The sequence below is a fragment of the Salminus brasiliensis genome, chromosome 16, assembly GCF_030463535.1.
Source record: "Salminus brasiliensis chromosome 16, fSalBra1.hap2, whole genome shotgun sequence".
NCBI lineage: Eukaryota > Metazoa > Chordata > Actinopteri > Characiformes > Bryconidae > Salminus > Salminus brasiliensis.
Window position 1 is genome coordinate 18,586,638 of NC_132893.1, and position 277,555 is coordinate 18,864,192.

At 40.3% G+C, this 277,555-nt stretch overlaps 5 protein-coding genes across 11 annotated transcripts; 2 read left to right on the plus strand and 3 right to left on the minus strand.

The window, feature by feature from the left end:
• The first annotated feature begins 6,402 nt into the window (after positions 1–6,402).
• rfc3 (replication factor C (activator 1) 3) lies at positions 6,403–10,572 on the plus strand. The gene is made up of 9 exons (XM_072658840.1): positions 6,403–6,581; positions 7,794–7,931; positions 8,086–8,153; positions 8,298–8,395; positions 8,554–8,735; positions 8,874–9,010; positions 9,241–9,339; positions 9,758–9,827; positions 10,294–10,572. The coding sequence occupies exons 1-9, from the start codon at positions 6,495–6,497 to the stop codon at positions 10,483–10,485; spliced, it is 1,071 nt and encodes a 356-aa protein (XP_072514941.1). The 5' UTR covers positions 6,403–6,494; the 3' UTR covers positions 10,486–10,572.
• Positions 10,573–11,280: 708 nt separating this feature from the next.
• Positions 11,281–24,012, minus strand: kl (klotho). The gene is made up of 7 exons (XM_072659582.1): positions 23,928–24,012; positions 22,869–23,617; positions 17,620–17,843; positions 17,175–17,461; positions 15,753–16,021; positions 12,838–13,960; positions 11,281–12,454 (listed from the first exon to the last, which is right to left on the minus strand). The coding sequence occupies exons 1-7, from the start codon at positions 24,010–24,012 to the stop codon at positions 12,129–12,131; spliced, it is 3,063 nt and encodes a 1,020-aa protein (XP_072515683.1). The 3' UTR covers positions 11,281–12,128.
• Positions 24,013–32,680: 8,668 nt separating this feature from the next.
• Positions 32,681–34,713, plus strand: zar1l (zygote arrest 1-like). Its single transcript, XM_072659117.1, has 4 exons — positions 32,681–33,367; positions 34,213–34,305; positions 34,378–34,452; positions 34,544–34,713. Exons 1-4 carry the CDS (start codon positions 32,711–32,713, stop codon positions 34,685–34,687), a joined length of 969 nt encoding a protein of 322 aa, XP_072515218.1. The 5' UTR covers positions 32,681–32,710; the 3' UTR covers positions 34,688–34,713.
• An 834-nt stretch (positions 34,714–35,547) lies between these two features.
• Positions 35,548–111,342, minus strand: fryb (furry homolog b (Drosophila)). Of its 7 annotated transcripts, none has more exons than XM_072659002.1 (62): positions 111,235–111,342; positions 85,916–86,106; positions 81,575–81,628; positions 80,127–80,266; positions 79,793–79,883; positions 79,611–79,690; positions 78,984–79,064; positions 76,994–77,162; positions 76,486–76,578; positions 76,242–76,340; positions 75,206–75,307; positions 71,569–71,672; positions 71,320–71,428; positions 71,006–71,092; positions 69,994–70,165; positions 69,141–69,273; positions 68,517–68,624; positions 67,565–67,799; positions 66,767–66,940; positions 66,328–66,414; positions 65,921–66,180; positions 65,563–65,752; positions 65,270–65,394; positions 64,624–64,681; positions 64,454–64,545; positions 63,952–64,124; positions 63,314–63,474; positions 61,317–61,427; positions 60,980–61,134; positions 60,748–60,847; positions 60,439–60,610; positions 59,992–60,248; positions 59,670–59,816; positions 59,162–59,330; positions 58,981–59,071; positions 57,967–58,049; positions 56,743–56,893; positions 55,215–55,318; positions 53,996–54,181; positions 52,737–52,938; positions 52,131–52,282; positions 51,709–51,896; positions 51,540–51,634; positions 50,573–51,189; positions 50,244–50,341; positions 49,865–50,041; positions 49,500–49,640; positions 48,651–48,833; positions 46,689–46,853; positions 45,440–45,514; positions 44,823–44,990; positions 42,512–42,709; positions 41,902–42,048; positions 41,615–41,775; positions 41,161–41,371; positions 40,888–41,037; positions 40,428–40,526; positions 40,219–40,302; positions 38,369–38,386; positions 38,031–38,141; positions 37,373–37,575; positions 35,548–37,126 (listed from the first exon to the last, which is right to left on the minus strand). In XM_072659002.1, exons 2-62 carry the CDS (start codon positions 86,030–86,032, stop codon positions 36,868–36,870), a joined length of 8,922 nt encoding a protein of 2,973 aa, XP_072515103.1. In that variant the 5' UTR covers positions 86,033–86,106; positions 111,235–111,342; the 3' UTR covers positions 35,548–36,867. The 7 variants fall into 7 exon arrangements, with proteins under 7 accessions (XP_072515103.1, XP_072515102.1, XP_072515099.1 ...); XM_072659001.1 differs by lacking the exon at positions 111,235–111,342 and adding an exon at positions 95,477–95,703 and having other exon boundaries at positions 52,131–52,252; XM_072658998.1 differs by lacking the exon at positions 111,235–111,342 and adding an exon at positions 95,477–95,703 and having other exon boundaries at positions 51,715–51,896.
• Positions 111,343–120,020: 8,678 nt separating this feature from the next.
• rxfp2a (relaxin family peptide receptor 2a) lies at positions 120,021–242,335 on the minus strand. Its single transcript, XM_072659121.1, has 18 exons — positions 242,298–242,335; positions 203,166–203,315; positions 199,843–199,923; positions 199,547–199,652; positions 196,789–196,860; positions 188,433–188,504; positions 185,808–185,879; positions 180,412–180,483; positions 173,404–173,478; positions 154,838–154,909; positions 136,229–136,300; positions 135,958–136,029; positions 134,377–134,448; positions 134,190–134,261; positions 131,395–131,624; positions 123,171–123,581; positions 121,122–121,340; positions 120,021–120,384 (listed from the first exon to the last, which is right to left on the minus strand). Exons 1-18 carry the CDS (start codon positions 242,308–242,310, stop codon positions 120,119–120,121), a joined length of 2,199 nt encoding a protein of 732 aa, XP_072515222.1. The 5' UTR covers positions 242,311–242,335; the 3' UTR covers positions 120,021–120,118.
• Between the last annotated feature and the right edge of the window lie 35,220 nt (positions 242,336–277,555).

Below are 277,555 nucleotides of genomic sequence, written 5' to 3' on the forward strand. Positions count from 1 at the left end.
GACCCTTTCCTTGATTAAAATGTCTGATAACCTGAACTTCCTAATCCCTGGCCCCTTTTCCAGTGCTGCCACACACTCACTGTGTTACGTGAGCTAGCCCTTGTGCTGGAGGAAACCGCTTTTCAACACTCTCCTCAGGCCTCTAGCTGTCCTTACAGCTTGTCAGTATCCATAATCCGCTCTGCCTTTAAGTAACACTCTTCCCTTCAGGTTAGCTTTTATACATTTGAAAAGCACATTCCTTGAGAGTGAGGTCATTTGTCTGCATCTGCTCACTCTCACAGCCCTACTGAAAATGTATATTTGCCAACATGGACCAGAATCACATTGTAATTCCGATCCCTTAAAAAAGTAATTTATTGAATTTATTTAGCATTTTACCTTTCAGAAAATGTTGCTTTAACTGCTTTAAAGTGTAAGAAATATTTAAGAATCTGACTTCTTTCTGGGTAAATATGCCTTATTTCTGTGTAAAGCTTAGTTACAGATGACTCTCGGCTGGCTCTGGTCTGCTTATTATGGTTTTTTCACAAACTAGATGAATCCGTGCAGCTCCAGTGCATGTTCACATTCAAGCTAAAACTCAAGAACACAAACAAAAACTACAATGTTTTTACAGGTTGTACACTAGTCTATTTAGATTTCTAAAGCCTTTTTTCAATCCTTTCTTCTTTCTCCCCCTGTGCCGAGCTGCCCTCTGCTGTCTGCTCGCTGCTGGTGCAAGTCCATTTGTGGTTGGGTGCTGGTGCCTGTCTACACTCTGGATCAGCCTTGCCCCGAATGTACATGTAACCTGTGAGGAGAATGCGCAACAACACATCAATATTACCATCCAACATTGCGTGCAATATTACATATTGTAAATTGTTGTAAGCATTCTTTTATATCTTATATTATCTTCTATTATAGAGTACAATATTCACCAGACAAACAATACTTGTGACAGAAAACAAAAATGTAAAAAGGGTCTACGTGGGATGGTCAGCTGAGAACTTCAAAACACTACAGCAGTGCAATGATCCCATGCACAAAGCCAAAGCAACACAATAGTGGTTCAACAATACAAATGTGATTTTTCTGCAATGGTCAAAAGTTCACATCTCAATCCAATTGTTCATTTGAAAAGGCATATTTAACCAGCATTATTTTCAGCTTTTAATTGTTTTTAAAAATCTCTTGAAACTTTAATAACAGATTGGTCTGCAACTGATAGTCCGTGTAAGTGTCATTTGTAAATTTTAAGGGGGTGAATGTTTTTGCAAGGCACTGTGTGAATAAATCAGCCTGTAATGCATGGAATGTTCCAGCAGTGTGTTCTAGCAAACAGATTAAGGACAAACCCCTTTAAAGCTTCTGTTTGTTTTGCATCAGCCACAGGAACATGCTGTAGCCTATGAAGAGCTATGATATGCAGTACAAATATGCATTTACCATACATATTCAGACTTTACATAATAACCTCTTCATTTCCAGGCATGCACAAGTGTACGTACACGTATACACACACACAGCTGTGAACTACAGTATGCATGCTATCACAACCTGCTGGAACATGTATTACATTAGCTATAAGGTGAAAGATAGAAAGATGTGTGCCTCTAATAACTGCAGTGAATAAATATTATAGTCTACATTCCTTTTATGAAATAACCAGGTTTTTGTAGAAGGCTGGAGATTGAGAATAGCATTCAATTAGATATTCTCACTATTTTAAACCAAATCTGAATGAAGAATTATGACTGCATTCATGTTGTTGTATAATCTAATTAAAGTAAAGCTGGGAGGCAAGAGGACTTTGGTGCATGACAGAGGCGCTTTACTGGTGCTGTTTGTTCACAGACATTGATGTGCAAACAATAAAATTGCATAAGTTCCATAATTAAAAGAATGTCAATGTGTTGCACGTCATGTTTTTGCATCATACATGCAACTTTTGAAAAATTGTACAATCATTACAAAAGTTAACAATCATTTGGTTTTAATTGTCAAGCCAATGTTTATGAGCTTTAAATGATGGCCAAGACCTAATGCTTATATAGAGCCAAAATATTGTGGCATAGTGCAAAAACCCAGGTAATTTCACAGCGTTCACTTACTACGTTTCTCTGTACAAACATGAGCACTACTCATGGCATTGCTGACAGAAAAAAAAAGTGAAAATTAGTTTTAGAAATTCATTTAACTTTCATTTATACAGTTATATAGTAATATATTGTTCAAAAACACACTAAAGTTGAATTGATATGAACAGAAACCATATGTTCTATGTCAAGTTATTATTAAGCACACACATTGTGTTCTTTAAATACATTTCAAATTGTGGGTTGGGGACAAGGCCAAAATACAAAAGTACAACATTTTCACCAATCATGATTTTGGTGCAATTGGCACAATATATTCATTATTTCAGCCATTTGTTCTCTAATAAAGTACAAAATAACTGTAGCTAACTTACTAACATGAATTTATAACCTGGGGACATGAAATTCCCCTGATTGAAGAATCACCCATATTCAACACACAACATTACAGCAGTGATGGAGAAACTTTGTAAATTTAAAAGCTTTACTACCTTGACACGATCCACAGCATCCAGGGTTTTTGGAGGGGCCAGTCCATCTGTTCCTACATTAAGTGAACTGAGAGGTTAATCATCACAGAGACAGAGGAACTTAGCAAGCAACATAGAAGCTGAGGGTCTCTAACATCAGGCAGATGGTTTAAACAGGCCACTATCAGTAGTGTTACACACAGCTATACCAACCCAACTCGCACTCACTGAATGATTCACTGTTCACTATATGACGCTTATTTCAGTGAACTGACTGGAGAACAACTACAAAACAACTGAGAGATGCATCGCTGAAAAGTGGAGCACCACGGCTGACACCAATATCCGACCATTTTCAATTAGCTAGCTTGCTATTTAACATTAATCCATGCTGAAGCACACACATTTAGAAATTATGAAATGTCTAGTCACTGGTAGCGTTTATACAACTGGCATGATCACAAAGCAGATTTACAGAACCAGTAGCTAATCAGTAAGAGGACAAGAGACCAACAAGACCCTCAGTCAGCAAGCCAAAGGCCACAGTGGCATGGAAAACAAGAGGCACCCATCCTCCTCTGTACTATTTTATTGATAAATAAAGAAAAAATGTATGTTAAAATATAAATATTAATGTTATCTTTGCAAAGAAACAAGCAAAAAAAAAAAAACACTGCTGTTGCATTCTAGCTATAGCTAGTGCTAGCTACCAAATTAGCTGCTGAATGTTAGCTAGCTATCTAGCTAGGTTAGGAAAGCAACGTTGCGTTAGCCAGCGCTAGCTAGAAAGTTTAATAATTTAATTATAAGATAAATAGCCAGCGAACACACATACGCCTAAATCTAAAAACAACAGTGGCTCTCTTTATGCCTGTATTGTCTGAAATCACCAGAGGTCTCCGCGGGTTTCCTGATTTTTAACGGCCATTAAAACAGTCTGTAGCTGAGCTCAACTTTTCCGTTGGATTTTGAATTTCACACGTGACTGTGCGCGAGCGGCAGACCGCGGGCGCGAGGACGCAGCAGCTGTCAATGCGCGGGATTAAATAGAGCCTCAGGATCTCAGCTGAGGAGAGACCAGCGAAACACACCTCTTAGCGTTTAGCGGTAAGAAAGAGTGTCGGGCAGGTAAGGTGTTGATGATGGGTCACTATTTTAGCTCAGTTTTACCTGTATTAAACAATAAAGACATTGGACATTTACACCACCCGCTGCATCCGCAAAGCAACCAGCATTGTGGATGACTCCACCCACCCTTCACACAGACTGTTCTCCCTCCTGCCATCAGGAAGAAGGTACCGCAGCATCCGGTCCAACACGACCAGACTCTGCAACAGCTTCTTCCCCCAAGCCATCAGACTTCTCAACTCCAGACACTGAACTGATATCTTACACTCTCCCTCTCTCTCTCTCTCCCTCTCTCTCTCTTTCCAACCATTTATCCCAGATAATATGGGAAGCATTTTTTGCACAAGCATTTGCACTAATAACTTTACTACCTCACTGGACTCAGTTTATCGCACATTGCACAACTTGCACACTACAGTCATTATTTATTATCCTCTGTCTGTACTGTGTTGTCTGTCCGCACTTGTTTGTTTGTGTTGCACTTGTGTCTTGTATGCACTGTCTGTGTTGCACCATGGTCCTGGAGGAACGTTGTTTCGTTTCACTGTGTACTCTGTATGTAGTTGTAGTTGACAATAAACCCACTTGACTTGACTAAAGAAGGCATGACAAGAGTATGATCATTCACAGACACCCATCTTCCTCGTTAGGGGTGTAGCTAGTTAGCTAGCTATGTATTTTCTGTTTTTTGTTGCATATACAGATTTAGCTCAGCACAAATCTAAAAAGAATATTCAGCATTGAGCATTGAAAGTGTACTGTAATTTAGCTGTGATTTCTCTACCTGTGTCTGTAAATCTGAATCCTTCATTTTAGATCTGCATTAGTCGCGTACACCCTGTGTCTGATTATCGTTTTTTTGTCATCCTGATAATGTCCAAAACTGTAGTTTGAGCTAAGAGTGTGCATATGAATGAGGAGACACTCTACAGCAGTCCCTTATGTGTCTACACAGGGACACTGCAGCTTGGACTATCTGACAGGCAGTGGGACAGAATTGCATGTCCCACTGCAGAAATGGGGACATCCTCTGTGTTTTGTGAGGTTATGAAAACCTATTAGCACCATACCTAATGCCAGGCGTGGACTAGAGAGGTATACAGCCCCTTAAGATTGAGCTGTGGACCAGTGAATGATGGTGCTCCAGCCAATACTTTTGGGGTGGTATGAGGAGATGGGGATGAGGTGGGATGGAGATCATCCAACATCCTGACCTCACAAAATCCTCACAGCAGTGCTCCAAAATCTAGTAGACGGCTTTCCCTGGGCGGTAGAGACAGTTACCCCAACAAAAGCAGGACTGTTTTTTAATACCGTCGATTTCGTAAGAATGAACGAGAACGAGAAGGTGTCCCAATACTTATGTCCATATAGTCTATAGAGAAACACAATGAGCTTCAGTGTATTCACAAACGAACTTACATTCCAGTGGAGCAGTAGCCCTGTCACTTCTGTGCTTTACATACTGTACAGTTTTCCTGGCTGCTAACGGTATAATCTAGAAACTCTACAGACACCCACAGAAAAGTATTAAAGGGATTCAACAGGTGGTCTTTCTCCTGAGCCGTTTGTTATGCATTGCTGTTAGACGTTCAGACATTTAGAGCAGGTTTTACCCCAGGCCTCTTACTTCCAGCACCTGGCTATGTTCAGTCCGGAGCTTGTTTGTTTTTACTGATCCTGGCCAGCGGGCAGTGGCAGGTCTCTGTAGTTAATATTCTTTTGGAATGTATATTGGGATAATTTTACAGTAACCACCAGCCTTCCAAAAAATACAATTCTTGTTAATTGTCAAAAAATACAATTAACTTGTTACTAAGCAGTAAGCATAAATGTAATATTTCTGTTTGATTTGTTCTGTGCTTCCTGAAGAAACACTGTATCTCCAAAACTATCCAGACACCCTTTCTGTTTAGTGAGTTCAGATACTTTCACATGCATCTGTTGCTGACAAAGGTGTCCAGTTGAGGGCATGTGGCTCTAATGTTCATAGAAAAGCTTTGTCAGCAGAATGGTTGACTACAGGTTCACTAAAGGGGTATAAAGCCTCCCAGCATTGGGCTGTGGAGCAGTGGAACTGTGTTCTCGGGTTTGATGGAGCTCCCCCCCAAGACATTTGGGATGAGATGGAGTGGGGTTTGTGATCAAGAACCAAACATCCCCATCAGTACCTGTCCTCAGTAATGATCATGTGATGGAAATTGCAATCCAGTCCTCACAGCGGTTTTCTAAGAAGCGTGAAGGAATACCATTGATAAAAAATATCAGACGAGCAGGTGTCTGCAATGTTTTTGGCCAGTGCTCATGCATATTAAACATTTAGAATAATAAACATATATAAGAAATAAGAAGAACAATAAGAATATATATATATATATATATATATATATATATATATATATATATATATATACACACACACATACTATTTGTATACTAGTTATATAGCTTACTTCTAATGTCCTATTGCATTTGTGTTTTTTCCCATTATTTATTTGTTTGTTAGTTTTTTAATAATTATTAATAAATTTGTTGTGGTGCGTTGTGCTTATTTTTTGGAAAACACTGAAACTACATCCACTAAAAAACACACATTAAGAATGTCCAAAAGATGTAAATGTAAATATCAGTTAAGTTAAGTCTTAACTCTTTTGCCTTTTTTCGAAAACGCCTCTCAGTCTGTTTGTCCCTCGGCGCTCTCTGTCGTTTGGCTCCGGCGCGGGTTTGTTATTTTTCGCGGGAGACAGCGCTGTCAACTCCAGCACGTTTTGCCGTAATAATAAAAGCATATTATTTTTCATATTTATATTAAAACATGAGTCTGTGGGTAGATAAGTACAGGCCGACGTCTCTGGCGAAGCTGGACTATCACAAGGACCAAGCAAATCAGCTGAAAAACCTGGTAAGAAAGACACCAAGCCAGTAGTTCACATATCTAGCTAGCAGCGTTAGCTACCACTAGCGCTGAAAGCTCATCCGCTGTACGAGCTTGCTGTTTTCGCAGCTTTAGGCACAAACAGCTGGATTTCGGTACGGTTTAGAAACGGGTAACTACAGAAGAGCTGGAAGTCTAATATTGATGGGGCTGTTAGTGTAGCTTTGTTCCTTGTAGCTCGTTTAACAAAGTGTAAACAACGCAGCGGAGTCTGTCTGTACTCGGGTGTTTTTAGCTTGTAGCGAGATTAGCTAACGCTAGCTATCCAAGTTCAGCCCAACTCGCAGGGACCTCTGCCTTAAAGCACAGTGTCTTACTGTTCTCCAAAATGTGTTTAACGGGTAAGGTCACAGCTTTGTCACTCCATAAGCACAAACGTTAGCCAGTTAGCACCACTGACTGTCTTATTCTGGATAAAACCTACTTCCAGTCCTCCAAATAGTTAGAAGTGGAAACCCTAGCTGAATGCATTAGAGATACATTGCTTCAGAAAATATGTCCTGTTCTTGTTCAGGGTGCATTTCACTTCTGTGTCTTATGCCTTCCCTGACTGGAAACTATAACTACTGTAGAAAAAAATCTTAATCTTAATCTTAAACACTCTGCTGCTCTCTGTATTTTGCTGCTCTCTGTATTTTATTTTCATTTTTACATATATTTTTATATATTTATGTATATTTTATTTATTTAAGTACTGCTGTCTGGGTAAAACTGGGTCCTTGGGTACCACAATTTCGTTCCACCCCATGTACCACATGTGATGCGAATGACAATAAAGTCTCCTTGAATCCTTGAATCTCAAAATCAGTCTTAGTACAGTGATTCAGTGTTTGATCTGTGAATCTTGTGTTTAATAAGCTGGATTAGTTCACTGTTGGTTAAAGAAATGTTATTTAAGCACCAATAATGTGAATATGTTTGTACTCCATTAGTATCAGTATCAGACTGAAAATTCTAGTATTGTGACAACCTATAAAGGTAATCTGTATAGGTTAAACAAGTGGCATGCGGTGCTATGCTGATAGGTAAAACGGCTTTCTCTTTTGATATATAATCTGATGAGATTGGTATTTGGTTAGTCGTGTCAGGTGTTGAAGCAGGAAAAAAATAATTATTGAGTTCTATAGCAAACATATAGAAAGTGTCTCAGATTGAACTGTCCTTTCTTGTTGAATTTAGGTACAATGCGGGGACTTCCCTCATCTGCTTGTCTATGGTCCGTCTGGTGCTGGCAAAAAGACTCGAATTATGTGTCTCCTCCGAGAGCTGTATGGAGCTGGGGTTGAAAAGCTCCGCATCGAACACCAGTCTATCGTAGTAAGCACAACCATTTTCTTGTAAAAAAATTGTATGTTTGCATGTATGTGTGAATATAGTCTAGTTTCCACTGATTAAATCTGTAAGTAAGGATTTAATCTATTTGCTGGCGTCTTCAGTCTGAGCACTCATAATAAATGTTCTCCCCATGCAGGCTCCATCTAAAAAGAAAATTGAAATAAATACAATTGCCAGCAACTACCATTTGGAGGTGAATCCCAGGTAAGTTGCCATATATTATGGATGTCATTAATGACCTGAGTCTGTTTTTTTTTTTTGTTTTTTGTTCCACACTATGCTCTGTTCCAGCTGGCCCATTGCACTATTGTATTTATTGGACCATGTACTGACCTGTGTGTTTTATAGTGATGCAGGGAACAGCGACCGTGTTGTTATCCAGGAGCTGATAAAAACAGTGGCCCAGTCTCAGCAGATTCAGTCCAGCACGCAGAGAGAGTTCAAAGGTATGAAACATTTTTAGAACCACTCTCAGTTGTCCCCCTTTGTTGTTTAGAGGAATCTCTAAACAACAGGTCTCTAATCAGTGCTCTCTAAAAGTGTGTATGAATTAGTGCGTAAAGTCCAGTGTAGCCCAGCACATTATCCTATTCTCTTGCTGCAGTTGTGCTGTTGACAGAGGTGGACCGTCTCACCAAGGATGCGCAGCATGCCCTGCGCCGCACCATGGAGAAATACATGTCCACCTGCCGCTTGATCTTGTGCTGCAATTCAACATCTAAAGTGATCTCCCCTATCAGGAGCAGGTGCTTGGCTGTGAGGGTTCCTCTGCCCAGTACAGAGGAGGTATAAACTCTCCCCGCATTAGTCTAAACCGACTTTCAGAAAACATTGAAGGGCTAATGCTGCAGATTGCAATATCAGCACTTCTTCTGTGATTCTTTGTAAAACCCTCCTTCTGATGTCTGTACCTTGATTCCTCAGGTGTGCAGTGTTCTGACAGGAGTGTGCAGGAAGGAAGGGTTGCTTCTGCCAGTGGAGCTGGCAAAACAGATTGCGGAGAAGTCTGGTCGCAACCTCCGCAAAGCTCTGCTGATGTGCGAGGCCTGTCGAGTGCAACAGTAAGTGAGCACCAATAAGGGCAGACTAGTGTAGCTATACCTGTGAGTCTTTGTAATTAAGTGTTTACATGGTGCTAAAGTCATGTTCTGTCCTGCAGACAGGTGCTTTATGTCTTCAAATACATCAGATTCAACTCCTCTTCTTATGTGCTTTGCACATCTCATCACTTTATGAGCTGCCCTAGCTGAACAGAATCAACAGGCAATCATTTGTCTGCACTCCTTTTCAGGTACCCTTTTTCTGCTGATCAAGACATCCCTGAAACAGACTGGGAGGTGTACCTCAGAGAGACTGCAAATGCTATTGTCAGCCAGCAAAGCCCGCAAAGGTTAGTAAAACTAATCCAAGACATGCAAGAGGATTGTCTTACTAGTTCTGCAGTGGCAGCTTGGTTTAATGCAACACAATTAGGTAACATTTGTGTGTTTAAGTATTAAGGGACCACATGCTCTGTCTGGTTTATAATGGGCTAAATGTGTTTCTTATTAACATGGCCTTTGATTGCAAGAATCATTAATCTGTGATTAAATAAATTAGCTTTGTCATTATGCACTCTGCACATCGGCTGTAATGAGTCATTTTTATTTATTTATTTATTTTGTTACTTGTGTTAAGGAGTGTCTGTGGTTTAAGCCTAATCCTGCACTGAATTTCAATTCAGAATATTGTGTGGTCCAGGACTAAGCTCAATTCCTGTCCAGGGAAAACAGACCCTAAATCACATACTTTTTCTGTCATCTTTCCAGACTTTTGGAAGTTAGGGCAAGACTATATGAACTCCTAACCCACTGCATCCCACCAGAAATCATCATGAAGGTATGGCATTGCATAAGCAGCTGATTATGCTAAAAGTTCATATGGGCTTTTGTTCCCTTTCCATAAGAACTTATCTTATATCTTACATTTTTGTGTGTGCATTGTTTCATTAAGGTCCACATCATTGTTACATGTTCAAGGTTAGGGTTCACTTGATTTCTGTTAATTGTCGTAACCAATGTGAGAGTCAAGCATCCATCCTTAAACTACATCTTGTCTTTATTGGCCTGATTTATAATAGATAGAAGTCTGAAATTTACCAGAGGTTTTGCGTTAAAATCACTCAAGGTTTATCCTAAAAACAATGCCACCGGAGTCTGCAACAGGGGTTTGGTTTCTGTTACCTTTTTCACTACTCATCATTTTTAATGTCAGTAATTTCAGTTTTACATGATATGGGTCCTTTTACACAACGTAATAAACACTTACCTTTCTTGCAGTCATACTATGTCCTTTCACTGTATAGGGCCTGGTGTCTGAGCTGCTGAGTAACTGTGATGGCCATCTCAAGGCTGAGGTGGCTCAGATGGCTGCCTACTATGAGCACAGACTGCAACTGGGCAACAAAGCCATTTATCACCTGGAGGCCTTTGTGGCGAAGTTCATGGCCATCTATAAGAAGTTTATGGAAGACGGACTTGACAACTTAATGTTTTAAACTCTGCCTAGCAGCCTTGCTAGTGTGCTTGCTTTGTTTCTAAAAGAGTCTTGCTTTTCTTTGTAATAAACATAACCTTTGTAAAGATTTTGACATTTTTCATGAAGTAGACCAAATACTCAAACACCTTTAACCAAATCCTCCCTAGAGCAAAGCTTTTTATTTTTTCTAATTAAGTGCATCTGGCTCCTTAGGGGGCCCCTAGTGTAAAGGTACAAAGTATGTCTTATGAATATCTTCCCAGATGTCTGCTGTATTTCACCATTATTGCTCTCCTCTAGATGTGGAATGGGCTAAAAGTGGGTCAGATTTACGTCACTGACCAACGTGCCCTGCTGCCCTCATGGCTGGTGCCCGGCGCTTTTTCCGCATTCACCATGTAATTAAGCGGATTAGTGCTGAGGGACGGATAGTAGGTGCCGCCCCATAGCCGTGGAGATCCATCGAGAAGTGTAGCAGCCATGGGGCAGACTCTCCACACGTTGCGGCTCAGGCCTTGTATTTACATATCAGAACCTCTGTAAACCTTGTTACAACTGTAATTTAAAGTAAAAAGCTAGAAAACACAATTTCTTTGGGTAATATAAGCAAAATTTGTTGGCCAGGGATGGAGGGCTGTCAGTTATGCACATTTCATATAACACCCAAGTTTAGTATTATACAGAAATTCAATATATCAGAATGCGTTCCCAGGGACCTTTAAGGACGTATCATAATGTAATGAGTGATCCACAGCTATATTGTTGGAGTGCACACCATCTTTATTATTTTTTTTTATTATTTTTTTCATACAGTGAGTAAAACAGCATTATGTAGCACCAAACTAAACAAAATGTAATGGAATGAACAGACTTAGAAATACAAGTACAATACAGAGTTGAAAATGAATAAGTGCTACAGTTTCTATATAAAATATATATGGGGACAGTTTATGTATTAAGTATATAACATACATTAAGTGCAATATAAATGCAGTCAATTCACAGTCTGGTAGATATTTTCAAATGAACTGTACTTTCTGGATGGATGCAAGCTTGCATACATCTCTAGCATCAAGTTTAAAACTCTAGACCCCTGTTAACTCCTGGGCACTTCATGTGTGTGACTTCAGGTATAAATGGGATCTGTGCATGTTTTAACACAGCCAACTCACTGGTATTTTGCTTAGTAATGAGGGCAGTAGTCTTGGGTAAATTGTTTATTGTTTACGTGGATCCCCATTATCTTGTTAGCAGCTATTCTTCCTGCTGAAAAATATTTAATATTAAGGTACAGTATTTACATTCACTAATAGTGGTCACCACTATGAAAATGAAATATGTCATCAGTATTTTCCACAAAATATACAAAGAATATATTGTACAATATTTTCAATATACTACTTTTTTGTAAGAGCGAAATACTACATCTCACTTCTAAGTACTCTACCGAATCTCACAAGTACAAGACTCTAATAGAAACTACACATGATGACAGATGATTATCAATGAGAGCTTAATTGCAACACCACAAGTTAGAGTTACCTATCTTGACACAGGGTGGGACTTAATTCAGTGCATTTTTCATTACAATAGAAATAAGCTTCTCTTGTTGCTCCTTACTTTCAGCTAGCCCAAATGACAGTGTCACAGTACACCTATACCTTATTTATGCCTCTTAGCTCCATAGTAAATAACAAGGCCAAGAGTAATGAGCACAGAAGAGACCACCAAAGAGATAAAGCCCACAACAGGCTGCTTCGAGAGGACCTGACACAGCAGACAGCGGGCAGATTTCTGGAAACACTGCTGTGGAGGGCTGTTTTGGGCAGGGAACCCATTATGGTCAATGATGTTTCTGTAGTGGGTCAGAGAGTCTTTCACTATGACCTCGTCCTGCACATTGCCGTACATGCCGAAGCCAGGATCATGCTGGTCGTTGAATGCGTAGGCAAAGTAACCCTGCAGATTGACCCCATCCAGCGTGTATGCTACAAAAACAAAGCAGAAAAGAAGATAAATGACAAATAAGCATGATAAGACTAGAACTTGCCAAACAGTAGTAAGCAAATACGTTCTCAAAATAAGTTTAGAGAATTGTGAAACATACACTTGTGTGTGACTTGACATCGCCGCTTATTGGCTCCCTGAAGGTCAGTGAACTGAGCTGAACTTAAACTGCATGAACCATGCAGTTTAATAATTAAGTAGGCTTGGTGGTGTTTGTGGTGTGTTGTGAGCTTAGTGCTGTCTACTAGCAAGGACTTAGTCATCATATTTCAAACCAGAGCACATTTATACTGAAGTAAAAGCATCCATTAGTTACACTAAATACATAAAACTAGAGAGTAATCCAGAGCATGAATGGCCTTACCTTTAAGGGCCTCGTTGATGTAGTTATATAGATAATAAACCCGGAGACTGTCTTTGAATCTGGCTATGTCTTCTTGAACACCGTTGGCCATGACATAGATGGGCACGCCTTTATAATGCAAATTGACCCAGTTGAGGGCTTTGCGCAGACCCCAGGGAACTACGGGAGAGTTGCGCCGCGGGGACATTATCCAGGTAACGTCAGAAATCATCTGCACCTCTAACTTGTCCTTGTATAAGTACTTATCCTCAACTCCATCGTACACCATAGATGTTGTGAAGTGACTGATGGCAAAGAAGTCATAGGTGCCTTTGACCAGCTGTCGATCCTCCTCGCTAAAGGTGGGCAGGTGGTAGTTAAAGAGGTCAATGGGGTTTCTCTGCTGGAGCCAGCTGCGCATCAATGCTGGGTAGTCGCCACTGCCGAAGATAGGCTCCGCGAACCAACCCACACGGAGGTCCAGCACTCTTTTGGCAGGGGCTACATCCTCTCGGTTGAAGGAGAACGCAGGTTCGACCCAGTCCATATGCAACACCAAAGAAGCCTTACCTCCCTGAGACTGGCGAAACTCGTTGTCATACACACGCCATGCTAGGGCATGGGCACGCAGCAACTGGTGTCCAACCGCATAGCAGAGCCCTTCTTCGTTGGGCTCGTTCAGCGTGATCCACAGCTTGACATGGGCCCCAAGCCTCTGGAAGCACAGCCTTGCATAATCTGCAAAGGCTTGCACCGTCTCTTCACTTTGCCAGCCCCCATTAGCCTCCAGTGGAGCTGGCAGACTGGAGAGCTTACCCGTGTGGTGCCAAAGAGTCACCACCGGGGTGATGTTGGCCCTCTGAAGCTCGCTAACAAAGCAGTGGTAATATTTTAGCAGTGTGTTGTTGGCTTCTGCTATTTGACCTGTAGGGACGACTGAGGACCAGTTGAGGGAGAAATGGAAGTGGGACACATGCATTGCCTGAATTTCTGAGACCTGCTGCCGAATGGCAGCGTAGTCAGCACAATGGCGCACTCTCCGCACTGGAACTTGCACGGCCTCTAGCCTCTTCAGCTTTCCGTTATCGGAGATGTTCCAGATATACACACTTGGGTCAACAAACTGCGAAGGCGTAGTCTCCACCTTAACATAGACATAGAAATTATTAGACAAAACCAGAGCATCTTGATCCTGTTCTTAAGAACCCACTGCACGGCATCTCCATGCCTTAGTACACTTGCTCCAGCTCATCAACTGATAATCAAGCTTTTCATGAGGTGGAGCAGGTGTGGTTGGGTAGGGAGGAGTTCAAACTGTTTAGAACACGATTGAGAAACACTGGAATTGACAATAAATAAATAAATAACTTTAATCACATGTTGATTTGTACTAAAGATCAAGAGTTCAGTTCATTACACTTGACCTTACACACAACCTGTGTAAAACATTAACAAACACAACTGAAATTGATTTGTTTATCCCCAAGAGTTACTAATAATCATAAACCAATACTGATACTGATATTTTGACCACAGCCCTACAAGTAAGCGTGTCGATATATACTCTTAGGTGTCTTCCTTCACTATTCTCCTTCTTTTACTGTCCCTCAGTTTGTGAAGACGGCATATTCCGCCATATTCCTTCCATATCTTAATGATGAATTGATGAGGGAATGATGAGTGACTTGGATTTTGTTTTGTACCCATGCCCGGACACCCTTCAGTAAGATTAGACAAGATCTTGCCATGGCATGGACTGTTCTTTTGTGCTCATGGTGTATTTGTAGCCAGGAATATGTTCCAGACAGGTGTCTATATACTATCACTTGAGACATATTCACTGCACTCAGGTGATCTACATTTTACTTACTGTGAGACTACTAGCGTCAATTGCCCTCTACCTCAGTTGAATTACTTCAGTCACTGTAAAAGGAGGTTAATATGTATTATTTACATCACTGACCATGTTTGTCCTCATCTGATTAAAACGGTAAAAAAACAAGGTCATAAAGGGGAACCCAAACTCAATGAGTGATTATGTAATGTTCACCTGTGACCTTGTTCACTAAAATATATTATGAGAAAAAAACTATATATATATATATATATATGCAATTGCAATATGTTTTGATGAACTGGCAGTTAATCTAGGACACAGGTGAATATTACTGAATGTGGGTTCCCCTTTATGACCTTTGAGTTTTAATCAGATGAAGACAAACACAGACAGTGATGTCAGTTTCATTGGCAAACAACATGCTAAGACGGTTTGTAATATAGGTGAAGTCACTTTTGTAATAGCAGAGTGTTAATGAGGAAAATTTCAAATCCAGCCAGTCTCACTGAACAACTACCAACTTTACTACTTTCAATAGAAGTCAGTGTAGAAAATGTATTCTTAGTCGTTTTTCTTCAACAATAAACAAAGTACAAGGTCTTTGTGTGACAGTAATGATGTTTTTCTGTTTGTTGTGTTTGTAATCTGTATTGTACAACATTCATTTTTCAAGGCTACAACTTTGCTTAAAGTAGTTTCATTAAAATAAGTATTTTCCGATTACTTAGCTTTTGCCAGTAACATAGCTTGGCTGCTTTAAACAACAGAATAGCATTGCAATTAAGTGTGTCTGCATTAATTTGGTTTGTAAACTAATGAATCTAGCATCTCTACCTAATGCTAAAAACTACTATTCTGCATTAATAATAGCTACAATAGTCAAGTCTATTTCACCCAGGCAGCTCAAAGATCAAAGTATACGGAAATCATGGTTAATGTGTATATTAAGCAAAACATTTTGGCCTAAAGTTAAATATTTACCAAACTGCATCACAAGATGGCGAATGTTAATTAATTAGAAAAGGAGATCATGCTGACAAGCAATAACTACACTTTTATTTACAGAAAAAAGTACTAATATCTGTGACAGTATCTGTACCTGTATGGAGTTTGCTGCTACACCCCAGGCAAAGTCACAGGGAAAGACTCCAACAGCAGGCCGGTTCTCCGGAAGCTCGGGGAAGCCATTCTTCTCGATCAGTTTACTGTAGAACAAGGCCGACGTCTTCGGCTCTCTTGTCAGGTGCTCTGAATTGAAGTCTACATAGAAAAGGCCACGACGTATCCCATATTCGCGATACCATTCAAAGCCATCCAGCAATGACCATGCAGTATACCCAATCACGTTCACTTTGTCAAAACGAATAGCTGGGAAAAAAAGAAAGTACATTTCAATAGATAACGAAGAACAAAGTGCATTAAAACAATCAGGGTTAATGACATGACGAGCATTTCTGTGTGTTACACTCAAAACCTTTCCATAAAACAAATAAACAAACACATGACATAAACCGATCAGCCATAACATTAAAACATTATCATGTAGGTTCCAAAACAGCTCTGACCCATTGGGGTGTGTACTCCACAGGACAGAGCTAGCATAAACTTTTTCAGTAATTGGTGCTACAGTAGCTTTTCTGTGGGACTGGCCACGCAAGCTGGCCTTTGCCTCACAGGTGCCTTAGTATCAGTTCACCGGCTTCCCTTCCTTGGACCACTTTTGGGAAGACTTCTGCCTTTTCACAATTAGCTTCTTGTCAAAATTGCCCAGACACTTGCCTATTTTTCCTGCTTCCAACACATTCACTTCAAGAACTGACTGTTCACTTGCTGCCTAAAATGTATGTACCACCCCTTGACCATGTAAGTGCCCATGTAAAGATATATGCACAATATGCACAAAAGTATTGGGTCACCTGCTCTTTTATTTATTATTTTAATCAAATTAAGAGTATTAAAGAGTTTATGATGCTTTTATTGGACTGTCTCCACTGTCCAGGCTTTTTACTAGATTGTGGAGCATTGCAGTGAGGATCCGATTGCATTCAGGCACAAGAGCTGGTGGATGGAACACCATCATTCCAGAGGACATGCTTCCAGTGCTCCACAGCTCAATGCTGGGGGGCTTTATGTACAAACATTTGGACATATAATATGTGTAATAAATGTTATTCACTTCATGTCAAGGGTTTTATTGTTATGGCTGATCTGTGTATTTCACAGTGGTCTTCTACAGCACCTTCTTTATATAAATATAATTTTAGTTTAGCAAAAATGTGACCTGTTAATGATTCTGCTTAAAAATGTATATCAAGCAATATATCAAATTGTTTGTTACAGTTATAAATATTCTCATTTCACAATAAAGAAACATTACACATTTTTAAAATAACCATTCTTCAGAGACTTCGACCCTCCAGGAACAGGACACTCCAGTTCTCTCCTGTGTTCCGAAAATATATTTTTTTTCATTCTCATTACTTTAATAAAGCACCCTGCACCCCAATTCCACCACACTTACCCTTCAAAGTCTCCATTATAAAGCGCTTTAGGTAGTACATGTGCTTGGCGTCTTTCGTCTTGGTGTTGCCACTGACAAACCAGCCACTCTCAACCACAAAGATGGGCGGGTTGTTGTACTCGGCGTGGACCCAGTAGAGCAGCATGCGCAGGTCCAGGTCCTCCGTTTGACCAAAGCGCAGGCTGTCATTGATTAGCTGAAAGCTGAGAGCCGGTCCATGAGACAAAGCAAAGAAGTCTGCCGTACCGCTGACATATAGCCTCTCCTCTTCAGTGAATGATGGCAGCCTGAAGGGGTGGGTTATAAGAATTTTGGAGCATCTTTTCCAATTTTGAATTTTCTTAGCCCTTTAAGTTTGATAAATACCACAATAATGTAGGATCCATAATCATGTATTATTTCCATACCAGTGTTACTTTCATAATAGTTTATATTTCATCCCTACCTGTGTGTCAGGTTACGCTTCATGCAGGGTGGATAGTTGCCGTCCACAAAGATTGGCCGGGCAAACCATCCCAGCACAAAGTCCAGTGAGCACTGGCAGGCCCGGTGGCTTTCCAGCCTGGTGCTGCTGGGTTTGATCCAGTGTGAAGCCAAAGCTATGGACACTCTCCCACCCTGCTGGGTACGGTAGCGCTCATTATACAGATGCCACACTGCAGCATGAGCCTGAAACAAGAGGATGAGAGACTTATTAGGTTTCAGCACAAAAGTCACTGTACAGGCCGAACATTACAGTGGTGTGGACAGAGATGGTCAAAAGTAACACTGAGATAAATAACTGATCAGCACATTGATTTATCAGTCTACTCAGGCTTTAGCAGAGCTCAGTAACACTGAGATAAATAACTGATCAGCACAGTGATTTATGAGTCTACTCAGGCTTTAGTAGAGCTCAGTAACACTGAGATAAATAACTGATCAGCACAGTGATTTATGAGTCTACTCAGGCTTTAGCAGAGCTCAGTAACACTGAGATAAATAACTGATCAGCACAGTGATTTATCAGTCTACTCAGGCTTTAACAGAGCTCAGTAACACTGAGATAAATAACTGATCAGCACAGTGATTTATCAGTGTACTCAGGCTTTAGTAGAGCTCAGTAATACTGAGATAAATAACTGATCAGCACAGTGATTTATCAGTGTACTCATGCTTTAGTAGAACTCAGTAATACTGAGATAAATAACTGATCAGCACAGTGATTTATCAGTCTACTCAGGCTTTAGTAGAGCTCAGTAATACTGAGATAAATAACTGATCAGCACAGTGATTTATCAGTCTACTCAGGCTTTAGTAGAGCTCAGTAATACTGAGATAAATAACTGATCAGCACAGTGATTTATCAGTCTACTCAGGCTTTAGTAGAGCTCAGTAACACTGAGATAAATAACTGATCAGCACAGTGATTTATCAGTGTACTCAGGCTTTAGTAGAGCTCAGTAACACTGTGATAAATAACTGATCAGCACAGTGATTTATCAGTCTACTCAGGCTTTAGTAGAGCTCAGTAACACTGAGATAAATAACTGATCAGCACAGTGATTTATCAGTGTACTCAGGCTTTAGTAGAGCTCAGTAACACTGAGATAAATAACTGATCAGCACAGTGATTTATCAGTCTACTCAGGCTTTAGTAGAGCTCAGTAACACTGTGATAAATAACTGATCAGCACAGTGATTTATCAGTCTACTCAGGCTTTAGTAGAGCTCAGTAATACTGAGATAAATAACTGATCAGCACAGTGATTTATCAGTGTACTCAGGCTTTAGTAGAGCTCAGTAATACTGAGATAAATAACTGATCAGCACAGTGATTTATCAGTCTACTCATGCTTTAGTAGAGCTCAGTAACACTGAGATAAATAACTGATCAGCACAGTGATTTATCAGTGTACTCAGGCTTTAGTAGAGCTCAGTAATACTGAGATAAATAACTGATCAGCACAGTGATTTATCAGTCTACTCAGGCTTTAGTAGAGCTCAGTAATACTGAGATAAATAACTGATCAGCACAGTGATTTATCAGTCTACTCAGGCTTTAGTAGAGCTCAGTAACACTGAGATAAATAACTGATCAGCACAGTGATTTATCAGTGTACTCAGGCTTTAGTAGAGCTCAGTAACACTGTGATAAATAACTGATCAGCACAGTGATTTATCAGTCTACTCAGGCTTTAGTAGAGCTCAGTAACACTGAGATAAATAACTGATCAGCACAGTGATTTATCAGTGTACTCAGGCTTTAGTAGAGCTCAGTAATACTGAGATAAATAACTGATCAGCACAGTGATTTATCAGTCTACTCAGGCTTTAGTAGAGCTCAGTAACACTGAGATAAATAACTGATCAGCACAGTGATTTATCAGTGTACTCATGCTTTAGTAGAACTCAGTAATACTGAGATAAATAACTGATCAGCACAGTGATTTATCAGTCTACTCAGGCTTTAGTAGAGCTCAGTAATACTGAGATAAATAACTGATCAGCACAGTGATTTATCAGTCTACTCAGGCATTAGTAGAGCTCAGTAACACTGAGATAAATAACTGATCAGCACAGTGATTTATCAGTCTACTCATGCTTCAGTAGAGCTCGGTAACACTGAGATAAATAACTGATCAGCACAGTGATTTATCAGTCTACTCAGGCTTTAGTAGAGCTCAGTAACACTGATATAAATAACTGATCAGCACAGTGATTTATCAGTCTACTCAGGCTTTAGCAGAGCTCAGTAACACTGAGATAAATAACTGATCAGCACAGTGATTTATCAGTCTACTCAGGCTTTAGTAGAGCTCAGTAACACTGAGATAAATAACTGATCAGCACAGTGATTTATGAGTCTACTCAGGCTTTAGCAGAGCTCAGTAACACTGAGATAAATAACTGATCAGCACAGTGATTTATCAGTCTACTCAGGCTTTAGCAGAGCTCAGTAACACTGAGATAAATAACTGATCAGCACAGTGATTTATCAGTCTACTCAGGCTTTAACAGAGCTCAGTAACACTGAGATAAATAACTGATCAGCACAGTGATTTATCAGTGTACTCAGGCTTTAGTAGAACTCAGTAATACTGAGATAAATAACTGATCAGCACAGTGATTTATCAGTCTACTCAGGCTTTAGTAGAGCTCAGTAATACTGAGATAAATAACTGATCAGCACAGTGATTTATCAGTCTACTCAGGCTTTAGTAGAGCTCAGTAACACTGTGATAAATAACTGATCAGCACAGTGATTTATCAGTCTACTCAGGCTTTAGTAGAGCTCAGTAATACTGAGATAAATAACTGATCAGCACAGTGATTTATCAGTTTACTCAGGCTTTAGTAGAGCTCAGTAACACTGAGATAAATAACTGATCAGCACAGTGATTTATCAGTCTACTCAGGCTTTAACAGAGCTCAGTAACACTGAGATAAATAACTGATCAGCACAGTGATTTATCAGTGTACTCAGGCTTTAGTAGAACTCAGTAATACTGAGATAAATAACTGATCAGCACAGTGATTTATCAGTCTACTCAGGCTTTAGTAGAGCTCAGTAATACTGAGATAAATAACTGATCAGCACAGTGATTTATCAGTCTACTCAGGCTTTAGTAGAGCTCAGTAACACTGTGATAAATAACTGATCAGCACAGTGATTTATCAGTCTACTCAGGCTTTAGTAGAGCTCAGTAATACTGAGATAAATAACTGATCAGCACAGTGATTTATCAGTTTACTCAGGCTTTAGTAGAGCTCAGTAACACTGTGATAAATAACTGATCAGCACAGTGATTTATCAGTGTACTCATGCTTCAGTAGAGCTCAGTAACACTGAGATAAATAACTGATCAGCACAGTGATTTATCAGTCTACTCAGGCTTTAGTAGAGCTCAGTAACACTGAGATAAATAACTGATCAGCACAGTGATTTATCAGTCTACTCAGGCTTTAGTAGAGCTCAGTAACACTGAGATAAATAACTGATCAGCACAGTGATTTATCAGTCTACTCAGGCTTTAGTAGAGCTCAGTAACACTGTGATAAATAACTGATCAGCACAGTGATTTATCAGTCTACTCAGGCTTTAGTAGACCTCAATGTGAAGATTGATGAATGTAAAGTGTAATCAAAGTTTGCAGCCACAAGTTGTGGAAACCTGGAAACCATAAATAAATAGGAAAGCCTTTTTTGTTGCTTTTCCCCTGCTTTGCCAAAGTCGAACCGAATCATTAGGTCTGACATAGTCTACCTGTGACAGATCTGCTCAATATAATTAATATACAGAATGGGTTCTTAATATTACATGTTGGATCATTTACTTCTGGAGCAATCTGGTGTAAAATCCTGTAATGTGTAATATTACAATATATTGAACCTTATAGTTACTGGTATCCACCAATACAGTAATGGATTGGAACTGAACATGTAAATAGAGCAGAACCTTTGCAATGCTGTAATGCAAACTCTGTGGAAATGTAACCTCTTAAGAAATTGCCTCCAACGACTAAGCATCCTTAAACTGATTAACATGGACATGGTACAGATCTAACTCAGCAAAATCCCCAGTGTAGAATTATAGGGTCCCCCACTCCCAGATTAAGTCTAGTACTGGCGCCAATGGTGACTCAAAACGCTCCTTCAGGCACATTCAATATTCCGCTTTACACTGTCCTGTCAATATATCCTTTTTGTAGACTGTAAAAATGGATATTGTACAGGACGTCTGGACCATTTCTGTTGGTCAGTGCATCATTAAATGTTAATGAGTAAAATGAGTCTTTAGATTGTGCAAAATATAAAAAGGAAATTGAAAAAGCATTTCTTGATTCTTGATTGATGTCTGTGTGTCTGTGCTGAAAATCTCTACTGGCCTGTAGTTACTAGTGATAATTATAAATTAGGCTCATAAGGCGTATGCACTAATAAAGCCTCATGAGCTCCCTTAAAATGATGTGTGTCTTTTCTAGTTCAGTAATATCCTGTCTAAATTAACTTACAAGCATTATACAATTTTACGTTATTTTCTATATTTTTTCTATATTAGCTTTCACACTTTCATATTCAACTTTCATAAACATATTCGCCCCCTTTGATGTTTTTCCCTTCTGTTATTGTAATAAAAGCAATCATGGTTATTATAATCTGTTCTTCTCTAATAGTGAGACTACTAGCATCAGTTTGCTGAACCTCTGTTGAATTAGGTCAGTCACTTTAATGCGGGTGAATATTTATGCAAGCACTTATTTTACATTATATGTTTTTTTATTGAATTGATATTAATGTGTAGAAATAAGATTTTACTTTGATATATATCTTTTTTTTTTAGAAATTAATAAATAAAAATATATAAAAATATCAAAAATAATGAAAGGCAATAACAGCAATAAAAGGGGAAAACATCCAAGGAATACTTTTACAATATTTACGACCTCTAAGACATGTTTAACCCTTTTATGACTTTAACATAATTAACCACATGTTGTCATTTCTATTCCAGCACTGCCAGGGAGGACACAGCTGTCTAACAGCTCCACTTGAACCCGTGCCTTGGTCCCATCCCAGTGTCAGGTGTGTGTGCCCTGAGAAGCCTTTGGGAAACTGGACCCCTTTAATTCAGCACTCTGGGCTATACTGTGTCACACTGTGGTTACAGTGCAGGTGATCTGGGTTTGGTGTGGAAGGGTCCTGTGCTGTTACCTTTAAGAGATTGTGTCCCACTCTGAAAGGCATATCAGGGTCTCCTTTAACCCCAGGCGCCACGACCCCCGTCCCGTACCCGTGCCAAGCCACCACGAATGGATTGTCCATGGTGATCCAGAGCTGGACGTCGTGGCCGAACGTGCGGAAGCAGAAGTCCGCGTACCGGGCGAAGAGCTCCACGAGCGCCGTGTTGTTCCAGCCCCCGTAGCGGCGCTGCAGGCTGTCCGGCAGGTCCCAGTGGTAGAGCGTGACCACGGGCTGCACGCCGATGTCCCGCAACTCGCGGATGAGATCGCGGTAGTACTCGACGCCCTTGGCGTTGCGCGCGCCCGCGGCGTCGCCGTCCGGAAAGATGCGCGACCACGAGAGCGAGAAGCGGTAGTGCGTGACGCCGAGCTGGCGCAGCGCGCGCACGTCCGCGCGCAAGTTGTGGTAGCTGTCGCTGCCCACGTCGCCCGTCAGCACTCGTGCGCCTCTGCGCGTGAACACGTCCCAAACGGACTTGCCCTTGCCGTCCTTCTGCCACGCGCCCTCCACCTGGTAGGCGGCCGTGCCCGCGGCCCACGCGAAACCTCGGGGGAACGTGTCGTACAGGAAAGCCTTGTCGGCCGGGTAGGGCAAGCGGGCGAAGCGCGTCCACGTGCGCAGTCCGGCGCCGGGCTCGGCCGCGGCCCTCTGGAGCGCGCAGCAGAGCGCACAGAGGAGAAGGAGCATGCTCGCGCGCGGGAGAGCGTACTGAGGAGCGACTGGTCACGGTGTGAGCAGCCGTTAGTCCAGCAAGCCCCCAGCGTGCCCTCAGCTCTGTCAATCATTAAGCCCAGCACTGACTCGGTATCCAGGGGCTGGACAAACCTGAGCGCGCTCTAATGGCCTGGTCGGGTCCTCGAGAGCCGCGATTAAACACGTTTCACAGCGCAGTTATCTCTGGAGGCCGACGACCAAGCCTATATTTAGCTGTCAAACAGCCCAATGGATGGAGAACCAATGGCTGATGAGGATTCATATCTGTTCATACCTTTTCAAACACATATCTGCCAGATTACGCATCAGCTTTACAGAAGCTGTCCTCCTCCAGCACTGCCAGCTGAGGCAAGCTCCCAGAGGCTACAATAAAGAAGCGAAACGGCGTCAAATGAACCATATTTCATGTTAACGTGGTCAGATCGGATCCACACGCCCACTGAGTTCAGCAGAACTGCACATGTTCATGTGAACTGCTGAGGAGAAAGGCCGCTTTCTGTAGAAAAGGGCTGTGCTACTCCCGAGAAGCTCAAATGAAGCCTCATGAATAATATGATCAATTAGTAAAGTGCATTTTCTGAGCAAATGCTTAAGTGGTTTCCACTTCCAGGCAGTTGCTAGACTGTTGCACTAGAATGAAACTGTTTTTGTTGAGAGGTTGCTTTGGTATTCCTGGTGGTTGCTGGGGTATTGCTATGCAGTGTGTATATATATATATATAAATGACTAAGTATATGTGTTCCTAAAATGTTGCCAAGTGGGTGCTATTTTGCTACTAAGGTGTTTTGTAGTGGCTGCTAGGGTAGTTGCTGTTGTACTTCAGCTGGTTGCTATGGCCAGTAAAGCCGCTTAGTGACAATGTCACCTGTAAAAAGCACTATACAAATACATTTGAATTCAATTGAAAGGTTTTGCTAAGTGGATGCCATGGTGTACCTAAGGTGTTTCAGGCGGCTGCTGTGGTATTTAATGTAGTTAAGATAGTTTTTCAGGTGATATCTATGGTGTTGTCAGGTGGCTGCTGTGGTATATAATGTAGTTAAGATAGTTTTTCAGGTGATATCTATGGTGTTGTCAGGTGGTTGCTGTGGTATTTAATGTAGTTAAGATAGTTTTTCAGGTGATATCTATGGTGTTGTCAGGTGGCTGCTGTGGTATTTAATGTAGTTAAGATAGTTTTTCAGGTGATATCTATGGTGTTGTCAGGTGGCTGCTGTGGTATTTAATGTAGTTAAGATAGTTCTTCAGGTGATATCTATGGTGTTGTCAGGTGGCTGCTGTGGTATTTAATGTAGTTAAGATAGTTCTTCAGGTGATATCTATGGTGTTGTCAGGTGGCTGCTGTGGTATTTAATGTAGTTAAGATAGTTTTTCAGGTGATATCTATGGTGTTGTCAGGTGGCTGCTGTGGTATTTAATGTAGTTAAGATAGTTTTTCAGGTGATATCTATGGTGTTGTCAGGTGGCTGCTGTGGTATTTAATGTAGTTAAGATAGTTCTTCAGGTGATATCTATGGTGTTGTCAGGTGGCTGCTGTGGTATTTAATGTAGTTAAGATAGTTTTTCAGGTGATATCTATGGTGTTGTCAGGTGGTTGCTGTGGTATTTAATGTAGTTAAGATAGTTCTTCAGGTGATATCTATGGTGTTGTCAGGTGGCTGCTGTGGTATTTAATGTAGTTAGGATAGTTTTTCAGGTGATATCTATGGTGTTGTCAGGTGGCTGCTGTGGTATTTAATGTAGTTAAGATAGTTCTTCAGGTGATATCTATGGTGTTGTCAGGTGGTTGCTGTGGTATTTAATGTAGTTAAGATAGTTCTTCAGGTGATATCTATGGTGTTGTCAGGTGGCTGCTGTGGTATTTAATGTAGTTAAGATAGTTCTTCAGGTGATATCTATGGTGTTGTCAGGTGGCTGCTGTGGTATTTAATGTAGTTAAGATAGTTCTTCAGGTGATATCTATGGTGTTGTCAGGTGGCTGCTGTGGTATTTAATGTAGTTAAGATAGTTCTTCAGGTGATATCTATGGTGTTGTCAGGTGGCTGCTGTGGTATTTAATGTAGTTAAGATAGTTCTTCAGGTGATATCTATGGTGTTGTCAGGTGGCTGCTGTGGTATTTAATGTAGTTAAGATAGTTCTTCAGGTGATATCTATGGTGTTGTCAGGTGGCTGCTGTGGTACCCCATGTGGGCGGTTGGGTGTTACTTGTTACTCGAGGATTCAGCGCTTTTATCAGAGCATGTCAGCTGCCCAGCAATGCTGCAAAAAAAAAAAAAAAAGGAAAAAAAAGGCAGTGGCTGGCTTGTATCGGAGAAGTCAAGAGCATTGCTAGGGCTAGAGAGAGTTGGGAGTGGGTTAATTGGCAGAACCAAATTGGGACAAAAACAAAAAAATTCAACAAATACAAAAAGAGCCAAACAAACAAACATCTGTTCATCATGATGCTCTCCATCAACTTCCAACAGACACAGATCAGCGCAACAGATAACACCACTACCTGCCAGTGAGTTACCACACCATGTGGGAGACTGGGGATTGATTCCTGGTCTGGGTGACTGTGCTGCTGTGCTACACCAATAAGAGTCCTTGGGCAAGACTCCTAACACTACATTGGCCCACCTCTGTAATACCAGTAACCTTGTAAATCGCTCTGGATAAGAGCGTCAGCTAAATGCCACAAATGTAAATACCTGATCACATTTTATTTAAAACACACCTGAGCAGCGTTGGTGTCCCAAACACCCAGTGAACTGTCTGATCACATGCTTTATTTGATGTTAGTACAGCTGTTTTAGTGGATTATTGGTCTGATCCCCTTCAAAGCTCATAGTAAAGGTTGCAGTGTTGTCTCCTTCGTATTTGATGTGCTATCTCGTAGACCAAGGGGGCTAACTCGTAAATCAGAGACATGCTGCCCTTTAAGACTTTGTGAATTTGTGCTGATCTGAACCACTATTAATATCACCACTATTAAGTTTCTGTTGTATCTGCTTTGGTAATTTTTATCATTAATGTTTAAATAGTCTGGCCAGAGGAGGATGGGTCCCCCTTGTGAGTCTTGGTTCCTCCCAAGGTTTCTTCCTCCAGCTCTGAGGGAGTTTTTCCTTGCCACTGTCGCCGTTGGCTTGCTCACGGGGGTCTTTGACCCTTCATGTTATTTCTTCTTTCTTCTCTGTCTCTGTCCTTTATTAAGTACTAACTATGTAAAGCTGCTTTGTGACGACAACAGTTATAAAAAGCGCTATACAAATAAATTAGACTTGACTTGACTTGACTGTCATCAGGGAGACAAAAAATATCCCCAAACTGTAACCCACTCATCACAGATATTAAATATTACATACATGTAAATGTAGAATTATACATGCAGTGTTATTTTTCTCCAAACAATATTGTATCATCATATCATAAACTGTAATAAAAGGGTAGGAAATGACTGTGATCATTTAAACTGTACATGTCTTGTCAGGATTGTGAAAAGCTACTGTAAGTGCAGAAAAGAAGAGACTACACCAACCCTGTATTTCATAAACTTGTGGCACATAATGTTCGGTGTTTATCTTGCGCTATCATTTCATTTTAAAACTTTTTTTTTTGCAGGAAATATTGCTCCAGCATGTCTGTTTTATTACATTTAATATGTTGTATATATGATTGAAATGAAAAAATATTTAATATGAAAAACATGAAACTATTACTATAACTGTATTATGAATAAGAGTCATCGTCACAAATAGGTAAAAGAAGATAGGTGCTCTTTGAGGATAAGTAATGAGTGTGAGAAGATAGAAATGTGTCTCCTGTTTTTTTTTTCCTCATAGGCCTGAAGTCAGTGTTGGCTAGCAACACCACCCTGCCTCTGTGTTTCCAAGCCAAACCAATCAGGCAGAATCAACAGTGTAATATGTAAATGTCCGCATCATTGTGTTCCCGGCCATAATTACATTAGACTGCTGTGAGAACCGTTGTGTTATCAGAGAAGGAAGCCCATCTGACGTTAGCACAGAAATCAGTATTAGGGGCATCTGGCGGATCAGTGTGCATAATCTGATTGGGTGTGGTGCATATGTTTGTTTTTTAACTGGTGAATGTGTCCAACTGTTGAAAAAGATGTAAAGCCTGAGCAAATTAAACTGACTAGGGATGATTTCTCAGTGCTCTTCCTTCTTTCCAGCCGCTGTCCGGCCTTGTGTTCTAAATTTAGAATAAATTGAATAAATGGATTAGATAATGTGGTGAAAGTAGCAATGCAAGCAAATGTAAACAGGCCTGCAAGAGTCACATGATCCCTTTTCTTCAGCATGTAGGTGGGTAGGCATTAGGCTTCTGGACAGCTCTCAGGGTTCACTGATCGGTCAGTCATCTGGTGAAACTTCAGCTACCAGGAATCCTCTAGGTGTAAGAGCGTATGACATGGAATGCAGTAATTTTGTGCAGCTGCATTAAGAAACGATCACAACTATAAAACATCACTGCTGTAATGAGAGTATCATATGATACACTGCCAGTCAAAAGCGTAGGGACTTTGTATTTGCCATTTTACTAGTATTTAACATAGTAAATATTTTTGAGTAGGGATGGAATAAACACTATATAGACAAACGTATTGGGACACCTGGACATTCATTGTTCTTCTGAAATGAAAGGTATTAAAAAAAAAGAGTTTATTGGGCTTTTGTTAAAGTAACCATCTCTACTATCCAGGGAAGGCTATCTGCTCTAAGGAGCACTGCTGTGAGAGTTTATGCATTAGGAAGGTCAGAATGTTGGATGATTAGCATCCCACCTCATCCCCAACTCCTTAACTCCCTTAACTCATCCCAAAAGTCCTCTTGGGTTTCTCTTTCATTGTCTTTACTTCTCCCTGGAAATGTCATTTAAGACACAATTTAAAGAAAGCTGTAATGATGATAGAAACAGCGTTCAGTACCTTATTAACCATGACTTTAGAACAAAAACTGTGAGTCTTTTCAAAGCGTAATCACTTGTCTTCAGCCCAAAGTCTACCTTTCTGCCAGATAAACACCGCTGAGAAATGAGATTTTGATGAATCAGTGTCACAGAAATTAGAAGGTCAAAGTTATAAACAGAGATGTAAAACACACACTGGCAATTAATTTCAGGCCTTCTTATGTCATACGCCTGGAAGGTGATTCAACAGATAACCTAGCTTTATTGCTATGTCTTTTGTTTACCTGTGTACATTGAAGCACTGCAGACTAATTTAAACCTATTTTACAACTTTTGTTTTGTAAATTTATGGCAATCACACATTCATAACACACCGTAAACGGACAATGAACCACTTCTAGGAACCTCTGGGACATTAGCGTGTACCCACTTTGTGTTTAGTCTCTATGAGAACACAGTTTACGTCAATAGCATTTTATCCTCAGGGGTTAATATGCCAGAATATTAGTTTGCCGAGGTAATACTAATTGTTTGGGTTTTAGCCAGACGGAGACAGTGATTAAGTGCATTTACTTCATTTCTCAGACATAAACTAAGTGCAGCTCTGATAACCAGGAAAATGCAAAGTAATATCCAGGTTTAATGAAAATACACTGTTTAAGGGATGTTTTAGGGATTCACAATTATATCGGATAATGAATATGGGTTGCAACAACAATTAAAATAATCAGAATAATAATGAAATACCCCTGCTGCTGATTCTAATGGTGGTACGCACAGTGGCCACTCTCGGTCAAAACAGACTGGTCTCAAACTCAAAACTGTATATGTAACAATATCCAAATCCAGTTACAATTTCAAAATGAGCTAATAACTCACTTCTCAGATGTATAGCAGGAGAAGCTACGTGAACCAGACCTCCAGACCACAGCACTGTGTGAAGGAAAGGGGACGTGCTCCATGAAAAAAAATAAACTTGGCAAGTAGACAGATGTCCATACTAGGCTAAAAGCTAACCAGTACCACCTAGGCCACCGGCTCTGGTTAATACACTGGGCAATCTCAGCCTCTAGCAGATCACAGAGTCCTGACACTCCTGACACTGACATTCAGCTGGATAGGCAAGCCGGATAGTCCGCAGGATCTTGTGTACATCTAATTGTTTATACCAGGGCTGAGCACCGCCCCAACTACTGCAACACATCTCTGTCGTGCTCAGTTATAGCATACAGAAGCTCATCAAACATGACAAATCAGGTCTGAAGCAGGTGAACACCTGGCCTGCAGGAGCCATCAGGGCTGGTTTGATCACACTGACTAGGAGATGTTTATAGAGGCTGCAACCTACGACAACAAGCGTATGGCAACAGTGACTGGCTGCCATCAAGTCCATCAATGACATTACTGTCTCCAAGTCCTTCATCCCTCACTCTAACCAGAAACCACTGATGAACACAGAGAATTGCACATGCTACTGAGATCCCAAGATGCAGTGTTCAAGTCAGATGATAAAGCAGGCCTGAGAACAGCAAGGGTCAACCTGCCCCAAGCCATCAGAGAGGCAAAGTATGCCTTCACACAGAAAAACTATGGCCACTTCCAGGACACTGCTGACACACAGTGCATGTGACAGGGCATCTAGGACACCACCAACTAGAAGACATCTTCACCTGCCTGTGACAGTGATGAGCCCCTTCTAGATGTGCTGAACGAATTGTATGCTCGGTTTGAAGCATAGAACAGCATGACAGGGAAGAGGACTGCTGCTCGGGTTCTTTGCTTGACCACAGCTGGTGTAAGGACAACTCTACACAGTCATTCCATTGAAGGCCCCTGGTCCAGACAACAAACCTCACTGAATCAACACTTTTGACATCTCAATGAACACCACGGTCGTCCCAACATGCTTCAAGATCACCACGATTTTCACTACCTGTGCAAAAGTATTCAGAGTCCTGCTTTAATGACTACCAGCCAGCTGCCTCCAGAGTCTCATCATGAGGCACATCAAGCACCCACTGTAGTTTGTGTGTTGATTTTTTACCCTTTTTTCTCTTTATATGTCCTGGGCTCCCCCTGCTGTTTGCTCAGTGCTGGTGTGAGTCTATTTGCCTGCCTCTCCTCTGGACCAGTTTCTCCTGTCATGCGAGTATATTTGACAGGAAGTGGTTCTGTTTATTCCTTCACTTCTGTTTCTCTTTCTGTCTCTCTCACATGTTCTAAGCTGACCTTTTCTTGCTGTCCACCTCGATGCTGCCCCAACCCAACAGGAAGATGCACAGTTGTGCATGTGTCTGTTTACTCCTATATGGACTCTTCATTACTCTCATTACTCTTACCGTCACTGCCATGACTTTATTAAGTTATACTACACCATGATTATTATATTATGATTATGAATATGTTGCACACCTGAGCAGTACAACGGTTTAGGTGATTTGGTGACTTTTGTCAATAATTTATAAATAGTTCTGGGTCTCCCTTGCGAGTCTTGGTTCCTCCCAAGGTTTCTTCCTTCAGCTCTGAGGGAGTTTTTCCCTGCCACTGTCGCTAATTACTGACTGTGTGAAGCTGCTGTGTGACAACAGTTGTAAAAAGAACTATACAAATAAAATGGATTTGACTTGTAGAAGAATATCTGTATTCTTCTACCACGGTGAGTGAAGTTCATATATGGTATAAGATAATTGTGTACACCTTAAATGTCACAGTATGTTACATATCTGCACTTTTGTCCTCACAGTGTCTGTGTCTCGTCTGTTTTTTGTAGTGTTTTTGCTTAATGTTGGCACATTTGCATGATATGTGATATATGTAGTTATTATTATTATTGTTATTATTATTATTATTATTATTATTATTATTATTTTATTTAATGTTGCACCATGGTCCTGGAGAAACATTATTTATGTCTCTATGTACTTATGGTACAGTATGGTTGAAAGTTAAACATGACAAATTTAGGTTTTCTATGCATGTATATCAATTTGCCCGGAAGGTGGCGCCAGCGTGCTGAACAACTAATGAATTATTTCTGCATCTGTTTATTTATCCATCTATTTATTTACAGTTATTATTTTTTGGTATGCATTTTATCACCCAGGATGCACTGCTGGTTGGAGAATCTCAGAACAGATACATTTAGCCAGAGTCAAAGATCATGTAAGGTAAAGAAAGACACTTCAGTTATTAATCAACGGGACGAAAGGGAGGTTGTGATAATCTTCATGGATTTGGCTAAATCAGTAGTCATGATGCCCAAATGTCAACGCTACTTAATACTGAGGTCGAGCCTTTTTAGGACAGTGTAAACAGCACCGCGGTTTGACAGCGCTGTTCACCGCTCTTGTAAGAAAGCAGACAGCGTTATGGCTGTGGTGTTGTGAGCTGGCTGGGAAGGGGCAGCAGCAGCAGCTGCAGGGGGTCCTGGCAGGTCAGGTGAACAGACCCCAAACTCCACTGTACTTTTCTTAAAATGGCTCGTAAACAAGGTTAGACTCAAAATACCCACAGCAGCCTGGCAATCACAAACATGGCCTCAGGGTGACAGTACTCACCAAATGGGACAATAGCCAGTGTCTCGCGCTGGTGTGAAAAGGACTCGAGCTTCTGTTGCCCCCCTCCTTCTCCTCTCAGTTAGTGTCGCCCCCCTCACCTGCATGGGCTTGAGGATCAAATAAAAAAAAAATATATGAATTTATTATTATATAAAATATTAATTACTTATACATCTAGCCAACATTTTGTCAATTTTTTTTATAATTTGATGTTCCATTTTATTAATTTCTTTATGTCCCACATTTATATAGGTCGTGCCTCATATTTGTGTTATTAATTTATTTGAGTTTTGCTTTTATAATAATCATTGATTTATTTACTAATTTATTTGCATTTTCAGTCCTGTATTTTTTGTATTTTGGCAGATCCCGACTTCAGGGTTCATATAAACAGACTGACGGACTGCTTACGAGAATGAGCCACTAGCCAATCGGAGCACTGAGGGGCGTGGCTTATACCTGATCAAGGCGGGGGAAATTAATTAAACAGACACGCCCCCACCCCGTGCGCACACCTGCGGCCAATCGCGGTGTCGTCATCGCGCTCACCGACGAACGTGATTGGCTCGTTTCCGGCGGGAGCGACGGGATAAACGAACCGCTGAGCAGCCGACCTGCAGCAGCTCATCATGGAGGAGTTAGGCCTGCCGTTCCCCGCGTATAACTACGGTGGCTATCCCGGCTTCTTCCCTTTTTACCATGGAAACGCCAAGTTCAAGTACCAGAGCTGGGGCAAAAAGGGCGGCTTTCCGCTCCCCGAGGTTCCCGACTACTTCGAGCTCTACAAGCGCTCCCAGCTGAAGGCCATTCTGTCTCAGGTCAACCCTAATCTGACCCCCCGCCTGCGCAAGGCCAACACGAGGGAGTTCGGGGTGCAGGTGAACCCCAAAGTGGACGCCACCGTTCAGTGCTCGCTCGGCCCCAAGACGCTCTTTTACCGCGAGGACAAGTTCAGCTCCCCCAAGCGCAGCGGCGGCGGCGTCCTCCCCCCGAGCCCTCTCCCCGCCACGCCCGTCAACAACGTGCGCTTCTCCCGCCCGCTCGCCATCTACTCCCCGGTGTTTGACCGCAGGTTTTTCTCGGTGCCCGCTCGCGCCGGGGAGCGAGAGGATGGCGCAGGACTCAACACTTCTGAAGGGTGGAAATCTGGAGAGGAGACTGAGGAGACGGACGACGACGAGGAGGAGGACGAGGCCAAGACGGCCGAGCCCGAGAGTCCAGAGAAGAAGGCGCGTCCGCCGCGAAACGCCTCCCAGAGCCGTGGGTCCAAAATGCTCAGCTTTCAGGTCGGTGGAGACCCGGTTGAACTGCCACCGTTCACTAACAGTGGAATGAAGGGGTGTGCATTAAGCGTTGCCTTTACACTCCTCAAATCCTCAGTCCTTACCTAGTGCTGTGAGCCTGGCTTCAGAGCCTGAACTGTAGAGCCTCTGTTCCTCTTCATGATCCTGAAAGTAGCTTTTCAGGTGGGAGGGTTTGCCAGTAGGGGCCTGCACAAACCACTGCTGATAACCTGGGACCGCTGCTTCCCTGCATTACAACATTACCTCAGTTTCACATTATAGGAAGGCTGTCTTGGCTTGTCTGGAGAACATGTTTAGGCTGTAGGTTCTTTCTTAACGGGGTGGTGAAGATGGCTGTACACCTGGAGTGTTAAGATCCCTTTTCTTATAGCAGCTCTGTGGAAAGCTGTGAAGGCTGTGGAATAGTTTTGGCTTGTGGTCTTCCTCCTAGGAGGAAGAGTTGACTGCTGGGCAAAGTTGTGGGTCTGGTCCATGTTGGCTGGATGGCGGTTCCTTCCAGGAGTCTGGGAGCTTCTGTGGGAGGGTTGGGCATGGTTTTTAAATGGGGGGGGGGGGAGAAACCCTCTTGCTTTCTAAGCCCAGAATAAAATACTCAAGACTGGGTCCTGGTTAATGGTCCATCAGTTGTAAAGTATGTTCAGTGGTAAATAAGCTGGTGTTTGTGATGGATTTGCTGAGCAGTTGGCTTTTTTTTTTTTTTTTTTTTTTTGTGCAATACCCCTTAATGTGCTTGTATTTGATCCAGTCTAAATCCCGTTCTTGCTCCGTCCACATTAACTCTTTTCTCTAATTTGTCTCAGTAGATTTACACTAACTTTCTTGTCTAGTTTCTGGAGCAGAAATACGGATTTTACCACTGCAATAAGTGCAATATTCGGTGGGAGAGTGCCTACGTGTGGTGCATCACAGGAACGTCCAAGGTAACGTACCTTGCATTTGAGCTCTCTCCTCAGTAAACCTGTTCACACCTATTCACTCCCTCTCATTTTCAGGTTTACTTCAAGCAGCACTGCAGAAAATGCCAGGCAGGACTGAACCCATACAGAGTGGAGTCTATTCAGTGCCAGGTTTGAAACTAGAACTTGGGGAAGGCTTTACATGCACTTGAGGTTTGTTGGTCAACTGCAGTTATTAAACATGTGTGGCTTTTATTTGTAGACGTGTGCACAGACACGCTGTAGCTGTGAACAGAAGCAAAGGCATATTGACCTGAGACGGCCTCATCGCCAGGACCTGTGTGGTCGCTGCAGAGGAAAGAGGCTGTCCTGTGACACCACCTACAGCTTCAAGTACATAGTCTGACTGCCCTGTCTATTTTTATAAATGATGTTAATGGCAATGAATTGAAATATTTTTGTATATTAATGTTATTCTTGTATTAAACTCTAAATAAAAGGTTCTGCAGCAAAGTGCTGTCTGTTTCCTCTTCCTTAGACTTTCACTGTACCGGGCATACCATAGATACCAGGCCAAATGACCCAGACTCAGTGTCTGGTTTATTTTTAGTGTATGTATTTAAAGGGGCTAATCCTAATTTATATTAATATGCCAGACCGCTGTATAAACAGTATGTGTATGGCTGTACTGCATAAAACTGAACACATGGGTGGGTGAAACTGCTGTAAGTTCAATAGCTGAAGTCAATTATTGCAAATATTTAATTCCTAATCATGCTCACTGGTGGCTAGGGTTCTGAACTGCACCTTGTGAAGCCTGTTGAGACCTGGCTGCAGCATCAGGACAGAGAATATGCATTTCTTTCAAACAGCTTTTCTTCATTTTTAATATTCAGGTGAGACTATGGAAAATGTTTTGCTCCTGGGCTCCCCCTGCAGTCAGGAACTGTAAGTTATGCTTTTGACCACCACTAGCGGATGAGCTGAGCCACAGAACCTGAATGGTCATGGTAGAGTAATACAGTAGATCAGGATTTTACAGACATGATGGTTTTGTAGTGCTACAGTTCTCAAACATTGTCCTGCCTGCTTCACTAGTTACATAGTGCAGCTACCAGCCTGGTGTAGTAACACTGATTCTGTTCTCCCTATTAACAATTCAGCAGACAGTCACAATGGTTTTCAAGCTGTTTGGTGAAGGTAAAAATGCTTCAAATAATGTTACTGGAAGTAGCGTGTTTGCTGATTCGGGTACGTGCTAAGAAGTATTTGTTTAAGTCTTTATTTTGACATGATACTTGACAGAGCACCAAACAAAATCACTTCACAAAAGCCGTAAAAGTATTTACATGGTGAAAAACCCTACACTAAGACTTTTCCCTAAGGAAAACAATGTGCGATATCTCCTGGCATGCACACGTTTCTGAAGACAAAACGGCAGACCTGCATGAGAGGAGCTCCCTTTCCAACTTTATACAAATGGATTTCTGTCGTAAAATCTTTTGTTAATAAATAGTTCTAATAATTAATCGTAAATACAACAACGCATGCTTGGCAGTTTTAACCGACACAGGAAAAGTTCTGAAATTAAAACTATACTCGATGCATGTTGGTGCATTTCGACAATACAAATGACGTAGAGGCAAGTCGGTATACAGTAGAAAGCGAAACATCTGAAAAAGTAAAGGGCCTAAAGGTCTCACTGACATCAATCAACACTTGAGCACATTGACATTTACCAGCTCAGCTTATTAGTTTTGTGTTGAATATACTGCAGCTAAATGTCAGCATGTGTGTGTATACGTGTGTGTGTGTGTGTGTGATTGTAAGTGCACAATCTGATATGTTTCAGTTCAGTGTTGAGTACTGGACCAGTGACGAATAGGCTCATAAACACACAAGCTCTTAGCTTTTCAACCAAAGAACAGTTATACAAAAAGCAATGCGCTCCATCGCGTGTCTTAAGTCACAGAAGTTCAGTTCATTCAGAACATTCTTAAGCAGTACAGCAGAAAGGCATCCAGTTCAGTGATCCTTCATTGCACGTTTCCCAATGGACACTATACAGATCAGACACCTTTAGTAGAAGTTCCTACCAGCTTTGGCGATTTCTTACCAAAAACAAACAAAAAAAAATGCAGCATTATTCTCAGTAGCAAACAGGACTTCCTCCTTCCATCTTTGCGATGTTTGATCTAGAAAACTCAACATAGTGCAATTATAGATACAACAAAAAAAAACATGACTGAGTGACTTAATCCGAAGTGTCGCACAGTAGCAGTTCAGTTTCTCCAGTATTGCTGCACATCTGAGAACCTGAAGTCATGTTCACTCTCAGGTGCTCCTTCTTATTCAACAAAGTCAAGGACACTCCAAGTTTCCCTAAGTAGGGCACAAGTTTGTGGGATAAAGTCTTGAAAGCACAGCAGCACTCCCAGACAGCGCACTGGTTATGGCCTGGAACGGGGGGCAGTAGGGGCGGAGCATAGGGTCGGGGCTGGAACAGGAGGGGCTGGGTGTCTAAGGGGGTATCCAGTGGTCGGGGGGCCCAGGCCAGGGCTGGTCCGAGGGGCTGCAGGCCTCCTGTCAGAGACTCACAGCGGACGCGCTGGAGTCCGGGAGGCCGGATGAGACCACCCGGTACCCCTGAGCGCGGCGGATCATGTCCCGGATCTCTCCGCTGAGCTCCATCAGCTTGGTGCAAATCTGCGATGGGTCCTGGCTGGAGCCCACCAAGGCAAACGTGCCTGTCTGACCCAAAGACTGGTGTCTGAAGTAGATGTTCAGCAGCGTCTGCACCTCATCCTCTGAATTGCCACCAAAGATGTCATTTGGCCACAGTCGTCTGTAGGATACGTGGAGAAAAAAATGCATCGATCACTGTTTGATCACTTAGCATTGGCTCAGGTACTATAAGTTTTATAGGAACCAGTCATGACGTTTATTATCACATTATTAAATTACAGTGCTTGGTCGCCCTCTAGTGACCATACAAATACATGCAAACCATACAAACACGCCTCTCAAGACAACAGTATAGCAACAGTGCCTAGGAGGGAAACTCATCCCTAAACAACGGAATGTGTCTGACCTGCACTGCCGGATGTGGCGGATTGCTGTGGTGAACTGACTGTTTCTCAGGCACTCAAGGATGGCCTGAACAGCTGCCTCTGAGGTGGGGAAGCTAGGCTGGGGGCCAGGCATCTGCTGTGGATCCTGGTCACCGGCTGCACCTGTTGCTGCCAAGCGCAGACTGGCCTTCAACTCTCCCAGCTCTCGCGACATGTTCATCAGCTGTGAGACAGGACATAGAAAGGAGTCGACCTTTTATGTTGATTTGCACAGACAAAAACTGTATTCCGAAAACCTCCTTTGAGGTTCTCATTTGTGGAAACCACCATCAATAATAATGCAATGATCTGAAATCTAATAATTCTTAAAATAAGAATATCAGGATGTATATTTCTAGACATTTTGTATTTAAGCAATTTCACTGCAAGTGAATAATTTCACTAAATATGGATAAATAATTTGAATAAAACAGAAAAAACTAAATTCATTAAATCTAAAAACTAACCAATCTTATAGTATAACAACAATCTCATATGGTGAAAAATATAGATATTAGATATGCTAACTATGTATAAGATTTTATTATTATTAATATTACTACTATTTTTATATTAATTTAGACATTTTAAAACTCTATCAAGCTGTATCTGGAAATTGCAATAATTCACACTACACACCTCTGGTACAGAACTGATGCTGCTGACTTTCACAATCAGTTTACAGTAGCACTGAAAAAGAAGCAGGAGCTGGAAGTGCAGTTTGTACAGCCGCTGACACAGCTCCAGTTGCTGTGGAGAACACAAAGACAGCAGATATGAGGCATGATGATACCTCTCTCCCCCACAAACACGATATATTAAAAGAGTCATATGCATGGACTTAACGTTACTGTGCAGAGTCTATCCATAGTGCCTATATTCCGGACTAAATATGACTTCAACTAAACATTTCTCACAGTGTGCTCACTCTACACTGGCTCACGTAGTGTTGAAAGGTTACGTCATTTCACACTTACAGCCAGTGTTTCCATTTGCTGCATGGCAAGCGTGTCACAAGACAAGAAAGAGTTGAGGGAGGAAAAATACAAAGCGTTAATAAGAAAAGCATGCAAACACAGAACCCATCCCAGCAGCGGAGCATTTCCACAGAGCAATCGTATCCCTATGATTAGTAGATCAGCAGAAATCACATTATGCCTGCAGGTTTGATTACACTGATCATGCGGAGAATGATCGAGAAAGCCAAAGCGAGGAGAGGATGAGGGAGATAATACATCATACAAACAACAGAACAAAGAGAGAATGTGTTTATAGGCCAACTTTTTTTTGGTTTGTGTAACGCTGATTGAGGATTAAACTGATTTACAACCACAATCCTAAGAGTGACATTTTTTGCTCACTCAGCCAATAAGTTAAATCAAATTTTCTTACAGCAGGCCTTCCCGGGTCCTCAACCAGAACAACCACTAAGTTTACTCAGACACATGTATATGTACACTGATCAGCCATGACAATAAAAAAAACTACTGAACAGCTCTAACCCGTCGAGGCATTAACTCCACAAGACCTCTGAAGGTATTCTGTAGTATTTGGCACCAAGACATTGGTAACAGATCCTTTAAGAGTTAGAAATTGTGATTTGGGACCTCTAACAATACCATTAATGAGTCTGTCACCAGTTCACAAGTTATCCTGAGTGGTAGGTACTGACCACTGCATACCGGGAGCACCCCACAAGACCTGCCTGATGCTCTGACCTTGTTGTTTAGCTCTTATTCTTGGCTGTTTTTTCCAACACATCACCTTCAAGAACTGACTGTTCAAATGCTGCCTATTATATTTTACCCCTTGACAGATGGAACCAGATAATCAACGGTATTCACTTCACCTGTCAGTGGCTTTAATGTTATGGTTGATCAGTGTATACACAATGAATGCAACATTGCACTGGACATTCTTCACTAATAAAAATTATATAAGTATCACTTATTACTCAAGACCTCCTGCTGAAATTGGACAGTATTGTGTTGTACATTTTGCATGATGTACTTCTCTCTTATCATAACCACATGCCCATCATTATCTCGTACACTGCAGTTGCATTTCTACAATTTTCATTTTCGGGGGTATATTTGTAGTTTAACCTTTTACATTGTTCAATTTGTTATATATTTATCCACCTTGTCTTGATTTTCTACATGACCAGACAGTCAGCATAGAATTTTATAGCTAGTTGTGAATTTATATCATTTATCAGTACAGCACATGTAGTGTCTGTGCACTGTCCTACTGTTTAAGTGAAGTTTTATTTGCTGCATTATTTTTGCTGCTGACATTTTTATTGTGTATGTAGTACTGTGCATGTTGACTGAAGTGCATAAAAAGTACAATTCACTAGGTGTATCTAGTTAATGAAGGATAATCTAAAACGTTAATCTAAAATGTTAAACTTCAGGTAAGAGCATTGTTAACTCTCATAGGTCATGCTGCTATATAAGCACACTGCGTAAGAATCCTGTGTCATGGATCACTTTCTCTGTCTTTTTAGTCTGGGTTCTATAATTTGGCAAGGTCTACTTAGTTAAAAAGCATAAAGGACATAAAGATGAGCATTAACATGAATAGCAATTAGTGAGCAGAGAAAACAGGAAGACACTGTGTAGTGGAATAATTCTTCACCCTGATAGTTTGCATCTGTTACCTCTACAAACCACTGATGTTGTGTGCATGCATAGAATTCTCCACACTGTATTTTTTAGTGAACTGTGGCAGATGATTGCAATCATAGGTGGCATTCATGAGTGTGTATGAGTTTTGACTGAGTTTGGAGGATGCTTTGAGGGGTGTATTGAGTATTTCTGTAGACCTTCTCCTCTGTGTCCCCAGGCTGACAGGTGATCACCCCATCATCAGGACATCTGGGGAATGTGGCCTTGCAGTTCTGCAGCCACTGAAAAAGAAACCGGTATTAGCAGGTCAGTAAGGGTGGTCCTAAAGAAACGAGCTTTGCAGTTCATTAAGCAACTGGAACCCTTACACATAGTATATGTGAGTGAGATCTAAGATTTAACTTACCGATACAGCTGCTTCCTCTCTGTTGTTGTATGTGTCCAGGTACTCCTGCAACTCCAGTACACAGAACTTCATTTTCTCCAGCAGCCCATAGGACATGATCTACAAGCCAAAGAAGGAGAGAGAAAGAGGACAACATCCTGAAACATATTCATGCTCAGGAAGACTGGAATATGTAAAGGAATAGCTGTGCATCTAGATTCCATTTAAGGGGTTAAAGTGGTCTCCCTACAGAAACAGAAATGAAAAGGAATTCCCCTACAAATCTGGATGTGGTCTCACAACAGTATTCCCCCTAGAGGGAGATTAGCTGGGGTAGCCAATAGTGTATGAATAAATCCGCTTCATAAGCTTCACCAGCTGGTTGGAATTCTTAAGTTCGTTGCACATGAATAGATGTAATAACAGACAGTCATGCAAAGCATTCAAGGTAACAAACGTTTTGATTTTGCTGTTTGCTCACCGTATCAGCATCCACGAACAGTGTGGGGCAGTCTGAACATGTCCTCAGCATCTGGGATGACCTCACAAACTTTGTCCCGATTCCCCTCAGACTGTCTCCGAGGTAAGCAGCAGCATCAACAGTCAGGGATGAAAACTTGTTCTGGATGTTCTGAGGAGGGAAATGCATTTATTTAAATTTTAACAATAAATAGCAGCTTTGCCAGCTAATCTGCCTACTAAGTCAGTTAAGGTGTTTGTGTGTTGAGGGTGTAAGCGTATGGGTTCACAGTACCTGGAATAGAGAGTAGAAGATGCGGAAGGTATAAACGGCACAAGAGCCATCCGAGTCACACACCAGCTGGTTGATGTGCGTGCGCCACGCCTCCTCAGCGTCGTCACACACCGTTGGCTGGAAAGCAGCCAAGATGGCCGAGAAGAACGGTGAGGGGGGCGGAGGAAAGCCCAGCTCGTCCAGATCATCTCTGTCCTCTCCGAAACTGTAGCTATGGCAACAATTAGAGAAGAAATGAGCACGCTTTTTTTGTTTTAAGAGTTCATGGAATTGGTAACTATGGCAACATCTTTCTCTACCATCACAGAGCAAAGACCAAAGTAAGCTACAATTTTCTGGAGTTTCAATTCACAAGAGGGCAGTGTTTTCAGCCACAGTTGTATTTCAGCACTGCCCTTTAACGCCACTTCTTGACAGATACATTAGAAAGCCATTACAGCATATCAGGACATACCCAGGCAGACAGTTTGGGTTCAGGTCCATCTCTGATCGCTCAGGCTCTGGTGGAAAGTCCAAAATGAAGCTGGAGCCGCAGTCAAACCCCGGAGGTAACTCACTCACACAGAATGACAGGTCATCCTCCTGCACATTACTGTCCTCATCTTCTGGCAATGGCTACAAAAACATACCCATGAAGGAGTCTCAGTTAGCTCTTAATTTTTTAAAAATTCCTTAACTATCTTCATGTGTTTATTAGCATTGCCTTCCTTTCTAAAGAATGACAAATCAGATTTCACTCACAGGTGGAATGATGGTGTCATCTGGCAGGGACGTCCCCAAGCAGGGCGTGGTTGCATTCAGAGAGTTTGGGTCAGCGGATGTGGTGTCATAGGAGGTGGACAGCGAGTCAGTGTGATTGGTATCCTCTGAAGGAGACAGGTTCATGGTCTGAATATAAGAAAATATATCAGCAAGTTAATCATATGTTTCATCTCAAGCACTGGATCATAATCATAATAAATTGATTTTATGGATGTTAACATACCATAATGCTATATATATTGTGATTGTGAAATTACTTGTGATAACTAAAAACACATTTATCAACCCTGCACAGAACTGACCTGCATAATACAAACCAAAATTATTACGCTTGTTTGACTATGCTACTGCCTATATTCATCACAATGAGTACATAAGTCATCCAGAAACTAATCTGCTCACAGAACACAAAAAAAGCAACATACTGCAGTCTTTTAGATATCAGTACTGCAAAGGCCGATATTGTATTAATGATTAACAAGTGATATATGCTGCAGTTTGTACGATGGAAATAGACAGAGACGGAAAACAACAGGCATCTCTTCTAGGACAACCAGACAGATGATGGCAATACTAAAGTGGCTCATACAAGCTGGGAGTGGGATAGGCTTTGGCTGGTGGAGTTGGACTCCTCCTCTGATGAGTCGTCTGAATCATGCTGAGGGTCGTGGGGCCCGAGGCTGGGCGTGCTGTCTGAGTGCTGACTCTCTTCCAGCAGCTCCGTCAGGTCCGTGCTATCCAAGGAGCGCCGCCGCACTCCCCAGTTGAAGCTGTCCATGTTGTCACCCTGCAAACACACATACATATACACACCTGAGTTCTCTAAAAAAAAAAAACAATACAAAAGTTATATAAATGTTTAACAAACTAGATATCAGACAGATAATTCTTTTGATCAGTCTATTTTTAACATACACTTCTGATTGCTTTAATCCAACATGCTAAAGCAGTTAACACATGCAAACGTACAGGTCTGGTTTAAAACGTTTACTGATGATAATATTTTTAGGCAAATCCTGTCTACTGAAACTGAAAGTCCCCTCTGAAACGACTGGAACAGCGGGACCAAGTCTTGTATTTTTGCTATACATTCAAGACATTTGGTTAAAAGATGAATATGAGATCATCAGCATTTCAGATTTGATATCCTGATATTTACATCTAGGCAAAAAGCTGCCTCTTTTGTTTGAACCACCCCATTTTTTCAATTTATCTTTCCTTGACTATCAGACTGACTGTTAAACACTCTGAATGCCTACTTTTGGTTTCATCCTTGTGCTTCACCTATGAAGATTTTTGCTGGATTTGTTGTTAAATATGATAAACCAACATTAAAAGCAGAGAGGTTTCCATAGGAGAAAAGAGGTCACTGCACAAGCTTTGTGTATAGCCGAAACAACAACCTGGACAGTCCTGAAAAAGCAACCAAACATTAAAGAGGCCAGCCAAGGAAAGCCCAAACCCAATAGACATTAACATCACCAAAAACTTTCCCAGGACAAGGGAGAGGGTAATACAATCCACTGTTTAAAGGCGTAGAGAGCAGAAACATACCACACTATAGCATTACCATTAATATAGATGAGTCAAAAAGTTCTGCAGTTAAATGTTATGGTCTCATAAGACCAAATTTCAATTCTACTACGGTAGCATTTTCGTTGCTGCCAACCAGAGGACCCTCGAAAAACAATGTCAAAGCTTCCATCCAACTCGGAAAGAGTGAAGCATATTACAAACTTTATCGAAACTTTTACTGCCAAGGATTTACGTCTGCATTCAGTCACTAAGAACCAGGGCTTTCGCACTACCGTTGCGCACACGTCCCATCTCCAAGATATTTTACTGACACAGCAATCTCCACAATCTACAATAAACTTAACGAAGTTACTGCAAAAAAAGAAAATGAGAATATGCAACAAAATGTTAAGTGTAATTTACTGTAATTTCATTCAAGATCTGTTCCCTTATAAAATGGTGTGGTCCGCTACCAAAGCCGCAAAGATATTTTTATTTATTATGTAACACATGGACATATTATTCTAAATATAAATATCAGGAAGTAAAAGCTGAGATTCTCTATCATTTTATATTCATCTCAACATCAAATGTCTTCAGTGTACAGCAAAAACAAAACAATTGGTCTTGTCATTCCAATACAATCAGAGGAGACTATATATCTACAGTGAAATGTAATCTTGAAGTCTGATCATGTAATTTAGCCACAAGATGCTGTTAACATGCATTTCTGTGATTCATTGATGCTGTAAATGTAAACCTTCCGGGACAGAAACAGTCTAAATGACTAGCACACACACATACACACACACATGAACAAAGTGGCTCTGTGCACCTACAGCAGTCAGGCCTCTAACACTCTCTATATCAAGCACTAACACAAGCATGCTTACCTGCAGTTCCTGGGCAGCACAGGAGAGAAAGAGAGAGAGAGTTATCCACACAGCGAGAAAGACGAGCAAGAAAGCAAACCAAGAGTTAGAGACTGAGAGAGTGAAGACTGTTAATGCACCACCAGCGTTACGAAAAGAGAGGAGAGAGAGTCACTGAGGAAATGACTAATGAGTTTTGTTAGAATAAGAACAAAACAGAATAAGATAACTAGACGACTAAACAGTAGGATAGCTGTTTCTGCAGAAATACTTACTCTAGTCAACACTGCTTTTTGAACAGCTAAAGTTAATAATACCCAGGAGACAATCTGGGATTAAAGCATGGACAAAACTATGACAGCTATCAGAACAAGGTTATTATTCTTCTTTTTTTTTATAGAAGGGCAGACATGGATTACTTTTCCTAGCACTAAGCCTAATCCTTGTCTGAAAAACCTCCCCTAAATGCTGTTCTACGGAATGGTGGCTTAACACCTCTCCCTCCTCACTCACCTCCCCATCCTCTAGCTCCACGTCCAGGAAGTCAAAGTCTCTGAAGACACGGAACTGCTGCTCTGAGGCAGTGTCGTCCAGTGTGTCCTCCCGCGTGCCATCCTCCGATGAAACCTGGCTTGGCTGGCGCTCCATAAGCTCCAGGTCACCACAGGACGAGAAGATCACCTGGCAGGGACAGTGAGAAAGCTTCGTTTTAGACTAAACCGTTTGTTTGTTGATAAATTACAAGAAGTTGTGCCACTGATACAGAGCAGACCAGTAGTACTTTCAGTTGCTATCACTATCTTGTCAAAGAGGCATTAATCGCCACTTGGTCTTTGTTTGCGGTGATTATTATTAGTGCAAGTCAGTAATCATAGTCAGTCCTGCAACCTGTGGATCCAGTGACACACATCATTACACACAGCTTATTCTTTGATAAATAACCTCATCATTAACAACAGATATACAAGGCATAGTCTGATGAGTAAGTATTTTTACTATACTTTTATTATATAAACAATATAAACAATTTACTAAGTTTTATTATATAAACAATTGTCCTATAAAAAACTATTGTCCTGCAATGCAAACATGCAACAGTGCAGCAGGTAGCAATTCCTGCAATCACTTACAGATGGGTTTTTGGTGAGGCCGACCTCTTGGCCACACAGTGACAACACATTCACCAGCTTTTCTCGTGTTCGCTTCTAAGAAGAGAGAGAGAAAAAACATTAGCTCTGGTCAAGCTCATGTTCATTTGGCACCAATATGTTTGAGATATGTGACCCTATATTACAGCAGTTTCTAACACTTAATGTATTTATATATATTTATAAAATGTTGTCATTGCTGTCTCGTCAAAACCTTTTTTTGCGTTATGCAAATCTGACTGTTGTTCTTTTTATTGCGAGAAAATTCCATGATGAATGGACCAGCAGAAATGCACCAAAATGACTTGAAATGAAAACTTTTTACATTGATGTTCATTGAAACTTGAAGAAGGTGTTTTGGAGATAAGAGCTTTTTGAAATAATGCATTCCCTAGTGAATAAAAATGCAATTTATTCTATTTAAAACATACTGAAATTTGTGTATGTTGTAAATGTACTAGTTAATGTATGCATATATTTAACAATACATTAATATTGCTTTCATCACACTTAAAAAAATGAAAAATGCTTCTAGTTTAAAAAAAGCTAATCAAATAGTTCTCAAATAGTTTTGTTAAAAATACTTCTATACATTTTGCAGTGTATTCAAATCAATTACTACTACAGTAATTCACTCAAAGCACACTGGAAATGTCAGATGAAATTATGTAAGTATACTATAATCCCAAGTTCTTTTTACCCAAATACAATAAAGTCTGGCGTACGTAAAACTGAATACATCCCACATATTATTCAACTGTACTGCACAACTGCACTGATGTTGGATTTAATAATTTCTCTTATACTAATGTTTCTCAATACGTCCAGCAACTGAGTCAGTTCTGCTGGTTCAACAATATACAGTGGGCTGTCTATCTATTTGGCTTTCTACTTTAAAACTGGCTTCTGGCACTACCTATTTACATTCTGGGTGTGTCTTTTCCCATTCACTCACCATGAGTGTGTAGTCACCCCGCATTTGAAAAGACTGTTAATATATTAGTCTGACAGAGGTCTTCAAATCTGGACCTCCTCAGTATATACTTTAGTTTAGCATACTTAAGTAATTTTTTTTTACTAGGGTTGTATCATACACAACATTATATAATGTTGTTGTACAAAATCTTTTTACATTTTTTATCTTTAACAGCTGTTGATTTTTGTTTCTCTTGAAAACTGACAATATATGTATGACCGTGTGTGTAAATGCTGATGTGTCAGCAGGCTTTACCTGTGATGACTGTGGTCTCTTCCAGCTGACAGGTACAAGAACAGGGTTGGAGCTGGAGCCGGATGAAGTGGAGGAGGCGCTGCGTGTCACTGCAATGGCCCGAGCTTTCCCATCTCTACCTGCTGAGCCCTGTAGCTCATCATACCTTCGCCCAATCACTGGTGTCTATGCACATGCACACACACACACATTCACAAATTGTTAGACATACTATAGATGTAACAATAACTCCAATTTAATATTAAGAAAAGCAGACAAATCTATTCCCAAAGTTGCAGCGAAGCGGGACACACAGCATTTGTTCTGCTTTCACGTGAAATCATTCTAGGCATTTTTTCCATGTACCATAAAACAAAGATCTCACATCTTATAACCAAACACAGCAATACAGCTTAAACACATGCATTCTCAAACCCAAGTAACAACACATGCTTACCAACAGGGCTATACAAACAAGTGCATAGGCAGAACCGCGTAGCCAGAGCCACCAAGCTTCACACACAGCAGCACACTGGACCTAAACTCTCTAGGAGCCGTGACTCATAGTCACCCGGAATCAGCAATCTAGCCTTCCTGTAGATAAGCAGTGTAATTTCATGTGGAAAAACAGACTAATTACTGAGGTCTTTATCAATTTAAGTCTGCACCATCTGGACAGGATATCACTACTTCCATCAGGGCACTGAGACTGGGAAACGGAGACACACACACACACACACCAGTGTTTCCCTACTCCACTTCACACAGCAACACCTTATTCATCTTAGATAATGATGGTGGTTCAAGAAAACCACAAAACTGTGAGTGCTGATGTCGCCACAAGGGGGAGAAGAACATTACACATAGGAAAAAGACATATAGTGTGTTCATAGGGCATAGCAGGTGTCCAGCTCTTTTTGTCAGTCTTGTGTACTGTTTGTAGACCAATATGTTTATCCTGTGATATTCCAAGAAAGCAGTTCCTGGTCTAGCACAAAGGGTCGCCATTTAAATGTTATCCTGAGTGTCCTCAAACATGTTAATGTCTCATGCTGTGCTGGGAGCAAAACAGGCCAGAAACATTTCCTTCGCCCTTTCAAGTCTGAAACAATTTCCTGGAATTCAGGAGGTTCTCCCAGACAAAACTGGTTCTCACACCACACACACAGACACACACATCCTACGCCTCTAGCACTCTACCCCAGGCCTGGTTTTAGACAGCCTTGTCATGGTGAGCAATTAGAAACAAAAGACACTGCAACTTGATATACAGTTGCAAAAAAAGTTGCAAGTGAACCATTTGGAATTACGTGGATGTATGCATTTATTACTAATGTGATCCATAGTGCGAACAAATCTTTATTGAGAAGCATATATTTAAGTAAGTTGCCAAGCTTTGCATGCCTTTATTTATTGAGAAATGTGTAAGGTATGATGTTTACTCCATGTACTCAATAAAAGACATGAACAGTACAATTTATTAGTAATGAATGTAGAAATCAAGGGAGTTCAAAGGGTTCATTTACGTTCCTTGCAACTGTAATCCTTTCATTTTCTAATTGGGTTTGGTGGCTGACCTTAATTTGACTACTCTGAATTTGCCTGGATGATGAACACCCAGCCCAACTTTCACACAACACAAGTCACCATTGTTATCTATTGAAAGTTTATCCTTTAAAAGCAAACAGAAACTTTGAGCAAGTACTGTCCTTCATGAAACTGCATCTGTGTCTGGCACACTGTTTATAGTATTGTAATGGCAGTGTAGATATAAGCCATCTATTCTTTGAGCATTAAAAACACTGACTCAGATCACTGTTTTCAGTTTACATGGAAAATGCATGTGTAAGGGAAAATGCAGCAGCTGGAAGACCAAACAAAAAAAACAAATAATGGTAGAGATGAGACGCTATCCAACTTTGACCCATCACAGAAACTTGCTAATTGGAAACCACCTGACAATAGAAATTTGACTTTTTTTACCTCAGAGATGTCAAAGTGAAAGTCCAGAGTTTTGCCAGGCAGGGCTTTAGATGAGCCATCCCACATCATGCGGCTGACCTCCAGATTGGCCAAATCTCCATGAGCATAAGAAGGCAGAGAAAGACTGGCTGAGCGAGACACCACCAGCTTTAAAACGTTCAGAGCCTCCTTCCAGTGGACGGTCTAAAACACACATAAATTCACATACATGGGCATTCGTACAGATCTATTCATAAATCAGGACAGATAACATTGCATTGATAAGATAAGATTTATGAGTCAGTACTGCTAAGCCTTCCATGCGGATCAGAATTTCAAATAAGTAAAAGTATTTACTTAACACATATATAAATATGAAAACATAAGCTCCATGGACAAAAAATGAGTCCATTCGTAGTCTGGGGTAATAATAACTTCAGGCTTGAATGTGCCGTAAATACTGAGATTCATAGATTAAGAAAAAGAGCTACAGTGTAGTGAAGGTCTAGGAAAGGGGTCACAAAGCAGATTGCATTTGGACGTGCCAAAGACCGTAATGTGAGGAAAGAGACTGAACTTGCATGTGGAGCGAAGCATACGGTCATACAGGCACCAGCGGCGAGTGTCGCTTGTGAATAGAAATACAGTTTCCTGAGCAATGTTCTTTCAGACTGGTTGTGAAGGACATGCATTGACTTTAAAATGCTTTTTTTTACCTATAGTGTCTTTCTTACCTTATTCAGGGGTGCCAATTGTGTCTTTGGGGTGATCAGAATGCCCACTTCTTGACCACTTTATGTCTGGGGAGCTTATCTTCCATATAGACAGTTTAAGCATTACACTTGTGATCACTCTGAGGACACCAAATACCTGAACAAACTTCTCGATGGTTTTCAGCACCTCCACGTTGAAGGGTTTGACCTGAATGCCTGCCAGGTCCATGTGACTCAGCAGACTGTAGATGATCTGCAGCAGAGGCTGTTGCATGCTGGGTAATCCCTTATCCAATAACTACGAGAGAGAGAAGAGCACAAGCAATACCACTGTTTTACTCCAGCACTCCATTATTTACACTACAGAAACAAACCTGTTTTTTCATTATTGAATCCAATACACAAATGTATCATTCATCACAGAAATATGTTTCATTTAATTTCTGCCAGAATTGTTTAAAGTTTGTTTTGCTTCACTTGAGTCACTACAAATGAACAAAAAAATGCAGGGCAGACACTCACCTCGGCCATGTAAGTGACCATGCTGAGTGTGATGTCAGAGAAGGCCTCGTGCAAGTAGCGACAGACCACGCTGACCCAGGAGAAAGGGTCTCTGGTGTAGGACCGGGTTTTATATAGAGTCATTACATGAGCAAGATGAGAGAGCTTTGTATTTCTCTCCTTCTCTTCGAGACACACCTGCAGCACAAGTCACAGAAGATCACACATATATAGTTAAGGCAATCATGTGCACAACAGAAACAGAAGGACTATCCAATCTTCAATGCTGGTTCCCTGAACATGGATTAAGGCTAGTCTTAGATTAAATTGCAATGGTGTAGAATTAATCTCAGTCTGGGGAACAGATGTGTAAAAAGAGATCATGTATGATATGTGAGACCTGTGCTATCCTCTCTGCACTCTCTTTGCAGAACTGTGTTGGGGAGTCGAAATGCTGCACCAGGTGAGGAAGCAGACACAACACATTCAGAGGGAACCCTGAGTGAGGACAGAAAAGAGAGATATGGTTTAGAAGGTTTAGAAAACAACAACAAACAGACACTACAAAGCCACTTCATGCACTTTTATTAATGGTGCTGATTAAAGACCCCTTTACTGAAACTGAAACACCTCAGAAGATTGTAAATAGTAGTTTTATGACTGGACATGCAAGAACCCATAGTACTGACAAAGCATAACTTGTCTCTGGAGAGCATAAGTGCCGCTCACCTATAGCCTGAGACGTGTCCACCACCGGCACTCTAGACACAGGCGTGAGCTGACAGAAGAGCTGCAGTGTGAGGTCACTCGTGGCTGGCGAAGTAAAACCCTTGAGCATCAGCTGCTGCAGGCCAGCAAAGCCACTCCATTTTAACTGAGCTTGCAACTTCTCCAAGCGTTCGCGGTTCTCTGGCAGCTCCAGGGGAACCCTTGCCAGCAGCTTGTGCACCAGCCTCAGAGACATCTGATACTCAAACTCAAAATCTGACTCCATGAGAGAAACGGCCACCCAGAAGATAGTGGCCAGCAGGCTGGAGGGGTGGCTGACATGAGATGGATCGGTGACAGCGCTGCCGTCAGCGCGGGTGGAGGAGGACGACGAGGTGCTGCGGGCCGAGCGGGCGAGACCCTGCTGGGTGCAAGCTTGGATTCGGTCCAGGGTGGCACTGCGTGGGGGGTCTGAGGACGAGCGCTCCCCGCTCTCGCCAAACTTCTTGGGGACAGAGTAGCTACGCTGGTGCCGGCTGCGCTCAGCCGTGCCTGCCTCCTGGAGCAGGTTGAGCTGGCCTGTGCTTTTGCGGTTGCAGTTTAATTTGCCACTGACCAAGAAGTCTGGAGATGAGGCTCTGTGACCAGAAAGGAGATAAAAATGTACATAAATAAATAAATAAGTAAGTAAATGTTATAATAATAATATTATCTATAATCATAAGTACAATATATGATTTATCATTTAATAATATAATATAATATATATATATATATATATATATATATATATATATATATATATATATATATATATAAAACTTTGTTCCCCAAGTACTTGAAATAGAAATAGAAAATATCACTTGGTATTTAGTTTATGACATCGGATTTCAAGTTAAACACCCCAAATGTATGTATATGCCATATAAAAACATATAAGTGCAACAGTCTATGAATATATTTGTGTTTTAAAGCACCAAAAGCTTACCTAGTTAATGCAGCCATCAGGTCACTGTTTTTCAGGCATTCAGCCAAATTGTCCACCACTGACTCCAGTGTGAGCAACACCTCCATTACATAACCCTGAAAATGACAATCAATCATGTAAGACACGTAAAGCCCTCACAAAATCTCAAGGCATATACAACTGCACACACCTGCACCTCATCGCCATGCTCTCCAACCACCTCCACCAGCCGTGACAGCAGATCTGAGACTGCATGGGCAGAAAGCGGCTGCCTGAGCGCCCTGAAGATCTGAAAGGAGCGTCCTGCATAGTGTCGGGATGAGCTACAGAGAGCTGTCTGAAGAGCTACGTCACTCAGTTGCTGCTCTAAGTGGAAGTCTGGAACAGATGGTAACAACACATTTGCCATCAATCACAGATTATGATTAGTCCTAGATTAAATACAGTGCTGATGACATTCTCATATTGTATGTAAAATATGAAGCATAATGCAAAAAATAAATAATATTGTAAGTATTATTAGTCAGATACTTCACAGGTCAATTTGAGCAGCTTCTCAGAACCCACTGTCTGGGTCTTATAGGCCAGATAGGTACATATAGAGACAGGTACCTGATTTAGTCTCTTTGAACACAGACATCACATGGCGCAGGAAGTTGGTGAGTTGCTCAGCACTCTTGGAGTTGGGGTTTTTCGGTGTGATGTCCTCGTGGCACCACAGTGGTCCAAAGGCCCTGAGTAACGACAGGACAGTACTCCAGGCACTGCGCCACCACAGAACCACCACCAAGATCAGACAAGGTTAACGGCACAACTTGAAGACGGTCCTGCTCATGACCCAAATGTAGAAGCTGGCCTATATTGTACACTGCAGCTGTGATGAAGCTGCACCTTACAGTAGATATCTACCATGGCCAGGTGTTAAAGCAAGGAATGATTGCTCTTGTCTGGCTAACTATGGAGTACATCATCTGGACTTTATTCACCGCTTCAGTGGAATAACTTCTCCCATATAAGTGAAGAGAACAGTGGTACGGGTGGATAGTGGGCAACTTGTGGACGTCCACTTTGACCATTTGAACCATTTGAAAGTAATCTCCCATTGCATGTTCCTTAAACAAATTTCTCAAAATAGGTTATTAATAAATAAATAATAAATCTAAAATAACACTTTGACCAGACCAGTCATATGGTTGTGTATGAATGAATGTCTCATACCTGGTGGTGAGGAACTCAATGAGCTTGTTGGTCTTCTCCTCAGACTCAGTAGAGGACTCCTCCAGATCCTCTAAATCAGCAGTGATTTGAGGGAGGTTTCCAATGCTGCCGCCCAGACTTACACTGGAGGAGGTGGAGGACGAGCTGAGGCCTGAGTCTGCCACAGGAGATGCCTGCCATTCCCGCAGGAAGTCCAGTCCACCTGCATGTGGAGAGGAGCATAGGGCGCTAACACAACAGTGCCAAAAAGAACATGAAAATTATTTTAACTGTGCATGCTTGTTTGCAAGTGGCTCGTTCATCAGTGTGGACATATCTCATTAACACTCAAATAAAAAAGCAAATGAAGACACAAGTAGCTGAAAGAAATGTAATTAAATCATTATTAAACTTAATGTGAAATGGAATGCTAAATGCCAGCCAGAATTCCAACGTGAAAAACTGGTCCTACTCTTTCCTTCTCTCTGAAACACGCTTGTGGTTTTCTCCTCACCTACAAAAAAATAAAGGTGCTACAAATGGAGTAATGCCATACAACAACCAATTCTGGTTCTATAAAGAACCATATTTGTCATAGAGATGTGTGAGTGTGAAAAACCTGTGAAATACCTACTCTTGATCTATTTAAGGGTCACATCTCTATAACAAAAAAGGTTCCTTATGAAACCAAAAGTGGTTCTTCTATGGCATTGCTCAAAGAACCTTTTGTAGCACTTTTTAGAGTGTATCCTGTATCCTGTTCACAGGTTGCCTGACATAATTTCAAGTTCCCTTGATCGATGCTTGTCGCTCTCTGACCTGGTGGTTACTTGATTGCTTTTGGACAGACTTGCTCTGTTTGTTTTTTCATCTGTAGATAAGGCATTGCTCATCGCTCTTAGGCGTTGACATCATAAATATCACGTCCACACCTTGCAGTATATCTCCCTGCACAGCAAATGTCAAAATATTTTAAAATCTGATAGCATGTTCATTCATATGCAGGTGTTTTTCGGAAATGTTTGGGCAACTGCCTTGACAGTGCAGTTGAAATTAAACATAAGTAGTAAACTGTACATTACAGTAAGTACATTACAGGTTTAACCTACATGTGTGGGTAGATCGGTGTTGTTCAGTGAACATTTTCAGATTCAAAATGGGTGGGAATTCTTACTGTGGTACCAGGGTCCTACCACGGTAAGGTCTTTTCAGTCTGAAATGTCTTATTTCTAGTGATTCTATGCTTGAGTGTGTAGCTGTTTTTGAATTTTTTCATTTACCCGTGTGTAAGTACTCAGGCTGATAGCTGGATTTGACAGTGAGGGTCTTGTTGTCACTGATTTCTCTGGTGAGCAGCAGCACAGAGGCAATGACCTGGAAGTTGTTGTTGCAGGAGAGGGCGATAAGCAGGTGCAGGAGTAGCCGCTTGCTGTGCTCAAACACCTCTGGCCGATAGTGGTCCAAACCTGAGTTTGACAACAAACCCACAGTCAATGACTGATTAATACAGAACAAAACAGAACAAAAGAATAAGCAAACTCAAAAGCTGATCAGAGATACTCCTACATTCTTTCATCTGGGCATCTGAGCATGCCTGTAATAGCTTGGGCTGCAGATAAAATATCAACAGAACAGTTCCACACCAAGCTGTCAGAGACATCAGAACAAGGACAGCAGGTGATGACGACACAAAGCGTCTGAGAGAGATAAGCCCTGGGTGGACGGCATTTCTCTCCCTTCCCTGCTCTGCTCTTTTTTCCATCAGTAGCATTTTTGAGATTTTTGGCATTGCTGGGCTTTGTAATTCAGCTTGCCTGGAAGCCTTAATTATAGCTGGGAATGTGGTCACTAGAGAACAAACGACCCATAAAGGCCTTTCTATGCAAGCAGACAAACAGTATATACGCTTGCAGTAAATAATAATGCTCAGATATATATATATATATATATATATATAACAGATAGCTAAGGACACAGCTACGTTGTTTTTGGGGCAAACCTATCAAACGTTTTCTCCTGTTCGGTCCATTTTGACAGGCAGTAACACTCTACCTGTATTTGGGTGCGCAGTAAACTAGAGGACCATGGTCCACCAGAAACCTGTCCATTTATAAGTGAATCCTGATTCAGTTCTCTGCCAGTGGGAATGCATTTTTATGACCAGTATATGAGGGGATTCATCATCAGAGAGTGCTATGAGCAGATATGAGCAACATGTGAGAAACATAGCTTATTTTTGATAGGGCTAGGAGACTTGATTGTTCAATCATTTATTCAAACTGACATGTAATAAAACCTGTTTAAAAACTAGACATCACTTACTGGTTTTATTACTCTGATTGTGATAGAACTAGATTCCCTCAAATATATTTAAAACATGCTAAACATCAGAAAATGACATCTGAACAATTATTTCTTACTGCAAATATATTATAGACAAGACAAAAACTAAAGAAAGGTGGAAAGATCAATCAATGGGGGAATAATATTTGGTGTTACCGAGGAAGAGAGCGTGCAGCAGAAGGGGCAGGTGCAGAGCCCAGTCCTCTCGTACACTGTGGTCCACCACCATCTCAGTCATGAAGATCACTGCAATGTTACACCTGCAAACATGTATCAACACACTTTTTAATCCATGTAGTACAGATTTATTTTTAGAGCTTCACAGGAATAATACAATGATAATACTGTGATACTATGTTTATTCACTATAAGGTCCATAATAGACCTTCATGTTAACGATCAATATTTAGGTACAGTAAATTACATTAAAGTTTACAAATGTAGTACATTAAATAAGTGTATGAGAAAGCTTTAGATATTGTGGTAGGGAGTGGAGTAGTGAAAGATATGGGTTGTTCTAATATCAGAGTGTGTATTGTTTAGGGTCATAGAGGTTATTTCAGAGTGTCAAAAGTTTTACAGATTTTCAGAGGAACATTTTAATGGAAGTAAATAGAAATGTATGCGAATGAAAGCAATTAACGATTAATGATTTTATAAATATACAGAAAGTTTGGAATACAGATAAAAAGATCAACTTTGGACCCCTTGAAAATTTTATGCAACATTTTATAGTCATCTTTTGAGTGTCCACCTGGGCTGATCTAACAGCTGAAAGTCAGAAACAAAAAGCCATTTGTTAATTTGTTAATTTGTTAATTTGTTAGTGCCCCTTAGTTAAATAATGACAAACAAAGCTATGCGATGTCATGTTATGTTATGCTATGCTGTGTGGCTTCTGTGTACACCATTACAGTGCCTCGCTGTAAGGCAGCCAATCAGGGCATGGGCATGTAAAACCACATATTTGTTGTTCGACATATGTGAACATCAGACTATTAAAAACAATGAAAAAGCGCATTCGATGGCACCTTTAAATAGTGTTTGGCCTTGAATACCACAGATGACGTATTCCAGCAGCTATACTTTGCGAAGTTCATCCTACCAGATTATTTATGAGAAAGGCATCTTGGCAAAAACGTGTGACATTTTTTCCCTCTCCCAGGTGTCATCATGAGGCTTTCCAGATCTGATTAGTCTGACAGCGTTCATAAACATACACACATTCACAAACAATGTGTCCTGAGAGCTGATTAAGTGCACCACAACACTCAAGCTCTTAACACTGCAGTTCTCTCATAAAGAAAAACTGACTGTCAGGAGTGCTACTGCAAAAAATCACTGTCGTCTTAGCAACACAACAACAGCGCCTCCTTGGAATACAGGCACACAATCATGGGTACTTTCAGCTGCAAAACACTCAGGCCTGTTGACATAACATGGGTTTACAGGTCTACGCACATGGTTTGAACAAAAGGGAGTCTGTATTAAACTTTAACACTGGGTGATTGTTTGAATGCTAGTGTGTTAATGTCTGTGTAAATAGTGTCTGAGCTATCGCTGAGAATGGAGCAGAGCGAAACACAGTTTGCAATAGTTTTCCAAACAAAAGATGCCTTGTCTTCAACAATGGCTAGGACTGGTGCTTAAGTGCTTAAATCTTCCCTAAAACAGTAGAAGTTACCTGTGAAGAGGCCCTCGTGGTGTGATGGTCTCAGGAAGGTAGTCCACTAGAGGAGCCCAGCAGCCTCCGTTAAATGGCATGGGCAAAGGCTGGGGCCGATTACTCTCCAGGACATTGAGCAGCCAGCCTGCATATGGTGGGAGAGGGTCATCTGCAGACACAGCAACAGCAAAGTGGTTATTTTCCCTTTATTAATTTTCAGTGTTTACTTCACAATGTCCTCCTTTGGTGTGCCACTCAAGCCTGCTAGCCCTCACCTTGGAAAATTAGCATATCGATGTGTTTTCCCATTTCAAACACATCAGATTCACCTCTTTAGCTCTTTAACAATACTTTCTTGTGTGTGTTAGAGCAGGGAAGATACTAAACTATGCATTATGGACCAGCATTGAGTGCACATTTTGTTTTTGTAAAATGTAGGATAATGGCAAATTACTGATCATATATGAAAATTCACTGGAAAACCTTTTACTGGATGCACATGGCATTAAATGCACTTTTCATCCAAAGCCTTTTTTGTTTACATTAATCAGGTTTTAATCAAGGTATGATTAAAGGTATGATCAAGTGACAAATCATGTATTCTAAATAGAACAACAGGATAACAGTCTCTGTCTCCTTGTCCAATATGACACAGGTCAGTGTATTTCCATCTGATGCATGTACGTCATGCCATCAGCAGCATATTATCAATCTTCACTATCTGGACATGTCTTATGCCACTCTCATGCAGTCATGTCAGGTATGTAGGCTAAGCACTCTATTCCCACACCCAGACTGTGCACACACACGCATACACACACAAGGACATGTGGAAAGTTCTTTCCAGAACCACACAAGTGACACGTTTGATTACATTCGTCTGAAAGTCTGGCAATTTTTAATTTAAACACTTCTTCAACAAGTGAACTGAACAAACAACAGCGTTTTACCGACAGACAGTTATCAACAGTTGAGGAAGATATGTACTTTACAGCTAAATAAATGCATAGAAACTACAAACTACAAAAAATGTATCAGCCTCATCCCTCCCTCTCCTCTGTCTTACATAATAGAACATTGCTATCTTACACACATACGTGTTACGTGTGTCTGTTATTTGGTGGAGATTTTTATCAGTAGTCACCAGACAGGAGTGGCTGAGAACATCAGTGTTATGCAATGATCTGCTCGCCCAGTGACCTCCTGGAGGTGAGAGGGCAATAACAACAACAAAGTACTCACTTTTCTCCTCATCGTAGGAACCGCCAGAACTGTTGCTGTAACGTGACTCCAACCGGTTATGGGCCCGTGCAGCATTGCTTAACCTAGAGGGACACACATACACACAATTAAGCACATACACATGTACAAAATACAAAGCCATTGATCACAAACACTATTAATTCTTTTTTAACATTTCACATTTATAATAACTGGAAGATGTCCAGAACCCATGGACATCTGCAGAGTTTCCTCCCTTAAGATGCTTTGCGAGGCCTATGCTGCAGCTGTCTTTAGTTGCTACCGCTTTGCCAGTCGTTCTGCCCTTTGTCTTCAATAAGTATAAAGTTGCTTAACTGAGCTAAGACCAGGTGACTGACTCTGAGGTTTTAGATGAATCTAAATATTTGCCTTATGAAGCTCTTGGCTTGCTTTCGTTTTTTTGCAGTTCCATCAGTTTTGCAGCGCTTGACTGAACCTGAGCAAAAAGTATAGCATTGTGGTGTGGTAAAAAGGCAAAATTACAAAAACAGTGTCACTGTCCAAATATTTATAGATCCGACTGTACATAAATGTAAATGCGAAAATTCTCTCTTGCCGAAAACAGAAAACAGTGATTGATTTTAATGGACCTAAAGTGTGCAAAAGAAACATTCCTCACACCATTACACCACCTCCACCAGCCTGTGGCGTTGCTTTTTTTTTGCTTTCAGGCATGTCACAGGTTCAAAGCAGTGATTGATATTAATGGACCTAAAGTGTGCAAAGAAAACATTCCTCAAACCATTACACCACCTCCAGCCTGGACTGCTGACATAAGGCAGGTCGGGTTAATGAATTCATGCTACTTTGCACCAAATTCTGATGAGCAGATATACAAGTCTTCATAATATAGAGCGTGGAGAGTGTAAATGTTTAACAGTACATATGCACTGTATATATATATTGAGTGTCATAATGAACACATAAGACCCATAAGAGTCATATGTGATTAACAAATCTTTTCCACACGGGTAAAGACAGAACAGAACTCACCTCTCCTCATTCTCTCGGACTATCTTTGCCTCGTCTGTCTCCTGGAAGTTCTCCTGGCCCGCCACTACAGTGTTGCTGCTGGATGTTGTGCCTTCATAAAACCAAGAAACACCATCAGAAAAAAAACACATCCAAAAATATGCCAAATGGAGTCATCTAAAGTTCTGTGTGTATGTGTCACCTGAGGCCACAGCTGAGATCTTGCTGCTTGCAGCGAACCGGTAGAATGGCGGGTTGTCGCAGTGCAGCACTACAGGGTTGACCGGGTCTGTCTGCTGCAGTTCAAAAAGCAGCTCTTCCATGGTTTGAATAGTGTTGTTCCGACACAAGTAGATGACAACTTTCTTAATCTAAGAGATACAAAGACAAACGAATGAAGAGCCATTATGTTGACAAAGGAGCAAATCTGAACGTTTGATTTATTATTTGGGAAAACCATTTGTGGTTGCTGGCACTCAAATTACAGTACAACCTCAAAAATAATAAAACACTGCATCAAAAGTGGTCTAAAGTTCCTCAGAGTGAAAAGAAAACAAGAACATTCCGATGCAGTTATGAGACTTTGCTAGCTCCCAGAAGGAAAACTGCGGAAAAGCTATATATAACCTATAGGAAGTATGGCAGCACTTACAGTAATACATAACCCCTCTATAAAGACGGTAATACTGTATGTGTGTGGGTGTCCTTACATAAGGCAGTAATGTGGTGTCACTGCTGACCCCACACAGACTGATGAGAAACTGCAGTGTGATTCTCAGATTGTTGCTCCATTTGTCGTTGGTCACCAGAGCGTTCCATGCGTTCTCCATCTCCGGGCCTGGAAGCTCATCCCCATACTGAGGAGAAATGTACCAAACATAAACAGTATAGGTTTAGAGTAAACTTAAACTAATTAACTGAAAGAAGAATAAAACATTGAACCAAAGTTTGAAGCTTAAAATAATAATATTTACTGCAACATGGATTTTATCAAATAATTAAAAAAAAGAAAAACAATTAACTAAACTGTACCTTGGCTGTCATGTACATTAGATTGTTAAGAACCAGAGAGGTGGCTTGCAGGGAGCCCCAGCCGTTGCCCTTGAGCCGGTGTGTGAGGCCTATGCTGTCTGTCTGCTCTCGGGTCTCCTCCTCAGGAGTGCAGGGGCTGGAGGCTGGGGGTAACAGTCCTGTGTCCGCTAGCTCAATGTTGTTCAGCCACGGTAGAAGGTAGGTCAGCATGATCTGTCTGCCGTTGGGATGAGTGGTGGGGAACCTCTGGCTGACCTCTGTATGCAACGTGTGTGGAAAAACAGAATAAGGACAGAATGTGTGCTGGTTCCCACAGTAGAGAGAAGAGGAGTGCAGTGAGTTGGCACAATCTCCCTCGCTCACACTGAGAAACTTGTTTATTAAACTTGTTTTAGCTGTAGATTACGCTAACAAGGACATACACTCACAACCACACATAAAAAGTACCTGAGAAGAGGGGCAAGGTGAGCTCTGGATACATGCAGGCAAGCTGGTTGGAAAGTTGTGAGAGGGAGACACTGTAGAGAGGAGGCAGAGGGCGATGGGTGCCGTATAGGATATTTCCTGACTTCTGACCCACAATTCTCTTGGAGTACACAGACAGCTTTGCTTCTAGAACCTTTGGTAATGCCAGCAAAATGAGAAATGCAAGAAATCTGCTGTAAACTGCATCAGACATGAAATGAATGAGGATACAATAATATGCAGTGCTTGGAAGATTTTTTCCAACGACAGGGAAACAGGGCGGTTTTTTACCTGCATGAGCTGCATGGAGATCTCATAGATCTCTCTGCTGGTGTCAGATGATTTGAAGAGCACTAGGTTCAGTAGGGTCACGAGGTCACATGGATAGTTTCTGAAGGGAAATTAATGAAAAGAATCTTCTGTGTCAAACATACAGTAGCAAACACCATTTGAATCACATGACTTACATTGTTTATCATCTACTATTAAGCAGTTTTTAAGCAGCACATTAGGACAATCTTACCTGCTCCCACACACTGTAGCAATAGCTTTGAAGCAGCCTGAGGCCAGCTGGTAGGAGCCGGTGAAGCAGCGATCCACTGCCCAGTTGAACAGATTCACCTGATCTGGGTTCAGCTCCAGCAGCAAGATGACCACTTCACAGCCCAGTCGATGCACCTGCAGCATGGGATATTGCAATCAATTATACAGCCAACATATGAGAGGTAAAAACTAAGATAACACAAAGCAGCCAGAAACATATCACTACTTATTAATCAGTCAAAAACAGAACCAGTCCAGCTGCTTTGGCAGTCTGCTACAGTCTGCTGGGACATTTACTACAATGAGAAGAGGCTTACCCGGAGATCGTGGCAGCCAAGGATATTGTCCAGCCATTTGTAGAGATATCCATCAGTTGACAGACCCACATTATCAAAGACAGGCCCACAACACAACACTGCTGACATAGCCTGGAGGGCGAACATACACACAAGCAGACACACAAACATTCACTTTTAGACACAAGTCTTGTTGAAATATACGCAGTCTGTCTCTCTCCTGCAGTCACTCTCATCCACATGTAATAACACTGTATACAAATAAAACGTTAGGACATTTTTGATAAAGAACCCATGCCATTGTATTCCATGTTTCTATAAAGAGAGCATTTTAACTGTGCTGAGGGTAAGACGGATAGGTAAGATTCTATAGGCAAAGAAAACAAAACTGTACAATTCTAGCTGTCTCAGACTAGTTCTGCAGGTACGCCGCAGGTACTGCATGGCATTTGTGTCACACAAGTGCTTGCGATACAGGATGAACCTCAAGAGCAGCTCCAACTCAGTAACAGATGTTAAATGTGCATGCAAGAGTGCACAGAACTCTCCATTCTCCTTTTCTGTCTCTGTAATTGTTTGTGAGGAGCAGACACTATCAGTGTCTCAAATGGCTCCCTACTCTCTATATAATGCGGTACAGTCTTCTACACCTGTAAAACAGGGAGCTGGGAAGCCTCTGGCTGAATATAAATGGTCGTATAATACACATATAATGCAGTATTTGGATGCAGAAGCTGCTATTTCATTACCCATATAGTGCAATGCATGGAGACTAGGGAGTCATTTGAGATTTGTGCTTTTTAAACCTGAACTTTCTGCCCATTTTTAGTGTTACATGTCAGGAAATTCCACAATATCATCGGTGTAATTTCGATGCAAAACGGAACATTCTGCATATCAGTTTCAGATGATATCCTCTATGCTAAAGGAATCCTAGAATGGAACCTGTCTTTACCTTTGCATAGTTTAATAATGAAAGTTTAGTACATGAACTTACATCCAGTGACTCTCAAACACTGTTGTCCCTACACTGAAAAGAAAATCAGACCAATTCCAAAACCCGGAAACATCTGGACAACCAAAGCTGTAACGTGGTAAATGCTGAAGTCAACCACCTTCACAGTTTTCTTAAAGCCGGACATTCACTTTTCCATTCTACTATTCCTGATTGAGAAAACACTACAAATCTACAAATGTCTTCACTACACAGGAATAAAAAATAACTAATGAAACAGGTAATATAAGTATTTTAGCACTCTGCTAAGACTTTTCACATACATACAGTACTTTCAGTTAGTACAAGCTGGTTGGTGTGGCATAATGGTGGTTGGTGTGGCGTAATAGATAACACCCCTACCCGCTAGTGAGCTAATACACCATGTGGGAGACTGGGGTTCGATTCCCAGTCTGGGTGACTGTGCTGCGCTACACCAACAAGGGTCCTTGGGCAAGACTTCTAACACTGCATTGGCCCACCACTGTAATACAAGTAACCTTGTAAGTCGCTCTGGATAAGAGCGTCAGCTAAATGCCATAAATGTAAATGTAAGCACCTTTCACAGGAAATCAAAATCTTCAAAATCTGATCCAGCTAAATGTGTTTTGGCCTCAAAGCTAGTTTTCATGTCAATCAATGCAGTTTTGTTCATTTATCCATTAATGTATGCTGATAGATTCTCTCAAAACATGTCTTGATGCAGCAGTAGCTGGTTAGCTTGTTATGGGCTGTGCTCATTTTTACTTGTTACCACTGAGAGATGGCTGCAAGCAATGCAGTTGCGAGTATGGTGTTGATATTGATACTGACGTAATATGACAAACTCATTAAGAGCCTTTTTTTCACTGAAGGGACGTCTATGGGGGGTTGTTAGATTTGAAATCTATTAATTAAACAACTGATGTTAAAAACTAAGATGAGATGATCTGAGATGCTCAGGAATCACCCAATAAGTGAAATAATGTGAGTGAACCCCTTCTTTAAAGTGCAGAACTGAATGTGATTTTGAAGCTTGTTGTACCTTTAAAGCACAGTACTGGTAGCGCGTGATCTGGTGGTTGCGGTCACTGTAGCGGTCCAGAGGCGTAAACATGACGCTGAAGGGGCCAGCCCACTGGCTGAACAGGATGAAGAGGTGATGCCGCAGACTCTGCTGAGGAAAGAGGAATCTCCGGTGGTGCACTAGGCAGAGAGAGAAGACATGATTTTCTTAGCAAGTACATGAGTAGAAGAATAGAGAGAGAGGGAATGGACTATGGTATACTGTTTCTATGACAGAATGAGTTCTCTTAGTTTGAAACGTTTTGGTTAATTAGGAGTGATTAATAGGGCTCAGCTGTTTGTTCTAGCTGTCTGTCTATCCGTTGGTTTTTACACAGTGCCTCTAAAGCAGTGGTTTCCAGCAAAACCGACCCAGCACATGAGGAGCAGTAATCATTTGTGGTATAATTTTGAGTCAGTCTCAGAAGTTTGTCAATTACAACCAAAGTCTCTAAGGCCTGAGTATTAGAAATGTATCTGATACACACTGGAACTAAAACAGTGGAGTAGTCACCATAAAGACAACTGTAAGACTGAAACAGACTGTGATGATTAAACATCTTTAATCCTGTTCAATCAGTGAAAAAGAAGCAGAAAAAAGGTGATTATTGTAGATACCTGGGACACACTGGATAAGGTTGGCTACCATGCCGCTGAAATGAGCTCGGATGTCCTTCAGGATCTCAAGATCTTTATCATTCTCAGCCTCCAGCAGCATGCGTGTCAGATCCACATACTCTAGGAAAAGAGCTCCCAGAGCCAAAGAGTCTCTCTCTAATGCCCCATTAGTGCTGCAGGAAGAAAAAGAGGAAAAAAAGGAAAGAATGTAAGTGACGAGATGTTGCTTAGAACTTTTTTGGACCATGCAAGCAGGCATGCATGGTCCAAAAAATTGGGGTGTTCTAAAACTTTTGACCAGTAGTTTACAATACAATTCAATACAACTGTTCATTTAATGACATAGGTGGTCAAATCTGTGGTTAATTCATTGCTGAGGATGCACTTGGATAAGGATCAGAGATTCTCTAAACTGATCATTGTAGAGAGAATTATGGGACCGGTTGCAGTAAGTGAATGTAGACTGTATGACAGCTGCAAGGGTGCAGCATGTGTGACCCACCTGTCACTGATGACCCCTGAGTCAGCCAGCAGCTCAAAGATACGCAGCAACTGCAGCCTCAGCAGATCCCTTCTCTCTCTGCGTTTCTTATTCTGTCAAGAGAGGATTAAAACTATGACATTTAGGACATTTTAAACATTTTAAAAGGCAAACCCATTTTGTTCACTCACCTCAGGTCTTCGCTCCAAGGCTTCTTTCATGAGCGGATGGAGCTCCTCCACTAGTTCCCTAAACACACATGAACACACACACATGAACACATATAAGCATAGCCTAAATATTTCTTTGATGCATATTGTCAAAATGACCCACGTAATTTATTTTCATGTGACCTTTACGCTTTTGCATGCCATGCATGTTTTACATTCCTAACTGATAAAAGTTCTGACAGAAAACAAACTATGTATGCGTTAACATGTTCTGATATATGAAGTTTTGAATTCATACCTAAAACTCCAGGCACTCACCCAATTAAACAGTGGAATATTTTGTGCTTGAAAAAAAACTCATTTGGTGTCAGGGTTAATTATATTTACCTCAAATGACTGACCTAAGCCAGCGTTATGACAGCAGTATGACAGCTATCTGTGCTATGTGTTCAGTGACCACGCCGAAACACAAAGTCTGAACACATGCTGTACAAGCAGTCCCTTCACGCTACATTTCCAAAAGATAAGTTGTCCTCAAGTGGTTGAGCAGTAATGGCTCATTCTAGAATAAAGTCCCCGAGGCAGCCTGAGCAATTATCCAGTGTCAAGATAGATTTAAAGAGAGTAAACCTTTAAGGACTTAATGCTCTTTCCCACACGCACACACCTGAAGACAAGAGAGTTGGTCCGGCCAAAGCCCAGCACAAGAGACTCTGTGATCTCAATGCTCTCCAACCGCATCAGAGGGACCAGCTGCTTCAGGAGCCAGGCTACTGAGGGTGTTCCAATCACCTACTCACACACACACAGATACATAGACCCGACAATAATAGACAATATAGACAATATACAAGCTCATCAGATGTTTAACAGCAGTAACCTCAGGCTCTTGCAGATAAAATATATATATATGAAAGTGTTGTATATTCAAAGACTAAGTACAGCCTCTGGAGAGTGTACCTTGTTGTCATAGGTGATGCTGCCATCAGGTGTGGTAGCCATGATCTCAGGGGTGGAGGCCCGAAGATGGCCCGGGCTCATAATGCTTGGTTTGGCAACACCCAGACACAGAATTAGGTAGTTTCGCCACAGGGTCACATAGCCGTCTGCCGGACCTGGAGTGCTTGTCTTTTTGGCATACACTGGACTGCTGTAGATGCACATGGGTGGGGTTAGAGGTCAGTTCTTGCGAACCTTCTAAGGCATATATTGCCATTGTATTACTGTCAAAGGGTGTACACTGAAATTACATACTGCATAATAGCAGTGAAACGAGAGTTAACTGTAAAGACATACAAAAGGGACTATTTAAACTCACTTGGGATCCACTAAGGGCATGAGCAGCTGCAGGCGTGTGAATGCGTAAGGCCAAGCGTAGCTTAGTGCCATAGGGCAGTGTTTGGGCAAGTGCTCCTGGCGGAGGAAGCTGTAAAGGCACAGCACCCAGGGATCCTTCACAGACTGGGCGAAGATCCACACGTGAGAGGGGCTCTTAACATCGTAGTGACTGTTGACTAGGCGAGCGTTCCACTCCACCAGCCACTGCAGGTCCACGTGGTGGCTTAGTGGCAGAGTGGCCTACAGACACACAGAGAGTCATGAATAGAAGAATAGCAATTTGTCACACTACAGGACTGGCTCTTCCTCTGGTTCAAAGGATCTAAGTTCTTAAACTGAGCTAGTGTGAATACACAGTCAATAATGCCAAATGGCAAAACTACTTACTGAGTCGGAAACAGCCACATGAACAAAGCTATCCAAAACTATGGGGCTGAGCCGGTCCATCACTTCGATCATAGGTTTATCGTCATCCTAGGATACAAAGAAATAGAGAAAACTCAGGTCATCTTTTAAGTCTGATGTAGGATCAGTTTAACTATTGAACTATATGGTAAAATATGGTCAAAAAGGTAGTGTAGACATCAAAAAGTGACATCTAATTATTTCTTCTGAAATCCATTGTGTTAATAAAAAGTTTGCTCCACTGTGCTGCAGTAATAGCTGTGACTGTGATGCTGGAAAATTTCTGGAAGATTTCAGCCCCATGAACATTAGTGAGCTCAGGTACTGATTTTGGATGCCTACTTCTTGAGCAGTGCAGAAAATGTAGGTCCACAGGGCCCCAGCCCAACAGTAGCTGTGTGTCATATTGAGTCTAGCTCACCTCAGCCTGGCCAATGGCGGTGAAGAGGCAGCGGATCTCTCTGAGCACAGCCACAGCGAGCTTGCGCGTGCTGGTCTGACAGGAGCAAAGCAGCAGTAGGGCCAAGCCTTCCACAGCATGCAGCACTGTGGAGTGAGGACTGCGCTCCACAGGCAACCTGGAGCCCTGGGCCAGCTGCAGTAGATGGAACAAACACAAGTACACATGAGTCAGTGTTTAAGCCTAGGCTTATTTGTACAGTATTATCATACAAAACTCTCACACAGTCTCACAGCTATAGCCATATATAATATATAATTAAGCCATAGAGTAGGCTTAATCTATCTTAAACCAAACCAAACACAAACAAACTCACAGCAGACACAAACATGCATGCATGATTTCATATAGAAGTATTCAGTTTGAAACACACAAACACGCACATGTACTCACACAACCACTTAATTCATCTTCAAGAGTCAACAATAAACAAATGGCAAAAAAACATGATTTGATCAGTGTTACTGAGATTGCAGACATATGCAACGTTTTGTACAGTCTGTACTGTAATACAGTGGGAGAGAGAACATGCTGGAAGGTGTTGGCAATATGATATATTTAGAGTGGTGCCGGTAGTAAGAAACGTCTGCCAAAACGTATTGGCAGACATTTCTTCCATACCTCCATGTTACCAGGAGGTAAGGAGCATTTTCTATAGTGTACTGGAGTGTGTAATACTGGGAGTGAGAAGTGCTTGAACATGTAGCCAGTTAAGAGGTGTTTGCTCTAGTGTTTGTGCAGTGATCAGTGCAGCATTACCTCTGCTGAGCGCTTGCCTGGCGCCTGCAAGGCTAGTCTCCACTGCGTGAGCAGCTGCAGCAGCAGTTTGACTGAGGTGTCCTGCAGGCCCTGTTGTGTGTCTTGCACCTCCCGCAGCAAGAAGTTGGTGTATCCAAACAGAACATCCTCCCGCCAGTCTGAGAAGTCCAGCAACAGACTCTGCAGGGAATTCTGGGCAATCAGACGGAGCTCAATGTCCATGTGTACCGTCAGCCTAAAGTATACAGAGAGACAGGAAGTAAGAAAAACCTGAATTCTTAAAAAAATGAAGACAGTCAGCACAGCACAGACCAATGTTTCTTCTAATCATGTGACACAGAGTACTCCGGATTATGTAGAATAAATGAAAACAGCAAGATTACATTGACTTACACTGGTTTGTGGCTACCTTGCTTATTCACCTGTCCCTCTTTCTTCTCTCTCTCATTTCTGTCCTCCGCCTTTCAGTACATGATGGATAGCTACCAACATTTTTGTTTACAGGTTCAATCCAAGACGCACTTTGTGACATTTGTCATATAGATTGTTTTTCACGTCTGGAGTGTTGTGCTTAGGGGGTTTAAACTGAATTTGGGTTTCAGGTATCTCGTGGAGTGTTTCTAAAGAATGCTACAATACGTGTCCAAATGTTTGTGGACACCGCTTCTAATGAATGCATTCAGACGTTCAACTTTAAGTTGCACACACTGCTGACACAGATGTGCAAATGCACTCACACACACATCTTGTCAAGTCTCTGTAGAGAATGAGGACTCTCTGGAGCAGATAAACATGGACCTATAGTAAAAATAAAGCCTTCCCTGGACAGTAGAAAGCAGGATAAAGTCTTTTTTAATGCCCTTGATTTAGGAAGAAACAATAAATGGGTAGGTGTCCCAATACTTCTGTCCATACAGTGTACATAAGTCAGAGGGTCTGGCTGGCCTCTTACCTGGCAAGCAAGTCAATGAGTTCAGGCTTGGACATGCCGTCAGGGAGTATGCGGGGAATGGCCGCCACACACGTCCTGAACAGGTCGATCTTCGGCTTCCTCTCACCACTGAGAAAGAGTGAGACAAATAAGAGTGTGAGAGGCTGTGTGGGCTGACTGGTCTGACTCATGATGTCTTGCTGTGAGTTTCGTTCGCTCACACACAATCAGACAGACATAGGCAAATACCAGGCAGTGTAAGGTGATCCTCTGACTTTTAAAAGCCATTGAGCTGTTGCTCAATTTAGACGTTTTAAGGCTACAACAAGAACACTGGAAAAGTACATCACTCAAAACACCCACACAGGCCACAATGGTGAGCTGTTCTAAAAACAATCCCCTTAGAAATGCTGTTATTACCACAAAGAACAGCATGAGCACTGTGTTGGATTTAAAGAACCAATCTAGGGTTTTAAGAGTAGATTGCATGCAGAATATGACTGGTGATGAATAAGTGAGTTAAATAAGAGGGGCTATCTGAAGTAAGAAATAAGAGGGGTTATCTGAAGAATAAACTTTCAATTTATACTATGTTAATGTAAATGTCACTTTTATGGGCCCAACATGCAAAGTGATTGCTCTTACGTGATCATATCCTCTGGTTCTTTGTTGAGCATCTGCACATTTGTGAGCATCATGCAGCGGCCCACCTCCTTATCCAGGTGTCTCAGGATGTTATCAATGGCCTTCCTCACCTGGGAGTAGTATAGTGCCATACCTGAGACAGGAAATCATAAAGAAATGCATGTCATTCATACCAGAAAGATATAAACAGATAGATACACACAAAAAAAAAAACACAGACACACACAAGCATACAGTACTGTGCACAAGTTTTAGGCACTTGAGAATATTAAAATTCTTAGTATCTGGCAAGTTTATTTATTTACCTTAGTATTACAATACATATTAACAACAAAAATAAATTAATATTAACAACAAAAATTTATATTAATCAATACACAAATTGTGGTTTTACATCACTGTGTTCATTAAAACATGTCTATTGGTTTGGCAAATCAATGCTTAATGATGTTAAATCAGGTGAGCTAGTGATGGAATTAAACATATCTATTTCTGGCTCCAGGATATCAACTGCTTTCTTCAAAATAAGAAATTCTTGTTTTTCTTTACTATATTTATGTTTACTTCATTACTTGTATTTATTTTCAAGCAAAAACACTGTAAGAAAAATGATGGGGGCTTAACTGCCATTACTGTAAAACCTCAACCTTCTCTTAACCTTTTCTTCAGTAACCAAACCATAAACATCAGACTGTCCTTATGGAATAATCTGAATGGAGTAAAACAGAATGCATCCGAAAGGACACACACACACACACACACACATCTAATACATGTTATATGACAAGCTCCCTACAGACACATCACTCCAACATTTTGTGCATGCGCCCTAGAGTGAGAACTGGACACTAACCAATGAGTTTAGCCTCCTCTTCAGTCAGAGTCTTGCTTAGGTAGGTCTTCTTCTTCTTCAGGGTGTTTCCTGAGGGTAAAGTGGCTCCTGTGTTGGGCATGGGTGGCTCGCCGTCCTTCTGCTGCAGATTATCTGCTATGACTAAAAACGCCCTAAGTGCAATGTTCATTCTCTGTGTAACAAAAACAAAGGGATACTCAGTTAGCCTTTCATTGAGGTCCAGTCAATTCATGATTCTAGGCTAAGAAAAAACAAAACTGACACTGTACACTGTATAAAAATGTCATCAGGCCACCTTAAAATGATGTTTACAGTTATTTAGAGTTATTTCAACTTAGTTTACTCAAACGTTCTCCTAAATCTTTTTTAAGTTCTGCACATCTGCTGAACCAGCTCAAAACATTAGTAAATCTGCTGGAGTTTAAATTGCTCAAATAATTAGCAAGCTTTCTTGCTTTGCTTCTTGTTGGGATTTCAACTGAACTCCTCATCCTGGATAAGCAGGCCTGAAAGACACAGGTCCGAGTAAACTTACCATTCTGCCCTTTCCAGGACACAGAAATGTACATTGCGTCCCAGCTCTAGAGTGGCACAGCCTGTCTAACTGCCTGCTTATCAAAAGACAGGAGATCATAGGTTTGACACCACAACCCTCCACAATCAGGAGTCTGAGAAAAGGGTGGCCTCCACCAGACTCCACCAGGAAGGAACACAGACTAAAACCCTACAAAATGGTTGAGCAATTAAGATGAAGCACATCTCCTAATATTTTCGAGTTGGCTTAATGTGTGTATTGTTATTATGTTATTGTGTGTAACTTATTAAGATGCAGAACTGAACAAGCCAGGAGCTTTAAAAGAGCATTTGACTAAATAAAGTTAACTTCCAAAAACACTCTAGTGTATTATTTTATGTTTGTTTGACTTCTTTACAATGTATTTAAACAGTGGAATGTGCATCAAAACAGCGGTCAAAGCTTTTCCTAGTAACAGAATTAGAAATGTAACTTTACCTCTGGATTAAGACTAAATGCTTTAGCTGATTTTCCAACACTGAGAAGGTCACAGATGATTTCCTTCATAGCAAAATCCAGTCTTTCCTGTATTGGAGACAGATGGAGGGGGCAGATATTATGCTTGTGTGCGTAACAGGACAATCTGATGTCAACAACAAGTTCCAAAAAAAAAAAAAAAAAAAACAGGTGCTCGAAACACAGCAAAATGTAGAACACAAGGTTCAGAAAGACCTAGATTTTCCTAGAAAGTTTCATGATGCTTAGATATGTATCAAAACAAAGCATACGGGTGTGTAAAGGTTGAGTCACACCTGTGCAATAAACTGGATTATCTTCACAAAGATGTTCAGAGGCATGTCTCGAGGAACAACACTTCTGGATCCCTTAGGGAACAGGTTGGAAATGATGGAAGTCAGACGGCTGGAGAGAAAAAGAAGCCTTTAGTGAGCAGATAACCTTCATCTGCAATCTTTTCACGCTCAGCAGTGTCTGAAAATACATGTGTGACTGAACTAGAATAAAATCTCTTTGATACATAGTTCCATGCATGTGCTCCTCACCTTTGTGTCGCAGTGTTGCTCTCACACTTGATCCGGATCATGTACACCCAAAGCAACCGATACAATGACTCCAGCGCCACCCGGGCCATTTTGTGGTCCTTGTTCTGAGTCAACAAATCAACATGTTGTATTGATGCACTGCATTCACATTGCAATAGTGGTTCCTTTTTGTGGTAAACTGTTTTGCTTTGGCACCTAAGCACATTATTTTCGAACCATGTATCTCTGCAATTATAGTGTTTCTGCCTGTAAATCTCCAGATCACATTAGAACAGATCACCTGAGTTAACATACTTAAGCACTGACTTACTAAACCTGGTGTTATTACTATAAATAATACTAGACTGCCATGGGGGGAGCTTTGGAGATGTTTGAATGAACACAATGATGTAAAACCACCACTTTGTGTATGAATGTATTTGTATTTACTCTAATATTAATGTATTATGGATCTACTGCCTAGATAAGGACCGTTCAAAGGCACCTTTTTATAGGTACCTACACTTTTGCACAGTACTGTATATAATTAGAATGATATAAAATAATGAACGCTCTGGAGTCGATTTTTGCATATCTTCATAAATTCACGTTTGAAGGCCTTTGCATACAATACCCACATGTTTTATGTCTAAATGTTTAGAACAATCTCAACTCTCTATAATGAGACCTAGAGCACTGTGTGAAGAGATACTCTGACTCTAAACTTTAAAAAACATTAAGTCAGATTTTAGATTCTTAAGATTTTTTTTTCTTGTAAAAACATACCTTTACTCATGTGAGCAAAAAAATGAGTCATAGCTTTACAAAAGTAGTAAAATGTGTACATAAAATATATAAACGGCTAGAGTTAAAAGATGAGTTTCTGAGTGTCCATTGGTCAGTTTTACACAAAACCCATGGACGGATGCACAAATCCACCAATTACAGATGAGAGGCAGATGGTTGACAAATGAATCCACCAGTTAGAAACAAATATCTCGAACTTGTCTTCATAGTCTCGTAACTTCAGATGTGCGTCGCATATAATCCATCAATGAAATGCAATGGAAAGAATGGGCTCTAGATTCATGTAATGTTTGAAACATATTTTTGAGCTGTATTAACACAAAAATGTTAATACCATTATCGGGAAACATCAAATTTTATGCATGACGTGTTAATAAAGACTTCAGAGGATTAATATGAATCTTATTATCAGTGTTTTTTTCAAATGAGCACTTCCCAGCTTTTCCCAGCAATAGCACTTCTGTTACATAAGATGAAGGACTAAAGGGACCGGTTTGGCCAGACTCAATGGCTGGGATTTGCCACATGAACCTTATCTCTGGATGGCTTTGCTACAAGCCAAGTAGTCTTTCAGACTGAGAGGGTCAACAACAGGGATGTGCCCATGTGTCCAATATGTCCTGGATTTTTTCTCTGCTCTTGTTTGCCTCACTTTGGCTCACTCCTAGTACTGATCACTGGACTCGATAGGGATGCGTGGCACTGTTGTGCTGGCCTCGGTTAAACAGGAAAGTCTTGCTTAAAGAGACTTTCCAGTTTTGTTGTGTTCTGTGTTCTGACCCCTCTATCCATTTTCATGTTTACGGCCATGGAATCACCAAGTAGACTCTCTTTTTGTAAAACTGATGTTCCAAACAAACGGTCAAAAAAGAAATAGCTGCACTTTCATCTTAACACAACTGTCTCCCTTCATAGTCTTAAGATGTATTGTCTAAAACTCCTTTACAGTGAATAATAGATTTTTAGGAATATAAACATGCTTTTAGTCTGTGTCCACTCCCCCTTAATTTGTTCACTGTTTATTGTTTCTTGCTGGCCTTTAAACTTCTCACACTGAAAGATCAGGCATTTAGATTGTTTCGCTACTCCAGAGCTGTGAAAGCAAGTAAATGTACCTTTCTGTTCTTTCTTAGACAGAGAAATGTGACCAAAACATGGTTTCTAGCTAGCTTTGGATTGGCACAACAGTCTAACCACCTGCTTGTCAAGTGATTGGAATTCATAAGTTTAAATTCTGTCAAGACCCCAACCCTCTATGATCAAAAGCCTGAAACTCGAAACTGCAGATGGAATGAGCAGTAAACCTTGGATAAAGAGTAAACCTCTGTTACAGAAAGGTACAGAGGGAGTACAAAATGAAAGAGAGAGAGAGAGAGACGTCCGACATTGCCTAATATGTTGGCTGACAGTCACTTACAGTGAATGATGGGTGTCATGTTTGAGGTATTATCCAAGACAGAGCAAGACAGAAAGACAGAGAGAGAGAGAGATTGAAAGAGAGAGTGTGAAAGACAGAAAGGAAGAACATGCAAGGCAGATGAGATAGCATCGTCACACTAAACCGCAACACCTCAGGCACTCTTTCTGCATTTTTGCAAGCATGCATGTCGTATTCAGCAGGATGGTTGCTTTCTCGCCTTCTTTTTCTCCTCACCTTGTTTACAGTAACAGAGGTCCTCCTTCCTCATACCTGAGAGCTGCATCTAACACACTTGATTCAACATAAAAATCAAATGTACAGAGATTGCCCCTACCCTAGATGTGCTTGATGAGACAGCTCTTTAGTTTTGGATTACAGCTCCAAGCATAATGTAGCAAACAAGTAGTAGAAGCTTGCAGCCAACTTGCACTTAACAAGTAACTTGTTGACTTGTCAAATACAAAAACAGGCTTGCTTATGTAGTTTCTAAACGTGTCTGATACCTATACAAAACCTGACCAAAGTTCAGAACAAAAAACCTCCAAAAGGCTGCTACAAATGACATGCGTCTTACGGTCATTGTACAAGTACAATCAAATTTAACTGCTGTTAAGTATGCAATGTACATTTGTCTATTTTTATAAAACAGTGTGTGATATTGAGGCATGCAGATGCCAACTGGTGGGCTTCAAGCTTCATATCGTACTGATTCATATCGTATTACATTGTGGCACTGTGTCATGACCAACGTGTTAGCTTGGTCTAACATATTAGCTAGTGGGTAGAGCTTTGTACTGGGATAGTGTAATGTGCTGCCTTTGTTTAAACTGCTTCATTACACCCCAATTGTCATGCTTTCCAGTCATCCCATTGACTATTTCAAACTTCAGTTTCCACGATCCATTAGCCACTTACAGGACAGCCACCCCAACTATCCACAACTGTTCTCCAGACCATCTTCACCTGAGGTTTGACTTACTGTACCTGTGTGACTGTATATAAACTTGTCTGTTTGGTTTCCTTTTGCATTCTGGTCTTTTGGATTTGCCCTCCTGTTTTGACTGCTTGAGCGTCATCTCTGCCCACATCTATTTTGCCTGATCACCTGCAGGTTCTTCCTGTTTTTGACCTGGCCTGGCTTTGACTCCTCTCTTTTGGATTGCCCCTTTTTTCAATAAATATCTGCAAATGTCTCGTTAGTTCACCCTATTTACAGTACTTCACCAAACTGTCATGGGTTCAATCAGATCACCTCCTCATTGCACCAGCAATATATATTACTTTTTCCCCCAATTGTTTTTAATTCCTTGTTCCGTCTCAGTTTGATCCCCTTATTAAGATTCGCTGCTTTAACCTCAGATGTTCCCTACCTTTAAGTTCTTCATTCTGAAACACTTCTGAAAATGTAAAGATTGCGAAATAAAGCCTCACCTTGAGGTTGGACAAGCAGTTGTTGAGGAAGACATGCCACCGGTTAAGGAAGACCTGCTTTTGACTGACGCACAGCAGACAAGTTACCAATGGATATAAAGCCTGCAAACACACATAGACAGACAAACAGTGAATGAAGTGGAGAATTAGGCTTCTACCTGGTAGATCTCCTTCTTGTAAAGCAGATAAACTCAGAATTGACAGTGACAGATAACAAAAAATGCTGGAGTGGGTGGCAAAGGTCTAAAATGCTAGCACATATTCATGTAAGATTCAATGTTGTTTGGGATAAGCTAGAATTTGAGTGATTAAAGCACAGAGTTCATTTCTAAAAAGGAAGTGCTGGCAGAAACAAAAGCAGGGGATTTTATACAGAGTAGTGATTTAAGCTGTTTTTGCTCCTTTTTTTATTATATCGGTGTACTTTGGTTGAGGCTTATGGATTATTTGAAAATGCTCATCCTGAATGCTCATTCTTAACTCCATTTATATGGGCAGCTTGCCATATAATGATTTAAAAACAGTGACTCAGCAGATGAAGAGAGAAGACCACAGCGGCTCTTTTTCCCTACCAGGAAATAACTTCCTGAGGAATCCATTAATGGAGGCTAAACAGCAGCCTCCACACCAGCTGAGCGGTTCTAAACAGCTCTTAACTGTCACAGCCCTGTCTGAGCTGTCATCTCTTTGCCAGACAGTTAAAGATTTACATGGAGAAAAAAGAACTACAGTACATGAAGCTAATCATTTCTGACACACCAATCATCCAGACAGACTCCTTTTCTTTTTAGGCCCATTGACATGCATAAAAGCTACTGTCTGTGACAACTCGTTGGAGTACATATGACAACACTGTGACACAATCAGTGGATCCTTTGCTTGAGAAACCTGCCCCTGACAGCTGGTCGTCACTGGAACATGCAGCACAAGTTGGTGGCCACAAGCATGCCAGCTATGCGGACAGTTACATTAGACAAGACCCTTCTGCTTCTCTGAGCTGAGCATAGTTGAAGAGAGCAGCATGTGACTCACTCACCAGAGAATGCTTCTTCCTTGAAGAAAGGTCCAAGGTGGTGTCATACAGACTTTCCACAAAGTTTCTTAGACATGGGACATTAACCTCATTCTTCACTGTCTGAAAGAGACACAACATAAAGACAATCTTAGTTTACATCCTCATAACTATTGGTTGATTGTTATTATTTTTTCAATTTAAAGTGTCACAACATCCTGAAACAAAATTAACAGGTCTTCTAAAAGTGAAAGGATTCAGGACTCACAGCTGCCACTGGGACCAATATCTCCACAAAGAGGCCGGCCAGAGAGTGCTTAATGTCTTTATCCTTCACCTCTAAGAAGTACTGGGCACATTCCTTTACAAGAGAGAGCACACAAGCAATCAATCAGACAGCACACCCACAATGCAGGAAGTAAAAAGACGGTCATGTTCTTTAGCCTAAAATAAACATGATGATGGGGAAAACAGCTCATATCTTCCACTGACTTAAGCCATCCCTATGAAATAGTGACGGCAAGAAGTACACCAAGATGACTATACCTGCATGTCTCATTAATAGATTATGTAACAACACGGCTATACTCATGATTGTGGTCAAGCATACTGTTGCACCCCTTACATCCCTAATATTTTCTAAATTTTCCCTAATATACCTCCCCGCATCACTCCTAGATTTCTTCAAATCAGAGTGAAAAGCCATGAATTATCTGTGATTTACTGGCAGAAATCGATCCACCGCAGGTACAACAAGTACGCCAAGATGACCGTACCTGCATGAACTGGAAAGAAGCCTCAAAGTCCTCCACAGGGTACATCTTAATGCGAAAAAACTTGACCCCCATGATTAGACTTATGGTGCTCTGAACCACATAAGGGCTCTGCTCCTTCTGCCTCAGCTCCTTCAGCTCCGAAATAAACTTCTTCCTTACTGCTGGAAACCTGAAAGAGATAATTAAAATAGAAAAGAAGGAAAAGGAGAAGACAAACTGTTAACTAGCAACAACACACAGCACACAGCTGTCAAAGTACTGCCAATAGAATAGGATTTCTGGAGCAGATACACATGAACCTATTGGCCTATTGAATCATGACTAATGCCAGGCGTGGGCTCAAGATGTGTACAACCCACCCAGCATTGAGCTGTGGAGCAGTGGAACTGTGATCGATGGGAAGATCGCATCAGTATCAGCCAATACTAAAGTGATTGGTGTTGTACAATGATGGTATGTATGACTTTAATATAAGCTGCTGGCATTTTTGTGTATGTTTTTACGTCTTTAAACTCTAAATCCTCTTAAAGTGTCAGCCTCAGAATGTAGTTAGTGGGATAAGCTGAAGAGTGTGTTTTTGGTGTGTGTGTCCATCTGGCAGAGCGAGATGGGATTATTAAAACACTCTCCCAAATTAAGCTGGATCCAATGAAACACCACAACGCACACATCCTACATAGAGACTGTAGTACAGAGACATTACATGAGTACTGAACCAGAAGAGCAGAAAGCTGGCTTCAGGAGGTGTATTCGGTAGCTAAGCAACTGCACAGAACTCAGAGACGTGACTGCTAGTATGGTTCTGTGTTTGTCTGAGCATATGTGTGTGTGTGTTTTGTGTAAGACAGGGAGAGCTCTTTAGCTCTATATTTAGAATGGCATCTGGAATGGGAGAATGGGGGAGAGCTCCACTCTCTCAGACTTTCTCTACCTCTCTCTCTCTCTCTCTCTCTCTCTCTCTCTCTCTCTGAATGTTTGGTTATGTCAGTTAGTGCTTCTTCGTGACTACAGGTACTAGTTTGGGTAGAACATGAGCATGTAAAGTTTATATTATCTGCACAACAGTAAAGTTTGTATTATCTGCACAACATATACATGCTTCTTGCACACACTTCTGACAAAACTTAGCAGATCATTAATGTCATTAAATATGAAGAGACGTCATTAACATCAAAACCTTTGTAACATCAAAATCTCTGTAGAAAAAAAAAGAAAAGGAAAAAAGATCTGATTCCATCTCAGAGTGGCATTGATGGAACGTCCTCTGAATATAAGCGGACACGTCTTCCATCAAGGTAATGGGCTCCATTAAAGCTTCATCTCACATAGCACATTCAGTCACATGGAGTAAAAAATACCCCTGTCAGTACCAGCTCAAAACCAGGTCAGGCTGAACTAGTAAGGGTCATAAGAGGAAAACAGTAGCCAACAGAGTAGCAGGATAGTAAGGAATCATAATATTCTATGTATTCCTGTGGGGAAAAAATGGTTACATGAATGCTGACTGCAAATATTTTGTTAATGGCCGATGGGTTGATCAGTTAAAATTCTGTTGGTTGCAGGGGGGGTAAAAGATCATATTACAGTAACTCAAGTAAATCAAGGTGACTTTGAAAGTTGACTAATGAATTGCCTGCTTTTTAAAATAGAAACCTATTAGAAACACTAAGCCTGTCTTTGTAGGTCAACAGTGGCAAATGCAAATGTACATATTTAACAACTGAACTGTAAATCAAAGAGCTGCTGGTTGAGACCTCGCCTCAAACGACCCTAACCCTGAGTTCGCTGAGGAGCAAGTGGGTTTATTTTAAATCGGGTGGACACAACAATAGCGTGTGTGAGTGCCAGCCTACTGTTTCTAGCGATACATTAGTGTTGTGTTGTTTGTGATCCTGTCTAGGGTTATGCATCTTGTAGATATGTAACACTGTTAATAATACATAATACATAAACACACACAATAAAAATCACATAATTAAATAGGGCTTACCTGGACTGAGCCACCACCCCAACCACCTCAGCATAAAGGTCAGCCACAATGTGCATGTTGGTTGTGTTGGGCCCCAGGTACCTGCACAGACAATCATTGGCACTTAGTATTAAGTGGCATGCAAAACTCTGGGTAGACCTGATTAAACACGTCTGTTACTGTAAAACAATACGTAAGTATTGTCCCCAAAAGGTCTAGAGTTAAAGATCAAACATTCTTTTAAGCAAGATCAGTTATTATTTTTAATTTGTACAATTCTAGAGTAGAATAAAATGAAAGGAGCACTGTACAATCATTTGAACACCTCAAGAGATTTTAGCTTTCCCAAAACTAAGACTTGGATTAGTTGGAAAAACTCCTCTCCTCTCACAATCTGCAGCCATGGGTTCCCCTAAGTAACTGCCTCAATTCTTTTTCAATCTTTTTCAGCATACAAATACAGATTCATATACTATTAACATTCAACATAAGATGCATTTTATGTGATAAACACATACAAAAGAGATCTGGATCTTCACTCACAGCGCAAAAACAATATTCATGTGTTCCTAACATATTTGCATAACATATATTACAGAGAATAATGGAAGCTGGCTTTCACTGTGTATGTGTGAACTAGATCTTTACCCTTCTTTGTATTTGAAGTGCTTAAAGGCTAGGTTAATGACTTCCTGAATGAGGCCATCCAGGAGAGGGTGGAGAGGGATCTAGAGATAGAACAACAGAGAAAACAACTAGGTAAGATAATGGCCTTTCATTTTTAAGCAGCCTTGTCATTTCCATTTAAAATAAAAAAATATTAAACGTACCTGTTTTAAGACCTCAATGAGTACCAGAGAAAATATAAAGTCTATGGCTAAATCTCTCCTTTCCATTAGATAATCCTTCTGTTGTTCATCACTGTAGCCAAAACAGACAGACAGATCAGAATATTTGAGTGCAACAAATCCAAAACATTAATTGATATAACAAGCTATAACACTTCTAATTATGTCTGTTCCATAATGTAAATTAACTTCTGCCATTTATATCAATACTGCAATGTTGAAAACATCATTATAAACATGTTGGGAATAGATAAGCCAAGACTAGACAAAAACACACAATTAGATTAGGCTAGATATGTAATTGCTTAAAGCTCACTTCTTAGACTTGGTGTTGGCCCGAGGTCGGTACTCATGAGACTCGTCCTCCAGGCCGTTCTGACGCTTGTACCAGTCAAAAAGTGTGCGCAGGATGGAAGGTAGGCAGTACTCAGCTAAGGAACTCATAGTACTGATCAACTGAAATGAAAAAAGATATTATATATATTTATAGCCTTAAATTTGCTGTTCTATCCAATACCATATATATATATGGCATCACGGTGCCAATCCACATCATTGACCTGTGTTTTTCTCATCATTGACAAAATATTCCTCATTAAAATTTCCCTAATAAAATCCACAAATGTGTTTTTAGAAAAGGCTCTCAGACATCTCTAACTGAACCAGTCATAAGGAGGGGGGAAGAAATGGGAAAGCAGTGGGCTTTTTTTAGGGGCCTGAGATGGATGTAACTATATGGAGGATGGGGATTTTAGCCTGGAATTTGGGCCAAAACGGTAAAGTCGAGCACCAGAAGGAGGAGTGTGTATGTGCTAAACCAAACACAGGAAGGGAGGGGTGTCTGTACACAGACGGCTTGGTATTCCCCCTCGTGGCTGTGAACAGGGAAAGCACTGTCCCACCACACACGTATACATACTCTCACACACACACACAAGCATACTGCTTAAGGACTGTTGCTGAGGGGTTAGGTAGGGACAGGCTAGAATCCACAGATGGGCCAAGCAAACAGACCTCAGACCTCTAGAGCTATAGAGCTATTCCTAGTCCTGACAGGCTGAGAGGAAAAGGCATGGCTTTAGTAGGAGCGGGCTAAATAATTGATTCTTTCTCACATTCCTTCTCAGCATAATTGTAGCACTTCATAAAATGAAGAGGGATGAGAATATTCGGGATGACAGTGACAGTAATCAAGTGACCTATTACACACTAGATTCACAGCTCTGCTCCAGCCATTTTTGTTTCCTGTTCACTATGAATCTTCTACATTTTGTTGTCAGGTCATACTAGGATTGTTTGGAAGTAAGGTGGATCAATTCCTGATGCTATGCTAAGCTACTAAGCTGGCTTAATAACTATATACTCTGTCCTCTAGTATACCTAATTCTGAAATTCTATCATGATGACGGTATTCCTGAAATTTATAGACATGGAAATATTTAATTAACATTTAATAAAAGCTAACAATGCAGTCATTCAAAATGTTTGAGATTAGTCTACTGTACTCTATTCTTTACTCTATTGTTTGGGCAGGAGAGAAAAATGCAGGGTGAATATGTGTCCCTGGGGGCCTTTTAGTCACCTTTCATTCCTCTATTTAGACAAATCAATAATGAGCCCATAGCAAGGTGAATGTCATTTTAAATCTGTCTGATACTCACAGTGCATCTAACACTAAATGCAGCACCATTCTTCTTTAATACACTGATCCAAACTCTAAAAAACACATATGACATTTTTAGATCCACAAAGTCAGATACAAACCTGATCAAATTGATGGTCTTCTCCCCTCTGCAGAGATTTAGTGAGTGGCTTTTCCTGTAGAAAGAAGTAGGAAATCTGATGAGAATCACAGAAGATGGAGCAAATAGAGTTATGTATATACAAACTCAAAATCAAACCAAATGTGATCATATCTGTCCATTACACATTAATACATAAACCACACATTTAAAATGTTTTCCACCCAAGGAGTGAACAGAACAGGAAATGGCAGCTTTCAGGGGCACTATGCCTATTCTAAAAGGAGAAAAATCATGACCTCTACTCTATTAAGCGAGTGTACAGACTCGGCACAAAATACAGACCAGGACCAGGGGTGAGCCCTGAGAGAATGAGGCAATGTAATAGAGCCAGGGTCAAAGTGAGTCATTAACCCTGCTTCACAGTCACACGCCCACACACTCGATCCAAATACACATGCGTATGTCAAACACTAGGCCCTAAGAGATCTTGGGACCTCACGTAACATGCTTGATATTACAAGTAAAAAGACATGATTCTATTGTCTCTTGCTACTTCAACTGCTACTTCATAAGTTATGAAAGCACCTTGTGGTTTTTGATACATTAAACAAGGACCAACCAATATATTGTTTGGCCTATAATATTGGCAGATATTCTATCTATGAAAGGTATATTGATTGTATTATTTGATTTAGCCATTTCTATCTCCCACACACTAGCTAGGTCTTCTCTGATCATGCAATGCTACTAGTGCTAGAATGATGAAGGCCAGAAGCATGTGCGTCCTCTGAGCTGCATGAGGCCAGCTAATCACATCTTTTCACACTGCTACTGATGTAACCTCATTAGACAGATGAACGTGCTCAGAGGAGAACACTAAATACCAATTCTGTTACATCAGCTAACAGATGCCTGAACTGACTAGCATTAGGGCAATCTTACCCACCCAGAGAGAGTGAAGCCAGTTATGCTCTTTTAGATTCCGGTGGCATTACTGACAATTGAATTAGTAATCTTCTGAGAATTAAACCCAGGCTTAGATGGCTGGCAGACATGAGAGCCAAAGACGCTTTCTGATATTGTGAAGAACAAGATGGGATTTTGTGATTTGTCAGAGTAAAAAAAAACAACAACAAAAAAAAAAAAAAAAAAACAGAATATTGGGCTCCCGGGGGTCGCAAGTTCAAATCCCAGTCCATCAGTGGAGTCTAAGAGAGCACAACTGGACATGCTCTCCAAGATGGTGCTCTACCCCTCATCACTCTTAAAGTGATGTTGGCCGGCACAGGTGTCTGTTAGCTGTGTGTGGTAGAGCTGGGGCACTGGCTTTGCATGTATCGGAGGAGACGTTCTAAGTTCTTACCCGCCTAGTGTCGGCAGCTAGTGCTAGGGGTTATGAATGAAGTTATGAATGGGTGGGTTTAGTGGCAGAACAAATTGGCAGGGAGAAAACAGGAAACATTAAACATACAAACCTAAAAATAAATAAATAAATAAATAATCTCACTGTGACATTTATATATCACAAATAATACTTCATAACTGGCAATAATATCTGTCAATAAAGAACTACATGACAAACTATTGGAGTGTGTTTCAGTTTAATATGATCACATTACTAATATCAGCCACTATTATCCGGACTTTTCTTGCTTCTTGGAATTGGTGCCAATGACAATTTCCAAACTGGCCATGCACACATATTTACTGCTTGTTAAGATCACTTGCGAAGAAAGTGCACTGAACTGGGTGAAACTATGGATACTGTCCTGTTGTTTACCACTGTGACAGTATCCAAATGCAGTATGCAAGATGTTCACCATAACTATAGAAAAGCAATCCACCATAGCTGTAGAACAGGGCAAAGTACTGAGACAATGTCTTAATGTACTAATAGTTTCTAGGTTGCCTGACATGAGTCCCGCTCCTGTCCACTTACAGTAAACAACCTGCCCTGCATAATAGAGCTGTAGGACTTTAGAAAACTCTAGCTAAACTTGTGCCAGATTACTAGAGCACTTATGATGTTCCTGCCCTGTTTCTATACTGCTGCTGTGCACATTTTACATTTGCTAAATGGTTCTTGTGAATTTGCACTTTCACTGGCTTCAAAAACAATAACAACTCCTCTCAGCTACAGAAGCTTGTATGTGTGCCAAAAGGTAAGTGAACACAAAAGAAACCTGATGCTAGATGCACATCTCTTCCTTAAGACATGGCAGGGCGCGTGTGTTTCTGTGTTAATTAAAGGATATTGGGTCACTGTGCATGGTGCCAAAACTAACAATCCTTCCTACTTGTCAAGAGCAGCATTGACATGCTTTACCTGTTTGTCCAGAATACACAACAAGGAGAAAAAAAACACAAAAATTCAAGTGACATTTTGAACTGGCTTAACTGTAAGCTTTGTTGAGTTGTTCCAGTTTTGCTGTTTTACCTATATGTAATTAGAAACATGTAAAATACAAAAATACATGATAACATAGTTGGTTACATGAAGAATCACAATGACGTTTAATTTGCAATTTGTACTGTCAGGCTCAAGTACATACTCACGTGGCAACACATGACAAACCCACTGCGGAAATATAAGTGCAGTTTCTTTTGCATAAAACCACAACTTTTCAGCACTGATCTTCCTAGGCAAGGCACGGCAAAGCATGATTGTTTGTATAGCACCTTTCATACACAGTGGCAATTCAAAGTGCTTTCCTTACACGCAGTCCAATTAAAATAACAATATATTTAAAAGAAAGAAAATTATTTTAAAAGTATTCAAAAAATAAATCGCAATAGTTACCACTTACACCCACTGGAAGCAAAAACTGAAGCTGGGATACCCATGCCAGCCCAATTTTAACCTCCAGGAGTTGATAAAACCTATATGATAACATGTCCTCAAGTCAGTTCCAGCACCCTCAGTGGGGAACAGCAACGAACCTCTAAGCTGTTAACCCCAAGGCTTATTACACACTATGGTGTATTATTCTGTAACTACAGGGACTTCTGTGTAAACTGGTGGGGCTATTCCTTGGTAATAGCACTGTGCAATAAAACGTTCGGCTGATCGGCGTGTCACTGGCCATTTATGTGGTTAATCAATTCCTGGAACATCCATGCTCCAGGGCATAGATACATTTAAGGAAAACATTTAAATGAACTACTTTCCAGCACCCTACGTGAGGAAGAGCAAGAGTTACTGCTTTCACCCGTTGGAAAGCAGACGCAACTGGCCGCATTCACAGCACCCAAACTGTGAAAGATAATTCAGAGTTACTGCATTGAATAGAAGTCATTCACTGCACCCTAAGTGTGGGAGATAATCAAAAGATTACTGCATTCAGCATGAACAGCAGCCGTAAGTCCTTGAGATACCCGTGCTAGCAAAGGTTTTAAAACCGACAAAGAGTTGATAAGGCTTGATAACATTTGGGTGTCATATGAATAAAATTAAGAATTAAGAATTAAGAACATAAGAGTTTTCAGGACATAATGAAAAGGATAAAAGTGCCATTGCAGGATAGAAGTGTTGTGAGCTGACAGTGTCATAAACTCAAACCTCAAAAAAGAGTGTTTTTAGCCTGGAATTGAAAGTGCCTGGGCTCTACTAATGCTCTCTGTTAACTGGTTCCATTTAAGAGCAGCATAATAGCTAAATGCGGTTCGCCCCATGTTTATTAGCCACCCTCACGGTTTTGACCCCTGTAACAATAAACTAATCTCCTTAACTTTTAACTGCAGGTGTCTAGCCGGTTTCTCCGGTGTTACAATAACAGTCATCAGATATAGGTACACACCCTCAAAAAAAAGGTTTTCCAGAGATCTTTAGCAAAGGCAATGATTCGATATAGAGTCATGAGAGCATTTATCTACCTATATGGTTCTTTGTCTTGTTAAAGGGCTCTTTGCCTTGTTAAAAGGTTCTTTTGGAGATGGCTTTAAATAGCACAAATAACAAAGGTTCCATTAAGGTTGCGAGTCAAATATCCCTTTTTCAGTTCAACAGTTGTGGTGGGACATTTGCATACACTCATCATGGACATGAGTGTCCCAATACTTTTGTCTATATGATGCATATTTTTGACACCATATGTATAATTTGGACCCTGTGCTGATTTCAGAAAACCCAAAAACTCAAAAATTATACAGTCTTGTTTTGTTTTGTTTCTATTAAACATGTATGCTCATTCTTGCCATGACATCCATGACCATGATGAGTATATGTTTTAGACCACAGCTGTACATAGAAACCTTTTGGATTAAGAGTGTATGTCTACAATAACCAGCTTTTCTCTGATAGGGACTGTTGTGTCACACAGTCAATACATAAGCAAAAAGAAAACAGCTAAACATGTCTTACCATTGGTTCTGCCATGATGATGCGTATCTTGCGTTCAGACAGTGTGGTGAAGTTTGCAAAAAGGCTCTTGAGGACGTACTCGCCCGGTTTGCTTTCGGGATCCACAGTGACCGGCATGATGACAACTGGACCTTTCCTCTCGCCCTGACCACTGCTTACCGGAGGGAGAGGGGGCTTTCCTACGGGGGACGCTAGAACCACAAACAGAAGACATTGATCTACTTTAGTGCTTTTAGGTACATGTGCAAAAACAAATGAGCCCTTTTAGCACTGTTATATACAAATGGTACAGCATAGTGGACAACACTCCACACTACATGGATAAGAGTCTTTGGGCAACTCTCCTCACACCACATTTCCCTTAATTTTGTAACATGATTGATTAAACTGCACATCGCTCTTAATATATGAACATATGCCAAATGTCATTTACCTCGCAAACATCGTCTCTACTGACACCATCAGCACTGAAACATCAGCGTTGTGTGTGTCACTGAAGCCGTATGCCACTAGGTCAAAATGTAAAATCTGTTGTTGAATGTAGGCAGCTTATAAGGCCTCATCAGCAGGCACAGAGAGCAGCTGGTGTTTTCATTTTAGGGATGACCGTGTCACAACCTGGGCAATGGGCAGTGGGATGGGTGGGGGAAAGGGTGAGGTGGCTGGAAGGTTGCAGTCGAGGGAGCCCCGCTCATGTGACTGCTAGAGGCTCATGACATGTGAGACTCTTAGAATAGATCCATCTCGGCCACCTCACACGTCATAAGATGCAGATCAGATCCAACTTTCCTTCAAATGGAATAACAGAGGCCCTGCTCAAACAACCATGACGTGCATGACCGTAGTGATATGTGTGGTGTTAAGTGTGTCGGTGGTACAGGACAGAATAGAGGTGGGCGAAATGGCGATATGATATTACTGTAGAAAATTGCTTCACAATATGGTTCACTGGTATTCTCATTTTTTTAGGACATCATCAAGTGCTTGATTCATGAAAAACAGATATCTTACAATAATTAGAAATTCTGTAAACAAAATGCAGGGTGAAATGTAACCTTTTTAACCACTTACTACCTCCATTATCTCATTAAGCTGAATAAATAATAATATTTATTTAATGTATTTATATTATAGTTTCTCCACATTACTATATGGACATTTCAATTTTGTTGGTTTACTAGATCTGTTCTAACTTGTTAGCCAATTTAAAAAAAACTAGACTGAACTAAATAATGGGGCTCGACTGAGAGTTTTTATTTTTTTGTAAAACAGACAAAAGCTTACGAAAACGCACAAGGATTACATTCTAATGAAGAATTATAAATAATGGAAATCATAAATATATGTTTATATTCTAGTGGGGTTAAATATATGGCACGCTTGCTAAAAGAAAATTATGTGACAACATGCGCTGGTGGTTCACTGTTGAGGCAAGCTAAAGCTGTGAAGATGAGGCGGATGGGGTGGTAAGTTAGGTTAGCAATAACAATGTTTCAGAAAATGTCTAAAGTATTGAGGCAGTTTTGAAGGAGAATGATAACAAACTCAAATGCAAGCTCTGTTTGCAAGAATTTGCTTATTAATCAACAAAACTGAACACGGCAAACCAAACCAAACGGTTAAGACGCTATAGGTGGCCATTCTCTAATTATCTGGGCTAGTTTAATGCAGGCAGTCTAGGCAAATCTATTTACAGGTTATATATATCTCTGCTGGACCCGTCGTAACATGGGAAAGTATGACCATGCATTTGCCTTGTGATCGATATGGGCCAAGCCAATCTTTCATTTTAGACCTATTATCTATTTGTTGTTCAGGAAAAAGAGACTGGCAGGAAAAAGACATTCGCTTTTTCATCTTAAATAATTCAGAATCTAAATCACAAGAGTTTAGTTTGATTAATTATTCATTTACATTTACATTTAGTTTGATTTACTTATTTTACCTAAAAATCACCTAAAAATAATAATTTTGGTAGTTTAGATTTATTTATTTTTAGAAAATAAAAGTTTATGTTTAAAGAGAAATATAGAATTATGCCGATCCTGTTAAAGAAGAAATGTATTAAAAATGAAATAGGCTTTAAGAGCTCATTTTAAACATAAATACATTCTGCTACCTGTCTCAATTTCCCACAAACACCACTATATTGTAGCCCAACAATTATATGTGTTCATTTAAATACTTTGGAATCTTTCATCATACTTTTTTACTGATTTTTAAATGCTCAAAAATATGTTCCCATATGGTGAAAACAACAACAACCAAAAAACTATGAACGAATAGTCAAATCCTCGTACTGAACGTCCACATCTAACGATACAGTCAGGTACAGCCCTACTACATACTGTAGGTGTTACTATAGGTGTTGCAAATGTGTAGAGTTATAATGCTGCCACTGGGTATAATAATAATGGTCACTGGTCATGATGACAGAACTGTAGTTGTGAATGTCCTCTTTTGTTTAAGGTCCAGCTGTTCACAGCGCCTTACAATAGCAGGACCCACAGCTCTGGGGCTTCCGGCAGGTCTGAACTCAAGCACTGCTAATGGGCTTGAACGACCCTGAGCGCTGGACCTCAAACTGCTCAGGTCAATGTCGTAGCAGCACAACAGCATGAGGTATTCAACTGGTATGACAATTACCTCAACATGCTAACAAGAAACAGGGCAGCTCTTGAATGGCATAGAGTAAAACAAGATGGATAACATACTGTAGATGTCTGTATTTAAAAGTGAAAGTAATCTATGAATCTATGAATCACACGTATTGACCACTATTAGAAATCGTTGCAACTAGCAACATCGTTTATGAGCTTTAATAAAGGCTTTCACACAACCAGGGAACAAGACAAAGGCACATTTGGTGTCTGAGGTTTCCTTTAAGTATGTGAGGAAGCTACAAGGCTAATGTTAAAGTTGCATGTAATGCAAAATGATTCTGGATGAGACATGCTACGTTAGCCTCATAGTTCAAAATGAAGCAAACATCAGATGCAAAGAAGCAAACATCAGATGCTAAATATGTTGTTTGACTTTGTTTGGGGTACAAGGACAATTTGTCAGAAAATCAAAAAAATCTAGTACAGCAAAGTACAGCAATATCAGTGCTGTGTTTTGAAAGGGTCAGATTTGGGTAACAACCGCAATAATGCTTATTTCCTTTTCTCCAGCATGCTATACTGAGTGAGTACCGCAAGCCAGAGGACCAGGGAAAGCAGACAGGAGGAGGGCTCCACAGCGGGGTGCAGCTGGGGAAGAATTGTGAAATGCTTTGCCTGCTTCACCCGTCTGGGCCGTGCAACAAGGAATCTCCAGAATGCATCCTCCCTCAAGATAGGCTTCAAAACCAACATACAAACACTCCCCCCCACCCATATGCAACTTCCCTCAGTGTTGCCAAAAAACACACACACTCACATACAGTTCCTCACACAATTCCTTTCGGTTTTAGCCTGCGAAACACTATTCAGTCAGTCATGTACAGTATTGTGCAGTAGCACCTACCCAAACCCTTGATGAAGCTGATGACGCTAGCCCGACTCCAGCGCACTGGTGTCACCTCCATGCTGGGAGCGGGTCTGTTCCAACAATCAAACACAAACTAGACCGCTAGCCCCATATTATACTGGTCTGTTCCAATAATCCTACAGACATTAGCCAATTAGCTCCAAGTCTTTGCTATACTCCAAACGCTCCATGTTCATGTCGCCTTGCTCTGGGAGCCTCCTCCGGACTGGGAGCCCAGGCCGAGAGCAATGGAGTGGGACGAAAAGAAGAAGGACCCTGGTCTTTTGGTGCGCGTGGGTTAATTCGAGCTTAAGGTAACGCACGCAGTTCCTCTGTAGCTCCTCACAGCCGTGTGATAGCGGCGAGCCCTCTCTGAGGAGAAGGTCAGGCTGGAATTTCAGCAAAGCCCAAAGAGAGAGGAGGGAGGGCCAACATGGGTCTATATTTAACTTCAGCCCTCACACACACACACACACCCCCAAATACATTCACACTGTAGCACAAGCACATGTACACACACTCGCATTTCATCTCTCTTTACTGTAAACATGTATACATGCACACACACCACAGGGTCAGGCAAACTGAGCAGGATCGCTTGTGCCTCACATTCTGATAAATGCTTCTGTACTTAGTTTTCAGAAGCTCACTCACTAACACAGCACCAACTCCAACTATATAGATCCCATATGATGGTACTATATATAAAATACATAACCCAGGTCAGAAGCTAGTGCCACAGGTACGGCACAAACATTTAGGCTTGTTGGATCAGCGCATTCTGGCCTTAACACATAGAGAGAGAGAGAGAGAGAGAGAGAGAGAGAGAGACACACACTTCTCATTGTTCTGGCTGAGAATCCCATTCTCAGTCCACAACCAAAATGATCTGAATTCCAACACTGCGGCACAGAACGGCTGCCAGGCAATAGAACCGAAAGACCACTGGAGATCATGCATAGACATGGCTCATATTTTACCCTTCTTTGCCACACATACACAATGTAAAGAAAGGCCACAGATCAGTAAAGGGCAGATAATACTGAGTAGACATGCTGCCTGGATCCTGAGCCTTTGTTTCTCCAATAACAAGCAGTGCATGGTGATATCAGAATCATATCAGTATTGACCGTTATCTGCTTAAAAATATGGCCATATGGTTAGATACTGATTAGGACTGATATTTCTAGCTGTACTACGATTAGATTTAGTTTATTCTACTGCATTTACACCTCTACACAAGTACACAGAAGTAAACTCCAAAGAGAAGAGATGAAATGACATTGAGGTTTTGGTCCACTTTGGTCCAGGAGGAGAACTGTAAGCTGGTAGAAGCAATGCTTCTAAGCAGGACGAGGCCAAATCAGATCTCACCAGATCTCAAATCAGATCTGGTGAGATGACTGTCCACACTGTTATTAAATCAGATCAGATCAAACCTATCTGTATGGGTTGCTGTGGTAACAATACACGGAAGCAGGAGAGATGGAGTTCGCTCTGGATTTGACGTGGCTGATGTCTGTTACGCATTTGTACAAATTCGATTGTAATCATGTGGTTTAGATCCGATTTGCAGAAATTTGATTTCAGGTGGGTTTTGGCTGTCCAGACTATGTCAAATGAATCTGGATACAATCTAGATTGGATACAATTTTGGACTGGGATTTGGACTGGGAGTATGAACTTAGCTTTGGTGAGCTTTTTGTCATATGTTTACTTGCACAAGAATGATACTGTTTGTCCCTAGAAAGTCATTGATTAATCATGGCCAAGGTATTTTGCTTGATTATTTATTTATTCATCTATCTATCTCGATTTTGGCTTGGCAAAGGTTTGTGCACCATTTGTTGAAACCTCAAATGACTTCAGTGCACTAAAATACGCACCTTTAGTGTTATCTTTTACAGTATGTCAGCGATTACACACCCAGGAAACTGCAAAGATTAGCTTAGAAATGTTTATGTACTATATGATATATGAAATATATCAGATATTGGCCCAGCCCAGAATTACCATAGGTCTGCACCCCACCAATTGCCCTTTAGCTCTTAAAGAGTGCCTCTTTAAAAAGGATGGTTCTATAAGGCCGATCAGGCGTATCTGTACTGTGGCCTCTGCCCTCAGCTGTGAGTAAACCAGCTACAGCCCACAGGAGAGCCATCTCCCCCCCAGCATGACTCAGCAAGAAACGGCAGTCATGAGTCAGCAGGATTTACAGTACACAATCAGAGCTGTTCCACCACGTGCTGTTATTTACCACCTCCAATACCGCACTGGACTTCATCAGCGGAATACTTCACTCTCAGTTCTATTCACCTCCCTCTCCATCCTCTCCTCTCCGGTTCTCTCTTCTTCATTTCATGCCTTTTTGGCAGGCGGTCTCTCTGGCTTTCTCTTCCTGCCATCCTCTTATCTCCCTCTCTCTCTCTCTCTCTCTCTCTCTCTCTTTCTCTCTGGGTGTGATGAACACAAAAACTCACACTCACAGACTGTGATTCATTACTGACACAGGCATAAAGTAAGCTGATTACATCCAGTCTGGCACTGTAAAATTGCATTTCATTTTCTCACTGTTTACACCTGTCAAACGGAGGACGAGAATGCAAACAGGGAAAGGAAGAGGGGTAAAGAACAGCTGAGTGACATGTCTCAGGATTTTAATGTTTTTTAGTAAGTGCCGATATTACGCAAATTATTCCAATGTATATAATATGAAAGATTGCACTGCCTTATTGCTAAGGCCAATATTGCTTATGAGCTATTAATTGCCAACAGCACCCATAGTCATATCCAGAGGAACGCTGATGGCCAATCAGATGATTTTACAGATTATTCTAATCTACTTATAATTCTATAAAGAACCATGTTTGTAAAAGAGATGTGTGAGTGACTTTAAAAGGTTCTTCAAGACCACACATCTCTTTTACAAGAATGGGTCTTTAAGGAACTATGGTATCGCATAAAGAACCGTGTGAAGCATTTGTAAGTGTAGGAAGTGGAAAGCATCTGGCAGTCTCAGACTATACCATCAGTGACTTCATCTCTGCAACCACAGAGCTTTCCACACAGATCTGGTGAGGCTAGTAAGAGAAGAATGATTGACACGGAGGGGAATAAACACATACCTGTCTGTACACGTAACCACCGTACCACTACAGACTTTTTTTTTTTTTTTTTTTTTTACAGATTACAGAGGTGTTAAAGAAGGTGTTCATTTTTTTCTTCCAGACAAAGGTGCCTGAATCCAAATTCAAATTTGACTGTGCAATGTGGCTGGTTGAAACCAACTGCAGATCATAAAATGCATGCCTCACGGTACATCCCTCTCTGCCTCCCTTTAGTGTTTAACCTATATTGAGCCTTAGCTAAATAATTCTCTCTAATTTATGAACCAATTAGCAAAAATGTTCACATCAGCAAAGCAAAGTTCATGGCTGGTGTCACTAGGGAGATACATACCTCAATACATGATAAAAGTGTTAGTTTTTCTGTGTCAAAGTGGGGACAGACAGAAATACAGACACAGACAAAGACACAGAAATAGAAAGAGTGAGACAATGACAGACAGAGAGAGAGAGAAAGACAGATAGAAATACACAGAGATTGGAGAGTCTCCAATCAAGCCCTTCAATTTATATAAAAACATAAATATCACATATATATGTATGTATTAGTTCATTATTATTGTCTTATTGTTAATTATTATTATTATTATGTTAGAAGTATTCCTTTATGACTACTATTATCATTAATACTGTCGTTAAATCTATAAGTGCTGTTAGCAGAGAAGGATCACAGATCGACAACTGACTTTCAGCACAATCGGACGACACAAATCGAAGGTGAAGCTGGATGTCTTGTTAACCTTTTGAGGTTGGGTAATGCAGGCTTCTGTAGTGTTCCTGCATTGGCCTCTCAAGATGAAATAGACTTTATTTATGGAATCAACCACATGTACAACACTGTCGAACTCCGAGCACCAGCTGTTAGAGGTGGTGAATTCCTGTACACAACCGCACTGGATCAGTGTCGTTAGTGGTGTTCGCTAGCACTGGTCCCGGTGATACTGGCTGTACTGGGCTAAGTGATGTACTCTTGAGAAGGGTATCTGGTTAGTGGTGTTAAATTTCTTTACTCTGCTTATATACATTCTACAAATGAGAGTTTGAGTCCGACACGGGCTGCTAGGCAGACTTCAACATTGGATTTAATGGGTTTCTGCAGCTGTGCGCAAGCTCCATTCTGTCATCTAGAATGAGGAGCTGCAGTGTCCTGTGACCTCGCAGAAAGCTGCAGCAGCTCACAAAATATCATATAATCATATGATCACATGACCAACTCTCAGGATCAGTTACATTAAATCGCATTTCTGAGCTGAAAATGATTTGATACTGATATGTAGCCGACTGATCTTTCAATCTCTATTTCACAAAGTATGCTCAGTTTTCAGGTTAATGTGCTTTGGCAACATTGTAGGTGAGACAGTCATGGAGGGGTCGGAGGGAGAGGAAGAGAAAACAGAAAGAGAGAGAGACCGAGAGAGAATAACAAAGAGAGCAGTTTGTGGGGATGCTGATTTGATGACAAAACCGTTGCAACTTCACCTGCTCCCCTCGCGCAGGAAACATACTGTGCTGTTAGGTTTTCTCATGTTCACCTTGAGCTCGCAGGTTCACCTCAGCTGATGACGCATGTTAGAGAGGTATGACACCCACACGCACACTGCAGACTTGTTACCAGTTACCAATTGCGTGTGGGAGGCAGCAGTGCATCCAGCCTCCATAGCCATTAGGGTCACTGGCGCACAATGATGTCAGCGAGTAGAGACAGTAGCGTCGGGAAGAATGAAAATGAATTATGCTGTTTTGTCATATATGTTGTCAACAGACATACTTTTAATATATATTACTATTTGTATGATGGTGGCTGAGCTAATAACCCACGTAACATTACTATTACCTTTTGATTCCTACAAATCTACATTTTCTGGAAAGCTTAAATATGGGCCTAAGCTCTTAGAAAGCACAAGTACTACAGTGCTCAAGAACCATTTACCATTAAAGATAGAAGTCATCGACATAAGCAATCCCAGCAAATAACCTTCACAGAGAGCGGCCAGTACCACAAAGAACACCACACACACACACACACACGCAAATACGCACAAATATCCTATATACTGTAATCAAAGCAATGCACTAAAGTGAATGGCTGAACTGAGTGCTGCTAATGCCAGCCTTCTTCACTGCATGTGATGCAGGACCAAAACAACACAAATCCTCGCAGCATCGTAACATCCGCCTGCCTGCAGCTATTACATAACAGCACGTACTTCACCGCACAATGACGCACTGGACAACTACATGTAAGGCTCACACAGAAAACATGCTCTTTTTAAGACTTCATAATGATTGAGTGAGTGTGCATTAGTGTGTGCACACTGCAAGGTGTGTAATGATGAGAAAGGCCCTGTCATCCCCTCGTCTCCCTAGTGTTTTGCGGACAGAACGGAGTGTACAGAGGGAGGTAAACAACCTGGAGCAGTGCAGGAGTGAGAGAGAGAGAGAGAGAGAGAGAGAGGGTGAGAGAGTGGGAGAGAGAGCACAAACAGCTCCTGCTGTAATGCATGTGACTCCAAACTGGCAGCACACCTTTATCCTGTCCTCTAATTAAAGCGACGTTAATCTGAGCGGCCGTCTCCGACCAGCAGTGCAGATGAACAGCGGAAAGGACAGATATGACAGTTTGGTGCACATCAGGGGTTTAAGGAGGAATGGCTGAAAAAGGACGACACCTTCAATTAGTTAAGTGATTCTCAACCTAATCTCTTTAACGCTGCACCTGTAGCGTACAGTTGGTAGATCATCACCCTCAGTCAGTTTGCATCTTGCGTCAGTAAAGCATCTGCCCATTAGCTCTGAGACTGAGTGAACGCGTTGGTCCGAGAACAGGAAAATGACTGTATTTCTTTAAGTACAGGTACATCCCACAGTGTCCCACTGCAAACCCGCGTGTTTGATAGAGAGGACATAAGCCGTAACCTGTACTCACGGCTGCTCCAGGATTTGAGAAGGGACTTGATGCTGATCTCAAAAAAGCCCGAGTCCTGCTGGCTGGTCATGTCTGCTCTGTCGCCGTAGCGACAAGCCGGTGGAGGGATGAAGGAGAGTCAGAGGAGAGATGCGAAGAGAGAACGAGAGCGAGAGAGGCCTCCTTGCACAGACACACGGAGCGCTCTCTCAGTCTCATCCCGTGTCAGCACTGAGCATCAACAACTCTCTCTCTCTCTCTCTCACCCCTCTCTCTTCCTCCCTCCCTCCCTCTCCCTCTCTCTCTCGCTCACTCACACTCATACCCGTACTCGTTCATCCCCCTCCCTCTCCCTCTCTCTTTCGCTCCCTGCTTTTACTTTAAGAGGATTGGCTCTCCCAGCATCTGCGCAATGTGGTGGAGAGCAAGAGGGTAAGAGTGAGAGAGAGAGAGAGAGAGAGAAAGAGATAGCGAGAGATAGAATGAGAGCAGCAGTAAGAGCGAGAGGGGGTGGGGCTAATTGCACACACTGAATGGTCAGTAATGGAGACATCGAGCAGGCGGAGTGAGCGAGTGCTCTGCAGCATCTCGCAAACAACCAGCTTCCTACGTCGCTTACACTTCATCGGATTTCAGCCTTTGGATCTCAGGCTGTAATTCAATCAGATGGTGATAAAGCATGATTACACTCAACACTGATGCTCCAAAACTATCTGAACTCTCTGTCTCCTGAATCCGTTCCAGCAGAACGTAAGACAGCTTTGGACAGACCCTTGGGACCACTGGGTAAGGGAGTAATTGAACCGGAGTCGGAAGTAAACACATCCCTAATGCCCTGCACTGTGCCGAGTGCTCGCAAAGTGTTTACTCCGTGATGGCAGCAGAGAACATTCTGATGGGAGTCGGAACGGAAGGGCATGGCAACCTTGGGCTGCCCCCTAATCAGACACGGGGGCCGAACCTAGCACAGGAGCCTGAATGAGAAAGCTGCAGCACAAACCACTATTTGTTGGGGGAGGGATCATACATACAGGGTCAAAAATATTCATTCAACTTTGAATGTTAATACAGTGCTGAATTATATGTCTAAATGACAGTATGATCATGACAGTACGATCATACAGTACGATGGGAATGTCAGAGGAGCTTAGTGCAGATCCGATCCAATAACATTAGATGTAAGTACAGCTATTGGAAGGTGTAGCCACTTTGCCGAGGTCTGTAAGAAGACCCAAACTGTCACCCTCAGCTGAGAAAAGAACTGGTGTAGATGGTCAAGATTCACCAAGACACAGGCCTACCTTGACCTGAAAGCAGCTGGAACACCAGAATCACTGTTTAAATTAATGGACATGTGCCAACTGTTAAGCATGGTGGTGGTAGCAACATGCTCTGAGCTACTTTTCTGTAGCATGAGATATTGGAGTAGAGCAGGCAAAATGTTGGAACCAACTTTTTAACTTTCCTGTTGAGTCACTAGGTAATATCCAAGAACAAAGGATACTTTTTTTTACTCTCACTGAGATTGGACACAAAGAGACTGCAAAGAATCAACTCTTTTGAGCTTGTCTATGGTATAGATTTGTGATTTTTCAGTTGAAGCACCTTTTTTCCTTTGGTTAGCATAGACTTGTGAACTTTGGTAGAATCAATAACTACAATAGTGTATTTCAACAATTAGACTGTTTTAGAGCGCCAAATTGGTTGATATTGACACATATGAATAAAGAAATCAAGAAAAGCACACTGCCTGATTGCCAGTTTATTTGCCAAAAATGAACACCCAAATCACAGGTGTAAAACATACCACAAACCTGATCCCTAATCCATCCCTAATCCACAAAAATATTCTTGGGCACACACACAGATATATATATCTGTGTGTGTGTGTGTGTTTGAGGACTGTGGCTCTGGGATCACATGACCTGTGTTTGCTCATCTCTAAGCCGGAATCAGTGCTTATGGGCATAAGGATTACATCACCCTCACCCTCTGCTGGCTGACACAGCACACTGCGACCACATGATAAACACAGATGCATTGTAGAATAACTCAGGAAGAGAATCCAGTGTGCATGTCTGTTTTTTGCACATGTAATCACTGAATTACAGCAAGGACGCATGTCTGCCTTTACTATATATATATTCAATGTATAATGGATGAGTGTTCCTGGCAATAAACAGCATGCCTCATCTAATGAGTAAAACAACAAAGCATATGACTTCTTGCAACATGATTCATATCACATGTAACGTATCTTCCTGTAACTGTAAATCAGATCTTTCTGTGAGCACATAATTATCATCTCTCAAATGTACTGATGAATCTGTGCCAAAGCCGTTTTACAGCTGTGGCGGGTGCCAAAACTACTGTTCTCTCTGGCAGATAATCTTCTGATTGGTGCCCAGGAAAGGTTTATTGCTTCCTCTGTATTATCACCGTTATACTGTATATTCGCAATCCTTGTGAAGCACACCCTTCTACGTTTATTAAGGTTTCACTAAAAGAAGCACCTCCAGTATTTATACCACTATAATAATAAATAGCTGTGACAAAACATCACCAAGACAAAGACAAAAACATTACACATACAGATTGCATATGTATTGCACTGCACTGCACATATGTATGTATGCATGTATGTACGTATATGTACAAATAATCTGGGCATATAAGTTACGTACTGTCAGTGTAACAAACACTCCCCTCCCCAATGATCTCTAATGGTAAAGTAAAAAATGGGGAAAAGTAAAGAAAAAAAGAGGAGAGGGGAAACATGAAACAGCACAGAACAGCACAATAGAGGACAGCTATGGATCAAACTGTCAAACAGAAACTCTAAAATGAATTATCTTCCTCTGCGAAGGAATGTTTGGGGTTGCAAAGCTGTGCTAGAACATTTCAGTTTTGGAAAAGAGGACAAAACTCCTTTTAGAGCCGTAATAATTTATAAAGATTACTCAAGCATGCACAATTACGACCTAATCTCTTCACTTATTATCAAGGATGTTTTCTACATTACAAAATCAGATAAGTGGTGTGACTGGCTGCAAGGCCAATGTATATATACACTATATGGACTATAACAGTGTTGGGACCCCTGCTTATTCAGTGAAATGGTGTAACTGTCTCTACTGTCCAAGGAAGGCTTTCTACTAGACTCTGGAAGCATTGCTGTGACCACTGAATGCATTCAGCCTCAAGATCGTTAGTGAGGTCAGGATGTTGGATGATCACCACCCCACCTTATCCCCAACTCCCCAACTCATCCCAAAAGTACTAGACAGAACAGTATTCCAGAGAACACAGCTCCACAGTTCAATGCTGGGAGCCTTTATACCCTTCTGGCCCACGTCTGGCATTAGGTATGGTGCCAATAGGTTGATGTATATCTGCTCCAGAGACTCTTATTCTTTTGGCAGTACTTCTGTACATGTGTGCGTGTGTGCATATCAGTGTCAGCAAGTCAGCTGTGTCTGCAGCTAAATGCATTCATTAGAAGAGCTGTATGGGGGGGGGTATATAAGGGGAATTATAGTGTATATGTGTGTTTCCCTGCATATTGTTGCTGTCATACAAAAGGTTCTTCGCCACATTTCCTGATATTTTCTTAAATAAGCGAAGGAGTGTGATTTATCACTGGAGCGAGGGTTTCGGGGAACTATATATGCAAATATACATATTTTATATTATAAGCGTAATAAAGTTTCATATTTCATGTTCTCCTTTGGCTCTCCTCAGTCAGTCTTGCAACATTTTAGCACACACTGCACTGTGTGCACCTTAGTATATCTGGTACACAGTTTAGTCTAGTCTTCCTTTCAATATAAACAGTTATGGCCAATCACGTACACAGAATTAGGCATTCTGCTTTCTCCTCAAAACAAGCTGAGTCACCATATCCATGGTCCATTTCTATATATTTATGACACTGTGGACGCAGAACTTTGGAGAGACACAATGCCTGTTCCATGTGTCTTGGAGGATACAATAGAGAAGATTCAGACTGCAGGCTGAGTGATGAGTGGCATTAGGGTGATCATTTGGCGAAAGAAAAAAATGGGAAATAAAGATATTATATCTATATATATTGATATAATTGTTAATTATTTCATCAACTTTAGACAAAAATAGTGTGGGTCAGTTTTTCAACATTTGTAAGTGGAACAGAAAAGATTTTGTACTGGTTGCTGATGACTATCAGCACTGGAATTCCTACAGCGCTCAAGAAGAATGTGATGCGTATCTCTGTGAGTGGCAAAAAAAACAAAAAAAACAAGTAGATTTACAAGTTCTGGTACAAACGGTTTCCACGTGAAAGCAGTCGGACTTGGCCGGTGACCAAAAACACTTTTCTCTCTTCTCTGAATTATTCTAAATGTTCTTGCTCTTCTTTGTGGGCTGTCTGGTACCCTCCCCTCTTGTCTCCTGTATCCAGAAGGCCAAAAATAGATGAAAGCACCAATTTAAACTAAATTAGCCTTGATGATGGCCTTTTACTGGCAGCAGAGACAGATGTTATCACATCCAGGCTGCAATCTCCTTAACCCTTCATTCTGTAGAGGTAGCAGAGCCAATCCAGCACTCCTCTATGGTTTTAGCTTTATGTTAAGTATCTTAAATAAAACTTAGAGGGTGATATAATCGTAGAGATGAGACAATAGCACGATGCAAAGAAGGTCACGCTATACTGTAGTTCTGCTCCATATCTGTGATGAATAAAGAGCAGCAACCAGCATAAGGTGAAAATACTGATTTAATATTTTATGAATTGGCTGGCCTGATATCCATTGTCTAGTGTCAAATAGAGTGTCACGGTTTCTGACAATGACTGTAGAAAACATGCACAGTGTAATGTCTCTCAAAGGTGCCCAAAAACCCCAGGTCTAGCACCTCTGCTGACTGGTTGCAGTATGATGTGTAACTCTGCCCATTGCCATATGTTTCAATGCCAAAATAGCCCCATCTCCATCTCATTTGTCTCCTCTAAACTAGTCTTTCCATCTGGTGGAGAAATCAGTTTTCTAATATGAAGTTTTGGAAAGAGGCTGGGGCATTATGGGACATATAGTGCCTTTAGTAACTTTGTAGTTCGGCTAAAATGATGCCACAGAGTCAAGGGAAAACATTTTAGTGCATTTAATGTAATATTTATGTCAATAAAGACAGCTGCATATACTGCAAAATTTGAACTACGTCTTATTTGAATTGCTGACTTGCTGAATTGCTGAGATACCACATGGATTTTTCCAAATAATGAGAAGCAGCGCATGTATTTTTTGTTTAAATCAAGCACTTATAGCCCTTTTTTAATTTCACTTTAAATTAGCCTTGTAAATAAACGTGTTGTCTGCATTAAATGTATAGTAAATCAGGCCAGATAATTACATGGCTGCCTAGTTATGCAGCTTAGCTGTTGTAAGTGGTTTGCCATGTTGGATGATGTGGACAGGTTCTGCACTGGACTTATTAGAGTTGTCCTTCCAAAGTTCCAAATGTTGCCAAACTTCAGACCTCTTCTTAGACATGGTTATAGCTTTACCAACCACTCCACAGGCTTCAGCTTTCTCATCAGTTAGCATCAGCACATGCTTGTATGTGAATGTTCTTTCAGTAAGCGTCCCGGCTAGCTCTACTAGAATATAAAGGTATATTTATGTGACTCAACAGTTTTGTGCTCTATGTTTGTCTCCGCTACCGCTGAGTCCTCACAGCTGGCTTGGAGCTATCCCAGCTGCCTCGGTTTCTCACACCATCCACAGTAATCACCAGCTTTATCTGTCTCCACAGCAGCTGCAGCCACACCCACCATTTACTGAGCAAGAAGCTGCTTTCACAGGTTATTCTGGCATGTACTACACGGTAACATTGAAAAAACTAGTGTCCAGGTGCAATTTTAAATGCTTAGGAGACTTTCCAGCATTGCGCACTTTGGTTGTGCATTGATGCGATTGTCCAATAACTGGTAAATCTGATGGGCAAAGACATAAATGAATGTCTTTAATAATCAGTTATGTGATTGGAGTTTGTTCAACTTTGTTAAGGGCTACATTGACAGAATGGATTACACATGTCCCGGGGAAGTAAAACCATGTGCACAGTTCAAAATCTACTCTTATTTAATTTAGCTTTTGGTAGTTCATGTTTCCCTTTAGCTAAAAATTGCAGATCTAGGGGTTCAATCGTGGTAAACTGAGATGTTGGTGCTGTACCATCACTTGCACGCTATCACTCAGGTTTGTGGATGGTTGAATGGATGGATGCCATTGTTTAAGTGTGCTCGCATGTCTGTGTTACCTTCTGGCTCTCTGCTTTTAGTTTAGTTAGATCTGCCAGAGTCGTTAGCTAAACTGATGACGTTCACATTCACTGTACTCCATGAATCCAAAACAGAACTCATTCCATCTCTTTTTCGAGTAAATGAGTGCCCACCTGTCTCACCTGCCCATCATCTGGTTCCTGCTAACTGCCTCAGACCAGCTACCCTCCCTCCACTGCTTACTATATTGACGTGTACGTGTACTCTTACTCTAACTATTCATCTTTTAATTGCTGCTATTTATATTATTATTTCTTTTTTCATTACTTCTATTCATTACTACAACATTACTTATATTATTAGCAGAGGAGGATGGGGGCCCCCTTTAGTACGTCCTCCAGCTCTAAGGAGGTTATTTTTTTGCTACTGTCTCATTGGCTCGATCACTAAGGGCTCCATGTTTTATGTTTCGTTGCTCTTTTGTTTTATCTCTGGAATTCTATAAAGCTGCTGATGACATCAGTTGTATGAAGAGCTATACAAATACCAAATTTGATTGAACTTGATTTGTTTACTCTAGAAGCCTGTAAAATACTGCTGTCACTCCTCACTCTTAATACACTCCTTTCTCAGTAACCCTCGGCGCAGCACAGATCCGCCTACGTGCTCTTGCTCTACCGGTATTTGGATTATTTGTCTTTGTTTTCTTTCTGTCTTCCCCCTTGTTTACATTTAGCCTGTGCTTAGTGCTTAGCTCCAAGCATACGAAGCCATGTTTTACCTCCAAGCCCAGTTTTAATGCCAAGCATTAGCTGTAGCTTAGCATAGTTTAAGCCTTAGTTTAGGAGCTTAGTTAGTTAATTCATTAGTTAATTCACACATGTCCAGTCAGAGAAACACTGTTTATAATAGTTAATCATCAATAGGAATACTGTGTTGTGTAGATCACCACTGTTCTGCATAAATCCTACATCTCCTTTTTTGATGTTTTTCAGATTTTGTGACAGCAAATAAAAGCAATTTATTGTGTGTGTGTGTTTGTGTTGATCCGCTTGCTGGATGACATAAGTGGCTAACAGCATATGCTAGAGATATTCCCCATCACTGCTTAAGATGAATGAAATATATTCTTCTTCTTTTCTCTTCTGTCTGAGATTCTCCTCACTTAGGCCTGGCTAATCCTTACACGTCTCCCTGAAATTCCCTGAAATTTTGAAGGTGGGCCAATCTATGCCAGCTGTTCTGCACTGGCACTGAGAACGCAGCCTCACAACCATCTAGATTCCCAGTTCTGCTTCCCATAATACCTGCCCAGAATTTCCTACAGCCTATGATCAAGCGCTTCCCTGGCTGTCAATGACACTAAAATGCCAAGAATTTTGAATAAAACTGAACTACGCAGGGTCAGAACACAGCCTGCCAAAAAAAGCATCAATGAACACAAATTAGTTCTGCATTTAAATCAATTTGCAGTCATTTAGCTATGATACATTCAGCTTATTAACAAGAAATGCCTATTCTCCCATGCTTAAACTCCATCTCCCATCACACTGCAATTCCTATTTGCGTTTTCAAGCGGAATTCCCTTTGACAAAGAGACTCTTCAGTGCGCCAACAGTAAGGCTTCTATACGGACTCGTGAGCTCAGGCATTTCACACACCTGTTTGGGTAGAGCTCACTCTGAAAAGGCAATCAGTGGAAACACATGCGCTTATACTGCACAGAGGCCTGATCTAATTCCAGTCTCAAAAGTGATTTCAAGAAAAAAAGGCTCTCTGAAAGGCAGGTTCATCAGTTTGCCAAATAACAAAACCACCACATAGCCAGACAGCCCTTTTCTCCTTCATATTGTTACTGACCGTTTTCCATATGGCAAATATGGTCTTTCTTTTTAACGTTTACTGGTATACGTTTGATATTATAAGTTTTTCATTATCATTTATTAGTCTATTCTAACTAGCTAAGGTTTCTTTCTTGGGTAAATAGCAAAGCACTTTGTAAGTCGCTCTGGACAAGAGCGTCTGCTAAATGCCGTAAATGTAAATGTAAGTTTTCCCAGCCACAGTTCTTCCTGCTTTCTCCCCCCCTATCATATTTTCCCTGAATATGATAAACATGATGTTGCACAGACCTTTTTAATGAAACCTGACCATGTCCTCTGTCAGCTCATGCAGCATTCATTCAGGTAATCTGTCAACCTGATTGATCACTGATCAGTTCTGGGTCAAACATCTCCACATAGTCAGTGGTCAACAGAAATGGGCCACAAATCAGGAAAGACTGCTTTAGACACCGGAATAAAAACTGGCCCTATTCACCCTAAATTGCAACTCAATCACTCATTAAAGCTAAAGAATATTACATTTAAAACATGCTACTTATAACTTATTAGTTATGAGGTTACATGGGGGATAGGATACCACCTTATTTTGTCTCAGTTGAGGCCAGAAGTAATCTCCCTATTAAACACACACTGAATGGCTAGACCAGGATCTAATTTTCTCTGGATTATCACATTCCATCTCATTTTTTACACTGGATAACAGAGATGTATGCATTCATATTATCCCATACAATAGCTTTTTTAATATAACAACGGAAATCAGGGTTAGTTTAATTGTGTAAGAGAATAAAAGGGATAAAAGTCACACTGTAATATATTGCCTCACATATATTATTTAGTAAGTTTGTTCATCACAACAACTCTAAGCTTGTCACTGGAGTTTACTGGGAAGATTGATCATTCAGAGTGTTATGAGTTTTACCTGGCAGTTACCCAGTTGCCTTATAGTAAACGGGCACTTCTTAGAAGGCCTTTCCCCCATTTTCCCTTCAGATAAGTTACCAACACCTTATCCTGTCACAGCTGAAGCTTCACAAGCTACTATTACTCAGGCATGACATCATTGTTGTGTCATCCTGTAGTTTCACTTGAAGAGCATAACTACGGAAATCAGAAAGTCTGTTCTCTGTGGTAAAGCAGGTCATGACCACAGCAGTGAAACTACTTGTCGAGCACAGCTTTCATTACGTTTTGTGTTCCCAAAGACAATTTACAGATCAGGACAGGATAGAACTGTACAGGCTGAATGGACTCACAAGACAAAAACAATCCCTGTTAAGAAGTTAAGGATTACCCTCACTCTAGTCTCATTTGAGTTGGTTGAACTCTTTGGGACGTTGTTCAAAGCTGGTTAATTAAGCTTCATTTTATTGCGCTGTCTGGCTTACTAGGGATAAACATACTTCAGGAACAACTGACAAGAGCGTGTGTACCTGGTGTGCTCTCTCGAATGATAGTCGGCCTCTTCTTGGGCTGGATCTTTCTGAACTTTCCTTTGAAGTCTCCAGGTGTGAACATATCCATGGAAAGGTTGGCCATCTGGACCAGAACGATGCTGTCCTGGCTCTGGGTGTCCCAGGAGTCCTGCTTGCTTGGCACCACATCTCCAATATTGCCCACATCTTCCTTAGACATATCCGATACCAGGCTGACAGAAGGCAATCACGTTGACTTACTCCTGTTCATGGATCCGGCAATCCAGTGTGACTTGCTCAGGAGTCTTTCTTTCACTCTTCCTCAGCTTAAGTATACCTTAAGGCTTGTATACGTCTCCTCCCGTGGTTATGGACGACGTTCCTTTCTTTTCTTTTCTCCCTCCTGTTTCCTTTTTTCTGGCAGAATGTGGAAAGACGCGCCGTGTTAAGAAGTGAAGCAGCCTGGGCGAGTCTGCCTCAGTCCCAGACGTTTGTCAGACGAGTGAATGTGTTGAAGCCTGTGCTATCGCTGGTCTAGGCTGTTTAGCCTGTTACAGTAATGCCACTGAATGGGGCAGGTGTAGGATTACTCAAGCCAGACCCGCCTCTTTTCACAAGGCATAGGGGCGGGAGGGTAGGGGAGGCGTGAAGACAAGCAGTGTGAAAGTGAGACGGTTTTTCTGAGGTTTGGGTGCCTCAGTTTGTGATAAACAAACTGTGTGTTAATACAAGTAGAGAGAGAGTGAGAGAGTCTAAAGCAACGCACATCTATTGAAGATGTATGTTTTTTGCCAAATGTCAGGAAACTGCAGTGCATGACTCTTCTCAGCATGTGCTGTTTCTCAAATGGTTGTCAAGACACTACATCCCAAGAGTGCTACTCCCAAACGCTGGGGTTTCACAAACCACAAACATGTCTTACACCCTCTACATTTACATTTACATTTATGGCATTTAGCTGACACTCTTATCCAGAGCGACTTACAAGGTTACTCATATTACACAGGTGGGTCAGTGTAGTGTTAGGAATCTTGCCCAAGGACTCTTATTGGTGTAGTGCAGCATAGTCACCCAGACTGGGGATTGAACCCCAGCCTCCCACATGGTGTGGTAACTCAGTGGCAGGTAGTGGTGTAATTTGTTGCGCCACACCAACCTCTACAGACCAGCACCACTATCAGCTCACCAAATGCATTCTTTCCTCCATACTTGACTTTTATACAATGTTACACTGGTTCAGCGAGGGGTCTCTGGACACTTTTAAAGGTCTTTGATGGGATGTGTATTCTAGAGTACCTTTTAATGACATTAAGCTAACAAGCAGCCTCCCTGTTCTCTGACCTACAGACGTTGCTGAGTTTGCGAGGTAACCTTTTTCCAGGAACAGAAAGAGACGCCTATTCTCTGTATCTCCTGAGCTCTGGCAGCAGCAGCATGGCTCAAAAGACGGAGAGAGGGAAAGAAAGGGAGCAAGGGGGGGAATGAGAGTTGGACAGAAGTTGACCACTCCCTCAGGAGGACACAAAACATTTCTTTCTCCTCTTGCTTCCGTCCAACAAACAAGACATTCTGATCCCCGTCCGAATCCCGCCGACTCCTCACCCTGAGGCCCTGCGCAGGCATCTGATAGCATCCTGAACAGTACGCTTCCCTTCTGGAACTGTGATTTCTGTCTGGGTAACATTTTTTACAGTTCTGTATGAAGAAACAGTCCAGCAAAAACAAGCTATATCAGCACTGCTATCAGTGCTTCTAGAAGTACTCAGGAAGCATGGGTCAATTAACTTTATTAATATAGACATAAACATCAGCAAATGCAGTGATACACAGCATTACATAAAACTGTAATCATAGGCTTTGTTTGGGCAATTCTACTAGATTTCTCAATCAAATTTATTCTGAAGCTTGAAATGTAAACACTCAGATCTAAGGAACAAATCTGATTTCCCCCGCAGTGTGAACCAAACCCGAATGATTAAGGCAAAAAATCTATATCCGGTACTATATCCGGTTTTGATTTCAACTAATTGATTCAATTATAAGCCCAGCACTTCTTAAAGAACCATACAAAGCACTAAATCATACAGAGCAGACTGACAATGACTACTAGAAAACGTCCCAACAGACCACAGTACAATATAATCTCATTCACACGCTTAGACACACACACACAGACAATTCACCTACAGAAACCGAGAGACCCATAAAAAACATCTAGCATTACATGATCCCACCACTCTCTTTTGTGTACAGGCAGCCTCTAATGGACAAGAAACAACTAGCAAGTATGTGAACACAAACACAGACACACACACACACACACACACACAGAGACAAGCATGACAGGGGCACACCCATTCATTACAGCTAAGTGGTAAACAACCGTGGGAGTGGGCTTCATTCCCACCCCTCTTGCTTCTTTTCCATCCGCCCGCCCACTCACCCACAAAACACACACACACACATTTACACACAAAAATGCACCACGTCTGCCTACTCTTTATTTAAATAAGGTGAACAAAAGTACATACACCCTGTCATCCACACAAACAGACAAACTGATTAGCCTACTGCTCACCTAGGCCAGCAAGGCATGACTCATTATACAAGCTTTCAGCACATCACACTGCCCAAACAATCAGCGACACACACACTAACATTCCAAAGCTGGCCGTTGGTGTTGGGCTGTGGAAATGGTGTGTGGTGCAAGATTTAGCAGCAAAAATCATTATAAAACCAGTCCCAAAAATATTCCAAAAACAGTTGAGCAGGCTTATTACTTTTGTATAAATAAACTCGTTATACCACCCAATTGTTCCCTGCCTGGGCCTATATCTTGCTTTTCACTTGTATTTAATTTACTTATTTTTCTTTTAATTCTTTTTTGGAAAATATTTGCGTGGTTCATGTTCCAAAACATCATAATTCATTAACCATGTTCTAGCCTCTCTGTTTCTGTTGCCTTTAAAATGCTGTAGGCTGAAAACAGTGGTATGTTTTTACATGTTTAACATCCAGTTGTTCTGTATATATAAAAAATAGTGTGAGACATATAGTTTCTATGATATGATCCCTTTAAAGCAGCATTATGCAAGGATTTGTTTTCTTTGCTCATGGGCTCCCCCTGCAGCTGGGAAGTGTAATTTCCTTCTACACCACTGCTGTAAATACAAACCGCAATCTTAACACCATGTAAAGAACACACTTCACATGCACATTTGTTGACAAGTTAAGAGATACAGAAGCGGCATTTAAAGTGAAAGATTACTATAGCTGTGCATTGGCAAGAACTTGACAATATGATAAGTACACCGATACAGGGGTTATGATTCAATATATTGCAAAACTGAAAGAAAGACACTATACTGCAAGTCAAATATTAGGAAATTAGGTTCCAATCAGAACAATGGGATCTAAAGACAGAGTACAACAGGGCTATCTAGTGGTCCGGGTTTACATAACATGAAATGAACCGTTGTCTGCCATCAGTCTTTGAACATAACTATATACTTCGATCTGTCAATATTTTCTTACACCCCTAAATATTACAGATTTGCACAAATATGACTTGGGTTACACAGCGTTACATGCCGTGCCCAGAGTGGACGCCATTCTGCCAATTAAATGTCAGTGGAGCATCAAAATTATTTAAAAGCTATTATTTTAAGGTGCAGTTGCTACATAACGTTGCTTTAAATAAATCACTCCAGTCCTAATGAACTCATTTCTGTTCTTTTGTATGTAGGCTGCTCATCTATTTCTAGAAAAGGGGGTGATCTCACCGCCAGTGGGAACTGTTATCCCAAAGCCATTATCCTAAATGAGCTCTGCGCACATGAGCAGTGTGTAAATGGAACAGGCCTGGTCCATGATCAGGAGCTGAGTCTAGATACTAGACAGGAATTATCAGCCTTGGTGACATTAAGGGGAGGCTGAAGTGTAGGACTGCCCTCTAGTGGCCAACCATGAAAACAAAACTGCATTGTACCCTTCTTATTATTCCCATTGTTCAAATATCACACCCAACCACCACCCACTCCCCACCAAAATATATTATATATATATATATATATATATATATATAGTTCTCTCTGTAGATGGAGAATTGCCCATAGGTGGCAAGCAGTGGGAAAGCGCCAGATAATTACAGAGAAAAGCCCACTGAGGGAGCGTGTGGGTGGACATGTTGTTGCTAGCCGACTAGAGATACAGACTACCGCCAGACACCAGCACAAACAGAGCTCCCCAAGAGAGAAAGCAAATCGAGTGAGCAGTGGAAAGAGAGAGGGAGTGAGAGAGAGAGTGAGAGCGAGAGAGAGAGAGATCTTGGGGCAGAGAGAGACTGCTGTGTACTGTGTTGCTATGACTAAGCCCCCTGATTTCGCAGCAGCACATGCATTGGCTCCTCATGCTTGGTTAATAATTCATACGGGTCCAAGTTTATTCTCCCGGTGCTTTGAAAAAACAGCCGCTGCGGAGACACGGAGAAAAAAGAGAAAGTGCAGAAGAGATGGAGAGGGGGTCCTAAAAAGCTGTGTATCACGACTGATGGATACAGAGATCTGTAAAAAATAGATTAGGCAGTTAATGGGTTAGCCTCTAAAATTCCACCATGGCAGCACAATAGATAGATACCGAGCACAGATCCAGCACATGCCACATCCATTCAACTCTAAAAGCCTAAACGCAACCCATTGAAAGTGAGAAAACACACAGACACATGCACTCATGCGCACACACACACACGAACACATACACTTACCAATACTAAGGCTAGGGTTATGTAATGTCCCTTGGATCGGCATTGCATTGGCCTGCTGTGTCAGAACTCACTGAGGCCGAAGTGTCCACACGTGTGCCATGTGACCAGCCTTGACAGAACTGGACCCTACTTACAAACCACTGGAACAGAGAATTCCAGTCTTCAGTGTCTCTTGCCGTCACACTCATACAGCCTCACACAGTCACACTGACTATGACTGCAAATAACAGTGGAAATGGATGAGGTCTCAGTCAGAGAGGCACAAAAAAGACCTGTCATTTCTGGCACTGTCCGAGCACGAAGCAATCCAACAAAACCCTCGAGGGAGGGTTGAACGGTGTTTTTCTGCTTGTGCTCAATATTTTCAATTTCATAGAAAGAAAGAAAACAGAGCAAGACAGAGAAAAGGAGCGAGACAGAGCAACAGCGAGAAGTAGGAGAGATGTGCACTGAGTTGACAGAGCGAGAGAGGGAGAAAGAGACCTTCAGAAACACTCACTGTGAGTCCTCCTCGCCCACAGAAGCCCACTGTAGCGTGAAGACCCTCAGAACAATAGAGTTTCTGGGTCGCCAACAGCTGGAGAGAGAGTAATTCTGGGGTATGGTCAGAGTGGGGCGGAGGGCAACCTCCAGATGACCAAGTGGCCACAGTGTCATTACGCGGATGCTGAGAATGCAGCACTAGCTAACCTACTGCACTGTACTGCTCAGTCTAAAGACCATCGGCTCCCATCTAGCTACCCCATCTTCGATTCCTACCACCCTGTAGGATGATTACCGGGGGCACATGAAGTAGCCTGAGCTAGCTGGTGCTGGTGCAAGCTAGATAGCTATATCAGCCGCTGTTACAGGTTCCAAGATGTAGAGTGAGATCCATGAAAACACCCCACAACCCATTTCAATTGAGCTAGTAGATAAACAATGCAGGGGTAGGCCGGAGGAGGCGAAATTAGTCAAAATTGAATTAAAAAAAAAAAAAAAAACAATAATAAGGAAATATCAGCACACATTAGACAAAACGACATTAGGAAGGGAGTATTTGTTTGCTCTTAAAGGAGAGATGTAGTTAGTTAGCACTAGCTAGCAAACGTGACCGTAGCACTAGCTAGATACGTAGTTGGGCTGCTTAGGGAAACTGAACAGGACATTGTTGACAGCAGCGTCGAAGCATCTTTTCAGCATTATTTCTGAATTCTGCACCGTAGCTGGGTCTCAAATACACCCTCTTCGTGTTTCTTTACACATATGCTCCAATTTTCCATTCCAGCCCACATTCCAGCTGACATTTCTAGAATAAAACGGAGCGTTTTTCGCCGAAAACGTTTCAGTTTATCCAACGGTCACAGCGCTTTCTCCGGCTAGCCACCATGTAGCTAGCCTAGCCTTCAGCAGGTCGCCCAGACTTCGAAAGACTGGCTACGAAACGACCACCGGGTGGACGCGAAATGGCATTTAACGCGTGTAAAGCTTCGGCTGAAAAATACAGCTAGCTACGATACCTTATGTGTTCCTGTTTGCTGTTCTTTAAACGGTCATGTCGCCGGAGTCGCTGTTTTCGCTGTATTTTCTCCTCCGCTGCTTCGTGCGTTTAGGTTCTTTTCCATCGACTGTCAGTAAGAGGCAGCGGCTGAGGAGCAGGAGGCTCCGCCCCTAGCAACCAACCAGCGTTAAGATCGAGGCAAAGGGTGCTCGCTGATTGGAAGGGCTGTACGTCAGTCATACTCTCGCTCGCCCTTGTTCTCGCTCCGCCTGCAGGGATGCTGCTGGATGCTGAGGCAGGTGCACTGACATTCACAACACAGGGAGAGACTGAAGGGAAGGAAGAACCATTAGATAACGTTTAAATAAACATAGATCCGAATTCTTCATGTGACATTCTTCATATTCTGGCACCCAATCTTTAAAAGCATCGTTTACGTCTGTGGGTCTTCAATGCAACAGTGAAAGCACCTCTACCACCTGCAGGTGGAATGGCGTTCAGTTAGTAAAACCTGAATGATGGAGGTGATTTGAGTATTGCAAATATGTGTGTTATGTGCACTTGTCATTCAGAGTGTGTTCAGGGAAGGTTTACCTGCATGTCATTTAGGTCTAACGCAATGATTAACAAATCAGAAATGAAAACTTGAAATTACTCAAAAGTCCAAAGTCCTGACACACACCTTACTGGTATGGCAAGACTTGAAAGATGCAGTATCAGTTCTGCTAGAAGAGACACTTCTGAGACACGAATTAACGGCTGCAGAAATGTTTGGATGCAGTCATTGCCGCTAAGAGAGGTGTCAGCTATTGAAAGGACGGGGACACTCATTTTTTAATGGGTCACTGGGTGCCTCTTTTGCATTATTAGGCTTTGGTTATGATGCAATGCCATTCAGTGATCAAAACCTGCATGAATTCAGGAAATGATGACATGGCCGTACACAGATGTGAAAAAGTCTCAACCACCCTTTAACTGAGGATTATTGTTAAAGAAAATACAGAAGCCCTAAAGTGGGATGGATCAAGTTATTTACAGTATATCATTTTTACGGCATAAACACTGTTTTCCCAAAATCTCGAGAAAACTAAATACTGTTTTATCAAGATGAGGACATAAATCATTTGAATATAAATTTCATTGTAAGCAATAAAGTAGAGAGCTAAAGCGATTATACGCCCCACAGAGACACACAGTGTCTTCAAGTGTAGAGCCTGTTCACTCTGTCAGTTTAAAACTGGGAGGACAGTATGCAGTGAGAAGATGTGCTGTATCACAGAATCAGGGTATGTGACTAGCTTCAAAGCTAAGAGCAGACTGTACACTCACAAAAACACAGCCCTGGAATCACTGATTTGACTAGTCAAAACTAGCCATTGATGTGATTTAATGGCCCTTTAGGAATTCCGTAAGGGAAATAGTCATGCTTGGCTATCCTTTAATAGTGTGTCAGCCACCATAATATAATCAAGCACCATATTATTATTATTATTATTATTATTATTATTATTATGAAATAAATAAATAAATAAATTGCACTTACTGAAGAAACACAGAATGGTTGTATACAACTCGAGGCAGTTGCTAGTCTGGTGCAGAGTGGTTGCTAGATGGTTACTATATTGTTCAAAGGTGGCCACTATGGTTTTGCTATGGTATCCCAGGTGGTTGCTATTATGATGCTGATACACTATCCTAAGTGATAATAATATTCATGTCTTGCTCCATTTATTGCCTGCTTCTGATCTGATGATCCACGTGTTCATGAATAATACAGCATGACAATGTAGGTGAGATGTGCTGCCAATTAACACTCTAAACTATTTTAAGAAGATTATTTATATAATGAAACTGGACAGATATATTCGTTTTCTAGCCTACTTTTTAAAGATTTGTTCAATATTTGGCTGATCATTCAGCTCCCAGTTACTTTAAAAAACACTGCAGTGAAAAAAATTATCTCAGTGATTTTGAACATGTCAGGATTGTTGGTTCAGCACAATATAGCACAGCATAGCACAGTCTCTAAAATCTCTAGAGCACTCTAGAACATGACAATGAGTACAGTTAGTGGCATTCCCAGTCACCCAATCGAGAAGCTCTTCTGAGTCATCTGTAGAACTGTGTGAGTATTACAGAGTATTATCATAATTTTTCTAATAAACTACCTAGTGAGTGTACAATGATCAGCCATAACATTAGTATATACCTATAGCTTAGTATATAGACCTATTAATAATAGTACCTATTATATTAGTAGTCCAAATATTAAGTAGGTACCCCTTGTGCCGCCACAACAGATCTGAGCATTCGAGACCATGCTCTTGGACTCCACAAGACCCCTGAATGTGTCTTGTGGTATCTGGCACCAAGACATTAGCAGCAGATCCTTTAAGTCCTGTAAGTTGTAAGGTAGGGCCTCAATGGACCGCATGAGTGAGCCCTAGGTGCCCATTACCCTGTGGCCAGTTCAGCGGTTGTCCAGGACCTATGCTTGTCCATTTTTACCGCTTGCAGCACATTACCTATAAAAACTGTCTGTACACTTGTTGCCAATGTGTATGAAGTTATTACCAGTGATAGGTAGAAATAATGCATTCTCAAATAAGGTACATGGATAAGCTGCTCTTTTTCTAATAAGCCAGTGCTCACATGGAAGCTTAACAGAGACAGACAATAATAATGTAGTAATAATAATTTAATACTGATAAAAAAATTTGAAAAGTTATGTTAAAAATGTTACCAGCAAAATAAGCTATGCCCCCCCCCAAAAAAAACAAAACAAATCTAGTAATGTAAATAAATAGGCAAAGCTTTTTATGCTTCCTTAAATCAATACATCATTAGCACTATTTATAAACAGCACACTAAAAAAATGTAGTATAGCTATATATATATATATATATATATATATATATATATATATATATATATATATATATATATATATCCTTTTATATCACAGCATATTATGTACACTATGGTAAAATGATTGGCTATGGTTTACATATGTATACTTAATACTAGGCAAACCTGGTGTTACGGGGTCACTTGGTGGGGGGCACTAAGTGCAGGAAACCCACTACTGAACTGAAACTGTACTGCTGCAGTAGTGCTCGCTGTGTCCAGTATAAAAGACTACACTAATTAACAGAGAAGGGTTTGCATGCATCACTTTATATAGGCTACTTTTTAGGGATGTGCTGTATGTTGCGGTACAGTGAATTACCAGCCAGATTTCATAAAAGGATGGATGTCTGCCTTTGCAGATTTGCTGTTAATATGGTCTTTTTAATTTTGCAGTTGTTTCGATGTGAAACACACTAGGTCCAACATCAAAAGCATGTATATACCTGTAAGGCTGTTTTATTACACCTGTAGTCAGATCAGTTAAGATCAGTTAAAAGTTGGTAAACGTGGACAGTTTTTTCTCCTTGGTTTGATTTGCTTTCACACAGGCAAAAAAATCCAAGCCAACCAAACTCTGCTTATTGGTCAGACCTGTCCGGGGGCAGGAGCAAGGAAGTAAACTCAGGAAGAATATCATGTGTTCTGGAATAGTGCAGATTTCTGTGCAGTTTAACATGGAGCAACAGAAGAGATGGCATCAGTTCAGTTCAGATGGCAATCAGGCAGTATACCAGATGAACACGGGACTGTGTCTCTGACTTGGTGGTCAGCAGCACAGGAGCCCCTCAAGGAACGGTCTTGGCACCGTTCCTCTTCACCCTGTACACTGCTGACTTCATGTACAGCTCACCGACCTGTCACCTCCAGAAGTTCTCTGATGACTCAGCGATCGTCGGCCTCATATCCAATGAGGAGGACAGCGAGTATAGAGAACTTATTCAGGACTTTGTGGACTGGTGTCTATAGAACCATCTGCAGATAAACGCTGGAAAAACCAAAGAACTGGTTGTGGATTTCCGCAGGTGCAGACACCCCCCTCCATCAGTGAACACCCGGGGTATGAACATCGAGAGGCCAGAGCAGACTCTACCTGCTGAGGAGATTGAGGTCCTTTGGAGTGCAGGGAGCACTCCTGAGGACGTTCTTCGACACAGTGGTGGCATCTGCCATCTTTTATGGAGTGGTCTGCTGGGGCAGTAGCATCTCGATGGCAGATAAGAAGAGACTGGAAAAAACTCATAAAGAGGGCCGGCTCTGTCCTGGGGTGCTTCTTAGACCCAGTGCAGGTGGTGGGAGACAGGAGGATGACAACCAAGCTGGCATCCATGCTGGAGAACAGCTCCCACCCCATGCATGAGACTCTGGCAGCACTGGGCAGCTCCTTTAGCGACAGACTGCTTCACCCCAAGTGTGTGAAGGAGCGGTATCGCAGGTCCTTCCTTCCTGCTGCCGTCAGACTGCACAACCAACACTGCTCCCAGCAGACCACATACACACACACTTAACTACACACACATGTTCATTTTCAGGGAATACTATGTGCAATATCCCACCCCCATGTGCAATTAAGAGTCTTTTGCTGTAGATAATATTGTTTATTGCTTTTTTAATTCTTATTTATATTGTGTATATAGTGTAAATTATTTATCCAAATTTTTGTAACTGAGTGTCCTGCTATCCCTTTCTGCTGTTACACTGTGAATTTCCCCACTGCGGGACTAATAAAGGACTATCTTATCTTATCTTATCTTAACACCTGGCAATCAGAGCCATTAAGCTCAAACCTGCGGAGTACACCTGATAGTTGGGTCGGTTCAGGGGGTCTCGGTGCTCGGTTGTTTTGGTCTGCATCAATTATACATGATAATGTATTCAGACCTGCCCAAACAAATCGCACTAAGAGTGAAAACAAACCAGAGTCTGATTGATCCAGTCTAAAAAGTGCAGGTGTGAAAACGCCCTATAGAGAGAACTGACAGAGAAGTAATGCTAATAGAATAGGACTCTATGGGGCAGATAAACATGGACCTATTGGCACCATATCTACTGCCAGCCTTGGGCTAGAGGGGTATAATTCCCCCCAGCATTGAGATGTGGCGCAGTGGAGCATGGAATGAGGGATGGTGCTCCATCCAATACTTTTGATTATGAGTTGGGGAGTTGGGGATGAGGTGGGGTGGGGTGGAGACCGTCCAAAATCTTGACTCACTACCGCTCTTGTCGCTGAATCCAATCAAATCCTCACAGCAATGCTACAAAGTGTTGTAGACAGTCTTCCCCGGGCAGTAGAGACAGTTGCTCAACACAAGCAGGATAAACTCTTTTTAATACCCTTGATTTCAGAAGAAACAATAAATGAGCAGGTGTCCCAAAACTTTTGTCTGTATAGTGTATCGGTTACTGTTAGCTAAGCCAAGTGAGTAAAAGATGACCTGATTTTCCGAAGGCACAAAGATGAAAGATTATTCTATTGTTTTTAGTAATCTTCCAATGCTTGTTTGGGGAATTGTCACTCATTCAATTTCAGGGAGATTCTTGGGCCATCTTGCACCGTCTATTCACACATTTTCGGTAGTGTTCAGGGGGACTGCAAGGGCCATGGCAAACCTTTTAAAGTAGTCCAATGTGGTTTTTGAGATGTGTTCATGCTTTTTGTGGGGAGAGCATGGAAAACCTTTGTTCTGATGACTCCTCCATTGGAGAGGGTGCAGGTGTCACTGCACAGTAGAACAGTGCACCACTACCTCAGAGTCTGTTAAATCTTCCTGAAGGTCAAAGTTTTGCCTGTCAAAGAGGGATTCTGATTTGCCATTTCCAGCAATCCTACAAGCAGTTCTCCCAGACAGTTTCCTCTGTCTTCTAGACTTCATCTTCACCTCTGTTATGTGACATTTTTGTTAACAGTTTTGTTAAAGTAACATTGTTTTGTTCTAGTCTTCATGTAAGAAAGACAGAAATCTCACTACGCAAAAACTCACTTCAGGAAGGTAGCACCAAGCCTACAACCCTCCCCCCACCTCAACCTCCATCGCAACCACCCCCTACCACACACACGTTTATACATATATCTAAGGTGAATCCTTATTATTTTTTAAGTTATTCTTCAGGTGATTTTGTCTAATCTGTAAACCATGTTGGGTAGCTATAGGCAGACAATGTGTCCTTAAAATATGTCAAATTTAAGAAAGTTTACAGGGAGTTTTCTCACACTTCAGGAAAGACATCAATGGAGCAGCACAGCTAGCTAGGTAGTATATAACATTATGCTATGCTATGCTAATGAAAGAATGACAGCTGTTAACTCTCCTCTGCTTGTCTTTTACTGTTGTTTACCCACATGGGTAACAGAAATCACTCTCATTATTGTGACCCTCTAGGCAGGGCTAGTGAGTTACTTTCTGTTTTGAACTCTCTGCCACGGAGCTACAGGACACTACACTGAACTGATGCACAATAAATAAGAGCGTACGACACTAAATCCCACCCACAGAGATTTGCCCACACAGAGAGGTCTACTTAGTAAAAAAAGAGACCAATCAGCATGCTCCCTGTGTCCCTCTTTCTCACTATGTCTGTCACATTTACATTTATGCCATTTAGCAGACGCTCTTATCCAGAGCGACTTTTAAGGTTACTTGTATTACAGAGGTAGTGCCAATGTAGTGTTAAGAGTCTTGTCCAAGGACTCTTATTGGTGTAGCACAGCATAGTCACCCAAACCGGGAATCAATCCCCAGTCTTCCACGTGGTGTGGTAGCTCACTGGCAGGTAGTGGTGTTATCTGTTGAGCCACACTCACTCACTCACTCACTCACTCACAAACATTGTGTAATTTGCTGGTGTCAGGGAGCCGCTATTAATATGTGGGGAATCTCACAAGTTGCAAAAGGGGTGGGGGGTGGTTTAGCAAGGGAACCATAAGCATCCCGTAGTGGCCCTTAGGTAATGCAGGTTTGGTTTTCAAAAAAAGAGGGCACTGGGGTCAAATGTGTGTTTACCGTGTTTAGGGACACTGTGGAGTTTTTTTTATGCAAATATGAAACATACATAAATAAAAAATAATGAAGTCAGTTGCTATGAAAGGACACTTCAGTCCTTCTGGTTTGTCTGACACACTTGTGTAATGCTGTGTGTATTACTTATCTGATTACAGATTTGGAACTACTCTGGAAATACTTTGGTCTACTTGGTTCTACCTGTACTGATGTGTGTATGTACCTTGGTGTTTAGGCATTTTTAGGCTATAAGTGGTCTACATGTACATGGATGGGTACATGTAGACCACTTATAGGCAGGCCTTACACAGAAGTGTTTAAAGCTGTGAAATCTGCACACAGAATGTTGAAGCAAACACTGATGTGTAATCGGCGTTAAATCCCCAACGGCAGCTTGTGAGATGTCCCAGTATGCCAAACAGTAAAATGTGGTAGGGAGTACTGGCTCATTTTGAGCACTGCTAACTCTGATGGTAAACAAGCCATAGCCCTAACAAACAAATTAGAACTTAGAGCTTGAAAAGGTGCCACTTTTACATGGCTTTGCATCCTTTCATGTCATTGAACTTTAACCATTTGGAGATCAGTTTACCTTCTACTCACTTAACTATTCACAGTAACAGTTGAACTTTTGCATGCCACTGTAGGTGGAATCTCTCAACATACACTTCAGTTAGACACAGGGGCATCTAGTGTGGTCTGTAAATGACACAGGTGCACCTAAAAGTCGCAGGTTCCAGGGAGAATCTAGGAATCCCACTCACTCAAGTTTCAACTCATGGTTAACTCAACCACAGTTACGCATTATGATGAAAGACAAGCTAACACGAAAAGGTACAACACAACGTTATCATAGGACAGAGTAATACGTGACCATTTCTACACTTTACACAGGTTTTGGACGTTTCAAATAAAATGATCTGTAAAGAAACAGAGCATCTGTGAATGTTTATGCATATTCAGTTCAGCAGCTGATGCCCTTTATGATCTGAATGACAAGCAAAATACAATAATGTTAACTTACATTACTGAGCACAGTGCAAAGGTTTTAGTCACCTGAGGTCATTGCATTTACAAAGGTATTCAGTTGGGCAGTACGCCTCGGAATAAATGCAGAAAGTACGAATATAATACATAGGGATTGTTTATTGTTATACATGGATTATTGTTTGCATCAATTTGTACGTGAGATAAATGCTTTGCTTAGGTGCTTAAAACCTTTGCACAGTACTGTGCATACCAGCTCAGGTTCATTTGTAGGGAGTGTAAAACTTTGAACTGATATACATCCATGAACTGTACAGCATATTCCAGATTGTAGATGTATCAAAAAATTCAACCAGTCAAACTCATAAATAATGCATGAGTAAAAAATCAAATAAATCACTTATGAAATGTACAATTTTATAAAGTTTCTGCCTCTGAGTAAAAAAACAAAAAGACTAAATAAGCCTGTAGCGTATTTGTCCAAGAATTGTAGTGACCTAGTGTCCAAATGAGCATCAGTTAGAGAGTAGCACCCCTCTCTAGAGTAGAGCTGCTGCTTTATAACATACTCATCTTCATGGTCTAGACCAGTATAGGGTAGACAAGGGCCATGGAGCCTCCCAGTACAGCCCCATTCTTGGAGTTGTGTGCACTATGAACGATATCGGCTCACTCTCGGTTCTTCTCTATTCTCCAACTTTTGTTGCGTAAACAATCCACTCAAGACACCCTCCAGTCTTCCGAGTTCTCCTCTTGGAAAGCTTGTGTCCAGTTTCGATGGGCCAGCAGGTGTGTATGTTTGTGTTTATGAAGGCTGAAGGGGTGAGCGGTTGCTATCTGATGCACTTGTCTCGAAGAATCTAGAGCTACGCTGCTGAAGGACCTGCCTCATGGGCCAAGAAGAGGCGCGGCCCAACCTTCTCCCGTTCTATTGCGCAGTACAACCGCCGCTTCCCCCGGGATGCTGATGGGCGTAATGACAAGGCCGCTACGACCCCCACCCCTACCTCATCACCCATACCGGGCGTCCATGTCTGGCATGGACAGCCGGGGTAGGAAGACCTTGGAGTGGTAGAAGGTGTGTCTGGAACCCTCCATGTAAACGGTGGTGCTGGTGAGGCTCTTGCGGTCTTTCATCAAGGATGAGCTGCGCTGCCAGCGGCACAGCAACAGCTCTACTTGCTCCCTGAAGAAGCTGGTGGTCAGCGTGTAGAGGATGGGGTTGAGGGCGCTGTTGATGGGCAGGACAAAGATCACAACCCAGGAGTTTATGGTCCCTGCACAACATAAAGACATTTGCATTTAATAAGACTGGGAAAACAACATGGGGTATTAATCACTCTCCAGTTTCTTACTCAAATTTTCAAACAATCGAGCATTTAAACCCTTAGTTCATTTGTTAATAAATGAACAAATAAATAATACATTTGTTAATAAATGATTTGTAGTAAAATGAGCATTTTATCATTGTTATTATTTTATTTTTAACAATATATTATTATAATTTATTATGTAATAAACATGGAGTGGTGAACCTTCTTCATGCTGCATTCATTCAAATTTGATTGCGTTCAGCCACAAAAATTAGGTCCAGTAGTGATATTGGATAATAAATTATGGATCACAGATGCCACAGTTGCATGGCTTCACAGCCCAGTGCCAGAGCGTAGGGCGAGTGTAGGCCCATGCACAGCTGCTCTAGAGCAGTGGTTCCCAAACCTGGTCCTGGAGGACATCATGACCTGCACATTTTAGTGTTTATCCTGCTCCCAGCACACCTGATCCAGCTTAAGAACAAGCACTTCCTAAGTTCATGGAAGTGTATTAGATCAGGACCCGGGTTGGAAACCCCTGCTCTAGAGCGTCCAAGCTAATTGACGATGCCTTTCTATGAAGGCTATACAACCAGTGTGTGCTCAACTGAACATGTGTCAGCAATGGGTGCACCTTCAAGTAGGTGAATTCACTAATTAGAAAGTTTGGTATATATAGCAATAGCAATTCCTTTACATGCCTGGTATTTCCACCTCCAGAAGAGAGAGGATTTTGACCAGAAAGATTGGAATCCAGCAGAGGGCATCAGAGAACACAATAAAGAAGAAGCGATTGGCCACAGCCACGTCCTTGTGTAGACGGCTGCGCAAGTCTGTGGCGTTAATGCCCGTCTTGTAGATGGAGTAGAACATACTGGAGTAGCAGAACACAATGATCAGAAACGCCAGCAGGTTCAGTCCTGTTAAAAGATAAACTTGTGGTGAGGTACACACATTACACAGTCATTTCAAGAAATTGTCTTTCATTGCTAGTCCATTTGCTAATCTAAACATTAACCCCTTAAGACTCCAGGTGTATTTTACAAGAACTTAAGAGTAAACTGATCTGATACACTAAAAAGAAATATATATATATAAAAAAAAAGTCTGACAAAACTCATCATTTGCTAAAGGTTTGTTTAAATGATCTCAGAACAGCAATAAGGCCTTTCTAAGCAGGGCATTTGCACTTCCTTACAGGTGGTAAGCTGGTATTTTTTATATCATGTTATTACTTGTTTAAATTATTTTTGCCGCCCCTGGTGTGTAGAGATGTCTACAAAAATCAGAAAAGAACAAGAAGAGGTGGGTAAAGTCATTAGTTTTTGATAGAAAATTACTAGAAAACAATCATTTAATATTTAAAATGTTTTATGATGTGATGAATCATGCCAGGCACATAAGCTAATTAAGTTACACTGTAAACAAACATTTAGCACTTTCTTTTTATTTTTAGCTATATTCTAGAGCTGCCTTATTTTTTTTACAATTTCCTTTGGTGGGTAGCTTGTTTATTATTGCTAACTTTAGTTGCATCCCCCTATAGCATAAAATGTTTAACCCAACTGTATAGCAATTTATATCATAGACATTAAAATAGCACAGTTGAGTTGAAGCAGATGTGTTTAGGGAGAGAAAACACTGTGGTGCCAAAAGTGTGTTGTCAAAGTGTTACCAGTGACATAAGTAAGAAGCAGCTTGGCTCACTGGCCTCAAGGTTAAATTTCTTATCCATCATTTTTTCTTTTTCAAGCCATTTAAAGAAGCTGGCACAGGCATGCTATCTTATCTTGTGCCTTAGGTATAGCTAAAACCAGAAAATTGCTTTCTTTCAGGACACAGAGAGAATTTGTCATGCTTTTGAATCGCCACGTCTTGATTATTGTAACGCTTTCATTACATGTATTTCTCATGGAGCTATAACACGGCTGAGTGAATTCTGATATTAGCATACCAGGCAGTGCATGGTGATGGTCATTCCTAGGACTAAGCGTAACCTCAAGAGTGATTGTGCCTCAGAAGCTTTGGAATAGCCTGCTCTTAGACATTAGATTTGCATGGTCTAAGGAGTTGAAAAAAAAGACATATGCTCAGCATTTTAGGTTGGACACAACTAGTGTTTCTGTTTATCGTGGTGTATTATCTGTATTGTCTTCTTTTTTCTTTCGTTATTTTCTTTTGTATTGTTGTGAAGCACTTTGTAGTTTCACTTGGAAAAGTGCAATACAAATGAATGTTTCCATGGTCATTGTACAATCCAGTTCTATGATGTCTCTATTTTAAAAGGCCTAAACCAACTCAACTGGATATTTCTGGGCTATAAAACGCTAGTGGGAGATTTAGGGAGCATCTAATAAGGCTATTCAATGAAATTCTTTTTTAATTCTGAGATGCATTGTTTTATAATTAAGTATGAAGTATTAAGCACTGAATGGGAATACCACTAAATTTGTCAAATATTTAAGTGATAATTCATTTAAAGTCATTCATGTGATTTAAATAAATGGTGGTTTTGAATAGTTTAAAAACAGCTATTTTTGTATTTTAGACAGCATGATCCCTGGTTCTGATCACCACCACTGTAAAGAAATGCACACAAACAATGAACCGCTTCACATCACCTGAATATTTGCATCTCAGCACACAGAAAGCATGAACATAGACTGTTGCACCCCTTAGCATTTGCAAGGAAAATAAGAGCGGAAATAAGAGCAGAATAATCAAAACAAACAAACAAAAAGAAGAGAAACCTAGGAATATTCCCGTGGAGTATCCTTTAGCAGTGGGCTTCTCCATCCTGTCCGAATGCAGAGGGAAGCAGACTCCGTTCCGGCCATAGTAGTTGCCGAACAGGTCGTCACTGAGCAGAGGCACAGCAGCTATAAGAAATCCCAGAAGCCAGATGGAGGCAAGCACCAGCCCTGTCTGCAGCTTCCCCGGCCGCAAGTGGCTGAAGGGGAACACGATCACCAAGAACTTCTCCAGGGTCAGGTACGCAAGCAGGAGCACGGACACCTCAGAGGACAGCATGGCTAGAAAGCCGATGGTGCGGCATTCTACGCTCTCCATCCACAGCAGCGCATTCCGGTTGTACTCGCCACGAAACTTCACGTCGAACACCCCGAGAAAGAACAGGTAGACCCCCATCAGGCAGTCTGCACCTGCAGGAAGACAGGACTCAAATCATACTCGGAGAACAGATGTATGTTTTTCGTCTTTAGGCCTAGCATTATTACCGTCTAATTACATGCAATTACACACAAAATGCAACTACTTACTACTACATGCAATAACCTTCAGTTTACAGTGTGTACGTAGTGTATTTGTTCCCAAAGGTGCTGTGATAATCATAGAGGAAGACCTCCCATCTTCCATTAAATGAACCTTGCACTGGCATCTTGCTCCAAAGCCTTGTGTATTACGACGGCTCTATAAACATGCTAAACCCAAAAGCCAGACTGGAAGGCTGACGTGAGATGATTTGTGCACTTTGTTGTCAGTAATACACATATCATTTGGACGTGGACGTGCCAAATTAGCCGGTCTATTACCTCCTAGACGTTTTCAAGGATGGCTGCCAAATGGATGCTGGCACTTGTCACACTCTGTATGATCTGTGGTTTAAAAACATGCTTTGATAAATGGCCAACTTAGCTTTGGATTATTCCTCTGTAACGGGGACATATATTTATGAGATATGAGGGCTGGCAGCTCAGCACGAGCCTTGATAAAGTAGCAGGCTTGTGCATTAAAACAGTCTAAATATTCAGTTCAAGCAGCATCATGAGATGCAGCTTCAGGGAGAAGCAAACACGGCAAACACTTCTCTCAGCTTCTCATAAATTCAACAGGACAACAGCATTGAAAATGTTATTCGCTCTACCTAAAATGGTCAGGAACCCACCCCCTGCTATAAAAGGCAGGTGTACCACACAGATTTGAAATTGCTATAATATGGTTTCACAAGCTTCTGCTGATAAGTACGACTCATTTGCCAGCTGTTCGGATTATAGCCTTTGTTTCCGAAGCGAGCAATTTCCCAATGACTTAGAGTGAGGTCAAGCTGGCGAAATTAGCCCAGCTGTCACAAAACCTATGGGGAAGGGCATTTCGTTTATGTGGCCATCACTAACCAGTGTCTTTTTACAGTGCTGGATCACAGGACCCTTGGCTTAGGGCACTGGGTAGGGGGAGGCACCTAGACTTTTTTTCATCATGGTGATGAAGTTGCTTGCTGTCTTCAAATGCAGACTGAAGGTCGGAAGACAGGTGTCCCTTTAGGTATCCATCCCATGGATATCCACTAGGTATTAATCATGTATGTGGCAGGAGGTACCTTTAAGCCCTAGCCTCTTCACACTACCTAGTGGCATTTTTACAAGCACTTTTGTGAGCCACTCTGGATACTGGAATGTGCTAAACTGCCATACATGCAAATGTAAATCACTGAATTAAGACTGAACAGCCTTTCTTTGTAACAGCCATAAGGTGACACAATCAACAAGTGGATTGGTTCTGGATAAAAATGCCCGGCAAATGACAAAAATTCTATGTAAAAAAAAAATGGATCTGACAAACAGATCTGCACGTAAATCATTGCTGGCAGTAAAGTCACACGATCTCTCCATCTGGAGCCACTGCCTTAGAAAATGGGGTTAGGGTACTTGCTCAAGGGAACCTCAGCTGTATGAATGTTAAGGGAGGAAAAAGCACTGTTTCTTCACTTCCCCCGCCGCTACATTCTGCCAGTCCAGGGGATCCTGCAGGGGTCCTGCATCAAGACAGTTCCAGGCAGAGCTTGCCCAAGTGGCCTACACTTTTGTGTGTGTTTATACTTGTGTATATGCATCTGTGTCGCTCTGCAGCCAACAGTAGTCGAAGGGCGGTTCTTAATGCCACAGCGTTGACTCACTTGGTCATATTACAAACAACGGTTTTAGCAAAATAGCTGTTATTTACCTTTACTAAACATTCTGCAACAAAAGAGAGAGAAGATGTCAGAAGAGAGGAGGGTCCACATGGCCATTAAACCAAGGCAGAAGAAGGGTGACCTTTTAGTGCTTGTCCGGCCACTGAGAGACACGGACAAGGTAGACTGGATGATTTGGTTTGTCATGTGCAGCCATATATCTAACATCAGTGTATGCATAATCCCAATCTATATTCATCCAACTTAATAACAAAAAAAAGGGTGGTGAAGGAGAAAATACGATTCTACCAAACGGACCATTCACTGTTGTTGATCGGCCTGCTTTGCTATGAAGCGTAGTTACATTCAGTAATCTGGCTTTCATTTTTAGTGGATGAAAATGCTATCTGTAATTGCTGGATTTATGAGGCTGTCTATGGTTTTGAGTGAAACTGACTGATGGACACTCGTCCAATTAGAAACTTTTCAATGTATTTTTTTAGCGGGCAACAAAACGTTTACAAGCTGTGATACATCTGAAAGGGGATGTTACTGACCATGCATGAAGCCCAAACCTTTGGGCCTTTTCCTTTTTGGTGATTTAGAAACTGTAAAAGATAGTAATAAAAAAGTAAGCCTGTTTCAGGCACTCTGTATCACGCCCTCCCCTGGGGCGATCCCGAGCCGCCACCCACAGGCCCAAATAAGGACCTCCGCCTTGTTTATGTTCATGTGTGTTTGGTTCTCTTCATGTAAGTCGATTCATGTTCATTTGTGTTCATGTGTGTTTGGTTCTGTTCACTTGATTGATTCGTGTTCAGTTGTAATCGTTCATTGTTTGGTTCATGTGTTACACCTGGGACTGGGGGTACTTAAGGAGCTTCTACATTGTTGTTCTCTGCCGAGAATTGAACCATCTGGAACCTCTAGGACGGCCTGAGGTTCCTTGCACGTGTCCGGTGTGTTCAGGTCAGCTCCGGTGCTTTACCCTCGCTCACTTCCGGATTCTCAGGTTACCCACGCCCAAGCAAGGCGACCCACGCTTGTGGCGGCACACTGCTCTTTCAGGTTAGGTTGGTCTTGCCGTTTGGTCAAGCGGCTGGTTCCCCAGCTCTCCTCAGTTGTTTATTGAGCGCAGCTCTAGTTTTTGTTCACGTTAAACCCTTATCGCCCAGGCCCTGCCTGTAGGATTCAGTTTTTCCCTCGTTAGTCTCCCTGTCACTCCTGCTCTGCTCCTGACTCCTCCCAGTCCCAGGTTTGTTGTGTTCGCCACTTCGTTTGTCACGTTTGAGTTTTAGTGGTTACTACTTGTACCCACTAGTTGCTGCTCATTTCGCCTCACTTGCCCCTTTTTGTTATCCTGGTTTTGTCAATAAAACGGCTTGCTTTGATTCCATCTCTGTGAGTGTTCATCCATCTTGGTCTGGCCTAACACGCCAAGACAGTCTGCTTAAAATATTAATAAAAGAAATTGAATGTCCTCTTAATTTTACACCATTTGAAAAACAGGCCACCTTTTACTCTCTTAGCTATTCACAGTAACAGATCTTTCGCCAAGGGGTGCCCAAACATGTTACTGTATGTTTGAACAAGGCAACTACTCCACCTCTGTTCTTGCCAGGCATTCATGAAATTGTAGTTGCTAGGGGCTTTTCCCCTTAAGACAGTTGCACTTGTACTTGCTTTCATGCATGTTTCATTAGGAAACATTAAGTCTAGTCTGTAAGAAGTAAATTGTTAATTGCGAACATTGTTAATTAATAAAGAATTGTTTGCTAGAGACCAGACATTAAAAGTGTTAGGTTTGTAGAGACGCTGGAAGCCTTGGGGCAATGTACTTGTAGTAAATTAGACTGATGGACAGCTCAAGTTCAGACTCAGTACAGCAGATCATAGATGTACTAAAGCAAGAACCCAGTGCCCATGATTTATCAGCGCCACTCTCTGGACAAGGCTGTTGCTGACGATGCTGAAGTGGCCAGACAGATCTTTCAGGCTGACAGGGAAGACAAGGGCAGGGTGGTCTACATTTCTTGGGTGCTATATGGAATCAAATCAATTATTCTCCTTCTCTCACAGCACAGTAAAGTGACATTTTTCCGATTGCCAGCCTTCCTAGAAACATACAGTTATGGGCAAAAATATTGGCAACTCTGCACGTCTTTCAGAAAACGTACCACTTCTACCCAGAACATTGTTGCAACCACAAAAGCTTTCTTTTCTTTACACTGGAACAGCACAAAAAAAGCTGACGTATCATTCCACACAGAACTCCAGAAAAGGACTGGACAAAATTATTGGCCCCCTTAACTTAAGATGGCAGACCCTTTGGAACCAATAGCGGAAGACAAGCGTCCAGGCTTTTTTCTGTCCTGGCACCAAAGTGGTGGAACGAGCTGCCCCTGGATGTCCGAACGGCCGAGTCGCTCGCTGTCTTCAAACGCAGACTGAAGACCCACCTCTTCAGAGAGTACTTGGGCGAATAGTTCTATGGTCGCCTTAGTGTATTGTGTTTAGTAATGTCTAAGCTTGGAGGTATCTTTTGTATTATTAGTCTATTCTAACTAGCTAAGGCTTTTCTTGGGTAAATAGCAAAGCACTTTGTAAGTCGCTCTGGATAAGAGCGTCTGCTAAATGCCGTAAATGTAAATGTAAATGTAAATGTAACTGAAATCAGTAACTGTGAATGAGTTTCTTACACCTCTTGACTGGCAATTTCAGACACTGGGCCCAACACTGCACTCCAAAATTCTTTGGTAGTCTTCATAAAGTCATCACACAGTCAAGATATTCAGTGCCAGAAGCAGCAAAACAACCAACATCAACAGTGGATCTCTTCTGGATCTCTTACTATGCCATTTCATTCAGATGGCGATGGAGAGCATTTTCTGAAAGAAGTAAAGTGGTGTCAAAAGTTTTGGCCAAGGCTGTATTTTTGCTGCTTCTATAGAGACTAAGAGATTTAGAGATATTAACCTGAATCTGACTTTCTTTGGTTGTTCACATATGTTTTTAATGTTGCCTGTATCGGACATTATACAGCAGCAGACGCGGCCACGCAAGATGATTGGTTGAGAAGACTTCTACAAAAAAGTTTTAATTTGTTTTTTTTACCAAACACTGTACGACTCCAGTGAACACCGTTGCTATAAACCATATACTTTTAGACCATTTCTCTTTCTACCAATCCAGGTCTATCAGAAAGGCGCCTTCTCCCAACTACTGCTTTAGATCTGTAGAGAGATTTAGATCTGGACTTATTGCTGGCTACTTTAGACCACTAAAGGACCTTTGTCTATTCCTGGGTGCTTTTTGAAAAATGCTTTGGGTCATTGTCCTGCTGACAGACCCACGACCTCTCAAGGAGACCCAGGTTTCTGATATTTGAATTTGTTTATAAAGGTTCTTTAGCCATTTAGAGTTCTTTAGAGTGTCAACTTCTTAATTACATTGTGCACAAAGCTCAGAAAATGCTTCAACACAAGATCTTTGGAGATGGACTTGTAGCCTTGAGACTGGCCATACTTATCCACAGTTTTGGTTACCACATCCTCAGACAATTCTTCGCTCTCCAAATCGTTCTTTTCTCCATGCTCGACTCAGAATTGAGTCAAATTTCTTCATTTAAATTGGTTAGACATATGACTTCCGTATTGCCAGCTTCTGTTACTGTTGCCAATTTAAGGAAGCATCCCATAACTGAAATCCAATTATTTCTACAAGTTTGAAAAGGTGCCAATAATTTTGTCCAGTTTCTGGAGTTCTGCATGGAATGATAATAGATTGGACTTCCTCAGCTTTTTGTGTTGTTTCAATGCAAAAAAAAGAAAGAAACATGAATACAAAGGCTTTTGTAACTGCAGAAAATGTTCATCAGAGGTGGTGATTTTCTGAAAGAAGTGCAGTGGTGCCAATATTTTTGACCATGGCTGTATTTTCCCTTTTTCAATAGAGACTGATTATACTGACACTCAGTATGTTCAGTTCAAAGGCAATTCACTGTCTGAATTCTCTGGTTGTTTTAATAATATTGCCTGTATGCACTGTATTGCACTGCCTGGAAGGTTTGTTTGTATTTTCCCCGTTTTCCCTACCCTGCTTACCCTGCTTGTTAAGAAACCAGAATGTGGTGGATGGAAATGCTAAAATTAAAACATATAAAAAGCAACATTCACGGATCAATTTATTTATTATATAAAACTGTTAAACTGTTGTATAAAAGCAAAAGAATACTCAAGGTTGTGTGTTATTGTGAAATTCTCCTCGTGTCAGCTTCTGGTGCTGTTATTTCATGGTAGCGGACTCTCTCTCGTGTTCTATTGCTTTTTAAGTCTGAACAGATTGTGCTCCTGAAAGGACCCACATATGCAAAAGACCACCCACCTGGCACGTTCATCCACTGGCTGTCCTCTGTCTTTTCTTAGGACTTTTTTCACATTGGGTCAATATTAGCTGAGCGAACCTTTGAGTTAAGTTGAGTTTCTGGGCTTGCTTTAATTGTGAAAGTCGATCAAACAGGGAAGGGAGGTTCACACCTGCCCTGAATAAGAATGCTAGCAAAAGGGCACTCATGTGCTCCGATCTGTATAACGCTACTGTGACTCCTTTGCTTCTCTTTTTCACAATATTCTTGAAGTGAATCTGATTTTAAATAGCTGTCTGTTTGATTGCTCTTGTTAGACAGCATTGTGTTTATTTGTTTACAACTGCCCACCCTCTCGCGTTTGTCCTCCTAACTGAAAGGCGTGAAGTGGAACCAAAGGAACACTACTAACAAGCAATTTGATGCCACTTCACACAAGGGCGTCATGCAGGCCACAATTAGAGAGGGGAAGCAAAGTGGGTCATTTTCCAGAAAAGGAAGAGAAAATAGCGAGGCTTTTTGCTTTTTGGGAATTTGACGTACAATTTTGGGGCAACTTTAAAATCATCTCCACTAGCCTAAGTATAACATATAAACTATTACCACACTGATACAGCAAAAGCCAGGTGTAGGTTGTTCTTGCTACATTATTGTCTGTCTGCAAGGCTCCAAAAGGAATCCCTAACTCTCTCTTCCTGGGTCCCCCTCCACAAAGACCATCAAAGGAGCTCTCCTTTAGCACTATAAAAAAATGTCACGAGTAGCAACACAACAACCACACTGAGGGAAGGCTACTAACTTTAGCTGGTACTAGCCACAGCAACAGCTTCAGCAACGCAGCGTTCATTAACCATTCAGTGCTTCATCCTGGATGTTCATCATAGGATGAACATCCTGTGCTTCAGGAGAAGTTCAGAATTTCATTCAAAAACCAATACCATAATTTACATTTCAGTTCTACATAATAAGGAGGATAATAGGATTGAAATAAAATTAAATATAAAAAATGCAGATATCAAAAATGATGTCTCCCCCCATGCTTGAATATTCAGGACACCCTGACTGTGGTGATAAGGATGGAGTTGGATTGTTAGTAAAAGTTGAATTACTAAGGCATTGCCACTGTGATCCAAGGATCGCTGGTTCGAATCCCGGGTCATGCTGTCATGAGTCCAAGAAAGAACAATTGGCCTTGCCCTCTCAGAGTGTGATGTTGGTCAGCACAGGCATCTGCTAGATGTTGTATCGAGGTTGGAGAGCCACGCTGGCTGTCTAGGGATGCTGCATCAGGGGCAGTTCGAAAAGAGACAGTGGCTGACTTGACATTTTTTGAATTTTAAAGAAGTGTGTTAAGCTCATCCTTTACCAATAATGATTTCCAGCCTAATACAACTACGAACAACTATACATGAACATAATATGGGCATGTTTTTGATTCCAAGGTTTTTCTTTCATGCGTTTAGTTCACACTGAGCAAGGGTTTTCCCGTGTCCCTTGGTGCTGCAGCTAATATCAACACTGAAAATTGCTTTTCAGGCAAATCTCAATGTTCATTATTTTTTCTATATACACCACTTTCAATGTAATCATGCTATTAGACTGCGATGCAGTAGATTTAGATTACAGTGGAGACGTAACACCTTGGCAATAAGGTGTTTGCATGCTGTGAGTGTGTAAGTGTATGTGTTTGAGGCAAACTCACAGCACAGAACTTTGATGCAGACCGCATGTAGGTTGTTCTCTGCACGAATGCATGACCTCATTCCTATGACAAAGAGGTTTCCGAAGCAGGTGATGAAGGCCATGACCCACACAGATACCCTCAGCACCATGTTGGCCAGCAGGTCCTCAAACGAAGAGATCCCATCAGTGTTGGGCCTGCACTTCCGCACGTGGGGTGCATAGGAACAGTACTGAAAATCCTTGAAGTATCTAGAACACATTATGGTTCGGAGTCATAGAATCCCCAATGGTACAATATTATCATGATACCTGATGCTATGATGCGATTCTACTGTGACTGTATTTGGTTCATTTTTATTTTTTACTCCCCAATTTAGTCATTTTAAATGACCAGTGCTACTAAAGTATCTATTAGCATCAAAGTTTACACTTCATTCACCTTACTGGAGTAAAAAATAATTATGAAACAGCAAACAGGAATATTCACTTATTGTCCTATACTTGCATACACATCAATCAGCCATAACATTAATACCACCTGTCTAATATTGAGATGGCCCCCCTTGTGGCGCCACAACAGATTTGACCATTCAAGGCATGGACTCCACAAGACCTCTGAATGCATTCTGTGGTTTCTGCCACCAAGACACTAGCATCAGATCATTGGGACCTCCATGGATTGCATTGATGTGCCTTAGGTGCACGTGTCGCCGGTTCACTGTTTGCCCTTTCTTGGACCATGTTTGGTAGGTTCTTGCATAACAGGTTAACTGCATAACAGAAAAACAAGACCTGTCTGATGTTTTTGGAGATGCTGTGCCCATTTTTCCTGCTTCCAACACATTACTGTCAAGAACCGACTGTTCACTTGCTGCCTCAAATATCCACCTATTGACAGATGCCACTGCAGATGAAGATAATCAATGTTTTTTGTCTGTCAGTGGTATTAATGTTATGGCTGATCTGTATATAACAGATACCAAGATGTGCATCTGAAACACAGCTGAACACTAGTGAATGCATTGATCATCATAAGACTGCAATAAATTATGGAATTTTGAAAGTGCTGTGAGACCTCAGGCAGCTATGGGAGCCAGGCCTTGTGAGTGAAGCATTACCTGACGGCACTTGTTGGGAAAGGGAACGATGAGGAAGTAGAATTGTGACAAGCTAGCAGGTATCCATGCTAGGCTAAAAGCTAACCTGACAAAAACGGTCAAAAAGTTTTATCACCTTGTTTTCTCAGTGTCCATTCCATCAAAATTTCAACCGGACCCTTTCAGACTACAATTACATACAGAGCACAAACTCAGAGCCTTCTGTGTTTTTGTTTTAATAGAAATTGTGGCTTCATTACAACATTCCAAATGTTTTGGTCAAATGGCAAGAGCGTCCCTTAGCAATGCAAGAGCCAACCTGTCCCAGGCTATCAGAGAAGCAAAGTGCAACTATGTGCAGAAATCTTCTAGACACAGATAACACACCGACACACATTTGGCAGGACATTCAGGCCATCACTGACTACAAAATGAAACTACACGTCTGTGATAATCCTCACTCCCAGATATACCAAACAACCTTTATGCCTGGTTTGAAGCAGAGCACAATGAGTCGGGAAGGAAGGCAACCCCACCTCCCACTGACCAAGCACTCTGTCCACATTACACACCTTTCCAGAGGTAACTCGCAAAAGGCAGCTGGCCCTGACTGCATACCTGGGAGGGAGCTCAGAGTGTACACATCACTGACAACCTCACCTGGAACCGCAACACTACCTGACCAACCAGCCAAGGCCCAGCAGTGACTTCACCTCCAAGCAGAGATTAAAGTGAGTCCTGACTAACTGTCTCACTGTCTGGTATGGGAACTGCATGGACTCAGACTGCAGCAAACTGTGAGGACAGAAGAAGATTGCCAGGGTCTTTCTTCCCAGCTTCAATACCACCTCCACAAAGCAACTAGCATTGTGGACAACCCCTCCTACTCCTCACAGGGACTCTGTAACCTCCTGCTGTCTGGCAAAATGTCCTGGAGCCTCAGTTTCACCACTATCTGACTCAACAGCTTCTTCCCTAAGGCGGTCAGATTACTGAACACACTGCTGTTCTCTATCTCCAGCTAGACCAATGATCCTTTCCAATATCCACCATATACGAACTTCACAAATAATGCGATGGATCATTGTGTACACTTTACATAAACATGTACCCAAATTATCTGTATAGCTAACAAATTCCCTCCACCTATAATCAGATTTGACACAATCCATTTACTTGATATATCCATGTATTATTGTTACTACTTAGTGTTGTATACATATTTCTTGTATTTATTGACTGCTATATGTATAATCATGTTTGTACATCTGCAAATAATGACAATGAAGCCACTTTACTTGACATAATTTTCAGAAACCAAGTCTGAGTGCTCTTTATTGGTGTAGCAGTGTAATTTCTGCCTGGACATGGAATTGAGTCCCTTGCTTCTGGGCCTTGGGTTAAAGGTGTTATCCTGTATATTATCTAAACACCACTGATTGAGGCCCTGAGGCCAAACCAACCTGTGAATATGTGTGGACGTTTGCATAGGTGCCTGCTACTATACTTGCACATGATGTGAATGTGTACACTAGAGGGCAGTGCTTAAACCAAAAGCCTTTCTCCCTTTAGTCTCAGCAGAAAGGAATCAGGAATTCTCAGCACTCTCATACCAATGCTATATTTTCACGCCAAATATTGCAATATGCTGTTGTATCTGATGGTAACACAGCATGAAGCCCAAAAATAACAAAACAGGAGGAGACACCGTACTTACATATGAGACAGATTGCCCATAGGGAGGAACATTTTCGTTTGGATGTCTGGAATTTCAATTCCCTCCAGTCCTCTGAGAAATACAAAGACATTTGTGATCAATGACGGCAATAGGAAATGTGTCCACCGTGGTTAATGCGGTGGTAACATTTTTCCAAAAGCGCTTTTCGTGGTTTTTGCTTACTCACAGAGACTCAAGCTGAGCCAAGTGATCAAAGTGACCAGCATTGATGTGAAGCAACGGGTTGTGAGATATATTCCTGAAAATAAAAAGAAAAAAACAGTTTAAGCATTTTATCATAATAAAGCTTTCAGCTAGCTTAACTTCTAGCCTGGCTATTACAAAAACATGCTGTCATTTTATATATATATATATATATATATATATATATATATATATATATATATATATATATATATATATATATATATATATATATATATAATTTCTCACTTGTAGCTTGTGTTTCTAATGATACCAGAATAGATTTTTTTGTGTCACAGATGGCAATAACATATTAAGCATATTTATTGCTGTCTTAACTCTAAAGACAGGCCATTTGAACATGGATTAAGTCTAGTCTTTGAAGTGTCAACAGTGAACCAACACTGGAAATTGTTTTAGTCTAGGCTTTAATTATTAAATCTGGATCTGGGAAAATGGCCCAAAATGTTATTTTTTTATATAATATTTAAATATAATAATTAAACGTTATATTTAACATTTTATAGCTTGACTACCATGTCTGTTTTTTTTTACATTCAACCACTGTTTAATCAATACAAAACTCTTAGCAGCTGAAATTTACTGTATTTAATAGTTTGGCACACTGCAGTATTCAAGTGTATTTTCATAGTATGTTAAAAAAAGATAAAAAGTAATTAGCCTATGCTTAAGACAGGCTTTTTGTGTGTTATCTGCAGAGGATGTTCAGAAATTTAGAAAACCATTTGACTGGTGTGCCTAAATGTTTGTTTAATACTGTGTCCTTATATACACTCTATGGACAAATGTACTGGGACACCTGCCCATTCATTGTTTCTTCCAAAAACAAGGATATGAAAAGAATTCATTCTGCTTTTGTTGGAGTAACTGTCTCTACTGTCCAAAGAAGGCTTTCTACTTGATTTTGGAGCATTACTGTCTGGATTTGATTGTATTCAGCGATAGAACATAAGTGAGGTCAGGATGCTGGAGGATCACCACCCCCAACTCTTGGACAAAAGTATTGGGATACTTGCACATTTCTTGTTTCTCTGAAATCAAGGGTATTAAAAGAGATTATCCTGCTTTTGTTGGAGTAACTGTCTCTACTGTCCAGGGAAGGCTGTCTACAAGACTATGGAGCATTGCTGTGGGTATATGATTGGATTTAGCGGAAGAGCGTTAGTGAGGTCAGGATGTTGGATGATGATTAACCCCACCTCATCCCCAACTCATCCTAAAACTAATGGATGGAACACCATCACTCCAGAGGACACAGTTCCACAGCTTAATGCTGGGGGGCTTTATACCCCTCTAGCTTACGCCTGGTATTAGGCAAGGCTAACTACACAAGCTGTGCGTGTGCATTTGCACATCTGGATCAGCAATGGGTGCAACTTAAAGTAGCTGGATGCATTCATTAGCAGGATTGTCTACAAACATTTGGACACATTGTGGATTTAAATAGTATATCAAATGACAGTAACCTCTGTGGTTTAACCTGTGTGTATTTAGACTTGACAACATGTGGCACCTCTGTCAAAAAGCAAAGACAGAAACTCACAATTTCAGCAGTGACTTCAGGCTCTTGAAGATGTTGCTCGGGAGATCAGTAATCCTGTTGCAAGACAGATCACTGCAACATAAAAAGGAGCATGAGGAAAAAGTTAGGAAATGTAGTAAACAGAAGCATCTGGCTTTGGGAAATTATTCAGTAAGCATAACTGAACTGGGGGAAAATGCAAATGTACTCATTTGTGAATTTAGCGAACACAGGTGTGTTGCCTTTGATTCAAAGCTTTAAATTCAAATCCACTCAACCCTGTGATACTCACAGCTCTGCCAGGGATCTGAGAGACTGGAAAGTGTTTTCTGGAAGCGTCTTGATTTTATTGTCACGTAATGACCTAAAGGCAAGAAAGTCAATTATACGGTTAGTCGTGACTAATGAGAACGAAAATCCTTTTTTTTTCAAGTGCAAAAGCATGACAACGTTCCAAGTGCCTATTTAAGGTGTGCTGTAATCTTGGCTGAATCACAGTCATGCCAAATCACTACAAGTAAATGTAATTTGGAGATTTCAAGCTTAACGCAGCATCCAAAAATTTGGGCACCCCTGGCCCAAAACAATTCTGTTACCCTGAGTAGTACATTTTTTCAACATTTTAAGCAAGATTACTTTTTATTTCCATCTTTTACAGTTTCTAAATAACAAAAAAGAAAAGGGGCCAAACTAAAATGATCAGTACTTGGTAATACCCCCTTTGGCAAATATCAGAGCTTGAAAATGCTGTTAACAGCCAGTTAAGAGTCTTTCAATTCTTCTTTGCAATAGGCTTCTAGTTCTGTGAGATTCTTGGGCCGTCTTGCAGGCTCTGCTCGTTTGAGGTCTATACACAGATGTTTGATGATGTTTAGATTGGGGGACTGAATGTTTAAGGTGTTTAGGATTATTATCCTGCTGTAGAAGCTATCCTCGTTTCATCACAGCTTTTTTTTACACATGGGGTGATGTTTGCTTTCAGACGTTGCTGTTATTTTATTCAATCCATTCTTCCCTCTACCAGCAAAAATGCTACTGGCTGCAACGCGAGCCCAAAGCATGATCAATCCATCTTAACTGTGCTTAACAGTTGAAGAGGTAACTTCTGGCTCCTTGTTTTCCCAAACATGCCTTTGCTTATTGTGGCCAAACACAGTCAATTGTTAAGTTCATCTGGCCACAGGACCTCCTGAAAGTCATTTGCAGCCCAGACCTTAACTTGCCTTAAACTGCCATTCCTTAATTGCATTCCCATCTGAAGAAATGGCTACCTGAAAATGCTATGCTCTCATTTTACAGCCTCCACCTTCTTTGTGAGCATCAATTATTATTTGAATTTTCAACTGCTTAGTGGAGCCTATGGCTGCTGATTGTTGGGACAAAGTTTGAAAGTGTTTATAAAGCCTTGAAATTTGCATCACCTGGCCTTGCTACTAATAACTGTGAACAAACCATAGCCCTAACAAACTAATTAAGGTCTGAGACCTTAAACCCGAGACCTCAAATCTCTCTTACATAGTGGTTCTTTCCTTTTTTCACTCTAAAATTGAAATATTGAAATAATACAATAATCTTGCTTAAAAGAAAGTTACATCTTTGACTACATGCCCATCGTCTACTCACTTAGCTATGCCCAAACCCTTGCATGTCCCTGTAAATATAAGATGTTCATCATTAACATAAAGCATGTTTATTTTGGAGGGTGGGGGTGGTTACTTTAAGCATTTTTAGAAATACAGGCTTTTTATTGTTCACATGAAGAGATTCTGAAAGTATTCTTGAGTAGAAGTTCAAACGCTGATGAGCTGCTCATTTACTTTTTTCTCCATTTTGATAATAGGGAACGTCATGACCAGTTTATCTTAAAATATGTAACCCTGTCAAGACCTCTCCATCACATGCTGACACATGCAAGTGTAATAGGGCTGTAATTTTCATTTTTGTATTTTGTTATTCTCTTTTTGGGTAAGAACACAATGAACACAATTAAAGCAATGGAGGACAAAACACTGCAATCTTATGACATAAAAACAATGAAAAAAAAATTAGCATGTCCCTTCGGCATCGGTTTAATGGAGTCACTCTCACAGTGTCTGTTTTGTAACATGTAAATACGTGAACATGTGGTGTACTGAAAAGCTTGGTCAGATTTTATTGTACTTGTTGGTTTTCTTGCAGCGGCCACGGTGACCTGAAGCCCACACACAGCAGCCTTTCATTTCATTCACTGGGATGGAAGAGAGCCGCATCTAACGGAAGAGTCACTCCCCTGCAGCTACCGACAAACTAATCTTGTTTTGCAAGAGAAGAGAGCTTGGAACAGTCCTATCTCTGCTGTCTGCTTATCTCTGTGAATAGGGAAAAAAGGAGATGACTCATGCAAGTTCTTCTTCATATAACAATAGAGAAAAACATCTCTATGGGAAAGAGTGACCATTCAACTTTAAACAGTAAGCTGCTGTTATAGTAAGGGCTACATTGAAAGATGTACATTTAGATTATGTTGTTCTGTTATATACGTACTTTTAGAAGTTCAGTAAGGTTCCTCATAATTGCAGAGCAGCCAAGTTACTTACTTTTTAAAAAGCTAATTGAAAAGTTGTGTTAGTAAAATCTGCCTGCTACAGCGTCTGTCAAGAATATGCTATTGAACTTAACGAATTGCAAATTCAAGCTAATCAGCACAATTTACATATCAATACAGCACTGTCAATGAAGAGTACAGCCAACGTCTTAATCACAGACATAAATTTACATAAATAGGAATAAGGAATAAAAATAGCAGCTGCCTGTAATCTAGGCTCTGTAATTGCTGCGAAAGTCCAACAGAGGCATAATATACAGGGTGAAATTTACAATGGCCAGTGCAAGAACCAATAACAATGAAAATGGCAGAGCAATGCAAAGAGATGCAACCAGTCAATGTTAGTGGCCTGTGGTCTGCCAGAATGCTATCCTGACAGTTGTTCAATAAGAGAAATTGCCAGGGGACTCTCCAAGCATGGGACATAAAAAGAAGTCTGTTAATAACACAATGCCATAAGAAAGTAAAAAAGGCTTTTTTAATTTTATTTTAATAGACAACTTAAAAATGTATGCTCACAGAACATCCCAACATGAGACCAAACAACCCAGAGAGGAGAACTAAGCATTTAAATGTCTGTTAAACAAAAGGTACCACTGGCAAAGAGGCTGAAGTTGCTTTTTAATGCAAATGCAGCAGAACTGTGATTTTTTAAAAATACAACTGTAGAAGATTATTGTGAGCTTATGACACACAAATTCAGGCCATTTTTTCACTCCACTTCCTGTTGCACACCTTGTAGGTACTACCAGCTACTACCACCTTAAACTATAAAATGCAAGGTCACATATGTCTTGTTTAGGGAGCTCATAAAACCTAGTAAACCCTGTATGATTTTAAAAACCCAGTTATTTGGTAGCAAATGCACCTTATGCATCAGAATTGCCTTTTGTGCACAGCTAAAGCCTGCAGTTTCTATAAACAGACTGTATGAAAACAATAGGCCCGATTGACATTGTCCCGACATGAGTGTTCACCCTGTGCATAAAGGTTCTGTCTATTGCCAATCTCCAGTAAAGTCACTTCTTTCAAAACAACATACCTGTGCTCCTGACCAAAATACTAAGAAACAATGGTGCAGCTCTGCTAACCGTTTTTTGGTCTGGGGCTTTAAATAGACCTAAGTTGTAGATCTGTAGCAATGTGTGAGTGGGGGATTGTATTAAACCATGAAACTATATTAATGAACATTCACTCATTTACCAAAGGCTCAGATGGGGGATACTATAAAGATAAAAGACAGCACTTTTGACCAGTGCTTCAATATAAGATTCAAATGACAGGGTGGAATTAAAGAGGACACCAAGGTTGCAAGCTACAGAAGGAGAATCTTAAAGTCTATGTTTCTTGTTAACAGGGATCTAGGAGCAATGAGAAGTAGTTTCGTTTTGCCACTGCTGAGTTGTAAGAATTTAGACTTCCTCCACTGCTTACTGTTATAATAGCATGTTATAATAGTAGGGCAGAAGGGGACAGGACTTTGTTAGCTTTGATACTAACAAAAATCTGGATATCATCAGCATTGGAATGAAAATTGAGGCCATAAATATGGATGATTTGCCCTAGAGTGCGCATGTAAAAAACAAAAATGAGAGGGCTAAGTACTGATCCCTGGGGAACACCTTGCATAACAGTATCAGTGTACACTGCCGCAGAGGAACAAAAGGATATCTCCCAGTAATGCAGGACTTAAAACAAGTAAGAGCTGAATTGGCAATGCTGAAAGCAGAGAGACGAGTCAGTATATTGAGGTTTCTTGTACTGGAGACAGTATAATAAAGGAAGGAGCTAAATATGCAGGACACTGGAGTCGTATAGAAGATTATTGATAACCATTAATAGGACTACCTCTGTACTGTGCCAAGTATGAAAGCTTGTTTATATATGCTTGTACTTTCACACGAGAGCTCTGTAACAGCTATCAAAATCCACAGCAGAGCTTTCCATAAAAGAGGCCGAAATACTGTTTTAAATGAAAATAATAAAATAAAATATAAATAACTGGAAAAACACATCAAAGTAGTATTGAAAGTAACCGTTTAACCACAGTCAAAAGCCACAGAAAGACAAAAAAGTGAGCAGTCTGAATGCTGCACAATACAAACTGAATGGATACACAGAGTTTATGTCTTTATTAGTTGTGTATTGAAATTAATTGAGTTGTCCAGTTACCCAACGTATTTTGCCCCGCCCACTTTCAAGAGTATGTTTCTTCCACTTGTGTTTTAGAATTCCCGGTCAATTTTGTAACAAGTGGTTAATGGAAGCATTGTGCGCAAAGTGAACGCAGTCTGAAGTAGGCTACTGCTGTGGACATACAACAGCTCACTGTGTTAACCCAACATACCAACAGGCTATTTAATGCTATCTAACTATCTTTCCAACACAACACAAAACCGTCTGAGTGCTGCGGGGCACCTTATTAAAGAAGATGACCTGCGTCTGTGGTGAAAAGAACTCAGTTTAAAACATCCATGTTAGTAGAAAGGAGACCAGCACCAGCGCCTTTACCCTCCACAGATCGTTTCCCCTCCACAAAATGGTAAGGCACCTTCATACAGGCACCTTCAACCACAGACGCAGGTCCTCTTCTTTTGAAGGTGGTAGATATGAGTTAGATTGTTCCTCACAACACTCTGATCTTCCAATTCTGATTATTCCAATTAATGTGACATGTATGTTTATGGTTGCTGTGGGTGTAATCTACATCAACAAATCCACTGACGTTCTGCACAAAAGAAACTGAAATGGCCACCCGCATCGTTTAATGGAAAATCAGGTGGATACATACTTCTAAGGCCTATTTTCATACAGACACACAAATCCACACACTTTTGACTAATGCTAATGTGTAAACAATTCACATCAAATGAAGGTAGAAGAGAGAAAGGAGGAAAGGAGGGGAAATAAGGAAAGTGTGGATTCGTGTATTTTACCGTGCCTTTTATAGGATTCATATGTTGGGGCAGTGGCTCTTAGCAAATCTACAGGTACGCCCTTAATGACTACTGTAAATACAGTTAGGAGAAGTTACATCTTGCATCTGGCAGTGGTGGTTCAGTGGTTAGAGCTCCGGGCTATTGATGACAGAGTTGTGGGTTCGATACACAGACTCGGCAAGCTGCCACTGTTGGGCCCTTCACCTTTTCTGCTCCCCAGGCGCTGGAGTTGGCTGCTCACCACTGTGTGTGTGTGTGTGTGTTCACTACCACAGATGGGTAAAATGTAGAGGACGCATTTTACTATGTACAGTGACAAATACGTGCACCTTTACCTTTATTATTCATTCCCTGGGGTACAGCTTCCTGCAATGACACGAAATGTCTCTGTCTTTGGTTGTAAAAGAGCACTTGCCACACAACGAGCCACTTTTCACAGTTATGTGTGGTGTTCTGAAATATCTAGCTGATATTAGAATTATTTCCAATTATTAGAGCACATAACTTGACTGATTAACCTGATTTTGTCAATGTCTTTGTTTGTCATAAGAAAATGCCTAAACAACATATACACGGTATACACATCTCAAAGACCTTCTCATGGTATCATTAAAGCCACACTACAATAGTGCCGAGCCACCCAGATTTGTGTGGCCTAACCTCCCCCCCATTAAACTTCATATAATTGGAGAGTTTTGAGTTAAAGTCTCTGCCTTTTGCACTGCCATATAAATCAAGAGATAGTGTTGTCCAACATATGGAACGCTGACTTTGGAACTGGGATACTGGGAAATATTTGAAACAAGGACCTTCATGCGTACAGATTTTATTCCCCCTGACAGAGACAGAGGTCATTCTAACCAAGGGGTTAGGTTGCTTTTAATTTGATGGATTTTTCATAGTTAGTGGTTTATGGCCTGTCTATTGATACAAAAGGCACTGCCGGTCTTAATTTGTGGTAGGATTTTTGTATGAACGTCAATAGCCTCAGTTTTGTTCACATTAACTTTATAACCAGAGTAGTAGCCAAATTTTAATGCACTTATTCTGGTACAGAGGATGATGGATGTCATCTGCCTAAAGAGATATCATGTGTTCCTCACTGCCTGCCAGGATTCCAGATATATTTATTCTCTCACATGATTTGCGCCAAGGGTTTGATGCAGATGGCAAAAAGAACGAGTGATAAAGGATCCCCTTGACGTGTTCCTCTCTCAAGTGAAAACGTGTCCATTAACTCTAATTGCAGCACTTGGTTCCGAGTACAGTAAGCGGATCAAATCAATCACAGTTTTGGAAAAATCCGAACATTTTAGAGTTTGGATTTAGAGGACGAGGTGCTTCCTGGCCAAATGCTTCTTCCGCATCTAAGGACAGTATCAAAGCTTCTCCTCTATCAAACTCTGGCATGAATCACAATAATTAAAAGGATATTGTTATATAAATAATATGTCTAAAGAAATAGATGCTAGCAATTTCTGACTCCAACTGCTGAAGCAATCAGTAGGACTTTTCCATCTTTGTGAATAACAGTTTTGAACAGTAAAGATAAGGTCGGATGACCTGTTCCCAGAACATCTTTAATAAGAAATATCATTAAAAGTGTTTATAAAATGTTGTTTTCTGTTTTTACATCTGTAATGGCCTCTTTAATTCTTGCTGAGCAATCTGGTCTTTTACTGCAGTTTCAGGACATATCTAGGATATATAATCTAGCACTTCTACACAGGGAACTGCAGAAACCAGCAAAGGCTTCAAAAATCTGCTCTGGTTTAGTTAAGAACTGAGTTTATTTTCATCACTGCATGTGACGGTTGTTGTTTTTAAAACCAAAATGCCAGAAAACATCTTGCCATACATCCACGCTTATTGTAACTTTGTTTTGCGAAACAGCATATTATTATTTTTTTAAGTAAGGTATCCCAGGTCCTACATGCTTCGTTAAGTGATTGCAGCAGTGCACCTGACTGTGTGGATTAGTGCCGTTCTTTAAGACTTTCAAACCGAGTTCGTTTGGCATCATTTTTCTTCCTTTTGGCACTGGAAAAGGCAATAATACAGTCCATTAAATATGCCTTCACACAGTCCCAGAGAATTTCTGAGCTTGCACTGAGATCCAAATGGGTTCTATTTGTTTTTTTCAAATTCAACAAAAAAAGTGAGATCATTTAGGTAAAATAGTCTCCAGCGTCCAGCACACACTTAAGGGTATAGGTTCCTTTTTTGATGACACCAGGGCATGGTTCGAAAGGATAAATATTCTATAGGTCTCACACGTTTGATATGAAAAAAGATCCTTATGTGAATGAGATAAAGATAAATGTCTGTTTGAGAAAAATGTGTAGTTTTTTTTTTAGAGGAACGTTTCTCCCCATGCATCAATTAAACACATCTTCTAGAAACAATGAGTTAAAACTACTGTTAATTAAAATCTCAAAACACAATTAAAATCTCCTATTAAAGGGACACTTGTACTTTCACCCAAATTAAGGTTAAAGGCTTTCCTAATGAATTCAGACTTATCTTAATTGGGGGCATTTCTATTAAGTTTACATTTACACCATCTATAACTCATTCACTAATATGCACCTGCCCTCTAGGTCTTAAAAAAGTGAGATAGCTGGCAAAGGTAATATTCTATTTATTACAAGAAGAGCTACAAGAAGAGACGAAAAACGCATTTGTCCAATTTTACATGCTCCTTATCTGACCCGTAAATTTCACAGAGGATGTCTACACCACAGTTCAGATGTTTTAGCTGAGGGTGAACTGTTCTTTTTTTAATGGGGTTATGTAAGCCATTATAACTTATCACTTTTATCAGCCCTGTATAGCATGTGAGAAACTACTCCAAAAGTTTGTGAGTGTGTGTGTGTGTGGTAAGGGTGGGGTGGGACTCTGAAACTGACTAAGGCCATAACTGCATAAAAGCGTACTAAGCTGATTGCGAACCCAGGGGTATCATCCCATCTTGAACATCTTAGTGAGAACATCCTGAACAGTGTTAAACAACATGTTTTCTTCTGATCTACTATTACTGAGACATGAGAATGTGTGGGGGGAAAAAAGAAAAAGGTACAAGAAAGACATTTCTAGGCTGCTATTAGGCCTGGGCCCTCAATGTTTAAGGTAATTAGATGAGTAAAACAAATCTGTCCTGGCTGGCTACCATTAGTTTCCTGTCCCTGTGCTTTTATGGCCATTCACCCATTCAAATAAAAGGTAAATGCAGAATTAGTGCAGTGTAGTTTTAAACTTGGTTTGTCTAAAACATGACATAAATTATCAAAAGCATTCAAACCAATTAAAAGTAACTGTATGGTACACATGATACACTGTAAACCAGGACAGGCCGATTATACCTAAAGAGGTGATTGCTTCAAAGTAATTTGTACCAGAGAAAGCAAAACAACATAAAAGCCAAATGGACTGGACATTTCCATTGGAGTTGAATTCACAAAAATTATTAAAATTAGTTATTTGTTCCTAAATCTAAAAGACAGGAAAGATAGAAAAATTAAATCGACTTAAAGTACTAAACACTATCCAAACCAAACAAGTCCAAACCCTCACTCAACCTTAACTCCACCCAAAATCACAACTGAATGCCACATTTAGCAACACAGAAAATGGCAACTTGCTCATACACCCTACAACACTGAGGCCAGGCAGGTAAACAAAAGTATTAAATATAAGTGAACGCCAAAGAGAAGGTAGCCTGGGGGGAATGACAACACACTGATGGTGAGTGAAGGGGGGGCGCATCCAAAGTGCAAATACAGTTCCAGTCGAAATTATTCAACCCCCCACTGCAAATTAGGCTTTTTAGCAAAACCCAGCCGTTTGCTATAAACCCATCAAACAAGACCAATTTTAATATCTCAACACAACTAATAGAACAAGTGTGTTCTTCACGTTCAACACAAAGAACTAATTAATGATGACTGCAGTCTCTGAATTATTCAACCACTTCATGACATCATCTTCAGTACTTAGTAGTGCACTTATTCGCTGTTATGACCTGCTGCAAACATGATGCTTTCCCTGACACCAGCTTCTTTCAGCGTTCCTGAGAAATTGTAGCCCATTCCTTGTGGGTAATAGTCTCCAGTTCACTCATATTCTTTGTTTTGCTGCTGCATCTGGTTTCTTCAAATCCCACCAAAGATTATCGGTGGGGTTCAAGTCAGGCGACTGAGATGGCCATTCCAGAATCTTCCAGTACTTCTTCTGAATCCTCCCTGGTGGAGGTATGTTTGGGATCATTGTCCTGCTGGAAGATGCTATGACACCCAAGCTTCAGCTTTTTAACAGAAGGCATAGTGTATCTGGGATCAGGGGTTCCCAGAGCATCCTCAAGCAACCAGTTTTTTTCATTGCTCCACAGAACAGAATACCACCACTTCAACAACAAAAAAATAGTGATAAACTCACACTAGTATCCAGTCTTGCATAAAACGAAGAACTGATGTAATCTTAAACAAATTGTGGGTTTACAGTGGTACCAATCATTGCCAGAAATGCAAATATACCCAGCAATGGAAATTTCCTATGGGGTGTATTTCCAAAAGTACACTGTTGCTACTATTTAGCATAAACCAGGACAGTCATTAGCTATGAGAGACAATGCATTGCAGTGCCACAACAATGTTTTTTTTTTTTTTTAGCAGAACACCAGTTCAGGGCTACATAGCAGAGCAATCTTTGGTTCCTTTAACAACCATGTACGTAATACAGATTTGGAAGTGTCAGGAAAGGGCCATTATTTCTGATATGGCATCACTCACAGTACCTTTTATAGCATCTTTATTCTGAAGACTTGCAATAAAGGCTTTTCTCATCATGGATAAGCTTGCGGTTCACTTGAGCATGCTTGTTTCTTGTAAAGGCGGCAGTCCATCCTGAAAGATGGAAGTTCTTTTAAGATGTAAGCAGGCTATGGAACATTACGCTTTTAGCCTGAAGCTGCATGTCTGTGTACTCATGTCTTTTCTTCTGCAGTGGCGGTAAGTAGTCATGACCCATGGTGATTCTTGTGCTCTTGTATGTCATGCTTTATTCAGAATGTACTGTATGAAAGCTGTAGACATTGACCAGAAATGATGTCCTCATGCTCGTATAAGATGTTTCGATGTTACGATCTCAAATGATCTATCTTCTGGGCGTTTTCCAGAGCTTCACATGTGGCTTTAGCCTGTTGCACGAGATGGGCTAGCAGTTTGCCCATTTTTGACAGTGTTCACTCAGTCCTCTGCCTCTGAAACACCTCTGAAATGGTTATGTCCGGTATCCCTGCCTGTTGGTTTCCTGCATCTCTGTGATGATGGCATTTGTGCAGTTTGCTTGCTCAGCTGTTCGTGGTTTTGTGTTAGCATCAGTCATTTTAGCATCACCTAGCCGTGTGGATGCACTATCCTCCTGAAAATACATTAACTTGTCCTCACCAGGAGCTTTGGGTTTCTCTTATCTTTCTTGTATTGTGACTTATGGCGATTTTTCTCTACTCTTCCTCTGAAGTCTAGGCTCTATAAACCTATTGGATGGATGTGGATAAGGCTTTGAGACAGAACCATGATAAAAGGCAGCCATTTGGTGAGAAACATCATGAGATCCCTGCCTTTATTTCTTTTAAACCATGACAGAGCATCAGCATTATCTCCCATATAATCTACTGTGTCTATAAAAAGTATTCACCCCCATGGATGATTTCCCCTTTTATTGCTTTCAGTATTAGAGTTATGGTTAATGTAATTTGGCTATTATTTAGAGAACTAATGCCAAAGTGGAAACAGATTTCTACACAGTAACATCCGTTAAATAAAAATATAGAATGTAAAAAAAGGGTGACTGCATAAATATTCACCCCCAGTCAAGTGACTGACCTAATTCAACAGAGGTCCAGGCAATTGGTGCCAGCATTTTCATAATTACCTGAGTGCCGTGAATGTGTCTCAAGTGAATGTAGTACAAAGACACCGGCTTGGAAGGTCCAGTCAGTTAAATATCATCAATATTCCTGGCTACAAATACACCATGAGGACAAAAGTACAATCCACACAATGGCGAGAACAGCGTATTGAAAAGTGTAAGTCAGGGGAATGGATAAAAAAAAAGTTTATAATAAAGGTGCATGTATTTGTTACTGTACTATCTACAGCGAAATGTGTCCTCCGCATTTAACCCATCTGTGGTAGTGAACACACACACACTAGTGAACTAGGGGCAGTGAGTACACACACACCCAGAGCGGTGGGCAGCCAAGTCCAGCGCTGCAGCGGTAAAGGGCCTTACTCAAGGGCCCAACAGTGGCAGCTTGCCGAGCCTGGGAATCAAACCCACAACCCTGTTATCAATAGCCCGGTGCTCTATGGCACATATGTGAATCTGCAGAGCATGCAATCCTCACAAACTGACTAACCATGCATGAAGGAGACTAGTGAAGGGAAGCCACCAAAACACCTATGACTACTCTGAAGGAATTCAATTGACACTACCACCATCATGCTTCAAGGTGGGGATGGTGTGTTTGTGGTGATGTGCAGTGTTTGGTTTATCACTCAAGAGCTCTAAAATCCCTGTAGCCCAGGAACAATGAATACCAAGTGGTAGTGGATGTGTGCTGTCTGTGTGTGACCTTGATAAATCAGTTTATTACACTGCCAAAACCCCAAGACAGCTATGCAACGTTTCAGACATATCAGATTCATCTGCTTGTCCAATAGCTCACATGGACATTGTTTGGGCAGTTAATAAGGTGTCACTACCTTTCTCACGCACAGCAAACCAAACGACAGCAGGGGAGGCTGAATATTCTCTCCACTCGGAAGTTTTTCAATGTAGTCTATAGGGATCTCTGCATAATCCACATTTTTGCTCAATCCCTTCTTTCAACAGGCTTGAGCCAGGAAATCAAGAACACTGCCTGCCTTGTGTAGTTGTGCTGAGAGCTGAGATCAAGCAACTATTTGGACTGTCTAGGGGTCCTCAAGGACTGGATTGGAAAACGCTGCAATAAGGATTTAGATAGAGCAGTCATACATAAATAGAACCCTTGGATCAATGTGGGCAGTTTAAGTATTGTGCTCAAAAGGCCACAATGACTGCAGCAGGATGTTACTAGCTGGGATCAAACCCAAGCTTTCATTATTCATGGCCAAGCTGACAAACTGCTGGGCTTCTACCGCCGCACTTCATAAGCAGTGAACGAAGCTTCTTTCATTGGTCTGTTAATGGTCCGTAAGACACATTTGTCAAGCAGTCGTAACTATTAAGGTGTCACTTTGAAACAACAAAGAAGCAACAAAAACACATTAAGTGTGGGAGAAAAAGGGGTGGCAAAGGTTTAAGCTCCATTTCCTTCATAATGCTGCACATAGAGGCTGACTCAGTGTGTGGACTCTGATGCCTGCAAGATAATCATCTGCTTCACTACTAATGCCTGCTGATCCAAAAAGACCACCTTACCCCCTCAATGTATGCAAATGAAAACCAACCCAAACATGCACACACACACACACACACACACACATACCTATGCAGATGCCACCCTGTTACAATCCCAATGTGCCAAACACATTTCCTGAGGTTACCCTGTACAATCTCCCCTGCATAAATCCAGAACCTGACCAGCACTAACTACACACAGGCATACAGTGCCATATCTGAAGCCTACAGAGCTGTCAAACTGCCTTCAATATTTGCCTCTGAATTTTCCCTTTGCTTGTTTGTTAAGGGGCGATCTACCCCCCAAACACTTGTGTTCACTTTTTAGCTGTGTCACAATGTCTATTCAGGCCTTGGGGTATTTAGGTTTCTCAGGGGATAGTTTCTGCTGATAGTTTCTGCTGAATGAGGCTATCAAGGCACTTTTGTTGGGCTATCAAAGCACTTTTACTGTGTTTGGCAGAACTGAAACTGATGAAGTGAGCTTGGACGCAAAAATATGAACTACGAGACACAAAGCTATCTAAGTGATGTGATAGTAACCGTTCCTCAGAATGGCCTACAAACACCTGTTCTACGCGGAGACACGTCACATACAGGCCAAAAGACCTTCTCCCATTCACTAATTTCTTCTTATTGTCATTGTTCAGAGGCTTTTAAATACTTAAAGATTCCCAAAGAAGGACATGGTGACATAAGACCTTGTTGTGCTCATCTTAAAGCTATTGGAATCACCAAAGTGGAGCTTTTTACAGTCATCAGAGCTGAACAACAAGATGTTCATTAGACGCTGCTGACGTTGACATATTGGCAGCTTCCGTCCAATTGGTTTTATGTTTAGTCAAAATCATAGAAGTATGGAAGTATACTACATGTCCAAATGTTTGTGGACACCCCTTCTAATGAATGCATTTATTACTTTACATTTACATTTATGGCATTTAGCTGACGCTCTTATCCAGAGCGATACAAGGTTACTCGTATTACAGAGGTGGGCCAATGTAGTGTTAGGAGTTTTGCCCAAGGACTCTTATTGGTGTAGCGCAGCATAGACATCCAGACTGGGAATCGAACCCCAGTCTCCCACATGGTGTGGTAGCTTACTGGCAGGTAGTGGTTATATCTGCTGCACTTTTGGAATAAGTTGAGTAATTGGGAATTAGGTAGGGTGGTGGTCACTCAACATCAGGACCTCATGGACGCTGAGGATAAAAGCAGGAACAAAAGCAGGGTAAACTCTTTTTTGTAATACCCCTGATTTCGAAAAAGACCATGAATGAGAAGGGGTCCAAACACTTTTGTCCATATAGTGTATCTCTGATTTTAATATAGTAAAAAATAGTCTTGCTGTAGCAAATTACCCAACACAAGTTCTAGAATATATTCCAATTTTACAGACATTAATTAAAGATAACATTCCTAAATCCACAGGTGGACATATCCACGATACACTCATAAATGCATATTGTATACCATGACAACAAAATTTATCACAATACGATAAAATATTGTCATATTGCCAAGCTCTAGTTCTAGGTAGCTTCAGGAGAAAGACTGAGCATAGTTGCAAGAGATAAAGGAGCTTTAGTTATTTCAAGTCAATTCTGAGCCTGGATTCTGTATTTGGATTTTGGATCTTGACCTTCTGCTGGTCTTCTGATTTTCTTGTTCTTGGATTTTCAGTTTTGGTAGCTTTGGACTTATTGTTTATTTCCTCACTGGTCTGGACTGTCTATGTACTACGCATTTGGGTTTCCACTTTGTAAAAAAAAGTTGGATCTTGAATCCTACTTCTAGTCATTCTCCCATTGTTACCGAAGACCTCAGCTTCCCAGGGATCCACCAAGCTAAGAGGAAGGCTGGCACACCAAGAACAGCGCCTGCAAGAAATGACTCAGGTCTTGCAGCAGCTTATTGTGGCAACTTCCCCAGGCACAGCTCACAATGCTGCTTCACTTCAAGTTGCAACTGAAGTCGTTACAGCTTCTGTGAAAGTACATGAGAGATGCGATGACTTGCCAAATATGTGCAAAAGCTTTTTAGTGCAGTGCACTTTTTATATTAACCGACATCCTAGACAGGTTCAATTTGTTCTGTCCTTGCTTATAGGCAGGGTTAAAGAACTGGCAACTGCTCTCTGGTATCAAAACAGTCCAGTGCTTATTTTGGAATCAGACCGTTACTCCCTTTTTAAGGTGTTTTTGCCTGGGGTGAAGAAGCTGTTACTGAAATGACCATGGCCTGGAGGAGAAATTGTTCTATTTTTCTCTGGATACCTCTATTATTCCATGATTCCTCTGGCTAGCCCTGCATGACCCATCATTTCCTGGAGGACTGGGGATACTGCTAAATGGAATGGACAGTATTTTAGTCATTGCTTGTGTATTCCTTATGTCATCTCCATTAAACGCCCAGCCATTCAAACCCCTATTAACATTCTGGCTTGTTACCGGCTTAATGCTGAGGTCTTAAGCAAGACCGAAGCAGCACAATTACCCCTACAAAGGCATTGACTGTGCCACTGACTTTGTCCTCAGCTCAGTGGTCTTCTGGGTGACCTTCTCTGGATGTTGCACAGTAGGCTAATGATTGTAGAGTTTGTCCCAGTCTGCAGCTTCCCACCAGAAAGCAGCCAACACAGGCCCTGGTCTCATCAAAGTATTGAATTCTTTATGTCTATATCCAGCTCACAAGGAAACAATACACTTATTGTGACAATTGACAGCTTTTCCTAAGCACATCTTCTTGAAAAATCATGAAAATGCCTGAAGCTTTGTTATATTCTGTTTTCAGGTTTTAGGGAGTGTCACTTGTGACAAGTTCACTCGCGGGCTTTCTGTGAGCAACTTAGCAGCAATGTTAGCCTAAGTTATTAACCACAGTCTAACGGACAGCTAGAAAGGCTCAATGAGGATGGATTCAATCATTGACTGTTCTGCACCAACTATAGCAGATCACAGGGGGACTGGAGTCTGTACTTGCTGTGGGCAAAGCACACCCAAAACTCTCTGATTAGTGCTTCTACAGGCATGACTTCCTTCAGTGTTGTCAATGTTTTCAGTGGTCCATATTCTCTTGGTTGGGTGAGCAATATAAGGTTCCAGCAATTTATGAATGGTTGAGCAGGGGTGCGCCAACGTGGAAGGAGGCCTATGTATGCCCACAAAGGGCAGATCTGTACTGAAATTGAGCCTCGTCCCTACTCCCCGATAAAAAGGTCTGTCTAGGTACAAGAGATCCACAGTTGAAAGCCAGGTTTATTGATCAAGTAAATGACACCCATATCATATAACCTACAATTACCACCTCTGCTCAGGTTCTAGGCAGGTTAGATGGGACATGGTTGAGCCCTTTCTCCTCTTGATATTGATGGCTCCATTGTTCAGTCGCCCCGGGGCTCTAGACACTGGTTGGCTTTGTCAGATGTTTCACCTGTTGGACTTCTTGACTCTCAAAGCTGATTTCCAGCTGCCCACAGGCCCCAGAGTCGGCCTCAGCACTGGAAGTTTGTCGTACAGGGAGCCCATAATGTGGGGGGTTCTGTCATATCCATTGCCAAGGATGCCCCTGCTAGCCTGCAGAGGTCACTCTCACCAAGCTGTTTTAACACCGGAATCCAATTTAATCGTTAGTCTCTGTATTTATAGCTTTCAGCTTTTTATGGTCTTAGTAATATCTTGTTTGAGCCAACTAAGACCACAGTTTCAGTAGCTCTGGACTGATTTGCTGCATTGGGAGAATAGGTTTGTGAGGAACAAGTGTCTTATCTGACTGAAGCAGAGCGAACAGAGAAGGAGAGAGCGTTCTGTCTGTCACTGTTAAAACAGAAAACACAGCCTTCAGTCACTGATCCATATTTCACATTCGGATGTACATTTTTAAATGAATTTCTTTTCATATGTTACAACTCTTCTAAACACTCAACTCTCCCAAACAATTCCATGTACACACATATAAGCCTCACACACACTCCAGACCCAGTCAACTGTAAAAACAAATGCATCTCAGAAACATTCCACTTCGCAGGCTGTAATCTAAAAGCCACTGTTTCCCAGAAATGCATGGGCTGCTGTTCACATCTGAGCCCTCCTGGTAATTACAGAGGTATTGTGGAAGTTCTCACGCACAATTCTTCTTCACTAGACATAAATTTCATCTCAAACTTTTTTGAGACAATTTGAATCTGGCAGATGTTCTTTACATTGAAGTGAGAATTTCCTACAGAATGGGCCAATGGAAGGGTTTTGGCCCTTTTCTGTAAAATTACCATTTTGTAATTTGCATATAGTTTAATTTTCTACATAATTCAAATATGCAATTACTAAAACCCCTTAACTCTCCAAGGCTTATTGCACACTAAGGCATATTATTTAGTAACTACAGGGACTTCTATGCAAACTGGTGGGGCTATTCCCCAGCAACAGACGTGAACATCTGTGGCTGGAAATCCAAAACAGCACAACTGGCCTTGCTTTCTCTAGGCTAATAAGATGGTGTAGGTCTGTTTTTTTCATTCCTGTATACTCTACTCTGGAAACCTGGCCCAATGATGGGTACCAGGACCAGTGAAAGGTAAATGATTTAATCTGACTTCAAATAGATTCAATTATATGAGTAATGTCTGAATAACCTCAATCATGGACACCAAAAAATATTATTAGAAGCTAGCAAAGCAACCTAAGTACAGGTTAGGTTGCTTAATTTCATGTGGATTTAAGGTCACACAGATGGATTTATTAATTGTACACAATAACCTGAGTTACATACAGTTACATACTACACATGAATATCACTAGAAATTACATACTACAATACCTGGATTATAAAAGGGAACTTCAGAATGAGGATAGCAAAAGGGAGAAAGAGAGAGGTCCTTAGTGTCTATATGTCACAACCCCTGATTAAGTGACCACCACCTTTGGGGCATGCTGTAATCCCTTTTGAGGTGGGGGTTAGGCAGAGCAAGAAGGCAGAATTTCCCCTACAATGACCATTCATCTCCTCTCATCACTTGATGCTGTCCAGTGTGAGCATCTGTTAGCTGATGTAACATAATTGGACAGTTAGTGTTCTCTTCCAAGCATGCTGAGCTGTCCAATGACGTAATGATTATGTGGTGGCACTTCAGATGTGTCAAATACAGCATGTATTAGCCTGCACCCTCCCGCCACCTGTGGCACTGCGTCATAGGGAGTCATAGCTAGTTGGTGCTAACTGACAATGACTAAATTGGGGAGACAACTGGGGGAAATAAATGTGCTGTAACAAGCAGATCCGAAATGTGTGTAAGAAAGCAGGGGAAAATGTAGGCACTAGTACATGCCTGGGAAAAAGTCATTTGTCTAAAACGGGGCAATAGACACCTAATCAGAAAGCTATTTTATACAAGCATCCGCAAACACACATGCACATTACTTTTGAGATCACAATAACTGTACAGTCCGTTATGCATGGCAAAAACAGTATTGTTGCAGTAAATTTGCAGACAGCCCTTTAACCAGATTACATACAACACATTACATTATAACCGGACAGCAACAGGCCTTCTAGGGGCTGCCATGTCCTAAAGGTTAGAGAAGCATGCTTGAGACTGGAAGGCTAATGCACTGGCAGTGAATGGAGACGAGGGGGGGAATGAAGGAACAGCGCCTTCTCCTGCCTCAGCAGTTATAGCTGAGTTGCCCTTGAGCAACTCCCCAACTGCTCCCCAGGGCCTGAAATGGCTGCCCACCTCCCCGGGTGTCTGTTCTTATTGTCCTCCCTCCCTAATGAGTGTAAGTGAGTGTTTTCACGGCCGTGGACGGCTTAACTGCTGAGGTTAAAATCTGTTGTACTGCTGTGTAATGTCTATAAAGTGGGTTTCTATTACCACCAGAAGACTGTTATAACCACTTCTATCTAGTAATATATAAAGTCAAGGCATGGCAGAACTTACAGTACTGTGAGCTCGTTGCATGTCATAAGCGTAGAGTAGTTTAGCCCTTCAATGTGGTTCTCCGCAAAATCCCTGCAGAGAGCATAGACAAAATAAAAGAGAGCATAAAATAACACACTGAAATAATTCAATATTACAAGTGGAACAGAAGAAAAAAAAGTCATACTGAACTGATTTGTATAAATCACCATTAGTTACATTGTTATTGCATGATTGTTAGAGTGTAACTACACAGTCATTAGAGACATAAAGTGGGACTGGATTCATAACCAGACTGAGAAAGTCAAGTGTTAAGACCATATAAATTGTACTTCACAAAGGCATCGTTTTTACCACCAGCATGCTGGAGGTGAATTGACAAGATGACTATTTGTTGTGCTCAGAATAATTTGGGGTTTTTAAAAAAATTGTAATTAAAAAAGACCACCTTCATTCATAAAATAATATTAAATAAACATAAATAAAACATTTACACAGTCATAACAGAATTATTATTATGACCATCCCTAGTTTGGAATGAACATTTGATCAGCTCCATTTACCATATAGGAGCACTCTGTAGGTCTATAATTCCAGACGGTAGTCCATCTGTTTCTATGTATATTTTGTTAACCTGTTCATCAATGGTCAGAAACCCACAGGACCACAGCGACACTGACATGGCGGTGGTGTATTAATAGTGTGTGTTGGGCTGAATCAGACCCACCACCCAAATAATACCTGCTCAGTGGTGGTCCTGTAGGGTCCTGACCATTGAAGAACAGGGCAAGAGGAGGCTAACAAAGTCCAAAGAGAAACAGTCTGTAATTGCTGAACTATAAAGTTCTCCTATACGGGAAGTGGAGCTAATATAATGGGCAGAGTTTGTTTCAAACCAGGCCTGGTCATAACATTCTAATTTTATTTGAAAGGTGTAATTTATCAATATGATAAACCTTCCCATGACGGCTTTTATCATTTGCACATCTGCACATACACACTACTGGCAATCTCATGTATCTCCCGGTCTGGTATCTTGGGATGGTTAGCTTGTTTGAGTGTCTTGTTTGACAGCCTGTGACCTTCTGTCTAAGTAGCCCATTCTCTGTGATCAGATTTATATATTTGTTTTGGCAAATTTCATACACAGATGTTTACATTTCTCAGCAAGGGTAGGGAGCAAGATGAATGTTCAGACTAAAATTATTCTGCAGACTCTTTTTCAAACTTGTTCCAATGTTTTGACCTCAGTTTTAAGTGAACTACGGCAAATATGAGCTTCATATTCCAAAGGAAAATTTCTTTACCATCAATTCCAAAGGAAAACAAGTGAACAACAGTTCTAGGATTCCAGGGATCACTGTCCCTATCAGATAAACAGAAAATCAAGCTGCACTCTCACATCAGATCTGAACAAGTCCATAGATGTTTCTGTTCATCCTTCAACAAGAAGATAAATCAATGCTGTGAGTCTAGTAGGACGCTGATGAGCAAGATGCGGTTACTGAGAAAAGCAAGTGTTTCTTCCCCTCTAACTCATGATACAGCAGAAATAAACAAAGAAATGAAAAAAGTAAAGAACAGTAATGACAATGTGCTGTTTGTCAGTTAGGTTTTGATTTGTATGTAAGAACAACACAGTAAAGCTGTTTTTACTGATGAATTCTGAACTTAATTCTCGCAGTTGCCCTTTCACACGTCTAGAGTACAGCCGGAGACGTCCTATGTCGGACGCATTCTCATTACAGGCAATGTTCCACTTGGTTTAGGCAAGGGGCATCATCTGTGTAGCACGTGCATGAGCTATGGCATTACTCACTGTGAATTCTCCAGGTTATTACCTGCTCTATTCACATTACCTGGGCTCACTCGGACATTACCCGAACTTCGTACTAGGGGACTGGCAGGAAAAATCTGGTACGAATGATTTGCGTTCACACATGCAGCTCATCTGGGTAATGTTGCCAAGGGGTGCTGCCTGTATATGACTCACTGTGAATTCTCCAGACAATTACTAAAGGGGTTGTCAAGAGAAATCTGGTACAAATGATGGGGACATTTGACATTCGCGCTCACACACACATCTCATCTGGGAAAAATTCATACCCTGCATGTCTGAAAGGGGCTTTAGAGGAACACAGGTATAGAATACATAATAATATCTGAGGTGTAATTAAAGCAATACTGGAAAAGTGAGAAAAGACACCCAAGCCGCCTCTGTCTTTTAATCTGTAACAGCGTGATCAAAATGTAAAGGAATTAAATACTACTTAGTACTGTTGTTTTTAGTGTGCTGACCCAAGAAAAAAGTTCTTAATGTATGGTTCCCCCGAGTCACTGAATGACTTTGCTGGTAGTATCTACTGACAGCAATCACGACAAGCTTTCAGACTCAAACACAGAAAGAGAGAGAGATAGAGAACTCTAGGCCATCAGAGCTGACAGCTGCCACAATGAAGCAGTTGAAGCTTTCTCTCTACTAGTCGCCAGCATCACCACACCATATCCAGAAGAGCAGCTCACAATATGAGTCATACAGGCTTACTGTCATTGAGAACAGTGGGCAAAAGCTGAAAATCCCATTTACCAGTTGAGATGGAACAATTAAATGGACGTCTGACATACATTTTTCTTGGATTTTCTTTGAGTCCTTATGTTTCTAAAGACTTGTACACCAAAAACAGTCATCATTCACTTTTACATGACCTGTTCTGGTCCTAGCCCTCCCAGAGCTATAAGCGAAAACTGACTTAACCAATCCCCCACCCTGCACTCCTCATGATGTGAACCACATCTACCACACTCCTTAATTCCACTTATAATCAATCATGTTCCCTGAGTAGTTCTAACATTGATGAAATACAATACATCAATAAAATAGCTTTTCTACTTTTTCATGAGGCAAAGTTGGCAATGATGTCAACTGACTCATGCTCTCCTGGGACATACACAATCTGACATAGGTCTCAAAGAGTCTGCTGGTCATCATTTCACTACCTAGGTAGTGAACTACATAATAGAAGTACTCTCCCATGAACGTTAGCTGGCCCAGCTAAACGAAACATCTTCATTCGCTCACAGTTTAATGAGGCGAGAGTTCATAATGACAACTTGTGTGAGCGTACAGCTATAGGCGTCACCTCACTGTTAGCAGTTTAATAGTCACACTGTTAGAAGCTGTTCATCCATAATGTGGTGACAAGCAACTGAACTGGAATTCTTGCATAGTTTGCATAAAGGAAGAACCAGCAACTGTAAATAACCATTTAAGCTTTTCCCCACTTGGGACCATACAAGCCATAAAGACCTGCTGTTGCATGTAAGCGAAGGGATTTATTTATCTGAGCATCAAAATTTGCCAAATAACATGCCAAATATGTTTTTGATAACCAAATTAGGTGTGGCAGAGATCCCTCTTTTTACACTGACTTCCACTGAATGTTAAGAAGGTTGTTCCTTTCCTAAAATTGGCATTTTGGCGATACAAGGTTTGTATGACTTAATTGATGCACTTAATTCTTGCATTTACTGTGTTTGTCTTAAAGAAATGGTTCAGAATGTCTTGGAAAACATTTTGTTACACCGACTTTCATGGAAAGTTAAGAACATTTTTTCTCCTCCTGTAAAATTACTATTTTAAAGACAGGAGATATGATATACAATATTGTTCTGACAGGGAATATCTGTAAATTGGGTAACGATAGGCTGCTGTTGAACTGCGTTCAATTTAAAATCTAGTCTGGGCTGAAACACTCTGTATAACTTCAACATGAACAGGCAGGGCTGAACCGGCTGGACTGGCTAGATAGATGTCTGCAAATGTCTGTTAATTTGCATATAGTTTACATTAACAGAATGGGCCAATGTCAATGACACATTTTCAAAATGTTGTAGATGTGTTTCCATACCTTATCAAATGAAGACATTTTTTTCCATGTTTTGGGCCCTTTTCGGTGTGCTGGTATGATGTGTGTGTGTGTGTGTGTGTGTGTGTGGTGTTTCATGCCATTTTGGGGCTATTTGGTTTTCCTCAAACCAGCAGTACTGCTTTTTTGTACCAGTAAGGAGGCCAGGATGATGATGGGTTTTTGGAGGGAGCGAACAGCAGGCACAGCACGTTCCTGTTTTTCATTCCCATAAGTTTAGACTGAAAAATTGGAGTGAAGCCTTAATACAAACTACATTACACACACACACATACACACACATGCTCACACATAAAGCACACACCTACTCACAGTCCTCCAGCTCGTCGCCTCGATAATAATTTGGTCCCTGCTTCTGATTTATGTGAATGAGCGGAATTTCACCTTCATCCACGGCTACAGGAAGAGTGCTGATGGATTTTTTTTTTTTACATAAATTCCCCAAATTTTATGATTTTAAATATATATCATTAAAAAAACTGCAAAGAAACATGAATGGAACCGCAGACAAGAAGAAAGATGAGATTAAATAAATAAAATATATATTTAAAAAAAGACACGGGGGGGAAAAAGACAGATACATGTTCCAGAAGTGTTGGAATAGATAAATGACACTGATTAAAGGGTCAGACCAGGCATGTTATCAATCTAGGCATCTTTCAAAATGTCCAAGAAGATCCTTGTGTCCCAGATAAATTTATGCAAGTTTGATTTCTAGAGTTTAGTTGTTTCATTTTTGTAATAAAAAGCATCTCTTTTAGTAATGACCGTAAAGACCTGGGAAGTTAATGTGCCTGAGCATTAAAAATTTCCAAATAAGATAAGGTATGTTTTTGATAAACAAAGGAACATTCGTAACCAGTACTCATAGGGTAGAACCAAAATAGGTGTGATAGAGATCCTTTAGACCCATGGCACCTATGTCATTGTGGGGAGACCAAGAAAAGTACAGTACATTTTACTCAGTCCAGTTAAGTAACAGAACCTGCGAAGAGCCATAAATGGAATGAGCTGATACTTTGAATTTGAAGAGCAGAGATGTATTCAGGGATAAGCTCTTCCCATGTTTCCTCAGATAGGGCCTTGTTCAGCTCTTTGGTGCAGAAAATGAAAGCGGACAAAAAGCGAGAAACTAGATGTGCTGATGGAGCTGAGAGGGGACAGAAAGAGCTCATTTCATATTGAGTATTGTCATTTTATTTTTTTAAACATTACATTGCAAGTATCAGGCAAGTGTGAATGTAGGAGATAAAGGATGTTAATTTGGTTTGGTGTTGGTGCTGAAGGTGGCAAATGTCATCTATATAAAGATCCCTGATGCACTGTAGTCCTCTTTCTCTCTGAATAGAAAACACATCATCTAACCGAGATGAGACAAAAAAAAGACCATTGGTGAATTTTACCTTTAAAAACAGAGGAAGAGAAGATTGTGACACTGACATAACATTTTATACACAATGGAGAAATCGTCCCATTAGAACTGTCCCACTGCCAGTAAGGAAGTGCCTTAGCATTGGATGTCCAATAGTAATGCTTAAACATGGGTAGTCTCAAGGTGCCAACTGCAGTGGGGCTTCGAAGTGGGGCTTTAGGCTGATTGTTACGGTCTAAAAATATGATGGTCAGTTGGACACCTGTCCACTGGTGACGCTATTAAGCAAAAAACAGACAACACTCATACACCTTTGTCATGTGCTCAAAAAAGAAATGAAAAACAGCTCTGGGAGATAATGCTGGACATAATTCTGCTGTTTATGAACTTTTTGCTTATAAAAAAACAAGCTGATGGACCAACATCAGTGGAGAAACAGATTCCTCATTTTACTACGGTTAAGATTAGGTTAAGAATTAGGGTTAAGGTTAGGTTTAGGTGTGGATTAAGCTTTAGGTTAAGGTTAGATTTAGCTATAGATTAAGGTGTAAATTAAGGTAATGTATAGGTTAGATTTAGGTGTTGATGAAGGTGTAGGTTGAGTAAGGATTAAGGTAGGGTTAAGGTGTAAAGTAAGGTTTGATTAAGGTGAGGTTTAGGTGTAAATTAAGGTGTAGGTTAATAATAAGGGTTAAGGTTACGTTAATGTGTAAATTAAGGTTAATCAATTTACCTATTTAAGGTCCCATGCAGTTGACAGTGCATGTGAGAGCAAACTCTAAGCTATGGGAGACCTCAGAAACAGGATTGTGTTAGGGTACCGATATGGAAAAGGGTAATGAGAAATTGATGCAGCTTTACATGTCACACAGAGCACATTGGTCACCATTATTTGTAAATTCAAGAGGTTTGGAACCGCCTAGAACCTTACTAGACCTGGCTGCCCAGCCAAATTTCAGGGAAGTTTGGGCCTTAGTCAGGGAGGTGAGCAGGAACCCAAGGGACACTCTGACTGAGCTCCAGCATATCCTTATGGAGATGGGAGAACCTTTTAGATGATCAACCATCCAGGCAGCACTTCACACATCATACCTTTATGGTAGAGTGGCCAAATGGAAGCCACTCTTTAGAAAAAGGCACATGGCAGCCTGCTTGGAGACTTGAGAAACAAGTTTCTTTGCTCTGATGAAACCAAAATGGGACTTTCTGACCTGAATACTAGGTGTCATGTCTGGAGGAAACCAGACACAGTTCATGGGGCAGTGGTGGCTCAGCAGTTAGACCTCCTGGCTATTAATGAGGGTTCGAGGTTGTGGGTTCGATACCCACACTCGGCAAGCTGCCACTGTTGGGCCCTTGAGCAAGGCCCTTCACCCTCTCCAGTCCCTGGGCACTGGAGTTGGCTGCCCACCGCTCTGGGTGTGTGTGTGCTCACTGTCCCTAGTTCACTAGTGTGTGTGTGTGTTCACTACCACAGATGGGTGAAATGTGGAAGACACATTTCGCTGTACATAGTACAGTGACAAATACCTGCACCTTTATCACCTGACTAATGCCATCCCTGTGGCAGTATTTTCCAGGACATGGAGATGTTTTTCAGAACCGGGACCAGGGCGACTACTCCTGATAGAGAGAAGGATGAATGCAGCTAAGTACACCATGATCCTTGAAGAAAACCTGGCCAGAGCGCTCTGGACCTCAGACTGGGGCGAAGGTTTACAATCCAACATGATAACAACCTGAAGCACACAGCCAAGAGAAAGTAAAGGAGTGGCTTCAGAGAAAGTCTGTGAATGTCCTTGAGTGGCCAAGCCTGAACCCAGACCTGAATCCAATTGAACATCTGTGAAAGGAGCTGAAAATGGCTGTGTACCGACACTCCTCATCCAGCCTGATGGCGCTTGCAAGGAAATGCCAAGAGGAATGGGCAAAAATGTCCAGAAACAAGTGTGCCAAGCTCGTAGCTCCTTTACCAAGACACCTTGAAGATGTAATCGCTGCCATAGGTTCCTCAAACAGATACGTAACCCCTAAATAGTCTATTTTTGTCTCTAAAATAAAATCTTTTTACTTTGTAATTGTTTGTGAATGTGTGTGTAGAAAAATAAACTCAATCTATTGTAGAATAATCCATAATAAAACATGAATAAGGTAAAGGGGGGGGGGGGAGTGCAGACTTTGCGGCTTGACTGTATATGGTCATTCTATCTGATCCAATTCCTTACATGGATCAAGAGAGATGATGTGCATATAGAATGTTGAAAAACAGATGCACATCACTAAATGAGAACCTGCCAGGGATAAAGCCGGTTTGATCTGGGTGTATAATTTATAAAATATGTTCCCCCACTGAGGGATAATACCCTAGACAACACTTTTCAAAATTCTAAGTTTAAAAAAGCCTTTTTTTCAACAGTATGGATATGTTTGCTTTGTATAACGATTTAGGAAAGCTTCTTATTTTTAACAGAATTATTTATCATCCTCAGCATAATAGGGTCAAGTTTCAGATGGAATGCTTTAAAAAATTCACATTCAAATCCATTACGGCAGGCAGCTTTGCTAGATGGGAAAGCCTCCACTGTATATCAAATTCAGAGAATGCAGAATCAAAATAATTTCAAGAGGTTCCACATAGTTTTTGGGAGATGATCCATATAATCCAAAAAAATTGTATAGTGTAAATTGTCAGAAGCAATTGTTTTAATCTGAGCTGGTCGGTTATCAAATCGCCAGTTTTTCATTTGCTTACCTTACACAGCTTTTACATGTCTTGCCAACAACCTCTTAAGTTTCTCAGAGGTTGGCTATCTTCTAGTATTACTTTTTTAATTTAAGATATCCCACTGGAGTTCCCTTGGATTGGAAAGAAGGTTCCCTTGGATTGCTCTAGTGCTGTGTTTTTTAATTGCTAGATGTCTGATCTATTATACAAATGTTTCTTCTAAGACTGTGCAGAATGCTATAGTTTCACATTTTTCCATATTTAATATATATTTTAGTATGTTTTTAGCTGTAGAAAGTAAATCATAAAGTGAAGTAAATTTAACAGTCGGCTCCTGTATAATAAATGTCAAAGTGAGTGCTGTGTAAAGAATGTAAAAAAAAGGACAAAGGCACCTGATCATGAAGACCATCTCTAAATTTCAAGGCTTCTGTACAAAAGGTAAAAAGCCAGAAAAAGTGGGCCAGAAAAAAAAAGCTTCACATGAAAACGGACAGTGCAGGTCACCTCCAGCTCTCTTAATCCCTTCACTGTTCCATCACCTCAGCAGTGCCATATGAAAAGATGTACACTTTATGACCATTATAGACCAAGTCGCGACACCTTCCAAGTCATGCAATCAACTCTTTTCCCCGGTAGAGAATGCACTCCGGTCATGATTGTTCAGGCCTTTGAATCATCTGATGGTTGTGGCTGGAGAACACGATGAGCCTGGTTGATGATCAGGGGTTTCTGAAAATGAGTATCGCCCAGTAGTTTAGGAATCAAGGCAGCAACAAATTCAGTTGGCCTTCCATTTTCCTTTCTGCCTTCCTCCTCTTCTGGAATGCAAACTATTTTACCATTACTGTGACCTGACCAGTCCTCTAAATCGTCACTTTTCGTTACCTGAAAGCTTTCTAGGGTCTCCTTAAGGTAGCTAATGCAGGTCTAATGCTCTCCACAGCCCTCTGTCTTTCCTGCAAGCACTGGCATTGTTGTTTACAAGAACTGAAAATTAAACTCAAACTTCTCATTAAGCAATTTCATATCTTCTACTGCTTCAGTGGCAGATCTTTATCATCTTGATGCTGGCTAGGACCATGCTAACAGAACTGTCACAAGCTGATGTGGGCTGCTTGGAATCTTTTGCCTTTTCTGTTCACTTATACTGTGTTTGTTTTTGTCTGACATGTATTTTGTCACAAACGTCTTTCCAAGCTAGCTAAGTAATGGTACAGTAATAATATTCAGGAAATGTTCTGAAATCGTTGGCACATCATAACAATGTGCATCACAATGTTATTACAATGTACACTCCCAGTTACACCAAAAATAAAACTAGGGAAACATCTGAAGTAACTTTTCCTAACACTGATAAAACCGATATGTAATCACACTGATATCACATGGATATATTATATTTAATGAATGTTGTAAAACTAAAACTTCCAAACTTGAACTAAGGCATTTATTTATACATAGAATATAACATTTCCCGCCTTTCAGCTTATAATAAAAAAGGTTTAAATGATCTGATGATGACTTGCATTACTTTTTGAAATATGTCTACTAAATGTGAAAAGCATATATTTCATTGTAAACAGAATAAAATAAATAAACTTCAAACTAAACTGGGAATTAACAAATGAACTTCAAACAAAAATGGGAATTAACAAATAAACTTCAAACATAAATGGGAATTAACAAATAAACTTCAAACTAAAACAGGAATTAACAAATAAACTTCAAACATAAACGGGAATTAACAAATACGCTTCAAGCTAAAATGACAATAAACAAATTAACTTTAAATAAAAGGTAACAAAAATTGTTCTAGGAACGTCCAGAAGACTTGACTGACTGAACGTTTTGAGAATCAAAAGTCAAAAATGTTCAGAACGTTCTCTTAACGTTCTACTAACCAAAAATGTCTAGTTGGCTTGTGTTTAAATTTGGTAATTTGTGGTATGTGCAAATGTTTGGACTCTACTAAGCCTGCAAACTTTTTTTTAGCCAGGCAGGCTAAAAAGCTAGATGTTATTTTGCTTACTTCATACCTTTTGTAATGAGGTTGTAGGTTTCCGTCTAATTACACTACTATGTAGCGTAAGCAATGCTGCACAGTAAAATAGTACAACACCTCTGTCTCAGATAAACCTTCATACAAGTAATTTACTCTCATATTGATGTTTGCTTTTCTAGCTGACATATAAGCAGTTCTATTTGAACATTTTCTTGACCTACAAGATATTCTCTTGACCTCCACGGTTCCTCTTAACTGCAATAGTTCTGCAATGTTTCTAAACAATGTTGCAGATATGGGAAATTCCAAGCTGCTTAAAGGGAGGTTTTAAAGAGAATTTGTTACAATTTGGAACTGTTGTCATTTCTAATGACAAATGACAGAGTAACTAAAGTAACTTCACTGATTGCTGTGTGTTAATCTAGGGTCTAGCTAGACTGTTTACACACTATTTAGGCCTGCAACTGCCAGGTGAGTAATATCCATTTATACTAAGGATCTGTCAAAGTCCTCTAGCCTAGCTGGTCATTTATGTACTTGCACTTTCTCTCTCTCTGATAAGCTGAAAGTGGCTACCCTTCCGAAGCTGTCCTTCTGTCAGGCTTGTATAGGCAAGGTCATTCTGACCCAAGACTGCACTGAAGATGAAAGCCTCCTTACAAGCAGCCCAGGGAGATCTCTCTAAAAGAACAGATGAAGCCTCTTATCTCTCACATGCATTCACTCTCTCTCTCTCTCTCTCTCTCTCTCTCTCTCTCTCTCTCGCACACACACACACACACACACAGAGGCACACAATTGAAAGCTGTAATGACCAAACAGAGAACCCGACATAACCGCCACCTGAGCAGTCCCGCGTTTGGACACAGCCAACATTGCTACATCGCATGGCATCTGATATTGACAGAAGCTAACAGGGAGGTTCTATGAATGGCTAGTAAGTGTTCAGCCAGCTACCGCTCTTTTTCTACATTTCCAACCAACAATGATTACATGAGTTGGTTTATCAAACACAAGGAGTCTGTTTACTCTTGGCATTAACAAGCGTTTTGTATCCGGATTGTATCTGGAAATACATTGACCGGTTTCTGTTTACACTTGTCATTAAAATGTGTTCCTGGTGTAAAAGGAAATCACAGCAAGAACAGACTCAGATCTGTTCTCAAATGGAGATGCTCAGGACCTTCTTTCTTTTATCACCCTCATCCTAAGCCCCTCTTTGGACCAGCCCCTCCCTACCTGATAGCAATGGTCAAAACTGGATCCATACCAAGAACCCTTCTATCTTCAAGCACAGCTCAGCTTGACCCACTATCCTTGAAGAACACATGCATTTCCCTTTTCCCCCAGGGTGTCTGAATATCCGAGTCGCTCACTGTCTTCAAACACTGATTGACGACCTGAGTGATGATGATCTCAGTCGAGAACACTTAATTAAGCACTAACCTTGCACATATTAAAGCTTGTGATTGCACTCTAATGTTCTTTATACTGAAGACTTCGCACTTCTCATTAGTACAATGGTTCTTTCAGGAACCATCCACTGAAAAGCTCTTCAGGGAAGCGAAAGTAGTTTTAGAATTGTTTAAAGAGAAAGGGAAGCCTCTTCAAGCTGCACACGCATTTAATACTTGTAATGTGTAAATGCAAATGCACAGCCTGACATTATAATGGTATAAAGGTATATATGTAAATTTACAGTTCAGTTAGGGATGGGAATGGTGTTTTATCATATTTTATTTAATTTGATTTGCCATGAACACTCCAGCGAATAATAATAGTAAGCTAAGACTGTATAATGTAAATCATCCTGATTGCCTGGATACATTTCAGAATGGAAATGGCTGTGTCTGTTTAGAGTTGCACTGAGGAACACAGCAAAACGCCCTAGAGCTGGAATGCGCAAAAGATTATGATCACCTGCCAAATATGCTGTTGGTTTTCCATGTGTCACCAAAACTGGCTCTGACTGACCAAGGTATGGATTCTACAAGGCCTATGAAGGTGTCCTGTGGTATATGCCACAAGGCAACAAGGCCTTGTTCTTTTGGCTCAGACCCAGTCAGCTGGCCATAAGGATTTGGCCCTTTTCACAGTCTCTCCTCAGTCTCTCCTCTCTGGCCTTTATACCTGGCCATTTCTCCTGCATCCAACACATCAACTACAAGAACTGATTATTCGCTTATTATCCAACTCAGACCTTAACATTGGACATAATTGCTGGTTAATCAATGTATAGTTAATATCTTATGCTTTTAGTGTCCTAACCCTCCAAAAGCCAGGCTATATTGTGTTTGAGGAGCTTAATTCCCTTTTAGAGTAGCCTAGCTTCCTCTACCTCCCCCATAATTATCTGAAACACAAATAAACTATAAACAAACTGTGTAAAACTGTTTAAAAATATATCACAGGATGAGTTTCCACCAGTGCACCAGCATCAGAAAAAAACATTGCCAGTAAAACCAAAACTGAATCACTGTTTCCATTCACTCAGGATAAATAGCTTTAAATGTGATAATTGTGTTAAGAAAAATATTATTTTATATTCTTTTTTAAAATCACACACATATCACCACATACATTTACTAAAATATATATTAATGCCAGATAATATATCAGAAAACAGTGAGGTGAGTGAATCAGTCCAATACAAATGAACAAATGTATAGGCTTTATATTTAATTATAGTAGAAAACCACATGGACCCTTCTGTAATAACAGTACACCACACAGACCCTTCTGTAATAAAATTCCACACCATGTTTACTTTGTGTGTGTTTTCACTTTTGTTCAGTTTTATGAAATGTATGACTATAAGCATAATTATGCTCCAAATATGATATTTTATTCTAGTGACATTTACTTGAAAAACTAGTCCACCATATTTAGGTCAGGCTTGCTGGTAGATCTGGTGCATTTAGCCATATTTAATTATGTTATGTTTTTAAATAGCACAGTGAAATATGCCATACAGAGTAAATATTATAATATAATATACAGTTCTGTCAATTTTTCCCCCATTTCCAAATTTCCATTATTGTAAATTTTCACATTTAAATGAATCAGTCCCATACAAATTAAAACAAATGTATAGGCTTTATATTTATGAAAGACAGAAAACCCTGTATCATCTGGCCACATGAACATGTAATATAATTCCACAGCGTGTTTACTTTCTGTATGTTTTACCTTTGTTCAGAAGTTTTATTAAATGTATTTATTTTCTTTTGTTTGGGTTTGGGTGCCTCTAGTCATGTGACACATTAAGTGAACACTCTTGAATGAATGAATGAATGAATGAATGAGTAGTCAAATCAGGTTTTGAATAATAACTGCAAATAACACTGCAGTTGTCTTTTGGAAAAGTATATTTTAACCCCTTAACACTCCAAGACGTATTACACACTATTCACTATTCACTATTTAGTACCTAAAGGGATTTCTGTACAAACTGGTGGGGCTATTCAGTGCTAACAGAAGTTTGTAATAACACTTCCAGCCCACTGACCAGCCATAGGCTTTTTAAAGAGTTAAATATCATTCTGTCAGGTGCCTCTCCGAATTCTCTGAGAACATGCGCTCAGAACTGTATGTAACTATATGAGAGAAATACAATTTTATCAAGTGTTTACTTAATATTGCTTTCAACATTTAGCTAAATTTCATTGGTCTTAAACTGTAATGAACTTTGTTACTTTTACTGTAACAGCTTGAAAGTAATTCAATCCTAGTAGTTAGTACTGTGCAGGGCATGCTGTAAATCTGTATACATCATTGCTTACAATACACACTGTTCAGTTTCAATTCATGCCTTCTTCTGGTTTTACACTAAAATTTGTCTTCCTTCTATTTTTTTGTGCAAACTCAGCACTCTTGTCTGAATTTCATGGAGAGCATACTCCACACATTGAGGAATCATTGGGGAAATGAAGTAGCAGTTAGCCGCTATAATTGCTTTTGACTTCGGTGTGAACCCACTAGTGCTGCCTTTAATTTCTGCATCCCAATTAGCTCTGAATGCTTACGCTCAAGTTAAAGCCACCAATACTGCGCTGACAAGTCCTGTAAATGTGACGAAGCTGATTTGTATTTTGGAGAGAGGATAGATTAGGCTATATTGGCGCCTGCAGAAAGTATAATTATGCAAATCTTCCTCAGTGTCTTTGTATAATTATAATTACGGTGAAAAGGCTTGACAAGAAAATGCCATGTTATGCTAAATGGCACTGACTCACTTAATTTAATCCAAGGATAAAAACACAAGGTACGTCATTCTCTTTGACATCTTGCTGTCAGTGCCAAAAGCCTTTCTCTATGCATTTAATACAACAGAGTCATCTGATCTGTTTAATGGCTAGTATTCACAGTATCAATACAATGATCTTACTATAACTGTGAAGTTATTAAGAGCCTTTGTGATGTCCCATGTTAACTACAGTGGTTTTCAACCCTGCAGCTCCTCAATGGGCCTTTGTGGTCCTTTTTTGACAGATTTTATTGTTGTGATAATTACGTAAAAAAGAATCTACATCATATTTAGGTTAGGCTTGTTGATAGATATTATACAAACATATCTATACATATGCATTGCATTTGTATGTCATTTGTATGCAATGCATTTTCTATTTTATATCTATCAATACTTATTCAATACAAATTCACCCTTAATAAATGCATATACTGTTAATTATGTGTGATTTTACAGTGAAGTGGAATGTGCTATATTGAGTAAATATTATAACACATTATTCAGTTCTGTGGAAAAAAGTATTTGCCCCTTTCCAAATTTCTTTTTCACATGTTTCAGATTATCAACCTTGAGATAAAGACAACTAATCCACACAAAATGCAGCAAATGTAAATGATCGTTCAGCATATTAAAAACTTTATAAACTAAACTATATCACCCTAGTGAAAAAGTAATTGCCCCCATAAACCTAATATCTGGTGGAATTTTAGCCTGCTGTTCTTTGTAGAATTTAAGTTTTACTGCAGTTTTATGTAGTTGTAAGTTTTATAGAGTTTAATGCAGCTACACTGGAGGATTTGAGAGCATGAACTGCTCGTTTAAGTGTCTCACCACAGCATCTCTTGACTTGGCACCTAGAAAAACCTTAATTTTGTTTCTTCTGAGCCATTCAGAGCCAGACTGACTTGGATGCTTCAGATTACTGTCCTACTGTCTAGCCCCTGTGCAGCCACAGACCATCACACTACTACCACAGCACTGACCCATGAGTGCAATTTTGCCCTGTGGCTTTTTTTATGGCTTTAACTGAGGCCTGTAGTTCTTTAGATGTTTGTTTGGGATCTTATGCAACCTCCTGGATGAGTCATCAATATGCTCTTGGTAAAGTTTTAGTAGGCTAGCCACTACTGCTAAGATTCAACACTTTTTTAATTCTCTCTAATTGTGGTTTGCTCTACCGGAGTCCCAGAGCCTTAGCAATGACATTGCAACCGTTTCCAAACTGAGAAATTTCAATGACTTTTGAGACTCATTTCTTATCTATATTTGAATCTCTTTACAACGTGACATCATGTGCTGCTTTTCAGACCTTCTACACCTACCCTGCTTTACATTGCCAGACAGACTCTACTTAAGTGATGTTTAGATTCAACAGGTCTGGAAGTAGTCATGCCTGTGTGTGGCTAGTGGAATTCCTAGTGGTCAATCATATTTGGTTAACTGGTTGGTTTAGCAGCTGGGGAGGCAATAACGTTTTCACATGGGGATATGAGTGCACTGGGTTGTTACTTATGTTGTTTCGTAATTTATAGTACTATCAGTTGGATGTTCTGAAACATTTAAAGGTTTAAATGCAAAAATAAAAGAAATTGAGAAGGGGGGCAAATCATTTTGTAAATGAGGCAACTACAGCATAAGAATACAACCAGAACACTACATGGGAATCCACTAGATAAATGAGTGAGTAATAGAAAGAGAAAGTAATGTGGATCGATATTAAGAACCAACTCTTTCTTGAGCCAGGTCTCCCTCTAAAAAGTAAAGTGAAACCCCAGAAGTCCTTCATCTTTTATTTGACCTCACTCATCCTAAATGGCCATATGTTAGAACAAAAATGATACTGTAAAACATTCTTAAAATGTTATTTCAAGTGTTTCCAAACAACTATGTTTATATAGCTTCTAAAATCCCTTTTTTAGAGTTATATGTGATATGTGAGTAAATTCTGGGTAGGCTTTCCCAATGGCATCTTGGCACTAATAGGCTTCCCTGAATAGTCAAGCAAGTATCACTCCAAACACTCTCTCTAAAACTGATCCCAGATAATTTCTCACAATATACTCCTACACCTAGCCTAATTTCATTTAATTTAATTTGTTGAGCTCAACTAAGCAATGCAAGTTAAAGATTTCATTTAGATCTATGTGTTTTAATTAAGTTGTAGCCCTGAAGTAATACACAGCAGCATGGCTGATAAGATACTCTTACAGCCAACAACAAAGCAAGGCTGTTATCCAAGATGCAAGCAAGATGCGCACAAAGAGGTAGTCCAGAGTGAAATGTAACACAAAGAGGGTGAGTAAAACAAGCCAAACAATACACACATAATTAATACCAGAAGCCAGTGTGAAAGGTGAGTTCTCTCAACAAAGTTGACATTGACCAAATAAACACTTACAGAATAAATACCTTGCTATTTTTCATTGTAACAAAATAAGTGACTCGAGTGCATTTGTACTGATGTTTCTGTCCATACTTCTGACCTTACTTATACAAGGGAACAAGTGAACAACAGTTAGCCATCAAATTGCTGATGCTGCAAGTGTTCTCAGCACAATGGACAGTCTTCATGTTGGTTTATTCTTTTTTAACAACTGCAGTCTTCACAGATGAAACCAAGCTCAACCAGGCTCAAACCAAGAGCCTCAGCCTAAACCAAGAGTAGACATTGAGGGCACATTCACTGTTTAAACAAGAGCTCTCACAGGATACAGCTGACCAACAAGAAACACCTGTCAGTCATTCACGTTCCAATATTTTTCTTACTTAAAAATGGGTTTCGACAAAAGGTGCTCTAATGTTCTAAGCTACTTAAAAAATATGTATTATTAATCTTAAGATTTATGATCCAATCACATTTATAATTGTCTCTGTAACCATCTTGAATCATGAATGAGGTATGTTGCTTATGACTGTAAATAAAGGAGTGTGGGCCTACATATGAGCCCTTGGGTTTTTAGTGGAGGAAAAGGGACACTCACTCACTCTATAACCAAAGTTACTAACTGATCTCCGGAACAGATGTTTTCGCAATCCCCATGACTTCTGTGTCTCCTGCTGCAATGTTGAAAGGCTCAAGACAGATGAATGTAAGTACAAGTTACATTTGAGGGGGAGTCTCCAGACGTCAAGGTCATTATCCACAGCATGGTTCACTGCACAGGCAGACAGTTTACACACAGGCATATCTATAATCATGTCACACAGGAAAACCCAACAAAGCAGAAAAAGGCTAGGTCTGAACCATGACATGAAACCTTTCCAATCACCAGAGGGAAAGAGGGACTGGACCATAAAGGATAATTTAACAGTTAAGCCAATAACTACAGAAACATCTTAAAAACTCTTAAAGAGATGATGTAGGTGCCCAGTAACTAAATCCAGGAACTAAAAAATACCTGTATGGAAGATTACTAGGGTCTAGTGATGCCCATGAGTTGCAGACACTAGGCAGTCAGTAATAGCAAAGCGAAATGCAGCCAAGTACCAGGCTTATATAAAATCATGTTATTTTGTCCATATCCTTTCAGTCAGCTGAAATTAGCATACTCTTTATAATAAGGACTGGAAGTCCTATATAGTTCACCCAGTACTGAAGAAAACAGCCTTAAGTTAAACTGACAGTGTGTTCCCAAACACTTCAGCCAAACATTCACTGTTTCTTCCCAAATCCACTGTGCTGTGCCATTACTAACATGCTTTCCATTTGCACTGCATTATATTAAAGGTTGAGCTGTAGAGCTTTGAATGCACTGTGGCTTTCGTTTTTTGTGTCTTTATTAAAAGTCTCTTCCACAGGCCTTTTTCAAGACATATAGATGAAACTAATAAAGGCAGATATTATTTTACTTCTCCTATTATTAATATGTTACCTGCCTGTTACACTAATACTTGCTATAGGCAGAGCAAGCTTATGCATAGGGCCTCTGCTCTGCTCTGTCTGCTCTGCATCTACTAGAATACTGGATCCCGAACTTAATGATGTCAGTAATTCAAGGTGGGCCCCACCTCTTATAATGAGATCTGCTAGATGCATGTAGCGCAGTACCAGCACCCCCCCCCTTACACACACACACACACACATATATCCCAACAAAATAATATTTCAAAAAGTATAATTTCTCCTTTAATCTATAACAGGCGTGTACCACTCCTATTTACAACTTTGCCAGCCTTTTGAGTGCAACTCCCTTGCCTTAAACTCAAAACTCTGTTTACCGCTTCATTAGGACCATCTAAATGTACCACTGACACCAGTGAAGCTGATCTGTGAAAATTCAGAATAGGATGTTGAGAAGTGTTGTACTCACAGCCAGCTGAGCAGAGGCATGTAGTGACAGAGGCTAAGTTTGGATAGGTGCACCAGGGATGTGTTGACCATGGATCTGAAAGAAACACACAACTTTACATTACACAATGCAGTCTGTATCAGCATGCAGCACAGGCCAGCACATATGCACAACATGACTGACCACAAACACGTATTTCAAATAATGGTAGATTATCATGAGACTTTTAATTAACTGCATACATAAAGTATTGATAAATTAAGTGGATTTTCACTGAAATCTGTAAATGTTAACCAGAGATGTAACTGAACATTTAACAGGTATAATACATATCATCTCAGCATACTCAACATACACAACATACTGTTTCAACAAAGCATCTACTTAGTGCACTTTGACAAGGAGCAAATTATAATGGCCAGGTCAGAGCATCTCCAAAACATCAGGCAGGTCTTTTATTTATTTATTTTTTTTAGTATGCAGTGGCCTGTAACTACCAAAAGTGCAAGCGATGAACTGGCAACCAGGTCATGGGCTAGGTCATATCAGTGCACTACAGGCTAACTGATATGATCCATGGAGGTCCCACCTCACAACCTACAGGGTCTACCACTCTCTTGATGACAGATACGTAGAAGTGTAGATGCGTTCACATCCCTAATCCATCCAATGTGAACCAGTTAGAAAGAAGAAAAAAAAGGTAATTGAGGCTTATATTGTTAAATGTCAGTCTAAATCTCAAAAATGAGGGCAGCCCCATTTATCTTTCTTAGCTTCAGCCGACTTTTAATAACAGCCGGCTTTCGTAATCCTGTTCACAGGTGCTATGCCCAACATCTGCCAGGACATAACGTTGTGCAGAGGGTGTCCATGCAATACCTTCTGTTTTCTGTTAAAAATAAGGCACTAAACAGTTCCCTTTTGGCAAGAAGAAAAAAGCCTTTGAAAAAAGGCTTTGCTGTTCTTTTTGAATACATGCTCCATTAGAAACAGGAGATTCTGTAAGGATTTTTTTTCATAACTGATTCCAAGCAACAGCACCAATAGATGCAGAACGAATGAATGTCAAGAAGTAGCAAATGTCTGAGACAGTTCGATGAGCATGCTTGGGCATGCCCCCAAGTTAACCTAACCATAAACAACTCTAAAGTTTGAAGGGATGAGATGAAGTCAGGGGAATGAGGGCAGACCCTGTAGGGAAAAAAGAGAACTAAATAAAAATGAAAAATTGGTGAAGCGATAACCCCCCTCTATTTCATTCTCTTTATGCAGTAATCACAGAGAAGATAACAGAAGAACACCAGGCTTTAGCATACCTCCACACAGCAAATGTGCCTGTACCAGATGTGGTAAGAAATTGGACTGATATTAGAAGCAGTTGGAAGCATTAGTCATAAAAACCTACTGTAAGTCTCTACGGTTTGACGCGTATGCATCCACTCAGGCAAAGCAAACCTGCTGATTTCAGTTCTTGGCAAAACATGATCAGAAAGAAAATCTTGAGACCATTACACTTACACTTACCATTTAAAGTGCAATAAGTTTCATATCTGTAGTAGTACCGGGCTGAGACATTTGCAGCTAGTTTGCAGAGAGTTCCATAGTTTAAGTACCATCTTATTTGAGAGGCCATTATGCTGGAAAAGTTGGCCGGGGTGATGACCTGTTTTTAGGAACAGCTATGTGTAGATCTAGAGGAGTATGGTGGTCAGATGCACATCATGTACCGTGTACACTACTAACTTACTTATTACTGCCATTATACAGCGAATTATCATAACTTATTCCAGGCAAGCTGTGTACTTATTTTTGTGGGATAACCTCCACCCAAATCCTCATCCGGGCCCTAAACCTAACCTTAACCTCAACCCAAAACCTAATCTAAACCCTCGCTCTCATCCTGGCCCTAATCCCAACCTTTACCTTTAACCAAAACCCAACCTAACTGTACCCAAAACCTACCATTAACCCTTGTTTTAACCCAAAATCTAATCCTAACCCTCGCTCTCATCCTGGCCCTCAACCTGGCTCTCAACCCTGGCCCCTTTATCTCAACCTAATTCAGTTAAAAAACAGTTCCAGACTGGTGTCAGCAGCATGTCTATAACAGCTATACACAGCTAGAATGTGAGATGGTCTGTATTAGAGCTGTTGTGTTAGAGATGATCAATGTTTTTTCAGGTGAACGTCTACAGATCTGAAGTTGGACTCTCCAAATAAAGTGAAAACAGCTGAATTCAGTAGAATTGCTGCTACACCGCTGATGCGTTGTTGACATGTTACTGAGAGTGTGATGCTTGTCTTCACTTACTTTTCATCTAAAAAGGACCATTCCAAATAAGGTGTCACTCTGACAACAAACCTAATATATTTTAGCAAGTCACACTCTGACCAGATGTTTCTGGTAACCATCAACAAGCTTCTGAATGGATATTTGTTCACTTTTCTTGGCAGAATCAGTGAAGTTTAACTACATTTGTTGGTTTCCTGGCATGGACCTGACATTTAAGCACAGTCCACATATTTGTGGTCAGGACTTGGAAAAGGACATTCCAAAAACTTAATATTAGCCTCCTTTATCCATTCCACCACCCTCTTTGATTGTCCAAGTTTCAACTGTTGAGCTGATGGTTTGAAGATATGCTGAAGATTTCTGAGGTAGCCCTCCTTCTTCATTACATCACCTTTACTTCTCCTTTACCCATCTGTGTCTTCCTCAAGAATGCTTTTTCTTTGACCATGTGGTTTGTTGCAAACTTTAGCTCAAGCTCAAGGCTGCATTTCTTTAGGACAGACTCAGCCACCTGAACCAATTTCTTCTCAGCTGAGGGTGACCGTCTTCTTCCAGACCCTATCCTGTCCTAGACACTGTCTGACTTGTTTTTTAACTTGTAATGTTAAATAAACATTTTGTAACTTTCAGCACCACTGAATTATTAATCTAAGTGAGTGTATGTATTTGCAACCTCATAGATAATTATCATATATCTCCAATCTTATGCACCAGTTCCATTTTATATGTATTTGAATAAATATACAGGGTCAAACTTTCTGTTACTGCAAATAGTTAGGCAAGCAGAATATGAACTGATTCCCAAATAGCATAAAGACTGAGGTTTGGGTATGTTTATACTTGTCAGCTTTGGTTTGATTAAAACACACCCTGGTGTGACTGCTCTGTTAGTGCGGTTTGTTAGGCTAAGTGTGAATGCTGCCTTTCGAACAGGTGTGTCTCGGTCCATTTCTAAACAAACTCTGGTGCAGTCCAGTTGCAGTATGAGTTGTGCACAGGTACGGGGTCATGCCTACAAGATCTAAACATCCCTGCCTGCCTTCTCCACCAATGTCAAGCCGTCCGCTTTAACATCTTCGGTCTGACACTTTAGTTTAGCGGGGCTGTGCACCAAACCGCACACTACCACACTATGCATGATTTTAAAACTTGCCACCACTAGAACTGCACTGATTGGTGCAGTTTCCTCAGTAAAGACACGTGCGAGTTGGGATGCAGCTGCAGTAATGTACATTTTACAGCTTTAACGAACAGCGTTCCATGAATAAATCAGTGTGTGTACTTGATCAAAATCATGGTTTAATACTCAACCTCAAGACTTAAAGATTTAATAAGACAGGTTTGAGGATACAGCAGTTAGATTGTACGTTTGTTCCCGCTAGTTATTGCATGGATCATTCCGGAACCATGGACACACCCAATGTGTGCACGTATGACAGCCTTCTGTCATACGTGCATCATATGTCACGTTTTTTTTCCCTTTTGTTTCGATTGCAAATGTCAGTATGAAAGCAAAGCAAACCAGGACTACGATGTAACAGTGTATAATTTTCGTGCTTGGTCCAGACTAAGGGAAACCGAACTACAAGCATAAACACACTCAACATTATTTGGGTTATTTGGGATATTTGTTTTATAGTTTTGTACAATATTAAGGTAAACTAAATAAAAGAATTGTCATGCAAATGTTTAAGCACCCCAAGAGATCTGAGCTTACAGATTCCTTTTTCCACGGTGTAAGACTTTAATTAGCGTGTTGTAGCTATGGCTTGCTCTCATTCATTGTTTGGAAAGACCAGGCGATGCAAATTCCAAAGCTTTATAAATACTCAAATTTCTCAAACCTCCCAACAATCCATAGCCATAGACTCCTAAGCAGCTGTCTATCTCAAGAAAAACGTTATACGACAGAAAAATGTTTTAGGTCACTGTCTAATCTCATAATGTATTTAAGAAATCAACTGCAGTCAGCAGGCGTGATGAAATTGAGGTCAAATTGAGGTCTGGAAGACCAACAGAACTTTCTGAAAACAATGTTTGTGGAATTGCTAAAAAGATATAACAAACTCCCTGTTCCTTCAGTGATACATGCACAAATATGACCTTCATGGAAAAGTCATCAGGAAAAAAAAACGTTCCTGCACAAATGCAGCATCAAACATTTTCAAAGAACATCTAAGCCTGATGCATTCTGAAAACAGGACTGTGGACTGACGAAGTTTAAACAGAGCCTTTTGGCTGCAATTAGCAAGGTGTTAACTGACCATGTATGGTGCCCAAACTTTTGTTTAAGGCTTTGTTCTATGGGAATAAAAAGTAAACTTGCTTAAAATGAAGACTGTGTCATTTTAAATGTAGGTCTTTTGGAAATGTTTTACTCACTTAGCTATAACTATTCTTCTTCAGCAGATCCAAATGTGGCATATATTGTAGAGAATGTATTGTTTTAGTAGGAAAAACATTCAACAAAGCATCGGCCAAAGCTTCTGCACCTGAAAGTTCCTTAAGCTTCAACCAAGGTTGTTTTTTTGTTTTAATGAACCCAAGAAAATTCTGGAAGCTTTTACATAAGATGGTAAAATGACAGTGCTAAAGTTTTCAATATTAAAAACCATATGGTTTCAGGCTTAGTTATTATTACACAGCATCAGTGCAAAATGATTAAGCATTAAAGAAAGTTTTATTACTTTTATTGCCAATATAACTAGGTAATAACTAGCATTTTAAAGCCGTATGGGTCTTCTGAGGGGACCAGCTGAAATGGCTCTACCACTTTCATTTTAAAAATGTACACAAATCAATACAGCACAATGCTAGAGCTCAGTGACTTCCACAGCTATTAGTTTTGATTCAAAGAAAGTCAAACATCCATCTAAACATCTAAACAAACCTGATGCATTTTGGAAACAATCTTGTGGACTCATTAAGTTGAAATATAAAACTTTTTGGCAGCTGTTGACCATTCTGGGTGCCTAAACATTGGCTTCATGCAGTTCCCCTTAGAAATGAGAAGCGTTAAATAATGAGAAATGTGTCATCTTTAAATGTCTTTTGGAAATCAGGTCATATTTTTCTTGCTTAGCTACTCACAGTAGCAGCAGAAATTTTGCTCAGGGGTGCTCAAGCTTTGCATTACATATTTCAGATAAACCCTTTATAATTGTGGTAAGCAGAAGGGAGTCTTGGAATTCACAACACATCAAACCTAAAGGGCTACAACAGAAGATCATGTCAGCCCACACGTCTGTCAGTCATAAACAGAAATCTAAGACTGCAGTGGGCAAAGACAAAAATTTAGACAAAAAATTAGCCCAGTCTGATGATTTTTTATTTCTGCTGGTAAAAGTATAAGATCCTTGTGAAATATTTGGAAGATCTTCAATTTGAAATTTGCAGGGTGCTTTGAGTAACCATCAAGAAAAAGGTTCCTTGAAGGTTCCTATAGAAATATGCTATGAAGAAAACCCCAAAAACATCAGTCAGTAACTTTGAAAACAAATTCTAGGTTTGAAAGTAACAAGTAACAATCCTCTGTCCGAGGGAAATATCAAGAGCAGAAATATTGAGGCCATTTGCAAAGATGTTTGCAAAGAAAAACGGACCAGTGGCACAAAATTTCTGAAACCCCTACTTAAGTAATAAAAAAGCCAAAATGTGGAGAACAAAAATGGATCTGCTAATCCGAAATACCCAAGCTGATCAGTCAAGCCCTGGGGAAGTAGTGTAATTGCTTGGTCTTGCATGGCTGATTCTGGAATGGACTCAGTAATCTTTATTGATGTAACCCACAAATTTAGAAGTCTAAAGAAACAGTCTGTCGGCCAATTTACAGAGAAATGCGTCCAATCTAATTAGGAGGAACTTCACCATGCAGCGAGACAGTGACCCAGATCACACCGTCAACATGACAAAGGACTTCATCAGGGCAAAAAAGTGGACATTTAGACTGGTCAAGTTATTCGCCAGACCTGAGTGTGAAAGTCCCCTCCTGAAGAGCAGACTGAAGGAAGAAACCCATAAAACTATCAACAATGTTTTGATATAAGCTTTGTTTAAAGCTTGCACAAACATCACAAAGGAATAATGCAACAGTTTGGTGAAATCAGAGTGGCTGTTTTTTAAGTTATTAAAAATAAAACTGTATATTTCCTTTGCATATTGTGACTCCTGGTTCCTGTCAGCAGCACTGTTACAAACTGTAGGTTTCTGTACAATTTCAAAGCAAACATACAAATTTAATTTTGCTACATTCTTGAAAAAAATGCTATACTTGTTGTAGTTTCCTCATCATAGTTGTTTTTACCAGTTAGTATGATGGCCATGGGTCATGGGCCAAAAAAACCCAAAAACATGTGGACTGTGTGAAAGCATGGAGTTCCTTATGCTTCAACCAAGGTCCTTTTTAGGGTGGTAATATGACAGTGCTAAAGTTTTCAATATTAAAAACCACACGGTTTCAGGCTTAGTGATTATCACACAGCATCAGTGCAAAATGATTAAGCATTAAAGAAAGTTTCATTCCTTTATTCCACTATAACTAGGTAATAGCCTTGCGTATAGGACATTTTAAAGCCCTATGGGTCTTCTGAGGAGGCCAGCTAAAATGGCTCTTCCACTTTCATTTTAAAAGTGTACACAAATCAATACAGCACAATGCTAGAGCTCAGTGACTTCCACAGCTATTAGTTTTGATTCAAAGAAAGTCAAACATTCTTTTGAATCTGCTGATTACTTACAGGAATATCAGGGACTTGAGGCCGACGAAAGTATCATGCGAGATGCTGCTCAGGGGGTTGTGATCCAGGACTCTGAAGAAAAAAAGTTCAGTTTACAGATATTAATAGTAATAACAGATATTTTGATACATGTTGCTTCAGTTTATCCGCAACAAACGCCTGTAGACAATATAGATTATAATAATAATATAGAGTGAAACTGCACTTTGACCTATTTTTCTGGCCACTACATTACCATACACAGATCATTCATATTTTAGAATAAATGATTTTAGTTTAGGTATTCTATTAAAATGTGAGCTCCCTAATAGAGCTCATTTTCCTCTGTGTCTAATTCCATTAGAATCAGGCTTGTCTTAATGTGCAATATATAAAGTTTTGCCACAAGGGAAAGTAGAAAGTATAATATGCTTAACAAGGGGCTTGCAGAAATACAATTGGATCAGGGCCAAACAAATTACTTTGGCTCACATGAAAGGTTTGTAAATGAAAGCATAATAAATATTGTAAGGCAATGTTCTCTTGATACTGTTCTCTTTAATTACCTGTCTCTCTCTTTACCTAACTCCTTTTCTCTTGAGAATAAGTACTTTCAATTTGAAAAAGATGAAGACTACCGCAGACAGAATTTTGTTTCAGAATCTAATATAATTTTTTTTTTTTACTATTCATGTGTAAAGTGTGAAAGTTCATCACAAAGGGTGTGTTTCAGTCACAAAAGTAGCTGTCAGCTTATACACCACTTCAGACACAGCCAGCACAGGAACCACCATGCGAGTCACCCCAGGGTGTGCTGCGAGGGGTGAGGCATGTTCCTCCAGCTGGACTTATTCCCTGACATGGGGTGGAGGCACCATCTGAGTCTGAACCATATCCCCACACCAGGCTTTCATTCAGTAGAGCATGGAAACCCCCCTGCAGCAAGCTCTCCAGGGCGGTTTCGACGGCCTACTGAATGAGAGCCTGGCTCTCTGGGAATATGGTTGTTGGCAGCTACTTATAAAAAGGGATGCTCCCACTGTCAGGAAAGAGCATATAGGCTTCAAGTCCAGTTAGTATGACAGAATGCATAAGAGGCATTTTTCTGTTTTTAGTTTTTATGATACATCCAGACCAAAAAGTGATGGTCCAGCCTCTCCACTCCACCAATGCTAGCTGACCTGCAAGCAACTCTTGATCCTCTATATCACAATTCTTGTCAAGTCATCGAAAGAAGCTGGAAGACAAGGAAGTGTTGAACCAATGGAATGCTGTAATGTAATATATGGACCTTCTAGCCTTAATCTTGGTTGGACTTCTCCAGCTTCATATATAAATAAATGACTTGCCAGGAGAAACAGTAAAACCCTTTAGGCATGGGTTACATGCTTGTCTATGTTCTTCCTGTATATCAAGAAACCAAGTAGTCAAACACATAGCAGTAGGTTAGTAGGTCGAGTGGCTCCCTCCAGAGCTCACTGACATACCGACGGGTATAGGTTCGCAGGGCATAACAAAGGTAATCGTAATGCCCTACAGAGTGATGAAACTTCCACTATTCACCTTCCCTAACCAGATTGTTGGTGCTGCACAAGTCCAGCTTGGTAAAAATTACCATCTGCTGTTTAATTCCCAGCATGAAGAAAAACCCTGCTCCTGCCGAAAGAGCAAAGGGCCATGGCTTTTTGGTTTCCTCCATGGCCTCACATCCTCAAAGGGGACTCATGCCAAGTAGGAGGTCTATGGCTATATTGGAAGACCAATCGAAAGGACAGGGGCTGGGCTTTCATTTTACTGAAGACTTCCAGGAGGTCCCAATACTCCATGGGGACGAAGGAAAGGTCAGGAATTTGAGGACATGCAGACAGTTCTTGCACTGGGGTCCCATGAAAGGACAGACGGGTAAGCCAGTCCCGGCAGGGGTTATGGCACTGAAGCCAGGATATACACAACATCAACTGCAGATAGGGGACACTACTCAGTGAAGTGTGAGCAGCCAAGTCTGAAGAGAGACTGCCCCAGGCTCTTAAGGAGAAGTTTAACTGGAAAACTGGGAACACCTAGCCTCCTGACTCCTGTGCCATTGCTGTAACCTGTTGTCAAACCGGAGGGCAAGCTCAATCAGGTTGTCGGTCAATACATCTTTTAGGAATCCATTAGCTTTCCACAGCTAGAGTGCAGAACTCAGTTGCATATTCAGCTAAAGATTTCTCTGCTGACCTATGCTGAGTAGACAGGAACTGGACTCCCCTCTGCAGACAGAATGTTCCAATTCTCTGGGCATATTTGATATGAACAGATATGTGGAGGCACAAACATATGGTTCCATAACTGGCTGTTTTGGATTCCAAAAACAGGTGAAAAAGAAAATGCCACTTCAATGGGAGAAATTTGGCGAGAAACAAGAACAGAGGCTATATATACAGGTGCTGGTCATAAAATTAGAATATCATGAAAACATTTATTTATTTCAGTAATTCCATTCAAAAAGTCAAACTTGTATATTATATTTATTCATTAAACACAGCCTGATATATTTCAAGTGTTTATTTCTTTTAATTTTGATGGTTATAACTGACAACTAATGAAAACCCCAAATTCAGTATCTCAGAAAATTAGAATGTTATGTATGACCAATACAAAAAAGGATTTTTAGAAATGTTGGCCAAATGAAAAGTATGAACATGAAAAGTATGAGCATGTACAGCACTCAATACTTTTAGCCTGGATTACTGCAGCAATGCGGTGTGGCATGAAGTCGATCAGTCTGTGGCACTGCTCAGGTGTTATGAGAGCCCAGGTTGCTCTGATAGTGGCCCTCAGCTCTTCTGCATTGTTTGGTCTGGCGTATCGCATCTTCCTCTTCACAATACCCCATAGATTTTCTATGGGGTTAAGGTCAGTCTAGTTTGCTGGCCAATTAAGAACAGGGATATCATGGTCCTTAAATCAGGTACTGGTAGCTTTGGCACTGTGTGCAGGTACCAAGTCCTGTTTAATAATGAAATCTGCATCTCCATAAAGTTGGTCAGCAGCAGGAAACATGAAGTGCTCTAAAACTTCCTGGTAGACAGCTGAGTTGACCTTGGACCTCAGGAAATACACAGGACCAACACCAGCATATGACATGGCACCCCAAACCATCACTGACTGTGGAAACTTTACACTGGACCTCAAGCAACATGGATTCTGTGCATCTCCTCTCTTCCCTCAGACTCTGGGACCTTGATTTTCAAAGGAAATGCAAAATTTACTTTCGTCAGAGAACATAACTTTGGACCACTCAGCAGCAGTCCAGTCCTTTTTGTCTTTAGCCCAGGCGAGACGCTTCTGACGCTGTCTCTTGTTCAAAAGTGGCTTGACATAAGGAATGCGACAGCTGAAACCCATGTCTTGCATACGTCTGTGCGTGGTGGTTCCTGAAGCACTGACTCCAGCTGCAGTCCACTCTTTGTGAATCTCCCCCACATTTTTGAATGGGTTTTGTTTCACAATCCTCTTCAGGGTGCAGTTATCCCTGTTGCTTGTACACTTTTTTCTACCACATCTTTTCCTTCCCTTCGCCTCTCTATTAATGTGCTTGGACACAGAGCTCTGTGAACAGCCAGTCTCTTTAGCAATGACTTTTTGTGTCTTGCCCTCCTTGTTCAAGGTGTCAGTGGTTATCTTTTGGACAACTGTCAAGTCAGCAGTCTTCCCCATGATTGTGTAGCCAACAGAACTAGATTGAGAGACCATTTAAAGGCCTTTGCAGGTGTTTTGAGTTAATTAGCTGATTAGAGTGTGGCACCAGGTGTCTTCAATATTGAACCTTTCACAATATTCAAATTTTCTGAGATACTGAATTTGATGTTTTCATTAGTTATAACCAGTCAGTTATAACCATCAAAATTAAAAGAAATAAACATTTCAAATATATCTGTCTGTGTGTAATGAATAAATATAATATACAAGTTTCACTTTTTGAATGGAACTACTGAAATAAATCAACTTTTACATTACATTCTAATTTTATGACCAGCACCTGTATATATATTACAATTCTTACATAAACTGGCAGTTTGCCTTAAGATTGTAAATGTCATTTAAATAAATGTATTTTTCCTATGAGGAAAAAGTTAGAACACCCTATGCCCTAATAACTGGTATTTCCCCCCTTAGTTGAAAAAACTTCAGTTAGACGTTTCCTAAAATATACTGATCTACCCACAGAAGTTCCCCACTGGCCAAACACTGTTTCAGCCTTAGTTTTTAGACAGATGGTCTCGCATTTTCTTAATGAATTCTATGTTGAAGAGCTCTTCAGGCCCTATAGCAGAAAAGCAGCCCCAAACCACATCGTTTCCACCTCCACGCTTCACAGCTGATATGGGTTCCTGTGCTCAAATGCTGTGTCTGGTTTACGCAAACTGTGTCCAAATAAGTTAACTTTGGTTTCATTTGTCCAAAGCACATTGTTCCAGATATCCTGGTCTTGGACTAGATGGTCTCTGAAGAATCCCATGAAAATCAAACGTGTGTGCTCTCTTTCTGATTGCAGAAGCTATGCTTTCATGAGCAACCTGCTCATCCTGTGATGACATTTTAGGATTGCTGGAGACATCTTTACACATACTGTGTTCTGTTGTTGGCCTGAAATTGCTAGGACGGTCTGACCTGGCCATGTTGGCAATTGTTCTGTTTTAAGCATGTACAATGTTATTTCAGAAGACCTCAGAGGGCTTTTTGGATCTTTCCATGATAATAACACTCACTTTACCAATCAAGAGCAAACCAAACTAAATGCCTGAGGTTTAAATAGTTCCTCCAAAAACCCTCTAATGATGTTCTAACCATCTGAGGCTAATGTGGTGCACCTGGTTCTAATTTTAGGCATTTGAAGTAGTAATAAATGTAAATGTAAAAAAAAAAAAGGCCAATCAGTAAACAGGGGCAGGATTCAGGAAGGTGTACCCAGGTTCAACAGGCTGGTGTTTGGCCAAAAGTCTAAGACAGGCAGAGAAATGTTTGTCTCCGTCTCAGCCCTTATAGAGCTCTATCCCAATGTGTTCAGCTTGATGACCCTTGGACCTGCATGAGACACCCTATAATCACTCTTGGCCCAACCTTAACAAATGTATTTACAATTAAGTTTAAAATTATTATTTTTTGGTGTATGTCTTTTCTGATAAATACATTTGGTATCAATTAAAATCTACATTAATTCATGAATCTCACTGGTGCATCACATCTGGGAAGAACTGCATAACTGCATATATTACAGTTTTTATTGATTTTGATTTGCCTGTATCAAAAAAAGCTAAATATGAGTTGTTACTGAGGAGGATTAAATGCACTTAAACTTTAAACATCTATTGACCTGCCATTTTCTATTACTGCTATTTGACTAAAGAGAGATGTGTTGTGTGGGTACTCACAGCCACTGCAACTTGTGAAGATCTCTGAAAACACCATGCCTTAAGGTTGTTATGTAGTTTTGGCTGAGGAACCTACACAGAAGAACATACCTTGTGAGGAACCATACAAAAACATCACGCATAATAAAATGCAGGAATATTAATCAAATATTGACTTATGACTAATAGTAACTTTATTTATGTGGCAAGCCAAGGCAAGTTCATTTATATAGCACACTTAACACTTCACATAAATACAAACGAATCAATACAGCAATAACAAGTATGAATAAATGCATAATAAATAAATAAATAAATAAATAAATACAAATGTGCATAAAATAAAAAAAAAAACATACTATTAAAACTAATGAAAAGACAAATATAATATATATAAATATATACTGTATAAAAATAAAGAATATATAGTTTATATAAGTAAAGTGGGGTGTCTTAAAGCTGAACTTTAGATCCAGAAAATGAAGAATGTGTTTAGCCTGGATTTAAATACAGCAACATTTAGGACACTTAGGCGCTACTGGATGATCTGTGTTTATGGATCTATTTGGCTCAATTTGGGTTATATTCTTTAAACATACTGACACTGAAAGGTTTCTAGGCCTAAACCAACCACTGCTATAAAGACTAGGAGCAGCACTTCTAAAAATCCATTCTGCAGCTCACTGGCTGTAGAGCTTTTAGAACTGGAGTAATATGCTCTGTTCTCCTTGTCTTGGTCAAAATCCTCTATGAGGGAAAACCAGTTAAACAGTGTATGGCTCGCCTGCAGCCCGAACATATTGATACAAACGTAATAGCCCCTCCAGTTTGTACAGACATCCCTGTAGTGCTAAAAAATACAATAGTCTGTAATAAGCATTTCTGTGGTAAGGGGTTAAGAGGCCAATGCATTAGTCAACCCTGCTGTTGCATGGCTCAACATACAATTACAAAGTATCGCATACTAAGGAATTATACACATGAATATGAAGAATAATTTAAAGACAATAAATAAATATACAATTACAATAAAACTGCTTGTATTAAAATTTATTAAAACTCACTGTGAGCATATATTTTTTGCAATAGAAGGGTGTGCAATATCAATAAGGGTTTTTTTTTTTATTATAAATATGTCCAATTGTATTATATCAAAACCTTACTCAACAGTAAGGGGTAACAGAAGACAGAAGGTGAAGGGCATTCAAGAGAAAGATCTAGGTCAGAATATTGAAAAGATTGACTGCAAGACTGTGGCTCTTAGATGTACTTTGAGCAGTATCAATGTAATTTGTTTTTTAACAGAATATACTATAATACTATGCTACACCTACACAAACTGTATTCAGACTTCCCCAGACTTCTTTGTTTCAAATGCAAATCAGAGACAATTAAATGTGGTCATAGTTGTTGGCATTGCCCTCTTCTTGTAAGTTACAGGCAGGCGGTTCACTCTGTAACGAAATATACTTTCAAACAGCACTTTCTGGTGGCCCTTTAATTATGAAACCGGTTTGTGTAATTGCAAATTATGTTGGAAAAATTTGTTCTTCTGTTTTGGCCTACCAGGGGGTGGGGGTGGGGGGGCACTGCACAAACAAGCACAGGGTAAAATGGTAATGTGGGCGTTTCATGTAGTTAAGCAGGTTCAAGTTGAACATGCTATTAGTCACTTCCTAACCTTCCTATAGAAACGTGTGAAGTTTGACAGTAAAAAATAAAAGTATTTGTAATCTCCCTCCTGGTACCTGTAATAGAGTATTTAAGTATTTAAATAACTCACTCAAAAGTGTGACCACAAAGTGTGACTCTCCTCTAGCATCTCTGAAAACATGAATCTCTCAAATACGAACAATTAAAAATTAACCTATTGCCTTATATCACAACTGTCCTGTTTTTGGAAAATCTCTTGGGCCTTAAATTTGTACCCAACCATACAAGGCTTTCAACATGTTAAACTATCTTAATGTTAATCTGCAGTGTTTCATGTACCTGGCAGAAAAACAGATGTCTTAGCAATTTAGGCTATGTCCTTCATTACTTAATACATCCAAATGGCAAATATGTAAAGATTTAAAATAACAAAATAAAAAAACATCGCTTTCATACTAAGAAGAACACAAAATGTAATCCTTTGGGCATGTTTTCCTAAAGCGTTTTCCGATTTTCTAGTGGACTCTTTGTTTGTCCTGCAATTTTAGCCATGAGTTATAAAACATGAGTCAAAGTGGGGTTTCAGACTCACTCTAACAAAACAGCCTTTGGCCCCTGTCTCATCAAAATCCATACTTACGCACACTTACACTTAATGGCCTGAGCAAGGACAACTGGAAAAAAGAAAAAAACGACTAGTGGACAACCAGAGTGCATTTTAAGGAAAGAAGTTACTCAACAACTTTCTGTGGTTTGAGGCATGATTTGTTGGCGATATTAGCCTTTGACTTCCAGCACACAAACGAAAGAAGTGAGCTTCAAACACTGTCTTGTGGTTGATGGACTGCAATTGTAATGAGGGGATAATTGTGTGAATTTATTTCTTGGCTCATCCAACCAAATGTTGATACAAGACCCAGACTGTGGAATCGATTATGGCAGAACGCCAATATCATTCTTTCTTCAAGTTGTTGAAGGATAAGAGGCACTCACAATTTTCTCAGTTTGGATAGACCACTGAAGGCATGGCTGGACACTGTGTGGATGCTGTTGTTTTGAAGAAATCTGTGGAGAGAAAATACTGCAAATGAGTCTATACAGAATATGCAGGGAAAAAAGATAGAAAACTATATTTTACATGTTGAATTATAAGACAAGCAAGCATCGCCAATGCCAGTCAAAGAAAGTCCATTTCTTTTTTTTTTTATTTAAAAATTAACTGGTAAAAATATTTAAAATAAAACCTCACTGTATTAACTTCAAATTTTAAAATTAACTTTAAAATCTTCCCTTTACAATTTTGGAGACACAAGGACTGCACAAAATAGCTAATCTAGGGTAAACTGGCAGATCAGACCTAAGACACAACAGGTTTGACCGCATACAGTGAAATAAATGCAGCCTGAGGATAGAAAGGTATTTTGTCTTGAAATGTTGTATCCTAGATCAGAGGGACAGGGCAGAGGTTGGTTACTGTCATGTGATGACACAACAGGTCTTAAATACTAGGAGAAAAAAAAATAATGGTAAAGCCTGACTCATTAAAGAACTTGCACTAAATGCATTAGATGTTTTCACATTTGTCTCATTCTCTAATGACATATTGTCTACAGGAAATGGCATCATGATTTCATGCTTGCTGTCAGGAGGCAGCTTAAGACAAAAACATCTGACATAATAATGGAAGCATAGGGACCATTCTTTACCCAACAGTAATTACTTTTGGGAATATTAATTCATGTAAGCCCACAGGCTCTTTTTGGTCCACAGGAAATAATGTTGTGATTCATGCTCACAAGTAACACTGTAATCAAAGACACAAGGAATGTATATAGTAATGGATTTAGTCATTTAATTACTGTCCTCACTTTTGGTCAGCACTAAATTTGTACAGCTAAACCACAAAAACAACACCCAGGTTCAACACAGTCTATAAGCTACTAGACTGTAATGCCTCTTAAATGTGTAGTCCAGCAGCAGATCAACTGCTTTATTTCAAAAGAATAAGTTTATAGTCATGTAAAAATGTTAGGCCACCCCATGATCCTTTTTAATTTATTTAAGTATATGGGCATTTGACTAAACCAAAATTTAAAAACTGTAAAATGTAATTTAAATGAATACAAATACAAAATCATTGTGAGGAAAAAGGTAAGACATCCTATGCTCTAATAGCTGGTATTTCCCCCTTTGGCTCAAATAACTTCATAGATTTTAGATGTCCTTTAATGATCGACCCGTCTCTGACATCAACTGGGAGAAAGCATTTTCCACTCCTCCATGCAGAACTCTTATAGCCTCAGAAAGCTCTTTAAATCTCACCATGGTAATAACACTCACTTTACAAATTAAGCGCAAACCAAACTAACGGTCTGAGATTTAAATAAGACAGACTCCTCTAAATCCCCCTTTAATGATGTGGATCACTAAGAAATGTGTAAATGTATTGGAATGGCCTAGTCAAACCCTAGACCTTAATCCAATTGAGAATCTGTGGTCAGATTGAAGATACCATGAAGAAACCATGTAACTTGAAGGAGCTGGACCACTTTTGCCATGAGGAATGGGCTAAATCCCAGTGGCAAGATGTGGCAAACTCATAGACACTCATCCAAAGTGACTTGCAGCTGTAACTGTCGCAAAAGGTGACTCTACAAAGTACTTTCTTTGGAGGGATGAATAGGTATGTACATGTTTTCTGTTATTTTGTCCTATTTGTTCACAGTAAAAAAATATCAAATGTTCAAAGTTGTAGGCATGTTCTGTAAATGTAAATGAAATTAAATGAAATGCAAACACTGAAATAACCCTATTTTCATTCCAGGTTGTGCAATGTATCTGCTTACATAAAACAATAGGATAACACATAAAGTTGAATATATAAAATAAGATACAGAAAAAAAAAAAACTTTTTTACAAGCACTTGATTAAAAACAAAAATCTCTGATTGGTTAATTCCCTTGAATATTCATTAAGCTGCCAAATGACCAAAGAAATACCTTCTTAGCTGATAAAGTTGATGAAACTTTCCACAATAAACAGGAGAGGGTATCCTGACTGGGTATAAGAGGAGGATCCACTAAAGGCTCAATCTTTGCCAGCAAAGCTGTGTCACGAATGGTGGCTCACCACTTTGTGCCAAACATAGTGACAGAATTGTCAACCAGTTCAAAAGGAACATTTCTCAGTGTAAGACAAGTGCAAAGAATTTAGGTCTTTCACCACCTACCGCACCTAATATTGTGAACGGATTCAGGGAGTCCAGAGAAATCTCAGTATTATTAGGACAAGGCCACTGCAGAATGTGTGTGACCTTCGAGCCCTCAGATGGCACTGTATCAGAACCTGTCACATTGCTGTGATAAATACAGCCATTTTTGGCTCAGGGCTACTTCGGAACATCGTTGTCACTTCACACAGCAAGAAAAAAACGCTACCTGAAGCGTCATCACGCAAGGAGAAAGCCATATGTCAAAGCTGCTGCAACGAGTTCCCTGGACCCGAGCTCGACAGACAGAGTCCACATTTCAGCTTCTGTTCTCGGAGTTCTCCTAATTATGTTGGGTGGTAAAAAAAACTGAGATGTTCTTTGTACTTCTGTCAGTTAAATAAAGGCTTCAAATTAGCAAAACTGGGGATTATAACTGCTAAGTGAAAACATGCGATAATGGTCACTACATCTAATGATAATGGTATGTAGTCAGTGAAATGAATCAGTTCTCATATTTTATGGTAGCAGTATGCTGAAGATGGGTTTTTCGCCCCTTATGAAGTGTAGTGTTTCTCAACCCTGTAGGTCCTGGAAGCACAGATCTGCACATTCTACTGCTTTCCCTTGTTCAACACACCCACTGCAACTCTGAAAGGGCATTTGTTGGGAGGGCTTGTGTTGGGAGCAGGAAAAAAACACTACATGTACAGGGCAGGGTGCCTCCAGGACCAAGGTTGAGAAACACTGATCTAGAGAAATAAAAAACATATTTGAATCTCTGAAACTTTTAATTATGGGTTAGAGGATTTAGTTTAGCAATTTCAACTGATTATTTTGCTTCTAAATCTAAAACTTAGATAATAAAAATATATGGACGTCTATTCACAGATCTTTGATGATGTTTATGTTGGGGGATTGTCAGGGCCATGGCAAACCTTCAGCTGGCACCCTTTGAGGAACTATTGTGGTATTAGAGGTATGTATAGCTTTATTATCCTTCTGCAGAAGCCTTACTCTTTTTTTTATCTCAGACCTTTTAACAGATGTAGCAGTGTAATGTTTGCTTCCCGAGTTTACTGGTGCTTAACTGGATACATTTTTCCCCAAACCAGTAAAATTTTCCCTGTGTCTCTGGCTGCAACACAAGCCCAAAGCATAACTAATCCACCTTTTTAAAATGAAATTTTGCACCTTTTTTCCAGACGTACCGCTGCTTATTGCGGCCAAAAGGTTCTATTAGAGTCCACAGGACTTTTCCGAATATACATAAAAATTTACTTAGATGTTCTTGGCCATATCTTCTGCAGGGTTGTGCACCACCACTCCAAAGTCTGCAGTCAATCAAGGGGTTTAATTTCCCCTTTCAGCAATCTTACGAGGCTTATTTCACACAATTAACCTGTGTGCAAATACATCAATGTTAATTTTTGCTTCTAAAGCTACAGTCCGAATCTAGCGCTGATATTAATTCTGCCCTTTTAAATCCATCGACAATAGCTTTGCTGTTCACAGTTATGTATGGATGTACGTTTTTTAGTTGAATGGCTTTTTTATGCATTCCAATGCATTTGCAAGGAGATCAGGACATTAACAAAACAAAAAAACATGCTGATAGTGCTTAGGGAAGATGAAAGAAGTGCAGCGTTGGATTTGTTCTGACATAAAGCTTGTTAGCAGACATAAAACACAGATCAGCATATTATTTATTTATATTCGCTGACGTTATTCAGACAGGATCACTCTGCAAAATATGATTAGACTATTAAAACAGTATGTCCTGTATTGCACAGTTTTGTTCAAGTCATTCCAGGACTAAATCAGGACTAAATCAGGTGTAATAAGACCGAAAAACCAAAATTGAGTAAAATATGACCTGATTTGTTAAGAGGCAGAAAGTTAAAGATCAAATATTTATTTAATATTTGAAGCAATATTTTTTTTTTTATTATTTTCATCTTATGGTTACAGTACAGTTAGTAACACCCACTTCAGCAAGTATCACAGCTTGCAAATACTTTTTGTAGCAGCTAAGAGGCTTTTATTTCTTGTTTGCTGGATTTTAACCACTCATCTTTGCAAAACTCATCTTTGCCACTCTTGCATGAACTGCTCTTTTGACTTCTATCCACAGATTTTTGATGATTATGTTGGAAAATTGTTAGGGTAATGGCAAACCTAGCTTGCACCCTTTGATGAAGTCCATTGTGGCATTTGAGGTATGTATTGGATCACTATCCTTCTGCAGAAGCCTCCCTCTTTTCACGTTAGGCCTTTAAACAGATGCAACAGTGCTTCCAGAATTTGCTGGTACTTCTTAAACCAGTTTAATATATTACCTGTGCCTCTGGCTGCAGCACAAACCCAAAGTATAACTGATCCACCCTTTGCTGAAGAGGTGTTCTTTATAAAGAAATTTGAACCCTTTTTTTCAGACATACCTTTGCCTATAACAGCCAAAAAGTTCCATTTTAACTCTACCTGTCCACAGGGCTTTTCCAAATGCATATCTGGTCATATCTGTATAGGTGTTGTGTACCACCGCTCCAAGTCAAACAAGGAATTTGACTAAATCAGTCCCATCCTGCAACTGCACTGCAGTGTTGAGTTTTCTGGTCTTATTACACTTGATTTTGTTGAGTCAAACAAGGAATTTGACTGGCCTTTCTAGCAATCTAACAAGCAGTTCTCTTTTAGAAAGTGTTCTTGGTCTTTTAGACCTCAACTCAACCTCTACAAACATCCATCCTCTCTGTTAACTGCCACTTCTTAATTACATTACCAACTAAGGAAATCTCCTCAATGCCTTTTCCTGCTATCTTTTCCTTTGTTATCTTTACTTAATGCCTTTTCCAGAGTGCTACAGAGCTGCTAAGAGAAGCCATGGCTGCTGGTTGTTGGGAAAATGTTTGAGGAGTTAAGAGTATTTACAAAGCTCTTGTAAATACCTGGCCTTTGCTAACAATGACTATGAACCAACCTTATCTCGATCTCAATCATGAATGCAAATAAAACTGTCGCAGCAAAGAGCCTTGTGTCTGTCTTACAGTTCTATGTTCCTGCCCCCCTTTTTTTGGCTGGATATGTAGTGAAAATATGATGAGTGAAAGTAAGATAAATAGAGCTTATCCATTTATCTGTGGCTGCAATAAAGCAAGTAGTGTGTCAAGTACACATCTTCAAAAACACAATATCAATATATAACAATATATATTTACATATAAAATAGTGAACTAAATGTATACAAATGTGCATTACATGGTACACTATGTCTTGTATGATACCTCTGACTAAAGACACTATAAAATGTGTTAAATGTTCTATGGAACCATTCTAGATTACACTCTGAGTGAGTCTGACTCTCAAATGTGAATCCCATTTTCCACTCTGGTCTCAAGGAATACATTGTTGTAACTAGAGGTTCCCAGGCTATGAACGTGTGAAATTACTTCTGAAGGAATCCTAAAGGAAACTGTCATCGCACACTCAAACTGCCATTGTAGACTGCATAACCATAACTAGCATGTGCTAGTAGAAACATCAAGGAATTCAAAATGAATGTGGAGATCTTCAGTTGCAGATATCCTGAACTAGTCTTGTGTTTTACATGTTTTTCCAGGCCTTATTCTAGCTGTCTTATTATTTATTTACTTTCGTTTGTTTCTGTTTTACACCATCCAGATGGCCGAATGGCAGTAAGAGGAAGGAGGTCAGAAATGGGAGGACCCATGGGACACAGCATCCGTCTTTGTGAACTATTCTCACCAACACACACACACACAGAAATATACACAGCATGTGATAAAGTCTAACATCTAGTCTCTACAGACAGTAAAGTTATAATTTCCACAAATCAATGAGCTATTAGAGCTGGGGGGTTGCAAAGTGGACATTATAAACTAGACATTATCACTCTGTTTCTACATGCTATGTCCAAAATAATTACTGTGGCACACAACAGTTTCAACACTCCTGGCAGAAGACAAGTCCACTAAAGCCACTCAGCTAGCTACTACACCAAGTGGTGGGAGACAGCAAGTTTGCCAACTAGCCAGCGACAGCCCAAGGTACCGTCCTCCCTGCCAAGACAAATACACTGTGTCTGGAGCTGGGTGAATGGCTGAAAGCTAACGCTAGACTGACCAGAGAGGGAATGACCAGGTAAAATCTCGCAAGCTAGCTAGAAAAGACTCAGACAGGACAGAAGCGCTATCCAGTAAGATTCAGGAATAATTCCAAAGAAACTTTATTTTTGTTTCAGTGTTAAAAAGATATGCTAGGCTAGGCTAGGCTAAGCTATGATATGTGTCTACAGGCAGCTACGGCCATGTACTAACCAATAAAAAAAGCAAGCAAGTTCATTTTTGTTTTTCCCCATGAACCCACTATAAAAGGAAAACAGCATGTTTCATTCTGAGGGAAAAATAACAGGGTTGTAAATAGGCTTGTAAAATGGATATATACACCTAAAATACTAAATAAACACAATATTTGGCACATTTAATTCAAGATTTGCAAAAAAGTCCTATTAGGAAGTACTTTTTAGGAAAATGGTCTAAAGGCTTTTTTATTTAGTTGGTTTTATACAGTTTAGCTTCAGTTACTTTTTTAATAGCTGCATTTATAGTTTAGTTTTTGTTTAGTTCTAACTCCACTATTATTATCCACTATTATTATGAAAGCAGTATCCAAGAGACAATTAGTCCACTTATTACGTTCTGACCATCTGAGATCTTCTGAACATCCTTATCTCTATGAACACACACCAACATGTCTTCATGCTTGTGATGTCCCAATATTGCTGTTCACACACCACTCACTGAAAGCTCAGAGGGGGTTTGCTAGATCAGTATGATAGTCCGGAAGTGCATCACAGCACGCTTCTCATCATTCCTTATTAAAGATTATTTTATGCACGGCTACATTCCCTTGTACCATAGCTGGTACTAGCAGGTGCACATCTGCTCTAGTCAGAAAAAGCGGCTCATGATTCCAAACGCGGCTGTAGTTCTGTTCCAATGGGTTTACTGTTTTACCAAGCCAAAATTAGCACAGCAGTAAACTGAGCTCAGCTGGACAGCAAAATACACTTCTAAGCTCTATATAAACTATGTATTTATTATTTTCTATGCATTTGTATTTTTCACACACATACCTTGCATATACGAAATGGCAACTTCGTTTATAGTCATTTTGGAGCACTTCCCAAAATTGTGACACAATGTAAAGAGCAACTTCCAAATTCAAATTATGCCAAAAAGTGAAAAACAGCAAAAATGAAGATTTTTGTATGACAGTGGCAACATACTTATATTTTTAGCAGACAATTTGAATTCATGTACCATGCTAGGGGCAAAAATCTGAACATTATCTTAGAATTCACTCCTACAAACTGACACATCAGACATTCTGGCTCTTTATGCACTTCAACATTTCACTTTGATCTTCATCTCTGACACAGTTTAAGTCTAAAGTTATAAAACTGTGGGTTCTGGGAGCGGAATAGTAATCTCCAAGATCTTAAGAGTCATGCCATTTGAGCTTTATGTTAGTTTAGTTTTTTTTTGTCCCCCAGACTCATTCTCACTATCTTTCCCTTCTTCACTAATTTAATCCTGTCCTCAAGCTGTCTGGACAAAAGTCCTGTGGTTGAGTCACTCCAGTTGGTCCTGGATCAAAGAGAACAGATGCCTCATAAAAAGATCACACATTCTTGCACACACCAACACAAACACACGGACATACAGACACTGCAGTCATACACAAGAACTTGATGGTCTGCCTGGAGCTCTAATTACTCTCAACATAAAAGTGAAGAAGAGCAGGCAGGAGAAGAGAGAAGTCAGTTGGCTCAAGATCACTGCAGCATTAAATCCTCCTACTGTTGTCAAATACAAATTTCTACATTGGTTCACAGCCTCTGATCGAAATGTCTCTCTCTGCATGTCGCAAACTCAAGCCAGGTGGAATACGAAAATGTCTGGCTTATTGAAGGTCTAAGGCTAACATGTTCCAACAGGTCTCAGGAGACAAGAGTTCGTCTAATCTTTGGGTGCAAAGACCAACAGCCTTTGCTGTGATGAGTGTGCTGTAAATCTGAAGTGAACCCTGTAAATGGGTTGTTTTGCTGGTGACACTCACAGTCTCTGCAGGTCAGTGTACTTGGAGAAGACACGGTCAGGAAGCTCTCTCAACTCATTGCTCTTCAGGGACCTGTGCAATGACCCAGAGTCAGTGTAAAAGAGAAAAAAACTTGTTCTTTCTGAAATTCATTTCCAACATACAGCAAGTTGACCTGGAATTACATTTAATGCAACACATTATAATGCACCTTTCATTTAAATATCAAAAGACAAACTCATAAACAAACATCAATAATAAAAAGCCTAGTAAATTGTCTGTTTTAAGAGAACCAGGGGCGTTTTAAGCTTGGGGTCTACACTTTCTTATTCAATTCTTATGTGACTAATGTGTCAATACTCCAAATGTAAAATATAGGAAGTAGTGAGCACTAGGACCTGAGAGAACCACTGCTACTAAGACAGTTCATACTGAGAATACTGAACCGGATGTTGGCTAAAAGCTAAGAGAGGTAGTTACACAGTGAAGACTCTGCACAATATGAATATGTGGCAAAATATACAGTTCGTATCTGCTTGTTAACAAGCTACAGTTGTGGTCAGGAGTTTACATATACTCAATATGGACATGAATGTAATGGCAATATTAGGCTTTCAATTATTTTATGAACCGTTTCTGGGGCAGATTAAGTTTACAGAAAAAAAACAAGAATTTATGTCATTATAGGGTCAAAGTTTACACACACGTCCAACAACAGTCATACAGCACACCTAGGAATTGTTAAATGTGCAAGTTGCACCTTGATCAGACCCTTTTGGTAGCCATCAACAAGCTTCAGGCATAATTCTGGTTGGATCTGTCTATTCTTCTTGTCAAGACTTGAGGAGTCCACTCCAAAAGCTTATTCATTGTCCAAACGCCTGGCTTATGCATTTCACAATCACCTTTGATGTGTGTTCAGTGTCCTTGTCCTGTTGGAATACTCAATTGTGTCCAAGTTTGAAACGTCTAACCGATGACTTGTGGTTCTTCATTATTCCATCCACTTTGTCTAATGTACCAGTTCCACTGGCAGCAAAACAGCTCCATAGCACGCTATTGTTCTTGAGGTTGAATGCCTCACGTTTACTCTTTCAAACATATCTCTGGTCACTGTGGCCAAATACAAACTCCATCTTTGTCTCATCTGGTCAAATGTGGTCAAATGCAAACTTTTGTTGAACTTGAATGTGTCAATTTTTCTTTCATGGACTTCAGACTCTTAGTCAATGGCTTTCATACAGATCTGTGGTTACACCTCCCAATAACTAGTTGTTATGTACAATTGTTTGAATTGATGATTGGTTGCATAGAAAGTTTTCAAAAAACAATCCTGTCTTGAGTAAATCTACGATCATCATTGCCAGTTTTTCACTGATCTCCTTTGACTTTCCCATTGTTCTGTGGCCAAAAGCTTCCAGCTGTAGTCAATCACGGTTTCGAACCGGCACTTATGAGGCCAGGGTGAGTTAAAAGACATCCTGAAACTTTTCTAATTTTGACCCTGTATGTAAAATTATGACCCAGTGCACACACACAAAAAAAAACAGTTCAGAGAAACCACTGCAAAAAAATATGATGACTGTGTGTAACCTTCCGACCACAACTGTAACAGATATATGTGATGAGTCAGCTATTTAAGTAAACTCCAAAGATAATATAAATGTAAACAAACATTTCAAATATTTAGAAACCATCACATTAGTAGTCACTAAAGGTTACTGTTTAGTGAGTTCATGCCAGTGATCTCAATGCAATATTATACCTCAGTCTCTCAACCTGTTGACATATATATTACATTTCTTTAGGACAGATTGTTGCTTAGAAAGCCATACGAATATTTTGAAGGTCAGAATATTTAGCCAGCTTAAATGAAAATTTGGTCTGACTGATCTAAGCATTGAGTTCTTGTAAACCTAAGTTTAAGAACTATGAACTTACCTAACAAATACAGAATAAAAGAGAGAAAGGGGCAGGTCTGATCAAGTCTGACTATAATCTGTGCATTTGACTAAGGACCTTTGCACGCTAGGTCTGTTACATGTAGCCTTTATACTGGCAATCCAGCGTTCTTTTTGTGAGAAACTGCCTAGCTAATTTCTTCGACTTAACCCTGCACTGTGCTTATCGACTGCCATCTGGCTCGATCTCCCCAACTTGCATTGCATGTAGAGAGGATGTTAGCCTCCCAGCTAAGGAGCGTGAGGATATAGAGATGTTAGCCTTCTGGCTAAGAAGTAAAAGATTCATCTATTTATTAACTGGCGAATAAAAAACATAATCTGCTGGCATGTGAGAATCCTATGATCGAACAAGTACACCACACTACACCAAAAAGAGTCCTTGGGCAAGACTCCTAAGTCTACATTCGCCTACCCGTATAATACAATTCAAACGTTAGGTCTCTCAGGACAAGAACGCCTAAATGCTGTAAAACGTGCACCTCCAGTCTCTCTACGAAGGAACAGATAGAATTTTCTATCTTTGGAAGTATAGAGATCTACTGCATGCCTACTTAACCACTTATTGCTATTCTAAAACAGTTACGATGAAGAGATGTTTTGGGACTATTTTTATTTTTCCTGGGAAATATAGCTATATATATACCCTTCTAGTAAAGGCTTAGCCACCCACCTGCCCCCAAATCCATACATTTCTAGTGAGAATCATAACATAATTGTAATTTCCAAAAGGGCAGCCAAAAATGATCATTCTTGTTCTCCCAGTGCTTGTTCTGATTTTCAGTTCGAAATGTAACATCCCTGAAAAGAACACTTACAGCCAGCTCACGTTGGAGGACAGGATAGGCACAGCACGTAAGTTCACCCCCACACACTCGACTTCTGTCTTTGTGCAGTCACAGCTGTCTGGGTAATGCTGAAGAGCTACAGTAGAGCGGCATCCACACATGCACACACAAATACAAATTTAGGTTAATCTGTGTAACGACTTCAGTGGCTATGAGCTTTGCTATTCTGCTTCTGCTTCAGTGAAGCTCAAAAATTGACAGTCCTTCCAAGCACATGATCTGAAAAGAGTGAAAGAATGAAAAAGGGACAAGTGAGACAGACATACCGCATGCATCAGTAAGGTCCTCTGGTTCAGATTTCTTTGTAATAGTGCGATCAAAGATGTCAGCCCATCCACTGTTATCACCTGTGGGGAGAAAGGCAGAGAGAGAGAGCTAAGTGTTTTGCTTTTATTTGACTCAATCCGAGAAATCCTCGCCAGAGTTTGGGTTTTGTGACATTACACCTTGTTCATTTGGTTTGGTTCCAATTGGTTTCACACTGCAATGGCTAAAGTAAATGTTTCCTGAGGGTGTTTACTGAATTTGGTGGGGGTGAAAGCGCTATTTTCACAATTGCCTCAATTAGTGCCAAAAAAGAGCTCTTTTTTATTTTACCTTTACTATGTAAAACCCAGATACATTCCCCCTGAGAACACTTAAACATTTAAAGAGCATAAAACTGGCTGCAGAATGTATCTGACAAATTCATTTTCCCAAGTGATGGAGCGTTTCCTAGTCTCATGAAATGATTATATGAGATACATGCCCAAATAAATTAGGTCTGGTGTCCTTAAAATAGGATGTCTCGATATTAATATGTTTATTGAATAGGGGAATTATTTCAATGATTTTGTCCAATGAAGTGGGAAGGCATTCAAAAAGGTTAAAATCAGCCAAGTCTGGTGCCATTGGGATCTGGACAGAGTGATTCCATTGCTTGGTTTACAAAAACACCAAACTAGCAAATCTTGTCAAAGACTGTCATAAGTAGATGCCGTCTACTAGAACAATAAGTTAAATCAACTTAAATCAGGTTGAAGGAACTTATATAAGTTGTGTTGGAACTGTGAAACAAGCAAAAGCATGAAAAGGAATATAGTTTATTCCTTATACCAATTTTATTGTTATTGTTTCAAATGAATAATATGCCATAAACAAACTGCGTACAGCAGTATTAGCTTTCTTGATGGTAAATAAGACAATCCTGAGTGACTTCCTAGCAGATCTTCTAGGACAGTGGCTACTTTGCTTTGTTTGTGCTGCAGCGCAGTGCAGTTATTCAGAAGCAGCTGCTTTGGAAACAACAGACAATTGTGTATATCCCCTAAAGCCAGATGAAAAATAGTGTATGAGAAAATATGTAAAGTAGAAAAGTATACATTGTGATCTCAGTCCGGGGATCGGCTGAGTCGCATGACTGGAAAGCCCGGCAAGCGCACGCACAGACCACGATGCAAAACCACCACATTGTCTTTTATTTACACATTTGCACACACACACACACACACCCTACTGGCTTAAAGAGGCCACATAGCCTTTAGCTGATTCTCTGCTCACACACACACACACACACTTTAGCTGTGTCCTTCTGGTCCCTCTCCAGCTCTCTCAACTCTCTTTCAGGGCTTTGTCCGCTCTCTTTTGTGTGTGTGAGCTGGGGTATTTAAAGGGGCCGGGAGCACCGGGAATGTGACCAGGTGAGAGCTCTCAACATCAGGTGGCGTCGAAACACGGCGGCTCCGCCCCTCATCCTGTCACGATACAGAAGTAGTAATAGCGCAGTTTTCTTCACCCTTCTGCTATGCCTCACCAGCCTCTCACTTCTCTACCTGACAGCTCTAGAGATTACTTTTACCATTACGTACCATATTACTACCACCCTCTTTACGAACTCCAAATCTGCAACGTGTGGAAATTTTACACAATATATATACTGTCCAAATCAGCACATTTGGTTGCTTGCTCCTCCATTTCATCTAGCTCTATTTTTAACCCTGCATAAATACATATCCTGTGCTGCTTCCTAGAAAAGGATGGCTTCCCCCGTTTCATTGCTGGCTCCTCTGAAGGTTTCTCCATCAGTATTTCCCCGTTTCCCTAGACTCATTCATTAGGGTTCTTACAATATGCATATTAATATACCCTGATCAGCCAAAACTTTAGCATAACTTACAGGTGAAGTGAAAAGCATTGATCATCTACAGTGGAATCTGTCAAAGAGTGGGATGTACAAGGCAGCAAGTGTACAGACAGTTCTTAAGGGTGATGATGTGTATGTGATCTGGAAAAATGGGCAAGAACAATAGCCAAACTGTGATGATTAGACGACTGGGTCTCCAAAACATCAGGCAGGTCTTATGGGGTGTTCCCGATACACAGCGGTGACAGGGTGATTGGCATCTAAGGCTAACGGATGTAATCCATGGAGGCCCCACCACACAACTTACAGCACTTAAAGGATACGCTATTTAGACTGTCTATGTAAATGTACTCATCTTCTCTGAAAATGATGTTTGTGTTAATTATACTTTTAACAGGGGCTGGTTTTGGTATCAAGCTTTTCATCTAAAAGCATTTAGGTTGGACTTGTGGACCGCAAATCGATGTCTCTCCCTTTTCCCTCTGGCAAACTGAGCAATAACAGTGTTTTTGCTTGTAAAATCACATTGTCCTATTAGCACAGATGCAGGTCAACATAACAGGACTTAACATCACTTAAGCACTGATTTATCAAACCAGGTGTTGGGTGATAACCCATGAGGAGAGCTTTGGAGACGTTTCAATGAACACAGTGACGTAAAAGCACTATATTCTATATGAATGTCATTTGTATATTTATTCTAATATCAATGTTTAACTGAGCAAATATACACTTACTGCACAGATAAGGAGCCTTTTAGTTTTTTTAGTTTAGTTTTTTCACAGATCACTAAAGTACTGTATAAATACACTGTATATACACTGTATATATCACTGTCTATTAATAATAACAACAATGTATTATATATACACACTAACTACTGTATACACAATAATACTGGTCTAAGGACCAGATCGAGAACCACCACCCAAAGAACCTTATGGTTGATGGTTCTATGAAAGAGCCAAATATGAGGACCCTTTTAATGTCTGAAGAGCCTCCACTTTACGTAGGAATTGAGATATTTAGAAAACTCTAAAGTGTATTGCATATCTGTAATCATACATTTACATTTAAGGCATTTAGCAGACGTGCTATTTACCCAAGAATGTCCTCAGCTAGATTAATAGGCTGAAATACCTCTAAGTTTAGACATTACTAAACACAAGTCAGTAAGGAGACCACTCTACTATTCGCTCAAGTATTCTCGGAAGAGGAGGGTCTTCAGTCTGCGTTTGAAGACAGTGAGTGACTCTGCCGTTCAGACACCCAGGGGAAGTTCATCCACCACTTTGGTGCCAGGACAGAAAAAAGTCTGGACGCTTGTGTTGTGGATTTTGAGGGATGGTGGGTCAAGCCGAGCCGTACTTGAAGCTTGATGTTCTAAACTCATCTTGAATCTGAAGTTGTTGTTTAAAAAGGTGGCCCTGTTTTTCTACCCTGAAAACCCACAAAAAAAGTTCTTACCACAATGTTCTTCATCTGCTCCATTCTTGCAGTCCTGGTGACCATTACACTGGAGCACCTGCGGCAGACACACACTCATATTTCCGCAGGGGAACTGGCCGAGAGGGCAGCCCTCTACCACCTCTCTGCTGGCAAGCATGGACACTGCTGCTGGGGACAGAAGAATGGAGAAAAAGACACAAGAGGAATAGAAATAAACAAATACATTAGCTCTTGAACAGAGCTGTGACAGATGTTTATGCATGGTTAATTCAAGCACCACAGCAAAGGCCCATTAGCATTACCAGAGTCTTTTGAATGTGTTTTGTTAAAATGCGAATCCCCCAAGGTAACAGCACTGTTCCTGACCGTGGCTATTTTACATCACAATGATTTAATACCTACCGTCTCTGCCAGAGCCTCTCCCACCTGATGGCTTTGTCAAGCTACGTTATGAAACGGGTCCTGAAATGAGACGAGTTAAAAAGGGCCACTATGCCTAAGTGACAGGCACAATGAAACACTTCCTAAATCTTTTTAAAAGGTCCCACTTCCACTATGGCTGCACTGAATCGGTGGACTTCCTCCAGCAACATCCATCTGTGACACAGGCCAACACAATAAAAGATTAATTATAGCGCAGTTTCTAGTGTTCGATATTATAATATGGCCAGTGACAAAACAGAAGGGTTGCTTGTTCCCAGACACAGCATAACAGGGAAACATCACTAGTTTAAAAAATATGAATTTTTTTAGTATGCAGTGTGATTGTTTTGGTCTATATGTGACCGGTACTTGTAAGTGTTTCCTAAAGACAGGTAAAATGTACTGGATTTAGCCTTATGCCTCCTGTAATAGCAGCTTAATGAATTTCCTAACTCTCTCCCTAATGTTAGTCATTTTCACCAGTCCCCACCCATTAAGTTAGAACTCTCTCCATATTCCAGTACTACCAGTGCTGGGAGGGTGAAGGCTAGCTTGAGTCATATTTTTGATATCACATTTTGGAAAAGCCACGAGTGCAATGCCAATGGACAGCTGGACATACTTGGAGGTAAACACTAACTAATAGTTCTGTTTGTTACCTCAGTTAACAGACACCAGTGCTAGCTAGCATTGTGCCAAGTGATGATGGAGAGGAAAGGCCACCTAAAAAGAGTCAGGCCAATCATGCTCTCTGGGTCTCTAGGCCACGAATAGCTGTGGCATAACTAAGAAATTGAACCAGAGCCAGCGCTTAGATGGCTAGGCCACTCTAAGCATAAAAATAATATAATTTTTTTTTTAATGTTCAATGTAACGAACCCGAGAGGAGACACTAAGTTTCTCATCTGGCCTTTGCTGTACCCTTGTTCTTGAAGAGAGATTAGATAGCTTTAAGATTAATTGGTGTCAGAACAACCCTGATGTGGTTCTGACCGCTCACACTCGGGGTCCATTATTAATTTTAGTGGATCTTTCACCTCATTTAGATATTAAACACTTTCATTCAGCAAACTGTAGAGATGTATCAATGATATAATCATTGTCAAATACTGTATAAATACTATTTACTAAATACTACTATATGTTAAATCACTAAATTGTGTTTTCAAATGTCCATCCGGTGTATAAGACTGTCCATATCACTGCACCCCCACGTTTAAAGAACTTTTTACAGCTTTGTTCTAAGAATCAGGACAGGTCTTCCTCCAGTTCAAAATTCCTATTCCTATTCCTATTCCTCTTTTGCATAACCTGCCTTTTTTAATGGTTTGAAAAATTAGCATGAATTTTAACATGTTTTAATGTAAATAAAATTCAAAAGCAGATTGATCCTGTTTGAAGAAACGAAATTAGACTTAGAAGTAAGATTTAATTAAAAAATAAAGTTGGCCAAAAATGTACAGACGGTCAGTAATAAAGGGACTTGTATGCACATGGGTTGGTTGGGGTAGTCATATATTGAAATTGTGGGTTTCTGTGATTTTGTTTTGTATACTGTGTTTTCCATATTTGCTATATGTATACATCTACAATATTTGTTATCTATGTATAGTATTTGTTATATCTACCCAGGGCCTGCAGATGGAAAATAGCTTTTGCAAAGCATCTTTTCTATTTAAAGATGAATGTAATTTGTGCATGGTCCCTGACTTATAAAAAAAAAAAAATAATAATAATAATAATATTGAAGAAAAAGAAATCATCATAATATGTTCTACAAACAACCCAATATTGACAGCACAACAGGTTGCTTATTTACATACTATGCTGTGTCACGGTGCCATTGGCATGCACATGTAGGCCTGTCACAATAACTTTATCGACTTACTGTACAATATATGGGCAGGACCTTGATAATTGTTGGTGACCTTGATTTTGCCCATTGTGTTTACTTGCATGTATTTTAACAGAGACGTTGCTTTTATCCAGGCGCTTTTCTTTTTTACAGCTGAAATAGTTTTTTAAAAAGCATTTTTCTAAATTCTTTAATTTATGAAGCATATTTAAATATTTAGATTTTCCTATTCCAAAGTAGAAAATTCTTAAAAATGGGTGTCTCTCAAAATTGTGTCATTTAATTAAATTATGCTACTAAATTATCATGGCACCAAATGCACTTAAAATGACAACAGTGTCGTTTAGTGCAATTATTTCTAGGCCAATTTATCACCCCAAAAATGACTGTTACAGACCTGTGCACATGCTTTAGTTTAAACTAACGTTTCCCCCCAACACACAGAGAGAGTTTGGTACGTATGCGAACTGTGGATTTACCACTATTTACAAAAAATAGTGTGTAATACCGTTTTAGTGCTGCTGTAGTCTTTCACACTGTTTATTCAAGCGTATATCGCAAGACAAACAGAAGCTACTTTCGGCTTGTGACGCAGGCGCTGTGTCCATTGTAAACAAGAAGCTTTACTGTGGGTTCTGGACTGTCATACACATCACAACTGACTTCACTTGGGGCTGAGCAAATGCTGTGTTGGATTTTGCTGTGCGTTACCATAGAAAATACGTTGTCAGTCTGTCAGCTAATAGCTGTTTTTTCCCCCAAAGACTGCACAACTCCAGCCAATTGGACTTGGTTTTAAAGTAGAGCTGGGCAATATGACAATATTTTATCGTATCGTGATAAATCTTGTTATCATGGTACAAAATTTGCTTTTATGAGTACACTGTGGATTTCAGCAGTGCTTAAAGAGCACGTTTCCATATCACCCAGCTCAATTTCAAACCGCATTCCACAGCTCTGGTGTGGGAACGTTTTAGCTTTAAGCCAAATGGGCGAGGAGAACTCTTTTGTGAGCACACTTTGTTTTTATATTTCAGTTTCAATGTCTGAATATTCGTAAAAAGTAAAGGTTAACGTTTAAACCTTTAACCTTTAAAGGGTGTATTTGTATTATTATGCTACAATATTATCCTTCTATCATTACATCATGCCATAAAACGGTCCTAAAATGACTTATTGTGATTGATCTTATTGTTTATCGCTGTTACTTATGGGGCAATTTATTGTCCAAACAAAATGTTATCGTGACAGGCCTGTGCACATGCTTTAGTTTCAACTCGGGTTTGGGCGCATGCAGTGACAGCAACGGTAACAAACACAACATGGACACTGTTTATCACTTGCAAAGCCACCACTACTGCTGTGACTGTTCATCCTTCAAAAGAGCTTAGCAACACTGTGCAAACCCCCTGGGATATGACATCAAATTATTTACTGCTCATGCTTCAGAAGGTGCTCGTTTACTTTTAGGAAACACACATGAGAGAATGTTCAGTACTCAGGAGCCTTGTTAAAAGATTATTCATTGTTCATAATACAGCGCTCACAAGGCATGTTTATGCAAAAAAGAAATGATGTAAAGACAAAAAAATAAGAAAAAACACTAGGTTACAATTTCATATTGTTAATGTCCAATTGCCAGGTGTTGCCCTGCCCTGTCCAGTCTCTGCTCTTTGGTCTGTTTTAGTATCTTTGTTTATATCTGTCAACTGGCTTTTGCCCCCATGTTCCTGTGTTTCTGTTTACACTTGAGTCTTCATCTCGGTATTGTGTGCATGTCTTTCTGATTGCCCCTTTGTAATCCTGTCCAGGTTTTTCTTGTTCTGTGTAGTTTTATATAGTCCCTTTGTTTTGCCTTTCCTTTATCAGATCTTTTGACATTTGTATGTTTATGTACCTATTTATGTATGCTCTAACTACTGTTACAGGTTTGGTTTATGCCAGTGTACCGTGAGTCCTGTTGTGTTTATTTTCCTCTTCGGGCTTCCGCTTCATGTTTGTTTTGTTTAAATACTGTTGCTCACACTTACTTAGATCCTGCCTCCTGACCTCCAATCAAAACATGGCACCTACCTCCTTTTAAAGAATGTATCCACAATAACAGATTATGCTATATAAATAATATATAAATCAGGAAAAAAGAGAATACAATAAAAATAATGAAAGAGTAAAATAAATTTTAGTAATATAAGAAAAACTGTGGGGAAAAAAGCGAAAGAAGAAAGAAGAGTGAAAGAAGAGCAAAAGTGTGCAAGAAAAAAAGAAAGAATAAAAAAAGAGTAAAACAAAGGGTAAAATGAGAATAAAAGCAAGAAGGAAAGAAAGAAAACCAAGAGTGAATAAAGAGTGAAAGCATGAAAGAAGTGTGAAACGTGAAAGAGAAAGAAAAACAAAGAGTCAAAGAAGAGCGAAAGAAAGAAAAACAGAGTGAAAGAGTGAAAGAAAGAAAAACAAAGAGTGAAAGAAGAGTGAAAGAAAGAAAAACAAAGAGTGAAAGAAGAGTGAAAGAAAGAAAAACAAAGAGTGAAAGAAGAGCAGAAGAAAGAAAAACAGAGTGAAAGAAGAGTGAAATAGTAAAAGAAGAGTGAAAGCATGAAAGAAAGAAAAACAAAGAGCATAAGAAGAGTAAAAGCAGGAAAGAAAAACAGAGTGAAAGAAGAGTGAAAGAAGAGTGGAAGCATGAAAGAAGAGCGAAATTTGAAAGAGAAAGAAAAACAAAGAGTGAAAGAAAGAAAAACAGAGTGAAAGAAGAGCAGAAGAAAAAAACAGAGTGAAAGAAGAGTAAAAGCAGGAAAGAGTGAAATAGTAAAAGAAGAGTGAAATATTGAAAGAAGAGTGAAAGCATGAAAGAAGAGCGAAAGAAAGAAAAACAAAGAGTGAAAGAAGAATGAAATAGTGAAAGAAGAGTGAAAGCATGAAAGAAAGAAAAACAAAGAGCATAAGAAGAGTAAAAGCAGGAAAGAAAAACAAAGAGTGGAAGAAGAGTGAAAGAAGAGTGAAATAGTGAAAGAATAGTGAAATAGTGAAAGAAGAGTGAAAGCATGAAAGAAAGAAAAACAAAGAGTGAAAGAAGAGTGAAATAGTGAAAGAAGAGTGAACGCACGAAAGAAAGGAAAACACGGAGCATAAGAAGAGTAAAAGCAGGAAAGAAAAACAAAGAGTGGAAGAAGAGTGAAATAGTGAAAGAAGAGTGTAATAGTGAAAGAAGAGTGAAAGCATGAAAGAAAGAAAAACAAAGAGCATAAGAAGAGTACAAGCGGGAAAGAAAAACAAAGAGTGGAAGAAATAAAGAAAAAAGAAAAACAAAGAGTGAAAGAAAAAGAAAGAAAAGGGAAGTAATATAAATGAAAGAAGAAAGAAATACATAAACAAAGGAAAAGAAAGAAGTGATGCCTTACAGCAGCCTGATGCCTGTTTTTCATGCACCTTTTAATGCAATCAAATGTAATAAAGAAGAGGTTTTCTGCATGCCAGTGATCCTGTCAGTGCCTTTAGTTTATGTTCTTTATCTTTCATATTTCTCTGTTTTTGATTAACAGATGAAAGACGTCCTACCTGCAGCCAAACATGTCACTAAGAAACACTGCGCTGCTTCTGAAATTTCAGATGCCTATAAATACAGAACGAGGAGGCGGTCTGACGTCCAGGAAACAGTTTCAATCGAGCACACAGAATGATTTGAACCTGTAATAAAGACATCAGAACAAGAGAAGAAAATATGCCTTCTCCAGTTCTGTCATCTGAGCAGACGTTTGGCATGGCGTGTAGCTCACATCACTTCTAATCTAATCAGACCTGTGTAGACTGTGTGAAAGAATGGATGAAGTGGAGGGAGTGGGGGAAGGGGGGGCACAGTAAAACAGCTTTAAACATCAAAGTTCAAAGTAAACCAGCAAAACAACCAAAGGCTCAGTAACTCAATCCAAACTCAATTTTTCTCCCCATCGCCAGTTACCCAGCCTATACATATTTGCCCCCATCGCATGCAATGCTCCCGACACTGGGAGGGTGAAGACAGACATGCACAGCCAACCAGCGCCTCTTTTTCAGAACTACCACTGATGCAACCTAACCAGGCAACCAATACCAATCGAAGTAAAGCATCTTATACCTGGATCTAATTCAATGGGCAGCAGACATCAATGCTAACCAGCATTGAACTGGAGTGATGTGGGCAGAAAGTACTATCTACCAACCCTTAAGAGAGCAAGGCCAAATGTTCTCTCTTGGGGCCCCAGCTGCCGATAGCTAGCAGCATGACCGAGATTTGAACCAGAGATTCTTTGGTCATAGTCACAGGGCTTTTTTTCTGCTGGCTTTTTTATTTGTTTTTTTTTTCTGCAAGTTATTGACTCACTGCTAGTTAGTGGATCTTTCCAGAACCACAGACACATCCGCCTTATGCAGACCTCTTACCTTCTGTCCCATGTGCGTCATACGTCACCTTTGTTCTCTATTGGTTGGATTGTAAATATGTCAGTATGAACACGAAGCAATCCAACAGTACAAGCATAAACACACCATAAGAGATCTGCCACCTGCAGAGACCAGTCTTAACTCAGGGATAGACAGAAAACCAGGGCAGGGCAGTATAGGTTCCTAAATTCAGATAAGCAGGGGGGTGCGAGCATGTGAAGAGATTTGTAAGAGAACAGGAGGACTTCGAAATGAATGCAAAGCTGGAATAGTAGCCAACGCAACTGAAACAGTATTGGCATTATACATAATCATATCATAAGTTTGCACATGAATGATAGTCACTATATAGCACCTTTCTAACACCCAACAATGCTTTACAGTCAACACTCTACATAAACTTTTACATTCAGAACTAACACACATATACTCTTAGCTTATCATAATCCACTTGGGTACCTTGGGTGCCAAGACTCACAATAGGGCAATTTTTAGAGTAGCCAATTCTCCATGTTTTTAGACTTTGGGAGTCCACAGAGGAAACCCACATGAAAAAACACAGGGAGAAACTCTGCTCAGATAAGAACCCAGAAATCTAGCAATGAGAGGGTAACATGCTGAACACCAAGTCAACATTCTGAACACCACCCAAACATAAACAACATTTGCATGATGATATTTTGTACATATTTTACAATTCACAAAAGGAGCTCCTATTCACTGGTGACACTGTTTTGCAGATATTCCTGCATACTGTACTATTCATGCTACAGAGCCTGTCTGTCATGTACTCGAAGAAGACGTGAAAAAACAGTGCTGCCACAGCTGGGTTCATGCTGCTTCTCTCCATTTTAGCTTATAAAAAAGGAATTAATGGACGGAAACTCCTGCAGAAACGGTACAAATTTCACATTTTACTATGGTTACGTTTAGAGCTAAGGTTCAGTTAAGAGTTAGGTTACGTTTAGGTTAGAATTAGGTTGTTAGGAGTAGTTGGTTAAGTTTAGGTTTAGGTTGAGGTAATAAAATAACACTGGTTGCTTTGTAACATTCACTGTTTAAAACATTTCTACATGTCTGGAATGTGTCAAATATTTGTGCATATGTACATGAGTCAAACTATATTTGGTACACATTGCATAAATCCTGAAATGATTATTTAGACACATACATATGAATTCCTTTTTGGTCCAGGCTGACAGCACAGATGGATGGTTATGTTAGGGAGGCAAATGAAAAACGAGTTGCAATAATCTAGATGGGAGTTTCAGCATCCTGCATTTTGAGCATGGTGAAGACGAGCAATGTGGGGTTCAAAGATAAATGATGATGCAAAGAGAACACCAAGGTTACGTGATCCTGATGAGGGTCTTATGATTAACCATCTAGGATCAGCATAAAATCTGAAAGGTTTGACAGTATAGACTTTGGGCCAAAGATATCTTCTGCTTCTCTCTTATTATTAATAATGTAACCAATTATTATTGAAAATGTGAAAATGACCAAATTCTGAAATTTCACCTGGATCCATGTATTCTTGGAAATCATTTGGGCTCAGTTGGTCTACATTTCCAACATTAGTGAATCTATCTATGATCTGTTTGTATTAAATATACAAGAAAGGTTGTAAAACGGTGGAGAGAGCTCCGAAATAATATTAATTAATAATAATAATATTGTCCCAGGAAATCGTATTTAGATTTTTATAATAAAGACGCAAACATGCTCACTGGAGTTTCACTGGCAAGGCAGCATTAGCCTTACACACTAGCTGTAGAAATTATTAGCAAAAATATTTGTCACTATTAGTCATTCAGTCGGATCCACGTTTCTTCTGCCATAATCATTTACACATTCAATTTAAATGTTTAAATATTATTATTATTACAGCAACAATCAGAACATTTATTATTAATAAATTATTAAATTTATTATAATATGAGTTTGTAATTCATACAATACGGAGGCATCTTTATCAAGATGCCCATTTACAAGATTTCCTTTTTGGATCTGCTTTCTCTGATTGTTAGCTGGATCATACATCATCATCCTGCACATGCCTAACCCAACCTACAGATCTATTAAATAGACATTAAGAGGGCCATTACCCCTATTTCTCCTTGGTGTAATGGGGGGAAGCCTCCAGTGGCTTAAAACCCTTAGAATCATTCCGCTGTTCACTGACAAGAGCTGAACACTCTGGATTAGCATATTTTATGCTAGTTCAATAAAATAATTAATTGAATATTGTGAATACTCATTAGTTTATTAGTTTTCCCTCTGTTCTGTGATTTTATTGGTTTCACAAACTATAATTAATCTCATTTCATTTCATCTAATTTCAGGGATGTTGTTAATGTATGCTACTGGGCTAGTTATTATAATTAGCAGCATTAATTTTACATTTTACACCTTAAAACATCTCCTGACTTCTTTCATTCGCTGTGTTTTAGCTGTCCTTAAGTAACAACAGGGAAAAGTAGGACATGCTTAGTAGTTGTGAATTGGTTGTTTAGATTCTCTCCAAATTTCCAACATATTTTGTATATGTACAGATATATACATATTTCTACACTTGTATTTATATATATAACATTTGCACCAGGTATATACATATCAATCAATTACCACCTGTCAGTGGTGCTAATATATATATATATATATATATATATATATATATATATATATATATATATGCCACTGACAGGTGGTTAATTGATTGATTATCTTCATCTATATTCAGTATGGAAGCAACAGTATATAAGAAAATGATCCACACCAGCTGAGCTGAAAATGTCTCCCTCAGCTGAACAAAATGGTCTGGACAGGCTGTCACACTACAACAGATCCCAAAGATAGGCCGGAAATATGCAATTAAAAGCTATAAATCTCACAAGCAAAACACTGTGGACAATGCTAGACTTAATGGAGTGAACTGAATATGACTGAAGTAATATGCTCAGAATTACTCATTCTGGTGAGCACTTTCTAAACTACTTGACCAATTTAGAGAGACAATAACCAGTCAGTATAATGTTACAGTAATCTTATTTATAAGTTTTGGAAGCATGAAGTAATTTCTTTGTAGGGTTAGCATGTGTCATATGTTGGTGAGTCCTAAGGCAAATACCAATATTAAAATATTTTTCAACCAATTCATCTTGGTTGTTACTATGCCTTACAATTGTCAAGTTATGTTTTTATTTTTTTTCCATTTTCGTTACTAATTCAAAACTGTGTGAAATATGTAGAACACAGTGAAATAATAATTATTGGAGTGATTACATGTATGAGGTGTCATGGCGAGTGCCGCTAGACAGAGACAGGGTGTACACTTGCAGAGATGGTTCTAAGCAAGATTTATTCAAACACAAAAGGAATACAAATCAAGGTGCGAAGAAAACAAGGTGCAGCAATCTAACGGACAAAACCAGAAATCAAACAAAACGTGACAAAATGGTTAACAGAACTAACCTGGGACTGGGAGGAGCAAGGAGCGACAGGGGATGAGCTGAGATGTACTGGGGTAAGGTGAAGGGAAGGAAGACGAAAACCTCAAGCCTAGCTTGGGAATACAAAGGGGGAGAGCAGAATGAACTGAGTACTAAAGCAACGCTCTACGTGAATCCAGCGATAACTGGACAACTGGCTACCTGAACGAGATACTGGGGAAGCCTGACCTGAGTGTGCCGTGGAACTGCCTCGTGAACTAGAGCCGTCGGGGAGCATGAACTGGACGCAACATAACGGAACTGCCTCGAGAACCAGACTTGAAGACAGTTTGACCAAGACAAGATGCCAGTTAACCGGAGCACGCCACAAACACATACAGGTTCAATTCACGACAACTACAGGTTAGAGCGAGGCTCCTTAAATGCTCCCAGTCCCAGGTGCAACACATGGATAAACAAACACGAACGAGGTGGAAGTCCTAATATGGGCCTGTGGGTGGTGACCCGGGATTGCCCCAGGGGAGGGCGCGATAACAAGGGCCATCAGGACATCAGGAACCTGAGAAAATCGTTTTTTCGGCCCAGACCTTGTCTGTGTTTACATTGATATGTATGCAAAGACTGTAACTGCAGCTAACAATGCTAACTATCTAACATAGATAGTGACTGAAAAATCCATCAAAGGGTTAGGGTTAGGGTTAGGGTTAACCCTCATTTCACCGCTGTGCAGGTGGACAATATGATACATATCACAATACAGGAGTTGTAATTCAATATTTTGCAATATATTAAGAAGCTGTAATCAAAAAGATACATTGCAATTTTTCTAAAAATCTAATTTAAGGAAACCTGTCATAGTATAAAAAAACACCATCACATGCATTACATCTAAGTAAGAAAAAACTTTTTATCCAATCAGAACAGTGGGATCTGAAGACAGGGTACAACACTGCTATCTAGCGGTCAGGGTTTAAACACAACACAAAATGAACCACTGCCTGCCATCAATATTTTCATGATAACTCGTAAGCAGATATGATACTGTGTTTTTGGGAACCAATACAGTGTTGCTAAACGTAGTATAGCACACTTGTAAAAAATAAAACATTTATTAAACAGAGGGTAAACTACACCTTCTTCGTGTTGAGTGCAAGAAACACATTTGCGGTCCGACAGGGTTGATGTGGCCCCGTAAATACGCAAAGGCAGTATTTCGATGCAAAAGCTAGTCTGGGGTAGCAAGTGGACCAGACTGGACTTTTGTTGTGTCGTTTAAATACTGATCCACCTCTTTTTTTTTGAGAAAAAAAATATTGTATATTTTACACCGTCAAATAGTAATGCTTGGTTTCTCAAGCTTGTTGTGCCACCATGATATGTGAGCTGATATCACATATTTGGCACACTGCTTTTGTCTTGTCTGCACTCAATTTGAAATGCCTCCAAACAGCTGAGCTTCTCTGCATTTTGCCTCTCTTATACCGCCATTAACCTGAACTGAAGTGTGATGTTAGAGCGAGGAGGAACTAAGGAAAAAAAAAAATACAAAAATTAAAAACCGAATACATACTCAACGAGCAAATATCCAAATACCTGAATACCTGAATACCCAAATATTCGGGTCCAGCCCTAGTGTTTATTGCTTTATAATTTTACTATCAAGATCCTACATTTTATAGACTTCTTCAGAGATGTCACTTTTATGGGGCCAGAGCAGCTTCTGCACTTGTGATTGTACTGGGACACACAGAATTTACTAGGCCCAGTCTCTTTGCTTGCCAGGCATCGTGTCCAAACAGTCTGCATGAATGTCGTGAATCACAATTCCAAAAAATCCAGAAAATCTCTTGTCTGTTTTGGATGAATGTTTTTGTCTCCGAAAAAGTTATTTTCAGAACAGCTGAAAATGCACAGTACTTCTCTCTGCTCTAGTTCTCTTTACACTCCTGTTTTACTCCATCTTCCTGTTCTTCATATTCTTTAATGCTTTCTCCTAGTTCTGCTTTTGCTCTCAGTCCTGCTTCCTGCTGCCTCTCTAGCTGCGCTCTCCCTTCTGAAAAGTTTAATTAAATTACTTATAAGTAATGATATCTTTAGTTCATTCATTTTAATCATTTCACACTGTCACAAACTCCCTCTTTTGGGCCTGTGTGGTTCTGCTTGCTTTTTTTTCTGCAAGGCTTCTCTCAGCACCACTCTCTACACCTGCAGCCCATCTAAGCCTCATTAGGACACTTTTACAACCACCTCGGTGTCTGTGTAGCCTTGCATGGTCTAATAAAAATTACCTTTGTATATTATTTGCTTATTTACTGCCCTAAATAAAGCCATCCTACAAAGCCATTTAGCCTGCCTCACCTCCATGGTAATAGAAGGCTTTGCCAATAAAGTGTCCATAGATTTGTATTAAATAGCAGGCCTGTCTCCACACTGCCAGCATCCCCAGCTTCTACTATGGGCATCTGGAGCTGTGGAGATTTATGGGTGAGTGCTTAAGCATTTTGGCTCACTTCAGTGAGTGGTTCCGGTCTGAGGTGGCTAAAGTGGCTTTCGTATTTCTGTTGCTGCTTGGCTTCTAAAGGATTATCCACCTGGGGGGATGCTGGTGACAGGGGATGTGGAGTTCCTTACAGCACACTCCTAAAAATAAAGGGGCTATGATGCCATAGAAAATCGCTTTTGGTTCTGCAAAGAACCATGTTTTTAAAAGAGATGTAAGTGAGATATTTAACTTTTCAGAAATGTAAAGAACCAACACGATTCTTTATGGAACCAAAAGTGCTCTCTCTATGGCATCTTTATTTTTAAGAGTGTAGCAAGGGGCTTAACAGGGTAGCCGAAGCAGTACTGGTTCCCACAGCACTTAAAAATGTTGCTGTAGGCCTTCCTACCTCTGAGGACCTTATTGCAGGTTGGGTTGCGCCCATCGCTTCAGGCCCGCCTCCACCTGAGGTCACTGCAGGTTTGCATGCACCTGAGGATGTCGCAGCAAGTCCACCTGTGTCTCTGGATGTTAGTGATGTTCTCCTTGCAGGCTGCTGATGCAACCCCACCTGCCACCAAGGACATCGATGCTGCTCTGTCAGTGGCCCAAGATGACTATCCAAATAACCTCACTAGTGGTAGGGATGTCCCAGGGTACTCCAGTTTCTGCTCCACAGTTTGATGTAGTTCCTGTGGCCTGGAGTGTGGCCACTTTAGTTACTGTTCCTTGGATGGTTCCAGTTCCTAACCACTTCAGTTCTTCATCCCTGGGCTAGTCCAGTTCCTGCTGCCCAGGCTACTCCAGTTTCGACTTAGTGGGCTGTGGTCACTCCAGATCCTGTTCCTGTCACAAGTTCACTTCAAGTCTCTGCTTTGTTGTTTGGACTATTAATTACATTGTTAAATACATTATTAATCTGCTTTAACCCTTGCCTGTCATGACAATAGCTGCGTTCCATTCCACAGTGTCCCTAAGCAGTGCCCTTGCATTCCCTATACACTAATCACATGATATTGGCTAAGGGACCTTCAGTCGTTTAAATCCCTTCACTCCGGAGGCCCTGCAATGTCATCAAGTAAAAGACAGGATGACAGCAGTCTGTTGACCGCTCCATTGACGATGATGGTAACCCACTGCACACCGTCATTATGGACCAAAGGAGTAAGTTCAGTGGCAGGTTGCTGTCACAGAGCTGTTCTACAGGCAGACTCAGGAGATCCTTTGTTCCGAGAGCCTTCAGGCTCTTCAACTCGTCACAGTGGGGCCGGATCTGTACTACTTTACTGTACATCTGCACTCCTGGACAGTACTGACACTTTACTTTACTTTAACACCAATATATGCACATATTTCTTCAGTATTGTCATCTGTCTGTCTCATTTCCTATTCCTTATAGCTGAACTGCCTTTCATCTCCGGTTGGTGTCAAATGAATATTTTTACATTTATTCTATTTATTGTTATTTTTGTAATTATTGTATTGTATTACTGTGCTGTATTGTGCTTTCGCTACTGGCTGCTAAATTTCCTTCGGGACCAATAAAGTATCTATCTATCTATTTATCTATTGCTTTAAAAACTAACAAACTAACCGCTATACATCATATCATGTATTTAGGCATGTGAATAAATGTGATTTTATGGACATCCAACAGGTGATGTGTTTACATTGTGTTGTACTTCTCATGATGCACCAGCTGTTTTAACCCCCAAGATACGATGACTGAAGTCAACTTTCTGTGTAGTGATAAACCATTATTCACTACTCCCCGCACAAATACACTCATGGCAATATGCGTGACAGTAAAGTGACAGCACTATCAATATTTATCAATTTACTTTTGGGGAGTGTTTATACTTGTCAGCTTTGGTTCGATGAAAAGTAACACTTGTTTGATTGCTCTGTTAGTACGGTACATTGGAATAAGTGTGAACACCGCCCTTTCAAACTCCAAACAAGCAGGCCGCCTCGGCCTCAGATGGTTTCTGAACAAACTCTGGTGCAGTTTGTTTGAAGTATGAAAATGATATGAACCAAAGGCATCTAAACAAACCAGACGCAGGACGTGATGTCACAAGATGGTTGTGTTGTAGCCGTTAGTGTAGTAGATACTAGGGTTTAAAAAGACTTTTATAGAAGTTAAAGTATCAACTTAAGCTTTTTACTTAAGTAAAAGTGTAAAAGTACTGGTTTCAAAACTACTTGAAGTATAAAAGTAAAGTAATGTAAGGAAACAAATGCCAAACGCTTAGGCTGTAGTTCACTACCCTACAACCTCAAAAAAACACTTTCTGAAAGCCATAATGACTATAATGTTATATTAAACTGTTAATGTTGAAAAATTTGGGATGCACTAGGCTACCTGTTTCAGTTGCATTTATGACCATTGAAAATGAATGTGTTTTAGTAATATCAAATATATTAAAGGAGCATCTGTGTGTACTACTGAGCATTAACGTGTTTCAAGGAGTGGAAAACATGATGAGCAGTTGCCTATAAGTTTTGTAATGGTGCAACAAACTTCAGAGGCATGTTTTCAGAGGCATGTTATCAACAACCTTTATATTTATTATAAACCTTTAGATTTATTCTCATCCAACCACAACCTTATTCACACTTCCGGACGGTGTGACGTATCTGGATAGGTTTTTTTGTTGTTGTTTGTTTTATGAACATTGACAAGACAGTATGAAAACGAACCGAAATGAAATAGGACTCACGAGGCTATACTTAAAATGTAAGGAGTAGAAAGTACAGATAATTGCATGAAAATGTGAGGAGTAGAAGTAAAACGTCAGCTGAAAAATAATTACTCCAGTAAAGTATAGATAAACAAATTTTCTACTTAAGGATGGTAATGATGTATTTGTACTTCGTTACTTGACACCTCTGTATGCACGGGTGAGTCTCTGTGCAGACTGGCCCACGTTTCTGTGCCTAATGCTTTAGTTTAGCGGGGCTGGGTCCCAAACCGCACACAACCACACTGCACATTGTTTCAAAACTAGTCACTATTAGAATTGCATTCATTAGTGTAGTTGCCTCAGTAAAGCAGAGTTGCAACCTCACAGCTTTGACGTACATCTATCCGTGGCAATAAAATTACAAGCATACTGATACATAATACACATATTTTAAATCATTTTGTCATATGTGCATCATACATTATCTTTCTTTCACCTAATTCTGGTTTGACTACAAATATGTCAGTATGAGCACAAAGCAAACCGTCCTACAGTGTAACAACGTGTCAACGTATGCTTGTTCTGGACCTGAAGGGAACTGAACTGCAAGCATGAACACACTTTTAGACAGTGTGTGTATGCATGGATATGGAAATGGATACTGCACTCAAAGTTGAGTGAATTACATGAGTATTATTATTTCTATAGATGGCTGAATCAGCGAAGAAAAAGGGAGCCCAAGTTCACTCACTAGTTTATCGTCTGCTGTCTTGTTCATGAATGAAGAAGACAGCAGAGTATCTTTAATTAAATGTCATTAAGGTGTGTACTGTCCTTCATTACTGAGTACTCTAATTAGTTTCACTTTCACAGATGAGATTTAGCTTGCAGTTGTTGTGAGCGATTGTTTATATCCTCCTGTGTTTAGCGCTTAGCCTTTTGTTTATGTGGCGCAGAGCTGCTTTAGTTCTGTTAAGTACTGAATGGGTGTTTTTACGGTGCTGTCTGTGATTTGTGGCACATGTGACACAACATTTAGTAGTTAAATGATCATTTTACAGCCACAGACTTTCTCACTCACACATATGTGCCCCATACCGACTCGTGAGGAGCATTATAGAGTGAAATACACCTGTAATACAGTTCAACTTTAAACTTATATTGAAGTTTAAAGTTGAAGTTCATTATGAACTAGTAAATGGGGTCCGTTATAGATACCATAGCAAAGAGCATCACAAGAAAATCTCTCTCTACCACTTAAAATCATCCTAATACTCTCAAGCTGTTGAGAAATTGACCTGGGGTCGGTCAGCGGCTCTCATGACCCTTACTGTCAGCATTCATTTGCACCGGTGTGTTACTGGGAAATAAGCAGTCACTCCAGACAAAGGGGATTATTTCTGGCTGACTCTGAGTGAACCTTTCAGACAGACACGTGCTTCAAGCTTGGTGAACGTGCACGATTTGCCATATCTTGCCAGCAACAGCGTGTCCCTTCAGGCACAGATTGCGCGGGACTCAATTGCACTTCTTGCATGCGTGCTCACAGGACATGGGATATGTCTTAACTGCGTACTAATTAGCAATACTGACAAATTTATGACTATGTAGTATGTAGTATAGATCAAAGTACACCCTAACGGCAACCACATGCAATAATATTGCACCAACCTAGCAACCACTTATCTACACCACAGTAACCACCTAGAATATCATAGCAACTACCTAGCAACTCACTGTTACCCCTTAGCAATATGATACGATAGAAATAACATTGCAACAATGTACCAAAGAACACCACAACAACTACTTTCTTACACCATAGCAACCACGTAACACAATAGTAGCCACTTAGCAACACATTTATTTTTCAAAAATTAAAGATAAATATTAACCAAGACATTGTCTGTTGTATATCTGGTGTATTGCATCAATGTACTGTATCACAAAGCTGCTGCCAATACCAAGCCCCGATTGTCAGATTCCATTAGCTACATACTTAACATAACTTGCACAGTTATTGAGTCATTAACTGTAAAAATTAGTTAAATGAAATGCAGGGCTCTCTGTGGATTACGTTAAGTTAAATGGAGGAGTTAAAAAGCAGTTGCAGTCTGATTCTACAGCTTCATGACTTCATGCTAACTGATAGATTTCAAAGGAATGATGCGGGGAATGGGGCACAGTGAAGTCTTACAATCCTGTTTGTAATCATTTGTTTGTAAAACATGGTAAATGTTACTAGGGTACAGCAAATGGTAATCTAGTGTCCACTGTGACCTCAAGGTCCTTAAATGGACTGTAGCTTTTGCTTGCACATTTGGGGTCCAACAAAAATACTCCACTTCAATCAGGATGCAGTCATCCACACTCACATGTCTTTCTTATGTTTTTTTCCATTGTTTGTAATTGTATCAATGAACATAAATGGGCTGACACATTAAAGTATGTAATCAGTATAACAACCATTAGTATAACCAACATTGTGTCCTACAGGTTGTAAACAAATAGAAAAGAGGAAGGGCCTTAAAACAGGGTTGTGAGACATCGTAATCCTCTATGTCTGAAACACTTCCCGTCTACTTTAACAATTTGGTAGCAGTCTGTCACGGAAGATCTCCACCAGGCCAGAATGTGTCTGTCTAAATATATTTCGTTTTCAAGCATGTCCAGTACAATATTGTGGTTGACTTTATTGACAGCTGCACTGAAATCCAGCAGTATCGGAAGAGACGTATCCACAGTCTGAGGCAACCAGTAAATCGCTGACCACAAGAGCCAGAGTCAACTGTGTACTACCATGATGTCTAAAGCTAGACTGAAATTAGGGCTGGGCAATATGACTAATGTATGGTATCGTATTGTATAATTTATCGTATCATGATCAATTTTGAAATTGTGATACAGAATATGCAATATTCTGAATATTTAAGCACATCAAGGATATTCTCAGTGCCCGAAGAACACTGATCAATTGCATGTTTCATTAGAAACAGCGTAATCAGACTAGTTTAATTAGATGAAGTGCAGCAGATGTTGAATAATTTAATGAAATCACTGTACTCAGTATGGGAGAGTATCTAATAGTAAGTTTTAAGAATCTAAGTTTAAGTATTTTTACCATATCACCGAGTCCTAACTAAAATATTTCATGCTTGTTATCCCGACTAAAAAATAAGAACTGATGTTGGGCAACACTGAATAATTTAATCATTAATTTAATGAATAAAATAATTAATTAAGGTTCCCCAATCACTGGTAATACATCTAGGAGTAACCTAAAGGTGATGTGCTCTGGGTTAAATGAATTTGGTTGATCTGCAGGACAAATTTAAGTTAGTAGGCTTTTTAAGATCAATCGAACATCAATTCTTCAATTTTTTTTTATCTTAATTGTCCCTCCTTGGCTGTAGTGAGCAAATATTGGTTTGCTGGAAGCACAGTGCTTAATGTTTACCCAAACATTTTCCAACTGGTTATTAAGACTTACTTCTTCTAATCTACAGTCAGGTTTGAGTATGGATGCCCTGTGGTAAGTGCTTTAATCCTGCCTTTGCTGTGGAGCATCACACTGGGAGCCATTGCATTCGACAGTCGGTCACCCCTAGTAGAGATACGAGGGACACAGCGATGAGTGCAGGACATCCTATGGCCACCTGGCCTCTCATACCAGAGAGGGTTTCAACTGGCATTTTTCAGCAGGACAATGCTTTAAGGGTTTCCCAGGAATGTCGCCGCCAGATGGCAACACTTCCTTGGCCAGCCCACTTTCAGATTTATCGGCAATCGAGCATTTATGGGACCAGCTGGGACGCCAGCAATACATGTATCCTTTCGGTCTAATACTGTAATCAAATATATCATTGTTTTGTTCACACATTCAATTCCAACAACTCTTTCTAGGGGTGTTATTTGGTGTGTTCTTTTTTGTCAATCAGTGTGTAAGCCCTGTAGACCACTTCTTTTCTTATCTTTCCCTTGTTTTTCCTCTGTGTAAGAAAGCCCCCACCACCAGCATAGCAATTGTCTTGCATGTTTGGAGAGATCTATTTTCCGAGAAACTCCCACCTGCTCCTGCAATGTGGCAGTTCGTGAGAAACTCCTGTGAGGTTTTTTTTTGGGGATCAGAGCCATTGATCGGGACTCTTGTTCGTGTGCATAATCAGAAAGTGTATGGTATTTCATTCAAGGCAGAGAGTGTGTAGCGTGGGGAGTCTGATGACTAACAATGACAGAGGACGGGGAAATCTGTGGAAAATGTCATTATGTGTGGGCTCTCACACATTTTCACCATCGCTTAGGATTTTTTACATCCTGTAGAGTGGGCCAGGCATAATACCCCTGATTTTTAAATAAAAGTCTAAGTGTAGTTGTGTTAAGGGTTTTCTGTCAAACGAGATCCTGGCCGTAACGAGCCTAATGCTACCTTGTTAGAGACCCTTTCCTTGCTAAAAAAAAAAAAACCTTCAGCTTGTTTTTGTACCGTCTTCATTCATGCTGTTGAGAGATTTGTTTTTGAGGCCATGAAGTTGCGCATTGTACATAGCAGTTCAGGTAACACTGTACCACAACAGTTGTTTTCCCTAATGCAAAACGGAGCTGTCATCGCAGTGTTAAAAACTGCACACTGCAACAGCCCTGTGCAAATCTGATATTTTCACAAAGCCCAAACACATTGCTCAAGTGCACATCAACCAAGTATAGTCATCCACAGCAGCACGGCAGCAGCCAGACAGGCTCAGTGCATCATTTTTAGCTCATCTGATAGAAAGGGTGTATTTACAGAGAAAGTCAACTTGAATTTAAAACTGACACACACACACACACACACACATATATATATATATATATATATAGTTAAATTCTCATATTAAGTACTATAATCATATCATTTCCAAGCCTCCTCATCTTCCATCAAAATACAATGACTTCTTCCCACTTCTAAGACATCCGATTTTAATTAGCTTATGCAGCCATAGGTAGGTGGGTGTGATCCCTGATACTTCTTGGTAAGAAAGGAACAGATGTTATGGCAGGATGTAAGTGACAGTAAGATTTATTTAGTCTGTGAACCCTGAGAACATCTTAGAACTTCTCAAAAGCCCAGGGAGTTATTATCAAAGGAGCTACATTTAACACAAACAAGACTAGAGACACCTGGGCGGAATACACAGCTGGAAACACTAATGATAAAACAGGTTAGGGAGGAGACATAAAAAGAGACAGGAGAGGGTGGGGTCACAAACAAGAAACCATGGCTGAGTCTCAATCTGCATACTATCATACAGTATGTCCAAAATAGTGCAGCACCATTAGTATATCTATACCACCAAAATATTCACGATAACACTCGACCCCTGGGTGTTCTACTGGTTGTTAACAACAGTTTTTACAAAATAAAGAAACAAAATAAATCAAAGAAGCCATTCATTTCATACCGAATTTGCTCCAATATCGTCAAACATAGTTCCACAACAAATGAGTTTAGCTATGCAATGGTACAATTTGTACAATTCCAAAATAACAGGACCGACTAAGTGGAGGTGCATTACTGTGTTGAGTACTGTATGCAGTCCAAGATAATGGCTGGCCACTGGTTGAAATATAAATGGGAGGTCACAGTCATAGTGCTCAACATGGCGTCTGTTTATGGATACAGGCCTGCCCTTCAAAAAAAGAGCCAATGAGTTTGCTGCAGAAGAGGATCAAAGTGGAAACATGGGGAAAGCCTCTCTCAATGTGGAGATCTGCACAAGAGCATTAGCCAGAGCAAGCGTAAAAAATCATGTTTCTCTGCATTATCTTGCCAAATGCTACACACTAGTCTTGAGGTTTTGGTCAGGCTGAATTCCATGTGTGCACATCCACTGCCCTATCATGGTAAAAATGACTCATTTTTGTAATGGGCACACATATGTAAGGTCAGGATGCTAAATGATGACCACACCACCTCATCCCCTCCCAACTCCCTAATTCATCACAAGTATTGGATAGAGCACCGCCATCATTCCAGAGAACACAGTTCCACTGCCCCACAGCTCAACACTCTTGTCCATGTCTGGCATTAGGCATGGTGCCAATAGGCTCATGTTTATCTGCTCCAGAGCGTCCTATTCCATTGCCAAACCGAATCTATTTAAGTGATGTTTAGAGTCAACAGGTCTGGCAGTAATCTTGCCTGGGAATGACTAAAGAAATCGGTAAACTAGTTGATTCAGTAGCTAAGGGGGAAATGACTTACTCAAATGGGTGTTACAGGATTTGCTTACATTTTTATCTTCAATAAATGGAATAAATGTTTAAAAGCAGCATTGGGTGCTTCTATTAAAATGGATAGTGTGATTTTGGAACATTTAAATGTGACAAATATGCAAAAATAGAAGAAACTGGGGTACCACACATCATTCTTTCATGCATTTGGTGTTATTGGGTTGAATATTTATTTCTTAAAACTACGAAAAAAGTGTGATTAACATGATTTATCACCTACCCCAGATGCAGCCCATTAAAATGAACGTGAATAAATGTCTGTTTTTTTCCTTGTTGATTTATGGAAATGCTGTGCCGTGTAATGTGTTTGCATTTAGATTACTTCAGAGGAGAAAAATTATGTCATTGTAAACGAGATACTCAGTACCTGATGCTTGTCCTTATGCATTAGGCTATGATTTGTCCCTGTGGTACAGACCAGCTGCAGGTGCTTTACTGCTGTGCAGCGGGTGAGACACAGACAAAGACATGGATCCCTCTCTTGGGGGATTTTTTTTTTTTTGGTTAAGGACTGCATTCCCATGGAAAAATAGCCCAGGAATGTTGTCAGGCCTTGGAGGCATCCATTATATAGCTTACTGCCTGGGACATGGTGTAAAGTATGGTGGGAGGGAGGTGGTGGATGCACGATACAGCTGCCGATTGAAGTTGTTCTTTTACATTGATCCACAGAAAGCTGACTTCCTTGCATAATTAGAAAAGGAGAAGAAGAGAAAAGCCTGACCACAGGTCAGCAGTTGACAGCACTATGATATTCTCGTTGTGCGGTTTATTATTTTTTAAAGAGAGAAGATGAAGATTTTGTACTGTGATTTCATGCAGCGTCAGTCCCCCCCTCAGCTGTCCCCCTGTCCGTCCCTCAGTATGATCAAAATTAAAATGGCTCGGTCTGTGACATCCAACAGACATAAAGGCTTTAAAGTCACACAAGGCTAAAGGATAGAAAAAAGCACTGTGCCGTTGATGTGCGCAAAAACAGGTCTGACATCAATCCAAATCCACCAATCCATCTTCTTTTTTATTACAAAGCACATTAATAAATGTGTCTCTTCTATGCTTCTAAGCTAATAGATTAACAAATAGATCAACCCAAAAATGTCCTTTATCCACGGCTCATTTTCATGTGAAAAGAAGAGCCCAGTGTTTTTAAAGAAGTGAACTTTGTGAGTAAACAAGGAAATCACCGTCCCGACTTTTTCATAGCCACAGTCTGCTGGATTTCTCATCTCTCAGCTCTCGCTCGACTCTATTCTTATTTAGAAAGATTCTTTGCCATGTTTTCATTGTTTTAATAGCAGCAGACATATTTTCAAAGTTTTGGTTGTGAATGTCTGGATAAGTAGGCCAACAACAAAGCAAGTACAGTCCACCAGTAACCACAACAATAAGCATGACATCCTACACCTGGTGTGCATGTCTGTGAGTGTGTGTGTGTATCCGTTTAATATTTAAAGAGGCAGAGATATAAAGCTGCATTCTGCACTTAAAAAAATATCTTGGTAAATAGGTAAAAAAAATATATAATTTCATGATTTGTAGACACTATCACGATACACATGATCACAGACAAAATGCATCAGTTGTGCCAAATTCTTCTGAACTACTATTCACATTTTGCCCCATATTTACTACAGTGATTTTTGCAGCTGATCAGCGTCTATAAAGCACTGTCGAGATCATTAATATGCTTAGAAAAGTATGTTGTGTATAACAATAACAAAAGTTATCACAATATAATCAAATATGGACACCCCAAATAAATATAATAATTCTAATAAAATCTTACATTTTGAAATATTTATAAATCTACTTTTTCTTATTTTTAGATTTTTCAAAGAATACAGTAAGATTGTTCATGTAAGTTTTACATTTTTCTGCCAGTTTTAAATCTTTTTGTTATATTTCATATAAATATGAAAATGCAAAGAATTTTGCTAAACATAATTGCTGAAAAACTTGTATAGCCTTTCACATAGCCAAGGTATCTAACAACGTCATCCATCTCAAAATAACTATAGTATAATGATACCTTAAATAGCACCTCTCACGTAACCAAGGTCATTTTACACTAACATTATATAAATCTAGAAGTTAGTGGTTGAGATTTAATGAAAGCCTTCTGGAAAAAGATCAAGGCAGAGAGAACGAGGAATAGAAGCAAATATATGAAGGTAAGGAGCTTCAGAGAGAGGGGGCAGCAACACTAAATGACCTGCCACCCATGGTGAATGGCCTGAACCTGGGGACGGCTACAAGAACACAAACTAGAGGTCCTTAATTTGCAAGACAGGGCATATGGATGTAGCTGTTCCAAGAGATAAGTAGGTGTGAGGCCATGCAGGGCTCTCGCTGCAGAAGAGCTTTTAAGGGTAAACCATAAAACAGAGTTGCAGTGAACTAACCTGAATGAAATAAAGGCATGTACCAGGATCTCAGCATCTTTAGAGGGCAGCATAGGGTGGCGCGCAATATAGCAAAGATGGAAATGTGCCGCCTTGTGCTGGCCTCGGAATTATGGTAAATAGAGATCATTTTGATACCAGAGTTAAAGTGACTTTCAGGTGGAGAAGATAGAATCGGTATGGGAAGATACATAATTCTTTATTTTTGTGCATTTAACCTGATTCAGAGAAATGCTATGTATCATTCTATGCATAGCAAATTGTCTACACTGCTAGCGGCATAAAAGTTATTAATGTAGCACCACTTTTCATGCCACCCCAACAAAAAAAAAAGCACTTCAACATGACATGCTCATAATTCCGACATCACAAGTGAGATATTGGATCCTCTGACTATCATGTGAATGCAGCATTAATCAGTAATTTAACTGAGGACACTGACTGAAATTCTTATCAACGAAATATCACCAACGTAAGAAATATCAAGTATATATTTTCCATATTTAAGATGATTTCATGTATCAAGGTCTTTTTTTTGAGTGTTTATGAACTGTCTGAGCATGACAGAGAATCGACTTTGGCTGCCTTCCTCAACATGACCAGTATGTGATGTGCATTGCATGGCGAGAACTAAATGAACAATGAGCCCACTTATTCCAACTTCCTGTGGGGTCGACCCATGCTTCATGGCCTTAATTCATCTTGGCAGTACGCCTAAGCCTCTGTGTGTGCTCCGACACCTCAGTGTGAAGGAATGCTTCAAGGCTAGGTTTGGTTTGGGGCCATAATTCAGAGTCTGTCATGCAGTAAAGTACTGCTTAGCAGGACACAAATATGTGGGGTAAAATGCAGCATTGTCATCTTCTCCTATGTCCGTAGCAACATCATCTATAAACTTTGGCAAATATGAGGTCCTGACTTGGAAGCTGCACATGAACACTCCCTCAAGGCACAAATTCTAGTGGAAATTTGGAGATCGTTTTTGAACCCCGAGTTGAGGTGATCTTTCAAGGTGTCAGAGAAGACGACAGAAGTATTGGATGGCACATAACTCATATAACGCTTTAATGGTTATTTTAATCTGCAATCTGTATGTATTTAATGTGATAAAGAGCAAAGTTATGTATTGTTCTATCCACAGCAAATGACTACTCTACTAGCACTATATAAGTTATTAACAATACATTACCTGCCACTGTCATGTCACAACAAAGCAATTAAACATGCCATGCTCATAATTCTGATTTCACAAATGGGAAGTAAGATCTTCCGACTAGCACATGAATGCAGCACAAGTCACAGAATTCATACCTTGATTGTTTTATTGCTTGCAACATGGTGTCATGGAAGGCAAGGAAGAATAAAACAATCAATGTGTGAATTCTGTGACTTTTGCTGTGTTCATGTACTAGTCAGAGAATCCTACTTCCCACTTTGTGAAGTTGGAATTACGAGCATGGCGTGTTGTCGGGCTTGGCAAGCTGCCACTGTTGGGCCCTTGAGCAAGGCCCTTTACCCCCTCTGCTCCCCCGGTTGGTTGCTCGAGTACAAATTTTATTAAATTGCTCATATACTTCTAAAATTATTTTGCAAATAAATCAAATGTGTACATTGCTCCACTCTCCCCTTCTCACCAGCTGCATCATGGATAATTTTCTTTAAATCATATCTGCAATAATGACAAGAAAATAAAGCATTTTTTCACCAAAATGTTCAGCCCTGCATGGTATGAGAAAAGCCTGTGAAATTCCACTGTAATTCCTCTAAACATCCTCCTAAACATCCTCAAATCCTCCAACAGCTGTGCAACCCATAAAAAGAGGATATTAAGCAATGGTTTCAGAATCCGTGTAAGAGCTCTGCCACATCACGAGAAGGGGGATGTAGTTCTTTGTTAGAGGGGACAGGGGTTTGAGACGGCATCTTTTCCTTTTCCTGAAACCCAACTTTACTTAACACGTTTGCAAGGCCAGCAGTAAGCCTTTAGGTGATTCCAAAACATATACAGCTCTGGAAAAAAATGAGACCACCCTACATTATCAGTTTCTCTGGTTTTACTATTTTTAGGCAATGTGTTTAGGGAAATTAACATCTGGTTATATGTATAACATCATGGTCATAAGATGTTATGTTTAGAGCATTTATTTGCATAAATAATTTGCAACTGCTCAAAAACAACTGCTCAAATAATGCAAAGAAATTATTAGAATAATTATAATGCAAATAAGTTATTATTCAAATTGAAACAACACATTACTATGGTGAAATAAGCTTGACTGCTGTTTTTTTATTTATTTATTTATTAAGACAGCTTTCATGTCTTGGCAGGCTCTCCACTAATTTATTCAACAACTAATATTTGGTTAACTGTATCTTGGCAAGTTGTACATTGACCAGACATTTTTGAAGCTTCTGGCAGAATTCTGGTAGGAAGCTCATTTATAAAATGTTCACTTGCTTTTTCCAGCTTTGAGGCCATTGTCATGTTGGAACACACAATTTTGTCCAGATTTCAACCATCTAGCTCATGATTTGAGGTAATGCTGAAGATGTCTAAGGTAGTCTTCATTTCTCTTTATCCTAACCACTCAGCTCAGCTCACCACAGCTCCAAAACAAGTTGCTACCATCACCATGCTTAACAGTTGGTACAGTCTTCTTGGGATTGAATGCATTACCTTTCCTCCATCTTTGTCTTATGTGAAAAGTGTTGTTTTTGGAGAGGGGCTTCTTTCTTGAAGAGTCTATAGTGATGTAAAATTCACTTGACTGGAATTGACAGTGACAGTGGTGTTCCAGCAGCTTCCAGTTCATTTACTGTGCCTTGGTGATTTTAGAGTTGTTCCTGACCACCCGAACCAATTTCATTTCAACTGAGGGCGACTCAGCTTGGGTCTTCCTCTTATGTTTGAATTGAAGAAGGAAGATGGACTCTGCAGTTGTTCAGAAACCATTTACTAAACTCCTCTGACTTTCCCATTGTACTATCCAATTCAATCCAGAACAATCCAGTGCAAACCAATAAGTGCTGTCAAACAAACCCTTTTTATGCAGACACAGAGAAGCTACCAGCTGTAGTCAGTCATGATCACTAACACGAAGTTAAGAAGCCATTGTAAGTTAAGACTTTTTAGAGCTTTCAACATCATTGAATTAATAATCAATCATTTCTAAAATTCTAAAAAACTATTCTGACCTGTGTTCATTTCAGATAACACCCCAAAAAATAAAAATTCTTTTTATAATTTTTTTAATAAATTCTTTTTCCTCAATTAAATATTTTTTTTACGAAACAATTACTAATTCTACCCCAGAAAAGGGATTGAAAGCTCAACATTGCTTTTACTGTATACACTCTTGTCAAGCAATTTATTAGGAAAACTATACTAATACTGGGTGTGGCCTCCATTTTGCCCTCAAAACAGCCTCAATTCTTTGTGTCATGAATTCCACAAGACGTTGGAAACATCCCTTTGATACGTAGCTCCATGTTAAGATAATTCCAACAGATTTATCAGGAACATTTTTATACGGTGAATCTCCAGTTCTAACACATCCCAAATGTGTTCTATTGCGACAACTTTGACTTTGTGACAGGGTGCATTATCATGTTGGAAGAAGCCACTAGAAGATGGGTACATTATGGCCATGAAAGGATGCACATAATCAGCAACAATATTCAAATAGGCTGTGGCATTCAAGTGATGACTGATGGGTATTAACGGGCCCAAAGTGTGCCAAGAAAACAAATCAATAAATCCCAAAGAAATGACTTTGCAGAGACAGTAGCTTAATATCAAGGACAGCCGCAGTGCATGGATCTGGTGCAAGAGGTGCCCAGCCTAACTCAAGTGGTGAGTGTAATATAAGTGTCAATGTGAGTGAAAATTCTTTGGTTTAAACTCTAGACTTGAATTATGTACTTTTTAAGAACAAATATTTTCTAGGAACAGAGCTAATAAAGTCTCATTTAACCCCCTAAAAAGCCTATGGATCGCTAGAGGGCCAAATGTGTAATTACAAACTTCTATTACCTAGGAATAGCCCCACCAGTTTGTCCCTGTAGTTACTAAATACCAAATAATACACCATAGTGCATCATTAAGGGGTTTATAAAACATATATATGTTATATATATGTTTTACATATATATATGGCAAAACTGGCCTTAATTAATGTGTCAGCACATGATAACAATGCAGGGCTGTTCCGTTCAAGAAGTAGCTTCCTCGTACATTGACTTACTGCAAGGATTCTGAAATAATATTTGATGCCATTTGAAGTCTTTGTAGTACTATGATTATAAATTTAATTGGTTTATTTGTTTCATTAACGATATGAACTTTCATAATTTCAACTATCATAATTCTCAGTAGTCATCCTGCTTTTTGATGTGATTTAAAGTTAATAAAAGTATATATGAAAGACCTGTTTTTTAGTTTTTTATTTTATACTTATTTAAACTCCTGATTGTAGACTTGGTCAAAGAGCCAGCTACCTCCTCAAGGTACTTGACAAGATGTTGTAAATGAGTTTTTCTTCAGCAAGGAAAACATTTTTTGTTGCGTCTGTGGTCTACCCGGCCTTTTTGTGTTGCTGAGCTCACCAGTGCATTCCTTCCTTTAAGAAAGTTGATTGATTTGGCCACACTTTAAGTTTCTGCTATCTCTCTGATAGGTTTATTCTCCTTTTTTCAGCCTAATTGATGGCCTCCTTCACTTGCATTGATCCTCTTTGGACCACATATTGAGTTCCAACGAACAGTACTTGGAAACAAATTCAAGACTTGGAAACAAATCCAGACCTTTTATCTCCTTAATTTATCATGAAGTAACAAGGGCACAGGACACAAAACCTGGCTTTTCAGTCAACTGTCCAATTACTTTTGAGCCAGTGAAAAAGGTGGGACTAAAATAAACGTGTTTTCTAAACAGTTAATGCAATAATTATGTTAAAGCTGAAAGTCTACAATTTAGAGAGGAAAAATGACAACTTAATCTTTAGTACTAGGTGGGTAGTTACTATGTCTCTGAGGTGGATCAAGAAATCGACATGGAGTGGAAGTGAAAACAAGTGATATTTTGCTACAAAATAATTGTAGAAAAAAAAAACATTAGTGTGAAATCTAGATTATTAATGTCTTGTCTCACTTCCAAAGGTTTTTGGACCAGCATCACCTCTTATGAGACTCTGTCCAGTGCAACAGCTTCTGCACACTGTGCATCACAGGCTCGATAGCCTCTCCATCGCCATCACTGCCTGTTATGCTTTTGACCTTTCACACAGTGAGATAAACTAAGGAAACTGAGCTCAACATAACATTTTGAAAAAGTCAATTGTGTTTGTTGTCGTGCTGGACTTGTGAAAATGATGGGAAAACAGCTTAGCAGAGTACTCAAATACACAAATACACACACACACACACACACACCACAAAGTAGCCAAATCAATTACATGGTATGTAAATTAAGGACAGCAAGTAACCTACACAAAATGCTATTTTTTATGCTGGAGCTTGCAGCCCCATTCAAGAACAGAAATACTGACTGCTGGTTCTGTTTGGGGTTGCCAAAATAAGCTATTTGCAGTGATGCTGCTCCCTAAAGAACGTTTCAAGGTTTAACCGAACAATTTATTCAAATGTTCTTTTGGAAAGCAAAGCAATTTTATTTATATAGTGCTTTTTACAACAAATGTTGTCACAAAGCAACTTCAGAGGTCAGGGTCCGAGTCTCTTTTGAGCAAGCTAGTGGCAACAGTGGAAAGCAAAGGAAAACTCCCTTGGGTTGAGAGGAAGAAACCTTGAGAGGAACCAAGACTCAAAAGAGGAACCTGTCCTCCTCAGGTCGATACTGGATAATAATAAAAAGCAACACAGGAATAAAGACCACAATACACCAAAACTGAATTAAGAAAAATCGATAAATGTGGCGTCAAGCGTGGCGTGAGTGAGATTTACCATTCAAACACACTTACTTCAACTCAGTTAATTGCTAGGTTTAGTTAGTGTGTTAGAGCACAGGACACAATAACAATAGTGTTGGTCCACTATTGTTATGAGTCAAAGTACCTTTTTTTTTTAGTTCTATATAGAACTATCTGGCTTGTAAAATGTAGATTTCTGAGGAATATAATCTACTTTTATATGAGATACACATTTAATTCATTTCACACCTGGTTTGCTTTGCTGTTTCTTGCACTTTTCAATTTCAAGCTATAGCATATTTTTTTTTATTTTAGACCAAAAGAATCTAAAGAAGAGAAGCAGATCGTGAAACACGCTCACGTCCCAACACAGATTGATTCTGGATGACCAAATTTCAGTATGGAACTCTGAGGGAGTTTATTTAGTTGGGTACAACCCCTACTTCTACTCCTACTTAAGATATTCTTTCCTTGCCTAGTTTTACTTTTACGTGAGTCATTATTTCAATGAAGTCACTTCACTTTCGCTTAAATAATGCTTTAGGCTACTCTACACACTTGTGTTCGAGGCTTGAACTGGAAGAATATGTGTCGTGGCAGGATGAGGATGGAATTCACACCTTATTTGGTGCAAACTCAGCAATGGACTACAGACAACATGTGGATGTTACATTTCTCCGTAACTGCAGATACAGAACAACGAGTTCAAGCAGAAAAGGCACAGATATGCATCAGTGAGGACTGAAATGATAATCACTAAGGCCTTTTTGAAGTCTAGGAGACATTCTCTCACTCTCAACATGCTGTTGAGTATTCCTACTCATAACAATGGGAAGATATATTCTTATAAAGACTATAAAGTCTTACTCTACTGCTGCTCTGAGCATTTGTGTGGATCTACACTCTTAAAAATAAAAGTGCTGTAGGGCTCCGAGCAGCTCAGCGGTCTAATGTGCTATAGCCATTGCCCGGGGGGTGCCAGTTTGAATCCCGAGCCATGCCGCTTTGCCATCAGCGGTCAGAGTCTGAGAGAGTACAACTGGCTGTGATCTCTCTGGGAGGGTAGAGGGCACTCTCTCCTTTCATCACTCTTGAGGCATCTGTTGAGCTGGGGACCTGACGCTTTCCTCCAATCATGTCGGCTGCCTGGAAATGCTGCATTGGTAAAGGCGGTGGCTGGCTTTGCATATATTGGAGTCCTTATGGGCAAATGGGTGGGTTGTAGTTGTAGGCAGTACCAAATTTGAAGAAAAAGAAAAAAATTGGAATTTTAAAGGTTTAAAAAAGTTGATAAGCTGAAGGTTCTTAACTGATATAAAGGTTCTTCACACTCATGTCTCTTTTACAAAAATGATTCTTTTATGGCACTGCTTAAAGAACCAGTTGTAGCACCTGTACCAAGACACTAGCTTCAACACTGCTTTAAAATATATTATATACATCTAAATACATTACTGTGTTCAATCAGTGCTTTGCAAATGACATCTCAGTATGCAACACATGACTATACTCCAGGAACCTCTGCGAGAACATGTTTGACACATTGAACGTTCCAATGACTCAAAGAACTATTCGAATGCTTAAATGCTTCTTTGCCTGCTATAAATGGCTCCTTATATACAATAAAAACCAAAAGTTCTTTATTAAAAACCTAAAGAAACCAAATAACCAAAAAGGGTTCCACTATTGTTTTAAGCCAAAAAAACAAAACAAAACACTATATCTATATCTTAGCTAACTGATTAGAGTGTATGGTGGTCATTTGTATCCAGATGAATGCTGTAGGTGTTTTTTATCCATCAATAGACAAGGGGGATTTTGCAGTGCTCCATCATGATGCACTATTAGCACAACTGCCAATTAATAGCCTGCATGGAATACCTTCATTCCAGCCTCGGCTAAATATAAATGGCGATTTCCACTAGCAAATGATCAGGATCAAAAGCTCTGCCTAAAGCATGGGGCGTGATTTCCCAATAGGGACACACAGGGCAGTTGCAGGATGAGGAAACACGCAGGGGATACAGTGTGTCTGTTTCATGTGGAGATTATGCACACATCTGAATGGAGAAAATTCAATGGCACATTTGTTGTGTTATTAGCATAAACAGGCTTACCGCTTTTCCGGAGCTTTTTCGGAGATGTCAGAGCATAGAGAGTCCGCCTCAGAAAAGAGGCAACTAAATCTATCTGGTGATCCCAAAACTGCTACGCTACATTAAACATGTCATTTTTTACTGACGGTCACAGTAGTCCCAATAAATTTAGCAAGTTCACGACATTCTGCAAGTTCCAGTTACTAATGCTTTGTACGTGTTTTCAAAATGAAGCTAATCAAAGCAAAAGGAACCATTTGGCAGACCCCACAGCTCTATATTAAGAATAGCTGACTGCCTGGGTCTTAGCTGTGATGCAAAAGGTTTCAGGTTCAGATAAGCCGGTGGTACGGCAAGTGCCAGTGTTGTTTTCACGTTTCTGTTATAGAGAAAAAGAACAAAGAACAAGGAAGTTTCAGACGCAGGTAAGACTCAAACTAGCTCACGCAACTGTGGCCTGAAAGTGACCAACACTGTGCATCACCACAGAATTTGACAAATAGCATTTATTAATTCTTTAATGCTAATCAGGTAAAAGCTTTTCAACTGCATTCCACTCCTTACTGTTGAAAACTGACCAATATATTTAACACTAAATTCTTTTAATATTAATTCAAATATTTTTCATATTAAAACTAAATTAAAGAGCCCATATCCTACATTTATCATGTATTTTAATGTTTTATGCTGAGGTCCACTTATGATGCTTATGATTGGGTTTATATACCAAAAATACTGTAAAAATACACATCCATTTTCCAGGTCCTGTTTATTGCTTTTGTATGAAATTAGACTTTTTTGTGGGCGGTGTGGATGGGTGGTTTGTGTATGTGTATGTGTGTGTGTTTTTTTTTTTTTTGTTTTTTTTTGGGGGGGGGGGGGGTTGCACAGTGTATGCGACAGAGGCAGTTAAAGCTGCCACTGTTGGACCCTAGAGCAAGACCCTTTACCCTCACAGGGCTGAGCAGTGATGGCTGCTTACTGTCACTGTGTGTGTTTGCTCACTAGGGTGTTCCATTCCTTTTTTTCATTAATGTGCACTAAATATTAGTATATTAGTACTGCTTCACCCCTTCGAGATTCTAAAAACACCCAGTTTTTCTGTTCTATGCTGTCTGATGTTACTTTGCGTAATTCCCTGATCATGTTGTTTAAGGTAAAAACTAACATCAGTCACCTCGTGTATTTTCTAACGGAAAGCAGAAGCAGCTGCGTTGTCATGGTGAAGACAGACATGCGGAATAGCAGAATATATATATTATATATAAATACGTATATTTTGAAAGCTTTTTAAGCTATTAATAATACACACGGTTAACACAAATAACAGCTATGGCCTTTTGAGATAGAAATTTTGCCCTGTATTATTAATCACACACTAACGACTAATATAGTAAAGGTCAGATAGGAAGGGGGTTAGTTTAGCCAAAGCTATTACATCTTAAAAAATCTAAATGGATGAGCTTTAACTTCAACACATTATTCTAGCAGTTAAACCATCAAGAAATCTGGGGATGCGGCAGCCCCCTCACTAACCACACATCCTGTATTCCTGACTGTGTCTATAAGACTGGCACATGGGCTGAGCTGGAATACTTTTTATAACTTCAACACAAATCTACTATAGTACTGTGTGTGTTAAATGCACTTCAAATCAGATTTTGTCATTATTACAGGAGTCAGCCAGTAACCGGAGTTCTGCTTTGCAACCAGCCAATAATCTCACAGAATAAGATGTGAAGTAAACGTAATGTAAAACTCAGTGTTGAACACCGCTTGCTTATTTCTGGTACCATGGTCAGTTTTCACGCATTGCGCAGACTTAGAAATCCAAGAATACTCTGGTTAAGAGGATACATGCACTGACGAATCAGATTACTGAGCTAAAATTCTTTATAGTTCTTAATTGGATTTCTAGACTTTACTCCAGCAAAGAATACAATTTACATGACCACTTAAATAATCGGATAATTGCAGAAATCCAATTATAACTGCACTATTAAGTGCATGTAAACGCACTGACTGAATCCAAAGCAGCCTAATGTCCATGTAAACTGCGGACTGAAGCTTTAATGTTTACACACTACAACAAACTCTTATTTTTTTAAATACATGTTGTTTTTCTACAATATGGGCTTGTTAATATGTAAATGCTCCAACTGTCACATTTCAGGGCAGCATAAATGACTACTATCTGCGCGCATCCGTAACCACCTGCCGAAACACGCTTTTAGGAACATCTGAGCATGTTATGATGTGCGCTAAATCTGAAAAACCTAACAAACTTCAAAAACCAGAGCAACTGCTGAGTGCACAACAAAGTCCCCAGTGCAGAATGAATTCCACACACTGTAGGTGATTTTTTACTTTAGCACAGGTGGTGTTCACTGGAAGTTTTTTTCTTTGCTTGATCATGACGCGACAAATTAGTAACCTAAGTGGAGCGCCTTCATTACAGTCGTCGGCCACTAGCTGAATACAAATGGGGACTTCCACTGGAAAAAAGGTTAAGACGAAAAGCTCTGCCTAAAGCATGTTCCGTGAGGCAGTCGAGGGACGAGATAGCACGAGAGGGATGAGAGAGTGTAAAGCCCCCAGCTTGGTGTGAGAAGCACATCTGATAAGCGTTTTCGGACAGTGTTGAACAACTGGCACACCTCCAGCACTTTATCATAGAGCAGCAGAGGGCCACTGCAGCCTCGTCCGATTGTCTGTGCTTGTGTTGTGGACCAAGTTATTACTGAAGTCCCCTTAAATCAACTATGCAGAAGGCAGGGGAAGCAAAGGCATCTGTCATAGAGGCGCCTGCCGAGAAAACACATCAGCGACATCTGTACCATTCTAATTCACACTCACTCACTCCCTCCCATCTTCCCTTGCTCTCTGGGGTTTCTGTATGTTCAAAAAGAGCAAGTCTAAAGAAACACGCTCCGTCACATTTTCAGAACGTCTGTGGAATTACAGCTCACAGTAATTCTGACTTTCATTCAGAAGCAGAAGATTACAGTTGCACAAAGAATACAGAATCAACATAATGGATCTTCATTGGCAGACATCATATCAGTCTCAATAAATCACTGATATATATATATATATATATATAATGTGGGATACCTATATAAGTTCTATTTGGTGGGTCTTCCTCAAATCAATAAAAGTCAGTAAAAAATAAGCTTTAATGCAGTGTAATCAAAATCACATGACTTCTTAAATGCCCAATCTTTTGGGTATTTGGGTGGAACAATCTTCAAAAAGGAAGCGCCCCATGTTAAGACCTAAAGGTAAGACCAAAAGAATACATATAAAGACATATAAATTCTTTATATAAATAAACTACAACAATCCTGCTGTCTTTATTTTGGAAGGTGCTTCTGATATACAAATATCATAATCATTCATACAAATATTACAATATGGTGTAAATATACTCTATATCGTATGTCACTATGATTTGTTTAATGTGGGACATATTTTTTCTAAAAGGGATATGGGATTGTGCTATAACAACACTTACAAGGTTTTAGGACATTTATGATATATAGATATTTATTTGTTTTATTTAGTACAATATACAGATATTTACAGTGAAGATGATTAGATTCAGTAATGAGAAGTGGCGTTTTTAAAATCAATTTTACCATTGTGATTGACGGAGGTTCATGAATTTTCAGTTTAGAAACACGTAGTCCAGAAACCAAAAGGATTTATCTGTAAATCTGATCATAGTCTGTGTAGCAAATTTACTATAATGCCATCAGTCTGGCGTTATAATGTGGCCCTTAGCATAGCAGAACAAATAGTTAATCCAAGCCTTTTATTCTTTCTGAAGTCAAGCAACTAAATGCTGATAATGCTGTTTATTATTAAATGACTGTTATAGCTGCTCATGGTTTCCTGGTTCTGACCTTTTACTGACCTATCTATGTCGATCTGTTGTCACTGACAAATAAGTAATTTGTTAGTAAATTTTTCTTTTTAATTGTGTATTAGATGAGATATGCTGCAAACTAATTGTACTCTTTGAGATAAATAAAGTTGTCTGAATGAGAATCCAGAATGACTGTGCATTTAATTCTGCTCAATTCTGCTTTGTCTGCATAACAGATAAGACAACATAAGTTACTTTAAAGTATTTCTAATACATCATAACTGTCAAGCAGAGTCTTTCTGTTATTTTCAGAACTGCAACTTCACAAAGGAGAAAAAAAACTTCTTAAGTGTCAAAAGGAAATATTTTATTTATTTAAATCATTAATATTTATTTTGGAGTTTTTCTAGTTCATCAGGACATTTTAACTGACCGTAAAGGACAACCGTCACAGTTTTAAAAACTGTGCAAAAAAATGCAAAGGGTTGCATGAAAGCAAATCTATTACAGTCTATTGTAACATGTAAAATCCACATCTATAGTCTGGGTTTTGTAAAAGCAGTAACATTGTAAGTGGTAAAATTACTGAACATGTGATTGCACATTTGACTTAGCTTAGCTTTTATTGGATGAATTAATGTGATTAAGCCTTTGAAACATTGACTTTTCACTGTCCAGCATTAGAAAATGCAGATTCTGAGACAACGTGGCACTAGGAGTTTTGATACGTGTTCCATCTCTGTTACGAGTGTGATACCTGCCTTTTTTCTTCTGGTTTGATTAAAGAGCATCCTGAGGATTTCAAAGTGGTACTTTTTGTGGATTTAATGAATTTGCTTCATTTTGTAATGTACTCTAGTAGTCTGTAAAGCAAACACATGCATTAGGGTCACTCACCCTATATTAATGGATTGACCATTAACAAACAAAATAGAACAAGGCACAGAAAAAAGACTGCATATAAATGCCTGTGGGCTGTGTTTTTGACTGTAGCACAGACATGTAAGAGAAATTAAAATAAGCAAAGATTTTACATTCTACAAACTGCCATAATCAATGCAATGTTGTCAATTTTTTCCCTGAGTAATCCAGTTTAACAAAGTGTAATCAAGTTTAATCAAGTTATCATGACAGCTCTAATCCCAGATCATCATATCGTTGCAACTTCACCACAGACAATCCATCTCTTTCTGGAAACAGGAAACACTGGAATCTGGGCAATTCCACAAACCCATACGGAAATCTTTCTCAATGACAGATCTCAGACGTAAAAAATTATTATGACCCTGGCTAAATCTCTGCTATTCATGCGAAAGAAATCTGCTGCATTAGGCTCGCTATATGTTGGAAAATCAGGTGTGCTTTGGTGTCAAAAGAAATACACATAATAAAGACATTGTCATTCACAGGATGCCACAATTTAGGCTGTGCTTTTTTCTCTTTTTCCTCAGAAATATCCCGCATTTGGGAATGCTGCTAAGCTTCCCTCCACAAACGGCCCCTGCAGTGGATCAGTACTCCTGAAAGCGGAACACGAGCAAGCGGAGCACACAGGACGTTCAATAAGCAACAACAGGCTGCAAATAATGCGATTATACCTCATCTTGCTTGACGAACACAGTGAACGGCAACCAGCACAGCAGCCCTGAGTAACAGTAACAGCGGGGACTTCTCAACACACACTGCAGTCTCGTACTCTCGCGTTCTCTCTCTTTGTCTCCCTTTTCTTTCTCTTCAGTCTGTTTTGCCCCCTCTCTTCTGCTCTCGCTTTCTCTCTCCCTCACACACACACACTTGCACAATCACATTTCACTGCAAATCTTCAGAAACTCAAACAAAGGGTGAATTACAGAAGCGACACCAACAATAATATAATAACAATAAAAACTGTAATTAATAATGATTGCTAGCATTAATAATGATAATTGTAGCTATTAAAGTAGCTATTAGTGGCACTAGCAGCATTAAAAAGGTGGACAACTCAAAGAATTCTTTGATGGCTTGGTTAAATGGTTCTTCTCTGATGAAATAAAATACTGTATGTAGTATATTAAAGGTGTAAAGGTTCTTTAAAAGGTTCCATAGAGCACCACTATTATTGCTTATCAAAGAACCCTGTGTCTGTCCTATATATAGAACCCGTTTTGCTAAAAGTGCTGCACACATTTACACTCATCTGCAAGCAAACATGGTTCTGTATGGGACTGACAAAGGGTACTTTAATTGTTTGGTTGCAACAACAGCGGATTTTTGTCTGGTGCTATACAGAACCATTTTTATATATAAAAAAAAATACATATACAAGAGGGGTTCTTTATAAATGAAGAACCCTTAAAGATTCTATAAAACCAACTCACGTACTGAAGGTAATGGTTCTGTTGGTTCTGTCCGAGTCATCGACCCCCTTGTCTGTAGTGTTGCACACAAACAACATGCGATATATATTTACTAGACACACTGATAAGGACTCCTTGACTCTTTGATCGTAACGACAGTGGAATGCTTTTAGTGATATACAGAACCGCTACCCTTAAGATATGTTCTTTTTGTGTATAATAAACCCTTGAACCAGGCCAGGAACCCCTTAAAGCATCTAATTCCAGTTCTTTAATTTGTCAAGGCTCTACAGAACCACTGTCCACTGTCCCTCCCAAATGAACCCATTTCTTAAAGGTTGCACTTAATTGACCCATAATTGAGGTCAAGTCTGTTTCTCCTTGTTGACGCAGCCCACTTTGTCCATGTGCAGCCACCTTTAAACACTGTAATTTTACACCACTCCTTTAGTGTGGCAGCATTTAATCAACACAGACCAACAAATGAATGAATTAACAGGGTCCAGAGGAGTTCCAGCCCTATTAGACATTTTCACTAGAGGTCAGCCCGGCTGACTCTGTCTGCTGTTCCGCAGCAGCAGCAAAGAAGGTCCGAGCAGCTCGCCCTTTAATAAGCAGCCCACTGAGCAAAGCCTGCTACAAACTAGCGAGCTAGCTGAGTTCCGCGCACAGCTCCCCGCACAGCTCAGTAGTCGGCTGATAAGACGCCTTTCCAAAAAATAAGCTAGGTCCAAAGTTTCTCCACAAGCTCAAAACACTGGTAAACATTCACCAAACACCAAACTTCTAGCTAGCGTTTTACAGAAGGTATTTATTCATGTGTGGGCTCATATGAGCAAACTGCTGGCAGCCTACTTTCCTAAGTAGATACTGAGGGACTGAAGACAGGCACTAATAAACATCCCCCCACTGTGAAAAGGTCAAGTTCTAGCTAGCTACCTTCACTGGCCATCGCGCTCAGCTGTAGCAGGAGGAAAAGGACGGCTAAGTCCGGCGAAGTGAACGGCGCCCTCTCGCAGCTCATCGTGTGCGCGCGCTCCATCCTCGCGGTCTCGTGCCCACTCTCGGAAAGCTCAAAGCGCGGTCACGGCTGGAGACCTGCCCCTATAACCCGCGGCTCCTGACAGGACTCGCTGGCGAAGTACTCTCCGTCGTATCCCAAACGAGGACATCCCTCTCTGCTCGGTCCGCGACACGCCGCCTCTCAGCCTGAGGCGCTGAAGGTGAAGAGAGGCGCGCGGAAGCACACGCGCCCGCTGCGCGCGACACACCTGACAAAGCGTCAGGGAGGATTTCGTCACCGACGGCTCCCGTAAGCGTACGGCACCGAGGCCACGTGTGCTGCTGTTTTGGTTCTGGAGGTTAAAGCCTAGATCGTCGGCTTTAATTCCAGAGGATTTTCCTCTGGACTGGTTTCTCCCGTGTAGGAATGCCGTTGCTTTTGTGGAAGAATCACCTCGGGGTTTCCGAGAGTTACTGGCCAAAAAAAAAAATAAAAAAATAAAATAAATAAACCTCAATAAAACGTTAAAAAAGTTTTTTAACATTTTTTATTCATGATTTGCTTCATCGTCTCCACGCGAATGATAATATGACAATACACGATATCTGATACACTAGTCCCTATTTTTAGCACCGGTTTCCTGATGTACTGGTTTCATTCATGCTGAACCGATTCACCTGAATCAGCGCCACATTTCTGACTCTCAGAATGAACAGTTCCGCTCTAGGTAGGAATGCTGTCACTGAGGTCACACTTTAGCTAAGGAACACAACTGATCACCTGTAAAAGGGAGGTTCTTTAAGAGGCACATTGACAACCCTTGGAATGAAGCACTAGGGTGTTTAAATGCTCATATATTGGCCTGTTTTCAGAGTTCTTAGGGGGGATTTGCAATACAAAGTACCCCAAGTTCGGACTGATGTACTTGGTAGTGCTGACTTGGCAAGTTCGACTCCAGAGTACAAGCTCCCAAGGATGGGAGGACGCTGTGTGGCCATTTTGCAATTGGAACAGCAGTGTGGTGCGTAATGGGCAGTGGTGGCTCAGCGGTTAGAGCGCCGGGATATTGATAACAGGGTTGTGGGTTCGATTCCCGGGCTCGGCAAGCTGCCACTGTTGGGCCCTTGAGCAAGGCCCTTTACCCTCTCTGCTCCCCGGGCGCTGGAGTTGGCTGCCCACCGCTCTGGGTGTGTGTCTGTACTCACTGCCCCTAACACATGTGTGTGTGTGAGTGTGTGTTCACTACCAGATGGGTTAAATGCGGAGGACACATTTCGCTGTACACTGTACAGTGACAAATACGTGCACCTTTACCTTTAATGCATTTCAGGATATTTGGCTGTGCCAAGTCCACACAAGTCATGTCCTGATGCATCCTCGATAGCACGGGCGGAGCAAGAACACATCCGGGCGTTCGGACTGTACTTGGCTAGATGTGAGCTTTTAAATGGAACGGTACTTGGGCTGCAACTGGTGCACAGGAACACACACAAGTACAGACTCGGCCCTTGTCCATGATGTAAAACATCTTGTTAGTGGGGTCCTTCAAGGGTTCATTACTTAACCCAGTGGTTCTGTTCACATTGTCTCACCACGGTCATTTCGTTTTCAAAGGTTCATGGTCGTACTGGGTTCAAAGTGAATGCAGTCTAAGGTAGGCTACTGCTGTGGACACTGCAGTAGCTAGCTATGCTAACTCAACAGGCTATTGGTATTAACAGGGTATTCAGAGCTATTCAGAGCATAGCTAATTAGCTATCGGACACAACACAAGGCGATCCGAGTGTTGTGGGGCACCAAATAGCACGCTAACATAGCCACCGCCTTCCAAAAAGGAGGGCCCGCATCTATGGTTGAAGGCCCTTAATATAAAACATCCACTGAAACGCCCATATGTCTGCTCGGCTATAGCAATATTATTAATTATATAAAATTAATTAATTAATTAAATGCATTATAGTGATACATTCATTATATATATATACAGATAATATGATTTTGTAATAATTTATTGTATTTCCATTTAGCTATACATTTTTTGTTCTAAAAGAAGAGCTACAAATAATAATAATAATAATAATAATAATAATTATTATTATTATTCTAAATAATTACATTTCATTGATCATTTGGAATTTTTAAGTTTCCAGCAACCCACATACAAAACATGCTGGCTGCTTTCCACTGTGATTGTCTGCCTGGCCAAAAATGCAGCCATTTCCAGTTGCTGCTCATTTCAGGGCCTTTGTTGCCCTCAGTCTTGTCATTAGTAAGTGAAATGCATGCAATTAGATTCAGGTCAGACTTAGCCTTGTCAAGAATATTCCACTGTTTTGGCCATGATACTCTTTAGTTGCTTTAGACGTAGCCTATTATTTTGGGTACTGCCCTGCCTTGAGTTCTGAGGCCTTCGGTTGGATCTGAGCAAACAGGATCTGTTCTGTACACCCCAGATTTCACTATGCTGCTTCCATCAGCCATCACATCATTAATAAAGGGCAGGCAAGCCAAATCTACTGGCAGCTACATGCGCTTGTTTCACCATGTTTCACAGATGGTATGCTTTGGATTCGAGTGCAGATCTTTTTCCTTTCATATTTTCCTGTTTTCATCACTAGTTCAGAGGTTAATCTCTATCTCGCTATAAAACTGTGTCTAGAACTCATTTAACAGGCTTATATGTCATTTTTAATAACGTAATACCACATCACTTAGCTCTTGCGGCTTGACAGCAGTCTTGCACTAAACTCTTTGAGGTAATGCTTATGCAACATGCCTTTTCTTGCTAGCAAAGTTTGACACATCTGGACCTACTTCTCTTGATCAGTTCGATCTGTTTTTTGGTGAATGAAAGATTCTGTCAGTCAGTCAGCCTCTTAGTAATTCTTGGTCATTCATGGTGTTTCATACTGCTAATCTCACTGGAGAGGTCTTGAATCTTAATAATGTACCAAACACAGTTGTGTACCAAACACAATGTGTGTGGATGTCTTGAAATCCATCAGGCTTGGAGCAGAGACCTTAACTGTACATGTGATGAGAAAATGGATTGGCTTGTGAAATTGATTCTTATATAGGCTTTCCATGACCCCAAGAAAACTGTTCCTTTCCATTGAGTGTGATCTTTGTCCTTATGGTGAAATTGGCTCCTTTGTGTATTCTGTTGAGTCTGAGCTGAAGTTACAAGATTTGGCATCCAACTTCCTTACATGACTTGATCCATACTGACATAACATGGTGTCCAAGGCTTTCAAATGCTGACTCATCTTCATCATTGAGCAGTAAAAATATCCTGTTTGTTGGTCCAACCGCAGAAAAGAAAATGTTAGCTCTACCCTGGCAGCCACATCACCCCACTACCTACTGCATATTCAACAGCTGCAATTCTTACTTAATTATATACGCAGCAAAATCTCAGAATCTCAGCATGGGGCCAAAAAAGAACCTATCATGGCTCTTGGGGGAAGCTGTTTAGTATTTTGCTATATGTACAGTACCATTTTATTTTGGGAATATGTGTGTCTTCACCTGTCTAAAACACACATATAATTAGAATAGACACAAGTAAACATAAATACACTAATTCCCTTATTTTAGTTTAAAGAATAAATTTAAACAATAAATCTTAATTTCAGATTTCTCCTAGACATCCTCAACCAACCCAAGAATTTGCTGAATTTAATTCCCAGCTCACTTAAACAAATAATACCAGGCTGTGAAATAACACATAAATAATAAATAAATAAATAAAATGTAAATGCAAACTTAATTGTACTTTAAATACATAGTTTCTCACGATATGTTATATTCAGAAAATAAATAAGAATTGGAAACAGAATCCCTTTTTTTTCCCTAATTTTTTTACTTAGATGGGTAATTATACTATGGGTGCCCAAACCTTTGCATAAAATCTCTCATTACTACTTATTGTATTATTTATGTATTATTTGAAATAATAATTATATTTTTAAAAAAAGTTTTTGGTCAACTTTTTGCCTTTTTCTTCCAATTTCCTACTGCCAATTAACCCACCTGTTTGTAACTCCCCGTAGCACTAGCAAGGCTCCCGACATTTAAGGAGGGTAAGGAGAAACACGTCCCCTCTGATACATGCAAAGCCAGCCACCAGCACAGCTAACAGACACCTGTGCCAACATCGCCTAATAGGTAACAGGGCCATCAGACAGAGCCATCCACCCACCCAGAGAGAGCACAGCCAATTGTGCTCTCTCAGACTCCGGCTGCTGATGGAAAAGTGGCAAGGCCTAAAAAGTGTACATCTCCGTCATGCTGCCCAAACCAGCTCTGACCTGTCGAGGCAAGGACTCCACAAGACCTCTGAAGGTGTTGTTAAGTATCCAACCTTATTTTCTGTAAGTTATGAGGTGGGAGGTCTATGGATAGCATCAGTAAGCCCTGGGTGCTTGCAGCTATGCTCTAATAATGATGGATCCCATTGTCCTCACCCAAATGCAAATGCTACTTACAAAACATTGGTTCTTGACCTTTTCTTAGCTCTCTTGTGTGTACACTAATGATGCAACAGGGCACGACTGGCCAAGAAACACACAATATAATATAATAACACCCACAATATGCCCGTCTCTTTCCCCTTCTCTGCATCGTTCCCCTGTTATAGATGTACAATCCCTTACATATTTTATTTTTGGTACAATGAGTACAATGCCAAAATAACAAATGTTGTGTCATTGGGGCAAATACCTCTGAATTGCACTGCACAGCAGGTACAGGTCATAGTTTACTGTTACTTCTGGAGTTTTTATCATTCAAAGAATAATTTAACAGTAAGTAGGCTTGGCAGTAAGTAGACTTTCTTACTACCTAGGTTACTATTTAAATTTTGCAGACAAAATAACTGATTGTTTTGGCATACTTTTCAATGTGCACTGTGGCGTGATCCTAATAAGTAGCGAATGCTCTTTCATTGGTATTCCTGACTGATCTTAGTTGATTATCTGAGCTCCAGTCATATATTTTGTGAAGAATGAACCGATCAAAAATTGACCCTTTTGTCAAGTTATTAGCAATCAATCAGCGGTTTGTCACTGGGAGTCTACATTGTTTGCAGATAGCACCTGAGTAATTTAATTGGGCCTTGGCACTTGCCTACATTGCTGAAAGCATCCCACGGCAGGGGCAGGGCAGGGGCCCCCAACAAATGCTCTGTCTCTCTCTCTCTGTCCCTCTCTCTCTCTCTCTCTCTCTCTCTCTCTCTCTCTCTCTTTCACACGATGCCACCCATTCAGAATTCCATTTGTTAGATTATGAATAGCATTTCTTTCTGCAAATGTGGATAATCCATAAACAGATAGGAAGGCTTGGTGCCTTTTTTTTTTTTTTAGTTATTTCGGATTGATTCAGCTTCTGTGCGGGTAGAAAGGTCTGAATAGCTGCGCTGACTTATTATACTGGGACTTGTTTTCCTTTTTACTGGCCTTTTTTTCCAGAATGAGGGCACTGAAAAATTAAAATGGGTTGATAGGCCTGTTTGAATCTGATCAGGGCGAATGAGGATTATAATAGCTCTTCTGTTGGCAAAATTGAAAATTGAATTAAATCTGAATGAATTAGTAGAACAAAGCCAATGAAATTTAGCAAGTGGTCTGGACAGTAAGAGATAAATCAGAATCTAACACTATCTGCACATTTCAGACTCTTAAAACGTCCAGATAACCACCATGTCCTCAAGTGGCAAAAATGTCCCAGCTTTTAGCAGAAAATTGCCGCCCTGGTTTCTTAAGGCTCCTGAAGAGACATTACATTTGTGACGTGTACTTGCATTTCAGACTCACAGATGACATGAACCTCCTTAAGAAGCTTAAGTAGAATTTACATGACCATTAACATTAATTTACATTCTTACATTAGCCTGGTAAGAAGCACAACGTGTCTGTGTGCATCGGAATAAAAGGATCATCCTGGAAAACCTGATTTTTCCAGCACACTTTATCCTCATATCCTCATAGCAACGTTTCAGCGTCTAGTGAATGAATGAACACTTGTACTGTCATTTCCGGTACATTTTAGTAAAGGAAACACTCCCCAAACCACTTTGCTGGAGTTGCCTCTATAATCCTTGGGTCTAATCTGTCCATAAGACCTTTTTCCAGACTTCTGCAGACTTCTTTTAACACATTATTGCAAACTGTGGTCTTGCCATTCTGTTTAGTGGGTAGCATCCTGCATTGTAGCCTCTGTATTACTGTTTATGGATACACGTCTCTGACAAATACACACCCAACTTTCACGTCTGATGGACAGACAGTTAAGGATTGTTCTGCTATCAGCAGTAGGGGTCTTCCATGGCCTACCTGTCCCCTGGGACTGAAAAATTCACAAGTACATTTTTCATGATATTTCACACAGTTCATTTTGGCAATCCCAAGGTTTGACCAATGTCCCTAATGGTTTTATCCATAATAGTTTCTTTGACTTTTGTTGGCACAGCTCTTGCCCTCATGTTGAACAACGGCATCTACAGACTCCAGAGGAGTTTGAAAGCCTAGAAGCAAGCCTAGGTATCTCAGTAGGAGTAATCAAAAACAACTGTGTGCCCAAATGTCCCAAACTTTATGGTGCCATGAGGGGCACTGTGGGGGGAAAAGATTTGTAATTCCAACATTTTGGTGAACCCAAAGACTTTTTCATACTCACATTATTTTTTTTATTTGAGTTTTAAACTGAGGAGCAGAGGCATGTCAAGGAAAAATATATATAGATGATCATATAGATTACTAGAGGCAATTAGAAATTGAGTAGTCTGATACATGAAAAGATGTAAAGCAAAACATAAGTTTTATGTTTGGATAACAAAAAAAAGTTGCTGTTTTTATTTTAGCAACCTTGTGGAGGTTCAGCGGTTGAAATATAAATATTATATATAGTTGAAACAAGAAGTTTACAAACACTACATAAAAAGACACATTTTTTTTTTCTCACTGCCTGACATGAAATTAGAATAAACTTTTACCGTTTTAGGTCAATTATGATCACCAAAATTATTTTTTTTTGCTAAATGCCAGAATAATAAAAGAGGAAATTTTAAGATTTTTTTTTTTACTTTGTTAAAAGTTGAAATACATTTCATTAGTATTTGTTACCATTGCCCTTAAACTGTTTGACTTGGGTCAAATGTTTTGGATATCCTTCCACAAGCTTCTCATACTAGCTGGCAGGAATTTTTGCGCCCAAGCTTCGACTTCCGGGCTGAGATGTTGCTTCAGTATTTCCACATAATGTTCTTTCCTCATGATGCCATCAGTTTTGTGAAGTGCACCAGTCCCTCCTGCAGCAAAACAACTCCACAATATGATGCTGCCACCCCCGTGTTTCACAGTTGGGATGGTGTTCTCAGGCTTGCAAGCTTCCCCCTTTTTCCTCCAAACGTAACAATGGTCATTATGGCCAAACAGTTCATTTGTAGTTTCATCAGACCACAGGACACAGGACAAAAGGACATTAAGGGTTTTGTCCCTGTGTGCATTTGTTTAAAGGCAAAATAAAGTAAATTAGTGTATTTAAACTTTTGACTTTGAAGAAAATAATAAAAATTCCCTCTCTCACTATTCTTGCATTTAGCAAATAGAAATAATTTTGATTTATTCTAATTGACCTAAAAACCTAAAAAAAAAAAAATGCATATGTGAGTTTGAGTGAATCTTTCCCACTGTTCAGCCCTGCGTTCACTCTGGTTCAGTTAAACTTAGGTTTTATTGGTTGTCTCTTTAGCTAGAGATATTTAACATTGTTAAACGTGGAGTGATTTATTTGGTGTATTTAGGAACCGGTGGTGGCCTTACAACATGACTGGAAGCCACTTAGGTCAACTATTTATGCTTCTGCATTATTAAACATGTAATAAGTGTGATAATGAGAGTGATCATGGCCTATAGCTTACTTGCCACAAATACAAGTTAAAGAAGTATCACATAATGAATTCCAATTATTTCTTACAACTTTGAAAGGGAGCCAGGTTCCGATGTGGCACACTGTCTCAAGCGCAGCCCTACCCATCTGTGTTGTGTATGGTGCTGTCTGTATGACTATGCATGTGAAGCTAGAGATGTATATTTGCATGTTGTGTCTTGTTGTAAAATGCACACCAGTACTCTGTGCCTTGAAGGGCTGCTATAGCTTCTTTTTATTATTCTAGTTATTGTTTGTTTGTTATTGGTTTCGTTCTTATTTCCTTACCTAGTTTTCTCTTTTTTGAAATGTAAGTTTGATACTATATTGTTGTTCATTTCTACATATGTTAACATGAATGTCTGTTTTTTCTTTATTTACCACCCCCATCGTGCAGATTTGTTTCGTAACTATGCAAACAAAAAATAATTTAAAAAATCATAATATTATTAGTCATAAATGTAGTTACTTTTTTACACCAGGCCCAGGTTGCTGGCTGTATTATAGAAAGCTCTGCCTTACAATTAAAGAGCCAAATTATGTGTTCATAGACTCAGAAAAAAAAATCACTCTGCACTCAGCTGAGAGAATGATGAGAATCTAGTTACAGTCTAGCATTATTAATTAATTACCTAACAACCTGCTGCCATGCAAGCTTGTTCAAAACATGACTCTGTACTCCCTAAATAAATAAATCTCCAAGAATGGTAGTGTTTTATAAGATTAGCCAATTAGCCCCATTTTACCTTCTTCAATACAAACCATTTCCATGTTTGATGGTTGCAACAAGAAATTCAACTTTCAAATTTGATTTTTTTTTTTTTATTATTGCTGATGCAGGGCAAAGATCGTTTAAAGATCACCTTCCTTCATGTTTTGTGTTAATGTCTAATCAGTCACAAACAAGGTCACAGCACACCCTGTTGCCTTGGCCTGGGTGGCTTTCTCAGTCCTCTCGAATCAGCTTTTCCCCTCTCTATTTGTTTTTTTCCCTTGGGGCCAGGAAACGAGCCAGAATAAACGCCATATAGTCTAGACACAATTTAACTGAGTGAAAGAGCACAGTGACGTTACTGTAGTGGCTAAATTCTGAAATTGGCAGCTTATTAATAATGCTTATGTTTTGCTGTTACGAGTGCATAGATGTATATGTTCAAAACATAAATGTTATTACGGATAGACACTCACAAATATCTGGCCAGCTGACCAAAGAATAAGCCCTGCAGCTTAAGCAGTACAGGACAAACTCACAGTGACATGAATCTGACAGTGCAGGCAGCTGAAGTAGTTTCTTTTTAATTAGTTGCTGTATTTATTCATTTATTTATTTATTTTTAGTATTTTGAGTGACTGTCTGTGTATGTACCAAAGCATACCCTCATTGAGAAGCACTTGGCTGCCCAACATGGTGCTCAAAGTACAGGAGTGGGATAAGTCCAATGCCTGAGCCTGAGTCTTAAATCAGTCAAATTTTCCCCTTAGGCCACAGGGGAAAAAAGAGGAAAACATCCAGAACCTGGCTCTTCCATGGGTTGCACATCAAAGGAAATAAAACTACCTAAATTGCTTGTTTGTCATAAAGTAGACAACATTGAATTGCTTTCAGCTGCATTGAGAACCTTACTATTATAGCGCTGTTAGAAACGCATGACAGGAGTACTAATTAATGCAGGTAGACAGTGGTGTAGGGTCCATTTCAACTTTGTAAGGAAAACCAATTATACAAACACATTTCCAGAAATTAAGAGGGTTCACATGGTTAGATTGGTGCCTAAACAGGGATTGTCTTAGCCTAAATGATTGGTTTATTAGAACTATGAAGTTTCATATTAGAACTTTGAAGTTTCTACTATAGATTTGTAGAAATAGCAATGTCAGCCCCCAAGGCAGACGACAGGTCGTTGGATCTAGACTTTGCCGCTGGTCCGTTTGCAACCAGATGAGAGTCAAATCAGTTTGTGACCTTGTTACTACATTCAGATGAGCAGGATCTGATACCACCCGCTGCTGCTCCTCCTGAAGAAATCCCCAAATTTCACCAGGCAGAACAGACGGCAGAACAGCAAGCTTAGAAGTCAGACCCAGAACCTCTCTAAAAGAGAGATGAGAAAAAAAGTTAATTGAAAGGAAAGTTGGGCTACAAAGTTAAAAGAGAAGATGGTCAGGTGAAACAATCTTTAGAAAGCCAAATGCAAGACCAAGGATTGCTTAAAGAGAAAGGATGTACAGTTCAAAAATATGGTAGCTAAAATGTATATCCACTCATACCTTAGCATCAAATTACCACCAATTACACCAGGTCTATACCATATGCCGATCGTAGCCTTCTGAATGTACATCACACAGCGGTTCCTACATTGTGAAATACAAGGCACCCATTAAATGTGACTTCACCACATGTAATAGTGTAAAAGAACAAGAAGATAATGTTGCTAACAAGGATGTAAAGAATTCCTAGATATAAGTCCAAGGTGCAAGGTGCTGACCAGAGCATCTGTAAATTCCCCTTTCAGTATGCTGCCTTGTGCCTGCATTAGAAGCCCTTAGTGGGAGACACAGACAGTGTGGTGCAGAGGTTGTATTAAGTGGTTGCACCTAAGGAAAGATTTATTGGGAGTATTTAATGCTGCATTCCACTGCAACTGGAATGTTGGATTTTCCAAGCTCCAAGCAGGTAAATTTAAACTAGAAGACCCCCACCCCTACCCTAAAATCAGGAGAGCCTCACCGACCTAAAGATCAAAATCCAAGATGGCTACACTGCACATCAACAATATTAAAAGCAGTTGTATTGTACCGTTGTATCTATTTGTGTCCCATTCAGAATTCAGTCATTCACACAGTATTGTCCAAAGTCTGTGGACATGTTTCCATGATATTTGCATGCACAAAATATAAGATAATGCATTTGCTAACAATGCTAACCTAAGATATAAAAAGTGAGACATATTTTGGTTAGATTCCCCATAAAACGCTGGTGAAGGATTGTCAAACCAGCTGTGGTAAATCTGAAGTCGTTAGTTCACTGTTTTTTTTTAAAAAAAAAAGGTCTGAAATACTGTAGTTAATCGGAATGTTTAACTGGAACGTGGTCATTTCAGGTGTGTCGTCATTCCCGGCTCTGACATCCGTCTTCCAAGGTGAATGGAAGGCCCCATGAGTTCTCTTTGGGAGGATTACCACTAGAAATAGAGTCCAAAAACAGACAGGGAGAGGGTGGGATGTTTGAAAGAAATGACTGGAGACGGGTGCATCAGGAGGATCACCACCAGAAAAAGAGTCCAGAAAACTAAACCCAAAAAGCCCAGCCATAACAAATGCAGCCTGAGGTAAAAGTGCTCACTCTGAGAGTGCATCTAAGAGAACACTGATATGAAGCTGTAGTAGATACAGGCAGCATTTCTTCCCTGCTTCAATAGTCACAGTGGATGGTACTCAAAACTGTCAGTGACAAATAGAATTCCAGTCAAGGGCAGAAATTCACATTAGCCAATGGGCAGCTTCAAACCGCTCTCGGACAAGCAAGCCTTTTCCCTTGATACTAGGATTGCAATGTTTAATAATAACAGCAATGGTGTTCGATTTCACCGAGTACAAAGATGTGCCTAGTGATGATACCTCGCACAACTTCACGTGTTGTAATTTGCCCACAATGGCGTCAGTTTGTATCTGGTATCTGAAAAGGTATCTGCTTCCACTGAGGTTGTAAAAGCCATTTAACAGCTGGTCAATCAAGCGGAAGCAGCTTCCATAGAGCGACCCGATTAGAAGGAAAGCTTACTCTGTTCCAGTGGCAAAAAAGTTCTTAGAGGAGGAAAACCAGGAAGTCATGTTGAAAAATGGCCACCCTGGGCTGCCTCGGCCATGCTTGTGCCAAAAAAGGAAGGTGGCATGCTAGGCCAAGACTCAACTGAATGGGTTCTTTGTGCCCCAAGTCCATGAAATCTGTAGATCTCTACACAGGTCACTAAGGATCCCGCTTTTGTACTAAAGAACGATCTATAGAATTTTGTCCATCTCCCCCTTGGAAACTGGAAGACAGAGGAAATCTTTGAAGAATGAAAACTTTAAGCAGACTGCTGAATGTACTCTGATGTACTCTAATGGCCAGAATAAGGTTGGGTGGCATCCAATTTTTTCATACTGTCAAACCGTCTCAAAGGATTACCACAGTACAGGTATTACTGGGGGCAAGGACAGCTGAGAGGATCATCGTAATCTCTCTCCTCCGTCATGGACATTTACACAAAGCAACCAGCATTGTGGATGACTCCTCCCACCCTTCACACAGACTGTTCTCCCTCCTGCCATCAGGAAGAAGGTACCGCAGCATCCGGTCCAACACGACCAGACTCTGCAATAGCTTCTTTCCCCAAGCCATCAGACTTCTCAACTCCAGAGACTGAACTGGTGTTTTTTCTGTTCCATGCACACACACTCTCTCTCTCTCCAACCATTTACCCCAGACAATATGGGAAACATTTTGCACTAATAACTACTACCTCACTGGACTCAATATTTATTGCACACTGCATAATTTGCATACTACACCTAATTTATTTATTATTCTTTGTCTGTATTGTGTTGTGTTGTCTGTCTGCACTTGTACTGTGTTGCACTTGTGTCTATGTTGCACCATGGTTCTGGAGGAACGTTGTTTCTTTTCACTGTGTACTCTGTATATAGTTGAAATGACAATAAAAACCCACTTGACTTGACTTGACTATTTGTTGCGCAGGTACTACAACAATTCTACATTTACGTGGCTTCTGTACCACCTCAACCTGCCTTATTTTAACACTACAAAACGATCAAATACAAAGTTCATGTTACTGTTTTTAAAGACAGAAAGCTGAAATGAATGTTTTTTCTCCATGGTTTTGGATCTGTAGCTCACTCGCTAAGCTAGCCTACAGATACACTGAGTATCAGTCAGCCTAGTTCAGCTGCTGGTGACTGACCGCCGAGCTACCGACACAAGTGTTGAGAATAAAAACTAACATCTGAGAGTTGAGCGACTGGTGTTGAAGAGCATAAAGGCAAATTCAGACATTACTGCCATGTTTGGAATTGATTTGCTTTGAATTGCTTTGATTGATTCTCCCTTTGCTAAACTGTCAGATTGTTGCAGTCAACACCAGTAACTTTGTGGGCAACTGCTGCAGTAAATGGGTGAAGCACCACAAACAGCCAGTCCCTCACTTGGACACAGGTTTATCTAGTCTCTAACCTGTTATAAAATGAATCAACTAGATGAATCATCATCATGAAGAGAGCTGAGTAAAGCAAATAGAAACCTTTGATTATCACTGTAAAAGTGCCATCTGTCAAGAGCAGGATATATTAGGCAGCAAGTGAACAGTCAGTTTATTGCTGGTGAGCTGAAAGCAGGTAATTGCACAAGTGTAAGGCTCTGAGCCACTTTGACAAGAATCAAACTATGTTGGCTAGACAAAACATCAAGCAGGTCTTGTGGGGTTTTCCCAGTATGCAGTGGTCAGTACCTTTCAAAAGTGGCCCCCGGAAGGACAACCAGTGAACAGGCGACAGGGTCATGGGCCCTCAGTGCTCATTAAAGTGTGTAAGCAGTAATGGCTAGCCCATCTGGTTCAGTCTCCCAGAAGAGCTACTGAAGCACAAATCTATTGTAAAGGTTAATGCTGGCCATGTCTTGTGTCCAGGCCTCAACAGGTCAAAGCTGTTTTGGCAGCACGAGGGGGACCAGTACTGTGCGAATTTCATAGACAGTTTTGTTCAGTTTGATGACCACTCATAACAGCAAGTAGAAGGTATACATTGTTCATAGTGTTACATACATAGTGTTGATGTTTGGTCTTAAGATTAACCTAGGTCTGGGAAACTGACCCGAAATCTATCAGTGTTTAATCTGTTCATCTGTGTTACAGCGGCGTCTCTCCAGCAAACGATGTTCCCAAATGTGTCTCTAACGTTGTTACCCTTCAAGGAAACATTAAGATTCACCCAAGCAACTACCCAAACAGATTACAGCTGCCTTGCACATGTATTTCTCATCTGCATCTAAAATGGCTAACGGATATATTTCTGAAGAGATAAGATAAACCATTAGTAAAAGGAATGGAAAAGTTAAAGCATGGCAGCATGGATTTGCCAAAAGTAGAGTTCAGAAAACGATTATGAGAAAATGGGACTCTTAACAGAGAGAACTTATAATTGCATTTATTACTGCGCGAGACCTGGTAGAGCACCAAAACTGCGTCCTTAAGATAAACAGCACTTTCATCTTTGAGCTCCACTCTCACTCTTGGTCTAGAAAATCAATAGAAAATAGGTGTTTTCGTTCACCCTTCCACTGTGAGATGACAACTCAACATGGCAGGTTTAAAAGGATTCAGAGCTGATTAAGAAGCTCTAACTGAGAAAAGCAAACAGAAGATAATTTGCAATGCAACACTTGCAATGCAACAGACTACTCCGTCTAGAATACATCTGGCATGGGAACTGGACCATATTGGCTGTTTTGAACTCCAGGACCCTACAGCTGAGGACAGCTAAGATGATTATCTCTCAACTTACCATGGACAACCAGCATTGTGTTCGACTCCTTCCATCCCTCACAGAGACTCTTTAACCTCCATACCAGAGCATTCGTTCCACCAAGACTCAGAAACTGCTTCTTCCCCTAGGTGGTCTGATTACGGAATACACTACTGATCTCCAGCTTCTCCAGGATCAGTCGTAGGCTGACCACACACCTCTCAATAACTGCACTTTAATTTCTCAACTCTGCCTTTTCGTTGCCATCTCATGAACATTTCAGCTCCTATACTTTAATTCTTACACTTTAAAAGCTACTATGGGATAAAACCAAATGATCCATATACAGTGGGGAAAAAAAGTATTTAGTCAGTCACCAATTGTGCAAGTTCTCCCACTTAAAAAAATGAGAGAGGCCTGTAATTGACATCATAGGTAGATCTCAACTATGAGACAAAAAATGAGAAAAAAAAATCTGAAAATCACATTGTCTGATTTTTAAAGAATTTATTTGCAAATAATGGTGGGAAATAAGTATTTGGTCACCTACAAACAAGCAAGATTTCTGGCTGTCACAGACCTGTAACTTCTTCTTTAAGAGGCTTCTCTCCTCCACTCATTACCTGTATTAAAGACACCTGCCCACAACCTCAAACAGTCACACTCCAAACTCTACTATGGTGAAGACCAAAGAGCTGTCGAAGGACACCAGAAACAAAATTGTAGACCTGCACCAGGCTGGGAAGACTGAATCTGCAATAGGCAAGCAGCTCGGTGTGAAGAAATCTACTGTGGGAGCAATTATCAGAAAATGGGAGGCCTACAAGACCACTGCTCATCTCCCTCAATCAGGGGCTCGACGCAAGATCTCAGCCCGTGGGGTCAAAATGATCACAAGAACGTTCAGCAAAAATCCCAGAACCACACGGGGGGAGCTAGTGAATGACCTGCAGAAAGCTGGGACCAACGTTATAAAAGGCTACCATCAGTAACCCACTACGCCACCAGGGACTCTTGCAGTGCCAGCGTGTTCCCCTGCTTAAGCCAGTACATATCCGGGCGCGTCTGAAGTTTGCTAGAGAGCATTTGGATGTTCCGGAAGAGTATTGGGAGAATGTCTTATGGTCAGATGAAACGAAAGTAGAACTGTTTGATACAAACACAACTCGCTGTGTTTGGAGGGGAGTGAATGCTGAGTTGCATCCAAAAAACATCATACCAACTGTGAAGCATGCTTTGGGGCTGTTTCTCTGCAAAGGGACTAGGACGACTGGTCCGTGTACATGAAAGAATGAATGGGGCCATGTATTGTGAGATTTTGAGTGCAAACCTCCTTCCATCAGCAAGGGCACTGAAGATGAAACGTGGCTGGGTCTTTCAGCATGACAATGATCCCAAGCACACTGCCAGGGCAACAAAGGAGTGGCTTCGTAAGAAGCATTTCAAGGTCTTGGAGTGGCCTAGCCAGTCTTCAGATCTCAACCCCATAGAAAACCTTTGGAGGGAGTTGAAAGTCCGTGTTGCCCGCCGACAGCCCCAAAACATCACTGCTCTAGAGGAGATCTGCATGGATGAATGGGCCAACATACCAGCAACGGTGTTTGCCAACCTTGTGAAGACTTACAGAAAACATTTGACCTCTGTCATTGCCAACAAAGGATATATAACAAAGTATTGAGATGAACTTTTGTTATTGACCAAATACTTATTTTCCACCATTATTTGCAAATAAATTCTTTAAAAATCAGACAATGTGATTTTCTGAATTTTTTTTTCTTCTCATTTTGTCTCTCATAGTTGAGGTCTACCTATGATGTCAATTACAGGCCTTTCATCTTTTTAAGTGAGAGAACTTGCACAAGTGGTGACTGACTAAATACTTTTTTCCCCACTGTAGTTACAACTGAAAAATTCCTGAACTAAAGTGTTTCTACTCATATGCTGCTTTGACACCAGTCCTTATATCTGACACATCAGTTGGTTGTCTTGTATTTACGCCCCTGTCTAGATATCATCCTGTGTGTTTATTGTCCTGTATGTACACTGCTGCATCCCGTATCTGCTCTCTATGTAGTCCCGTGTAATGTGCTGCTCAACGCACCATGCACCCCACCTTCCATCAAAACTGGGTCCACAAGGCAACCAACATTGCGTACAACCCCTTCCATCCCTCACACAGACTCCTGTAATCTGGAAAATATACAAGAGCATTCTTTCGACCGGGACTCTGAAACTGTACGAAACTGCGCTGAATTTGCGCCTTGGACCTCCAAAACTACATCCTTTTCCAATGTATTGTGGCAAGCTGGCCGCACAGAGCATAACCGCCAATGGAAAGGGTTTGATTTGCATGCTGCAGCACAGAGCATGCTGGGACTCTGTAGGTAGTTGGTTAAATGAACATTGTTGGGGTTGGAATGGTACTTTGGGTGTCGCCGAAGTAAACATGTGCTGTGGGGTAGTGTAAGTCTGGCCACTATTATTGGTGGCCTGGCTGCGATTGCAGCCATGTGAATAACCCAGAAGGGGTCTTGTTCGCTTTAGCTCCACCCATTCTGGGCAGAGCTGTTCTTGTCCTTGCAATAAAGAGCTAACGTTTCCTTCTGCCTCTGCTGAGTTTTTTTTGTGTTGAGGAATGACAGTGTAGTTACCTGAACTTGTAAGTTTTATAAGTTGTAGGGTCTAAATTTGAGATCTTTGGAAGTAACACAAGGTAGTATGTACACTGCCAAAGAAATGCACAGATCTTCCAATCATGTCTACAACCATCAGCCAGGAGTAGTGGAGGATCAGTGCAAGTTAATGGATAGTCTGAAGATGGTGATATGTTTTTGAATGAAGACTGTATGAATTCTAATGAGCACAGATTGGAATACAGCATGCAAAACCCTCTGGAAAAGGTAACTACTCCAAGTGCAATGCTGAGGAGATCAAGATGTACTTATCAAACAAGCAAGCATCTGGTGTTCTCAAATCAGTGGACACACTATCCCAGAATATTCAAATTACAATCTCCTCCAGTTCTACTGGACATGGCTACATCTTGCTTTTGTGACACTCAGTCCCATATAAACAAGCCTTGGATTTTCCCTATATTGTCTATCATTTGGCTTAACTTTTTAACCAGTCTCAGAGCCCAGAGTAATATTTATAATATTTATAATATTTATTTTAGGTGACCAAGCTTCTCATTTCTTGTATAGTTCTCTTTCATTTTTCAGAAATCATTCACAAGTCTACCAGAGCAGAAAGAGACCTCATGCTTTCCTCGTTTTTCTACATTATCCGGTCAAAATGACTTAATGGTCATTTTGACTGGAACATCAATAAACTGAAAGGTAGTCTCTGACTTTTACAGTGTCGTTCTGTAGATGGGAACGTGCCCATGATGGGAGACAAATGGGTAACTCTATTACTGCAGCACGCTAAGATCTGCAGGCCTAAGGAGAGACATAGTAACTTCCAATAGCAGGTGAGGTAGTTCAGGATGCAGCAGACTAAAGGTTACCCAGTTAATACTCCAAGGAAGCAGAAACTGGTAACTGGTGCCATTTACAGAGAATGCAAATCGAGTTATTATCGAGCATGTTCATCAGATAGTAGACGCCTGAGAGAATCTTTTAAGAAGTCTACTACTGTAAATATTTAGGAAACAAATAATACAGGAAAGAAATGATACAGGTAGATAAGCAAATAGTTCAGGTCAGGACTAAGTTTCATCTGAGGCCAATTCTCAATCTTCAGTTTCCGTCAGTGGCAGTTTGCCTGCCCAGAATGCAGGAGCATGACTTACATTTACATTTACGGCATTTAGCAGACGCTCTTATCCAGAGCGACTTACAAAGTGCTTTGCTATTTACTCAAGAAAAGCCTTAGCTAAAAAGTTAAGACTTGTCTCCAGTCTTCTAAAGTTCACCTGTGACACTTCCCCCCTGTGTTTCTTACACTGTCTTCCTATAGCTGCCCACATTGGATTTAAAACTGCAGCTTGACTGCAGTCAAAAAGGCACAACCTGCCTGAAATTTCATACCATACCTTGCCCGACTTGATCCACGGTGGAATGAACTTCAGCTTGCTGTCTGGACAATCTCTTCCCATCTGTAAATGCAGACATAAAATGCAGAGAATAACATTAGTTATCTGGTTCCAATGGCACCTTTCAATGGGTGGGGATATGCATATCAGGCAGCAAAGGAACAGTTCCTTCTTGAAGCAGGAAAAAATGGACAAGCATAAGGATGACTGGGTCAGAGTATTCCCAAAACAGCTCTCATGTGGTGGTCTTAGTATGCAGTAGTCATATCAACCAAAAGTGGTCCAAGAACAAGGACAACTGGTGAACCGGCATCAGGGTCATGAGCACCCAGTGCTCATTAATGCGTGTAGGCAGCGAAGGCTAGCCCATCTGGGTCAGTCTCACAGAAGAGCTACTGTAACACATGGGGGACCTGCACAGTACAAGGCAGTGTATAATGTAATGGCTAATCGATAGACTCTTCTCTTGAGTGAATATTTTGACTCCAGCCTATTTGCCTATGGATACAGCCCATTTTTAAAAGTAGACACTCTGTAGACTTGAAGAACAGGCTGTTTTACAAGCAGAGCTTCTATATAGGGATCCAGGCTGACCCAGAAAAGAAACCTACACCAGTCCTTCTGCTGGTCCCTGCTATCAATCTAGTTCCTGGTCCAGCCCCTCCACCTGGTCACTGAAACTATAATTCACTGTAACCTCTGCCCCTCCACATTTGGCTTCACGGATGGTGAGGAATACAATGTCTTCTGGCAGTAGTGGTAAACACAAAGGAAAGACAACCTCCGCCGTCTGGACTTCTGTAGGAAGCCTTGGCATTAAGAGCAGACAACCAGCCTCTGAGAATCTGTCAGCTGTCACTGGGTTGGCATCATTTCTCTCGGCAGACTGGGAAGTCTACCAAGAAATGGCAGGGTAAGACAATGGGTCACTCTCTATGTGGAGTTATGACACAAAGAACAGAAATACCAACAACTACAAAAAACATAAAACCAAAAAAAGGTCAGACATCAGTGAATTCAATGAAAACGACATGAAAAAGAAACATACCTTTCTACACACATTTCATTTCAAACGCAATATGAATATTCAGACATTTTCAGCTCAATTTGTTGAAAACAATCATTAGGAAGCAGGTGTTGGGACCACCTGTTCTAAAATATGTGCGACAGAGTTGTGTTCTTTGACACTGTGTTGTGACCAACAGACTGTAAAGAAATCAAATGATGTTCTGAGCGTTTCTTCTCATGTCCTGCACTCATCCGTCAACAGCCTGGAGGAGGAATTCGTACTGTTATGTGACTAAAAGACCATTCCAGGATTCGTACAATGTGTACTTACTAGGGATGCACCGATCCGACTTCTTCTGTTCCGATAACGATTCACAAACTTTGCGTGTCAGTCAATACTCGATACCAATCCGATACCATTGTTTAATGAATAGTTAACAATGGTATCGGAGTTAAACTTAACTTTACTAACTTTGTAAAACTAAATATTCTGTAAAACTATATATTTCTATTTATTTCTCACTAAAATTATGAACTGTGCTGGACTCTGGCACAGTGTTGTCTGGGCTCAGGGCTTTTATTCTGAAATTTGAAGTCTGTGAGACCAAAAAGGAGCGAGCAGCTTCTCCCTTCTTGGTTCTGCTCATATGGAGGACCAGCTGTGGCAGTGATGTCAATACCTCTCCCCTCACTCTCAGCTACCCCCCAACTGCTGCAGTTCAGCTCTCTCTCTATTGCTAAAAATGGCAAAAAAAAAAACAACAAAAAAAAACGCAAAGCTTTGGCTGTTAAAAACAGTGACGAGGATTTAAATCTGGATTAAACTGATAGAACTGTAGATCTTGGACACTGCTGGAACTTAAAACAGTGTTCGGCTTGCATGTGACTTATAAAGAGTACTTATGAACTAAAATATCCTTTATGGGCCTTTATGAACAACTAGGACAAAAAAACAGAGAGAGGAACTTATACTATAGGATATTCAGCCAAAAGTACCAAGAGCAAAAAGCAACTACATGTGTAGAAACGTAATAAATAAATAATGTAATTAATGTAATTGCCTGTTACACTGCTCAAAACTAACAGTAAAATACGGTTTTAAAAAATTAATAAAAAGACACTACCTCAGATATGGAGCCAATGAATTTTTAGCTACTGCCGGAGTACAAGCAGTGTGAAGAGCATAATGCGATGAAAATTAAAAATACCATTAATCTTACCACTATTTGTATTTTTCTTTCTCTCTCTACTTATCTATATTCTTTTGTGTATGTAGGCGTATGTATGTGTGTTTTGCTTGTGTTTGCTTATGTTTCTCGGACCCTAGGAAGAATAGCTGCTATTGTGATAGCAGATAATGTGGATTCAAATAAAACAAAAAAAACAATGTGTGCCAAAACAATCCCCTGCTCGCTCCTCCTCCCTGCACCACTCTTGAGTAAACAGAGCAGGCTGCTGAAGGCCAGGTGTGTGGATTTAAGCTGTTTTTCCAAGCTGGATTACTCGCTGGGAGCCAATGACAAGACGACCATGCTGGTTAGACAGGCTAAATCCTGCTGTTTGTTAGGGTATGTGTGTCATGCCTGTATCCTAAGTAATGAAGCCTAGAATACCAGCGATGTGGGAATCCAATCCAGTGAATGGATTGGTCTTGTGGTTCGGCCTAATTATCGGACACCTGATCCAGCTCATTTTGTTAGTATCGGGCCGATATCCGATCCTAGTTCTCACATGCAAAAGTCACATGCGCAAGTCAAATGAAAATATTACAAAGCAACCAGTGTTTTACCTGATCCTACACCTCAACTTAAACCTAAGCTTAACCTACTACACCTAAATCTAATCCTAACCATTGAGTGGAGTGGAGGACCTATATACCATAATGTATGGGAGGAAAATATCTGGCTAGACTGATATGACCGAATGTGAGTTAATATGTTAAAGAGAAACCTGATGTTTAACATATGTAGGCCTCAATGTGATGAAAAATATAAATAAATATATAGGCTCAAGTCTACTTCTGTTTTATTAAGCAAATAACCAAAAATAGTTGTGGAATTAAATTGTCCAGTGAGTGAAGAACAGATGGGTAAATATCTAATTTAAGTAATTTTAGTAATAGCGCCTACCATGATGTTTGGGACAAAGGTGTATCGTCATATCAGCCTTATCACGTGTGGTTAAAAGCACATTCTCAAACTTGAATAAAAGCTTAATGACAAGGTTGTAGGTTCGATACCCAGGCTTGGCAAACTGCCTCTGCTGCTCCCCAGGCACCGCAATGATGGCTCCTCACCACTCTGGGCATGTTTGCTCACTAGTGTGTATGTGTGTGTTCACTGTACGGATGGGTTAAAGGCGGAGGCCAAATTCCATCTGTGGTCAACAGTAATAGTGAATATGGTCGTCTTGTCTGGTCTCAATTTTGCTTTAGCATGTAGAAATGATATGACTTTTCCCAGGCTTAATAAAGATTGGGACATAATGCTTTACAGGTGTTTGTAATTACTAAAGCAGTTTAATTGCTTCATAAGAGCAAGTATGCGAGAGCTTTTAGCATCTTAATCCTAAACTCTTAGTCACCTCTGAAGTCAGCTTTTGCTGCTGTTTGCCAACATGGAGGACTAGGGTTGTGTTAGTGAAAGTGCAGGAAGCAGTAAAATAGGACATAAGCTCATCATACTATAAAAATAATGTTTGGCCTCCACAGCTCTTGAGAGAAAAATTCTTATCATAATGAAGGAAGACCCCTATTTACCTATCTGACAGATCCAAATGGGTTTCTCAATTATAGCTGCATATAGAAGTCTTCCAGTATAGAACTACAGAGATTGGACAAGTAAGATGGTATAGTAACTAATGAAAACAAGCTATTAACCAAATGCTGGAAGATACATATTAACATTTCAGATGTTTCCTAAAAATGTATGTTCACAAACCACCAAAATGAATCATTTCTAGAAAGCCTGGATCTTAGGAAGGAAGGAGTAGGGCAGTAAAAATGCTAATGGTGGAAATTATCTAGGAGGAGTTATTAGACAGAGCAATATTCTACCTAATGTGAAATAATTTGTTAGATCCAGATGGATTTCCTGGATAAGACATTCAGAAACTTCATTAGCAAGTGTTTATGTCCACAGCACCAGAGAGTAAAATCTGTATTTCTGATACAGGGTGAAGATAACACAGATGGCCACACAGACAGATTACTGAACCAGAACAAAGTGGGATAATACATATCCCACAAAGTGCTCTTTTACTGGCAGACATTTGTTTAAAAAAGCAAAGCAACAACTGTGTGGATTGCTATACCTACATAATGGGGAGAGATATCCATTACATGAAATAGATAATACTCCCCACAGAGCAGATAGAGTCTGAGGCTGTTTGGTCCTTTCTCTCATGTACAAGGTATATATCTATCTATGATATTTACAAAAAGAATGGTGATCTACTGTTGTTTACTTAAATAAAGTAATGAGTACACCCCTCACAGAAGTGAGTACACCCCTCACATTTCTGCAGATATTTAAGTATAGCATTTCATGGGACAACACTGACAAAATTACACTTTGACACAATGAAAAGCAGTCTGTGTGCAGCTTATATAACAGTGTCAATTTATTCTTTCCTCAAAATAACTCAATATACAGCCATTAATGTCAAAACCACCAGCAACGAAAGTGAGTATACCCCAGTGAAAGTTCCTGAAGTGTCAATATTTTGTGTGGCCACCATATTTTCCAGAACTGCCTTAACTCTCCTGGGTATGGAGTTTACCAGAGCTTCACAGGTTGCCACTGGAATGCTTTTCCATTCCTCCATCACGGAGCTGGTGGATATTCGAGACTTTGTGCTCCTCCACCTTCCGCTTGAGGATGCCCCAAAGATGTTCTATTGGATTTAGGTCTGGAGACATGCTTGGCCAGTTCATTACCTTTACCCTCAGCCTCTTCAATAAAGCAGTGGTCGTCTTAGAGGTGTGTTTGGGGTCATTATTATGCTGGAACACTGCCCTGCGACGCAGTTTCTGGAGGTAGGGGATCATGCTCTGCTTTAGTATTTCACAGTACATATTGGAGTTCATGTGTCCCTCAATGAAATGTAACTCCCCAACACCTGCTGCACTCATGCAGCCCCAGACCATGGCATTCCCACCACCATTCTTGACTGTAGGCATGACACACTTATTGTTGTACTCCTCACCTAATTGCCGCCAAACATGCTTAAGACTATCTGAACCAAACAAATGAATCTTGGTCTCATCAGACCATAGGACATGGTTCCAGTAATCCATGCCCTTTGTTGACATGTCTTCAGCAAACTGTTTGTGGGTTTTCTTGTGTACAGACTTCAGAAGAGGCTTCCTTCTGGGGTATCAGCCATGCAGACCAATTTGATGTAGTGTGCGGCGTATGGTCTGAGCACTGACAGGCTGACCCCCCACGTCTTCAATCTCTGCAGCAATGCTGACAGCACTTCTGCGCCTATCTTTCAAAGAAAGCATTTGGATGTGACGCTGAGCACGTGCACTCAGGTCTTTGGGCAACCAATGCGTGGTCTGTTCTGAGTGGACCCTGCTCTTTTAAAGCGCTGGATGATCTTGGCCACTGTGCTGCAGCTCAGTTTTAGGGTGTTGGCAATCTTCTTGTAGCCTTGGCCATCTTCAGGTAGTGCAACAATTTGTATTTTAAGATCCTCTGAGAGTTCTTTGCCATGAGGTGCCATGTTGGAACTTTCAGTGACCAGTATGAGAGTGTGAGAGCTGTACTACAAAACTGAACACACCTGCTCCCTATGCACACCTGAAACCTAGTAACACTAACGAGTCACATGACATTTTGGAGGGAAAATGACAAGCAGTGCTCAATTTGGACATTTAGGGGTGTAGTCTCTTAGGGGTGTACTCACTTTCGTTGCGGGTGGTTTAGACATTAATGGCTGTATATTGAGTTATTTTGAGGGAAGAATAAATTTACACTGTTATATAAGCTACGCACATTGACTACTTTTCATTGTGTCAAAGTGTCATTTTGTCAGTATTGTCCCAGAAATGTGAGGGGTGTACTCACTTTTGTGATACACTGTATATTTCTTTCTTAATGAGTAAAAATATTATTTGTTTATTAAAAGGCTTAAAAAATATTCAGCAGCATGCAAAGTGTATGCAAATGTTACAGCATACTCCACATGTGCATTACTTGGAACAGATGGAGGGGCTAGTTATTAAAAAACATCACCTACATTGATACAAGCACAACCAGTTCTATAAATAGAAAAAAAAATGCATCCAAATAAATGTGACTAAAACAAATGATTGTATCCAAGCCTGGCAGATTTTTTGGGACCTGCTGAAAATAAAAATCTGAGAAATATCAGTAACAAAGCTGTCATTTTTTAATATGACCTAAAATGCCTTTTCTGATTTTATGTTGGGCTTCTTCTACTGTTTTTCTAGGAGGATTAGCTGTAACCAAATATAAAGCTTAGTTGGGTTAAAGCTAACCCTGCCATATAGAGGTTAGCTCTTACTGTGAGTTACTTACATTATTTACCTACATCACAATTGTGTTACCTTACAGCCAGGGGTGCTGCCAGGGATTTCGGGCACCATGACACCGCCCAACCGCCAATAGCATGCTAATCTCTTGGTGTAAATGCACAGAAAAATGGACACTCAGTAATCTAACATTGCAAATGTGATGCCCTGTGTTTAACTGTATTACAAACAAAATTGTAAAACACTTTACATACTTTGATAAATTACCCTGCTTATTTGTATAACAATAATAAGAATAATAATAACAATAATAATAATAATCACAAGAAGAAGAACATCCAGCACAGTGCTGATCACCTCCTTCATCAGTTGGGAGTAGGGCAGTGATATTAGGGCTGGGGATGCAGGGCTGCTGAGGCTGAAGCTGCTTCTACTGTTCCTGGCACAGGCAGCTAATTTAGTATGAATAGCTGCTAAAAAAACCCCCTGCATTGATTAAATGTCAGTTTAAAAGAGGAGTGGAATGCCAACACTGCATTTTTGGAGATATTTAATTAACTAACGTTAGCCTGTTTCATTATGGACTAAACTAACAGGTTAATTTTCACCACTCTCACACACACATACTACACCCACCTTGCTTCGTGAAAAACTTTGTGCTTTACTTTCTTCTGACCTAGAGAGATTGTTGATTAATATTATGTGAACGATGAAAGTATAATCGTTTGATAATGAAAAATAAATATATAATAGATTATTATAGATTTTAGGGCCCTTGTGGGTCACAGGTCTTCAGAATCGTCCTCCCCCCTCCCCCTATACAGTGCCCCGGATTACATCCTCCAGGAAGAGGATTAAAATAATGAGTGTGAATTCTGTGAGTTGAACACACACCGAGCACTTTATTAAAAACACCTGTACGCCTACTCTTCCCTGCAATTATCGATGTGTCAGCAGTGCAATGCATAAAATCATGCAGATACAGGTCAGTACTGTTCAGGTAATGTTCAGGCTTACTCAGAATGGTGTAATATAGAAAAAGCAGATGCAGATTTCTGCAGATGAAAACACCTTGCTGAGGTCAACGGAGATTGGCCAGACTGGTTCCAGCTGACAGAAAGGCTATGGTAACCCATAACCACTCGGTTTGAATTTCTCTTCTGCTTTTAATACAGTCCTGCCTGGTTTGTGGATCAGAGATTTTTTGAGAGAGAGGCCCTGACTTGTTCTCCAACTGCCTTGTTCTGAACACTGGTGTTCCACAGGGGCGTGTTTTAGGTCCCTTTCCGATTTCCGTATTTACAAATGAGATCAAATTACAGCAAAGACATTTCTCTTGTAACATATGCTGATGATATGTCCTTTGTTGCCTGCTTGCAGGATGTTACCAACCCCTCTTACTCTCAGTGCATCAACCATCTAGCCTCTTGGTTTGATGGCAAATTCCTTGATCTTAATGTTAGCAAGGGAGGATGGTAGCAGGCAGATAAGGGTCTGTCTCTGAACCAATTACTATGAAAGGGCAGGAAGTGGAACAAGTTGATCATTTTAAACATCAGGGAACATTCCCTGACAATAGTCTCACGTTTCAGATTAGTGTGGATTACTGCTTTAAAAAGGTGAGGCTGAGGCTCTCTCTCTTCAGAAGGCTGAGGAGTTGTAACACCAGCAAACATACCTTGATCATGGTGTACAGGCCCTTTATTGAGAGTGTTCTCAGGTTTAACATTGTGAAACCTCTCAGTTGAGTACAGTTATAATGTGGCCCAGGTGGTTAACCAGGCCTGTAAGATCATTGGAGACAAACAAATGTTATTACAGAACTGAATTGGGTTTATTGGGAACCTTGATCAAACTTTTTAAAAATATCAAATAAATAGAATTATGTAAATACAGAACTTCAAAGTATACTTTTAGCTAAAATAGTTTAATATGTTATATATGTCTTAAATACTTAGAAATAGGCTTTGGGACATTTTTGCAAAGTGTATAAAAATAACAACTACAGTAATTATTTACTTAAAGTACATGTCATGCCTAAAGTACATGTCATGCCTCTGTTTGTTTCTTGTCTGTCCTAGCCCCTCCTATTCATTAGGGTTCCCACCTGTGCCTCCTCTGTAGCCACACCCCCTTGTTCAGTCTCTTGGCACTTCAAGACTTGAATACTGCCACCACCTGTTTGCAAACTGGGTGTGTCTTTCCCCTTTTATGGACCCTAATGGTGTAGGCATTCCCTCTAGGCTACGTTCCTCTGTGTGTGCACATGTGATCTATATAGTGTTGTAGCTGCCTGGCTTCAGTGTTAAAAAGATGGTCAGAGCAAATGATCACTTTCTCTGCTGCTGAGTGTGGCTTTATGTTGGCTGCCCATAGTGACCAATGGGTTTGACAAAGGTCTTTAAATCTGGACCTTGTAATCCTTGTTTGGATACTTTGTGGCCAATCAATTACATTAACTTCCAGTGAGAGCAAGGACTGGAAACTGGACTGAATGTCATAATGTAAATCTATTTAATGTATTTTAGTAAATTTCGGAAACACAGTTTAAAGTCTACCTACACATCTAAGTATATTTAAGATTTCAGCACAGCTATATTCACTTAACATAGTTAAAGTTATGCTTTTTCTTACAAAAACAGAACAAAATATTTCCATTTTAGCACTCCTCAAGTGCACTGATCATTAGTCTAGCTACAAGCACACTCTAGCGCACTGTAGCATGATAAAGTTTAGCATACTTAAATTCACTAGAGACCTCAGGCAGACATGAGCAGACAAATATCTCAGAAAGCACAACTTGAGGTGGATAGGCTACAATAGCAGAAGACCATGTCAAGTTCCACTCCTGTCAGGGAGGGAGGCTCACGAAAACTAGGCAGTTAAAAATGTGGAAATTCAGAACCTGAAGTGATCAAGCTTGATTTCTGCGGAGGCTCACAGATGGTAGGGGCAGAATTTGGTGCCAACAGCATGAATCTATGGACCCAACCTATCTTGAGTGAACAGTCCAGGCTGGTGGAGGAGGTGTAATGGTGTAAAGAATGTTTTCCTTGGGCCCATTAAGAACAATCAACCATCGCTTAAATATTGTTGCTGACCAATTCATCCATCCAGTGTCTGTGGTGTCCTTCAGTGGCCTTCCCAGTCACAGAAGTCTTCCCAGTCTTCCCAGTGAATCAAATGAAACATCTTGGGGATGTGATAGAATGAGAGCTGCACGGCATAAAAGCGCACCTGAACAACCTGCAGGAATTGCATGATGCTTTGTCAGAGTATTCACAGTCAAAAAATCGAAGATGATGCTAAAAATATGAAAAAAATCATAAAATTCTGTTCTGCTTGGATATGTTTACCAACATGAGTAATCTTGTTGCATTTTACATGTTGCGTTGCTTCTACAATGAAGGTTTGCTTTTTAGCTATTTGAGAAAGATTAGCAACATATGCTAATACCAAATGCTAATATTAAGTTAAATATTAAATATTAAGAGTTAAAATATAAATATTAAGAGTTAAATATTAGTGAAATATAACATTGGGACATGTGATAGAAGATCACATAGGAACCACAGGAGGTATTCAGTGGAGACTGAAGACTCCCGGCAATGAGACAGTGCTCTTATACTGCTCCCTGAAGCTCAGCTTCCTGGGATTTGATGTTCTGTACCTGTTGCTGAGTGACTGGAACATCCTCATGAAACACAGCAAACCATGGAGGAGATTATACGCATGCTATTCATGTATTTCATTAATTTGTTCATTAATTCATTGCATAGCACTTTCATGTGTACAAATATATACATATGTGTTTTAGTGTGTTGTGTCCTGTCTGGGTGTGATGCATTTTAATGTACCCTTAGTGATACTTAGCAGATTAACTATATCATTAGGTAACTGCTGTATATCATAAGTTATAAAACATAATAATCATAATAGAAATAATCAGAGCAATAAACAACAGCAACAGGCTCTGTAATCAAGGTAAGATTAAATGTCAACAAGGCTGTTCACACTCAATTATTTAAAAAAAAACAAGCATATATATCCAAGTCAGTGTGCTATATAAAAATTGTAAATCAATGCATTTACTAATAAGTAAGAGTAATATCTTCTCTGTGTTTATGAGTTTAAATTGCCTGCCAAGAACTTCCTAGAAGGAACCACGTTTTCACGTCTGCTGACTGTTTCTAGTTCCTCAGCGCTTCACCTTCGACCTGCTCCAGCACAGAGAACCACTACTCAGGGTGGTGTTCTCATTATTGGTGATTCTAGCGTTAGACTTCTAAATGTATCAGGGTCAAAGTGTATTGTCGCTATTGAATGTAGCTATTGAATACGTAGCTTTGAATGAGTTCTAATATTTATGTTAATTTAGAGAGTTTTCTATGTATCCTTGTAAGGGTACTGTTTTATTATGCTATATTTACACATGCCTTGAAAAGGCTGCTAAATCACAGTGCACCACAGTACCTATCACTCTGCCAGACCCTGCACCTGTTTAACAGGATGGGGCAGTTATCACCACCCTATAGCTCTCATATAATCTTGCCCATTCTTAGTCCGCTGACCTCCCTTCCCCAATTAGGCTAAATGTTGGCATTTAGCCTGTCATAAATTCAGAAACCTGGATCCTGATCAAGTTTCACAGAGAGTAGGTTATTTTGGTATGATTTGCAAAACTAAAAATATTAAAGGCATTAAAGGCAATAAAGGTATACAATCTGTCCAGAAAACCTGTTGTTACCCTAACTTTATCCTGCCAGCCCCTTGGTACAAAGTCTGGGTAATGTCCAAATGAGCCCATGTTAAGTACAATGGTATGCAAAAGTTTGGGCACAGCTGGTTCAAGACACAGTTGAAATTAGCATTTACTAAATTAGTTTTACTAATGTCTGGCACCCTGCATGTTCAGTACTTAGTAACATTCATAACATTGCAGTCACCTAAGAGACGTTCGGTTCTTTTTTCAGCTGCTTAGAGGAGCTCATGGCAGTTAATGGTTGGGACACAGTTTAAGGAATAAGAGTACTTATAAACCTTTTGAATTGGCATTCTCTGGCCTTTCCTAATGATGATTGTGAAGAAGACACAGCCCTTACACACTAATTAAAGCCTGAGGCCTTCATAAACATTATTTGTAAGCTTAAATATCTCAGGGCGTCCACAGTTTGCACAGTGCTACTTTTTCCACTCCAAAATACGACAAAATAAAATAAAGTACACAAATCTTGCTACACTAATTTCATAATAACAGACATTTTAACCAGCTGTGCCCAAAACTTTTGTATGCAACTGTAAGTAAATTGCAAACCTGATGTACACATCTGCATCAGGTATACAAAAGGAGCAGAACCAGAAAGAAAGCAAAGCAATATGAATTAAAATGAAAAACATGGCAGATTAACTAAAACCTATGCATTATAAAACAAAAGAGAAATGTAGAGCAGTACAGAACCACATGGGCAAATCAAAGTCCTGGTAAACAGGATATGATGCCTTTAACATGAAGGGCCAACAGCTCCTTGATACTTCTGTGATTTTTTTCCCTTGAAACTGAAAACTCAATTATAAACATAAAGGCTTCAGACTATAGTTTGGCCTTGCTGGCAGCTTTTTGCCTTTTCTCTAGAGAATCACTTCAGTGACATTTTCACTCGACTAGAAGTATATGTGTGAAAGGGGCTCAAATTTGTTTGGGAAGCGGCAGTGGAGAGCAGTGTTTCTTTTTTTTTTATTGAAGCAATAAAGTTAAAACTCTGGCCCACTTGGGGATGTGTCTTAAGTCACTCCAGTTCTCTGGCAGTGTGCCTGTCCTGATGAATGATAAACTTCTGCCCTAGTTTGAGTTTTTCTGATGGTGAGGGCTACTCTATAATGTGCACCCTTTAAGATATGACCAGTCCCTGCTGTCACAACCACAGCACCACAGGTCACAACTAGTGTCTTTGGTATAGTTATGTTATTAGTAATGAATACAATAGATCACTGAACAGTTTAGCCAACATTAATGTCCTTCTCCAGTTGCAACTGAAATCATTGAGCCCCCATTGCAAATCTGATTTACTAGCAAGACTTTCAGCTGTTTGCAATAAAGTAATCAAAGTAATCAAACAAGAACAAGAATGTTATTATTATTATTATTATTTTTAAAATAATAAACTAGTACTGCTTTCTCCATCAACACAAAATGTCACTTGACTACTACACTACATAGTCTACAATGACTACTGCAGTTTCAGAATTATTCAGCCCTGTGAATAGAACCCCTCATAAGAGCACGCATTTGCGAATCAGGTGCTTGAGATAAAACATCAAATTCCTGGACTGGCTCAGTGTTTTTTGACTGTCAGAAATATATCTGTTGGTCAAGAGAATTGTCCAAAAACTTCAGAGAAGAGATCACTGGCAAGGAAAAGGAGACAGAAAGAGAGAAAAGCACTGAATGCCCTAAGAGATTGAGCTGGAAGCAGAGTTCACAGGTTTAGAGTTAAAGGAACACTGGCTACGCCACCTGGACATGGCAGAAAGAGGACGCCATCACAGACTGCTACCAGATTCCTGAGTAGGCAGGAGGTTCAACTCGTCACCTCTCCCTCCCCTTGGAAGATCTGATCACAGTCTGGTTCATCTTCTGCCTGTGTACAAACCCATTGTACATAGGGAACCAGCTGTCACCCGTACAGTGAAGAAATGGTCTAAGGAGTCTGAGGAGGCTCTGAAGGACTGCTTCGAAACAACGGTGTGGGAAGAACTGTGTGATCCTAATGGGGAGGACATTGACAATCTCACTCACTGCATTACGGACTACGTCAACTTCTGTGTGGATAACACCGTGCCCACCAAGACTGTTCAGTGTTTTTCCAACAACAAGCCATGGATTAATCCAGATATAAAGGCTCTCCTAAAAGCGAAAAAGAGGGCCTTCAGATCTGGTGACAAGGATGAGCTGAAAGCTGTGCAGAGGGAACTGAGAAGGAAGATCAGGGAGGGGAAAGCCAGCTACAAGAGGAAGCTGGAGGAACAGTTGCAGCAGAACAATGTCAGGGGAGTGTGGAAAGGCCTTCAAACCATTTCTGGCCACACAAAGTCCAACTCCCAGGTGGCGGGGGACCAGAAGTGGGTGAATGATCTCAATCTATTTTTCAACAGATTTGATCAATCACCTAGCCCTGCCCCCACACAGACATCCCTGCTGTATCCCCACTCAGCAGCACTACCATCATGCTGCCCTCCCCCTTCTTCTTCTCTCAGAACTTTTGGCTCACAATCATCACCATCATCATCCCCTAATGGCTCATCGTCTGGCAGCATCAACCACCCATTCACACATTCCAGCACCCAGCCCCCCTGCTCCAACCTGTCCTTCACAACAACCCAGGTGAGAAATGAACTGAGGAAGATCAAGCCTAAGAAAGCTACAGGTCCTGATGGAATCAGTGCCAGGCTCCTCAAGTCCTGCGCTGATCAGCTGTGCAGGGTAGTTGAGCATATGTTCAACATGAGCCTGAAACTGGGAAGAGTACCACAGCTGTGGAAAACATCTTGTGTGGTACCTGTGCCCAAAACACAGCACCCAAAGGACCTAAACAGCTACAGGCCGGTGGCACTGACTTCCCATCTGATGAAGTCACTGGAGAGGCTGGTCCTCAACCACATCCGCCCTCTGGTGAGCCCATCCATGGACCCTCTTCAGTTCGCCTATCAGCCTGGTGTCGGGGTGGATGATGCTGTCATCTATCTTCTACACAGAGCTCTTTCTCACCTGGAGAAGCCCGGCAGCACTGTGAGGATCACCTTCTTCGATTTCTCCAGTGCTTTTAACACCATACAGCCAGGGCTTCTAAAGGACAAGTTGGGACACTGTGGAGTGGACAGTCACCTGTCAAACTGGATACTGGACTACCTCACCAACCGACCACAGTATGTGAGGGCACGGGACTGTGTCTCTGACTTGGTGGTCAACAGCACAGGAGCCCCTCAAGGAACGGTCTTGGCACCGTTCCTCTTCACCCTGTACACTGCTGACTTCATGTACAGCTCACCGACCTGTCACCTCCAGAAGTTCTCTGATGACTCAGCGATCGTCTGCCTCATATCCAATGAGGAGGACAGCGAGTACAGAGAACTTATTCAGGACTTTGTGGACTGGTGTCTGCAGAACCACCTTCAGATAAACGCTGGAAAGACCGAAGAACTGGTGGTGGATTTCCGCAGGTGCAGACACCCCCCTCCATCAGTGAACATCCAGGGTATGAACATCGAGAGTGTGGACTCTTATAAATACCTGGGTGTTCATCTGAACAACAAACTGGACTGGTCAGTCAACACTGCTGCACTCTACAAGAAAGGCCAGAGCAGACTCTACCTGCTGAGGAGATTGAGGTCCTTTGGAGTGCAGGGAGCACTCCTGAGGATGTTCTTCGACACAGTGGTCGCATCTGCCATCTTTTATGGAGTGGTCTGCTGGGGCAGTAGCATCTCGACGGCAGATAAGAAGAGACTGGACAAACTCATAAAGAGGGCCGGCTCTGTCCTGGGGTGCTTCTTAGACCCAGTGCAGGTGGTGGGAGACAGGAGGATGACAGCCAAGCTGGCATCCATGCTGGAGAACAGCTCCCACCCCATGCATGAGACTCTGGCAGCACTGGGCAGCTCCTTTAGCGACAGGCTGCTTCACCCCAAGTGTGTGAAGGAGCGGTATCGCAGGTCCTTCCTTCCTGCTGCCGTCAGACTGCACAACCAGCACTGCTCCCAGCGGACCACATACACACACACTTAACTACACACACATGTTCATGTTCAGGGAATACTATGTGCAAATTCCCCCCCCCTCCATGTGCAATTAAGAGTCTTTTGCTGTAAATAGTATTGTTATTGCTCTTTTAATTCTTATTTATATTGTGTATATATATTGTGTATATAGTGTAAATTATTTATCCAATTTTTTTGTAACTGAGTGTCTTGCTATCTCTTTCTGCTGTTACACTGGGACTTTCCCCACTGCAGGACTAATAAAGGACTATCTTATCTTATCTTATCTTAAAAACCCTTGAGTGACTGCAAAAAAACTGCAGCAAGATTTGGTGGCAGCAGGCACTGAGGTTTCAGTTTGCACAGTAGAGTAAATACTAAATGCTGTTAGGCACCAATTGACCGACAAGCACAAGAAAAGTCGGCTCTAATCTGCTCAAAACCAGATAAATATGCCACAGAAGTTTGGAATTCTGTTCTGGGGAACGATTAAACAAAACTAGAACTTTTCGGGCCTTATGGATCAGCTGTATGTCTGGAGAAGGAAAATGAAGCACACATTCCAACAGGACAATGATCCCAAACATACCTCAAAGTAGATTCAGAAGAACTCCTGAAAGATTCTGGAGTGGTTGTCACAGTCGTCTGACGTGAATCTTTAGGTAAATTTTAAGATTGCAGCAGCAAACCCAGGAACATCAGTGATCCTGAGGCCGATGCCCATGAGGAATGGGCTAAGATTCCTCAGGAACGCTGCCAGAAGCTGGTGCCTGGGTAAGCATCACTTTGCAGCAGGTCATAACAGCATAAGGGTGCTCTACTTATTTAAGTACTAAAGACGAGTGTAATGAAGGTGTTGAATATAAGTTAAACTGCGGTGGTCATTAAAAGTGTCATTTTGTGTTAAATTTGGAGAAAACACTTTTTCTATTAGTTGTGTTGAGCTGATTAAAATGTTCTTGTTTGATTTGGTTTATTTATCTAGCTGAAAGCAGGTCAATTTTGCTAATAAATCTAATTTGCAATGAGGGCTGAATAATTTCGATTGCAACTGCGTGTCCATTAATTTGCTTCTGCAAGGTCCGATTTTGTCAGGACCAGTGAAAGCAACATATTATCAGCTGCAAAATCAGCTGTCAGTCTTTTTCTGAATGGTCTGTGTACAGCTCTTTAATTACTGGATTCCGCCACTGGAAAATTAAAAACTCCCTGAACTCTGATCCCATATAATTCTGAAAAGCTTGATGCTCCACTCTCTGTCACCTTAGATCAGAGATTGTGAAACCCTCTAATATCTGTAGTACTGCTATCACTACACCTGTGTCCAAAAGTCCTTGAACATCAACAGTCTTACTGACCAATAAGCTTTTGAAATTCGTCATTCAATATGTTTTGTGGACCCTTATACAGCACTTAATGGTTTACAAAATAAGCTCTTCTTCGAAGTATAACAT

What these genes read in the sequence shown, in the direction of transcription:
- zar1l (XM_072659117.1), top strand. Translation starts at nt 32,711, where the DNA reads ATGGAGGAGTTAGGCCTGCCGTTCCCCGCGTATAACTACGGTGGCTAT. An exon ending in GCATCACAGGAACGTCCAAG is followed by an intron (nt 34,306 to 34,377) that starts GTAACGTACCTT and finishes TCTCATTTTCAG; the next exon opens with GTTTACTTCAAGCAGCACTG. An exon ending in TGGAGTCTATTCAGTGCCAG is followed by an intron (nt 34,453 to 34,543) that starts GTTTGAAACTAG and finishes TTTTATTTGTAG; the next exon opens with ACGTGTGCACAGACACGCTG.
- fryb (XM_072658997.1), bottom strand. Translation starts at nt 95,546, where the DNA reads ATGACCAGCCAGCAGGACTCGGGCTTTTTTGAGATCAGCATCAAGTCC. An exon ending in AGCATGGCGATGAGGTGCAG is followed by an intron (nt 51,635 to 51,708) that starts GTGTGTGCAGTT and finishes TGTCATTTTCAG; the next exon opens with GGTTATGTAATGGAGGTGTT. An exon ending in GTGCAGAGAGGATAGCACAG is followed by an intron (nt 50,042 to 50,243) that starts GTCTCACATATC and finishes CTTGTGCTGCAG; the next exon opens with GTGTGTCTCGAAGAGAAGGA.
- rfc3 (XM_072658840.1), top strand. Translation starts at nt 6,495, where the DNA reads ATGAGTCTGTGGGTAGATAAGTACAGGCCGACGTCTCTGGCGAAGCTG. An exon ending in TCGAACACCAGTCTATCGTA is followed by an intron (nt 7,932 to 8,085) that starts GTAAGCACAACC and finishes CTCCCCATGCAG; the next exon opens with GCTCCATCTAAAAAGAAAAT. An exon ending in CACCAGAAATCATCATGAAG is followed by an intron (nt 9,828 to 10,293) that starts GTATGGCATTGC and finishes TTCACTGTATAG; the next exon opens with GGCCTGGTGTCTGAGCTGCT.
- kl (XM_072659582.1), bottom strand. Translation starts at nt 24,012, where the DNA reads ATGGTTCATTTGACGCCGTTTCGCTTCTTTATTGTAGCCTCTGGGAGC. An exon ending in TATAATGGAGACTTTGAAGG is followed by an intron (nt 16,022 to 17,174) that starts GTAAGTGTGGTG and finishes TTTTTTTCCCAG; the next exon opens with CTATTCGTTTTGACAAAGTG. An exon ending in TAGCAGCAAACTCCATACAG is followed by an intron (nt 13,961 to 15,752) that starts GTACAGATACTG and finishes GTCTATGTTAAG; the next exon opens with GTGGAGACTACGCCTTCGCA.
- rxfp2a (XM_072659121.1), bottom strand. An exon ending in ATGCCTCTGCTCAGCTGGCT is followed by an intron (nt 154,910 to 173,403) that starts GTGAGTACAACA and finishes TGCTCTCTGCAG; the next exon opens with GGATTTTGCGGAGAACCACA. An exon ending in TCTGGAGGTGGAAATACCAG is followed by an intron (nt 120,385 to 121,121) that starts GCATGTAAAGGA and finishes TATGTTGTGCAG; the next exon opens with GGACCATAAACTCCTGGGTT.